General features: G+C 34.4%; 13 protein-coding genes and 2 long non-coding RNA genes across 31 annotated transcripts; 8 read left to right on the forward strand and 7 right to left on the reverse strand.

Annotated features, from left to right (window-relative positions):
- Positions 1-213: 213 nt before the first annotated feature.
- LOC123705011 lies at positions 214-13,762 on the reverse strand. 4 transcript variants are annotated; one of them, XM_045653559.1, is made up of 6 exons: positions 13,750-13,762; positions 4,348-12,541; positions 3,046-3,398; positions 2,432-2,782; positions 2,008-2,313; positions 214-958 (listed from the first exon to the last, which is right to left on the reverse strand). In XM_045653559.1, exons 2-6 carry the CDS (start codon positions 12,537-12,539, stop codon positions 276-278), a joined length of 9,885 nt encoding a protein of 3,294 aa, XP_045509515.1. In that variant the 5' UTR covers positions 12,540-12,541; positions 13,750-13,762; the 3' UTR covers positions 214-275. The 4 variants fall into 4 exon arrangements, with proteins under 4 accessions (XP_045509515.1, XP_045509514.1, XP_045509517.1 ...); XM_045653558.1 differs by having other exon boundaries at positions 13,693-13,761; XM_045653561.1 differs by having other exon boundaries at positions 584-668; positions 13,693-13,761.
- Positions 13,763-14,513: 751 nt separating this feature from the next.
- On the forward strand, positions 14,514-15,424 carry LOC123705013. Its single transcript, XM_045653563.1, has 3 exons — positions 14,514-14,811; positions 14,895-15,071; positions 15,165-15,424. Exons 1-3 carry the CDS (start codon positions 14,603-14,605, stop codon positions 15,292-15,294), a joined length of 516 nt encoding a protein of 171 aa, XP_045509519.1. The 5' UTR covers positions 14,514-14,602; the 3' UTR covers positions 15,295-15,424.
- A 2,226-nt stretch (positions 15,425-17,650) lies between these two features.
- LOC123705012 (tubulin alpha-1 chain-like) lies at positions 17,651-19,114 on the forward strand. Its single transcript, XM_045653562.1, has one exon. The coding sequence runs from the start codon at positions 17,738-17,740 to the stop codon at positions 19,088-19,090; it is 1,353 nt and encodes a 450-aa protein (XP_045509518.1). The 5' UTR covers positions 17,651-17,737; the 3' UTR covers positions 19,091-19,114.
- A 3,481-nt stretch (positions 19,115-22,595) lies between these two features.
- On the forward strand, positions 22,596-25,701 carry LOC123705494 (biogenesis of lysosome-related organelles complex 1 subunit 2). 4 transcript variants are annotated; one of them, XM_045654281.1, is made up of 5 exons: positions 22,596-22,728; positions 22,908-22,970; positions 23,050-23,180; positions 23,691-23,802; positions 25,191-25,701. In XM_045654281.1, exons 2-5 carry the CDS (start codon positions 22,928-22,930, stop codon positions 25,328-25,330), a joined length of 426 nt encoding a protein of 141 aa, XP_045510237.1. In that variant the 5' UTR covers positions 22,596-22,728; positions 22,908-22,927; the 3' UTR covers positions 25,331-25,701. The 4 variants fall into 4 exon arrangements, with proteins under 4 accessions (XP_045510237.1, XP_045510238.1, XP_045510239.1 ...); XM_045654282.1 differs by having other exon boundaries at positions 22,638-22,810; XM_045654283.1 differs by having other exon boundaries at positions 22,638-22,810; positions 22,911-22,970.
- A 10,491-nt stretch (positions 25,702-36,192) lies between these two features.
- Positions 36,193-95,765, reverse strand: LOC123705493 (glucose transporter type 1). Of its 5 annotated transcripts, none has more exons than XM_045654279.1 (17): positions 95,453-95,765; positions 57,301-57,361; positions 56,296-56,397; positions 54,882-54,978; positions 52,389-52,554; positions 50,579-50,716; positions 48,846-48,941; positions 47,348-47,508; positions 47,134-47,258; positions 46,650-46,820; positions 46,421-46,557; positions 46,174-46,332; positions 45,890-46,102; positions 41,635-41,838; positions 41,413-41,552; positions 40,399-40,514; positions 39,519-39,745 (listed from the first exon to the last, which is right to left on the reverse strand). In XM_045654279.1, exons 3-17 carry the CDS (start codon positions 56,381-56,383, stop codon positions 39,657-39,659), a joined length of 2,100 nt encoding a protein of 699 aa, XP_045510235.1. In that variant the 5' UTR covers positions 56,384-56,397; positions 57,301-57,361; positions 95,453-95,765; the 3' UTR covers positions 39,519-39,656. The 5 variants fall into 5 exon arrangements, with proteins under 5 accessions (XP_045510234.1, XP_045510231.1, XP_045510236.1 ...); XM_045654277.1 differs by having other exon boundaries at positions 41,635-41,859; XM_045654278.1 differs by lacking the exon at positions 40,399-40,514 and having other exon boundaries at positions 36,193-39,745.
- Positions 95,766-103,842: 8,077 nt separating this feature from the next.
- On the forward strand, positions 103,843-120,558 carry LOC123705495 (plexin domain-containing protein 1). Its single transcript, XM_045654285.1, has 12 exons — positions 103,843-104,025; positions 104,895-105,134; positions 110,665-110,778; positions 113,479-113,549; positions 113,645-113,770; positions 114,126-114,318; positions 115,240-115,446; positions 116,355-116,506; positions 116,820-116,892; positions 117,904-118,023; positions 118,376-118,548; positions 119,362-120,558. The coding sequence occupies exons 1-12, from the start codon at positions 103,941-103,943 to the stop codon at positions 119,428-119,430; spliced, it is 1,623 nt and encodes a 540-aa protein (XP_045510241.1). The 5' UTR covers positions 103,843-103,940; the 3' UTR covers positions 119,431-120,558.
- Positions 120,559-125,732: 5,174 nt separating this feature from the next.
- LOC123705497 (zinc-type alcohol dehydrogenase-like protein C1773.06c) lies at positions 125,733-128,924 on the reverse strand. 4 transcript variants are annotated; one of them, XM_045654288.1, is made up of 5 exons: positions 128,789-128,924; positions 126,516-127,252; positions 126,293-126,440; positions 126,038-126,190; positions 125,733-125,956 (listed from the first exon to the last, which is right to left on the reverse strand). In XM_045654288.1, the coding sequence occupies exons 2-5, from the start codon at positions 127,238-127,240 to the stop codon at positions 125,840-125,842; spliced, it is 1,143 nt and encodes a 380-aa protein (XP_045510244.1). In that variant the 5' UTR covers positions 127,241-127,252; positions 128,789-128,924; the 3' UTR covers positions 125,733-125,839. The 4 variants fall into 4 exon arrangements, with proteins under 4 accessions (XP_045510244.1, XP_045510245.1, XP_045510243.1 ...); XM_045654289.1 differs by having other exon boundaries at positions 126,516-127,249; positions 128,789-128,917; XM_045654287.1 differs by lacking the exon at positions 128,789-128,924 and adding an exon at positions 128,183-128,225.
- Positions 128,925-130,560: 1,636 nt separating this feature from the next.
- LOC123705498 lies at positions 130,561-138,228 on the forward strand. Of its 3 annotated transcripts, none has more exons than XM_045654291.1 (8): positions 130,561-130,675; positions 131,600-131,654; positions 131,746-131,922; positions 132,165-132,296; positions 132,428-132,597; positions 132,696-132,876; positions 132,992-133,070; positions 133,392-138,228. In XM_045654291.1, the coding sequence occupies exons 3-8, from the start codon at positions 131,755-131,757 to the stop codon at positions 133,991-133,993; spliced, it is 1,332 nt and encodes a 443-aa protein (XP_045510247.1). In that variant the 5' UTR covers positions 130,561-130,675; positions 131,600-131,654; positions 131,746-131,754; the 3' UTR covers positions 133,994-138,228. The 3 variants fall into 3 exon arrangements, with proteins under 3 accessions (XP_045510247.1, XP_045510249.1, XP_045510248.1); XM_045654293.1 differs by having other exon boundaries at positions 132,992-133,061; XM_045654292.1 differs by lacking the exon at positions 130,561-130,675 and adding an exon at positions 130,753-130,860.
- A 12,698-nt stretch (positions 138,229-150,926) lies between these two features.
- LOC123705499 (tyrosine-protein phosphatase non-receptor type 61F-like) lies at positions 150,927-164,920 on the reverse strand. 2 transcript variants are annotated; one of them, XM_045654294.1, is made up of 8 exons: positions 164,504-164,920; positions 163,053-163,214; positions 162,690-162,946; positions 159,468-159,693; positions 159,070-159,219; positions 157,953-158,103; positions 152,517-152,655; positions 150,927-151,353 (listed from the first exon to the last, which is right to left on the reverse strand). In XM_045654294.1, exons 1-8 carry the CDS (start codon positions 164,588-164,590, stop codon positions 151,164-151,166), a joined length of 1,362 nt encoding a protein of 453 aa, XP_045510250.1. In that variant the 5' UTR covers positions 164,591-164,920; the 3' UTR covers positions 150,927-151,163. The 2 variants fall into 2 exon arrangements, with proteins under 2 accessions (XP_045510250.1, XP_045510251.1); XM_045654295.1 differs by lacking the exons at positions 150,927-151,353; positions 152,517-152,655 and adding an exon at positions 154,912-155,983.
- Positions 164,921-165,738: 818 nt separating this feature from the next.
- On the forward strand, positions 165,739-180,892 carry LOC123705500 (ADP-ribosylation factor GTPase-activating protein 1). Its single transcript, XM_045654296.1, has 9 exons — positions 165,739-165,954; positions 166,037-166,204; positions 166,411-166,524; positions 166,958-167,112; positions 167,920-168,037; positions 170,859-170,969; positions 172,164-172,297; positions 172,600-172,768; positions 178,912-180,892. The coding sequence occupies exons 1-8, from the start codon at positions 165,895-165,897 to the stop codon at positions 172,760-172,762; spliced, it is 1,023 nt and encodes a 340-aa protein (XP_045510252.1). The 5' UTR covers positions 165,739-165,894; the 3' UTR covers positions 172,763-172,768; positions 178,912-180,892.
- Positions 173,769-174,506, forward strand: LOC123705490. The gene has a single exon (XM_045654273.1). The coding sequence runs from the start codon at positions 173,769-173,771 to the stop codon at positions 174,504-174,506; it is 738 nt and encodes a 245-aa protein (XP_045510229.1).
- A 531-nt stretch (positions 180,893-181,423) lies between the features above and the next one.
- Positions 181,424-183,263, reverse strand: LOC123705501 (peroxisomal membrane protein PEX16). The gene has a single exon (XM_045654297.1). It carries the CDS (start codon positions 182,982-182,984, stop codon positions 181,992-181,994), a length of 993 nt encoding a protein of 330 aa, XP_045510253.1. The 5' UTR covers positions 182,985-183,263; the 3' UTR covers positions 181,424-181,991.
- Positions 183,264-187,420: 4,157 nt separating this feature from the next.
- LOC123705502 lies at positions 187,421-189,047 on the forward strand. The gene is made up of 2 exons (XR_006753311.1): positions 187,421-187,723; positions 187,925-189,047. It is a non-coding gene; the product is annotated as an uncharacterized LOC123705502 (long non-coding RNA).
- Positions 189,048-210,409: 21,362 nt separating this feature from the next.
- Positions 210,410-212,258, reverse strand: LOC123705504. Its single transcript, XR_006753312.1, has 2 exons — positions 210,839-212,258; positions 210,410-210,663 (listed from the first exon to the last, which is right to left on the reverse strand). It is a non-coding gene; the product is annotated as an uncharacterized LOC123705504 (long non-coding RNA).
- A 7,193-nt stretch (positions 212,259-219,451) lies between these two features.
- On the reverse strand, positions 219,452-225,268 carry LOC123705492. Its single transcript, XM_045654274.1, has one exon. It carries the CDS (start codon positions 225,266-225,268, stop codon positions 219,452-219,454), a length of 5,817 nt encoding a protein of 1,938 aa, XP_045510230.1.
- Positions 225,269-232,055: the final 6,787 nt, after the last annotated feature.

A 232,055-nucleotide genomic window follows, 5' to 3' on the forward strand; every position in this document is an offset into this window, starting at 1 on the left:
TTATAAAGTTAGCTATGAAACGTAGGTATTTAGAAAATGTGGAAATTGAAACGGCACTTGGCGACTATTATAATGTCAGTGTTATAATAAATAAACTATATACAAAACTTTCACTGGTTTTATTAAAAAGGGTAAATTTTTTGACATTCATTTTTTCATAATACACGCATTTTATGAACAACGTAAAAAATATTTATTTACATTCGTTTCATATGGCGGATGACAATATACAAAATAACACAATATTAATTTGCTAATAAAGTATCCTTACAAAATCAATGTTCTAAAAGCTCAAAACATAATACGCCGCTCAATCCCCTTGACATAGAGCCTTTTCCTGTCATACGAAGCTTTATACCTCGGAAAGGCTCCTCGGGGGGTTCTTCTGGGGGAGGCTCTTCTACAGGTGGACATTCACATTCCGCTAATTTCTTATGTTTCTTTTTTTTTTCTTCGCAAAAGCATTGCTCTGACTGAGCACCTGTTACTTCATCCTGGTAAAGTTCAAAAAATTCTAGAGCCTCCTGGAAACTCATTTCAGTTTCTACAGTTTTGCGCGATTTGTTAAGTTTGAATCCTGACATAGCGTGGGTTAAATCTGACCTCATTTTTCTTAATTGCCTTTCATCTAACCAGACAAAAGGTTCCATTTCATCTTCAGGTGGTTCCTGGGGACATTCACAAATTACATTCTTACTCTTTTTACTTTTCTTACATTTACAATTTGATTGTGTTTCATATATGGGATCGGGTTTGAGTGCGGGTTTTGGCGCAACGGGCAATTTGTATTCATTTGCAGCCGCATATTCTTCACAAGGACATTTCTTTCCAATAGTTATTTTCTTTTTCTGCCCTCTACAAACGCACAATAGCTCTCCTGGTTCTACTAAATTAGGTGTATTACACGCGCTGCAATCGATTTTTAGCACTTTTGGCGGTTCCTGTGTTTTTGCTTTCTCTAAAATCATGAAGTGCGTGAAATTAGTTACCAAGCTTGAATTTTTGTATTAAAGATTACATAGAGACTTCAAAAGAAATAGCTCTACTTTTGTTATTAATTTGCCTCACTTGCAATGTCCTGAAAAACAGATTCGATGTAGGTATAGTGCCGTTTTGTTTTAGTTTAGAATGTTTTTTATACAACTTTAAAATTTTGTTAATTTTTAATTATTTTAGAGAACTAACTACTCCTGACATAATAAATCAATACCTAGCTATTTATGTGAAACCCCATTCGGTACCACATTAGGCACAGTTTGTACTATTTTTATAAGTTTATAAGCAAAACCAGAATGTTCATCACACACTATTATCTCAGATAGTAGAGAATTACCTAGTGCAATTGTTAAGGTCTCCTACCACTTGTTATTATGACCCTGACCTTCATATTATAAACGTTATTCTTGAATATTTACCTATTAATAAATCTCATCTAAATCTGTTGCGTAGTTTTAATGACATAATCCTGTGCATACCTACATAGGAATTAGGAACTGACAGCGCGGCGGGACCGCGGGAAGCGATTTAGTTTTAATATTATGTAGTGATATACATAATAAAATACTTGCAATCGTTGTATATTTACTACTAGCTGTGCTCTGCGGTTTCAGCCGCGTGGCTCCGCTTCTGTTGGTCTTAGCGTGATGATATATTATACCCTTTTATGGCCTTCTTCGATAAATGGGCAGTATCTAACGGCGAAAGAATTTTTCAAATCGGACCAGTAATTCCTGAGATGGGCGCGTTCAAACAAACAAACTCTTCAGCTTTATAATATTAGTATAGATTGTAGTTACTGTCACAGTTTTGGCTGTTTTAAAATAAAAAAATATTTATAGGTACATATATACGTAGAATGGCAGCAGAGCTATCGCACGATATGATGAGTGGGTGGGTGTTATTATATTTTATTAGAATGTGAAATATAGGTACTTGATAAAAATAAAAATATATTTTTGGTTTGCTTTTGTTGAAAAGTTTTAAAAATAAAAAGATTCTTATACTTACTTAAAATTGGCTTTGTAACTTCAATATTTACATTATCTCGCGATGTACCGCATGCTGTGGACACGTTATCCTTTACTATTTTCTCTATAGCTGCTATCATCTTTTCGAAGTCACATTCGCATTGTTTACTTGTTTGTTTTTGCTTGTGGTGTAGATGTGAACAGCCACTTGAAGTGTAATGATGCGATCCAGTTGGATGGCAGATCCTGCAGTGACGCACTGGTGTATCATGTGCACATGCGTTCCTTATGGAATTTACTCTTTTATTTGAATAGTTTTTAAATCCAGTAATGTCGTGATTGATGCCTAAAATATCAATAAACAATAACTATAAAGTGCCCCCAATATTTTATATAAGGTTTATACTTAGGTATAATTTTTATAAGTACATAATATAAAACTTAGGTAAACAAAGTGAAGGTACCTTGGGCTAGTGCCTCATTTAAAATGAATGGGGCTACCACATCAGAAATGATATTTGACGGTTCGTTGATAGAATCGTCCAAGACTTGAAGCACGATATCTTTATTACTCTCGATCTCACAACAGCAGGGCCGGTCCGTGGTATCAGTACCAATGTCATAGTATATTGATCTATGTATCTCTTGTTTTTCAATAGCTAAGCAATCCGAATAATGATTTATGTCTGGTTTATTATAATTTTCTGTACAGTCATTTCTAATAGGTGTACATCTTTTTCCGTTTGAAAGATTATTCCTTCCTTTTGCTGCTATTCTTAACCCGCAGGAATTTCGATGTTTTTTGCAAGACGAATCTGGAAGAAAAATAATATTGTTAAGTAGGTAACTATAATTTAGTTCCTCGCCTCTTTCCATAATTATTATTATTCCGAAGAATGAAATTTATTTTTACAATCTACATGTTTTGATGAAATCAATATTTAAAAAAATCCTTAACGAGTTCGCTCATTCTTATTCTCTTATTTGTCTCCCCCTTAGTTAAACCAATAGAAAAAAAACAGGTATTTTTTGTCGATGAGCACATGGAGTGTAGATAATGAATAATTTTAAAACTAACTGTTTATCTGCGGTCCATATTTGTTTTTCCATTTCGTATAACTTTCAGTTAGTTGGATACATATAGTAGAACTTTGTTGGCCCTCTATGGAATATAAAGAATCATCGTCATCCGAAGATGTTGGCATTAATACGTACAACGATGACGATTCCCTTAAAGCAGGGTCTGATAATATTTTTCCCACTGCATCGATTAAAATTGTTGGATCCTCTGTATAAGTGTAGTTATCCGGGGCACTATAGTTGCGTATATTATGGACTACTCGAAAAATCGTAGGATAAGAAATGATTTGCTTTTGGATTTCATTCATGCTGCTGCCGAACGCTGATGAATATTGATATAGATTTATGTCACTGCAAGTAAAAGTACAATTTTATATAAAAAAAATCTACACAGATATAAGGCTGAAGAGTTTGTTTGTTTGCCGGAACGCACTAATATCAGTAACTTCTGGTCCTATTTGAAAAATTATTTCAGTGTTATCATATATTGAGGAAGGCTATCATCACGTATAAATTAATCGGAGCAAAGCAGGGCGGGCACAACCGTGGGGAACAGCTAGTGATAAATAAAAATTAAACAAGTAAAAAGTCGAGTTAATTAGTCATGAAAGGCTTAACGGATTTTGATTTCATAGGAGTTCCCGCAGCCCCGGCTAACTGCTCGGTGTGACACATGCCCCCCTAGACAAGTGGCTTTCTATTAGCGTAAAGTTTAATAGAATAGATAAACGAATGTATGAGATTGACATAAGCTGGAGATACGTCACGTGTCCGAGCGTAACGAAACTAAAATTGGTAGACAAGTGGCATTGTTTTTCTATTCCATCAAACGGAACGTAAAGTCACACGACAGGCGCCATACTAATGTTTAGCCAAGTGGCACTTTTGACAGGAGAAACGCGTTGTGGGCGTTCGTTATCTAGCGTACGCTAACATCTAAGAAAGAGAAACGCTATGAAGCGTATGCCACTTGGCTAGGCCTGCAGGATTCCGGACTTCCCCGGTTTTTAATTACTTTAAAAAAGGTTTAACGGATTTAAATGACTTTTCGTGTGTTAGATTTGTCTCCACTTGGATTGATAATCATTGAAATAAAAAAAAAATACGCATTTTTTAATAATTGTAACACGCGGTTCTATACTTCTTTAGGTACTATAATTAAATATGTTTAGCAATTTAAGGACTCTACCTATTACAACGTAATATGTTCGTGATATAGTGAAGTAAATTTACGAATAAAAAACATCGCTTTAAAGTTTTTTTTTACCTATTTAAAATATGGTTTAATGAAACAACAAACCTGTTTATCCCGCTTTTGCTTATATATCCAAATTGCAAATAGTCCAGATCATCTGTTGTGCATTCTTCCGATTGAAAGGATCCAATACTATTTGTCTCAATTAAATAATTAGAATTTGTTGAACAATTGGCGAGGGAAAATGAGATAAAGCTTATAGTATGTGAGAGTAAGCTAAGATTTGAAGATGTTGTAAAGAGCAACGAGGAATCGATGCCATTTAATAAAGCTGATAATCTGACACTGAGATCTGAATCTGACAAGATCGAACAAGATTGAATTAATAAAAACGTATCACTCACGCTTGAAGCACTTAAAGCTTTGTATTTTTTTTTCGTGTGATAAGATGAAGACGGCATCGTGTTGTTGTTAACATAAATTGTATTTTTTATGTAGGAACCAGTATTTGATGTAGAAACATCATGAATACTTTTTTTAAACCTGTTTAATACATCGAGTGCCGTACCGTTTGTTAAGTTAGTGTTTTTGTGAGAACTAATGATTTCGTTGTGAAGTTTATCTCTTGACTTCAATTCTTTAGACGGAAAAGAAGGTACTCCAGTAACCTGACCAACTGTCACTTTTATACCTTCGTTATCCGTGAAAACACCTCCTTTTACGCCTGGGAGACATTCTTCAGGGCAAGGACACAGCGACGATATGTCTGGTGACGTTACTCTTATTTTTACGTAGCTATGCTTAAACCTTATTTTCTTTCTATCGCAACCACAACCGCGATCACATGTTGTGGTTTTAATGACATCCTGAAACTCCTCCGTTATTCCTAACTTAGATTTACCTACACCAATCGCACTTTTTCTAACTTTAGAAACGCCAGTTTTTCTAGATTTTGTTTTGATCTTTCCTTTTTTCTCGGATGGGGTCGGTTCAAGTGGAAGACCAAGTGAAGTCCTAACTTTTTCTATTAAAGCTTTCTCAGATGCTGTCTTAGCTTCTGGCATAGGAAGGCCAGCTTCAGCTAAGCCCTTAAGAATTTTTTCTTTCTGCTCCGGTGTTTTACCTTTCAGGGGAGTCAATAAACCTTCAGCTTTGGCTTTCCTTAGAACTTCTTTTTCTGATGAAGTTTTAGCTTTTATTGTTTTTCCTCCGATTTCGGCTTTCATTTCTGATGGTACTTTTTTTGTCGTTGCTCTTATCCGATTTATGAGGTCCTTTTCAGACTGTGTACGACCTTCAGGTAAAGGTACCCCCATTTCAGCCAATTTAGTCAAAATTTTTTCTTTTTGAGCTGGAGTCTTACCTTCAAGAGGTGTAACTAATCCAGCTTCCAGAGCTTTACGATATTTTTCTTTGGTAGATGGTGTTTTAGGTTCTGGAGGCAGTCCCATATCTCTACGCACTTTATCATGGAGCTTTTTTTCAGAAGCTGTTTGTGGTGGTGGCAAAGGTATACCGTGTTGTGCCAGGCCTCTGAGAATTCTCTCTTTCTCTGCTTGTGGTTTACCTTGTAATGGAGTAAGAAGCCCAGCTGCTTTTGCTTTTCGCATTTTTTCCGAAGGTATTTTTTCCAAAGGCGTTACATATCCCGTTTCAGCTTTAATTTTTTTTATCATTTCCTTATCCGATGGGGTAACTCCTTCGGGTAAAGGCAAACCTGCAGCAATTCTACCCTTAAGAATCTTTTCTTTTTGTGCAGGAGTTTTTCCTTCCAATGGTGTTATAAGACCAGCTGCTTTTGCTTTTCGAAATTTCTCGGATGGTATTCCTTCTAATGGCACTCCCATATCTTTTCTGACTTTTGCAATTAGATGTTTTTCGGACGCAGTTTTAGGTTCCGGTAGAGGCATTCCTTCTTTAGCGAGGTTTCTTAATATTTTTTCCTTCTCTTTGGGTGTTTTTCCTTGAAGAGGCGTCAATAAACCAGCTGCTTTTGCTTTTCGCAATTTCTCCGAGGTGACTTTTTGAGGAACTCTTGACACTTTTTCTGACTCTGGTGTTAGAATGTTACAAATGCATTCATCGCTTGGCCCTTTGCCTTCTTTCATTACTTTTGCAGTTTTGGCATCAAGTTGTTTTATTTTTTCGGGAGGCAAGGGTTTTGCTCGTTTCGCTTTCTCAGCTTTAATTTTTTTAATTAAAGCTTTTTCAGACGCCGTTCTCCCTTCTGGCAATTCAAGACCCAAGTCAGCTTGAGCCTTAAGCATCTTCTCTTTTTGTGCCGCCGATTTTCCTTCCAATGGCACTATGATACCTGCGGCAACAGCTTGTTTATATTTATCTTTATCTGCTTGTGATTTGGGTTCCGGTGGAAGTCCTAGATCACGCTTTACTTTCTCTAAAATTTTGACATCGGAAGCAGTTTTCGCTTCCGGTAATGATTTTCCTTGCATAGCTAAGTCCTTTAAAAATTTTTCTTTTTGTGCCGGTGTTATGTCTGGTCCTCTTGGCATTGACGCCACTTTGCTAACTCTTTTCTTTTTTGGGGTAACATATCCTGTGTCTGCTTTAACTTTTTTAATTAAAGCTTTATCAGACGGTGTAACTCCTTCAGGTAAAGGTAAACCCAAAGCAGCACGCCCTCTCAATATTTTTTCTTTCTGTGCTTGTGATTTTCCTTCTAGTGGCGTTATTAGACCTTCAGCTATAGCTTTTCGTAGTTTATCGGATGGAATCTCTTCTACTGGTAAACCCATATCTGCCTTTATTTTATTTATCAACTGTTTTTCAGATGCAGTTTTTCCTTCAGGCAATGGCAATCCAGCCTTAGCTAGACCTTTTAATATTTTTTCTCTTTCTTTGGGAGATTTTCCTTGTAAAGGTGTTAATAAGCCAGCTTCTTTTGCTTTTCGTAATTTTTCAGACGCAATTTTTTTCGGAACTGTTTGGCGTATACGATTTATAAGATCCTTTTCAGATTGTGTTCGACCTTCGGGTAAAGGTATACCCATTTCTGCTTGTTTCGCTAAAATTTTATGCTTTTGAGATGGTGATTTGCCTTCTAATGGAGTAATTACCCCAGCATTTTGTGCCAAGCGGTACTTACCTTTTAAAGCAGATGTTTTTGGCTCTGGTGGTAGCCCTAAGTCCTTGCGAACTTTATCAAGAATTCTTTTTTCGGATGGGGTTTTTGCTGGGGGAAGAGGAATGCCATGTGATGCCAAGCCTTTTAGAATTTTTTCTTTCTGTGCGTCTGTTTTCCCTTCTAATGGTGTAAGAAGTCCAGCTGCTTTCGCTGCTTTTAACTTTTCTGGGGATGCTAGTAAAACTTTTGATTTACCTAAGTCATCAATAATTTTATTTATTATTGCTTTTTCTGACGCGGTTTTGGCTTCTGGTAAAGGGATACCCTTTTTTGCTAATTTTTTTAATATTGCTTCTTTTTCTGCCGGAGTTTTTCCTTTAAGTGGGGTAAGTATTCCTCTCTCTGAAATAGCTCTCCTTTTTTCTACGGAAGGTGTAACATATCCCGTTTCATCTTTAATTTTCTTTATCATTTCCTTATCTGATGGGGTAACTGCTTCGGGTAAAGGCAAACCAGCAGCGATTCTGCCCTTAAGAATCTTTTCTTTTTGGGCAGGAGTTTTTCCTTCCAATGGTGTTATAAGACCAGCCGCTTTCGCTTTACGCAATTTTTCTGATGATATTCCTTCCAGTGGCACTCCCATGTCTTTTCTGACTTTTGCTATTAGCTGTTTTTCGGACGCAGTTTTGGGTTCGGGTAACGGCAATCCTTCTTTCGCAAGATTTCTTAATATTTTTTCTTTTTCTTTTGGTGTTTTTCCCGCAAGTGGTGTCAGTAAACCAGCTTCTTTCGCTTTACGTAGTTTTTCTGACGTGATCTTTCTTGGGACTGTAGCGCGAATTTTGTTTATCATGTCTTTTTCTGATTGTGTCCGGCCTTCGGGCAAAGGTATGCCCATTTCAGCTTGTTTGGCTAGAATCTTCTCTTTCTGAGCACGTGATTTACCTTCTAGCGGCGTTATTAGACCTGCATTTTGAGCGTGACGATATTTTTCCTTAAGAGATGGAGTTTTTGGTTCGGGAGGAAGTCCTAAGTCTTTTCGTACTTTATCTATAACCCTCTTTTCCGATGCTGTTTGCGCCTGTGGTAGTGGAATGCCATGCTGCGCTAAGCCTCTGAGAATTTTTTCTTTTTCTTTATCTGGTTTTCCGTGTATTGGTGTAAGCAACCCGGCTGCTTTAGCTTTGCGCATCTTATCTGATGGTACAGCTTTCACTGCACTAGGCACTCCCATTTCAGTCTTAATTTTGTCTATTAATTGTTTTTCAGATGCAGTTTTTGGTTCTGGCAATGGTAATCCTTCTTTAGCTAAGCCTTTTAATATTCTTTCCTTTTCTTTAGCTGATTTTCCTTTCAACGGTGTTAGTAAACCAGCTGCTTTTGCTTTTCGCAATTTCTCCGAGGTGACTTTTTGTGGACCTCTTGACATTTTTTCTGACTCTGGTGTTAGAATGTCACAAATGCATTCATCGCTTGGCCCTTTGCCTTCTTTCATAACTTTTGCAGTTTTGGCATCAAGTTCTTTTATTTTTTCGGGAGGCAAGGATTTTGCCCGTTTCGATTTCTCAGCTTTAATTTTTTTAATTAAAGCCTTTTCAGACGCTGTTCTCCCTTCTGGCAATTCAAGACCCAAGTCAGCTTGAGCCTTAAGAATCTTCTCTTTTTGTGCCGCCGATTTTCCTTCCAATGGCACTATGATGCCTGCGGCAACAGCTTGTTTATATTTATCTTTATGTGCCTGTGATTTAGGTTCCGGTGGTAGACCTAAGTCATGTCTTACTTTATCTATTAATTTTTTTTCTGATGGAGTTCTACCTTCTGGCAATGGCTTGCCTTGCATTGCAAAAGCTTTTAACATCTCTTGTTTTTCTTTATCTGGTTTACCTTCAAGTTTTGTAAATAAATCAGCTATTTCACGGTCAGATTTTTTTTCTTTGGGCGGTCGAACTGTTTGTTGTATTTTTGCAACTAAAGCTTTTTCAGATGGTGTACGTCCCTCTGGAAGAGGCAGTCCCATCGCAGCCTGTTTTCTTAATATTTCTTCTTTTTGTGGAGCAGATTTCCCTTCAAGTGGTGTTATAATTCCTGCAGCTAGTGCTTTTTTATAATTATTCTTTTCTGATGACGTTGTGGGTTCTGGTGGTAATCCCAGATCTCTTCTTACTTTATTGGCTATCTGCCGATCGGACTCAGTCTTTGATGCTGGGAGTGGTATTCCATTCATCGCCAATCCTCTTAGAATTTTTTCTTTCTGTTCCGGTGTCTTTCCTTGTAAGGGTGTTAAAAGACCTGCTGCTTTGGCTTTTTTCATTTTTTCTGATGGCACCTTATATTCAGAGGGTGGCTTGACTGTTTGTTGAATTTTTGCAATTAACGCCTTTTCAGATGGTGTGCGGCCCTCTGGTAGAGGAATTCCCATTTCAGCCTGCTTTCTTAATATTGCTTCTTTTTGTGGAGCAGATTTTCCTTCTAATGGAGTTATAACACCAGCAGCTAATGCTTTTTTATAATTATTTTTATCCAATGATGATCTAGGTTCCGGCGGTAAGCCCAGATCTCTTCTTACTTTATCGACTATCTTCCGGTCTGACTCAGTTTTAGCTTCTGGGAGAGGTATACCGTTCATAGCTAATCCTCTAAGAATGTTTTCTTTTTGTTCCTGTGTTTTGCCTTTAAGGGGTGTCAATAAACCTGCTGCTTTAGCTTTTCTTAACTTTTCAGACGGAACCTTATATTCAGAGACTGGGCGAACTGTTTGTTGTATTTTTGCAATTAAAGCTTTTTCAGAGGGTGTACGTCCCTCTGGAAGGGGCAGTCCCATCGCAGCCTGTTTTCTTAATATTTCTTCTTTTTGTGGAGCAGATTTTCCTTCTAGTGGTGTTATAATTCCTGCAGCTAGTGCTTTTTTATAATTATTCTTTTCTGATGACGTTGTGGGTTCCGATGGTAAACCCAGATCTCTTCTTACTTTATTGGCTATCTGCCGATCGGACTCAGTCTTTGCTGCTGGAAGTGGTATTCCATTCATCGCCAATCCTCTTAGAATTTTTTCTTTCTGTTCCGGTGTCTTTCCTTGTAAGGGTGTTAAAAGACCTGCTGCTTTGGCTTTTTTCATTTTTTCTGATGGCACCTTATATTCAGAGGGTGGCTTGACTGTTTGTTGAATTTTTGCAATTAACGCCTTTTCAGATGGTGTGCGGCCCTCTGGTAGAGGAATTCCCATTTCAGCCTGCTTTCTTAATATTGCTTCTTTTTGTGGAGCAGATTTTCCTTCTAATGGAGTTATAACACCAGCAGCTAATGCTTTTTTATAATTATTTTTATCCAATGATGATCTAGGTTCCGGCGGTAAGCCCAGATCTCTTCTTACTTTATCGACTATCTTCCGGTCTGACTCAGTTTTAGCTTCTGGGAGAGGTATACCGTTCATAGCTAATCCTCTAAGAATGTTTTCTTTTTGTTCCGGTGTTTTGCCTTTAAGGGGTGTCAATAAACCTGCTGCTTTAGCTTTTCTTAACTTTTCAGACGGAACCTTATATTCAGAGACTGGGCGAACTGTTTGTTGTATTTTTGCAATCAAAGCTTTTTCAGATGGAGTACGACCCTCTGGTAGAGGAATTCCCATTTCAGCCTGCTTTTTTAATATTGCTTCTTTTTGTGGTCCAGATTTTCCTTCTAGTGGTGTTATAATACCTGCAGCTAGCGCTTTCTTGTAGTTATTTTTCTCTGAAGATGTTCTGGGTTCTGGTGGCAGACCTATATCTTTTCGTACTTTATCCATTATTTTTTGGTCAGACTCAGTTTTAGCTGCTGGAAAAGGGATTCCATTCATAGCCAACCCCTTTAGAATTTTTTCTTTCTGTGCTGGAGTTTTACCTTTTAAGGGCGTCAGTAGGCCTGCAGCTTTTGCTTTTTTCATTTTTTCAGACGGAACTTTAGATTCGGAAGGTGGTCGTACTGTTTGTTTAATTTTCGCAATTAGGGATTTTTCAGATGCTGTACGACCTTCTGGAAGAGGGATACCCATTTCTGCCTGTTGTTTCAAAATGTTTTCTTTTTGTGATCGAGTTTTTCCTTCCAGTGGTGTTATGAGCCCTGCATCCATAGCTTTTTTGAAATTTCTTTTTTCTGCCGTAGTTTTTGGCTCTGGCGGCAAACCCATATCAGCCCGTACTTTGTCAATTAATTTACGTTCCGATTCTGATTTTCCTTTCGGCAAAGGAATACCGTTCATGACTAGCCCTTTTAGAATTTTTTCTTTTTGTTCCGTAGATTTGCCTTCCAAAGGTGTTAATAAACCTAGTTCTTTAGCTTTACGTAGCTTTTCAGATGGTATTTTTCTTGTCGACGGTTCAGCAGGTAAACCTAATTCAGTTCTAACTTTTGCCATAAGTGCTTCTTCTGACTGCGTTCGTGGTTCAGGTAAATCCACTCCAGCTTTTACCAGTTCCTTCAACGTTTTCTCTTTTTCGGCTTGAGTTTTACCTTCTAACATAGCTAACATCTCCTTACTTGTTACTTTTTTCTTCTTTTTTCCTTTTCCCTTGGCGATTGCAGATAAGTCAACACCTGCTTTACGTAATTCACCCAATCGCCTTTCCTCTCTTGGTAGATGACCACAAAGTATACAGTTACAGTGATCACAATTCTTTTTTTTATAACAGTCATAAAGACTCTTCATAACTTCAAACATTGCATCAGAATTACATGAACAACAACAACTTTCTTCTTGTGTACTAAATTGACACCGATATACTTCACAAGAAGTATTTCGTGTTTTAGAAAATAAATGTCTGGATGCTGTCAAATTATTATACGATTTGTAAGGGGGTCCAGGTTCAAATTTATTATGGCGAAAATTTTCATAGTAAATTATGGAATTAGTATAATAATTTTTGGAACATAGCAAAGGTGAACTCTTTGGCTTGACTAAATGTTTGTGTTTTTTTGAATTATTTAGTGAATCGAATATAACGTTTTTATAGCGATGTTTTTTCTTCTTTTGCAATACTAAGCTTATATTATTAAAGCAGATTTGTTTTCCATGTTCTTTTCTATCCATAAATTTTAAATTACTCCGTTCTGTTGATTTATTGGCAACATCATCTGATCTAATATACGTATTTAAATTGCTTAACTGTGACGTTTGTGTTTCTGATGTCTTGTTGCGTTTGGAATACATAAGATATATTAATTCTTTGTCATCCGCCATCGCTGCAAGAAAAGGCTATTTTAAAAATTAAATATATCTTTTAAGAACTAAGAACTAATTAGTTTAAAATATATTTTACGTTATTTTCTTGAAAAGTTATACTTATTTTTGTACATATTTATGAAACTATTAGCATACGACTGCACGACTGCATAACCAGTTGTATAGCTTAGTAACAGCATGGACCAATATACTCTTAGAGTATATTGGGTCCATGGTAACAGTAACAAAAGGAAGCGTTTCTATTATAAAATATACCAACTCAACCGATTTTTTAAATCGGATGAGTTAGTTTCAGTTAAAAATCGTGAGCAACAGCTAGTAAAAACTCAAATATTATGTAAATCCTATGTATAATATTAGTTCAGACACAGAGTTCAGACAAAGCTAAACATGTACTGCATAATAAGAATATCACCGATCGCGATGTGCTAATTTAATGTCCTAGTCCTTAAAATATCATACTTAATCTATAGGTACTAATATTATAAAGCTGAAGATTTTGTTTGTTTGAACGCGCTAATCTCGATAACTACTGGTCCGATTTGAAAAATTCTTTCGGTGTTAGATAGCCCATTTATCGAGGAAGCTTATAGGTATAGGTATATCATCACCCTACGACCAACAGGAGTGGAGCCACGGGGGTGAAACCGCGCGGAGTAGCTAGTGTAAAATATTATATAGGTACAGGGTTTCCCAGAAATAGTGGATAATTGTGTACGTGCTGTGTGTGCGTGTGTTTGCGTCCTGTTTCCAATTTTTATATATCTATGGCATTTCGTAACAAAATTATCAAAGAGATAATTATTTATAACTCTCTACTATTTCAATTGTGGTAGTTCGACTTCGGGACTTCGAGCGGCATAGGTTTAAAACCCGTCTTATGCCTATGAACCATTACCAAATTTATCAAAATCACTTCAGCGGTTTAGGCGTGAACGTGACAGACAGTACAGACAAAAATTAGAAATTTAATATTAGAAAACAGCTAAATGAGGCAATAACTGTCTGTCTGTCCCTTACGTCTATTACTAATCCACAATTTCTGGAATAATCATCTATAATGAGACTAATCTCACAAATGAGAAGTAGGTATGGCAACTAACATTGTGACTAAATATACTTATATGAATAAGAGAAGATTTTAACCAACCTGTTATACCAATTACAACATCGCTATAAAATTATTGTTATTATCCTAAATTTTTACATATTTTATGAGTCCGTAGTAAACATTAATTTACATTTTTAATAATGATTTTAAAATCTATTTAATTATAGGAGTAAAAAAGTTATAAATAGTTTAATAAAATTTACTTTGTCAAACAATACATACCTACTAGATAATTCAAAGATTCTCATAGTGACAGACTGTTGGCCAGCACATTACACTACGTTTCATAAAAACTTATTTGTTGTAAGCTGTGGTTGTAAGCTATCGGGACATCTATCAACTCATATACAATAAATTATAATGTGATTATAATTAAATCACAGAATTTAATAAAACTAGTCAAATAACTAGGATAACTCTTATTTTTAGATGTAGATTTTAGTTTTTTCTTGTTAAATTGAATATTTTTCGAGATATATTTTTTGTATAGAAAATGTATGTAAGAAACATGTGATATTTCACCAGATTTGAAAGAAAAAACCAATGTATTTAACCAGAATAGGTAGTTAATGCAAGGGTAATGCAGTGGTAATGCACAAAATTGTCTTGATAGTTGATACCTGTGGTTGATACAGATCAAAGAAGAATGATTATGTCATCCTGTGATGTCATCATTCTCTTTTCTCATGAAATATCCACACAATAAATCCAAGGAATTATCTTTTACTGACATAAAATGTCATTGAAGAATTTACAAGGTTTTTGTCAAGTTTTTGTCACACTCAAATTGTGCTCAAATGGTAAATATTAAACCCACCCAACCCACCCAATGTTAGATTAAACGTAACAAAAAACGCTTTTCTTATGAGAGAGGCTATGACTATGCCTTAATTATTTATTTTCACATACCTGTTCGCAATATTGGTTGGAAACTTGTTGATTTTTCAAAATGAGTTCTTGTTCGTGTGTTGGAATAAAAAGGGACTCTTGTAGCTGTGCTATCCTGAGCAATACATATCTTCGAGAAGCTAGAAATTCTAATATTATATTTGTACCGAATAAACGAAATCTCGAGTATCCTTTTGAGAGAAAGAAACCGAGTATGTTTAATAAGATTTTAGAAGATGTGTATGATATGTGTGTCGCCTACAATATAAGGTTAACTTCTATATTAGTACCTACTTACTAATAAAGTCAAGATGAAGGTGCAATGCTAGATAATATCAATTATTTTTTTAAAGGCACTGTGCATTTACTCCTCGATACAGCAAAGAGAGGAATGTGAAACATGCCCTTAAGGATTGTATTCTGCTATTGTGCTTCCTTGTCGCAAATACTGTGGTTTTTCTAACATTGCTTACAAGAACAGTCTATCACACGTCGGGAATCATATTAAATTTATTTAACTGGATACTAAGGTACATAAGCTGTCGTAAATATCTTACAATGATTGTAGTATTATATGAAATTAAGAAGGGTAAATAAACTACATATTTTTATTTTTTTTTCAGGACTCTCTCTAAAAATTTAAAAGTGTACCTCAAAAATGAAAAAGCTGGAAAAGATTGGATGTCGTCTTTGTGTTCTGAACAATTAAATATTGTGGAAAATTCTAGAAAAATAGAAAATTATGCAACATGATGAATTCATACTACGCACTTGTAGTTGATTGGTGTGCTGCTTCTTTTTTCTAGCTGCAAGTATGACTGGCATGCCGCATGATCGCTTAGTTTTAATTTTATAAGTTATTGCATTTCATACTTGCGGTACCGTCTAGGGACTACTTAATAAACTATTTATTGCTTTTGCATGTATTTTGATATTTAATGCTGTTTTTATTTGTTTTGTCTATTTATTAACCCAACCTATAGAAACACATCAATTCATTTTTGTATTTGTATTTGAAGTCACACCACTAACTACGCCCATAACTGATCTCGGTGAAACCATAGTATGGATTCTAATAAAAGTTATCGATATTTCTATATTGATGGAGGGGTCTTTGACTGTAAGGAAAAATGTCAAATTAAAGCTTATTAAGCCACAAAAAAAATTTGGAGTACCAACTCCAAATATTAAAAAAAAACGAACGAACAAAAATTCCTACAGAGCCAAATTTTGGTGAAGACCATAGAAATCTAAATAACAAGACACAGTGAAGACCTTTAGGCTTTAGTTCACCATAAAAAAAAAAAAACAAAAGTCCCCAATTGTCTATTGGCCGCTTCTAAAGGTATTCTGGGTCAAAGGTTAAAATTTCAGGTTTTGAGTTTTTCTCGAAAACGGTAAATTTTATAAAGAAACTACCTCAAAAAAGTTCTAGATCTTAAAATTCTCTATAAAAATGCTCAAGAGTTACCATTCCTTAGATAACGCGAATTTAATATACACTGGACACATACATCTTATGGACGGTCAATTTTATCACCAGTATTAATCCACTGAACTTAATGATCTAAGTCTGAATCCATAAAAACGACGTGTGGCACTCGGGGACTGCCGCGGTAAAGCTATTGCATGCTATGCCTTCAAGCCACACCTCCGCCCATCGGAGTGGGGAGCGTGAGGTTTTTTCGTTACGGAATTTCTCGATTCGGTCCCCGCGCTCAAGGCCCGCGATAGAAGCTATGCAATAGCTTAAAAATATAGCCGAATTCGTCGAGCATCAATAGAAATGATTAGCAAAAGTTGCCTAGTTTGAGTTGCATTTTCTCTTATATTTTCTGTTAACTTATAAAAATCAAAGTTAAAGAACATTTGATGTGAAACTCAGAGCCCAGCTACAGTTACAACGAAAATTCAAACGATCGTATTGTTTCACATTTTTGAGCTTAGCTGTTACAGCACCCATACTTTTATATCTTGTGCCGGCACTACACATAGGCCAACGCGTTGGCAAGCGCGTTGGCACATGCACTGGTCCAATATGTAGAACGGGCGTTTGTGCATTGGCGGTAGGTATTTGAACGTTAACCGGCGCGCTTGCGAGCTTGCCGCGCGGTGTCGGCAACATCAAAGGACACTTGTCGCAAGCTTGGCGCACCATCCACACATTGGCCGCGCGATCAAACGAGTGCACGTATTTTTCTTGCGGCGAATTAACACCTAACTTGACAAAATGGCGAAAAATATGAGTAACGAGGAAACATTTAAATTTATTGAGCTCTATCAGAGTGAAAACTGCCTGTGGAACCCAAAAAATAAGTCCAATAAAAATAAAAATGTTGTATGTAGGTATTAAAAGTGCCAAATAAATAAGGTTCTTGGACATGCCGTTTTCCTCACAATGTTTTACTTCACAAAGAGCATCCTACTTTATTATTATTTTAATATTATAAATGTGAAAGTGTGTTTATTTCTTTGTTTGTTACATCCATTTTGAATCCATCCGCACATTGGCTCGAACCAAAGCATACTGAACGACCTCCCAATGTGTGGATTACTCACAAGCGCGTTTGCAAGCGCACCGCCAGCGCATTGGCGAATGCGCTGGCCTATGTGTAGAGGTGACATTAGAAGTACCTGTGTGTATTTAATTGAAATCCTCCATTTGTTAACGTCTATATTTCACGTGAATGAATTCGCGGGCACCTGCAACGGTATTTGCCAATTGATTTGTTAATATATAATCCTACAGGCTACATAATGGCGCCTATGCATCCGCCCTTAAAAGAGGTTGGAAAAGGCTGCTAGGGAATACATAATATATTAAAAAAAAAATAATTAACGATATCAGTTCAACCGTTCATTTATGCGCTTACCAACACATTTTGGGATTCATTTTTAATTTTTATATTCATCTTTCATCATCAGCCTTTTGTTATCCACTGCTGGACGTAGACCTCTTCCAATGCTATATATCCACATTTTTATACTATAAAAAAATTAATTAATAATAAGCTTACCTCTTTTTTTATATAACTTATTGGTTATATAAAAAAGCAACGAAATAAAATTTATTCAAATTTGGAATTATAGTGGAAAAGAAAAATTTTATTTATCATTTTAAAGTTTGGTCCGTACGGAAAGGAGCAAGTCAGCGATCCATAAAATATATTTTAAGGTTGAGTTTTTTTTCTAAAAAATGCGTGAGTGCATATCCATACATGGTGGGCAGGCAGGAGTCCAGATTGGTAATGCTTGCTGGGAATTATATTGCTTAGAACATGGAATTCAGCCTGATGGGCAAATGCCATCCGACAAGACTGTGGGTGGAGGAGATGACTCTTTCAACACATTTTTTAGTGAAACTGGTGCTGGTAAGCATGTTCCCAGAGCAGTATTTATAGATTTGGAGCCTACAGTTGTTGATGAAGTACGTACAGGAACGTATCGTCAATTGTTCCATCCAGAACAACTTATAACGGGCAAAGAGGATGCTGCCAATAACTACGCTAGAGGACATTACACTATTGGTAAAGAAATAGTAGACTTAGTTCTAGATAGAGTGAGGAAATTAGCTGATCAATGTACGGGTCTGCAAGGCTTTTTGATATTCCATTCCTTTGGTGGCGGTACTGGATCAGGTTTCGCTTCACTTCTAATGGAGAGGCTTTCAGTTGACTATGGCAAGAAGTCTAAACTAGAATTTGCGATATATCCTGCGCCACAAATATCTACTGCAGTTGTAGAGCCCTATAATTCAATTTTAACAACTCACACTACTCTGGAGCATTCTGATGCGGCTTTTATGGTTGATAATGAAGCTATTTATGATATATGCAGAAGAAACTTGGATATTGAGAGGCCCACCTATACTAACTTAAACCGTCTAATTGGCCAAATAGTATCATCGATTACCGCGTCCTTAAGATTTGATGGAGCATTAAACGTAGATTTAACGGAATTTCAAACCAATTTAGTGCCCTACCCACGAATCCATTTCCCTTTAGTAACTTATGCGCCAGTTATTTCTGCAGAAAAAGCGTATCACGAACAATTATCCGTCGCAGAAATTACTAATGCATGCTTTGAACCTGCCAATCAAATGGTTAAATGTGATCCTAGGCATGGAAAATATATGGCATGTTGCATGCTTTATCGTGGTGACGTAGTTCCTAAGGATGTAAATGCGGCCATTGGAACCATAAAAACAAAACGTACTATACAGTTTGTGGATTGGTGTCCAACGGGTTTCAAAGTTGGAATAAATTACCAACCTCCTACTGTAGTGCCTGGTGGTGACTTAGCTAAAGTACAACGAGCTGTTTGCATGTTATCCAACACGACAGCGATCGCAGAAGCGTGGTCTCGTTTGAATCATAAGTTTGACTTGATGTATGCCAAAAGAGCATTTGTTCACTGGTACGTCGGCGAAGGTATGGAAGAAGGTGAATTTTCAGAAGCTCGTGAAGATCTAGCTGCCCTAGAAAAGGACTATGAAGAAGTTGGGATGGATTCGGGCGAGGGTGAAGGTGAAGGTGGTGAAGAATATTGATTTATTAATTTTAGATGTTTTTAATAGGCTTTTGTATACTTTTTAATTAATAAATACATTTTGTTTGGATTCTAATAAATTAAATTTGCAAGTACATAATTTATATTTTTAGTATATTCCCTCTACTACCTACTAGAAAAAAGCGCAGCGCGCTACCTTTCGCATATCTTCGATCCTCCTCGGGAATAGATATGTTGTTGGATTTTGAATAGTATTTTAGTTTACATGAAGAGTGGTGCGTTTCTCACGGTGACCACACGTTTGTGAAGTCAGTGGGAAAAATGAATTCACGAAAACATCTGAACCGACGATTTATTTTTATTTTATTTTTTTTTAATTAAAAATTTATCAATTTTGCTGTTGAATTCGAGTTAACTAATAATAATATAGAAATCGAGCTAGCGCGCACGAGCAACTTTGTCTCCGCAACTATTTCATCTTGATAGAATTTCACTTATTTCGATGACATTTTAATTATTTTAAATAAAAAATTGCATCTGGCACCTATTTAACAACGAAAAAAACGTCTTGCAATAAAAAAAATTATGTCTGATGGATCTATCTTGGATCTATCTAAAGGCAAAAGATTAAAAATTACGCGTTAAAAAATGACTTTAAATGAAGGATATTTTCCTGTACAGATAAGATGCGCACTAATAAACGCACTAAACGCAACCACTGCGGCCAGCCAGACAGCCCCAACTCTAACCGAAATAGCTAGAGGAACAGTATATCAAAGAATCAACTATACTAAAATTCTCTCTTGTCAACGTTGCTACCTCCTATGACTTATACGATAACGCGCGTTTCGAGAACCTCGAATTCTATTGAAGTGTACACATGCAAGCGCGCGTTTCTGATCAAGCGCGCGTAAAACGCGCGCTTTGAGATTTTCGTTCAAACGCGCGTAGTGAGAGCGTCAGCCTTGCGCTTCGAGATACATGAGCGGTCATATTGCTGTACATTTCAACGCGCGCTTTTGTGTAGAGAGGACGCACTTTTTGAAAAGAAATGGAGATCGAGCATTTTGATACAGATTTCTTTATAGATAAATCCAAAAGCGACCAGCTATCTGGCATATAGAATGATTAGAATGTCCCGATTATAAGAATAAGATAAATTCAATTCTTGTTTACAAACATTCTAAAATAATTAAAGAACTTAGGCCCCGTATTGTTTTTTTTTTCGAGTTATAATGTAACAGACGTCAGTCCATCTCTGTATTAGGTGCATAATATTCTCTTTGTCTTCGTCGTCGTCGAGCTACACACAAGCGATCTCTTCGACGTTCATTTTCGAACTGATCCAAAAGTATGTTCGCCCTACACGCGCGCTGAATGCCGTACTAAGCGCGCTGTATGTACGCTATCAACTCGCGCTTAACGCAACGCCGAGCGCCCAATGTGTACTTGCTCTAAGGGCGCGTTTATATGACACGGAATGTTACAGCGTGTCAGCCGCGCGGCGGCCGCGCGGTCAGCCACGCCACTGCGAACCCGGACCATTTCCAGTTGAACGTAAAGTTGAAATTAATTTGAGTAACTAACTGCGCGGTGGCCGCGCGGCCACCACGCGATCGAGCGCGCAGACACCGCGCGGCCACCGCGCAGTTAGTTACTCAAAATTAATTTCAACTTTACGCCCTAGTTTATAAAACATAAATTTGCTATGACTGAACAGCCACCGCGCGCGTCGTCTAACTGCAGCCTAAAGATAACTAGCAAAACAGGTAACGACACGTCATTTCATTTCAAGAAAAAAAATTCAAGAAAAATAGGGCCAGTGCAGATAGTGCTGATTTACACAGGGTCAGTAACTGACTACAAATTCGAGGCAAATCAGTGCTGACCCGAAAAAAACCCTGTGTAAACAGATTTGAAGTCAGTACAGAGGCTTGAAGTCAGCGCTGAGTTGAATATTCGGACTCGAATATTTTAGAGTCAGTTGGCGCCCCCCGCTACCCGCGCACCCCCAAGTCAGCCAAATAAACCCCGTGTAAACAAACAAGTCAGTGCTTGGTTAGTCATTGCCGCTGCGTTGACGAGTGACCACGTTTTTTTCGCTGGCGATAAAAATGACCCGTAAGCGAAGACGAAACCTTCAAATTGGTGCAATTATATGGCAAAAACGAGTGCCTTTGGGATATTACATCCCTAAATCCATTTTCTTACCCATTGTCGTTTATGTTTAGTTATCTCATTTTCTACAATTTCTATAGGCAAAAGATTAAAAATTACGCGTTAAAAATGACTATAAATTAAGGATATTTTCCTGTGCAGATAAGATGCGCACTAATAAACGCAACCACTGCGGCCAGCCAGACAGCCCGGACTCTAACCGAAATAGCAAGAGAAACAGTATATCAAAAACCCAACTATACTAAAATGACTTTTTTTTAAACGTTGCTAGCTCCCGTACGATTAGCAAAGCGCGCGTTTCAAAACGCCCAATGTGTACTTACTCTAAGTTTGCTCAAAATTAGAGAAAGTTATTGAGAAAGTTGGCAAGTTTTATTGTGAATAAAAAAGTTTATGATTAGATTGAAATTGTTTATGTAATGCTCGATCATAATTTTATAATAGCGATATTACCTGCACTGTGGTATTTGTAATTATAAGTAAACCAGAATCTCATGTATAGGCATAAAGCCTGTCCCAGACAGACGCGGCCTGCGGTGGCGATCTGCTGTTGCCTTCTTGCTTGACCGTGATAACAATATACTGCCGCGGCCGCGGTGGCGGTCATTCTAACCTACAGCGGCACATTAGCTCTCGAGTCTCACCTGCAAGTGGACGTTAGTAATGGCCAATCGTACGAAGTTTTATTGCTTTTATTGCCCATATTTTGTTTTTAATTCTGTTGTTTTTTTAGTATTTATTTATTTATTTATTTGGTCAACCAACATTTGTTTACAATGATTCTTTAATATAAATATTATATAACATATAGTTCTTGCGATAAAGTAACAAATAATTAGAGGTTAACACAGCATGCGCCAATTATACAGAGCTATTTCTTAAGAGTACGTAAGAGTAGTAAGTCTTTATGTGATGTATGATACAAAACTGGGTAATTTTGCACTGTTTGAATAAACAACTCAGTGTTTATAGGCATAATTTCACGCGGTACACGCGGCCTGTTGCAAAAATTTACAACTGATCGCGTAATGACCGCCTCATGTCCGCGCGCTCATTCACACAGAAGCGGTGGCGGACAGGGCGGGGCTTGCGGCCGCGGTAAGCCGCGCTGTGACCGCGTCCAGGCCGCGTCTGTCTATGTCGTTCCTAGAACTTTCAAGTCATCCAACTGACCGCCACCGCCACCGCCACCGCAGGCCGCGTCTGTCTGGGACACGCTTAAGTAAAGTAGGTACCTAATATTTTCTAAAATTTTTTGAAATTGCTTACAACAACAATAATCAACCACAAACCACACATGAACGCTGTTTTCAGTGTGTGGAAAATACAGGAAAACGCTGTCAAAAATGTCACAATGTTACTATTTTAATTGTCAGATCACAGATGTCAATTGATGTCAATGCTCATTGCTCAATTGTCATTTCCCAGTGGCCCTGGCCCCCTGGCCAGTTCCCAAGACCCAAATTCCTACTTGGTGTATTATTTCTATTCATTCAAGAGGTATTTTTAACAAATAAGAATCGATATTTTCTTGTTTAGATGAAGTCTATGTGAAAGTAAAATAGTGAGATAAATTGTAAAGGTAGATGCAATTCGTAATAAAAACCTATTAGGGAAAGGGCTTAATTTTATGCTTATTTAGATAATCACTAATTTTATATAATATTCTTTATATTCAGTAGGATCAGACAACACCAGGATGTCAGAGGAAGAAAAGTGGTCAACGGAGGAAAAGAATATCGGTTTGTTTACATATTTATTTATTCCAAAAAGAATTTCATAATTCATTCAATGATAAATATTTTTGTATCTTGTCTTCAGATCTTCATGTATCTCCGAGCTGTTCAAGCTTCGAAGTATTAGATCCACATGATCCAGTCATAAGCCGATTAGCAACACAACTTTTCAAGCGGACCAATGACTACTTGCAGGGGGAAATGTCAGCTGGACAGGTATGTAAATATAAGGTTTATGACTATTTCTTCATTGTGTCAGTCTAATTCTATGTAGTTTTAAAAAATCGGTCATGTTTCTTGCCATGTTCAGTACAGATGTTATCTATTTAATAAAAATGCATCGCTAATGTTAGTAAGGGCAAAACTTGAGAATGGCTAAACTGATTTCTTTTTTATGATATTCCTTGAAGTACTAGGATGGTTCTTATGAAGAGAAAACGTACCATGGGTGAAGCCGGGCCAGACCGCTAGTTTATTATATAAACGCAATGAGAATTTTATAATAGCATGTGTCTATGTGAGATAAATTATTTTCTGTTAGATGTAAGAGCTTACTTTAAAGACAATTTATAACGGTATGTGCCACTCCCTTACAAAAGATTGGCATGAATTAGAAACATGAGAATGTATAATAAATAATAATAAAACCATATATTTGACCAATAACTGAATATAAATAGTGAAACGAAAATTATTATTACCCTAATCAATGTTAATTGTTTTCAGGATCACTACGTACTACTTGAAGAGATCAATAGATTGGCTATAACTAAATATGCTGATCTCAAAAATCTTACTGTCAATTTAACAAAGACTTTGAATGAATACAATGAAATGTGTAAGTTATGTCTTATTAATCTGAGCCCACGACGGCCAGACTTTCCTTTCTTTAGGAAAGTTGAAAGTTTCTCTGTATATGTCTCCGATACAGATAAGAACGACTAGCGATTATCAAGTCTGGGTTGTGGATACTTTGGCAGGAAACACGTAGTAAAGGTGTATAAAATTGTACCTAACTTTCATTATAGTATAAAAGCTAAATTGTATATATGTTACTTGGAGACGTATAAAAAGATGTTATTTCAAGAGCAGGACAGTTTTCATGGTTCTTACATCTTACCAGACACATTTAAAAAATAACTAACATATCATCAAATTAACGTTACCTACTACCTAAAAGTGTATCAAATATGAAATAGCCCACTAAACATTAGTTTACTATAATTAATGACTAAAAAATAATAGTATAATATAAGTAATAAAGTTATTACTTATCTTTTACGGGGACTTATGTCGATGGAATTTCACGTATCTCGATGACTTTGTTATTATGTCATCGAGATACGTGAAATTCCATCAACATAAGTCCCCGTAAAAGATAAGTAATAACTTATTATACTATTATTTTTTAATCATTAATTATAGTAAACTAATGTTTTATTGGGTTATTTCATATTTGATACACTTTTAGGTAGTAACGTTAATTTGATGATATGTTAGTTATTTTTTAAATGTGTCTGGTAAGATGTAAGAACCATGAAAACTGCCCGGCTCTTGAGGTAACATCTTTTTATACGTCCCCAAGTAACATGTATAAAATTTTGCTTTTAAAGTATAATGAAAGTTAGGTACAATTTTATACACCTTTACTACGTGTTTCCTGCCAAAGTAACCACAACTCAGACTTGATAATCGCTAGTCGTTCTTATCTGTATCGGAGACATATACAGAGAAATTTTCAACTTTCCTAAAGAAAGGAAAGTCTGGCCGTCATGGGCTTTTGATCTATATCAACAATAATTATTATAATATGAAAATTTATGATTATTAATTTTCATGTCTGTTAAGTCTTTTCATAAATAATATTTTTTTTTATATTCAATTATTATTTAAAGCAGAATAGTGTTTGTTTTTTTACACATGCTTCTCTGAATTAACTGAGACCTAATCTTCTTTCCTTTTTTATATTGTTGGATATAGTGTGATCCTGGAGTGCTATAGGCTATATTATATTATGTACCACAAGAGTCACCTGCACTGACTTACTATATATACTTAGTATGTATCTCAATTCCAATTATTATTATAAAAAGCTTGGAAACTATACTCTAGGCATAAAAAATAAAGCTTATGGTCTATTCTCAGACCTACCTTTCTAAATCAATTTGGTTATTTACTGTCTTTAAATTCTTATGTCTTTTAACATTAATTTTAAATTATTTACAGATGAAACAGTCCTTAAACCTCTATTATCGCAAATTGACGATATTGATGCTCAAGTGAGTCAGTTTGAGGCAAGCGCGTATAGCTTGGACAGCTACACAAAGCAACTGAAAGCGAGATTCAAGGAACTAGAAGAAAAATAGTTAATATTTCACATTAATTAAGATTATAACTGTGTAATGACCAGTTTACATGGCTTTAGCAACTAAGTGCTTGTCACTAAAACTAAGAATCAATGTGTAAACTGAGAGATAAGTGCTTAGTTAGTTAGTTATATTGGTGAATAGTACTGTTCACTAATACCTTGTACAATCTCCTATGTGAAAACAGTTAAGTACTTCTCATTGGTCAATATTGGGGCTTAGTTGTGTGACAAGCACTAAGTACTACTCCTGTGTAAACTGCCCATAATTGATAAAGAATCATACAAAATATGTCATTTTGTGACAGTGTTTATTACTATTATAATTGACATTACACAATCTTATGACAAAATTAAAATGGCTGAAGATAATTTCATTTACAATTAATTGACAAAATTGTTTAATCATACTTAAAAGAAATTGTTTGACATCTCATAAGATATATATATATATATATATATATATATATATATATATATATATATATATATATATATATATAGCTCCATTGCCACACCACCGTCCGTATGTGGATCCGAACGGAGCCACAAGTGTCACCATCAGTAATAATAATAATTACGTGCTTTTTATGCAAATCCACCTTTTTTGCGTTTTAGCTCTTGTTGATCCGATTCAAATGAGCCAATCAGAGCCCACCGAGCTCAGCCATTGGTCGCTTGCGGCCTTAGCCATTTGAAGGTTTAAAGACATTTATTCCCGTTATAGAAACGTATGTTGCCGTTCGCCTTCCATAATTTGTTCGGATCTTCGGGAGGGCAAGATAGCTAGCTCGTCTATTAGGATAGTGGCGATTTGATGTTGAGAATATAATATTTGTATTTATGTTTTTATGTAGCGCTTTGCGGATGAACATACACGTATTATAAAAGTATAATTGTTTTAAATTCATTATTTTAGTGTCGTCGTAGATTTTTTTAGTTAAAAAAGGATAGTAAAAGATAGTTTTAATGATTTTATTTTGTAAAATTTGGAGTGGCGCTAATTTATTTTTGTAAGCACTCCCCCATACTTCTATTAAATAAATTAGGTGCGGCTTTACTAACGTGTTGTAGATGGTGTGGCGTAATTTATGAGGAATGCAAGAAGTAATATTACGCAGAGATCTAAGAAGTGCTGATAATTTATTTTTTAGGTGGTCGATGTGATGATTCCATTTTAGAGAGCTGTCGATTCGCAAACCTAGTAGATCGGGAGATATTGACACAAAATTTCGAGTCATTTGTAACAGGATGGCGGTTCTACAGGGGTCTTAGTACGCAATGACAAAAAGAAAAATGATGGTGTGAACGCTGGTACCGGCGGCTTAGTCGCGTGGGCGTTAGTCGAACTCGTCGGAAAAATAGCGAAAGTCAAACGATTTGTAACACAAAAATTTTAGAATTTACCGATAGCCCATAAAAAAGATGTAGACGGTAGTGTCATGCCATACTTTTCCGGTGTGACATAAATCCCGCCATACCGACGCGAATGCGTTGATTTTAAAAAACAATTCAACCATTGGTACCAGGCTATCTTTTGCACAGGCAACCATCGTCGTGCAGCCATTTACGAAAATCGCCATGCCATACTTTTCAGACGATTCTAAATGGTTGCCATACCGCCGAAATGATTTTGTTTAATTGAATGAAATGTTGAAATGAATGTTTAATTGAATGAATTTTGTTTACTATTTGTTCATTTGAGCATACATATTTTTCAAATAATGTACTAATACGGCACAACTCCGACCGAATATCCTTCATATCATCACTACATCTGCAATCTTGTTCTAGCGGTTGTTTCCGTTGTCTGTAAGTAATTTGAGTATCAGTTGGCGTAGAACTCGTAGAAAACGAACTTAGCTTCGATAGATCGGGATGCGATCCACCGGCAGTACCTACTGCACCACTGCTGGTTAAACGTGTTGGCGATCTGCGTACACTCATATTTACTCCGCAATGGATAATTTGTGCAGGAATATGAGTCGTCATTTGTTTTTGACCTAAATCTAACATTTTAATTATTTTATCAGATTGATATCAGAATCAGGGCAAAGGCGAACGCTACACGTCAATAAATATTATGATAATTATCTTGATATTTACTGATGTATCTTGGGAGGGATCACAGCACACCCTACACCATAAATACATATCGCGTCAGTACTGAAACGTTCTTTGTACGAGCCAGAAGTGATGACGGCAAGATAAATATTGCGATGTAGGTCCTGGGATCAGATCACAAGGAGTTCCAGAAATCCAGCGATATACAGGGTTAGTTTTCAATGACTGGCCAAATTTTCAGAAATGGTTCAGAATCGATAACATTTTAGATCTAATGAAAAAAATAACGTTTTTTTTTAAATTAGATTTCATTCCTGTCCACCACTAAAAAGCGAACGTGTGGACATTACAAAAGCACAATTCAGTTAAACAACCTAGATAGGTAGAAGTTAGCACACACATAAATTTGGCGATGCGCGCACGCACCCAAGTGCATTGATTCTGGCGGTGTTTACGATTTAGGCAATTTTTAAGACATTTTCAAATGAATGCTTTTATTTTTATTTTATTTTATTCGACAATAATGATTCAAATGTACCTTTGGTTTAATATCTAGATCTTAATTTTAAATTTTGGCTGGTCATTGAAGACTAACCCTGTATTGTGATCCGTCAATACACTACCCTACACGTCAATAAATATCGTAATCAGATAGTAAATAATGACGGATCACAATATGGATCTTACGTGTAGAGTTCGCCAAAGAGTTGCCCTGATTCAAGAGGTAGGTTGTTATTTGTAGGCTGCATACTACTTGAGAATTATCACCGTCACTGTATGACGAAAGGTTCCGTATTTTTAGTTTCACAACGTTTTCTATAAGTTTCAATTGAATTACAGTCGACTTCTTCAACTTCCATAAAACTCAGGAGATTTTTTGCTAGCCCTAATTTCATATCCGCATGTCAATGTCATGTAAGTGAATATAAATGGAACAGATCAACATACGACTTATGATTTGGTATATAAAACGGAGTCAAGAAGTATTTGAGCATTTCAAAATTTGAACCGTTACGAAGTCGAGTTCGTCTAGTCTAGGCGGATTTAGCAATGTATGGAACATTACCTATGTTTGTGTACGGAGCCAACAAATACTGCAGTGTTTACGAAAAATTAATCTACGTTACTTAATATACAGTTTCGTTTTGTCGGATCAAATAAAGCTTTAATTTTGATAATATATATGGATCTGATCAACATACGACTTTGGATTTGGTATATAAAACGGAGCCAACAAGTGTTTATGGGTTTCTGAATTTCGGCCGTTACGGAGTCGATTCAGTTCAAGATCTTAGCAATAAAAATGTTGAGTATATCAATTTCTCCATGAATACGATTGGCAACATCGCCCAAAACTTTGCGCCGTTGCCACTCCGGGCAAGATCTATGCAACCGGAGTCGAGTAATATCGGGGAAAAGGTGGAGTCAGGAATGCACGGCAGTCGGGCTGGATCAACTTAGTGCCCAAGTTGGTATTTATATATATATATATATATATAAATACCAACTTGGGCACTAAGTTGATCCAGCCCGACTGCCGTGCATTCCTGACTCCACCTTTACCCCAATATTACTCGACTCCGGTTGCATAGATCTTGCCCGGAGTGGCAACGGCGCAAATATTTGAGCGATGTTGCCAAACGTATTCGTGGAGAAATTGATATACTCAACATTTTTATTGCTAAGATCTCGAACTGAATCGACTCCGTAACGGCCGAAATTCAGAAACCCATAAACACTTGTTGGCTCCGTTTTATATACCAAATCCAAAGTCGTATGTTGATCAGATCCATTTATATTATCAAAATTACAGCTTTATTTGATCCGACAGAACGAAACTGTATATTATGTAACGTAGATTAATTTTTCGTAAACACTACAGTATTTGTTGGCTCCGTACACAAACATATTATAGTTAGGTAATGTTCCATACATTGCTAAATCCGCCTAGACTAGACGAACTCGACTCCGTAACGGTTCAAATTTTGAAATGCTCAAACACTTCTTGACGCCGTTTATATACCAAATCATAAGTCGTATGTTGATCTGTTCCATTTATATGCACTTGCAAAAAATCTCCTGAGTTTTATGGAAGTTGAAGAAGTCGACCGTAATTCAATTGAAACTTATAGAAAACGTTGTGAAACTAAAAATACGGAACCCTAAATATTTGGACGAACCTTTCGTCATACAGTGACGGTGATAATTCTCAAGTAGTATGCATCCTACAAATAACAACCTACCTCTTGAATCATCAGTAAATATCAAGATAATTATCATAATATTTATTGACGTGTAGCGTTCGCCTATGCCCTGATTCTGATATCAATCTGATAAAATAATTAAAATGTTAGATTTAGGTCAAACAAATGACGACTCATATTCCTGCACAAATTATCCATTACGGAGTAAATATGAGTGTACGCAGATCGCCAACACGTTTAACCAGCAGTGGTGCAGTGGGTACTGCCGGTGGATTGCATCCCGATCTATCGAAGCTAAGTTCGTTTTCTACGAGTTCTACGCCAACTGATACTTAAATTACTTACAGAAAACGGAAACAACCGCTAGAACAAGATTGCAGATGTAGTGATGATATGAAGGATATTCGGTCGGAGTTGAGCCGTATTAGTACATTATTTGAAAAATATGTATGCTCAAATGAACAAATAGTAAACAAAATTCATGAAAACATTTCTGAGGTAAAAACACAAATTACCGAAATTAAATCGTCCAACGAACAATCCTTGAATTTAATTCGCCAAAATACGAATCAAATCAATGAAATTAAGTCATCAGCATGTATGATAATTACTGAACAAAACATATTGAAGAGTACTATTTCTCAATTAGAATCCCAGATAAACTAGGGTGAGAGTAAAATAAAATCACTGGAATTAAATATTTAATCATAATAAACTTCATATAATTTAAAACTTAATCAAGGAACTACGGGACAGAAAGAGCCGCGAAAAAAATGTATTTTTTACTGGTTTCCCAGAATCGACATCTTATAACTCAAAGGAGAGGAAATATAAAGACTACTACGAAATTTTAAAAAATTACCTCACTAATAAGTTCAGACCTACCGAAGCCAGTAAAAAAATATATACTTATAAATAACCTTAATTCAAACTGTAGTACGGGTCTTGATGGTATTACTACAAAAGCAATTAAATGCATCAAAGAACAAGTAGATAACTGCGTTAAAAACAACCGACTTCAAACTTGCACTTGCAACATTTACAAATACAGACAAAAATGCCCATAAAATAAAAACTACTGGGCCTATCCGAATAAAATTTTTATCGGACCAATTCGACACCATCCCGCATCGAACAAAAAAGAATCAAGTAAATCGGTTCAGAAACCTCGGAGTAATCGGTGTACATACATAAAAAAAAACATACCGGCCGAATTGATAACCTCCTCCTTTTTTTTGAAGTCGGTTAAAAATTAAATCATACATATTAAGCGACTGTTTTAACCAAGCCATAAGTCAAAGACGTTTTCCGGACTCGTTAAAAATAGCGAAGGTAACTCCTATCTATAAGAGTGGCTCAAAATTTGAACCTGGTAACTATAGGCCAATTTCGGTTTTGCCAGTATTGTCAAAAATATTGGAGAAGATTTTACACACGAGATTAGAAAAATATTTAGACTCATTTAATTTTATTTCAGTGCGTCAATACGGATTTAAGCCAAAAAATAACACTCTGTCAGCGACTATGGACCTAACTATTAAAATAAAACAGAACATTGACGCAAACAATATAGTTTTGGGAGTGTTTATTGACCTACAAAAGGCCTTTGATGCCGTTTCTCACGAACTTTTAATAAAGAAATTAGCATCCATTAACATTAATGGTAAAGCACTAGATATGCTGAAATCATATTTAAAAAATCGATCACGAATAGTTAAAATAGATAACCATGATAGCATTCCCTTACCAATTACATGTGGCATACTGCTTTTTTAATTTATATTAATAATTTCCAAGATTTAAAGCTAAATGGTCACCTAACACTTTATGCGGATGACACACAAGCACAAAATGATTTAAATAAATTAAATAAATAAATTCAATCTACTAAAAATAAATATATCTAAATTCAAAGCTCATAACAAAATTATTCCACCACACGCTCCACTTAAAATTAACGGTGTTGTATTAGAACATAAAACCCACGAGAAATGCCTAGGTTTGCGAATCGACAGCTCTCTGAAATGGAATTATCACATCGACCACCTAAAAAATAAATTATCAGCACTTCCTAGATCTCTGCATAATATTACTTCTTGCATTCCTCATAAATTACGCCACACCATCTAAAACACGTTAGTAACCTAATGTATTTAATAGAAGTATCGGGGAGTGCTTACAAAAATAAATTAGCGCCACTCCAAATTTTACAAAATAAAATCATTAAAACTATCCTTAACTATCCCTTTTTAACTTCTACAAATAAAATCTACGACGACACTAAAATAATGAATTTAAAACAATTATACTTTTATAATACGTGTATGTTCATCCGCAAAGCGCTACATAAAAACATAAATACAAATATTATAATCTCAACATCAAATCGCCACTATCCTAATAGACGAGCTAGCTATCTTGCCCTCCCGAAGATCCGAACAAATTATGGAAGGCGAACGGCAACATACGTTTCTAAAACGGGAATTAATGTCTTTAAACCTTCAAATGGCTAAGGCCGCAAGCGACCAATGGCTGAGCTCGGTGGGCTCTGATTGGCTCATTTGAATCGGATCAACAAGAGTTAAAACGCAAAAAAGGTGGATTTGTATAAAAAGCACGTAATTATTATTATTACTGATGGTGACACTTGTGGCTCCGTTCGGATCCACATACGGACGGTGGTGTGGCAATGGATCCACAAATACCAACCGGATCAACAAGTGAAAACGGATCAAATAATTACTAACTATATGGCACGTTTGATCAACATAGTGCCCATGGAGATATCTATATATATATATATATATATATATATATATATATATATATATAAACAATATTTTGTATATTATAGCTCATCAGAATGATTTATATTGTAATTTAATAAAAAAATAAATATTCAATTTTTAAAATATTAATAATATAAAGATGATTCCAATTAAGTGTTTTTTTTTATTTCACACATGTAGTTGAATCAAAAAATATTATTTAAAAATTGTGTTATAGTGCCATCCTTATTCAGAGAGGTTGAGCATTTCTATGTATTTTAAAATTAATGTGCAATTTTCATCTGTAAAATCTCATTCCATTGCACCTTGCGTTAAATTTAGGATTAAATCTTTAACTTACTATACTAAAAAAAAAAACTCCAAGAAAGGATCGTGGGTTCCTTAATGATTGTTTAATTACGTGTTGTCTAAGGAAAACCCACAGGCCACATAGGTCCCGTTCTTGTGAGATTTCCGGGAGAAAACCTATCATAGTCTAATCTTACACCAAACATCCAAATCGGTTCAGTAGTATAGGTGTAGACTGTTATAGTACTAATATATTCTGTGGTATAGGCATGAAAAATATTAAAAAGTAGAATTATTTAATAGAAATGGAAGGTTTACTAGACAAGTTTATGAACTTACCGTTAAAGTAGGTAAATATTCGTATGTGATCAATACACACATTTTTACCGACTTCCTAAAAGAAGGACTCAAGGACATTTTATGTTTCCATTTACATTACTAGCATAGTATTAATATCTGTGATTCTGTGGTCTATATGTATTTCGTACTAAATAGGGTCAAACAGGCCCCACTAATGAGACTTCGCTGACTGTCTCTCTGACTGTGTGTCTATCGGTCCATCCATCGCCATACTATTTCTCAGGAGCCGTGAAAGCATATGAGAATTTAATAGATAGTGTATTTCTGCTGCCGCTATAAAAACAAATATATTATACTAGTTGCGCTCCACGGTTCCACCCGTTGGTTCCGCTTCTCTTTGTCTTATCGTGGCTTTGGATAAATGGGCTATCCAACATCGAGAGAATTTTTCGAATCGGACAAGTAATTCTTTAGATTAGCGCGTTCAAACAAAGAAACAAACTCTTCAGCTTTATAATATTAGTATAGATACGACTGAAAACATTTTTTTGCTCGATATTGAGATAATGTGAAATATTGTCTATTTTTTTTGTCTCATTTTGAATTATGTAACTTTTAAATATAAATTGTAAATTGTAATACCTATAAATTGTATCGCAAGGACAAACCCTTTAGATACTTGTAAACTGTATCACAATGTAGGTATCTACAATTGCTTATTTCGAAAATTTTATTGGGTTACGATCTCCGATCGATGCTCCTGAAATTATTATCTAATGTAGGTAACTATAATGTAACCAACAACATATTAAAAATGTTCACGGGGTATGGTAGCGATAAAATCTGTGGATAAAATATAATCTAGGTATGTAAAATTTAAAATCGTATAACTATCCGTGTTTTAAAGTGAATTGATTGTACTCTATCTATTTAGGTACCAATAACAAATAATATTGGCAAATAGATACTTACAGATTTTACACGAGAATCAGATTTCTCTTTTTAATCTCTATATAATTATTATAATAATAAATATTATAAAATAAGAATAAAAATCTGCATATAAGAATATCATTTATTTCTTAATTAAAGTATGTACCTACCAATAAAATACCTAGGTATCTCTACAACTGAGTAATCTATCGTTAAAATTTAGTTCAACCGATAATAATGTGGTCGGTCACATGTTCTCCACGCGTTATTAGTGTCCACCTTTTGGAATAATATAATAATCACATCACATATTTTAATGAAATGTTACGTCACATACTTATTATATTGTAATGACAGCAAACGTAACATAGATGCTAGCAATAATTTATCCGCTAAATTATCTACGAATTCAAAAGTTTGGTAATTGATATCCGGAACTAATTGAACGTATTTGAATTTTTTTAAATGTAAATGTTAAATCCTGGCAACAGCTATAGGTTTTATTTTATTTTGAAAACTGGAACACCTGATGTAGAACCGCCATAGACCACTTAACTATAATGTAAGCCATTCACGCTACCCACGTTTGGACGTCTGCAGTTGCGACTTGAGAGCATTCTTGTTCTGACTTTGGCCGAGGATATTATCTATAAAATATTTCCTATATCCGTATTTTATTACGGGGTATCAGTGTGCACTAACACAGATATTAAAAGGTACTAAAAGCGTTACAGACGGGAACTTGATCCTCTTAAGTAGCAATTCAATAAAAAATTTACAAAAGTCTCATAGAAATTTCCAGAGGAAGGGGATTGTTTATTTTTTACCAATCCTTAATTTGTTTTGAATCACATGTATCATGTAAGTACTAAGTACCTACCCTTTCGCTTCTCTTGTCTCGTCTTGTACCTACTTAGCTCGTAATGATCCCTCGTATCATAATTAAACGTTATCATAAAGTGATTTGAAATCATTAAATCGACATGCTTTATTTCAGCTTCTCCTATTTGAGAATTTTTGTGTAAGTAAGTTAAGCGTCTCCTCAAACAAGCTTCTCACATTAAATTAGCTTGTTAGCCGTTCCACAGTACTTTACTGTTAAAGAGATCAGCTGAACGGATTTGAATGATATACGTGCTTTGTGGGATTTGTTTTCGTATCGATTTTAACATTATTCGAATGTTCGAAATTTTGTACTAAAAAAATAAAATTCGACGACTCGGATGGAGACGGTTCGAGCAACTTATCAATTTTAAAAAGGACCTAACTAGGTACCTATCTATATCCTCAATGTTTCATCGTCTTATGGTTAAGGGCAGGCAATTTAAAACATCAAAATAAATTATTTGCAGTCGTTTGCGAAGTTCATTTTCTTAACACAGGCTATGCCTAGCAAGAGAGCCAGAGCCTCATAATCAATATTGTATATTTTAAAGGTGAAATAAAGATTTATTTTATTTTATTTATTTACCTTGTATTCCAAGTACCTACACAAGTTTCAAGTGTACTTACTTACCCATAGCTGAATGATGTGACACGCCTCACACTAGGTACCTATTGAACGTTTTGAATAAAATTGCACAGAGCACTTTGTGTTGCCAGTATTCACGTGAGCAGAGGATTAATGTAAGGGTGAATATACTATATAGCCTTTGCTCGAGCATTTCTATGTAATGCAACAAATTCGCGGTGACCCTAACGCCGTGACTGCAGCTTATGGGCGGCTGGCACCTGCTTTCGCGTAACATGGGCGTACCTCATCATTTCGTTGTACCTTGTTCACTCTAGGTTAAAATGTTGATTGTAGGTACCTAGTGTAGGTACTGCATTTGCCTTGAAGAATTGAATTAAAAGTAAAAGTGAACTTGAAGATGGAGAAAAATTATGAATATTTACAAATCATTATAATTAGTATCGTGTCACCCTCGTTCGTAATTAATTCTAGGTACCTACCTACTCGGTAAAATGTTTCACCATCGTTTGTTTTCTATAAAATCAGGTTGTTTACAAAAACTTTGAACGTTATATTCGAAGAGCGGTTCCATATATTCAAAGTTTTGTTACAAGAAGCTCTATCAACGCTCTATCAACTCTATCAGCATTCTAAAGCTCTTATAACCGTAGCTAGAGCGTAGCTCTTCTAAGGAATAAGGGACTAGGAATGGATTGACGGCTCGAGCAGGCCATTTTCATAATGTTGCAATTTCATTATTAGTGAATTTCAAATAGTTACAAATAAAAAAAAGATAAACAAAATTTCAGAATTTGAAAGGAAACACTTTTTTTATTTTTTAAGTTTTTATAACAAGTATTAGTTCCAATAAAATTTTACAAGTTCCTTTTGTACAAGTACGGGATAATCTCCGTGACGAAACTTAAAAAAATTCAGATAATCGTGGCAATAACTGTGGATAGTGCTTTAGAAGATTTTCTTAGGGTTTAGTTTTCTAGCGAATGGGGCTTGGCTCCCGTAAGATCTGTCAATCCGTGCATCCTGCGCCGTTACGCGACTGACTACAGCTTACTTCAGTAGGCAAAGTATAGCACGATGGCTACGAGCTTGGGTCTTTTAGAATTTTTTTATTCAAAATCACTCTAATCGTAACAATAATTTTGGTAAATTGTAAAAATTTTCAAAATATAATCTAATTGACTTTTTGTTACAATCCCAAGTTACTTTCTATTTAATAAGGTTTCAGTCGCATTCATTACCTTATAAGTTTTTTGATGACATGTATAATATAATATTATGATTGCGTAACAACTTGTTTTTTTATATAGACTATTTTACCAAGATTAACGTGACTACACTCCCCATTCCAAATCATTTTTAATTACTTTCTAGACTTATCCTCGGAGATATCTATAAACAATAGAAACATAAACATAAGTAATTATTCTAGAAGATCCAAGCTAAACTATACCTATAAGTAAATTACTAATTCCAAAGGTGTTCCCGCTTTCGCTTGGTATGTTTCATCGAGATCACTTAATTTAAGGTCCGATACACAAGGTTCATTTTCATTCAAAAGCGTAACTTTAAACTAAATTTAATAAATGAGTAAAATAACCTTAAAATACCCTTACATAATATGATATTGCGTAGGAACACTTTCTTTTCTATACAAAATAACAGTAGGTAGGCAAAGTTTAGTTTTTCTACACATAATTCAATAACACTTATAAAATATAAATTTGTGCAAATCTGTAAATTATGGACATGTAGATGAATAATTTAGATATTTAAGTTATATTGTGCGTAAAAAGCAGATGGTTTAACTTTGTCATAAATCAGTTTGTGCGCTATGCAATTAGGTATGTAACATTAAAATAATATTATTATATTTTATGAAGAAAATATTAGCCCAATGAATTTTTAGGATGTTATTGTTGAACTCCATTCCAATAATGAATAACTATTAAGTATATTTTATAAATGCATAATATAAGATAGAAATATGAAGTAGGTATACGTCATAAACATACCTATTAGGAAGTCATTTTATAAAACAAAGGCTAACGGACTATATACATTCCCTTTTTTTACAGCTTTTACTATTGAAATAATTATTTACATCGCATATATCGATCAGTCATCGTAAGGACGCATGTCTAGTTACACATTTTAGGCCGTGTTACCTTTACCGATCACGACAGGCTAGCCAGCCTTCAAGTCTCTTGAATTGAGCAGTTAGGAGATACACGGATAGACAGACGTCGACTACAACCCTGTAGTAACTAGTGAACCCTAGCTAATAAATAATTAAACATTTTCGTCTTCTAGGGGCGTACTAGGTTTAAAAGCTTTACATTCTTAAAAGTTTTCACAATTTGTATAACTTACCATACTCTATTTTCCTCAATCGAAATTAATACGATTTTTTATTATTACCTCTTAATACTACAACTTAAAAAATCTACTTGCACGTGGTAAGATAATTAAACAAATTAACATTAATAATTGCGCAAAATGTTGAACTCAACGATAGAACTGATAACAGAATATAAAAAATAATTTTTCTATGATCAATTCCCGCAACTGCTATAAATAATATCTCCCGACCGGAATAATATTTTATTTATACTGTTAATACAATATTTATAATTATGTTCGTCATTTTAGATATGACATTAATTTACCATTAAGTATAACAATAATAATCATGAGCAAAAGAGAATAAAACTTTCGTAAAATAATACATATCATTTATAAAAATCAACAATAAAATAGAGTCACAGCATGTAAATATCTTTGTTAGAACATTTCAGTGACAATAATTATAATATTTATCGTTTCTGTAAGCACTAGAGCATCGGTACTATTGGAGGCGAAATACGAGATACCTATTGGAACCTGCATTCTTGGTACTTTCCACGTACACAAATTATATTTATCAAGTATTTAAACAGTGCACTTTTGAGAAATGTTTAAAAGTGATCTTTACCGACCTAAAACAGGTACTTAATAGCTTTTAACATTTTGTCGGTAGCTAATTAAAAGTTCGAGGCTTAGCTACACGCTGCAAGCCTTCGAAACTTATTGACTTTATATAGATCACTGACGGGAAATTATAATTAACCAGCTCTAATAAATAGGTGTAGGTAGGTATATTATACTAAATAGCTATTTTCAGGAAGAATATCAGTATTTTAACCCCGATGTGATATTATAATATTTATCTCGTATTTCTTTCTTAAATTACGGTAAAGTGACTTATAGATAAGTAGTATTTTACTTAGGAAAGGAGATATATGTTATGTAAACAGGATGAATTTAACATTAAAGTAAGTAAAAAAAACAATAATTTGTGAAAATCATACGGTTAAAAGTATTTGTTTTTGAATTTAATTTAGTCCGATTTGCACTTGACATGTGATAATTGCAGAAATAAATGACATTATATTTCATATGTTATTTTTATTATATCCTATAACCTATAATATTCAAGATTATGTACATTGTACATTCTGTTTACATTATAGTATTGAACGTACCGAAAATACTGTGGCTGCAAAACAGTACCGACACCGGTCCCTTGGCAGTAACCGGGATGCATGCTCTAGTAAGCACATGTACTCGTCGTACCCATTTTACATTATAATTTATTTATTTTTACTTTTCGAATTCCTTGGCATAATAATTAATATTATGACATCTTACGCGTTGTTGCATACCCGAATACAAATTTTACAATTAATACAATCATCATTTTCATGTATAGTCTCGTTGAAAATTAGCTTTTTATTTAAATAAATCCTTTTTTAATAATTCCAAAGACAGTGTGATTTTCCAACCGCACTGTATCCAAAATCAACATTTTAAAATAATATCAGAACATGATTTCGTATATTGTAACCGTCTGAACACTTATCTTTTCAAATATTACCTATCTTTCTATCTTGTCAAAATTTTCAATTTTATCTAGTCTTCATTTATAGTAAAATTTCTTGAAGATCTAATTAAAATGGGTACAAGAAACCGATGGCACTTTACATGGTACCTAGGTATGCATTTCATAAATTAGGTATGTCATAAAATGACAGACTAAAGAACTAGGTATGTTAACTTTACGCCGTGACTTATAGACTATCTTCGTTTTATTAACCTAATCACATCAATTTAGAACATTTGTTGTGTGGTAGTGATAGAGGCACGGCCCACCGCTTGCCGCTTGAGTCCATGAAACAAGAAGTTGGCGGCGGCCTTGATCGGCGCAACTAGAGGTGCACGCGCAGCGGTCTCCCATTGTCAGACGTTGCCGGTGGCAGGGAACCTCGGGGGCGGCAGCGGCGGGGGGGGCCGCCCCGCCTCCCCCCCAGCCGACGACTGCTCCGACACTGCAAACCGACACGCGCTATGAGCCTCCTGCCAGATTGTGTGCAGGTGAACCGCCGAAGCACGGCCCAGCTGCAGCGCCCAGCACTAACATTTTCACTACTTTTTCAAACTAGATCTAAGCCCTTAATATCATTTAGTTACTGAAATGCTTAAGCTATGTTATAAATCGTAGGTAATGTTCATGAATCTCAGATATTATATTCAAAATACTTCGTTTTCGGACAGAACACGACGGTTTTAATTTGTAAATTAGGTACAAAGAAGTAAACAACATGCATCGGTAAAACACAATCCTTATTCAAACATCCTCATTAAAATCGTTCGTTTGGCCTCATGTTATAATCAAATCCAAACAAAAGGGAACGAGGCATTTTTGTAAATAGTGAAAAGCATGAATATCAGTGCACAGAATTATTCAAATATTGAATCGGTGCTTTAATGTATGATGTTGATGATTTCGTATAATTACCTAATTGCTGTCAGGTAAAATTATATGAAAATGAATTTTATAGCGTCAACAATAGAAGTAAAAGTGGTCTGTATGGGGGTACGATAGCTACGGAGTAGTAGTAGTTTAGTAGTAGCTTTTTTTTCAGTTCGCAGTAGACCAACTGGCGACGTAAAGGATAGTTAGTCTATAAGTGGTTCTCACGTGAATCATGTTTTTCGTCGACGGGGGCTGGTGGCGGAGGCGGCGGCAACTGTTGTTCCAATGCGTTCACGCAATTCATCATGCTTCCATACAGCCGGCTGTCGCGGAAACTGTCCCTGTACACACACCCAGCACGGTCATACCCACGACGACCCATCCGCTAACTACTTTTTACGTAGATATATCACACAAAGATACTAAGTTGTATGGATCCGTCTTAAAATTGATCCTGTTATGATGACACGAAATCCTCTGTTCATTTATGTAATGTAATAAAATACCTACATGTTACTTTACTGTAAATACTTTTTATAACATTTGTTTCAAATATATTGTAGTTTTAAAACCCGACAATAATTATTATATGATAAGAAGGATGTTATTTTAAAATAAAACTTATCCTTTAAAATAATAAATAGGTATTCATTATTCGAAATACAATGTAAACACGAAATAAATATTTTATCTCTTCCTTTCCTTTCCTTTATCTTTTCTCTACCTTTTATCTCTTAATGAACGTACCTAACTAAACATTTTTTCTTGTTTCTCATATATTAAATAGATATATTTATCATTTCACAATAATATGCTCCGTGTTGTATTTTTTAATTTTATGTCTACTTCATTATATATATATATTTATTTTCCAGCAAGGAACTCAAAAATCCACACAAATATAAATTTAGTAAATTACATGCACCTGTCTGTTCTACTTAGTTATATGCATGATTTGAATTTTAGTGTAAGATAGGTCAGTAATCGATCGGAGATAAAGAGCTTTGTATACTTTATGTTCCCCAGCTTCGGTCTATGAAGCTGGGAAGGTAATTCACATTAGATGAACACCACACGTGCAACGCGTGCGCATGGTTTCATGATGCCGTGCCGTATAAATTGGACATGAAGTGTACAGACATCAATGTAGGTGATGTTGAGTGACGAACACAGGATGTGCACGTTATAAACAATTAAAAAAAAATATAAATTAATCCATTCCTAATTGCCGACACTTACCTGCCGTTCGAATTCCGGAACAATGCCAAAATTTCCTCAAAGGTCTTATTTTTTGTTTCAGGAACTTTTTTATACGTAAATATCCAAAAAATTGCAAGGAATACACTAAAAGGCAGGAATGTATAGTTTTCCAGTAGAGCCTGTAAGTAAATGGTTCAAATATGGGTTAAAATTATCTTACATGATAAAGTATAAAAAATTTCTAGATATATATTCCATTACCTTCATGCTGGGAAAGCCGATCCCAACCACGAAATTGGCCATCCAATTAACTAAAACAGCGATGGCCATTGCGCTCGGCCGTGGCCCTTGTGAGAAAAGTTCGGCAGTGATCAACCAGGGTATGGAGCCGGGGCCCACAGCGAAAAACACTACGAAGCTCAGCGTCGACACCACGGACAGGTAACTCATCCAGTCTATCATTTCCTGCACATAGCCGAAAAACTCCTATCAGGGGATAGCATGATAGTTCTTTCCTGTAACCGACCGGGGCCGAAAACGATACCTAAACATAAATGTTACCACACACTTGTCTGTCTGTGTATGTCTGTTCTAAGTTCAAATATAGTTTGACTGATTTGATGCGGTGTTATCACAGAGTGCTAATAGAGCTGTGAAAAAAGGTAAAAAATGTTTTGAAGAAGCGAATTCCAGAAAGGATAAATATTGTGCTATTATTTAGCTGAGTGAAATAAACCCGTTTAATCTATTGGCTGTATTGCGTTTGCTATAGTGAGTGCTTTCTGCTTTTGAGCAGCTTTGTGTGGGAATCTATCCTCGAGAGTCGCGTGCGCTAGAGCTCCTCGTGATTTCATTATATCTCTGATTAATTTTTGTCATTGTTGTTTGTGTTGTGAACAAAAACGTGTTTGGTGCTAGCTGTATGAATGATGTACCTAACATTATTATTTGTCAAATGTTTTATATATACAACGCTTTCCTATAGAGAGTCCGGTTTCGGAAACAGGAAAGTCGCAGTAGGGGGGGGGGGGAACTACTGCAAAGCAAAAGCAAAAAAACATGTACATTGAAATGATAAACATGGTATATTCGAACGAACATGCTACAATCAACATAAGAATTAGTAAGAAGAAATAATACATTTATGGATACTTTGAAGTTCTAAAACGATGTATTGAAAATTAATTTAAAAGACAAGAGATAAGAGAGATTTAAGTAATAAGGAAAAATACGTTTTGATTAAAAAAGAGGAAGACATATGAATGGTAAGTCGGTTTTGATGGTATTGCAATAAAACATATTTATATGGTAAAATAGATGAAAGCCATGTTCAAATAAGCGTGCTAAGCAGAAATTAGTCTACGGTGAAAAAGGAGTTGGATGTTTGACACTTTAATTAAGTAATATTATGATCTTAAAATATCTATACATATAATAAATCTGTAGAAGAGTCAATTCTGTACATTGAAAATATTGAAAAAATAAATAGCAGGGGGTGTTACTGGATCGATACCAAACTCAAATATGTGATTAAAAAAATTTTTGTCTGTCTGTCTGTCTGTCTGTCTGTATGTTCAGGCATCACGTGAAAAGTAACGGTTCGATTTCGATGAAACTTGGTATAATTATACCTTATTATCCTGGGCATAAAATAGGATACTTTTTATCCCGGAAAAATACGTAGAAAAAAATAAATCTTAATTTTTCCGCGCGGACCGAGTCGCGGGCGGAAGCTAGTATTTAAATAAAAGTGTCGAAAAACCAATTCCGTCCTTAAACTAAATTATATAATAACGCATATATACGCCCCTGTCTGGGTTTTAATTGTAATTTTAATTTTAATGTTATTTTGCAAATATTGTTATACAGGGTGTAATCGTTAAGTGTGCACAAGCGATTATTCCGTAACTATTGCAGATACCAAAAAACTTTAAACTGATATCGAAAGTACTTAACCTAATGAGTAAAATGGCCATAATAATTTTTTAAAAATAAAACGAGAAATATCCAAAAATGTTACATTAAACGCTCCCATACATTTTATTTCCCATACATTTTGTATTCATAGCAGATTTTCGAAGTGATGTCCTCATTGTGCAATACAATGAGGAGCTCTATTTACAGTTTGTAAATGAACTTCCCTTCAAATTTGCGAAGTAATTAAAGCAGAAAACCAAAAAAAGAAAGAAAAAGCTAAAATCTTTCATATTAAATGTACTAGGTTGATCCAAAAGTAATGATAATTGGGTATTTCCTGTGCACATAAAAATATAAAATAAATGTTTTTTGCTTGCTCATGTATTCACTAAGTAATCACAAAAAAATCATATCAACAGGCCACGTTTCCAATTATTTACATTAATTTGAATGTGAACCGTGCGTGCCAGAATGTTTCCCGACGAAAAGAAGAAACAACGATTCGACATGTAGAGGGTAAATTTCTAAATTTTTCATGATATCAGGATAATTTTTTGTCACGTTTTGTGATCATGGACGTTACCCGAGTTCACCATGTTTATGCTGAAACCAAAAAACAATCAATGTCCTGGATGCGAGCTTCCAAAATGACGATGAAGAAATTCAAAGTGAAAATCAGTAGGTTAGATTAAAGCGGTAGTTTTTTGGGACGCTGAAGAAATAATTATGGTGGAATATTTTAAAAAGGTAGCCACTTTATTGGGCTCTTACTAAACAGACCAAATTAAAAGATTGCGGTAGGTTAGTAAGGAAAAGAGACATGGCAAACTGCGGACCTGAACGCTGTTTCACCAAGACAACGCACCAGATCACAAAGCGTCAGTTGCGATGGCTGCCATTCAAAAATCGGCATTCCAAATGCTTGAATACCTACCCTATTTTTTAGATCTAGCTCCTATTTACTTTTATCTCTTTCCTCGGCACAAGAAACACTTTCTTAGCAATAAATTATTTTAAGACGACAGCGAAGTGATGGCCGCGTGGAGGGGTTTTTGTGGATGAAGTCAAATTTTTTTTTTAAGTTTAGGAAAAAAAATATTGAAGTATATTTTCTAGTTAGAAGACTATCTAGAGAACTACATAATTATTATAACTGTAATGACCTTGTTTAATATTGATTATCATTACTTTTGGATCAACCCATGTACATGAGATATTCGTATCTCATACTAAATGTATGGGAGGGTTTCAAGTTAATTTTTTAGATATTTCTCGTTTTATTTTTAAAAATTTATTATGGCCATTTTACTCATTAGGTTAAATACTTTCGATATAAGTTTAAAGTTTTTTGATATCTGTAATAGTTACGGAATAATCGCCTGTGCACACTTAACGATTACACCCTGTATAAGTAAATTATTTTAATTAAAGTCACTTTTCACACCCAGACAAGTATCATATCAAATTCAGCCGATATCTAACATGCCCTGGCAACTAACAATTCATAAACGAATATACGGACGATACTTTCGTCTCATGCTCAAGAAAACATTGTATTAATTTTGACTATCACATTGAAAAAAAGATTTTTTGCTTTAAAGAATCACAGTTAACTAAGCATTGTCTGTCTAACAAAATTTTGGATACCTATTTTTTTTAAAAGGTATATCTTCCGTAGTCGCTTAACTACTATGATTGTACCTCGACCCGAGCAAATAAACTTTCCATCAAAAATTCTAGTTAAACCGAGAAGTGAGTGTTTTCATAACTCTTCAAATAAAGTTTTAATTGAACCTATGAAATACGTTTCTAGTGGTTCGTCGATAGTTGACGGCTCATTTTGCTTATTCGGAAATAATCGACGTAACCTTTCTTAGTACTTATATCCGATATAAGGGCGTATTCAGAAAGGAAGCTTGAAACTTATAAGCGCTTATCGGCGCTTGTCGGCGCTTGTCAACGCTGGTTCGTTCTACACAAAGGAAGCAGGTTGAAGCAGATCAAAACAAATTTTATATGGCAGCGCCCAGCGCTGACAAGCGCTTGTTGAAGCTTATCGGAACTTGTCGGCGCCTATCAGCGCTTATCGGAGCGTGTTCATATATTTTCCTGCGCGGGTAACCAGCGCTGACAAGCGCCGGTAAGCACCGATAAGCGCATATAAGTTTCAAGCTTTCTTTCTGAATACGCCCTATGTCACTAGTGTTGACTAGTGTAGTCAGGTGACGTCGCATGTTAGATATCTGCTACCTTCACTACAACTTAAATTAGTATAGGTTCAGATGTGACGGAAATTGCTCGGCATGTCCTAAATTCTGCTTTGTGTTCAATAGTTGCTCTTTGTAGATTCATAGCTTCTTTTGACCTTCTGTCATATTTCATTTCTGTTATATCTGAACGCATCGTTTTATACTTGATTTTAAATCCAAAGGAAATTAATCCTCCTTTTTGCGAACTAGAATGCAAATGAACAGCAATTAGGCCACGGATTTTATAAACTCCCAAAATAAATATCATTCCTTTCATATATTCGTCCCAAAAACCTATCGTTCGTTTGCACCCTAGTTTAAATTGGAAATTAAATATGTATTAAACACACCTTTATGAGAAAAGAGATGGTGATGAAGATGGAGAAGATGAACATGCCACCAAGGCCGTAAAGGTGAAGGGTTCGCCGTCCCGTGCGGTCCATGAGGGGCAAAGATACGAGAGTCATTCCAACCATAATAGCGCCGATTCCCATGGTAGCAAACTTCGCAGACTCCTCGGTGAGGCCCGATGAGGTGAACAGTGAGGTTGAATAGTAAAATACCTTAAATTGAATAAATGATTTAACAATATTGAATCACAAAAGTTTAAAGCATTTTAAAGCTTAAAGTATACCGCATTGATTCCGCTAAGCTGTTGTGATAGTTGCATCACAACACCAATAAGCAAGGGGGCACGGAGAGTTGGTGAACAAAGCAATTCCCTCATTGATATTGATGCCTCGGCTTGCTGGGCTCTTTCTTCTGCTCGCATTTCTTCGATGTCTTCTTCTACCTAATATCAACAATGGAAATCATTGTTCCTTCAAATCGCATTGGACATAATTAAAATTGTAGCAAATATTATAATTAAATTGACAAACCTGATTGCTAGCCCGTAATCTTCTCAAAGCTCTTCGCGCCTCCTCTTCCCATTGACGGGTTATTAGCAGATAGCGAGGTGATTCAGGACATGCGGGTAGTAGGAGCAGTTGCAGAATTGCAGGACACACAGCAAGACCTATGAATTATATGTAACATTAAAAATAAAAGCAAAACCTACCAAATAGTAAAGGAAAAATAATGTAAATGTTTGCGTAAAAATTGAGTTACCGAGTAAAATTGGCCACCCATCATCCGTGCCGAGAATTTGTTCGATGCCAAGAACTTGCGATAGGAGTAATCCTACTGTGACCGCTAGCTGGTTCACTGTACCCAGTCCACCACGAAGATTCAAGGGTGCAATTTCAGATATGTACATTGGCACTAATGACGTATTCAGTCCTGGAATTTTCTCTTAGTTAGAAGGCTTAAATTAAATGTAGCGAATTCTGCATTTTTTTAAAGTAAATTAACATTAAAGAAGGTTGAAGATTTCCAACTATCAGCAACGGTTCTTTTAAAGCGACAGGAATACTTATTATTGAAAAGTTCAAGTTGCAACTTGAGTAGAATGTGGTTTAAAATCAAATCAATTTATTGGAAGCGATGTGTTCCATAGAGGGTGTCACGTAACATTACGAGTTCATTTAGGTAACAGCGGATGAATGAAATATCATGGGTAGGTATATAAAACTACAAAAATGTGAGTAATTACCGCAATTGACGCCGATGATGAATCTACCAAAGAAGAGCATTTCATAACAATGTGATATTTTTGTGAATCCCATGAGACTTGCACCGCTGATACCCAGAATATTATTGAGCAACAATCCACCTTTCCTGTTTATAAAAACGTATTAGTCTCGTGTCCATTTCAATGAGAAATATTAATTTCAGTCACAGCTTATTCAACCAGCATAAAACTATACCTTCCGAAACGGTTCGCTATCATTCCACCTGAAAATCCACCGAGCATGCCACCAATTGCAAAAATGCTCACTGCGATAGAGTACAGTCTGTTGACGGCGTCTTCGTGGATGTCCTTGCCATAGCGGTCCTTGTACACGTCCTTCATAAAGTTCTCGATATTCTGTAGGTACGTGATTATAAACTAGGTCATATGACTTTTATTTGCATGACATTTGATAACTATGTCAGTCGCTAAAAATATGCAAACAATTTTGATTCAAGTATAGTTGTGCCCTATTACGGTGCAATTTTGTCTACGAAATTCAATTTCATTTTAATAAAATTGCTCGAGTATCCGCTGTTTGTAAAATCATACAACATTATATCGTTTCAATAACTAGATATCGTCCGAACAATAAGAGTACCTGTTTGAAACTTGCTTCTATTCTAAGTTATTCATATAATTACCGTCAAATTTAGTTTATAAAATATGGTAAATTCGAGTTATAAGAAGACTACAATCAGAAGTACGTAGATTTGCTAAAAAAATTAAACTTATAAATATACATAATAACTTCTTAATAAATAATAAGGCACGCTCTCGATGGATGCCAAATTGTTATAAACAGAATGCGATTTGGTATGAAAAAGCAGAACCAGTGTACCTATCTATGGTTTTGGTTAATTTAACAATTTTAGCAATATTTTCATATTGCTAAAATTGTTAAAAATAATAAAAAATATTTGAGTTTTTTATAATTCACCCATATTATAAATAAACATCAGTACAACAATATAATATTCTGTAGCAATTATGTTTCAACTTTCAATAAGTTATTGTATCGTTTATGAAAATATCGTTCACTCAAATGAATGCCTTTGTTTTACGATAATTACATTTAATAAAATTTTAACGAGAATATGCAGCGAGTGTACGTTGAGTATAAATACCATACACGTATTGTTTCATCTTATAAATATCATTTTACAGAGAACCTTATTTAATAATCATACATTGTGCGTGTAAGCGTTTTTTTAATTAAAACTTGAAATTTTTCCCGGAATTAATTACCTTAACCGGAATTAATTACCGTAACGTATACATGTTCGAAAATGAAAATATGAAATTTTTAATGAATACCGGAAATCAGTAATAAGGAACTTTATTAAATATCGATTTAACGTCAAGATTGTGCCATGGCGTTGCAAACTATTTTAAATATTATCCTTTGTGTTCTTATTATCAAAGTGAAGTCCCGTAACCTCCCGTGTGGAAGGGGTCACATGCAGTATACACGTTTCACTGGTCGATTTCCTTTAAAGATTAGTAGGTTTGTTGGAGGACTGGTCAGCCTTCTGTGTCGTGCCAAAACTCAACATTTATTTTTGTCAGTCGCCACTGGATAGCAAAACCCAGCACCTTTCCGTTCCACGCCAACGCGTAGCCGCTATACCAAATATTAAATAATTCTGTGGAAAAAAGTGACATAATAAAAATAAATATTAGAAATTTCTCACTCTGCCAGGAGCGTTGATGACGCCAGTGTTGTAACCAAATTGCAGCATTCCGAGCACTGCGGCTAAGATGGCGTAGGACAGGAAGAATGTTAGACCCTGCGACAAAATTTATATTAATTACCTACTTGATGATGGAAGCTTCGATGAACAGGAAGACCGAAGTAGAAGTATTGTTAGTAAATTACAGCTAAGACAAAAATAAACTCTGAATAAAGAACATAAACTAAAACTAACTATTCATCGATACTTCGCTGCTCACTTACTGTCCTAGCATTTGAATTAGGTTTGGTTTCTAGTTAGGTTGGAATGTATTTTTTCGCAGGTACCATCGTAGTTATCAAATCAATTCGGTCTGGAGGATCTCGTTAAAAGTACCTAAAGCTCTTGTATCTGACAACAAAATTCCTTACAAAATAAAGAACTTCAGAACCTGAAATGATCAGAATAGCTCGCTAGTCTCGCTTACGCAAAGAGTTGAAAACATCGCTGAGAGCAAGTTGAACAAGTAGCGTACAACAGAGGAACTAAGTTTAACTAGTGCTCGTTATAATTTTAGTATTTTCTTTTATTATAAAGTTATATAAGATACCTGTAACTATTGGTGTTTGTATCGATGTTAAGATGTAAAATTGTATTTAGATTCAAAATATAGAATACAGTATCTTAACGCCTTAAATTGAGTTAGGTCACCATTGCTACGGGTACCTTATAAGTAAATCAGTGACCTGAAGCTAGTGCCTAATTGAGTTAATGACTACCTATTACTAAACACTTTTATATTCTTTCACGAGATACTAACGAAGTTACCATTCAACCTGATTTCCAGGGCGGATGCGATCAAGTTGAAAAAAGCCATTTCGCTCAAAATAGACAATAAAAATAGCTGAAGATAGCTTCTTAAATGATTTGAAAATGGATTTCTAACATCAGTATACATTAGAAGTAGTAGCAGGTAGAGTAGTTAAAAGTAGTCAACTTATATGATTAGAACATTATACTAGTTATACCATACTGATTTACGATTTCGTATTAAGAAATTTACTTGCTACACCTAATTCTGAATTGGGTTCTAAGTATATTTAACAATTTAAGGGTTTTTAAAGCTAGAATACAATGGTCAGTCAAATAATAAAAATGTTGATAAATCCATGCAAAAATCTGGTAAGCTACAGAACAGAATTGTTTGTTCATCGTTCAATATGTATAAATGTATTGTTGTTAGTTTTTAATACCATTCAGTTTTATTAAAAACCTTTCTGTGTATCAACAATATACATAAAATCAAATATGAGTTGGATGAAAATAAAATGATAACCAATAACGTTAGCAGTTCTGGAATTTAAACTTTTGCTACAATTGCCTTTATTTCATAAATAAAATTAGGACCAAGTCCGATGTTCATAATGGAGCTAAAGTGAAGCATCGTAGCCTCATAGGTACTGAGTATTTAATCTAAAAAAAATGTAAAATAGCCATCAACCAATAAATCATATACATAATCTGAAAAGTTAACAATGAACCACAAATGATATGTATAAGTTGGATTTGGCGATTTATATAAAATCTATTATTGATTTATATCAATAATTATATCTATATTATTGATTTATATAATCGAATTTGTATTTAAAAAGCTGCATTTAAATTTTGGGCTTCTGTGTATAAGTTGGAAAAAAGTCAACTCTGTTGTTATCGAATATTAAAAAAAAGGATAAAAAAATGAAATATCGTACTTGTTCCAGCAGTCTGAGCTTCCGCCTCTGTGTATGTTCTTCAAGCCTGTCCACATATTCGCGCAACTCTTCTATTTCTTCCTTCACCTGTTGCACAGTGTCTAACTCTTGCTTGATGGCAACCATGTCTCGTTTCACCTTAACATTTCATAATATAATTATTGTAATAACAATTATCTCAACAAAAACATTCAATAGTAGATTATTTTTATAACCAACAGCTCGAAGAAATAAAAATTATTGAGGATTATTATGACATGAACAGCTATTTGCATAATATTTCATTACAAAGCAACAAAGATATTTTATTTATCCTCTTAACCTATTATGAAATGAAAATAGACGGAATATCGAGCACTATTCTCGATATTTCTCGTGCATTTTAATCCTTTAATCCAAGATTGCAGAGATCAATAGCTCTATTCTCATTTTATGTTGGAAGTATTGTAGGTTTTATCAAATGTATTTCCAGTGAAATGTTATTTCAGTTTGCATAATTTATTCGCAGAAATGTATCTTCCAACCTTCTTCTTTCAAGATATATTTACCGTTTACATTCTTATAAAGCTTTTGTAAACTGATATTTATATCGGATAGTATTGAAATGAGTGACTGTTATTTTTTAGGTGACAAAAATGATTAATTGGGGTTATAGCATTACTAAGCGACTGTCTGTAAGACATGAAAATCAATGGATCAGCGATTAAAAAGCATTCATTAAAATACTTATTAAGTTATATTTTGAGCGACCTAATATTTGTTTGAGTGACAACGTTACGTTCTGCATATTTTTCGTTAAGCGGCATTTTATCTTAAATTACATGTTTCGAATAGAAAAAGCACTTGGTTATTTCATAAGAAACTTTTATTGAAAATTTTCTTATGAAATAACGTTTGGAAAATTAAACGAAACAATGTATTCCAAAAAAATAAGGCAATATTCATTTTTCAAGCAAATGAACAAAAAACGAAATGAAATAAGACGCTTCAGTCATCTTAAAACAAATAATCTCTGTAGTTTTTATAACAAAGCGTATTAAAATAAAAAATATAAGACCGCAAAAAATAATTCAGTAACCAATAGTCATTAACAAAGCAGCTTATGAAACCTTGTTAAAGTGAACTTTTTAGTCTTCTCTATCTTAATATTTAACTTGCCCTCTCTGTATTTCTCGCCGCTCACCTTGTAATTTAGTCCCACAGTTTGTATTTTAATATCTCAAATGGATTAATCACAACTCACTTGTAGTACGCTCAATCTGTATTTTATTATTATTAACTAATATTCGTCGTTAGTTTGTTTAAGTAGGTAACAGTATCAGTATCTCAACATCAGTCGCTTCTTATGATTTTTTATTATTCTCCATTCATTTATATTATCGTAGTCGTTCTTTTTTACTATCTTAATCCTAGTGGAGACAAATCCAACGAACCAAAGATTATTTAAAAATAAAAGCCTTTCGGCCATTTTTTAGTTAACAGGTTAAACAGTAATTACAACGTGGCTGGAGTCTATAAAATAACCTAATTTTTGAACCTCAATAATTAGTTACTAGGAATGTGACTTAACTAGGTACACGGGTGTCCCTAACGTAATCTAATTCTAAACCACAATGTGTTATTGTCACTATGTCGCTTCAGAATTCAGATACATGCATGTCCATAACGTAACCTATTTCTAAGCCACAATGTGTTACTGTCACTCGGTTACTTCACGTAACATTTGTAGGTATAAGGTAACGGACACTACACGGGTGTCTGGAACGTAATACAAGAAGCTACATGCGTGGATCGTTATGTCATTCCTTACCTCAGACACTTCGCTTTGACATGATTCAACGCTCTTGGTGAGTTCTTGTAGTTGCGTTCTGATCTCACAGAGTGCGACCGTGGTCTCGAGTTGCCGGTCGCCCCGCTGTAGCTCGTCCAGCTTTGCGGACAGATTCATACTCATCACGCTCACCTGTCTCTGAAGGCTAAACAATATTGACTAATTACTAAGTATCGTATTTACGCCGTGAGCAATTTGTACATTTTGATGCGTGTAGGGATGTTTGTTATCATTTTAAGATACAGTTCCTTTCAATTTGAATGATATTAATTTAATTATAATGATATTTGTTAAGATCATTAGAATGTCGTGAACAAAATAGCTTATATAAAAACTGTACAGGACATAGGTACTGTGATAAATTATACCTACACATTACACCTCAAATTCTACAAAAATTATATTGTTCGTCATGTATAAATTATTAATGTAGATAATTTTGGAGATCTGTTTAAAGTATTTAATCGACGTATTAAATAGTAGGTATTATTTCCATAAAAGTGACCTAAGTACATCAAAAATTATAGATAATAGTTACTACCGTTACTACGTGCCCTTCGTGGCGTGTATAGAATAGAAACCACTTGAAAAAAATATTTTAATGTAAATTACATTTTTTACCTATAATAATTAAAAAAATAATGAATGAAAATTTTGCCCTATCCAATTTTCATTTAGGTAATTATAACTTGGAATTAGTCAAGTAAGGTCATGACAGGTGTTAATTGAATATACACTATTAAAATTATATATATTTAATACTAATTAAATAAAAATAAAATATGTTATAATATACAAAGCCAGTGAAAGTTTATATTGTTATTATAATGTTAATAAGGATTTAAGGATCCTAATATTGGCATAATTTAAATATGTAGTTCTCGAGTTTTATAAGAAAGTTTCATAATTCAAAATGTGTTTAGGAATTAACATACCTACAGGAAAAAAATTGTTGAAAATAGGTACTTATTAATAAAAAAAATGTTTATACTTTCCTCAAGTTATCTACTATTCCTTATTAAATAAAGGAACATTATTTAAAGGCAAGCTATTCGATATTGTAATAAACCACTCTTAGTAACACACCTAGGTGGTAACAGGTTGAAATTAAAAACGAGGAAGTAACATTTTCTATTTGTATTTGAAATAAAATACCAACAAGAGCATCGTCGGATACGAGATGTACTTCGATAGAAATCATAAGCAAGATAAGTAATATTTTTTTAACTTGCGAATATAATAAACGAAATTGGATTTTAGAGGTAAAATCTATGTCAAAGCTATTTGTGCGTATAAATTATTTTCTAAATGTTGATTTTTTATCTCTTTTTCTTTGATGTCACGTGAAAAGCTTTTCCCTTATTTATCAACTACTGGTATTTTTTTGTATATAAAAAATTGTATACCTACTTTAACAGCCGCTTTAGAAATATAAATTCTTAATTCATGCTTAATATCTCTCTCTCAATTCATCTGTGCTATTAATACTTATGTACATACCACGATGATTATTATATTTCAATTGATTTTGAACAATATCTCACACTTAGATACACGTTTATAAATTTTTGAATTATAAATATAATTAGTTTGCTCATTCTATGCTTATTTCCTGAAATTTTTCAATAGGATAGTTGAAAATTGGTAAAAAATAAAAATATCTTCTGTGGCCAATCAACATACCTTTCACTTTTAATGAACTCATTCTTAATGTTTATTTAAAAACATGGATATGCTCCTACGTTAAATTACTCAAAAGTATGTGTATCATAAAGACATTTTTCGCGCAACTCACTTGAAGACAAATTAGTTCTGGTGCGGTTCTAGAGTCTCTAGTCTCTAGTCCTTTATTTAATTTATGTCAGCTATGAGAGTATGTTGCATGAATCGAGTCATAACAATGTTCGTAAATTAGTCAAAGGAAACCACGCTGAATAGTTGAATGTTCTGCAGATATAGTACGTTCAAAGGATATTCCTAGTCTAAAGGTAATTGTATTAATGTAATAATAATATCTAGGTGTATTCGTAAACTAAGTACACTATATATATATATATATATATATATATAGTTATAGATAATATAACACACAACACCATCACACACATGCAAGCGACCCTACATTCAAAGATTAATTAAACAATACTGATAAAACGGGGATCAAGGTGTAAGCGAAAACGCTGTGCTCGACTCGGTGTCAAAGCAAGACAGGTCATGGCCATTGTATCTAATGTACGAAAGTACGGTGAACTGTCGTTCGATGTCATGAAGAGAGGTAAAGTGGATGATGGTTAAGACGCCGCGAATTGCATCAGTTCAATATCTGTAATATAAGATACTTCGGATGCCAAGCCAAGGTGAAAAATGTATAGAAACATCGACACACAGATTTTCATGAATCGACAATGCAATGAAGCCAGTTATAAAGGCGGAAAGCTAATGTTTTCGACATTTCTCTAGGGTGACACGTACCTAAGTAGAAGTTCCCTGAGTGTCGCCTCGTCCTCCTCCGTCGGCGCATATCGTGTCAGCTTGCCGCCGGCCTCGCGGCCCACATGTTCCGGTACCACTGTATCAAAAGCCTCGTTTATTCTACTATATGCTGTCGAAAGCTCCACCTATGCGCCATTACAATCCGATGGTAATCTACCCCGCCACATCGCTTATCTCGACATGGATACGGTTAATAATTTAGTCGTATCGACTATTTTATAAAACAGTACCGAAGAGTATATATTGTGGGTATTCTCTATCAAGTAAAGAGATCCTAATTGACGTTTAAAATAACAAAATAATATATATCATACGATACCTTATACGATACACTCAACGAACCATCATTTGTTACTTAGGTACTTTATTTTAAAATCTATGAATATTATACGAACTCAGAAAGATATTATTATTCAAATTCTGTAGAATATATTTTTATTTTTAATTATATACATATCGCTTCCATTTTCATCGTAAGGTCCCTACGAAACATAAAATCGAACAAACGTAATCACCGTACTGCCAATTAGCGCCAATGGCCACGACGAAAATAAAATTAAAAAAAAAACACGTACACAAACAATTTTGGTGATATTAAATTCCAATCATAAATAAGTTAAATAATTCCAATAACTTCATGGGTATAGGCAAGATACCTCTATAGGCTGGCTTAAATACTGAATAGGTACATTATGAGCAAAATAAACACGGATTCTTTCGAAGCTTTAATAACAAAAAATACACATTGTATTCTATAATGTAACATAAACCTGTTATTCAGTTGCAGTAAGCACTTAACTTTAAATCAACATAGCGAAGCATGATGACCATTCTTACCAATGTTCCCAACAATTAATTGCACAATGTGTTAAAACAAAAGTAAATTAAAAGGCAACTAAAATTTAAAAAATAAATATTAAATATTACATGCACCACCATATGGAGTATGCACATCAATAATAAAAATATATAATGTTGTTTATATGAATTATACAGAAAATGTACCTATATTGAATAAAATCAGAACTCACAATTAGAGGTATTATTAATCACCAAATACGTACGTCGCGTAGTAGTGTTTGGAGATATTTATTTATGGTGGAAAAAGGTAAGGTTAATTGTGTTATACAATAATTCATTCATTTATTTTAAGAGTGATTCATTTTTATCCCTGCATTCAAATGAATAGTGTGTGTTTTGACATTTATCATTATTCAGTATTACGTAACATTTAAAGAAAAATTGTGTGCTTTCAAGCCTATTAGAAGATCTCCAAAGTTTCTCTGTTAGTGGAAAGGAATAGGGTTTTATCTAAAAAAATATTTTTATTTTTATATTTATATAAGTACCTTTGAATCTTGCTTACAAATTTTTAATGAAATTCATAAATTACCTGAAATTTGGTCTACTGGTGAGTAAAGCGGGGGTTCCTCCCCCCCTGCCTGTTGGTGCTCAAGCAGACGATGACACGACTGTCTCATGAGCGCTCCCGGCACTGCCAGACAAAAAGGCTTTGTAAATAATATAAACAAGGACACAGTTAATTGGCTCGTACAAAGAATCAAACCAAAGCTCACAGTCGTGTATCGATCAATTCAAAACAGTTTCAGTGGAACAGAACTTTTTAATTGCGAGCTATTTATAAACGAACCAATCCTTTGAGGCCATGCAATCGGTTAAGATTCCCGTTTCATAGGTAAATTAACAGTGGCATAGACAAAAGATTGATCAGACCTAATCAATTGCAATGTAGAGGTTGATTAAAGAAGCAGCATAATACTAACATACGTACCTACACCATGCTATAGCCAATGTTGAACTTACGAGTTGCAAATAGGTTAATTTAAATTCTATGAATAGAATTCTCTCACTGCTCGGGCCGATACATGAATCCGTTATAGTATCAAAATAGAAACATGCAGGAATTTAATATGATAATATAAACGGTGCCCCTATTTCACACCCAGTCTAAACTACCTGTGAGAGCCAATTTATGTTACAATTATGCCAACGTTTAAAGTTAGTGCCGAAATCCAGTGGGCAAGTTACAGAAGAGCGAGAGCGTCACATATTTACCACTTCGTTGACATTATGCAAGCACTTAGCTACACATGAACTCATTTAATCAGAATTTATTAAATTAAAAATATTTTAAAGCGAAAGTGTGCTTATGATTTTTTTTATAGTTTTGATGATATGAAAATATAAACCGACCCGCATTTATTAAAAATAGGTATACCGTTCGTTAAATAGCTATTAAAATATAAGATAGAAAAATATAAGATTATCGTATCGTAAGTGACGTACTTTAAAAAAAAAACAGAATTTCGAAATCTTTTCTCAATTTAGACAACAAAGCAGTAAAAGATATTTTTAAAAGTTTCCTCAAAAATCTTACCTTTATTCTAGTTATTGTCATTTGACTATGAGCGACGGTAGTTTAATCGACGACATTGTGTCTGAAACAAAAGAAAAATAGTTAAAAATGGCCGCCACTGGAACATCAAATAGGATAATAGACAAGCCAGTCACTTTGCCTTTGAAATAAACCATTCCGGACTCTCACCATTTCGCAGGAGCGTGTTATAAAACAAAACAGTTTATAAAATATAATTGAAACAGAAGAATAAAGAGCTTCAGAGGAATATGGAACATATTTCCGGCGTCAACTGCATCGCTTTTAAATATAACTTTTCTCATAAATGGGTAAAACTACACGTAGGTGACATTGTTATTTTGCTATAAGGCATCAATGGTTAGAAGGTAGTTAGATACATTAAATGTCTAAATTTAGAGTGCCTAAATTTTTTTGTGTAGTATTGTAAAACTACACAATAAAATCTAAACACTTGAAGAAGTAATATAAAGTAAAAACAAACAACCTGAAAAGTTGGACGAGTCCAAAGAAGCCTTAAATGGTTGTTCATTTTTATAATTCATTGTATTTTTCATGCGACATTGTTTTATGGAAAAGATCATATTATAACAACCTGAAATTCTAGAAACATTCATCATAGTCTTTCCGTATCCGCCTCTGTGATATGATGATCAGCAGTAATTTTTATAGGAAATTAAAATGCATCGTTCATTTTAAGAAAATGTCTCCGTCAGTTCTTGTGATGAATTCAAGTTAACAGAACAGTTAAACAGAACACGCTATGCACCGAATAGATAAAATATTATCTGGAATTGAGTGTTCTTTTGTTATTAGTTGGGTCGCTCATTGCAGGTACGTAAAGATAAACTGTATGTAAAATAATTATTACAATTTGATAAACTTTAACACTGTATGTAATTGAACATTGCCTTGGAAGTTAACTATTTTTGGCGTTATTCAATATGTAACAAAGCATATATTTTTCCAAAATTGGTATTAAATATATAACGCAATCTTAAGAAAATATTGCAATATATCAAAAGACAGCGGTGTATCGGGCGGCAGGTACTAATTAAATCGATTCCTTTGATTTAAAATTAAAACGTTTACGACTGCTAATTAAAACTTCCTACATCGATTTCCATATTATTGCACATTTTAGTGATTGTTGAGAATTAGACAGATACTAAACAGCCCTTTTTTATCGTATAATTAACTAGCTTACCCGCCGCGGCTTCGCCCGCTTTGTCTAAAATCTAATAAATTATAATATACTAAAACCTTCCTCTTGAATCACTCTATCTATTAAAAAAAACCGCATCAAAATCCGTTGCGTAGTTTTAAAGATTTAAGCATACAAAGGGCCATAAGGAAATAGGGACAGAGAAATCGACTTTGTTTTATACTATGTAGTGATTTAAACTAATATAACTCACCTTAAATCCATCATGAAAAATGTAAGTACTTTAATGAAGAAGAAGAAAATTACTTTAATTTCTATAATTAAATAATCGTTGATTTTTCAATGTTTATTTATAAAAGCAAAGGAAACGCAAGCTCTCTTTAAGTTTAAATTGCGCGGAACAATATGATCGACGACGCGGACGGCGCGACTCGCGAGTGTTAACTGTTAAGTGACGCTTGCCTCGCCAGTAGAGAATGCGTCATGCGACTGTGTGCTTCGAGCTCGAGCGGTGTGCGGTGTGCGGTGTGCTCGTCGGGCGGTCGAGCTTCGAGGGTCTGACTGGGTCCGCGCATGCGCCCCACCACACAGATATAATTCAAACGTGTAACTGCACTAGCGTGCAATCAAATCTGTTCAGGGATAATCTTACAGCAAACGAGTGGGTACTGAGCACAATACGGAAATAGCCGCTGTTCCGATTGATAGGGAATTGCTCTTACAATTGTAGATCAGTGATTGCCCGTAATTTATCCTCATTTAAACATGTTCGCTAGCAACCTATTTCTTATTTTCTAAATGTCAAATCACTTAAGACCCTTAAGACCGGAATGCTAGGTAATTCACTATAATTACATAATTTCATCCGTTACTTTTGTTCTTTTGTTGGAGTTTAAAATGAAGGTTAATATCTAAATTATAATTGCAAGGGTTAGAATATAACTTGAATAGAATATATTTTACAAGATATATATGTAAATAACGAATGCTTAAAGAGGATAAAGTAAATCGTCTATTTATAGTCAGTTATTATTATAACAACTAAGCGGTATAATTACAAAAACTTTTAAGCAACTCTCATAAAATTGCCAACAAAATACGATTTGCGACGTGATGTATCGGATACTTTAACATACTTTTTCTTTGTTTCATCGCGGTTATTATTAAGGCTTGAACAAAATACATATTATTTAATCATCACTCGTCAACGAAATGCCATTGAAATAACAAATAATTTATTATTCTAATCTGAAACAGTACTAAAACATTTAAGATACGTTCACAAAGAGGAAGCTACGATCTGCCTACGAAAGTGCTACGCTCCCAGACTACGATGCTCTACGATGCTACGGCAAAGTTGCGAATTTTGCTCTATGTTTCGTGCCTTGATATTAGATGACCTCCACTATAAATAAGCTACATAGAAGTTGAGTTATTTATACTTAAAACTTAAAAGACAGTTTGTTTGTTCAGTTAAAAACCGCCTCAATAAAATCGACCCGCTCTTTTATATAACCACTGCCTCAAGGATGTCACAATTTGCTTTTCAAGTATCAATTGATTTACGGTTGTGGTTTAATATGAAAGTATGATAAAATGAGTGTTTATTATTGCTATTATCTGAATGAATAGAATGGTATTCAGAGAGATAGCTGTGTGCTACGCTACACAATAAACACCTGTTGATGATTGATTCAGCGATGCTTCATACCTGTAGTATACTATATTCTGTAACCTTACATATTTTTCGTTGTTTATTTGTAAAGATGTAATGTATGAGAGAAATTTTGCACTTCTTTATTCTTGCTCGCAAATTAGACGGGGAAAAACAGAGAGATAGATAGACGGACGAACATTTTAAAAATTATTCTTTTGGTATATGCCATTAGTAAAAGGTGGTTCTTTCAAAATTACAAACTGATACCCCAATTTGATTTATTTGTATATATTCCTCTCAATCAGTACCCTGTTAGTAGGTTATCTATAGATCATGACATAAACGAACTGACTTGAACGTAATTCGATTACTGCTCTAATAAATTAGGTAACGAGAGCGTGTACCAACTGGCGGAAAATTGAAACCTCCTTCTCGATGCACTAATAAAGTTAATGCCTATATTTAAGTTGTCTAGAAAATTGCATGAGGAAATACGAGATGATTAATTCTATTATTAATTAAATTGTATATAGATTGAATTATAATAATTGCTCCCTCGAATATATTTTGTATACGAAAATTGTTTTCTTGGTATTGCAAATTTGCAAGTTGATACTTTGGTAAATGGGCGCTATTGACAGGAACACGATAATTTAATTGGATGAAATTCATATTATCTCAAAGCGGGTTATTATCTAAATATAATTTTGTAAAGATGAGATATTTGATTGTTATCGGTTTGCTTGTTACGATTGATCACAAAAACTCTTTGATGGATTTGAAAAATTCTTTCACAATTACAAAGGTTCCTTTTTACTGAGTACCATTCTCACTTATATAGGTCACCTTTTAATTTTAACGAAGCCGTGATAAATGGCTCGTGGGCTGCATCCTGTTACGCTATTAATAGAATAATGATGTCTGCCTACATATAAAATATCTGTAGGCGAGTACATTGAAAATATTAAAAATCAATAGCAGTATTACCAGCTCCATAACGAATGAAAAATGTGATAATTTATTTTGCCTTATTGTTTGTTTAAGTAGCTCCCAGCGTTCTGCTTTTTATCCCAGAAAAGTAAATACAAACGCAAATAATAAGTTTATCATACTCTATGTCCACTAAAAGATCGAGACTTGCGTCATATTAGGTATTAGATCAGTTTCATCCAACTAATATTATAAATGCGAAGACTACTTGTTTGTCTTTCTTTCACGTCGTAACAGAGAGAATTTATGATTATATGTTTTTGTGTCTGGTAATTGTTAGGGAGCAAGAGAGTGATTAAAGTACTGTGTGCTGCGTTCATCTCATTTCACTGAGAATTTCCTGTAACTACACAGGCGAAGTCGCGGGCGAAATACTAGTTTTGTAATCTGAATTTATAATACGCATTCTTCCAATACCTCATGTAATACAACAATAATATGATAACAAATTGCATTATGTAAATTAAGTCTTACACAATAATTACAAGTCCCAAAACCAGATTCAGATCGTAAAGAAGACATGTATAAAATCAAAATAAAATGTTTTATCCTTTTCAACATGGGAAAATTTATATCATTATCATATTTTCACCGAGTAATAATTTTCACAGTCTAGTTGTTAGCCATGGGCCCTGGATTACTCGGATATCAGCTTTACAAAGAGCTACGCTTACACAGGGAAAACGTAAGAAGAATATATGATGTTACCTTATCTTGTTAAAAGGTTTCCATCAAAAAGCTTGTGTTATAGTGAATTTTAAATTTAAATATTAGATATATTTTGCTTCAAGGAAATATTATTTTAAGTTTCATATTTTCATCCTTGCAAGTTCTTCTTATTTCCGCTTAAGCCATCAAAGCAAACTAAATGGAAAATGTTCTGTTTTATATAAAATTTCAAATGATTCCCAGTTCCCTCAGCTTGCAGTTTTCTATTACGTTAGAATATGAAATTTCGTTGAATTGCCAATGAAAAACTACATCAAAGGCACCTTTTAATTATTATATTGTTGCACCGAAGCATCTTTGCATAAAGGTAAAATATATTTTCTTTACAAATTTTCATTTATTCTATTACATCATTTATTTTTAGTGAACTTACCGATGAACATTGAGCAAGGTAAAAAATAATTTTTACCACTAGAGTTCTCTGATTTTTTGCAACACTAAAAACTGTATTTAGACGTTAAAATTATAAAAATATTAATAAGAAATCAAAAACTACTAGCATTTTATCACTTGAAGCGTTCATAAGAAAATCCTTATGAATTTATCACTTCTGAAACGAATGAATAAAAACAGTTATATCTCAATTATGAACATTGGAGCCACGGTAAATTAATTAAACAGAATCAAATTAAGGCGTTTTAATTATATTTGCACCTGCATATTAACACAAAGCTACAAATTAAGGGTGGTGTACCTGCTAAGATTAGGTATTACGTCCACTATCTTGTAAATTCACAAGAAACATTTAAAACATGCCTAATATCTCAGAATAAATAGTTTCTAGTTATGATTAATTGCTACCCGAATACTTATGGACCAATTAATATGTATTATCAATGACTAGCTTTCCACCCGCGGCTTCGCCCGCGTTTTCAAAGAAAAACCCGTTCCCGTAGGATTTCCGGGATAAAACCTACCCTATGTCCTTTCTCGGGTATCAAAATATCTCTATACCAAATTTCATGCAAATTGGTTCAGTAGTTAAGGCGAGATTGAGTAACAGACAGACAGACAGAGTTACTTTCGCATTTATAATATTAGTATGGATTAGTATGGATTTATCGCAAGTGATTGTAACGATAAAAAAACGTTGAATTCGTGGATAATGTAGAGATGATTGTTATAATCGGATATCTCTATTACTTTGATACCCAAGAAAGGACAAACATAGGCTGCCTTTTACTGTGAAATATGTACTACGGGTGAAGCCGGGGTGGACCACTAGTTATTAATATGATATAATTTATAATAACTCTACAATACAATGAAATTAAATTATTACACTATACGTGTTAAGCTGACATAAGAAGATAATATTGCATTACGGATAGCGAGGTAATTAATTAATTATAACCCTCGTTGTTATATTGCATGGCCGCTTTACGCTTATATGAGAATTTTCTAGAAAATGAAATGAGAAAAATATTTCTTACTTAGAAGTAATTTATTTAGACTGAGTTATTTTTATTAAAAACAAGATATTGAGCTTTGAAACTAGGAAGTAATTCATAGTATTTCTTTATTAGAGCTAGCGCGCAAGAGCAACTTTTGTCTCCGCAACTATTTTGTCTCTCCCATCAACTCTATGGGCTAGTAAGAAAGTGCGCGCATGTAGCAACGCAACTCCCCATAGAGTTGATGGGAGAGACAAAATAGTTGCGGAGACAAAGTTGCTCTTGCGCGCTAGCTCTTAGAGTCCACAAATATGAAGAGCTTTTTTTTTCAACTTTTACTACCTACACCGAAAAAAAATTTTTTAATAGATAACTTTGTTCTCTTTGCAGGGACAGACGCATGTGGAAAAGAACAAATAAAAATAAAGTTAATAAATAAATAAATAAATAGTTAGATCTTTATTTTAGATACTAAAATCCATATTTATATATGTAATTACATTTACAATTTTGCATATGTTTGGAACACTTAACTTAACGTAAAGGTTACATAAAGTGACTGAGCTGGTTGCGATGGAAAACGACCACCACACATTTGAAGAGGAAGGATTTCTACAAATGCATTCAAAGAGTAAAAGATAAGGAGAGGATTGTCGTCGAGAACAAAGGAATACTGGAAGGGTGAATCATCCGATTATCGTATGAAGCACAGTAACATTCGCTTGCTGCTATCTTCCGTGGGTGTGTGGTTCTTCCCCGATACGAGACTGGCTCAATTCGTGCTGAAGCGTAATGAACTCTTCCGTCAAAGTGTAATTTTTACAGACAGATTCTAGACCCACAACACGGGATCATTAAGAAGAAATGCGGCTGGAGCGACTTTTCAAAATAAGAATAAACGTATTTGAAGAAACTATCACTCTATGGCCTATGCGAGCATTTGCACTTGATCAGGACAAAACAGATGCCTTCTGTATGTAAAAATTTATATATTTCGAGATTTGGCTGTCGTCTTTTTCCTCCTGTTACACCCATTTACAATATATTTTATAAACTGAAACGAATAAGAAATATATTATGTTCCTACTATGCCCCGAGAATTTACTTTTTATTATCCAGTATTTCTTTTTCTATAAATAATTTCTTTATGATCAATACCTGAAAGAAAATAGACGTGAGCGTATCTTTGAGGAAAAGACCTCCCACTTTTTATTTTAAGATTTAAAAAGAACAGTTCTGCCAACATTTTGTCCAAATTAATGTGTATCATAAGCTTTTTTTATTCAATGGTTTTATGGATAATATATATAGGGTCTATAAATTGAAAAGAAGTCTTTCATTTTGTCTAGCTTTGAAGGCAGAAGCGCATATTTTAAATTGTACTTTATTCATTTTTGAACCCCATAAAGATAAGTTATATATTTATAAATTTTAAATAGCACATAGCAAAATAGCATTTTCGGTTTCGATATTATTATATTAGTAGTTGTTATCATGTGTACATGCAAAACTAGCTATTCCATTCAATCGACAACTTCCAAGTAGACTGCAGGCAAGTCTACTTAGGTAGAAGTTGGTAATACTTTGGTAAATATTAAACTCCTTCCTATATTGTTCTTAGAAGCTATTAGAACTATCTAAAATTCAATAGATTCATTTGTTTCCGAAACGTCTAAAATGTATAACGAATAGCTCGCCATTACCACACCATTAACTATCTTTAGTAGAATAGATAGATAGAGGGTTAAGAATATTGTTATGACTATGTTATATATTTGAAGCTAGTTATATAATAAACATCTGTGAGTATCATTACGAAAAAATATTTGAAAACGTAAAAGCTTGCTACGAAACACCTCTCGTTGCGCGACGTACCTATACGAGCGTCGAGCATGCTATGTATGGAGCAGGAAATAAAATAAATTTCTAAAGCACAAATCAAGCCGTTTCATTGAATGCCCGTTCGAACATATATTCTAATAGTAGATTTTTCATAAATGTAAGAGAGATAGCTCTATTTCCGTTTCCGATCGATTCAGCGCAAACGTGAATAGAGTTCCTGGAATATCATATTATTTTGTAGATAAACTATTGTATATCTCGGAAATTTTATACTCCTATGCTTCAGATAAATTTATGAGTGGAATCACTTTATAACAAGATTGTCGGTTCGTACGTTTAGATAAAAATAAGAAATGTTAGGAATTATATTTTGCAAATAAGATTGAATATAGTTCGATTGCAAATTTTATTGGTTTCTATAACAATGGGACTCTGACATCTACATTTTATTTAGTACCGTTATCGTTTATCTAAGTTTAAAAAAAAAAGAATTAATTCTGTGTTTTAAATGAATTTACTTGACTGTTTTATGATATACTAGCTTCCGCCCGCGACTCCGTCCGCGCGGATGTCGGTCTTCGCGTGGATGGTTTATTTCTCCATTTTGAGTAACTCTTACAATGGCATCTTATAATTAATATCTATTGGACCCAAATACGGCTAGGCCTATAATAATACGCAACGTGTGTTCGCGGTTCTACAGAACAACGTCTATGGATAAAACTGAAAGTATTAATTTAATTTTTTTTCTACGTACTTTTCCAGGATAAAAAGTATCCTATTTTACGCCCAGGATAATAAGGTATAATTATACAAAATTTCATCGAAACCGAACCGTCAGTTTTCACGTGATGTCTTCACATACAGACAGACAGACAGACAAAATTTTTTTTAATCACATATTTGGGTTTGGTATCGATCCAGTAACACCCCCTGCTATTTATCTATACATATAATAAAATCGCAGGAAAGTCAAAACTGTACATTGAATATTTTTTTAAAAGAATACATAATCCATGATCTATAATCGATATAGAAGCCAAAAACATAGTTTTTAGAATTTTTGTCTGTTTGTCTGTTTGTCGGTTTGTCTGTTTGTCTGTTTGTCTGTTTGTCTGTATATTTGTCCGAGCTAATCTCGAAAAGTACCGCATAGATTGACTTCAAATTTTGCATGAATATTACTAACAGGTCGGGTGAGGCTTTTATATACACATTATCATGCTATCACCTCCGGGGGAGGAGCTGTGAACCTTTATTTTTCTAACGTATTCCGTGTATTACACAGCGTACAATCTAAAGACTCATGTTTAAATGTTGTTTTTGGGTAAGCCACGCTATTATCTAGCTTTAAACTATAAAAACTACGTCATTTACGTAATTTTGGCAGAGAAACAGTTTAATGAATCTTAGTAGTATAAAGACAAATTTGAAACAGCGCCATCTATGAGACTTCATTAAAATCAAATCAATTTACATGTTTAACGCTTCTTGCAAATTTATAATTAAAAATGAATTAATATGATATTGGTGGGGTTTTTAATTGTACTTATTTATTTAAGGGCCCTTAGTAGGTGAACACGGAAAAATGGACTGTTTTCTATGAGCTATAATTGAAAATATTGAGGTTTTATCGCACTGAAATTTCTAATATGTATTACAGAACGTATGTGTGATGGGATGACTGTTTCCAAAACACGATTGGAAAACTTTTGCTCGATAAAAAAAAATCCTGAAGTTACCTCTAAAATATCATATAAATGCTCATTACAACCGTATTTTACGATAATAATTCGTATAAAATCACAAGTACATAGGCATTTACCTTCTCGATTTCGTGACTGTTTTAGATTTAGAAAATACTAAATATTTTCATTCACTTTTTGATAAAAATGTGAATGGCGCTTACGATTTTTAGTTTCGAGCACGTTGATTCCATACTAAACGCGGACCCCCTCACCGCTTACCTCAGGCCCGAATAGCTGAATTTTCGCTGACCGCCAAACCCCCCTTAACTTTTTAACCCATGTCTTCCCAGAGTCCACTTCAGGTGCTTATATTTTATGTGAATATATACTAAATAAAATTTTACAAGTGAGGGTAGATGTTTATTATTTGATGTCAAACAAGACACTATTAACAGTTAATTGTGACATTTTAAAAAATTCTTCTTGCGTTCCCACAAAAGGTAAGTTGTAGCTTTTATAATTAATTAATTATTACTTTATTAATTAATTATATAGTTAGACTCATGTTTTTAATTAGAATTGAAGTTACGACAAAATAAGAAAATGATGAAATTTTATTTTTATGTATAACTTTTACAAGACTAATAGAATTTTATTTGTTAGTAGCTTTTTAATAAAATTAGGAAACGAAAAAGAAGTTTATTTGTAATTGGTAGTTGTTTCATTTATTTATTTTAAATACTTATTTTTACTTTTATATTTGCCCATTTGCATTACATTCAGCTTCCCTAAAACTTATAAAAATTTTATGTTTATTTCTGTCTAATATAAATACTCTTTTTTAGATATAAATAACAAAAACAACTTTTTTATTAAAATTTAGTACCTTGGGAAGATATTATCTATGTGTTAATAGAACAATACATAAAGGAAATTATGTTACTATTTTATGCAATGAAAATATGTAAAAAAATATTAGCAGGTGTAATTATTAAATTGATCCCGAACCCAAAACTGTAGTTAATTTTTTTTGTCATTTAGTGTTTAATTCATGTCAATTGGTTCATTAATAAAAAAAATTATGATCATTTAAATAATCACGGCGAACATTTGCTAAGGCATTCATGTACAAGGTGTAATCGTTCAGTGTGCACAGGCGATTTTTTTTTTGTAAGTATTACAGATAACAAAAAACTTTAAACTGATATCGAAAGTACTTAACCTAATAATGGCCGTAATAATTTTTTTTAAATAAATCGAGAAATATCAAAAAAAATATCTTTAAACCCTCCCATACATTAAGTATATATACATAATATGAAATATGAATATCCCATATACATTTAATATGAAAGATTTTAGCTTTCTTTTTCTTTTTTTGGTTGTCTGCTTTCATTACTTCGCAAATTTGAAGTGGCATTTTCCACGCTTTTTCCGGACATTTTCACGCATTTTCCGGATATTTTCCGGGCATTTTCCGGGCAATTCCTCACGCATTTTCCGGGGATTTTCCAGGCATTTTCCACGCCTTTTCCGGACCATTTCACGCATTTTCCGGATATTTTACAGATATTTTCCAGGCATTTCCCAGGCATTTTCCTGACATTTCCCTGGCATTTTCCGGAGATTTTTCAGGCATTTTCCACGCTTTTCCCGAACATTTTCACGCATTTTCCGGATATTTTCCGGGTATTTCCCGGACATTTTCACACATTTTCCGGGGGATTTTCCAGATATTTTACAGGCATTTTCCGGATATCCCCGGAAAATGCCCCGGATTTCCGGAAAGTACGTAAGTTTTTTAGCTTAGATTAGTAATAAATTCTATTAACAATTCTATGAATTGTTTATGGTAGTACGTGTTTATTAAATAATTGTATGTAAAGTAGTAACTACTATGCAGTCGCTATTCCACGCGGACGAAGTCGCGGGCACAGCTAGTTTTTTCAATATTTTCAATGTACAGAATTGACCCTTCTACAGATTTATTATATGTTTCGCTTTTTACTTCGTTAAATTATAATTAAATTATTATTTTTTATGAATTAAGATTGAGGATAATATGAATTTAGTTTTTACTTATTTATGATTTATTAACTGATTAACTGATTATTTTAGTATTGAATGTGTTGTAACGTATTTTTAAAGTGCATGCAGTGCTCATTTTTTATTGGTTGTCCATCATGCTCTATATTTTTTGAGTATTTTTTATGTAATTTCATCGATGTACAGCTGCTAATGAGCCTTAATAAAAAATAAAAAAATAGTAAAAACGGATACGAGACTCGAGTCTAAATAAATGTCTCCAAACCATTAATTGCAGTCTGCTGAACATCTTTATGTGAAAATTAAAACTATCAGCTTCTTGGCTTTTATTTATTTCACTATTAAATCAAATCAAATACAAAATATTTAAAGGATATATGTATACAATATTTTTTCTCACTTATTCTGCCATTTTAAATGGCGTGTTAATTTTTTTTTACAAATAACATATTTATAACAGGTAATATAATATGAGTATAAGAAGTAGCGACAGCATAGTACTTACCCATGACTACCCTATACATATAAACAAGATATAGATATAGTAGGTACGTATAATATAGTTTTTAGTATACATAGCATGCAGTACAACGTGGTTGATTGTTTCAAGTATTAAAAGTCTGTCCGTCGTTGCCGTCGTGTAACCCGGTCACACACTAACATGCAAATATTCGTACAATGTACGAAGGTTTGCCGTCATGTAGTGAAAAACATTTGCAAGTGTCATCCTACACTTCTGAGTTTCAATATTCATGCGAATGGGAGTGACCGGCCGGCGTTCCACATTCTGGTTAACCAATTAATTTTCAGAACTTGTAGTGGTATTTCTTCATGACCACAACACGTTGTGAGCGTTTTCATTAGAGCCATATCGCGAATTTCACGTAGTAGCTCTTTTAATGTGACAACTACGCGTGGAAAGCTATATTTTAGCTCAATTAGTGACTTTTAAGCGTAACATCTTCATTAATATTATAAAACTGTAGCCTGAAGAGTTTGTTTGTTTGTTTGAACGCGCTAATGAAGCGGAGCCACGCGGGAGAAACTGCGGGGCACAGCTAGTATACAAAGTACCACAAAGTCCACGCGAACGAAGTGCCAGACACCAGGTAGTGTTTATATAAATGCCATCTAGCCCAATACATATGATGTTGGGATTCTACTTTCTTGTTCTAATAATCTTATCACCTATATAAAACACATGTCCATAAATACGCTATACACTGTACGCTAAGATAAATTGATGTGCAGTCAATCTTGGACGCTCACCGATATTCATTTTGTAAGGTACAGAATGAAATTAGACATACTGCCACAGTATATGAACAAGAGCACTACTATTACTCCTCTCTCTAAAAGATCCTTGTTAATGCAATCTTCACTTCATCCAAATAATCACTTAGTCCAAATAATGTTCACCCTAATCTACATCGTGCTAAATGTCTTTCTATCTTCCCACCGCTGTAAATTCAATTTGAATATCCACAGGCCGGCAACGAAAAGGTTAAGACGAGATCCTGTTACTGAATCTTCGCTGTCTGTCTATCTGTCCGTCCGTCTGTCAGCATGCAGTATCTCGTGAAGCATGATAGTTACACAGTTGAAATTTTCAGAGATGATGTATTTCTGTTGCCGCTCTCTAATAAATACTTAATATAAATTAAGAAATGGTTGGCTTGGTCATAAATTGGATGGGTTATAGAAATATTAAATACTTCAAAATGAAGCTTTTATTAATAACGAAGCAAATTCATACAAATATTAATAATCTGCACTCATAGAACAAAATATACTCTAAGATTATTTGATATGAATAGTATCGAATGTAATATGTACATACACATTCATCTTACGTAGAAATAGACTAAATTCATGCTGTTATAACATTCTATTCATTTTCTATTGAAATACAGATGCTATTGAATTCTCCCTCCGATAGCATGTCCGTATATAACGGTTAGTAAACTGATATGTTGGTTTACAACGATGAAACGTTGTTTGTAGTTGCAAGTCGGCTTTCAGTGAATTCTGAATGGTAACGGACGTATATAAACGTTCCAAGTTCTATTGTTCGATCTTGCATTGTTTGTCTAATTATTTAGCAATAGAATGTTCTAATTTTGGAATATTAATTAATCAAAATTGAATCGGTAACAATCTGTGGTAACAATCTTAACAATTATATGTCACTTTATTGGAAGACAGGAAATCTATTTTATTTCAATTATTAGCTTTTAAGACGAGTGGTGAAAGAAAATTCCTATGAGAATGAATTGTTTCAACGCGGTAATGAGAAGTAATATGTCTCGTCTTAGCATTCTAACTATGTTCAGACACAAAATTCACATTCAAAACACACTATCGCATGTATTCTTCCTAGTTCAGGATACATCGCCCATTTTTGCAAGTGACTACTATCAAGCTAATTTTCCGTTTTTAGCTTTATTTTGATGAGACGCCCAATAATTTCGTGTACGAAAGTCTCGATTGTGGTAGCTAACAGAGATAACAAGGATAAAAATTTTTGATTTGATAGTTCTCAAATATTTATTTTTTGTCCAATCTCAAGATAATTGCCTAAATTATTCGAAAAAATATTTGTCCTACAAAATCTATGGTTGGTTCAAAGAGTCCCCCTTTCCAAAGTGTATCGATAACGAGGTCATCATAAATGATTACTAACAAGCTGATTTTTTTGTTTTCACTTAGTTAATGTTTATAATATAATTCAACGGACATATTGTCCTACAAATTGCGTAATAAATATTTGAGAACCATCAAATCAAAAAATTTTGTCCTTGTTATCTCTGTTAGCTACCACAATCGAGAGTTTCGTACACGAAATTATTCGGTGTCTCATCAAAATAAAGCTACAAACGGAAAATCAGCTTGATAGTAGTCACTTGCAAAAATGGGCGATGTATCCTGTACTATCCCGAATAAAAATACCTACTCAGGCGGTGTCTTCGTCTAGGATGTTAAAATGATGTTCAAACTCAAACATTCATTTATTCAATTAGACTACTATTTAGTAGCACTTTCGAATCGTCATTACATAATTATTTTAACATTTACCACCGATTCGGAAAGCAGTGATCTATGGAGAAGAATCGGCAAGAAACTCCATAGTTGCTCTTTTAAAATCATGTAAATATTACAATATATGAAACTTATATCTAACTACATAATATGCCAATGAACTGTCTTGTGGTTTTTACGCGACAACCCTCCATGGGTTTTTATCGTCCATATATTCCTGAATACTGTAGTACGCTCTCTGAACTAATACATTTTTTATATAAGTTTTAAATTTAGAACTACTAAACTCTTTAATATTGTGAGGAATTCTATTGTAAAAGCGTATACCTTGACCCATAAATGAATTTTTAACTTTAGCTAATCGGAAAAATGGCATTTCAATTCTATTCCTGTTCCTTGTGCCATAATCGTGTCTATCTCCTACTCTTGTGTGTAAGTCGGAGCTTTTGTGTACATGCAAAATATTATTAAATATATACTGTGATGGTACAGTAAGGATACCAGTATTCTTAAAATGATCTCTTAGTGAATCCCGAGCACGTAAATTATATATAGAGCGAATGGCTCTTTTCTGTAAGATAAATATAGTTTCTATATCTGCAGCCCTGCCCCACAGTAGAATTCCATAGGACATAATGCTATGAAAGTAGCTGAAATAAACCAGTCTAGCCGTATCTTCATCGGTGAGTTGCCTTATTTTTCGGACTGCATATGCAGCTGAACTGAGCTTACCTGCAGCGGTGTTGACATGGGCTCCCCACTGTAGTTTCTCGTCCAATGTTAACCCTAGAAATACAGTAGACTCAGTAGGATGCAATACCTCCCCGTTCAAGGTAATATCTCTGTTCAACTTTTTTACGTTAGGAAGTAGAAATTCAACACAAGTGGTTTTTTTGGCATTTAATAATAAATTATTGGCATTAAACCATTCAGATATGTGTAAAAGAGCACTGTTCACTTCGTCAACATTTGGGTCATGCCTATCCACATTAAAAATTAATGAGGTATCATCTGCAAACAGAACTATTTCACACCTATCCTGCAAATAATAGGGAAGATCATTGATATATACCAAGAACAAGAAGGGACCTAAAATTGACCCCTGTGGAACACCAATGTTAATTGACGCACCGCTAGAACGTTCTCCATTAACAACTACAGTCTGTATCCTATCATGCAGGTATGACGCTATGAGGTTCTGTGCTTTTCCTTTAATTCCATAGTGATTAAGTTTACGTAACAAAGTACAATGTTCAACGCAGTCAAATGCCTTGGAGAGGTCACAAAATATCCCCAGAGCATTTTTTGAGTTTTCCCATGCTTTATATATATGTGTTAGAAGTGCAACCCCAGCATCTGTGGTTGAGCGCCCCTTTGTGAAACCAAACTGTTTGGTGTGCAGTAAATCATTAGATGCAAAATGACTACTCAGTTGGTTTAATATTAACTTCTCGAATACCTTACTTAATGTTGGTAAAATAGAGATAGGTCTATAATTGTTACAGTCTTCTTGATCGCCCTTCTTAAATAGAGGTATAACTTTACTAAGCTTTAGTAAATTAGGAAATGTACCATAGTCACAACACTTATTAAATATAAAAGCTAAATTTTTCGCAATATTTTCTATGATATTATTAACTAAATTTACGGACATTCCCCAAAGATCACAAGTATTTTTTAGATTAAGCGTCTTAAAGGCAGTAACAATATCACTAGCAGTTACGTGTCGTAATTCAAATAATGTACTGCACCCCGCAACATGGTCCCTCAAAAAGGTTTCTGCAAGTGCTGAAGACGAATTTAAACTATTAGTAATAGTAACAGGGACACTACTGAAGAATTCTTCAAAAGCAAGAGCAACATCAGCACTTTTGTCAATAACCCTGTCATTATTTACAAGTTTTATAGTATTACTTGATTTGCTTTTACCCATTTCACCATTAATAATAGACCAAACTGTTTTAATTTTATTATCCGATTCGCGTATTTTATCTCTGATATACAATCGCTTCGCAGTAAAACAAACAATTTTAAAAGTTAAAGTATAATCACTATATAATATTAAAGTATAGTAAATGTTAAAGTATCATCATCATCATCAGCCTTTATTTGTCCACTGCTGGACGTAGGCCTCTCCCAATGCACGCCACTGCGCCCGGTCGTTGGCTCTTTGCTGCCCAACGACGTCACAATTTCCAGCAACCCTGTGGATGTCATCACTCTACCATGTAGCGTGGCGTCCTACGCTGCATTTGCCGATAGTATGGGAAAATTAATTTATTCAGATCGAATAATTCGTGTAGTTTTGAAATTTGCTACAGTTATTCCTAAAGATGTCCAGATGAATATACTAAAAGCCCCCGAGGGAGGGACACAAGCCGGCGGCGGGGGAGGGGGGGAAAGGTTTCTTTTTCAAGGTTTTTGCTTGTAACTCGAAATTTTTTTCATAATATCTCTTTAGTGACTTCTACATTAATTATCTACATTAAATTTCCTATAAATTACGTCTCAACATTTTTACTGTACGATCAATACTTTAGGAGATACAGAGTATTAAAGGTAAGAAAAATAAGAAACAACATAGTTTTACAAATTTTAATTATAAAAAGAAATAACATCTTTTTTTGCACGAGTATGCCGACTTATTAGTCAAATTATGTTTCATCTTCGTCATCTTTATCACTAACATCGTTAGGGGGTCCATTAGTACAAGCTCCTAGGCAGCCGTTACAGATAAGACTACACATAATGCCCGCTTTTCGGCAACTGCATTTTCCGGAACATCCACTTTTACATCGGCAAAAAATTGAATTTAACAACGCTTCAGGAGCAGGAGGATCCAAGGTCGTGATTGGTTCTAAGTATACATCGACTCTTCGCTTCCAACCCCATATTTCAGGAGGCAGTTGGTTCCCAAGCCACTCCTGTACTTGATGGAATACTCTGTAGGCGTGATATTTTGCTGACCCTTTGGTAGGGGGGAGGGAAGAAAGATCCGGTTTGGGCTTGGTACAAGATTTCAGAAAAACTGTGAATCGATGTCTGTTGATCTCAGACTGAGTACAGGGCGCTCGGTATACTGCAAGAAACATTTTTTCTCCGGCTTCTGCTATAACCTCCTGAGTTGACGTTGGGTCATAAAATACAGTTGCTGTTTCCTTTAGTGACGGCTTTTGATCAAAAATCTTGATATTTGATGTTTTTCCCTTCCTGTAAATAGCTGAGGTTGTATCACACCCACTGAAACTAGCAGAAAGAGAATAGAATCACAAAATGAATGTTTTTGAAGTTCTTGGGAGGAAAATATTTTGGTTTCCACTTTTCCTCTTCCTGGTTTGACAAAAAATATTTCTTTTTCTGGAGGAGTAAGAGCCATTAGAAGGACTACAAGATCAACATCAGAGGCAAACAGCGAGGATCTTTGTAGCGCGACTTATCTATCATCTTAGTCAAGTCAAGTACCTATAACGATGTTGTTTCTTATTTTTATCACCTTAAGTACTATGTATCTCCTAAAGTATTGATCGTACGGTAAAAATGTTTAGACGTAATTTATAGGCAATTTAATGTTAATAATTAATGTAGAAGTCACTAAACAGATATTATGAATAATTTTCGAGTTACAAGTCAAAACCTTGAAAAAGAGACCTTTCCCCCCCTCCCCCACCGCAGGCTTGTGTCCCTCCCTCGAGGGCTTTTAGTATATTCATCGGGACACCTTTAGGAATAACTGTAGTAACTTTCAAAACTACACGAATTATTCGATCTGATCGACGATTCTGAATCTAATTTGCTGTGGCTACGAGCCTCGGTTTCCACTCTGGTGTGCCCCAGCGGTTGTCCGTTCTGCGGCACATAATATGACCGGCCCACGTTAAAGTATAACTATTCTAAATTGCATCGTAATAGAATCGGTATTTTTCGAATGATGCTTGTCATGTCTTTTGCCTATTTTATGAATTAGCTATCGGTCTAGTAACAAACCTCCTATTTCCTTTTTTAATACATATATAATGTATACTTCTGCAGTTTTATCTTATGTTTAAAACATCGAGACACCGCTCCTAGACTTGCATACTCAATTTCTGGCTTAGTTTAATTCCCAAAAATTAATTTTGAACTTTATCTAAAGAAGTTCTTATCAAACCTATAGTCTAATTTTTGATAAGGCATATTATATACTTTGATTATTATTATAGCCAAAATAAACCGTCTTCAAATTGTCTGAACTAAACCATGGGCCAAAAAAATACAGTCGAATTCTATCTCCTCCTGCTTTTGAAGTCGGTTGATTTGTTGCATCCTTTTTCGGTAAATTATAATCTCGATATAATAATATAGCGAAAATAATGTCCTAAATTGCAAAAAAAAAATGTTACGGATACGGATACATGTCGATACTTTACAATCTCGCACGTTTAGATTATTATATTATAACGGATTTTTATTACAGTTGCATGTACCTACAGTTTAAAAGTAGCGGTGGCTCAATGGTGACCTCGACAGACCTCGGATATATCAAATAAATATATTTTGGTATTTTTACATAAAAATAACAAGGATTCTGAAATATACAGAAAATAAGGAATGAAATTAAAGTTTAAACATACGTGTGCATTGGGCACTTTCAGATTTGTCACTCGAAGCCAAGCGAAACTGCCCACCTTTAAAATACGTTTCCTTGAACTTCCAATTTTCTCGGCAAGTTTTTTTTTTATTGTCTTCCTAAATATCAAGGTAAGTAGGAACACCTTAATATAAATACATTTTAATACAGCAGTCAAGCTCGTTTTGGTTTGAATTGAGCGAGCTCGCACCGGGGAAGGTACCGCCCACAGCAGCCTACAGAAGATCAGAGTGAAACAGTAGCAAGCGAATAATAATTTGTTTCGTGCGATGAGTGGGTGCCGGAGGCTCATATTCTTTTCCTCAAGCTTACCAATCCATTCGTTTATTCCCGCCGTCAATCCTCTCCTTATACGCATGTAATTATTTATTATATTACAAGGACACGTAGCGAGGCGGTAGCTAATAATAATATACCTGGAAAAAACCAGCTCGTTTCGACACATGTATTTGGAATCGCTCTCACCCATCGACACTGCCTACGCTACGACAACCTACATGCGTTACAAGTCACAACCCACCTACGTTGACTTTTTCATCCTGGCACAATAATTGAATGATTTCTCCTTTGTTTTTGTATAATATTATTTCATTCTTAAGTTATCTATCAATGTATAATTACAGTTTCTTGTATATGTATGTATTTATTCACTATCTACCTTTTTACTGATTTATTTTACCTATATCAAGGTTGCCTCGAAGAAATCGCTTTTAAGCGATAAGGCCGCCAAATTGTACATTTATTTTAAGTTACATATCGTTTTTGAAAATTTGTTTTTGTGTGCATTGTACATTAAAGTGTTTTCTATTCTATCCTAATTAATTAATATTGTCAGTAATAAATATTGTCGTAAGAGAAAAATCGTATAAATATATTGTTTTCAATAATGTATCGCTTTATGCAGGTTTTTTTTTCTTTTTTTTTATAGAATTGGAAGGCAAACGAGCAGACGCAATGGCCGATGTTGTTGGCAGAGTGCGTCGCCCATAGACGTCCACAACATACGTTGTGGATGTTGCCTACCATAGAGGGGAATGGGATGGGATAAAAACGGTCATATGGAGAAAGGTGGAGCTAACCTGGTGAATTAGGAAGCGGTGTGCTTTTGGCCTTTGAGAAACATGTATGCTTTTTTCTTAAAATTACTCAAGTCGTAGTTCCTCGGAAACACAGTTGATGGCAAATTATTCCAAATTTTACACGTCCGTGGAAGAAAGCTACGGTTGAAACGCACCGTTGTGCTGCTCTTCAGAACACTCACCGTGATACAATCGGTAAATATGGAAAGACACCCTAAGTCCCTTCTTAGCGATAGAGGGTCAAGCCTTTCGGTCAATCTGTGGTCGTTGATGATTCGAGCCGCTCGACGTTGGATGCGGTCAAGTGGAAGAAGTTGGCAGTTCGGGGCTCCAGCCCATAGATGAGAGCAATACTCCAAGTGGGGTCGCACCTGAGCTTTGTAAAGTAACATAAGGTGACTTGGCTCGAAGTTCTGCCCCGATCCATTGAGCACACCCAACTTTTTAGAAGCCAGTTTTGCTTTTTCTTCCAAATGATCGGTATATTATATTTTCACAGCTGTTCTGCCGGTAAAAACATCATACAGGAAAAAGCGTTTTTGTCTGCGAAGGCGGAGAAAGAACAAGGGAAAGCACAAACCTAGTTTTAGTGTAAAAATAAGGGACAAGCGTGTGGTTGACTTTAGACCGCCCACGCCGAAGTCCGAACGGACTGATCGCATGAAGGGCGCCTGCCGCGGCAGCGGCTTTCGAGTACCAGAAGCAACTTTAGAAAAACAGTCTATGTGGGTATAATACTTACGTAGTATCTATTTAGTAATAGAGAATTAAAGAATAAAACGAGCGACTAAAAAAACTAAGCGAGTAATGATGAGATACTGTTTTAATAACTTGTGCGGTATGAATTTGAGTAAGCGAAAAATCGAAAAATTAACTTAATAGCTAATGACGAATGTTTGTTAATAATGAAATATAAAAAGAACGTGTGTAAAATTAATTCATTCCAGATATTAAAATTCTAACCGTAGGACTAAATTATTATTTATTTATTTATTTATTTATAACTCTTTATTGTACAAAGCAATTTAAGACATGTGGTACAGACTAATAAGGTACAACAATTTTGCACAATAGGCGGCCTTATTGCTACACAGCAATCTCTTCCAGGCAACCTGGTAGGAAAGGAAATGTAAGAAGAATAAGGATAGCGCAAAAAAGAAATAAAAGACAGAATATAAAAAAAAAAAAAATAAAAATGCCTGCATACTACATAAACTACATATACTGTACATATATACTACACAGTAATATAAATATACTTCTATAATACACTACACAAACTACAATATATATAACGGTATATACAAAAATTATAATCATACATAAATTATTTACTAATGCTACTATTGCATGGCTAGATAATGAGCTTTCAATAGGGACTTAAAAGAACAAAGTGTTTGTGCACGTCGGATACTTTCCGGCAAGGCGTTCCAGAGCTGAATGGCACGAACAGTAAACGAATTGTCATAAAAGTTTGACCGATGGACAGGAGTACATAATAATAAAAGGTTGGAAGAACGAAGAGTGAGAGTGTGAGTAGAGCTAAGATAGTTAAAGTTGTTTTTTAAGTAGGACGGTGTTTTAGGGTGAAATAAAATACAATACAGGAGATGAAGAATGTGAGTATTCCGGCGGAAGCGAACGGGGAGCCAGTTTAATTTTGTTCTAAACTCAGAAATATGATCAAATTTACGTAATCCATAAATAAATCGTATACAAAAATTTTGAAGCTTCTCAAGGGTGTCTAGTTGGTATTCATGGAGATCTGGATAGGATGAATCGGCAAAATCAAGGAGAGGAAGGAGTAAAGAATGAGCTAACGCAATTTTCGTAGCGATCGGTAAAAAGTTTCGTAAGCGCCGTAGCGAGAACGCCGATGAGAAAACCTTTTTACGTACTTGTTTTATTTGCTCATCCCACGAAAAAGTTGGGTCAAGTATCAAACCAAGATTTTTTACTTGTGTGCTATATGGGATAGACACACCATCAACAACGATACTTGGTAAATCGGCCCAGTCGATTTTTGATACGAGCTGTCTGCTTCCGAAAATAATAGCTTTGGTTTTAATTGGGTTAACTGTTAAACCGTAATGTTTACTCCATGAGACGATTGTCGCAAGATCAGCGTTTACTTGAAAAATCGCTTCAGGTAGTTCGAGTAGTGATGCGTGTTTATATAATTGGAAATCGTCTGCATACATATGGTAGGGTGACTCAATATTTTTGGAAATGGTGTTAATAAAAATGGAGAAAAGGAGGGGAGAGAGAACGCCGCCTTGAGGAACGCCAGCAGTAACATTGCACCAAGATGAGGAAATTTCCTCAATCTGTATACGTTGCCGACGTCCCCTTAAGTAGCTATGTACCCAATCGATAGCCGATGCAGATAAATTAAGGGACCGCAGTAAAGCCAGCAATATGTCGTGATCGACCGTATTAAAAGCGTTACTAAAGTCCAGCAACGTTAGAATTGTGAGCTGCTTATTGTCAAAACCTCGCCGGATGTCGTCAGTGATTTTGATAAGTGCAGTGGTCGTACTGTGACCGGGACGGAAACCAGATTGGAAAGGATTAAGGAGATTATTGGAGTTAAGGAAAATACTCAATTGCTCTTGAACCAGTCGTTCGAGAACCTTAGAGAGAAATGGAAGGATGGCAATGGGTCGGTAATCAGATGTAGTGGAAGGGTTAGGAATTTTTGGGAGAGGTATAATGTGAGCACTTTTCCAATCATCAGGAAATATGCCAGATGCAATGGAAAAATTTAGGATATGTGTGATAGTAGGAATGATTATAGGGAGGATTGGAATGATCATGTTCCGACCAATGCAGTCACTACCGACGGCCTTTGAAGTGATTGACAATATGCTTTTCTTAACACTACACTCGGTAAAACGATTGAATACAAAAGGAGGAAAGCTGGGATGGGGTAGGTTATTTAGGTAGGATAGTGTATAAGATTTAAGGGTAGGATGGAAATCTGAGGGAGGATTAGAAAAATGGGAATTGAGAACATTGGCCTGGGTTGAATTAAGACAAGGATTATGTTGGGATCTGCCAATTCCAAGAGATCTGAGGAATTTCCAAGTTTTAGAAGGATCACCATTGTCAACCGACTTAGATATATAAAGTCGTTGAGCATCCCTACACAAAGTATTGCAGCGGTTTCGAATTCGATTAAATTTTTCACGATTTATATCCGAGTTAGACAACTTTAATTTAGTCTTTGCACGCGCCTTCTTCCGTAAAAGTGATTTAAGGTTGTCGGTCATCCAAGGGGCAGGCAGGTGCTTCAATTTAACTGGACGCATAGGAGCATGTGAATCATAAAGTTGAAGAATTAATGAATTAAAAAGTGACACTTTATCATTGATGGTTTCAGCAGATGAAACTACCGACCAGTCCATGTTTATTGCGTCTTCGCACAAGCGCTCAGCATTAATTTTACCGAAATTACGTTGCAAAATAATCTTAGGTTTCAATTTAGGAAGTTTTAATTTATAAGAAAGGAAAATAAGGTCATGAAAGGAAAACATGTCAGCTGAACACTGTCCGTGCTCGGCGACATGCGTTGGGGAGGAAACAATGATGAGATCAAGGAGGGATGGGGTACAGTTGGGAGAGGAATGGGTAGCCTGTAAAGGGAGGATTTTAAGATTATAGGAATCAACTAAATTTATAAGCTTATTACTACGATGATCACCCTTGAGTAAGCAGGTGTTAAAATCTCCCATAAATATAATATGATTATAAAGAGGAGAAAAGGATTCAAGGATCTGGTCGAAGGATTGGAAATAGTTAACAGAGAGGTTAGGGGAGTAGAAGACGCCTAGAAGGATTTTAGAGTTGGAAGAAGTTATTTCGACAAGGAGATGTTCAGCTGCATCGCTAGGTGGCGGCTGAGGGGAGGAGCTGACAATAGTGTAAGGAATGTGAGAACGTAAGTAAATTGCAACCCCTCCTCCGGTCCGACCCATGCGATCGTTCCTTATTAACTGAAATCCTGGAAGACTATAAGAAGAGGAAGGAAGACAGGGTTTGAGCCAGGACTCTGAAATTAATATGGCATGTACAGGATGGGAGTCAAAGGTAGCAAGGAGGTCAGGGTAGTGTGCCGGAATACTCTGGGCATTTATATGAATTACATTAAAGTTATTAGGTTGATTGGAGAATAGAGAGGAAATGTAAGGAGAAGAAGAGGAAGTCAAACTATTAAAACTGTCGCTTTCTGAACCATTTGAAGAGAGTGAAAAAAACGCTTCGCTTTCCGTGCTATCATTTAAAGCCATGAAGAAAATAATAAATAATTAATATCAAAAATAATAATCTTAAAATATATGTATATATATATAGTAATAAAAAAATATATATTATATATATAAAATATAGTAATAATAAGTCTAAGTTTATTATCCAATAATCTAACATGACCTTTACCACCAGTTATTATATACCGAATTTAACACACTACTTGTGTAATTTACAATTCAAATGTCCAAAGCACTAGTATCCGTGACAACTATAAGAATATAAGAATGACACGAATTGTCATTGTCATAATTATGTCACAACAAATTACAAAAACAAAGGAACCTACATTAATAATTACAATGTGAAATTTTAATTTAAAATTACCTTAAAATTTAACAACATATACAGCTAAAATACAGCTAAAAGTTACTTGAAGAAAAGAGACGTTCACACTATTTCAAGAAGCAAGAAGTTAAAGTAGTGAATACCGAAACATAGAAATATTTTGAAATGAGATATTAAATATTATAATACAGTGATAAAACAACTACCAATTTAGAGTCTAACAAGTGAAGTCAAAATGCAATAAAAGAGTACATAATGCAATCTACTTAACTCTACCGAACCTCTTGGGTCTTGAATTAGGCATCTGTTTTGAGTTAGTGGAAGTAGAAGCCGAGCCAGAAGAACCCCCAGCAGCAGAAGGGATGCCATCAAGTTCAGCCATCATTGTGACCTTGTGTCTTGTTCCATCTGTGGTTTGCACAATAATATGACCGTCTCTGGTCCAGCAATTGGATACACCAAAGCGAGATCTTGCCGAAATAAAGACATCATGTCTTTCTTTGATCAGGAATTCGGATAATGTATAACCACTACCCTTCAAAGAAGTTTTTGAGAACCATATGGTGTCCCGCACAGAAACATCTTTAAACTTTATGATGATCGGTCTGGGCTTATCTGACTTAACAGCTCCTAAACGGTGGCACCGGGAAATAGCTTCTTGTTGAAAATGCGGGACTTTTAAATGATCTGTTACAACTTTGGATACAAGACTGGAAGGGTTTTCCTTTACTGCTTCTGGCACTCCATGAATCAGCAACATTTTTCTCCGACTTCTCATCTCCCATTTAATGTATTGGTTAGAGAGGAACTCAATTTGGGATTGTAAAGTATGGAGAGAAGATATGACAAAGGAGCGAAAGCTATTGAACTCCGCCGCTAATCTTGAAGTGGGGCTGGCAGATGCAGGTTGAGGATTGTTAGTGCTGTTGACATTCTGCAGCTCTCTTTGAAATTCAGCCATTTTCTCATTGAACAACGCTGCCATTTCAGCCATTGAGTGTTTGACGGATTCCATAGTGATGAGATTCAGAAATGATGTTATTACAGTAGTGTTGAAATGTTGAAAATTTATGTAAGGAAAGTGAACTAGTGGGCAAAGGCACAAATTTAACACATAGAGGTAAGAAAACAACTGTAATTATGTATATAAAACGAATTTAAATACAAGAGCTTTCAAAAAAACGTGTTTCTACTTTTTGCTCCTACCCTCGAAAAAAAAAAGATGAGCGCGATGCGATTAGATGAGTGACTAGAAATACAGAAAGGGCGACTCTAAAATTAAAGATAGAAACGTTTTTTCCAATAATTGAGGAATTCACATAACGTGCTAGGTACTAAAAAGTTTATTTTGAGCAGAGTTTCTTAAGCTGTTTTATTTAATGTTTATTTAGAAGTTAGCACACACATAAATTTGGCAATTAGTTTCGATTTGCGATAGTACTATTATAGTGCATGAAACACTAAGCTTTTGCATGACTGCACCAATCTAAGCGGTCCTAATGCATGCCAGTCTATCAGCTATCAGCATGTAGTTTGCATGTCATTTATTTCAATCATCGATCTACACGATCATTTATGCATAACACCATGTAACAATATCTTTATGTCTATGAACCACATTTGACTATTTAATAAAAAAAAAAATAATAATTTTGCTCCAAAAAAATAAAATAAATGAGTGAGGTAACGCAATGCGAAATTCAAAATCTTTCCTGGTGATTCTCTGTCCTTGCAATTTCCGTAAGAAAAACTAAAAAATAATGGTCTTTACTTTTTTGATATAAAATAATAACCTAAGAAACGTTAAATGTGTATTCGGATATCCGCCTAAATAGACTAGATTCTAGAAGGTTGTCTGGAAAGTTTATAAATTTTCATTCCATATTTAGAAGTTAGCACACACATAAATTTGGCGATGCGCGCACGCACACAAGTGCATTGATTCTGGCGGTGTTTACGATTTAGGAAATTTTCAAAGACATTTTCAAATGAATGCTATTATTTTTATTTTATTTTCTTTGACAATAATGTTTCAAATGTACCTTTGGTTTAATATCTAGATCTTAATTTTAAATTTTGGCTGGTCATTGAAAACTAACCCTGTATATACTTAGCCTATATTACTCGTGGATAATGTAACGGGTCCGCCAAATAACATTTTTTTTTTTTAAATGCTATTAAAAAAAAACTACTAAATATTTTTTCAAATTTCTTTTTTTATTTGAAAGTACAATCCTTCCGGTTAATGATGGAATATAATTTCATTCAAATGGCTGCCTCGGCTGGCCATGCAGTACCCTACACGATCGGTCCAATTTTTGAGTACATTATCGACTGTGTGCAGCTGTATTTCACCAATGGCTTCACGAATATTGTCCTTTAAAGCGTCAATTGTCTCTGGCTTGTCGGCGTAACACTTATCTTTGACGGCACCCCACAAATAATAGTCCAACGGTGTCAAATCGCAGCTCCGAGGTGGCCAAACGACATCAGCTCTGCGGCTGATAATGCGATTTTCAAAAACAGGGCGCAAAACATCAAGTGTAGCGTCGGCTGCGTGGCACGTTGCGCCGTCCTGTTGAAACCAAATGTTGCCTATATCCTCCTCTTCAATTTCTGTGAACAAAAACTCGTTCAACATGGCCCGATAACGATCGCCATTGACTGTAACGGCGCCACCTTGCTCATTTTCGAAGAAAAATGGCCCAATTATGCCTCTGGACCAAAATCCGCACCAAACAGTGACTCGTTTTGGGTGCACCGGCTTTTCAATGAATGCGTGCGGGTTTTCTGTGCCCCAAATGCGACAATTCTGCTTGTTTACATACCCGCCAAGTTCGAAATGAGCTTCATCTGAAAAGATGATTTTTTTGGCAAAATCCGCATCTTCTGCAAGTCGATCGCAGGCCCACTTAGCGAAGCGAAAACGCATTGGATGGTCAGTTGGCTTCAACTCCTGAACCAATTGGATTTTGTACGGCGTCATACCAAGGTCTTTACGCAAAATTCGTCTCAATGATGTCTCCGAAATGTCTAATTGTTGAGAACGACGGTGAACTGATGTTGATGGCGTTTCACGCACACTATCGGCCACAGCAGCAATATTCTCGGGTGTACGCACTGTTTTTGGCTTTTCACGCGTTGGTTTATCGATGAGGATGCCAGTTTCTTTCACTTTTTTCACAAGGTAACGAACATACGGAGCTGACGGTGCTTCATTTCTTCCAAAATCCGTACGCAATTTTCGCACACATTCTGCAACATTACCATGATTTTCAAAGTAATGTCGCAATATTTCCCAGCGTTGTTCAAGCGTATACACAACCATATTCGTTCAGCGGAAGGATAAAACTAATTATCTGTCAAATTAGGCATGAGCTAAGTGTTGCCATTCACGAAATAAGCACTAGTTGAAAAAAAAAAAGTTAGATGGCGGACCCGCTTTCGAATGGTGAAAGAATTTTTAAAATCGGTCCAGTAGTTTATGATACTATTCATTACAAACAAACAAAGTTTTCCTCTTTATAATATTAGTGTAGATTAAACAATAAAATAGAGACAAATGGTAAATTATTTTTCTGTATTTTGATTTTTCAAAAGCACTTCTCAGTAGGTAAAGTCTAGTTGAATAAATAAATGTTTGTATTTGAGTTTGAGTTTGAAACAAATATTTATATTCCTAAAAATTTCCCGATTTTGTTTTATCAGTCGCAACTTTTAATGTAAACTAGCTTCCGCCCGCGACTCCGTCCGCGCGGACAAATAAAGATTTATTTTTTTCTACGTATTTTCCAGGATAAAAACTATCCCAATTTATGCCCAGGATAATAAGGTATAATTATACTAAGTTTCATCGAAATCGAACCGTTAGTTTGTGTAACACGTGATGCCTGATACAGACTGATACAGAATTTTTTTTAATAACATATTTGGGTTTGGTATCGATACAGTAACACCTCCTCTTATTTATTTTTCAAAATATTTTTAACTAGCTTCCGCCCGCGACTCCGTCCGCGCGGATGTCGGTCTTTGCGTGGATGGTTTATTTCTCCATTTTGAGTAACTCGGACAATGACATCTTATAAATATCTATTGGACCCAAATACGGCTAGGTCTATAATAATACGCAACGTGTGTTCGCGGTACCTACTACAGAACAACGTCTATGGATAACTCAAAAATTGAGATTAATTTTTTTTCTACGTATTTTTCCAGGATAAAAAGTATCCTATTTTACGCCCAGGATAATAAGGTATAATTATACCAAGTTTCATCGAAATCGAACCGGTAGTTTTCACGTGATGTCTTCACATACAGACAGACAGACAGACAGACAGACAGACAGACAGACAGACAAAAAATTTTTTAATCACATATTTGGGTTTGGTATCGATCCAGTAACACCCCCTGCTAGTTATTTTTTCAATATTTTTAATGTACAGAATTGACCCTTCTACAGATTTATTATATGTATAGATGTACAGAATTAACCCTTCTCCGGATTTATTATATTATGTATAGATAATGGTAATGGTACGGAAGCTAGCAACGTTTTAAAAAAAGTCATTTTAGTATATTTGGGTTTTTGATATAGTTTCTCTTGCTATTTCGGTTAGAGTCCGGGCTGTCTGGCTGGCGGTAGTGGTTGCGTTTAGTAGTGCGCACAGGAAAATATACTTAACTTTTTTTAGTCATTTATTAACGCGTAATTTTTAAGCTTTTGCCTTTAGATAGATCCATCAGACCTAAGTTGTTTATTGCAAGACCTTTTTTTTCGTTCTTAAATCGAACACAATTTTTTATTTCAAAATAATTAAAATGTCATCGAAATAAGTGAAATTACATCAAGTACATTGGTCATATTTTGATTTTGTAGATCACAATATACTTCTAAACAAATTGGAAGATTGTGGAGTAAGAGGGATACCTTTGAAGTTACTATATAACATCATATCTTAGAGATAGAATTCAATGTACACAGATTACCAGACTATGCATGAGGAGTAAAACTGAAGTATCATACATGTCATCCAATAGGAGTGTTCTGTATGGAGTTCCTCAGGGAAGTGTTCTGAGACCCCTACTATTTCTTGTCTACATTAATGACCTGCCATATGCCACAAACAGTGCTAACAGCATATCATGTCATGTCATGGGTATGGTGCATCACGATTAAGATATGGCATAATTTTTTGGGGAAATGCCTCTAAGGGCGGCCGTACACGGACCGCTTCAAGCAGTTGAGACCGACCGCGACAGCGGCGGCTCGAGCAGTTAACAACCGACGGCTCGAGCCGTCAACGACCGACCGCTCGAGCCATCCGTGTACGGCGCTCAGCCGTTAACTGCTCGAGCGGTCCGTGTGCGGCCGCCCTAACATAAAAAACTATTTATAGCCCAAAAAAGCTGTATTCGATCAATTAGAGAACTGAAAGCTGTAGACCCTATCCACACCCCGGACACTCAATACAAAATTATCGTTTTGACAGTCACACTGTAGAGACTGCAAATGTGTGTGTTAACGCTTTATGGTTGGCACATTTTTGACTAGCGTAAAAAAAAAATTCGCGTTTTTTCTGATGAAATACATCCGTAAACAGCACAATATCTAACCATTTTCTACGAAAAACGATAATCACAAATCCAAAATAATAAAATTACTTTAAGTCAATTTGATTAATGTTGTCAATCTTCGTTGCGTATCGTTAGAAAAATATGGACCATTTTATGTCTGATCGTGCGGGGTGAGGTAAGTGTTTAATTTTGGCGGGAGGCGGAGAGTGTCCGTTCTGTAGCGTTTAGCTACTATTATGTATTCTGTGCCCTATCTTAAAAAATTAAAATTATTGACACTGACATCTATATACATTTTTGAAATAGCGCTCCACGTAAAACGCCACCCTGAAGTATTCACAAAAGTGTTGAGTGAACCCACAAAATCGTGACCTGCTGCAAGTAGGTACGTTTCAACGTTAAAACTGCCTTATATCAAAAAAGCGTATTTGTAACTCCAATAATTATTTATAATAATTAGTAATTACCACTTGATGGACCTAGCAACTTCCAGGATTTTCTTGGTAGACATCACTATCCCACATGACGACAATCTTGTTAAGGCCGATTCAGATAAACGGCTCAAATATCTGGATCTGGCGCATGAGGTTGTCGAGATGTGGGGCGGTGTGTCTGCCGAGATAATCCCCATAGTTGTGTCCACCAATGGGCTGATTCCTTCCTCCTTAAAACAATATTTAAGGAGGTTGGATTTACCGGTAAAGCCCATGACAGTGGGGATACAGCGGGCAGTCCTGCTGGACAACGCTCGGATAGTCCGCAGGTTTCTCACTCAATCGCCCTAGGCTCCGGCCGTCTGGCCACTCAGCCGGAGTTGTTTAAAACACCGCCGCGAGGCGAGATACTTGCCCCCCCAAGTAATTACCACTTAATATTAGAAAATGCACCAGCTTGACGTCATTAAAAAAAACTCTTTTTGACTATTTAATCGAAATGACTTTCTATTCACTTACAGAATATTTTAACCAAGTAACCATTAATTAATAAATAAACTTACATTACCGGTCTACATTTTCTAAAATAACCTATTTCAATTTTAAAAATGGACCATTCAATAATATTTTGTACAATTGTTTTGTGCTTGGTACTACAATGATATAATAATATATAACGCCTTTAAAGGATCATTGGCTTGGTATAACAATGGTATAAATGTATAAACCGGTTTAATAATTAATTATCTATACAAAACATTTTTAAAAATTGTACGCCACAAATGGTAGATCACAGCGGATCGCCTCATACAATGTAATAACCCTTATAATGTGTAAATAGCAATGAATCATTTGAATTTGAATTCAAAGTGTAGGTATGTTTCGCGCCGTTGTCGACTGAGTTGGTAGTCGAGCTCGGGTTGTCTGCCACAGGGCCCACAGGCCATGCACAGGCCACTCGCCGTCCGTGTCCGGCGTCCGCGCGCTGACTGCGTTGGTCGCGTGACGTGTGTTCGCGTACCTGTGATAAATCGGCGGCGGGTACCAACGCTAATCTATTATAGCTATACAGCTAGCTATTATTATGCCTTAAGTTGACGTTTGTTAGGGATTAAAACCTTCTGTACGTAGTACTATTATATTCTGTGGTTCTGGTTTAAAAATAATTTTCTTTTAGTAATATTTCATTTCAGATAAAATGCCGCCTAGTATTAGTAATCATTTGCTAACAATTGAAAAAATTACAGGACGTAACGTTGACGCTCAAACAGATTAACATTTGTAAGTTGCTGTTCTGTTGATTTCTCATCACTCTCTGTGAGTTATCTTCCAACAAAAGTACATAGCGCTGTTCATGTACGCACGAACGCAAGCACACAACGCCGCTCGGTTCCTTCTCAATTCTCATGGACCCACGTTCTCATGAGGGCCGCCTCATTGCTGTGAGCGGTTGGTGTTTGTTAACCGACTTCAAAAAAAGGAGGAGGTTATCAATTCGGCCGGTATATATATTTTTTTTTTTTTTTTATGTATGTACACCGATTACTCCGAGGTTTCTGAACCGATTTACGTGATTCTTTTTTTGTTCGATGCAGGATGGTGTCGAATTGGTCCCATAAAAATTTTATTCGGCTAGGCCCAGTAGTTTTTATTTTATGAGCATTTTTGTCTGTACTCGATGACTTAATTCGAATGTAGCAAGTAACTTTGATTCACTTCCCGGTAACCGATTGAGCTGAAATTTTGTATAAGTGTGTAAATTGGATAGCGATGAAACATTATCATGACATAGAGCTGATTTGATGATGGAATCGGAAGGTGGCCATAGGAACTCAGTAATATATTGACTCAACTTTATCGAGTTTGGGCTCGTTTGATTCGTGTTGAAAATTACACTAAAAAGTATTAAATAAAATTAACTGCGTTAAAAACAACCGACTTCAAAAACGGAAAAGTAAAAAATAAAAAAGATTTGATATTATTAATTACTACATATTATTTAGATGTGCTATTTATTAAATAGGTTTGAAGTCGGTGCCAAACACTAAGCACTTAGTATTAAGCCCGTGCACCGACATCAAACCTATTTAATAAATAGCACATCTAAATAATATGTAGTAATTAATAATATCAAATCTTTTTTATTTTTTACTTTTCCGTTTTTGAAGTCGGTTGTTTTTAACGCAGTTAATTTTATTTATAAACTTATTTAAAATATCGACGTCACAAGTGACGACCCTGTTCCTCGTGAGTTTGGATATTTTTTATACTATGGCAATACTGTCACCTCAATTGTTCTTGTCGCGTCACTCGTTTAAATATGTGTGTAGCTGTGATACTATGACTTGCGTATTTATTATATTTCGTTAAATTTCACCAAAAGTCGGTATTTTTTTTTTGTCAAATAATTAATTTAATATTATTTTTTAATGTTAAAGTAGTATTGATCAACATCCTAAGTAAAAACCGCTTTAGACGGCAATGCAAGTCCGATATGCGTTTACGAAAAGGCTATGCAGAAGTCGTGACAAAATATGCAATCAACGATCAATTATTGATAACAACCACATAACAACGATATTCTTTCATATACTCTGGTGGATAAGTTGTAACACCACTATCCCACTATCTCATCAAGAAGTTGGACCTTCAATATTTTGACAATGTCAGCTGGGAACATATAAATAAACTTGTTTTTTTTTTCTTTACCTCATGTTGCATGCTGCATGCAAAAGAAGACCGAATGACCAAATCAAGCGTAGAGTGAACAGGTACCTTCTAGGGAAGCGCGTACCATCTTAGACCACATCTCATGCTTCTCTGCATGCTTAACATCAGGCGAGATTGTGGTCAAGTTAAAAAAAATGACCATGACCAAAAAAAGCTAATCATGCATTTATAAAGACCGCTTCCAGCTTCGATTTGCGATAGTACTATTATAGTGCATGAAACACTAAGCTTTTGCATGACTGCACCAATCTAAGCGATCCTAATGCATGCCAGTCTATCAGCTATCAGCATGTAGTTTGCATGTCATTTATTTCAATCATCGATCTACACGATCATTTATGCATAACACCCACCATGTAACAATATCTTTATGTCTATGAACCACATTTGACTATTTAATAAAAAAAATAATAATAATTTTGCTCCAAAAAAATTAAATAAATGAGTGAGGTAACGCAATGCGAAATTCAAAATCTTTCCTGGTGATTCTCTGTCCTTGCAATTTCCGTAAGAAAAACTAAAAAATAATGGTCTTTACTTTTTTGATATTTGATATAAAATAATAACTTAAGAAACGTTAAATGTGTATTCGGATATCCGCCTAAATAGACTAGATTCTAGAAGGTTGTCTGGAAAGTTTATAAATTTTCATTCCATATTCGAAGATCGGTAGATGTAATAATAGCTACCTACATCTGAAATCATCTTTATTCTGTCTTCTCAATTTAGCAACTAGGTTAAAAGATCGACGACGATCGACGATAGTGTGCAGAAATAGACTGCATTATATACCCTGCACATTGTACAAGGCTTGATCTATTTGACAGACTGGCTAGTGAATCAGAAAATATCTAGAATTCCAAAAAGTAACGTTTTACAATACTTGTATCGTCATTGATTATTTAATATAACAGGGTTATTTTTGGACCTCCCGCCAAATTTAAATATGATGGTGCTGGTTCAGCGTGTGAGTAAGTAAACATCTTTCGCAAAGAAACAAGAGTCGAAAAGTGAAAAAAATAAAGTGTGTGCCGAGCACACGTGTCAGAAGTGAAATTTCTTTGACAAGATTCAAAGACACCAAAAACGTCGCCTTACTCCATGATGTAACGGTATTGCCATGACGCGACCTTAAAATTTTCTCTTAACGCGCCTTAAGAAGTTTCAATTCAAAAACTCTGACCTTCCATACGTGATCGAGCAATTTTCTATGGGAGGGTTGAATTTTGGTCGAATTAATGTCCGTCATTATCAGCCGCCTGAGATATATGTCACTAGACACCATCCTACATCCCGGAAGCATTCCATGGGGTAAAAAACCTATAAGTAAAACTTATAATGTATTCTCAGTGATTTGAATCGTTAATATTCATTGAATGATTCAATTAACGGATTTCCATACCTGCAGATTAACAATGCATCACCATCGATTTGATCAAATATTCCATTAGCCCATTTGGGTTTAAGCTTCAATAAAAATATTTTAGTGGGAGCAAACAAAGATTTAATGTGCTTTCAAGTGCTTTCAAACTAAAAATACCCATGAGGAATGGGGTGGTCGTGAGAAATTGTAGTGCATCTGGCAGGTGCAAGGCTATGCCATAATGTAAAGTGGTGCAAGGACGGTGGGCGTCGAACGATCGTAGTGCATGTTTTGATATAATGTTACTTGATTCAACTTCTTCAAACTTATTATTACTAGTATTGTATTATCTGTGATCATATGTTACCATAAAAGTACCTACTGCTTATAAATGTAACTTGTTTTTCCTATTAGGTAAAATTCAGGATTAATAGATAATTAATTGAAAATTAAATTTATTTTAACAAATGTATTTTATTATAATAATTATTATCCAAGTGCGATACTGATGTGAAGCTTCATCCTAATTAGTGAAGTTATTTAAGAAATTTGGGTTTATTACATAATTTACAATCTAAGTAAATAAATGAGGTTAAAGGTTTAGGCAGGTTAAATTCATTATTAATATCGATGAAAAAAATAACTTTATAAAGTAAAGCGTCTATCATCGGCGCGAGCGCATAGTAAGGATCTTTCGAGGTACGTGTGTTGCCAACTTTTTCAACAGTGACCAAATCCATCTTAGACCACATCTCAGCTTACATCAGGCGAGATTGTGGTCAAGCGCTTCCCTATCGACACTTAAAAAAATGACCATGACCAAAAAAGCTAATTATGCATTTATAAAGATCGCTTCCAGCTTCGATTTGCGATAGTGCATGAAACACTAAGCTTTTGCATGGTAATCTTAAAATATTATATCAATATGAAAGTGGGAAAATAAATTCTGTATCTTTCTACTAGGTAATTATGTATAGGACATGTGCTAGTATTTAAAGACCCCATCATAGTATTTCAGAAACATGTTAGTTGACTAAAAGTATATTTAACACGCTAAAATAAGGCGTGCCTAAACGATATTGATTTTCAAAATTTTATTTAAGTACTACAAAATGTCTGCTGTTTCCCGGTTGATCCATTACAGTCACTAATATCTAAAATAATTTAATTCCCTGAAGTATTACAATATTAGCGGATATAAGAAATATACAGTAATATCAGTTTTTAATAAATCGACTTCATAAAAGGAATTTCTCTATCTGACTGTATTTTTTTTTTTGCTTTTTATGTGCCTTCCTCAAAACTTTTATCTTTTTGTATCGACTTTGAAAATTCTTTTTTTTAGCACTGGTACCTGGGCTATGTCTGCCCATTTCCCAATTCAGTTCAGTTCTAACAATTTGAATATTGATAATGGCAGCAATAATTTTTTTTTTAAGAAAAATTTATTTTTTATTCTGTTGCATTTTTAAATATTCAAAAATTGCAAATAAAAAATAATAATAAAGCGTTATAGTTTAGATTAGTCAAGTACATGGTGCGTAGATAGAATATTCTAACTGGTTACGTATCTACATGTTCAACTTCCCCTAGTACCTGTGAGAAAAAGTTTCCGTTTCAATTTCAATAAAACTTAGTTATTATGAACTTTATTTTATTATGTTTAACTAAAACTTTTTCTCAGCCCGTCTAAGTCCATATTATTAAACTTAACGTTTCATGTTTTGCTATATATAGTTCATACACATAGGTATAATCAGGTATAATGTTTGCATACTTTATAATTAGAATAAATTAAATCGAGAAAAGGTGGAGAAAAGTCACTAATTGAAGTCTCATTGACGAATAATCAAACAAATTGACATTAGGTACATATCAGTTGAATTTTAATTAACCAAAAAATTTCAAATCACGTGGAGATTTTTTTACACGTCATAGATATTTCTGAAAAATAAATAATTTCAAACCCTGTACCTATTTATGAATTTGAGTGCAATTTAGAGGATAATTACTATTGCAGATAGGTACATTATTTTAATTGCCACAAAGCTTTTCCTTTAGGTGGGTATTGATTTTAACAAAACAGTCTCCGTCTTTGCTGACCCAGTTATTTACACTTCAAGCAATATATTCATACAAATCCCTTGTACATTTTTAACCGACTTCAAAAAAAAGGAGGAGGTTATCAATTCGGCCGGTATATTTTTTTTTTATGTATGTACACCGATTACTCCGAGGTTTCTGAACCGATTTACGTGATTCTTTTTTTGTTCGATGCGGGATGGTGTCGAATTGGTCCCATAAAAGTTTTATTCGGATAGGCCCAGAAGTTTTTATTTTATGAGCATTTTTGTCTGTAGGTATTTGTAAATTTTGCAAGTGCAAGTTTGAAGTCGGTTGTTTTTAACGCAGTTATCACTTGTTATTTCCATTCCTATAGAATAACTGAGATCTTAAAGAAACCTAACATGTCATACCATTTTTGATTTAGGCACCAATTAAGGGAAATAAATTAATTTCATTTTATAATATTACCTACATTCTCAGATAAACAATACTAATGTAAGATAAGACACAGTACCAATGACCTTTCTCCGTGTCAGGATGCATTTAAATATTATTTCGCAATGCTTCAAGTGGGTGGTTAAGATATCAAATTAAATTACTCAGATCGATTTTTGTCCTTTTTGTTGTCCACCATTCTGACATCTTTAAACATCTTCGATTAAGATTTGGATGGATTAATTAATACAAAATGACCGCCTCAGTAACACTCGCTCAGCGAAAATTAAAAATAAATAAATAAATCGCACTGCAACTTTTAAAAAAAAGCATAAATGAATAAACCCGCATCTAATTCTACACACGTAACACATTTCGCCCCTGGTCACAAACTTTTCCTTTCATATTTCATTTCTTTATGAAACTAAACTTCCTTTCAAATTCTCTATCCTTGCAAGATAAAATCAGTTCGATGGAGGCATAATTTTTAACAACTTTCATATTGATGGACATTGTCCTTCTCTTTCATTGAATCTTCTTCTCTCTTTCTGTTTTGCGATATCGACGGACGCACTTACATAAACGGATCTCTGTGACAGAATGGGGCGAAATACTGCAATATCTTGCACACGCTCTTTGACGAGCGTTGCCAAAACGTGATCGTACCAAGCGACGGATACTACGACATAAACGGACGTACCTGATGGGGTTTTAAATGACGAGTGATGATGTTGCAACAGACGTGTGTAAGTTAGTTGCGAAGTTGCCCCTCCTCATCCACCTGGCCGGAACGATTAGCTGGAGCCCATAGCCAGCCCGCGGCCACCTTCCCCGATCGATTTTTCGAAGGTAATCCGGTCACACATGGAGAAACGTCGAGCCAGACCCGGCGGCGGCGGCTGCAGGGCGTATATGTAAATCTGCCGAGACCGCCGAGCGCGACCGCGACAATCGCGCGTTTAATCCAACTCTAATTTCGGTCGATGCGATAGCGGAGGAGACTCGCGCATGACTAGAGCGGGAGTGTGGACGCCCTGACGAGCTGTGAACATAGCAACGTGCGCACTATGACGCGCACGATCGATACCGAGAGGCGTGCGCTGCGGCTCGCCCGAAGCCAACCCCACACAAGTGAACAAACACCCCCTATTCACACGATGACGTTAAGAAACGACGTCATGCTGGACGGGAAAGCGCTCACGAGTCGGTGCTGGCGCAGAACGGTCGCCGTACGACTTGCTCTACAATTTCGTGTTAAACAGCTCTGGCAAACTTAAATATTTAAAATAATTTACATGACAATTTAAATTATTTTTAAAATAAAGTTAGATTTAAACATATAATAAAGTTAGATTTAAACGTATGAGATAATATGAATTATGTTTCAAACGTTTTCTTTATTTTTTTATAATTTACTTTCAATGCTTTAAACAAGGATGAACTTTCTTTTTTATATAATTTGATAATATAAAAACCGAAAACATTATAAACCTGTTGCCTTAGGTATTATTATAAAAAAAACATGAGCCATTATTCAACTAATAATTATTAGCTGTACCTGTATCTAATAATTATTAGCTGTATGTGTTTTTATTCTGTTTGTTATGTTATCCAATTGTACAAAAGTAAAATGAAAACCGTACAATTCGAAACGCGAAAAGTTTGTTCCATTGCTACTGATGCACCTACATTTGGTTTAGAAATTACGTGGAATGATTGATCAAATTGAAACTTATTATTGTTAATTCACAATTTAATTTATAATGCCATTGGAAACAGTCAGTTATTAAAAATTGCAAAGTATTTACGGATTTTGATTGATTATAATATATAAATAGTTTCATTTCATAATATAAAAACCGAATGAGATAATATGACAGATTACTTGCAACATTCATCTGTACTTGTTTTTAATCGAAGACGAAATTGTTCGTCACAAAACTTTTCGTTCAGAGTTGCGATGTAAATTTAGTAGCGTAGCTATGGTAGTTTTCCAATTACAGAGCATTAATGCGACTCAGTGGCGCACAATGCCGAATTTAAAGGGGAAAAATTAAAATTCTGTCACTGAGTTGGCATCGATTGCACGCATGACGCGCATTACTTTTAAGAGTGTGTTTAAGAGTACCCTAAAAATTTGTTTTTAGGGTTCCGAACCTCAAAAGGCTGGCTTTGGCCAGTCTGCAAACTTTGCTATAAATTACTTTTTGGCGCGAATATTAAATACATACACGCGAAAAACGTTAAAGTTATTTTCATGTACATAATATTTTTATTATGCAGTGAAAGCGCCACTTCATGTTACGCTATTTCGTTTGTCTAGATTTGTCTGAGGTCTTAAATTCTAACACAACTTCCGTACCTATTATTTTTCATTTGTTTTCCCTTTTGGTTTGTTTCTTTTGTTTTTTTAAGAATTGTTTAATCATAATTTTGTTTTTGTCTTTTGTTTTATTATATGATGTCCTTTTTTATTTGTATTGTGTACATAATCTGCCTTAATTTTCTTTTTTTTCAATACATTGGTTGCTCGGGTTGCTTGGAAGAAATTGCTTGAAGCAATAAAGCCGCATCAAATGACCTGTCTGTGTGTGTAAAATTTGTATTATATGTTTTGTATGCAATAAAGATTATAAATAGATAATAAATAAAGTATTATCTACCATAAACTAATTTTAACTTCTCATATTGTTTGTCTCTCTTTTCCCTAGCTTTGAAAAGTTTATGGCCAGTTAATTAAGCGAAGCAAAGGAATTACAGAAAGTTTATATGTAAATTTATAGAAGAAGTGTTACCTATATTTTATTTTTCATATCGTTTAGCAGAGCGAGTTCTTTTTTATTTTAATTTAGCAGCGACGTCAAATATGGTGCGGATTTTCTTGGTATTCTGGCAAATGTTTACCTTTTACTGAAGGCAATATTGAACTTTGAGAGCCATTAGAGTTTAATGACTGCAATTTAATTACGAATACTCAGAATGCCTATAATTTTCAATACACTAATGAATTTATAAACCTATGGACGGTGTATTTTCTGTTCCTACTAGATTAAGACTTGTACTTGAAATTCCAGTCGTCACAGAAGCCTGTAATCCTACGTTTACCAAGCTATTTATAGGAAGACAATGTTATGCCCTTGTTATGCCAATGCCATTTGTCCTGTGAATCCATCGTGTGTGTAACACAAATGAATGAAGTTGAACTGTTATCACGTCAAGTTTACAGCTGTGATTACAGCTGCAGCCTTCATAACTCTTTAACATTCAATTAATAACGATAGCTGTTAATGTACAGTTAAGTTTATTTAATGGGCATATACCCCGTAGCATTTCCATACAGGTCTCTGGTTTCTAAGTTTTGATTAGAATTTAAAAGTAATAAAAAAACAACTCCTCAACAACAGCTTTTATGTATGAGTTATGACAAGTTTTGTCTTAAATTAAATAATTACTGAATAGTTATCTAATAATCTATCTCTAAAACTGACTACGTTTGTCAAAGGAAGCATCTTCCACAGTGAAAACCAAATAAAGTAAAATTAGACCTTATACTTTATGATATGATTTCCGTAGCTACCTACGTACGCCTCGGACGCTATATTGTTGATGATAGGCGAGATGCCAACTCGCTCATAGCTCTCACAGTAGGACGTTAAATAATAATAAAGTACTACAGTAATTCTCTCCGGCGTATACTCTACACTACCGGAATTGCAACCACCCCGCTAACTTCGTGAAAGCGGCCAAGAATCGCAATATATTTTCGGTCATAATCAAGTCATGCTGGGAGTTGGGACATGAACTCTGATAATGATAAAATGTTTATATGGACAGTGTGTGATTATTGTAAATCAGTACATCGTATTCAAGTATAAGTTGCTTCCCGCAGTTTGTCGTATGCTGTCGTATGCTTAGATCTTCAACGGTTTTTGATGGGGTTTTTTATTAGATAGTGGTTTTTGAGGAAGGATTTAGTATATGATTTTGTATGTTTTAGACAAAGCGAGCTAAACCGAGGGTGGTGATAGAGAGAAGAAAATTTTTATTCCTTTTAGGATAATCTAGGTACAATTAGGTAGGTACTTTTTTCTCTCATTCACTACAGAGATGAAAATCCAATTTCACGTGATATCATGTTTTTTGATGACATAGTCGGCAAGAAGCAGCTCTTTGAACATTTGCCTCTAGCCAAATGGATTGCCGACCACAAACTAACTGAAGCCTATTCAAGTACCTAGTTCTTCAGGTAAAACTTTAACAGACATATTCCATACATGCGGTTTGCGGATACATAGGTTCCAATGCTTCGTAAAAGTTTATATTTTATTTTTTACATCATTTCATAACTGCTAAATAGTATTTCAACTAGTTATGTACATAGTATCTACCTGATAGGTACCTCTCATGTCTCGTAGTATTTAGATTTTTAAATTAATAAGTACTTTACGTATTACTTTACGAATTCATTGTTTGTGTATTATTTTTGTTTGATTTTGTTTTGTTGTGTGTGCAATAAAGTGTTTTTTATTTATTTTATTTTTTTACGTAATTTTTACTGCATTTAAATACTTACTTTTATTGATTAAGATTCTTGTATCTATTATTAAAAACATTTGATTCACCTATAGATATCTATTGAAGGAGATGTGAACAATATTTAATAGGTATGCGAAATTTAATATCCTAAAACTACCGACACGGAACTGGCTGTCGAATTAAAGAAATTGAGTTTCAGAACTACGATAATACAGACAGAAATCAAACCAAAGAAACAGATAGACAAACAGACATCGTTGTCAAACTAATAACACGGTAATCAAATAGTACCTAGTCACCTTAAATAGTATCTAATTACGTCTTTAATAAGAGTGCAATTTCATGCTTTGGTACCCCATAATATGGAAACTCATATGGAACATCCTTTAGCTTGTAGACGTGTGAATTTATCCCTGCGTTTGATATACAGAGTTTAATTAGAAATTCATATATATTCCCATACCTATCTGCAGTCAGGTCTGCCTAGTCAAACGGCAATTCCATTAATGTAAGTTTCAGCCTTTGACTGACTCAGTTTGTCTCTCTTAGGATTAAACTGAAACTCGTTAGTCAAATGGTGTAACACAAATGGTTGACTTTGACTGGACTGTGTCTTGTCGACGCTGTAGCTTCACTAATCAAATATAAGAGAGTGGAGCTTTGTCGGCATCGGATGAGATTGCTTGTGAAAAAGGCATTCCGTAGGTACACAAGAATGAATGGTGATCGATCTATTGAATACTAAAACCTGACGAATACCTAGCTATTTAAGATACATAAAAATGTTCCTAGAATTTTATAACAAATGTTAATTGCTGTACAATTTGATTCAGTAAAAGACTAAAAAGTAGTGAATAAATAAGTGCATGAACATATAGGACTGTAATGTACGTAGGTACGCTAAATGCCAGCAACTTTAAACTTTTTAAATTTTAAATACATGAAATCGATATCGTTTAAATCCTATAAAGAAAAAGAGTGGCGTAACGAAAATGGTGGCTAATTACAATTGGTATTATTATCTACATACATATAGGGAAATAGGCCAATCAAATGTGATCTGATGATACGTTGCTTAGAATTTTTATCTAAAACTTTACTTCTCTTTCATAAATATCTACGAAATACAAATACAAATTATATATTATATAAAGAATAGTGAGTGCTAATATAAAAACTATTCTGAAAGAGAATAAGTCTTAAAATAACTATTGAACGACGCGAAGTATCGAACTCGTAGAAAAAAGACTAAAGGGAAAACTGTCCAGGCCGATTAAGGAAAGCTGGCATCTTAACAGTACTCACACTTATGCAATTTTACTATGTACAGTATGTTCAAAAATAAATGCGACTCTAGTTTAAGTGTAGACTTGAATTGTAAAATGGGTGCGTTGTAGATAATATGAAAGCTCCCATAATTTATATGTAAAATTACAATTTATAAGTAACTCAATCGATGAACTTAATTATTTATTCACATATTCAACTGTAGTAGTATTGATAATCATTCAATTATCTAATAATAATTAAATTTCATGTCATGCTCAAAATAACGATAAAAACAATACAAATAACACGTGCGCTCACTCCCAAGAAATAATACAAGCGAAACCCTAGCACGTAAGAGATAAGGCCATAATACAATAAAAGCTGTATTGTCCAGCTGTGTATGAAAATTTTAACTTACGGCGTTTACATTTTGTTTACAAAACTTTAATTAAAACTATTAGGTACACAATTTAACCTAGGTAAATTAAAAAAATATTCTAACCGCGTGCGGTGAAGTATCTCGTCGAATATAGTTAGTAGTATAACTAACGTCTTTGTTTAAATTACGTCACCCTGTATTTATAAACAATTGCAAAATAGAAACAATAATAGTCCCCTTCACTCTCATAAGCTAGTCACAGACACTACACATGTGCAATGTGTAAATGTGTTGACGTTCCCGTGACGTTCCCTCTTCTTAGATAATCGGCCTGTATAAAGTGAAACGTCAATTACAGCCCGGTAATAACTTACTTCTTCAGTCATAGCTAAAGAAAAGGTCACACGAAATCAGAAAAACATATCAATGTATATTGTAAACTAGTATTCTACCGAACCCTAAAATAGTTGAATTTCCATGTTAGTAATTGAAATTTCATGAAGAATCAAAAAATCTGAACTAAATTGATCACGAACGTCGAACACAAGTAGGTATGTAGTAAATACAGTTCCTTTAAATAATTAGGTACTGTTTCTATTTTTACGTTTTAAATTCAAAAGAGGCATGGGTAAATCACATTCTACGTTACACGGTATAGTGAATAAATTAGATACTTACCTATATTTCTCTTTTTGTACGTCTTTAATTTCTTAAGGCCTAGCTCACAGTTTAACTAGGAAAATAATATTGTAATACTGTGGTTTAACTTTACAAGTTTGTATTTTTTTATGTCAGAAACGGTCAACATAAACGGTATTGGGTAATACAGTTGCGTCACATGATGACAAGCCTAACAGACGATAGTTATTCGTTATTATTTTTTTAGAGGCCTTATGCCCATATGGAAATTTTTTAAAAACTTTAAAAGGATAGTGAAAGTATAGATGAGAACAATATGGGCAATGACTGCAATGGGCAAGGGAAAAGCATACTTCCATGGGCGTATATATAATATGGCCAGATGCCAGGGCCAGGGTGGGGCAAGCGCCCCACCCTGGCTTTGACATGGAAGGTACCTAACCAAATCTAAAAATTGAATTATCTAGGTACTAACTACTTAGCTGTAAACATAATATCCGTAAGAAAATTCACACTCGATTCTCGAAAGTCGACAGTCGACATAGAAAATTCGACCTTTGAATTAGTATTATTTACCTCTAAATTGACTGACTAACAAATTGTCATACGTCCAGCGACACATTTTTTTATTTTATTCGTGGTGTGGTAGGTGAACAAAATATTATGTGTTTTGAATAAGAATAATTCGAATAACGAATTACACACGAAAAAAGAAAATAGCTGAGGCTTCCATGTTACATGAACTGTGAAAAATGAGTGTTGTACTACACTCATTTTTTGTAATTAGTTTCCCCAATATCTTATCCAATTTCACTTTTGTTGTGTTACACGTTCTACAACTCACTTATACTTTTTGCTTTTTACTTTACATTTAAAAGTTTCAAAAAATATTAGACATAATAAAGTAAGTATTATAAAAAAGTTTTCAAGGTAAAGAAGATGCGAAATTTTACTTTCTAAAAAAATCGCAGTAACTTTTGCCCTAAAGTGGATAGTTTCCGAAATATCGGCTTAAGACTTGTCTACGCCTAATGCCTTCGCAAATGCCTTCGCGAATGCCTTCGCAATTAACGCCTTCGCGAATGTCTTTGCAAATGCCTTCGCAAATGCCTTCGTAAATGCCTTCGCAAATGCCCTCGCAAATGCCCTCGTAAATGCCCTCGCAAATGCCTTCGCAAATGTCTACGCAAATGCCTTCGAAAATTCCTTCGCAAATGCCTTCGCAAATTCCTTCGCAAATGCCTTCGCAAATGCCTTCGCAAATGCCTTCGCAAATGCCTTCGCAAATGCCTTCGTAAATGCCTTCGCAAATGCCTTCTTTCGAAAATGCCTTCGCAAATGCTTTCGCAAATGCCTTCGCAAATGCAAATCGCAAACGGCCGCCGGCTGTACCGCCGGCATTTGCGATTTGAAGTTCGAAGACCTGGATATGAGTTTGGGTACATATATCTTACATATTATATATTATCATCATTCACTACGAATAAGTAAATTACGTAATAACAGGGGCGGTTCTTTAAACTGAATCAGTTGTGTGTGTGCCTACGTAATATTAATAGATCATGATTGTTATTGCTGAAAATTGGTAAACTGTATAGTTATTATGTAATGCAGTATACCTTTTTTGCTACCTCACTTATTAAACTCAAGTATATAGGTATTTTAGACCGGGAGATACTGACACAAAATTTCGTTAGTTGTACAAACCATCCTCATTAACTACATTTATCTTTAGTTTTTCTTGTAATTCTGTGTACATCTATAATAGGGTCAAGCATTAGAATATTCTTACTTTGTATTTATTATTATGGAATGATGTATGCGCGATCTGTCGATGTACCTAAATCTTATTTACCTAAATAAATAAATAAATAAATAATGTGTAACTTTTTTGAAACTTGTGTGAAACTTTTTTTCACACTATAGACCTTTAACTAAAAATTATCGTATTTGTACGATAATTATCGTACGTATCGTACACATGTATCGACATGCGCTACACAGACCAAAAAGTTTGAGACGATGTAATAAAAGTTTCACTTTAATTGGAAATAACATTGGCAACATTATTTTATGGGCCAACACAAGGCCAACAGCGTCATACGGGACTCCTTTCGCGGCGCGCACTCTAGTTACCACTCTGTAAATTGAAATCAATCATTACTCGTTCACATCACGACTCGTTTTGTTTATGGTTCATACTTTGTACTTCTGAGTTCTGCGTTCAATTCAGTTCAATAATTAAACTTCAAATTCAGTTCGTTCGTTTATCGCCAGCGTGGATAACGTCAACGTAGTGTTATATGTCATTCTAACTTCTTAGAAAAAAAACCACCCGTTCTATCCATTATTATTCATTAAGAAAATGGATTCTTTACAAGTGAAGACGGCCACGAGATTATTATTAACACTTTTATTATTGGCGCTAACATTCAATCTTGCTGTAACAGGTACTCTAGTTATTTAAAATCTTAAAATATTTCGTAGTAGTTTGGAGGTTTATGATCACTTGTTGTATTGTAGTGACGTAAATACTGGAACAAACAAGAAGGCGCTATTTTCCGTTTCACCTTGCTTATTCTTCTTGTATTTAGAAATATAATAAGATGTCGTGTATACCTATTCGTATTTATTATAACTTTATACTTGGAAAGTCCTCTATTTTTTTAGATAAGTATTTAAAATTCCGGGTGTTGTACAATTACGTTACATTCATGTCTCCTAATACCAATGAATGCCTTAATTAAAAATGCCATTATGTTTTTTTGTTAGATATATGCACATTGCACATAAAGGAATTGTAAAAAAAAAACATAAAATATTTTAATAACAGCTTGTATCTGCAAACTGAAACAAATTAGATAAATCAACTTGCTGAGTCTTAAAAAAAATTCTAAAGGAAGTAAAAAATTTGATATATTACATATTTTTTTAAGAAAAAGTATTTGGAATATTTAGCATAAAAAACATATTTTACCTAAATGTAACTTAGGTGCAAGGCCTTCAATCATTGAGTTAATGTGAATGTATGTTACATATTATTTCTATATTTCTTTAATTTACACCCTAAAAAGCTTATGGTTATTACATTTACATTTAAATTCTCAATCTTACCATGAGTACAGTTATACCTCTTTAAACCACTAAATATTTATTAACATTGATGATAGAGCAATTTCTTATAAAAAATTGTATTGTTGTATGATTTGCCTGTAATGTTGAATGTTTATTACTGTATAAAGTACCTTCTATCTATTTGAAAATCTTAGTGAATCTCAATTTATGAAGAAGTGAATTACACATACTTTTCTTGTTTCAGATTATGTAGAATATGAATTTGTAAATAGTCCTTTAAGTCATAGTTTTGTAAGACCAGAATTTGACTTGTTAAAACATGATAGACTCCGCCGAGACACGGGTGTTAATAATGCAAGTGCCATAGCTACAAATATGACTCCAACTGTTACTATAAGTGCAACCAATGTGACCGATACAAAAGAGATGACTCCGCAATTGAATAAACCGCTGGTTACCAGCAATTCAACCAGTGAAGTAAATAGTAAGTATTAGTATGTATAGTGTTAAATTCAATAGGGCTATATATTGTACAAATCTCCATCACTACTGACACTTTCAGTATTTACTTGTGAAAATGTGTCCTATAGCTTTCTACAAATACACATTACAACCTACAATGTGGCTTTTAAATCTATTCACAATTTCTACTTGATAACATACAGTAACTTTCACACTATTTAACAATCTAATAGTCGCATATAAGATTTGTTTCTCACATTATAATTTATAAAAACATAATTTATCAACTGCCTCTTGTCAAAATCCCTAAAATTTATATTAAATAAATATATATTTATTGTACAAAAATTGTATTTCATATAATTTTTCTCAAACAGAGAAATTTTATACGCCCATAAATTATGTATAAAACTATTCATATGAATATTATCATGAACAAATTATTGATTCAGATGTTACATTTATGTTTCAAGGTATAGAAAACATGATTATAAATTTTTGTTATTTGCATTCTGTAATCCTGCAGATGTTTCATTTTATATTATACCACTAAGTACATACATATTATGTATTACTAAATTCCAAAACAATTTCTATGAACATTTGTTGGTCTTAATTTGTTAAGTACCATTTAATGTACTGGTAAAGCTATCCTTACTAATTAAAACAATGTTTGTCGCCTTCGTAGAGAATATTAAACAACACCAGCATACAAATGTACAGCGCATAAATGTCTAGTTACTAATTACAATGACGACTTGTTAGGCGCCATTCAAACTTGATAACCTAAGCATTATTCGAGTTCATGGCTATTGACATTACATTAACGTTTTAGTATAAATATTATATAGAGAATATAATATACCTAACATCATAACGTGATATTATCCATAAAATTATGCACATAAAAGAAATAGTTTTCCTCAAAATGATTGCATTGTTTAATTCTTATCTAACGGTAACAATAAAATAGGCAGTTTTATGCGAAACAATGAAAGAAATATCATGACAAGGATTTTCTCTTTAATAAATAGCGTGATATAATTCCACCTTGATAAAGAGAATAAGATAATTATTGTAATACCTAATATTATGATCGAGATGACGGTCATGAGGATGTTTTGTTTGAATGAATTATTGTTTGTGAATCTTCGATTTAACGCTCCGTTCTCTTCCGTATCTTTCATTTACGTAAGCAAAAATGTATATTTTTTAAACTTTAAAAATATTTTGTCGATTAATCTGAAAAGAGTAGTCCCCACATATACAGTTGTGACGCGGGGATTTCCTTAATGCGTCAGCACTAGCAGATAAAGTGTGCACAGTGCAACTTAATATTGTAGTCCTATATACATTTGCAACGTTATAATACCGTTACGTCACTGCATGTACCTGTTTACAATTATTGTGTAATTAACAGATAGGCACACGCCGGAATTACATCCGTTAAACGAAAAATACTCATACGCATTCGGCATTCCTATAACTCTTTCACTTGACGATATAACATTTACCTACGTTTTATAAACGTTCGTATAGTCGGCACTAAATTCGCAATACTGTTCATAAAAACATGTTTACGTAGAAAAGACGTACGCTTGAGCCGGTTAATGTTTCCACTGTTTCATCAATATTACTGTAGGTATAACAAGTTAAGAGAAAAATACATATATAAAATACCTATACGAGTAAAATTCAAAGTTCACTAATCTACCTAGTAAAACGACAGTACCTACATAATAACAGTAAACGTACCTATGTTCGTATAAACTACATGCGACGCGACAGTTGAAATAACGAAGGACACGTTTATTAACAGGCTTCTGTTATATAACCAATAACATTATATGTTACCAATCATCTACAAAGAACTAAGGTGAAATCAAAAGTTTTTTTTTATAAAATACACTCACCGGCACGGAATCTTGGCCACTTACAAATTTGCCGATAAAAAAAGTTTGGAGTGTTTTTCACGATTTTTTTGTATGCAGATATGTTAACATATTATTTGTTTAATTTTATGGTAAGAAATTATTAAGTTTAACAATAATCTTTTACCACTTTTTAAGAGTTTCTCGAAATTTGTGATTTGTGCGGTTAAGACGAAGTTACGAATTGTTCGTTTTAAACTTTTTTCGATATCGTTTATGCCGTTTTAAGATATTGTTATTGTTGTACTGTAGTCAATGATCATAACAAACAATAAAAAATGCCGTTAAAATCTGAACATCATGCTCAGGCCATCACAATGTTAGACCAATGACTGCCGCAACATAAAGTACCTAATGTACAGTACATACCACATTCAGTGATGCACTGTGCATGGAGAAGATACCAGGAGACTGGCAGCTACACGTGCAGACCAGAAAATGAAGGCGTGAGGTGCATATCAGCTCGAGAAGACCCCTTTATTGTTCAAAAGATACTCACAAATGGCTTTCTGACAGTTTTTGAGATACGCCAACGGCTTTAAAACACCAGGATAATAAATGTGAGTGAGCAATCTGTGAGAAGACTAATGAAGGAAGTTAATTTGAAGGTTTGCAGACCAGCACGCCGACCAGAACTCCTCAGATATCACAGAGAAGCACGTCTTCGTTTTGCACGAGAACATGAAAACTGGACCCACGCCCAGTGCGTTCGTGAAGTGTTCACAGATGACTGCTAAGGCACGTCACAAGCTTCTGATAGCCAAGAGTCAGTATAGAGGACACGAGAAGGGAGGTTTTCACCCATCACCACACTCAAATTCCGATTTTTCATAGAGGGTCAATAATGGTATGGGGAGGTATAAGTTCTGATGCTCGCACGGAGTTAGTTATCGTAGATAATGGCTTAAATTTAATCAGGTATATTGAGGAAATTCTCCAGGAACATGTTCAGCCCTATTACAGGTTTACCAGTGAAGAAAATTTGCTACTAATACACTATAACGCACGTCCGCGTGTCGTACGATGCGTAGAAGAGTACCTTCAAGAGGTTATTATTGAAAAATTGGAGTGTCCAGCTCGTAGCCCGGATCTTAATCCAATAGAACACACCTGTGACATGCTTAAAAAAAACATAAAGTTCGATTCCAACCCAGCACCAATGTAAGATGAGCTTAGAAATACAGCTGGGGCCGTTTGGTACACTATAGCTCAAGTGGACATCAAAAATGTCTTCTAGAGTATGCCAGACTGTATGCAAACATTGTTTAAGGCAAGAGAAGGAAACACCCTATATTAAAATATTCAATTTTTTTTATGGAAACGTTATTTCTAATTTTTGTGCATTTTTTAAGAAATCATTTAAATTTCACAGGAAAAGCGTAAATTCTTGTTTAATTCATATCTACGCGGTAGTACTTCTTATAAACTTCCAATTATTACTAAAAGTTAGTAAAAACATTAAAGAAACTAGTTTTGATTAAATTTTTATTGAATTTTGTAGTAGAAAATAAATAGTGTTATTTTACGCAAAAATTTGCAGTGGCCAAGATTCCGTGCCGGTGAGTGTATGATGTACCTATTTATTTACCGCGTTAAAACATCGCCTTTCTTCAAAATTCTAAAATAAAATACCTAAGTAGAGTTTAATAGAACAGGAAAAGTTTAATTATCGCGATTATGCATCATCGAGGTCGTATCAATAAACAGAAGAACACAAACAATGTTTAAAATATATTAAACAAGTCCTTAACTAAACTTAATTGGTTCTATCCACGTTCTATGTATGGGTTAGAACGAATTAATAAAACGCTTTATATACGCTAGTGGGGTTCGTCGTACTTAAATTATTCTAAATTTTTTATCTGTTTATATAATTGAAAGTATTTATTATTTTCCATGCATTCCATTATAATTTTCTTCACGATTTTGTATATTATAATTTGTTAACAATCTTGTATATTATTGATCAGGCTTATATTTCAAAATAATAATATGCCCTTGCCTATACAAAAATTATTAACATATTACATAATATACCTAGTAACCAATATTTGAAGTCGGTACCTTTATGTACATAATAATTATTTTGTGCCGTTTGCCACAGATTACTAAATAGGTGGTTACTACTTTTACCTCCATGTCGGCGTAACACAGTCTTCGTGGATTTGGAAATCAAAAATTCTTAAATGTTTTTCTTATTAGCCAAATATAATAAAATATTTTTAACAAACTGCCTGCAAAAAGTTAAAATAAAATACTGGAAAGTAGAAGTCAATGCCTAAAATAAGAAAACATATTATGAATCGCAAACTTCGACGTGACTTTATGAAAGGTTTAACTTTTAATTTGGTAAAAATAGCTCATTTTTCCATTGTTACCTTTAAGTTTAGCGTCTTTTTTTTTCTTGAACTTGGTAATATCCCAAAATATACAACGACGACCTACTTTTAAAGTTGTTTTTAAAGTATCTCCGAAGTTTTAGATCCTAAAAAGAATTAATAACGAAGTCGAGTAATCGAATAGGTAACATTAAAAATAATTTATATGTATTATTAAGTATTTTTTTTTTGAAGTCAGTTAATAAAATATGACGTACATAGGTATAAAGGTGACTTTTTTTACAATTCGAAACTCGATATGTTACGAGGATAAAAACAACTTCTATCTTGAGGATAAATCAACACTGATCACAGTATTTAAAACTTATCGTAATAAATTCACGTTCGATAATTATTTTTCAGTGAAATGTTTTCGATGATTTTTATAATAATTGAATATCGCAACGCGATCTTCTCGTTTCATTATCTCTGTATTTTGAGACATTTGACCTTTGAATAGGTATTTTCTAAAGCAATGAATAAGGATAATATAATATTGTGTATTTTCATAATGTGCATTTATGAGTCTTATGAATTACCTATGTGGCATTATTACCCATTGACTGAGCAATACATTTTTTTAATATTATTTCGTGATTATATAAGTATATATGTAAAATATATTCTAATAAGTTAAGATCTGCGTACAATTTTTAATCATCACAGCTATATAATATTATATATTGCGAAAGTAAATATATCTCTCTGTCTGTGTGTCCGTGTGTCTGTCTTTTCTCACACCTAATTACCACTGAACCGATGACAATGACATGCAATGAAGTAACAAAAATAAGGAACACTCAACGGGTCATAAAGTAAGGTCTATTATGATACAGAAGATATATTGACCGATGATGCACAAAGATAAACGTCACAGAGATCCTACTGCACTACTGCAATTTTTATATCCAATGATCATGTACAAATATATTGTGTACCCATCGAAACATGACGAGGTCAATGCCGCCAGTTTAGGTACTGGATAACCTATATAATTTTGAAATTGAACCATCAGGCTGGCCTTTTAGCGTTACCTACTATTTACTTTGTTATAGTTTTTTCTCCACAACAATTTTGTTTGCAACGCGAAAGCGAATGTATTTTTCATACAGAATGCAATAAGTATAAAAGACGCTGCGATTTTACTTTTGCCTAAGAAAGTGCGAATTATTATATTGTATTACATATTGTGTCTTATTAAGAGTATTTTTTTGTCAAAGTAATCATTTTATTGTATTTTTAGAACCAAATGTAACGACGGTTGTTACTCAAACTCCGTTATTGCCACCAAGTATTGCTAACGTTACTACGGCTGGTAATACGCCTAAAGTAAGCGACCCTATTACAGCTGATGACGGTAAGTACTTTATGTTTCGAAAAAAATCAATAAACTTTAAAAATACGAACAATTTGCAGTCACAACAAGATTATAATGTTATTTGTAGTTTTATGCAGAGTCAATGTTATTAAAAAACCTGATATATCTATACTAATATTATAAAGCTGAACAGATCGTTTGTTTTTTTGAACGCACTAATGTCGAGAACTACTGGTCCGATTTGAAAAATTATTTCGGTGTTAGATAGCCCATTTATCGAGGAAGGCTATAGGCTATATTTCATCACGCTACGGGTAACAGGAGTGGAGCCACGGGGGTGAAACCGCGCGGAGCATCTAGTTATGTATATATATACCTAGTTGAACCTATAGGGCAGGCAGGCTGACTGTAGAAAAAACTGTATTTTTTTGCCCACGACGTGGATCAGACCGAAATAGAAAATAATCTATACCAATAATAAAATTGGGAGTGTCTGTTTGTAATATTTAAATCCATACTAATATTATATGAATGCAAAATTAACTCTGTCTGTCTGTTACTTAATCACGCCTAAACTACTAAACCAATTTGCATGAAATTTGGTATGGAGATATTTTGATACCCGAGAAAGGACCATAGGCTATTTTTTATTGCGAAATATGTACCACGGGCGGACTGCTAGTAGTCGATATTTACTAAATGCATTCTATGGATATATACACTGTATATATATACGAAAACAATATATAACACTACCTCGTGCAATAGTAATTTTAATATTTTTGTCTGTCTGTCTGTTCCGGCTAATCACATTTGACGGGAATTCACTGACAGATAGCTGATATTTTAAGAAGTAACTTTTTATACTGATATTCCCACAGGCTTAAAAGGAAAAACTCATATATCTATCAATAATGCGCGTGCTTGAAACCGCGGGATTAAAGTTAACATAAAGTTGATCCCCTGGTGGTTCACAAGTTCACAACTAGGGGTCATATCGGAAATTTTCCATCTTTGCCTTCCTATTTTTGCTGGGTTATTTAATAAGACTATAATAATTGTTTGCTGTTATTAAGTATAGTGTGTCTTCTATAGTAATTCAATAATGCATGTTTATCGGGTGTCATTTAATAATGTTAATATTAATATAGAGAAATTATTCTCATCACAAATTATTCCCTGCGATAACCTGCTATTAAGAAAAACTTATCTATAAAAAATATTTACACTATAAATGATAAACTTTGTTTATAAATATCCTAATATTAGTGTGCCGAGTTCAATGGTTTGTTTCCATAACTTTCAACGAAGTAAAATTCACGGCTGGACCGATATTAATGAAATTTTGTGGTTATCAATCATGTGTTCTTATTTAAATATGAATTTAAAATAATTACTTTACGTAGGCGGTCCCAAAATTACCCGACCTGACTTACGTACTGGCAGTTTTATTCGATTAAATACTCTTTTTAAAAAGTCTGATCCATGCAGATTTTAAATTTGGAATTCGAACACGCTAGGTCATTTGTCATTAGTTTTGTAGTCCTTGAAAGTGAACGCTGTCAGAGAATTTTCTATTATGGAAAAAATTGGTCTACGATACGTCATTCAATACTTTCATTTGAAAGGCCTCAGCCCAACTAACATAAAAGAAGAGTTAGATTCTACATTGGGGGAGTCTTCTCCTTCATTTACAACGGTAAAATATTGGGTGGCCGAGTTCAAACGTGGCCGAACGAACTGCCAAGATGAACCTCGCAGTGGGCGACCAAATGAGGAGACTTCGCCAGAAATGGTGAAAAAATCCACAAAATTGTATTGGATGATCGTCGACTAAAAGTGCGCGAGCTAGCAGATATGGTAGGCATTTCAAAAAGTGCAGTACATCGTATCTTAACTGAAAACTTGGACACGAGGAAGCTGTGCGCAAGGTGGGTGCCGCGATTACTCACCCTAGAGCAAAAACAGCGTCGTGAGGATGTTTCAGTCGAGTGTTTGGCAAAATTTCGAAGCAATAGTGCAGAGTTTTTGCGTCGATTTATTACCATGGATGAAACGTGGGTTCATTATGTCACACCGGAGATGAAAGAACAGTCAAAGCAATGGACTGCAAGGGGAGAATCGGCCCCAAAGAAGGCAAAAACGTTTCCATCGGCAGCATCGGTTTTCTGGGACGCTCGTGGGATAATCTTCATAGATTATCTACCAAGAAGAAAAACCATCAACAGCGAGTATTACGCAAACTTGTTGCAGCGTCTAAGTGAAGAAATAAAAATAAAACGGCCTCATCTATCAAATAAAAAAGTTTTGTTTCATCGGGACAACGCGCCAGTCCACACCTCCGGCATTGCGATTGCTAAAATCGAAGAATTAAAGTTTGAATTACTACCTCATGCACCTTATTCATCAGATTTGGCCCCATCTGATTATTTTATGTTCCCAAACTTAAAAAAATGGCTCGTTGGGAAAAGATTTTCAAGCAATGAAGATGTTGAGTCTACGGTTAATGCCTATTTTGAAGAGCTCGACGGTTCCTACTACAGACGCGGCATTGAAGATATAGAGCACCGCTGGGAAAAGTGTAAAGGACTACAAGGAAGCTATGTAGAGAAATAAATATAATTTATTCCATATTTTTTGTTTTTTCTTGGTTAGGTCGGCTACTTTTGGGACTGCCCTCGTATCTGCCTCCATCATGTTTTCTTGTTAAATGGTTATTTGAACCTCGCTTTATTTCAGATTTTAGCGACCTGTTTAATGATACGTTGCAATCGATCAAGGCTAAGGAAAATATATCAAACGTAACAGAAGTGAGTACTTTAACTCATGAATATCTATTGATTTAAATACTGATTTTTAAACATAATATAATAATAACGAATGTTAAATATTTTCTCGTTTATAGGATCATCACGTTTTCTACAATAGCACGTTTTTGGGCAAGGAGTCGTTCAAAGATTTTTGGGAAAACATAACGCTACAGAAGGCGGAAGTTCACGATGTCCTCAGTAATTCACATCGCCGTGCTACTGTTAGTATTGTTCTCGGTTATTACGTAATTTACTTGTGAATTGTCACGTTGAAATCTCGAATAATATAGAAACGTTTTATAAATAATAATTATTGACCTAAAATGTGTAGGTACGCTTACGCTTACAAATTGTGTCAGCTTTCAATGGATGTATCATAACGCATGTTTCCAATAGAAACGTAACAATCCTCTTAACTATATTCTAGAACATGTTGCGACAACACAGTTTCCACTGTGTTGTTTCGCTTTGTTTAAACTCAGGCTTTATCATTTCGATGTGCGTCGTATGAACGACAAATTCCATTTTATGAATCACAGTGTATGCAGAGAATTGACGGGGAGGGTTTCTTTTCAGACGATAAAACTGAGTTTTGACTTTCCGTTCTACGGTCACCCAGTGAAGAATATAACTGTAGCGACCGGGGGTTTTATTTACATCGGTGACCACGTGCACAATTGGCTTGCCGCCACACAATACATAGCCCCACTTATGGCCAATTTCGACACGACGCTGGGCAACGACAGCTTCGTCAAACAATATGATGATGGTAAGATATATGTGCTGTATTGTATATTGTCGATACTAAATCGAGTATTTATAAAATCGATGGGAACAATTAAAGTTCATAGTATCGATCGTTGATAGAACAATTAAATGAAAATGAATAATAAAGGATATGGCTAAATGAATACTTATTTACTTAATGTGTCTACAGATTTTTTTATCAGAAATATAAAAGTTCACAAATTTGTGGCAAAGGGTAATTAGATGTAATGTTTATAAATATGACAGGGCATTGACCTCCAAATGATTGATAAAGACAAGCTAAACATTAAAAGGGTCAATCGCCTCGTTTTAAATTAAGATTAAATAAGAGTATGAGTTTAACGAAGTTGTTAATTAAGATTAAATAAGAGTATGAGTTAAATGAAGGGTTTTGCACTGATAATATTATAAGTACATAACATTTAATGGTTCCAAAAATAATGATTCGTATGTATGATTTTCTTTAAAAATACATTCATTTGTTCCATTGTGGACAAGTATTAATTTCTACTTATATGTTAGCAATAAATGTTTAACAAACACCAGTTTTTAGTGATGATAACTGGCACTTTATTGAGCTAGTGTTGAACGATCAACAAGGCATCAATTAACTCATTTTACTGCGTGAAATACCAACCATAAAAGAAAGATAAGTTGATATATTATGATGATGATGATAAAGTTTGTCTTGTTAATTATTAATATTATAAAAATTATAGACAATACAAAGTCATAATATTACCTATAATGTCATAAACTGAAGATTTGTGGTTATTTATATTCGTCCCTGCTGTAATTATGGTATTATTGATGAAATATTGCAAAAAAAAAAACCTCCTTTTTTTAAGTCAGCTAAAAATACGACCTAGCATAAAATAAGTTAAAGATATTTAACAAATTTAGATATATGTATTGGTTGCAGGTGAAAAATTTGCGGTATTTTGGGAAAATGTGACACTGCAAGAGAATGCGACGCAAAAGTTTACGTTCGCAGCGATATTGTATAAAAACGGTGACATAGTGTTCGCATACAAGGACATACCTATAGCGGTGCAAGCCATCAACGACAGCGAGCATCCCGTCAAAGTGGGAATAAGTGATGCTTATCTGGCTGATAAAAGCTTTTTGCGTAAGTTTGTCATTCTCGTTTAGTATTTAACAGATATTTAAGGCCAGGCGTCGCCCCGGCATGGCGAAAAACGCGGGTTCAAATGCCGCCTCGTTTTCCTTTAAAAATTCCTTATTTATAAAGCTATATATATAAATCTCGTGTCACAATGTTTGTCCTCAATGGACTCCTAAACCACTTAACCGTTTATAATAAAAATCGCACACCATGTGCAGTCCGATCCAACATGAGAGACTATAGGATAGTTTTTATGAAAAAAAAACGTAAACATGTAGGTACCACGGGCGAAGTCGGGGCGAACCGCTAGTAAAGCTATAAATCTAAATGTCAGATTCTTATATAACTAATTGACAACTAATACTACTTCAACGTAATTGTTTATTGAAGTACCGTGTCTCCTAGTGGGGACAAACAGGTGCATTATTCATACATCTGTTTCACCAATCGATTTTCTTTATGGACAAGTAGGTGATCAGCCTTCTGTGTGCTACCGAATCGAGTACTGCTAAGCTGTATACTACTGATTTATATTTAAAATTCAAATTATTTCTTTCTTTCTTTTACAATAGGTCTTAAACTAATTTGTGATTGGAACACTCCTAGTAAGCAAATAAAATGCTTGTGTCAGGAGGTTCCGCTCTTCCTTAACACTATTACAGAAACAGAAATAAAACAATATGAATTAATACAAGGCAAAAACATAAAAAAGAAAGAATTGAATAAAATCTCTCTAAGTGTGTGTGTATGTGTGTGTGTGTCCTACCGAACCGAGTACTGCTAATGTATATAAGCTAATTCATAAGGAGAAACGCTGGCTTTTAAGATACAATTAAGTTCTAGTTAGGGACAGTGTACATAATTATGTAAGCTTATAATGTTTTTAGCAAAATAATGATTTTATTATTCAGATCTAAGACGCAAGACAATCTACGAGTACCACCGCGTGTCGTTCAAGAACTACGAGATCACGAGCGACACCATGTTGAAACTCACGGCGCTACCAACCTGCCTGCAATACGACACTTGTGAGGGATGCGTCAATCACGATACCAGCTTTAACGTTAGTTTTTATTTATTTCTAGCTATACCGCTTTGTCTAAAACCTAATAGATTATACACGAAAAACCTTTCCGAGAATCACTCTACTAAAAAAAAGGTCGTGCCGAGCACACATATAGGAAATAAACTTTTTTGGCAAGGTTCAAAGATACCAAAATCGTTACTTTCTCCATGACGTGACGGTATTACCATGATGTGACCTTAAAATATAAAAAAACGCGGGTGAAGCTGCGTATGGAAATCTAGTAAGCAAATAAAATGTAATTTCAAACTACTGTAAGAACTAACATTATTAATTTGTTCTTCGTTTTTAGTGCTCTTGGTGCAGCACATTACAGAAGTGCTCGAGTGGAACTGACAAATACAAGCAAGAATGGATAATGAAAAGTAAGGCTTTTTTTTGTAATTTTTCACTTTTGATAATTGATTTCATCGAGTTCTATAATCTGTTGTTTTTGTCGAGATCGTAAATACAAGTCCTAATAATAAAACTAACCCATCCGAAATATGATAATAGAAATAATCTGTAACTATTTTTTAACAATCTACTTACTCATCTTTATAAATATGAAGCGTTTCAATATTCGACAGAATAGAATCACAAGTTGTCCAATTTTCATTACAATACATACATTTTGAATAGTAGAAAATTCTACGAACTCCGAATGATATTTCCAGATATATTTTCCCTTTTACTGCACAATACGAGCCGTACGTAGGATGCGAATTGAAATTGCTTTGCGAATAATTTTCTCAATGGCTACAGAAAATTCAGATACGGTCTTCTCAGACGTACTATTGTTAAAGACTACAAAGAATAAGTGGACGATGCATATTTCTATTAGACTTTGAATTATAATATTATATTTTAGAGTAGAATAGAAATGTTTTATTTGGTAAAGCAGTTTAATTGTTGTTGTTGTTACGATCTTCGTACAACAACAACATTATGGAATAACTAATTATTACGTAATAATTTCAAAGCTTATACATCAAAATATGATCGTATTTTTCTTATTGGACAGATGATATTATACACGGAGCGAGGGCAATAAGAATTATTTAAGTAATTTTATATTTTTTTTATTAATTATCGCTTTCCCTTGCAAGTTTGAAGGGGAAAGTAATATTTAGAAATTAAAGACTTTTTAACGGATTTTAAACGCGATTTAATCATTATATTATTTTCCCGACGTTTCGATAATATAATGATTAAATCGCGTTTAAAATCCGTTAAAAAGTCTTTAATTTCTAAATGTATAATACTCGCGTAAAATCAAACCCGGGGAAAGTAATATTTTATTTCATTTATGACTTCATGAATCGTACATGTAAAAGTAGTGAATCTTTTAAGTAAGTTTGTTACTAGATAATGATTGTATGTTTGTATGGGTACAGATTGCGAAAGGACGGCTATATCTCAAGAAAGTTCATGTCCCGCGGCCCACGAGGCCACCCCTTCAGACACAGTCAATACTGCCTACACCACAGTCACTGATGCCGACAGCCATAACGCACGTAAGTTATTATTTGTACCTGTTTTATATATCATCTATATTCTATACTATAGTGTATCTGTTTTAAAATATAACGAAGTATAAAAAATACAATTTTGCGGGTATTTCTTTGACTGCGCGGGCGACGCCGCGGGTGGAAAGCTAGTAATACTATAATAAAAAAAGACGTGTGGCACATGGGGACTGCCGCGGTAAAGCTATTGCATGCTATGCCTTCAAGCCACATCTCGGCCCGTCGGAGTGGGGAGCGTGAGGTTTTTTCGTCCCCGCGCTCAAGGCCCGCGATAGTGGCTATGCAATAGCTTAATATCAAATTCAAATTTTCTCCTGTTTACACACCTTGTTTTTTACAGAGGAAGTGAGTAGAACCAAAATGAACGGCGAGGCCGGCACTGACAAGCCGCACTCGGCGATCGGCGGCGTGGTGGCAGCGTTCGCGGTGCTCACGGCGGTGTGCAGCGCGGCCGCGTGGGTGCTGTACGCGTTCAAGAACCCGCACACGAGGAGCGGCCAGCTTCTCATCAGAGTGAGTCTCTTAAGCCTTGTTTCCACTTGAGCATGCTCAGGCGAATGAGCGGCTCATTTGGCCGAGCCGCTCAAGTGGAGACGCCTGAGCACGCGCGGCCCGAGCATGAGCATGATGAGCAATTGTCTCCACTTCAGCGGCTCGGCCAAATGATCCGCTCATTCGCCTGAGCATGCTCAAGTGGAAACAAGGCTTTAGGGCGGATTTTTCAATGCTTGGATAAAACTTATCCGTCCATAAAGTATTACACGATAATATTAAAATGTCACGTAAACTGTCAAATACGGGCAATTAGAATGCGTTTTTAAAATGGTAGTTTTATATGTATTTGACGAATAAGTTTTGTCCAAGCATTGAAAAATTGGCCCTTAGTCTATACCAATAATGAAATTAGACTCAAGTCATTCAAAAGCAGATCCAACCAGATGACGGCAACTTACGTGTGGATGTTTCCGTCTGTCTCTATGTGTTTCATCTCTCATCTCAATATTTATACTAATAACACATCACTACATAGTATAAAACAAAGTCTCTTTCTCTGTCCCTATGTCCCTTTATATGCATAAATCTTTAAAACTACGCAACGGATTTTGATGCGGTTTTTTTTAATAGATAGAGTGATTACAAATCACGTAGGTATCTTATCAGTTATCATGAAAAATGGCTCTTCTGAGATGTTCATAATCGGAGGAGGTTCATATAAATTTGACTTTTTTTATCTTTTGTTTGGGAGTTTTTATAATAGCTTTTTATCCCTGAAAAACGATAAATTAGGCTTGATGGGAATGTCTAAAATGTTTTTTTTTTTTACAGTATCGACCATCACAATGGACGTGGCGACGCGGGGAAGCCCGATACACGGCGGCTACCATCCACATGTAGAGTGTAGTAGTAGGGTTGTGTGCGCTACTCATTTGATTACAGTGGGTTTGCTCATTGGCAACTGTCGTGCTTCAACTGCCAACACCATCACCGGTTCAGTTGCTATACTTCGATATTTGAAATCCGTCATTTTGAAATTACCCGCCATTTTGAATATAACGGTACGGTGGAACTTCCGCTCTTGTCAGACTGCACAATGTACTTATGTTTTCTAGTGTATAATTTCAGATCAATTGGATATTTTTTTTTTCATGTTATTATAACAATATTATTATGCACTAATTAATTTTCATTATAAGCAATTGTATTTCATTTTTCAATGATTTTCAGAATAAGTAATCAGCTGATTATTATTTTATTTTTTTTATTATGCTCATTTAACTTCCATGACTTGAATTATTCTACTATACTTTAACCATCAATGTTTAATTTTATATATAAAAAAACATTCCATAAAAAATTGATACTTTTCTATCATTTATTATTTCATATATTATCTGAAATTATGTACAAAATAGTACGCATTAAATCGGTGTTAGGCCTTTATCACACATAAGAGTATAACAACTTATTAAACCAAGAATACAACAGAACTCGGATTATCATAGATATCAGTAGATTTAGTAGTATAAATAAATTTTCATATGATTGGTATGTGTACTTACCCGTAAATAAATTAATACTGGGGTCCCTTATACTGTTTCCTAATAGTGCCTTATCTTGTATTAAGCCGTATTCCAGAAATAGTAACAACGGGCCGGTGATACTATATTAGTGTAAATCATCGACCACACAACCACTAGACGCCTAATAACAGACGAACTGATTCTGTCAACGCATGTGTCTAGTAGGACTTATAACCGCTGCCATACGAAACGCAACTATCGTCTATCAGTTTCGGCCAGTTCCGTGATCTGTTAACACGTCCGAAAAAAACCTTTAAAAAAAGAAATAATGGCTCCTTGTAGTATTAAATGGTGTGGTAAAACTAACGAATGACGTTGCATAATATAGTTATCTATACATATAATAAATCTGTAGAAGGATCAATTCTGTACATTGAAAATATTGAAAAAATAAATAGCAGGGGGTGTTACTGGATCGATACCAAGCCCAAATATGTGATTAAAAAAAATTTTGTCTGTCTGTATGTTCAGGCATCACGTGAAAACTAACGGTTCGATTTCGATGAAACTTGGTATAATTATACCTTATTATCCTGGGCATAAAATAGGATACTTTTTATCCCGGAAAAATACGTAGAAAAAAAATAAATCGTAATTTTTCTTAATTTTTCCGCGCGGACGGAGTCGCGGGCGGAAGCTAGTATTATAATATAAAATGATAAGTTTTTGTAATAAAAAAATATGAATACTATTTTTAGGTATCCGCAAGATCCGGATATCAAAAGAGAATGGATTGATGCAACTAGACGAGATGACTGGTTTCCGTCAAAATATAGTGTGATTTGTTCGCGCCACTTTACTCCAGATTGCTTTTTAAATACAAAAGTGGTTGTGTGGTCGATGGTGTAAATTTTACCAAAGTCGCTACTCGCTGTCACTTTGCACGAACACGAATCGCTTCAAACAAGTGCCTTACCTAACGCCTCGGTAGCTCAAATATACGTATTATATCGCGATACTTAAATTTTGAAAATTTATCCTAAGGAATCTCGGTAAAAACAAATATTAGATTTTTATATTATGTTTTTCTTCAATATTGGAGGTTATATAGTTATATTGTAATTACGTCTAATGTTTATTAATATCTTTAAATGTTTTCTTATTTAGCACTTATTTCACGTACGTATAACGCTATTTTAAGTGAAATTTAAAGTTTATTGAAAATGAAAAATTTTTGTGCAATTCTATATGCCATGTTGCATTTTGCTTGTCAACTATTAAAAAAGTATCAACACGAAATTTCCATATACATATTAGGTTATATTTATTATTTCTTGTTTATAAAAAAGTTTAAAAGCTATAAGTATCTTGAGATGCATTTAATTATCTGATCGAATAATCATAATAGATAAAATTAGTCCGTCCCTATATAAGACTACAGTTTACATTAAGGTTTGTAAAGTGTTTACCCAAAATTTATATATTGTATAAAATTTTGTGCTTAAAATTATGCATTTAAAGGAATGCATTCCCAAGGTACTTTCATATTAACGTGAAGCAACTACATCTCAGGGACATATTATAATTAAACATTACAAACTCTTCATAAATACCTAATATTGTAGTGTAATTTTACAGAACGTTGATTTGTAATTATTTTTAAGTTTAACCGACGGAAATCGTTTAAATCAAAAGGGTATATAGAGCAAATATCTTGAACATAGTTAATTTCATAACTTTAGATCAATCTGTAAAATTTTTGCAGAACTAATATTATGCACAGAACAAAGACATTCAAAACAAGTGATAACTGCGTTAAAAACAACCGACTTCAAACTTGCACTTGCAAAATTTACAAATACCTACAGACAAAAATGCTCATAAAATAAAAACTACTGGGCCTATCCGAATAAAATTTTTATGGGACCAATTCGACACCATCCCGCATCGAACAAAAAAAGAATCACGTAAATCGGTTCAGAAACCTCGGAGTAATCGGTGTACATACATAAAAAAAAAAAAAATTTATATACCGGCCGAATTGATAACCTCCTCCTTTTTTTTGAAGTCGGTTAATAAAGCAGAATGAAGAATACCATTTTTGAAGTAAAGAAAATTCTATGTTCAAATTATTTGTCGGCAGCTGTAAGTTACAGGAAACAAATATTACAATAGTGTACAATGCATGCGTCCATTAATTTTAGTTTTAGTATTATAGTTTTCATTTCCAAAGTAAAAATATATAACCATTTTGCTCAAAAACAAATTGAAAAAGACATTGTTTGGATTTCTCATATATATTGTATCTATTTTAAAATAAAAATTACACGTGAAAATAATATCAACTACCAATCGCTTTTGCTTAATCGGTTTCTTCTTTTTTGTCAATAAAAATTACAATACGTGCCTTCTCTAAACATGTTTTTAATCACTATTTTCACCGTTTGTATTTCACACAAAAATGCATTGTCACCGACTCATCTTTTTTATATTTAGGGCCGATTTTTCAATGCTTGGATAAAACTTATCCGTCCAATAAAGTATTACTCGATATTATTAAAATGACACGTAAACTGTCAAATACGGGCAATTATAATACGTTTTTAAAATGGTAGTTTTATACGTTGTTCGACGAATAAGTTTTATCTAAGCATTGAAAAATCGGCCCTTATAGTAATAATTATTGTATCTACCTACTTGGTTGTATCGTTACACTATCTTAAACGTAAATTTATAACATTCGTTGTTATCTTTTTTTTTCAAATAGGTTTGGACTATTTTATATTGTATCGATATAAAAGGTGATATTACGTTAAAATATATTATCATTATCGTAATTCTGTTTTTTATTTATCCTAAATTGTAGAAGGTATATGAGCGTCTTATTAATTATTATATCTTCATTGAATAGTATAGAAATGAACAATATGCATAAAATATTTATTCCCAATGTAGGTATTTTCGAAGATACGAGAATTATAAGCATTATTTCGTAACGAAGCAAAAAAGAAAAGCACTACAATGCTACTCCTGTTTTATTAACTCCAATAGTTTTCGATTCATTTCATTCATTGTTCTTAAACAATGAAGAACAGGTGTTAGTGTTCATTCTCTAAAGACTCGCTAAGTCAATGGATCAAGTGAAATTTTTACTTCTCATTTCTTTCGCTTATTTTGCGAAAAGTAGATTATTTTGTGGAAAGTCCAAAATACCACTGGAAATCGGGGAATGGCATCATCATTTAAAACACATGGATTCTGCGGTGGTAGAGAATCGACCTGTAACAATTAATGAAGGACAAGTGTACGTATATGAGAATTATTTTCCTGGATACATAATTAATTACATACACGTGGAAAACGTTGCGATGAAATCATGTGGAGCAAGCGCTTCGATTAAAAAAGGTGGTATCGGCACTTCGTCTGTTCTTATAATTCTGCACGCGGAAACAAACGAGGAAATAAGATCTGTTATTGACATTTGGGGAACCAAACATTTTGAGCAAACAACTAGAACATTGCCGAAGGATGAGAACACGAAAAATTTAAAGTCATTATATCTCTTCAAGGAACTGAGGGCAGTCAACCACAACAAAAAATATTGATTAACAATTTTCCTTTAAAATGTTTGATCTAAATGCTTTATTTTTTTATAACATTTAAAAATTTATACTAACATTTTGCATTTTATTTTATTTGACCTTTTTTCCGATTGCTATTTACATTAATACTCAAATGGATATATATTTTTTGGAAAGAATAATATACAGAAAATTTACTTAAATCTTTAGACTCAAACATAAATGTGATCCATACAGAACAAAGGGTGTTCTGGTCCAAACTTTGATTCAAGAAACAGACCTCAAATAATGCCTACAAAACCCCTAGTGGTGGTATCAGAATCGAATTAAATAAAAGGCAAGTATTTAAACAAAAACATTTATTTTTCAATACTTTTAACAAAATACATGATTGGTAATTATTTACGTAATATGAATATACTATATTTTATATACTTGATTTGTGAAATGTAAAAATTAGAAAATTCTATTACTTTATGACACTCATGTACATGACTAGATAATTAAAAAATACATAAAATTCCAATGAATCTCGGATTATATAAAAATAAAATCTGTCGAAAATATTTGCACCAAATATCACTTCATGACTTTTCTCAATAAATTAATATCTAAATATCAAATATAAACTGATATAAATATATCAATTGTTACTTTCTAAAACTTTTTGTGCGATTCAATACAATGATAAAAATAATTAAATATTGATTTAATAAATTGAATTACATTTTACCATACAGTCTATGTTTTATTCTGTTTTTTATCCGTCTTATTCTAACTATCTCATTACATAATAATATGAAGGATATAATGTAAATAAGTATTAGCTTCAAGCATAAAGTTATTTCACTACATCTATACATATAATAAATCTGTAGAAGGGTCAATTCTGTACATTGAAAATATTGAAAAAATAAATAGCGGATCGATACTAAACCCAAATATGTGATTTAAAATTTTTTTGTCTGTCTGTATGTGAAGACATCACGTGAAAACTAACGGTTCGATTTCGATGAAACTTGGTATAATTATACCTTATTATCCTGGGCGTAAAATAGGACACTTTTTATCCTGGAAAAATACGCAGAAAAAAAATATCTTAATTTTTGTGTTTTATCCATAGACGTTGTTCTGTAGAACTGCGAACACACGTTGCGTATTATTATAGGCCTAGCCGTATTTGGGTTCAATAGATATTTATAAGATGTCATTGTCAGAGTTAGGTACTCAAAATGGAGAAATAAACCATCCACGCGAAGACCAGCATCCGCGCGGACGGAGTCGCGGGCGGAAGCTAGTTTCTAATATATTCGTTTATTTTTATCAATAAATTTAATAGGTATGATAAATACTATAATATGTATAGTAAATATTTAATACTCTTTGATCGTTACTCGTTTCCATACAAGAATATGTAAGTTATTGTTTTGTTTTATTTCCTTTTTAGCAAACAGTAGGTATAGAAAGGTTTTTTTTTATTTTCTGCTACTATAGTCTATAATTATTACAGATTAATGTTTTATTCGGTCACTTTTTATTAATAAAAAAAATCATCGTTCTATTACCGTAGATAAAAAATAATTCGCAAGTCCTTATTTTACAGAGTCAATATCTTTGACTCGTCACAAGTAAACAATTGTTATTATCCTTAACAACTTCGCGCACATGAACGATACAACATAGATGTGGAGTATACACGATAAGGTTAATAATAGCATGTTCCACTTTCATAAAACTTATTAACAACACATCGACCTATTTAAAATCGAGTTGACGTTATTTATTGATCAATGAAAAATAAAGTTAAGCTAATTTCGCTTTTGAATACGCTACTCACGACATACAAGCTTTGAATACATTGACTATACTATATTTTAACATAGAAACATAATAGAACACACTATATAATAATAATAATGTCAAAGCGTAGATATTTATAAATGTATTATGCCCATATTAGGGGAGATAAAGTAATATAATATCATAATACTCATTGAAATTCACTTTTCATAATTCTTACTCTAAACTTTGTGAACATATCACCTACATCTAATTTCTGCTTTGTTGTGTACTGAGATCTGGTAGTATTCTAAAATTCAATTGACTATATTGTTTTGGCAGCATCCGTTGTGCTTCAATTTGCTACATCTGTTTCTGTTATGGCAATGAGCAATGTTTAGGACAAATAATTCTTTGAACAACTTAATCAATGTTATGGAATTTCAAAATGGCCCGGCCCTGTATCTCCGAGTTGCAAAGCTTTCTTACAACTTCTTGTGCTTCCTCTGCCGGAAACACTGAATGTGGCGGGGGTTCGATCTGTGAATATAAACCGAAAATTATCATTCCATATACCAAATGATAAAATACAAAACATTTAAATATCATCAAATTACTTACATTTCCATTGGCAACCAATTGAACTAATTCTCTCAACTGTTCAATAGTGCCATTTGGTACCACAACAATGTTGACATTCATTTCCTCTGCTTTCTTGGCAAACTTTGGTAACAATTTATCCCCTACATCCTCTGTTACAAGGACCATACCACCCTGTCAAAATAAAGAAACAGTTATAAAAACATAATTAAAAATTTTACATGAACAAAAAAAATATTATAAATATTGTAAATTTATAATGATTTTAAAATCTACCTGAGCCAAACATTGAAGCGAACGGTGTAGAGATCGGGATGTAGTCCCGAAATTAAGCACAATATCCACAGGTCCTCCGCAAGCGTCGGTTGTACGCTCGATTAACTGCTTTTCATACAGATCTTCAGACCATTGTACCACTTTCACCCTGTTTATTTACGACAAAAATAAATAAAAGTATTTTTTTCAAGATGATTATTGTCTATATTACTAATGAACTTACTCTTCACTCTCATGCGCCAAAACGAAACCTTCATCCTTAATGGTCGCGACTGATATGAAAATATTATTGTGGTGTGGACTTTCTTTGAAACAGTGTGACGCAATACGAAGAGCCCACAGTGCTAAGCCACCAGTGCCAACAATCAAAACAGTAGCTTTGTCCTTCTTATTGGGACCTTCTAGAATTTTATTCAAACATTCAATAGCTGTATACACGGTATTCATAGCCAGCAATGCACCTGTCGGAAGCATAGCAGCTACGCTTAAAGGTAAAGTATCTGGCACTGGCACGAGACATTTAAAGTCGGGCACAACAATGTAATCTGCGTAGCCATGTGGAACTCCCTCATATGGATACAACACAATTCTAGTGCCTTCGCCCAATCCCTCAGTGCCTTCCGCAGCTTTTCCTATAGCATCGACAACACCGGCTACTTCATACCCAGGGAAAAGAGCACCATCTCGCAGTCCTATATGTGCCGGTGTAGAGTGTAATCCGAAGCCCTCCATCTCTCCCGATAGACTTCCAATGGAGGAAACCGATGACGTACTACAAACCGATGCTGAACGGGTGCGATGAGCTCGATAACACGCTCCGGCATATACTACTCTAATTCTCGCGCCATACATGGGCACATCGGGAACGGGGACATCAAAGCTAAATACACACTCCTTGAGGGTCGGCCCGGGAGACTCAATTGATACCTGTCTGCACAGCTTACTCATTTTAGTGTCCTTCTGAAAGAAAAAACATATTGAAAATAATAAAGAAAAAACACATGTTACAGATGACAATCAAAAACAAATTATTTACATAAAGACAAATAATATTACTTTCTGAACTGAAATTCCTGATGCGAAATTTAATAAAGCCATAGTTTTATTACTAAACAAGTGTATAAATCAATTCAAATGCTGCCACTATACGAATGAATAATATAATATCTGCAAGTATCTCTATTAAAAATTATTTTCACACTATGTATTTACACAACTAATTAGGTGTTCTGATTATTCAATTAGTGTTGTTATCTTATTTCAGTGTTCAATGACATTGATAAAGGATCTTTATCAAGCATCTTATCAGTTGTTTTGCTATTAATTCTCTTTTGTTATTTATGTTAATAATTAATTAGCAAGACATTTATTTGTATTCTTAATTATTATTGGTTGTTGGGTGTAACATTTTTGCGTTGTGTAGATGAATTATAATAATTATTGTTACTTAATACTTAATTAATAAATATATAAAAATTGAATTAAATTAATACTTAAAATTATAATAAATAAATATATAAAAATTGCTTATTGATCAATGAATAAAAAAAGATGTGTCTAATATTAATACATTACAATAAATAAATTCTAATGTATTAGGAGTAGAAACACTATTAAAACATTTTGATTTTTTTTTAATTACTTTAAACTTTAACATTCAATACAATACATAAATTATTATTAATAAAAAAAGAAAATGTTTGCAACTAATTTTTACTATCTAATATTCTAATAGGAACTTAGTTAACAACTTTAAGTACCTACTTGTTTTAAATAATTTGAAGAACAATGTTGAGCAGTTCAATGTGAATACAATATTCCATACAAAATTTTTATCAAATGAAAAATGGTATTAACTATTCTGTTTTGAATAAATTTATGTACTTACATATAATGTGTATTCATAAAAAATACAGTGATAATGTCAAGACACAATTTTAAATGTTAGGAGCACCAAATTTAAATTACTCTCAAATATAAGTGGTTTATTGAATAATAATATACTGAAAAATATATAAATTTTCAGTATATTATTTCAAATTACCATTTTAATGAACAAACTATTAAATAACTAGGTATTTTGTTTAAAAATATATCTTTAAATATTTTTATATCAGTGTTAACACAGTTTCTTGCCACCTAAGAGCCAATGAGGACAATGAACGAATAATAACATTCAATATAGAACATTATCACGCCAGCGGACAATGAAAAACAAAACAATGAAAATTATATAAACATCAGTATTATGACCTTCCTGAACATGAAGGTCGTTCTTAGACGTATGTTATTCAGAAAAACTACATATGAATTAAGACATAAAAGAGTTATAGAAATGTTAAACAGAAATATCTTCTGTGTTATAAATCCTATTTAAAAACGAAGCCATTCCAAATGGGTAAACAAGTGATCATGCAAGATGGACGTGATAAAAAAAATAGACATAAAATACAAAAGGGCCTGAAGTTATTATATATTAAAGGTTCAATTACTTACCTATTCTATACGACTTTTATAACCGAATTGCCCCTTTTTCTTCAAAGATTACTCTTTTGCGTAACGTAATTCGCGATTTTTGAAAACATGGGTCAATATTCAATATTCAAATCCTATGTCAATTGTCAAGTGTCATATGTCAAATCTAAATTCTAATATGACATTTTACAACAGACGAACGAATTGGAACCAACGAACGAACGATGCAAATGTCTCTGGAAAATAATATAGTATTAAAAAATAAATCATATAAGTATATTGTGAGTATATTCCTTCATATTATGGATCTTAAAACATTACTCTGAGATCTCAATATAAAAAAAAGATTAAAAATATTGGGAAACCCTGCTTAAGTCCATAGAAATTTATGAATAACTAGCTGCGCCCTGCGGTTTCACCCCCGTGGCTCCACCCCTGTCGGTCGTAGCGTGATGATATATAGCCTATGACCTTCCTCGATAAATGGGCTATCCAAGGGTCTATATAGCACCGAAATAATTTTTCAAACTTTATAATATTAGTATTTTATATAGATTATAGTATAGATGTTTCGTCACCTACACGCACCGCGAGCAGAGCCCCGAGCCGTACCAATCCGTGGACAAATCCTCATCGTCATCGCCCACACACTATACGAGCGCCGAGTTGCAGTCCAGTCGACTGTGAACTTTGATGAGCCTTGCACGTATCTACCCTACCACGAAAAAAAGCTCTCTGGCTCTAGTAGTCGGTGCAATACTTTTAACGCAGAAAAAAAAGCGCATGTGGGCAAAGGAATGGCTGAAACAACGAAGAAAAAAAGAACGAACGAACGAACTAGAACTGCACATTTGTTTGTTTAACTTTTTTCAATTAAAATACATAAGTAATATATTTATAATAATAAAGATCGATACGAGTAATTTTTATATTTGATTTTACTAATAAACCATTCTTAACATAATAAACATTTTCTGATTTAAAGAACTGAAACTTTTTTTAAATACTTACTAGAGACGTTACTCTAAAAATCGAAATCTGTTATCTAGAATCCAACATATTTAAATAAATGCGTTGTGATTTATGAATTCTTTTAATCCATACTAATATTATAATTAATGCAAAAGTAACTCTGTCTGTCTGTTACTCAATCACGCCTTAACTACTGAAGCAATTTGCATGAAATTTGGTATAGAGGTATTTTGATACCCGAGAAAGGACATACTACTAAGGACATATATACTAACTTTTTATCCCGGGAAATAGTATAGGTTTTATCCCGGCAATTAGGAACGGGAACTATGCGGGTTTTTTTTTACTGCGCGGGCGAAGCTGCGGGTGGAAAGCTAGTTATTTATAAAATTTATTATGTATTATATGGCGAATGACTGACAAGTTCACCGACAAATCCGCGCGCGCACACACACGTACGGATTTGTCCGGCGCGGCTCGGGTGCGGCGCGGCGCTCGCGTCTCCAGACGGCGAGCCCCGCGCCGAGCCGCGAGCCGCGCACAACTACCTACACATACACACGCAGATTTGTCCGCGGACTTATCGCCAGCAACAAATCCAGCGGATGGGTGCGCCTAGTTGCAGTCGAATTTAATTGTTCAAATAATCTATTACAATAATTACCCAAAAGCCATTGAATTCAGTCAATAAATTATTTAAAAATCACATATTTTTCATGAAACAGTAAAATAGTCTTTTTAATACGTACAACAAAAAAAAAAAACAATTCAAATTTCATATTTATTTATATTGGCTAATGGCAATACCGGTTGGCGTGGGTTTTAACTTTAGTTTTGTTAGCGTGGGTTGAATTTATTTTACATTAAAACACTATTTTTATTAATTGGTGCATAAGAATTTGTTGATCAAATGATTTTTTGCACTAAGCGGTTTAGGTAAGTGTGCACTGAATAACCAAATATACCAAGCACTCTGATTTAACATTGTTATTGATTGATGTCATTTGTCCGAAGTGGCCTCATCAGCATTCGTTGTGTTTTTTTGTATCTCATTGATTTGAAAATAAGTAAAATGAAATGCGCAGCGCATTATATTGATTTAATAGTGAAGATACGAAGATGTGAGTATCAATAACGTTATTGTTACAGCTTGAAAAGCTGAAGCTTGAATTCCGTGACTATGATGACAGTGAGCGACGCGGTTGACAATAATTATTAGTGTTATTGCAGTTTGCATTGTTTGCGTATTTAGTATTTACACAATAGTTTATTAATAAACACAATATATAAGAATCATAAATTTTCAAAAACTATTTCGAAAATGTCGCGGCGTATTCAACGTGTCCATGCGTTTAATAAATTCTATGTACCTTCATCAAAGTAAACCTGATGTACCTACATCAAAGTAAATTTAGAATTTTAATAATGAAAACGCACAAATTACGTACGAATTTATTACACAGCCACAGCGAAAATACTATGATAAATGTATTTTTTTAAAGCATAGCGAATACATAAGGCCTATTAATATGTATCTACAGCACTATCATTAAGAGATATGTAACATCAATAATATATTAGGAAATTGGTTTTTGTATATAGAATGTGTTACAGGATGAAATTTTAAAAAATCTTTCAATGCTTTTTTTTTGTATTATAATAAAATAAAATTAATATTTGAGAATAGAGGAATTCAGAAAATTTCTTATAATAACTAAGCTAAAGTATATACAACTGTTGCATATTAAACTATTATTATAATACTGCACTGCGAAATAAAGAAGATTTTACCTGTAAAAAAAAGTGCTCTTTTGATATGTCTGTTTATATCTAATAAACCAATAAACACTTTTTTTTCAGAGTGTGGTTGCCTATGAAGTAGTAAAGCTTTATATCTGAAAGGATTGTAGAAGAGGTATGTTAAATATTTTCTTACAATATCCATTTTAAATGTTATTCATATTGTATTAAATAATAATATGACCATACTAAATTATTTCTTCCAGGCAGTCACCATGTCTCAGCAATACAGTTTGCGGTGGAATAACCACCAGCCAAACTTTATATCAATGTTTACAACACTTCTCAACACAAAGACACTTGTAGATGTGACACTTGCGGCCGAGGGACAACACTTACAAGCACATAAAGTTGTCCTTTCTGCGTGCAGTACTTATTTTCAGGTAGAAATATTTTCATTGTTGTATATTTGTTTAAATATTTAAAAATTACACTTACTTGTTAAAAAATACTCATTAATTTGGGGTTTGTTATGGAATTTATTTAAAGAAGAGAAAATATTGCAATAGTAGATAATATATTCATATATATAAATGAATATATACACTCACTTTTTATTATGTGTTTATTGAAATCATTAAGTATACTGAATAAAAGGAAAGTAAGAAATTATTTTATATTTCAGGCACTCTTTGTGGACAATCCATCTCGTCATCCAATTGTCATCTTGAAAGATGTATCTTTCTCTGATCTTCGCACAATGGTTGACTTCATGTATTATGGTGAAGTCAATGTCACTGAAGAGCAGTTGCCACAGGTAAATTTCATGCACATTGTTCACATTTAATAAACCAGTCAGTTAACTTATTCACAAATTCATTAAAGTATTGATATTTTTATAGCATTAAAATGCTTAAAACTTTATTTGAAAGTAATCATTTCTTACAGGTACTGGACACTGCAAAATTACTGAAAATCAAGGGTCTCACTGAGATGCCTGATTCTACATCCCTCACACGACAAAATACATCATCTGACTTCCAGTCGCCAGGGGAGTCTATGGAATCGCTTAGGCCTTCTGCGTCACCATCATCGTCTCCATGTAACAGAAGAAGAAGGTTAATTTATATTCTTTATATACATATACTTTTACAATTTTATATTATGTGAAATCTTTTTTGAAGGCATTGAATAATTAAATCTTACTTCCCCTTAGACGCCGGAAAAGTTCATCTGGTTCAACGAATCTAGGCAATCTGGTGCATGATGAGCCCAAAAATGAAGAGTATGGGCAAAACTCCCATGACATTGTCCGCGGTGAGACCATCACACTCAGCAGTCTGCCTCAGCAAAGACGCATGAGGGAATATGAGGAACGGATGGATGTCATTCAGCAGGTAATTAATTCTAAAGATTTTGAGTTTTCATAATATTGTTGATCATAATATGTGACTTGCCCCCTAATAAAAAGTTTGCAATTATCATATGACTGATTGTTATTTTCTGCTTCAGCCTGGAGAAGCCCACAATCTTAATGTGGAACCTATGACAATGGATAACAATGCAGTGGGACTAGCACAAGGTATGTCAGGTACTGTCACTCTGTACTTCATTTTCATTCGCTTCAATTTGATTTTATTTACCTCACTACCCTGGTCTCTTGAACTTTGATAATATTCATTTAATTCTTCACTTTATTTTGCATAATTCCATACATTCACATCAATTCTTATAATACAGCATGTCTACATTGAAAATGTATTATAATATTGTTCTAAATAGTAAGTTTAAAAGTTCGGGATGTATGTTCTGTTTTCCAGGGAAGGGAGATAAATGAATATTATTTTTTTTAAGTTTGAATATTTCTTTTTTTTTAATTGTATTATACGAAATCATTCATCTCTCTTCCCAGGAGGACAATGGAGTATGTTGGAGCACACTTACCCGCGATACCCAAACGCCGCTTGTATCGGTGGGGGAGGGCTGCAACCGGACCCGGGAATGTATATCAACAATGTCATTAATCCTCACGCGGATCACGAAATGAACGATTACGGCCAAAATTTAGGGGTGACCGGCCCGTCGCCGGGCCCCAGTTGTGCGGCGGAAGCTCAAACGACCCACGACATATCGGCACAGAATCAACCGAAACGACGGCGCACTACGAACCCACAGGCCGCGGAGAACTTCCAGAGGGCGTTGGAAGCGGTGCGCATCGGCGGCATCGGGTTCTGTAAAGCGGCGCGGCTATTCGGCGTGAACAACAGAACGCTGTGGTTGGAGTACAAGAAGAAGGGCTACCCCAACAACCGGCCGAGCATCAAGAGCAGGATCAAGCGCGAGCACTCGTCGCCGCCGATCGAGACGAAGGAGGAGATGCCGCCGCAGGAGCAGCAGATGGCGCTGATCTGCCCGCCGCACCCGGTGCCCGTCGGGTTCATCGACCCGCGGCCGCTGGACTTCCAGGTGCAGGTGAACAACCCGACGCTGAACGTGAACTACCAGATGCAATAGAACGCGGCATGCGGCGCGCCGGGCGTCGAGTCGTACTCGTTGTGACCGGGGTGGGCCGGCGGGCCGCTGCCCCCGCCCGGCCCCGCGCTGCCGCTGCTGCTCGGGCCCGCAGACCCGTGGCGAGTCGTCAACATGCAACTGCCCCTGTAAATACTGGACACTCGCGCGAGGCCCGCGTGCGCGCCTTCCTTCGCTCAACGGAATTGAACGTGCATTTCAATATGCGAACTTACGACCTTAAAATATATCGAGAAGATTTTTTGTGTCGAGCTTTATTGAAGAAATATAACCTAATTCGCACAAGTGTGGCGGGTTATCTAGGATGCCAATTGCTACTAATGAAAAAAGCATATAAATCTTCCAGCAACACAGATATACATTGAAATATATGTGATCCTGCTACATTAGAGGATGAACGATACTTCTAAACTTGTAAATACAGTTCCAGTTAACCAAACAGTTTAAGATATATGGTTTGTGATGGCTTTAGACAGTCCAACGTGTTTTAAACCTATTCATCGTAATAAATGCAGTCGACAATGCATACAATTCAATTGTGATGATTAGACTTAAAGTACTTGAGTATCGTAATATTGCATGCCAAATGACTATATTGTATTACCTTAATCGACTTTAGTCCTCTAACCTCAAGGCAAAAGAACCATTTTCAAATGTGTGTTTTACGAAATCAATTATTAGGTTAACTTTACTCTTGAGGTAATATAGAGGAAATTAGTACGAAAAGTGTATTACAATAGAGTAAAACAATTGGATGCACTTGAAGCGTGACGCTGGGCGACGCTACATCCTCTGCGGGTGATACATTGCCATAAAAATAGTATATTTAGATCTCAGTAGAACAGTAAGGTTTATAAGATATTTGTAAATGCTTTATTATCATATTACGCATTACTTAGATTGTAAGATATGTGAAATGTGATAGCGAATTTATTATAGTTATTATAATAGGATCAGATTGATGTTCTATGAATTTCTAACAACCGTGTTATTGCATTGTTGAGCTTTAAATCATAACACAAAAGGCAGCTTAAGTTCATTTGTATGAAATCTACCTCCGCTTAAATATTCTTACGTATAGTTTAGTTATGATCGATTATGCGTCAGTTATTACTACCAGTGAAACACAATTCTGTGATAGTATTTTGAAATATTATTACATTAAAAATACTTGCTTAAAATTTATTAAGCACAATCAAGCAAGATCTTCAGTATGTTTAAATTTTTTATAGCATAAGTATTTTTGTAATAATTGTATTGTATTTATGGTTTCTTTTTTGGTGTAGCTAAGTATGATTAGGAGACAATTTATTATACACTTTTAGATATTGCTCTTGCATTAAAAATCATATATAGTAATTAAATTGCGTATCGCCGGTCGTCGATTAGAAGTAGAAGAAAAAAATCACTTTTAATAATATTTTATAAATTAATATAATTAATACACGCAAAAGCCATAAACCGTCGATATATTTAACTCGATAAAATCATTCCACAGATCTTATGTGAGCGTAACCATTATTATCTGTGGATATTGGTATATCTAATTCATTTTACGCATAATAGTTTAAAGTAGACACATCACAACAATAAAATTTCAGTTAACTGGACAATTACATTAATTTCAAAATTCTTGTATCGCATTAAAGGTTATCAATAGGAATACAAGCGAATTCCGAACGTGCTAAGCGGGTCCGCACCGAATACGTTACGTACGCGCAAAGTACACGCCACGCATGCGCAGTGAATTGGATACGCAACTAGAAGCGTGGACACCATTTTGTGCTGCCTCCTTCCGGTTCTGCTACGAACGAAAGACTAACGTTGACAATTTTCTACGCGCCACGCCCCGCAGCCGTTTACAAACCAACAGTATGATGAGACCCGTATGTCTCAACGCTTTTAATGTATTGAATCGTGACCCCTTAGGAACTGATTTCATACTGAGTGAAATTAAGTATTAAGAAATAATCACAATACAAAATCACAGATTAAAACTGAGCACAAATTAACCTTTCAGCTGCTGGCAGTATAAAGAGTAAATCTTAAATTTAGTACAGTTTTAATGAACAAAAATAACGCAAGTGAAGTGGGTGGTAGTTTATTGCGTTTCAACCAGCGCGATGATTGGAATAGTTTAAGCTAGTCGGTCTGTACCAACTTGCATTGTTTTATTTTATTTATTTAAGTTAAATTTTTTTCTTTAGTTTTAATTTTCGTCACTACCGCGAAGGTATACTTACTATTTCAAGGATACATTCTTGAAAACATACTCTCAGGGATTCCCTACCTACGTTACGATTATGCTTTATTATTTTTTATTTTTTATACACATTGTTTTCTCAAATACGTTATGTATCGATGTTCCCAAAAATGTACTTAATATTCTTGTGTCATATCTTTTTAAACGAAGTAAATTGAACATCACATATTTATTCTGACTTGCCATATTATTCTCAATTCGTAGCGTATTGCTTTTTTTTTTGTGGAGTTTAGTGGAGATGAAAAATAAATCATGACCTACCCAACCTTGTGTGGTATCGTCGGATAGATATTTTAAAGTTAGGTTCAGGTTTGATACCTGACTTCCATTTTAAGGGTTGAATTTTTTTAATATTATGGGTGTAAGGTCGAAATTAGACTTATCAGTATTGTATTGCATTTTAGTAATAACTCTTACACAATTGCCATCTAAATGACTATAATTTTTTCAAAATTACAAAGCCTCGTATTCCTGGTAATCATTTGTTGAGCAAAATCTGGTGTGGTGATGTCAACTTTTATGTATATTTTCACGATAATTATTCTAAAACCTTCGATATAAAATATTACATTAATTATTTTTAAACTGAAAAGTGATTAGATGCAACTTACAACATTACTCAGTATGTATTGAGAAAATAAAATATATGTGGTGCGTATAAAAATAATATATCGTTTTGCAATAATTATAAATTTACTTAATGTCCTAAGGCCCCGAGGTGGGTCAAAGGGCGTCGAAAGTACATGGCCACAACTTATAATATATATTATATTATATGGCCTTAATTGTGTATTAGATTACTAAGTAAATTGTATAACGCTAAGTGACCGAATTAATAAGCAATTGAATGTGAACCCACTTGATTTGCTTCAAACAGGCCTACATTTCTCTATTTTCTACAGAAATCGATCTCGATCCCTTGTGTATGTATATAGGCATGTTTTAATAGATACCATGCATTTATAGAATTAAGGTAGTGTTAAATTGTGTCCTACGAGTAATATTAGTGTGGGAAGTTATTAAATAATTGAATCTTCACATTAGGGATTGAATAAGTTGTATTTTTGAGTTACTTTATAAGCATGCCAATGACTGAGTAATTTTCGAATGGAAAAATGTTACGTTTTGGGGATATTTTTTTATTTTACTTTAGAATTGAAACAGTAATGAAGATCTCTTGCATTTTGACTGATTTTTTTAAATATTCTTAGCGTTTTATATCGTACTTTTCATTAGCATTTTTTTTACAAAAGGTATGATAAGTGTGCTGATTTATTTTGTATACAGTATTGTAAGGGTAGAAAAGGAGGTTCTAATAATATATTATACTATGCCAATAAGGAAGTGTAAATAATTATGCATGCTATCATTATCATAATTAAACTATGTACACATATACATATGGAACAAAATCATAATCTAATAATAGTTATAAACTAAATTCATTTATTTAAAACATTAGAAATGGCTGGCATAAACGTTTTCAAGATAATATTGTAATGAGTATATTTTCACACTTTACGTAGAAATGTGCTCAGATAATCGTCAAATGTAGCACATCGCCAGTCATTTCTTATTTCTCTTTCGCTTCTCTCACAAAGAACTGTGTAAATTGGTAGGTTGTGTAATTTTTGTTACCAGATTAGGGCATTTATGTTAAGTGGCGCTCTAGTAGTGAGTGACCTTGAGACTGTGTATAATTTTTCAGTATTATAAAAGGCGTTTGAGTATTTTAGACAAAGTGTCAATTATTTGAATACTATATAACATGAATAAAAGAAGTAGAATAAATATGTCGTATGTAAATACAATGTTTTAATGATTGGCACATTGTACATTTACTGCGGTCATGTCGATACGTATTGGGCAAAAATGTCATGTCATCTCTGTAAATATGTGCGTAGCACTACATTATACCAAAATAGGCAATAAAGCATGTGGTTATTTTATAAAATATTATTTTAATTTTCCCTACACCTTCACTATCCTTTCACAATTCACACGAAAATCACTAGAATTAAGATTCATTAGTATCTATCGCTTAATACTTTGAATTTATATTTTCAATTACAATTTTAATAGGAATTAGAAATCGATCAAGTTTAGCCACAATAATTTGTATAAGGGTTAATAAATAGCCTGTGTAAATAGCCAATTGACACAATAAATGTATCTACGAACTTTCCACAGACACATTAAATTCACAATTAGATCTTCGGCTGCGGCGATCGAAATTTTTCAAAAGGCAGAATCGCGTGCAGCCCGACGAGCGCGAGGTCCGCAAGCAAACCTCCGAGCCCATGCTCTCCGCTGTCGAAGCGACGCTTTCGTCACCGATGCTCCAGAAACACGAGTCCTACCCGCAATATTCGGCTCCAAAGGTTCTACATTTTTTAATGAATATAATAGACCTTACTTTTTAAGACTATATTTATCGTGACCAGTTTTATTGAATACAGTCGTCATTTATTAAATTTTTATGGTTTACACGAAAATTTTAATTTTCTTTTGTTTATAATCGGGGTTTAATTTGATTGTTAGACACACATTTAACAGATAAAAGAGGTTAAGAAGGAAATAGTTCCTGAATTGTATTAGTAGGGTAGACTGGGTACGATTGAAACAAAGGACGGTTGAAACAACACGAATATCTCGCAAACCGTTGGTGGGGGGGTTAGGGGTCCAAGGGGAAAATGAAGCGCACGACTGTTCTAAACACGAACCATAATGTTGCGTCGATCTCCGCGCGCTTCAGCTGATTTTATAAGACCCTATTATGTTTTTATGACCAAAAGTAAGTATTTTTGATTGGAGATTTTTCCAATTATTGGCGGTTCTATTAAGTATGCGTTTTTGTTTGAAGTGAATTTTGTGGAATATGACATTGTGACTAGTTTTTGTGTATCATTGTTGTTACAATTACTATAACTGTATATTACCTAATCTAAAGAAGGAGTTGGGGACGGTTGAAACATTTTTTTTGGTACGGTTGAAACATTGTTTTAATTATTTTTTGTATTTTTAGATGCCGATGTACGTGTAATTTCGTACGTGTAAATTGGGGAAGATAATAGACTTTTCAAAGTACAAAGACGCATATGAGGAAGTGAAAACCGAAGATCATTGCGAAAAGTGGCAAAGAAGCACAATTAATCGCTTCTAAGGTAAATTCGAATACGAGATGACTCTGGCGAGCAAGAAAATAAAAAAATGGATATATTAGAGGATATAACAATAGAAGGTATAATAATAGAGGGCGAAAACTCAAGAATTCTACTATTTACACTGGCACACCTGATAAGGAAGAGATAAGAAAAGAGCAAGAATTATTATTGAAACGAACAAGAGCTAAGCAAGTGAAGAAGCGATTGGATAGAGGAAAAAGGAAGAAATTTGACGGAAGAAAATGTAAAATTAACACCGAAGAAGCAAAAAATAAAAAAAATACAAGAGGAGATATCATCAGAAGATGAGGAGTAGATACTTCCGTCTTGTTTGTATGTCACCATATTTAGAGAACAGACCTTATTGTAAAAGAGTTACTTAATTATTGTTAGATTTAAAATAAACAATCAATAAAACATATTTTAATGCTATATTTTGTATTATTCGCATATTTTTCAACTGACCCCAATCACTGTTTCAACCGCCCCTGGTATGGGGACGGTTGAAACAAATCGGATTTATTTTTTTAATTTGATCTGCTGTAAAAAATAATACACATGGAACTAAAATCATAGCGCCTATTAGTAGACAGATACATGCTCTTTTATTTAACATAATATATTTTTCATCGCTCGGGTTATAAAGAGCAAAGTTATGGTCGTTATAAGTGAAATTGTTTCAACCGTACCCAGTCTACCCTATACCCGCACATTAGTACGTACGGTATACTAGTGTATACCCGCATTCCTCGTAATATAATGTTCAATCGCTCGTTAGTGAAATGTGGTGTCTATGCAATGCAAGCAATGTTTAATTGGTAACTTAAAGTTCATTAATGAGCGTTTTCAAATTTAAGCGGTGTGCCTTTATGAACAGACGTTCGGTGGTCAAAACAAAAACTACAATAGCCAAATCAACATCTAGATTCTAGAATATCTTTTATCGTTTCTAAATATATTTACTAGAATTAAGTAAGTTTCATTTATTACCTACCTACACACAGTAGGTAGTAGTTTAAGTACAGTAATCTAAAGTCTAATAAGTTGCCCAACTTGAGAATTGACATTTCGTTCGTAGATGAAAAGGCCCAATTATCTTATTTTTTTTAATAGCTTATGAGTAATGAGCGATATCATCGACTACAACAGATAATATTAGCAATCCTCCATACAAGTGTATATTTAATAACGTAAAGTGTCAAATTCCAGAATCGGCGCCCTAAGCCAGAACAAACGGTGGGATCGTTGCTCATCCGCACGGTGGCGGTGCTCGACCGGCAGTCGTCCGCGTCGCTGCCGGCCACCACGTCCACCAGCACGTCATCGGGCGAGCCGGTGGCGTGCGCGGCGGGCGGCGCGGGGGGTGCGGGCGGTGCGATGTGCGGGGCGGGGGGCGCGGGGGCGGCGCCGCGTGCGAGCCACACGCCCGCCGTGCGCTCGGGCCCGCCGCTCAGCTGCAACTTCTGCTGGAACACCGTGGACGAGTGCGGCCGCATCCTGCGCCGCAAGACGCAGTACCACTGCCCGGAGTGCCGCACCAACCTGTGCATCGTGCCCTGCTTCCACGAGTACCACGACGGCGCCGAAGCCGAGACCGCCGCGGCCGCCAACGCCAGATGAGCCCGGTCCGTCATCGTGCCGAGACCCGAGTGGATCTAAACGTTTCGTGCAGAACCGAACCGCTCGTTCCCGGCGACCCGGCTACGTATGTGATAACGGAGGCACATTCTTCGATGCGAGCGAAACCATGGTCATTTTTAACTATGTGGTACATCTAGCCCACGCTATGTGTTGTGAGAGTGATATATATATGTGAGAGTGACGTATATATGTGTTATCTGGTTGTTATTTAACTGTGTGATCACGAAAGCAATTAACGGAGTCTTTCTATTTCGTATTCCATTAAATGTAAATGAGTAGTTGATCTTCCTTGTACCAAAACCGTTACGATTGATGAATGTTTAACAAACTTTATATCTATAAATGTTGTCCAAAACTTAAAAAAAAAAATATGATTAAAAGTTTAATATTTTGTAAATAGTTGCGAGAGTTTGTTCATGTTACCCTTTAATAATAAGCTTTATGAGGAATACGTCCGTGTATGTGGTAAGTATGCAATGATGAAACTAAATTGTGCTAATGCGGTGATGAAACTATTTTCTTACTAAGAAATTTATTTTTTCGACTGTGTGGTCTGTACCACTGTAGTCTGTACCTGTCGGTAAATGGCAACACGAGTATGGAATAGAGATAATTTTTGAAGACTAATATATTTATCGATGTTTATCTTTACATTCAATATTTTTGCATAATAATTACTTTGTAAATATATATACCTACTTCAAATGATATTTTAGATATTTCTGTGATGAGTCTTAACTTTTGTAAATCCGTTTATGAAACGTGATAACTTTATTTATCCAAAGTGTATACTCATACTTGTACCATTAAAAATTTTAAAGCAATATTTGTGTAAATAATAATGGGTATTTTTTATAAATTTTTGGCTGTTGAGAGTAATAATTAAAGAGAATATATTTATGTTTTATTAGCATTTCTAAAGTTGTATGTATGAAAATATGATGAATGTTTTAACTTTAAATGTCCTATTTTGTAAGCAATATATTTATATCTCGATATTATTCAAAAATATCGTTCTAAGAGACATCACTGTTAAAATAAATTTGCTCAAAATGAGCTTTTTGATTGTAAGATAACTAACTTATCTATATTAAATATAAGCTCTAATATTTTTTCATCAATGCTAGGTGTGGAAAAGTGAATCTTCATTCAATTTCACAATTTATACCGTAAGCCAGGATTTTCAATGAGTAGGAATTGTTAATGTGACTATTATAGTATATAAAAGTTAAGAAGTAATTAAAGACAGATAACTCATTTTGTCTATTTTGATGAATGCTACAAAATCCCCAATATTACCGTAGTGTAAAATACATTCTTACATAAAGTGTAGTAATAGTATCACTCATTTATGGAGAATCAAACGATTTATTCCAACTACTTCCGTTACACTTCCTAATGTTGTATGTTGTAAGTAGATTGCCGTGTTTGTAGTATTTTCCTTTACCAAGTATGTAATGTGGAAAAATATTTTTAAAATCAGGGAAAGATTAGACCCATAATAATTAAACCCTATGTTTAATATAGTAATCATACCCTTTTAATGTAATTTGTAATCTGTACTCCAAAACGTAGAGGAATAAATCTATAAATATGTAATAATAATAATTAGTACTTTATTTGTAAATTAACAGCTAGTGAGATGAAAAGTGATCAGAATTACGTAGTTACCATTTTATTGTTACGTGTGAAAGCCTTTTTAACATTTTATCTATTGATGTAAATTGTAATTAATAAACGTATAAAGGAATTGTTAAAACGATAAAATTTTATAAAATATTATATCAGCATAAAAATATATTTTGTGTGTCTTTAGCTCAAAGTATTAAAATGGTTGTAAATTATAATGAAGATTTATCGGATGTAATACGAAGTTCAAATTTATTCCAGGACATAAACAATACTCAGATATATGTATTGCAATTTGCAACATTAGCTACTTATGTACCTTTATAAATTGTTAGAATATTGAATATATATTCAATGAAGGATAATTAAATTTGTGTCCTCCACTATTTGAGTTCTTCCCATAATTTACAAGTAATCAATAAAGCCAGTTGAAAGAAAATATGAAATTTTAATATTGTAGAAAAATTAATGTATATGATAGAATACCTTTGATCTTTGGATCATGATGTATATCGGATGATCAGGGAAATTGAATTATTTAGCAAAAAGTAAATAACTTTTCATTATGAATTAAATGAAGCTGGTTTACGATGACTTCATATTACCTGGGAGCATTGACCTAATGTTAATGATTGTAAAGAAAAACTACAAATTGGTAACACATGTGTTCCCTAAAAGAAAAGAGGTGTAAGATTTTGTGGATTTTCAGTATATTATGTATTAGTAAGTTATTATTAAAGGACATTATACCATAAAAATATTAAAACCAAACAAAAAAGATTTAATTAAATTTTGCACGAGTCCCCCATTAGAAAACCTTAAGTATGTGTGGGATCAAATTAATTAATTTTTCAAGAAGAAAAGAAGTACCTAGAAGTCTTAACTTGCATCTAAATTATTGTAATATGTTAAATATTGAGCTGTAAAAAGTACATTTTAATTGGTGTTAAGTAATTGCAAATCATACATTTTATGAAATATCGTGGAGTACTTACCTATATATATATTTTTGTACCGATATTACGGTAATGAATTAAAATTGTCCTGAACCCATTTTATACTCCCTAGTAGACTACTGAAGTGAGAATAACCAACGAATTTTAAAATCTATGTAGATTGTGTAGTGCGGTTTATGTAGCCATTTTACGTGCCATTGCATTTGGAATACATATAATTAATGTGTGTGTTTCTCTTTGATGTAATAATCGTAATAAAGAATCCATTAAATAAGGTTTCTTTTATTTTTTCAATGTCCCCCTATGGTAAGGTGTGTAAGGAAAACAGGGATCTACCATTTCTTGTGTCAAGTAGTCATTGAGCTTTGTGCAATATATATGTTATATACAGAGATTTTACAAGCAGTTCTATCTGTATAGTATTTTAGGAATACGTGGAAAATTAAAGATAAAATATGTACTTTTTTGCTTATTATACTATTGGGTTGAATAGAATCCTGAGAGCGTGTGCATTGTACAGCTATCGAGTGCTTCATTCGATACATACATCATATTTATTCGTATAACTATCTATACATATAATAAATCTGTAGAAGTGTCAATTCTGTACATTGAAAATATTGAAAAAATAAATAGCAGGGGGTGTTACTGGATCGATACCAAACCCAAATATGTGATTAAAATAATTTTTGTCTGTCTGTCTGTATGTGAAGGCATCACGTGAAAACTAACGGTTCGATTTCGATGAAACTTGGTATAATTATACCTTATTATCCTGGGCGTAAAATAGGATACTTTTTATCCCGTAAAAATACGTAGAAAAAAATAAACCTTAATTTTTCCGCGCGGACGGAGTCGCGGGCGGAAGCTAGTAGGGAAGAATAGGAACTGAGATGTTGGTAGACGTGACAACAGGTAAAAAAGAGAAATTGATTTTCATTTAGAGTTTTATTATAGTTCAATTAGGTTTTTTATCGATATTACATGTCTACAAGTGAGCAGAGGAATTCATTCGTAACTTGCAGCTTAGGTGTAAAACAAAACCCAATATACAGATAGAAATAAAAGATTAAGTTCAAAGAGCATCGACCAGTGTATTTAATCAAAATATTAGTGCGCGATAAAAAGTGAACTGTTGTCATTGAACGTTCCACGCAAATGAAAATAATCAATTTTTATCTGTATGATATAACATAAGTAACGTTCTATGTCTAAAACTAACGGTAGTACATTACTTGCATCAACAGTTGCTAATTATTATCTGTTAATAAAAATATAGGTCAAATTATGTTTAAGGCATATTATGTTTGTTGCTGTATGTTGCTTCTTAATTCCATTCTCCTTATACTTATTTACATCTTCTATAATAAAACGCAGAATAGACTTTTCATATGGCTACATTTAAACTTTTTAAAATCCAATATTTATAAAAGATATGCAAGTTTTAAACATCGGTATTTATGAAGGTACTGTGAATATAAAAATATATTTCAATCTTAATGGTAAGTTATGGTACTAATTTATGAATACTATTAATTGTGTCTTATGGAATTTAACTACATACTTTGAATCTTTATAAAGTTTAAAAGTTTCCAATATATTATGATAATATGGGAGTGCAAAATAACACAAGTGATTTTATATGCTTTTATACAAAAGCAATGTTAGTAATTGAACCATACATTTTTCAATCGACGAAGTTTACAGGATACTCTTTATCATACAAATAGACAATCACTGTCCAAATCAAATATTGGATTATATTCATATATTGCAATCAACAATCGTTAATGGGGATTATTCATTATAAATTATTATGTCTATTTCTCTAATACATACAACAAGATCAATTTTTTTACAACACGTACTACAATTAACGACAAATAGCCTACTGCGGAATAAGCATCCTTTATTACACATAAATGTTCGAAACAACAAATATAAAAACGGAACACTAATGTAGGCATTACGCTTTCGTGGCGTATATATACGCAAATATATCATTTCAGGAAATCTAACAGTACATATTTCTCAACTACTGTATCTATAAAGAATACATAGACACGAATTAGTAAAGACTAAAGTAAATTTACACATTAGGATGCCTTAGCAAAAGGCATTATTAAATCATTATTTAATCATCTAAGAAATTTTTTATTAGCATTATAATTTTGTTAGTGTACATCAAGTCAAGCCAACATCGTGATTTAGTGCATACATAAATAAGTACAGGTTACAGTCACCAATAGGTGAAGAACAAACTAAGTTTTACACTATACCATACAGGAAACTTGACTACGATGTGCTTAGTCTAAATATAAATAAAATTGACAGTTTGCGTAACCGATGAGTAAACACATCTTTGTTGAAAACCTTTGTTTGTAATTTCTTTCCTTTAAAGTTTATATACTTTAATTCGGTAGTATCACACGAATATCATTAGTGTTATTAATTTAGGGTATAAATATATTCCAAAATATGGATAACGCCTACTCAATTATTTACTTTCGGTGGTTTCCGATCAACAGCAGGTCTCCAAAAAGATGTATTTAGTTTAAAAACTATTCTATTTTGACTAACCTAAATAAATAGCTTAGCACCTATAAATGAAATGAAAGTTGGATCAAAAAGTACTTTGAAAGCTCATTCATTTAAGAATATGTGTAGAGTTTACTTCAAAGTGTATAAGCTCACTTCGAGGTACATTTGGGTGTTTTTTTAAGCTTGGTTTATGTTACCTATCATTGGCATATTCAATTTTTTTGTAACGTTGGTCAATGCGCAAACAAACTCCCCTCCTACACCTACACTCTAATTACTACAAATTACGAAAAAATAGGAAACGTTACACTCGAACGATAGATTCCCAATACATGTGCTCACTGTTAAACACAATGCACCCTTTTGATATCGATAGATTATATGTTACACATCGTATTTTTGATTCAATAGCAAAAGTATACCTACTACAAAACATTTCCTACCCCGCCGACATTCCATCGTATTTGGAACTAAAAGAAAACTATTGAGAAACCGAATAAACCGGAAATAAAATAAAAAGAATATTATGCCTTAGTGTAATTTTTATAAATGTTTTACCAACTATAAGAATTTAGGACGGATGCCCAATATTATAATTTGGCCAATTATAATTGAACGCTTTATGTTATTGCAAATTTTGTCGCCAATTCTGTGATATTATTATTTAATAAAACAAATTTTGTAGAAAAATTACCTAATTCCTCAGTCTTCATTTTCAGTAATAGGGTTTTCCTCCGATTTTAACCTGAAATTAATAAACCGCTATTCAAATTCACCCATCTTATTATTAACTATACAATATTATTATATTAATTTAATGAACCAATTAGTTGTATTGTCGGTTAAATAATATTAGTTGAACGTTATTTTTGCAGTGATAAATCGATGTTAAATGCAAGCGATAAAAACAATGCATTGTTTTATGTTAACCCGTTAATAATATTTTGTACCGTAAAAAATGTTTTGAATATTATAACCCGATGTCGTCTATACTTAGTTTAGCGCGAATATATACATTTAAACTTCCTTGTAAGAGTCACCGATCGTGAGCCAAACTCACATTTTATATATATAATATAGATGACTATATTTGTTTTTTTTTTTGTTTCACAAGCAGGTGCCGTTTATCGCTAAACGGGTTTATTGTTGGTAATCACGTTGAAATAAATGCAATTATGATTCAAGTACAAATAAATGCTTCTGACATTTAGTCAAATGGATGAAGCAATCATAGCAATAAGTTATTTTTGAAATTTACAGAAGAATTTACAATATGTTACGATCACATACTACGCGCATGACAATTATTTTCTGTAATGGTTCCATACTGGAAAGTGGAATAAAATTACGATTGTTTTATAAGACTTTTAAACGTTAATTTGTAACGTACTGACATAAATTATTGTAAAGACAATCAATTACATATATAATTACCCCTTAATACACACATTGCCACTACTGAAAGCATATACAATTAGAGAATTATGTTAAAGTTAACCTTAATTAAAAATTATATATCAAATTTAAATTCTTCGTTGCGTTCAACGTGCACCAAACCTGGTGCAACTACATTAGTAGTTATGCCTAATTGGACAGCTTGGATCTATTAGTAGCGTCAGTGTAAGGCAATATGTATCAAAATTTGTACCAATTACTTCAATAACATCTTCAAAGGTCAAGATTTTACTGAATTCTAAAACTATTTCATGACATCACCTCGTATATATGAATAAAAATATAAACATGCATGCGTGTGAGTAAACTCTAATATGTTAAAAAACTATTAATTATTTCACAAAGTGTATACCTAAAATATAAATGTGAATGCTACACGCTCTAAATTTAAAACTAGTTTAGAATTATTTTCATCTATCGAATTCTGTGTGCTTACATAAGCTAACATTTTGATGGGATACTGCTATCAAAAGTTATACAGTTTTTACTTTAATAGTTAAGTATGTCGGGGTGATTTTTCTTTAAATAAGTATAGTTAATTTCTTCGTGGTATAATATTGTATCGCAGGCAAATTGTATAATTTCACCATTTATAAACAGTGTCGTCAGTTTACAACAGAGAATCAGAAATAATTGTTTGTTTGTTCGTTGTATTTTAACTACTCAGAAATAGGAGCCAAAACGGCGCATTGGTAAAAGAACGTTTGGTAAAAGTAGATTCTCAACATATTACAATATGCCGACCTTACAGTTTTTAAATGTCTTTTTTGCAGAATAATTCTTAACCTTTATAATCTCGTTTACCCAAATATCTTAACAAGGGTACTGTTAAAAAAAGTGCTTCCTATTCATTGCATGGTTGTATTTAGAATGAAATCACCTCCATTGTGGACTATAATTATTGTTATAAAAAAAATTATAACCCTCTCAATTAGTCAAGTCGCAAATTACAATTGTATTGGAAAAATTGGAAACATTTCACCGGTAGCTTTTGTAATCTATGATTCACAATTCTAATTGCTATCATTATGTGTGTATATAAAATCATGTTACGCTAATTAGGGTCGTATGCTTTTATTTTTAAGTTATGGAAGTTGTTGTGAATACAAAGATTTTTTGCCCTTGGTAAGGGGAAGTTGCGATACTAATTTTGATGTAGTAATGTCATTACGATCACAAAATGTACTCTAAAATAACCTTGTTTACAATTCGGTCATAAAATTATACGTAAATACCTGTACTTCTTGGATGTATTGTTAAATATGATAATGTATAATACGATCATATTAAAATATTTATATAAATTTCTACGGTTAGTATGTTAAACATGTAAACTACTTTCAAAAATTTTATGGAATTATAATAATATTAAAAGCGGTATCCATAGTTTATCGTAGGTATGATTACTGTTATATATTCGGAGTCAACATGTCAGTCATGATTACATACATGTTATAATTTGGGGCATAATATATCAATAATTGATATATTCATTCTAATAATTGATATAATTAACATTAAAATTCGCCTTGCAACATACTTGATTAGGGCATAAGCTTTGAAACCAAATAATGTTAATAGTTATATATGTATATGTAGTAGTTTAATATTTAAATATAATTTACGACCCATGTATATAAAGTATTATTGTATTATAAAACAAAATCAAAATCTATGGATGTAGGAAATAGCTGCCATGTTGCCAGAAATGTTTTATATTACTTTTTGAATACTACAATCGTAATTTAAAGTCTTTATAATGATCTTATTTAAACATTGTTAATAATATACATTCCTAAAAAACAATGATATATTAATTCGATATCAAATTAAATAAACATCGATGTAAAATTATTTTTGTTATAATATGCATATAATTGATGGGAAAGTTAAGTGTTTAGACGCTTAGTCAATAGTCATACTTAGAAGATATAATTGATTTTGTTTATTTTTATTATGCGATTTAATGTTTTATAATGGTTAATTTAGCTGTCAAAGAGGCTTTGGGCACATGCCTTTAGGACACAACTAAGCCAGCTTTGTAAATGCATTTTCGATGAAATGCAAGTTACATACAATCGGAATCAATATTCGATTTGAAAAATAAGATCTGCACGACTAAATTTAAAAAAAAACATCATTTAATTAATATGTATAATCTTTATCATAAAAAAAAGAATATTAATAGATGTTCGATAAATTCAATCAATAAACGCACGTCACTGATTACTTTTGATGAACATCTGACGTAATTAACTAAAATAAAATTCACGAAATTTCAGAAGTATATCATCTCTACCTTAAAAGAAACATAATTTTTTCTATCTCCCTCGCTTTTAAAAAAAATTGAACTGTTATACTTTAAATAAATATAATATAATCTTTACCAATAATTGTTACTCATTGTGAATTTGATCTCCAAAAAATCGGAGTGTCTATTTTTAATATTGAAATAGCCGATTTTTACTAAATGCATATAGTTATACTATTATACCGAAATAGGATTTTTTAAATTTTTGTCTGTCTGTCTGTTTGTTCCGGCTTATTTCAGGAACAGCTGCACTGATTTTGACGGGACTTTCATTGACAGATTTATGTTGTTATAGGGAGTAACTTAGGCTATTTATACACCGACATTCCCACGGGAACATTAGTATTAAATGGAAAAACTCATTCAATCGTGCGAGTGAAGCCACGGAGCGCAGCTAGTTTAATAAAAAGGCCGGACAAAATCGTAACATTTCAGTCTAATGAAGTCCAAAACAAAGAGCGATAGATTTTTTACTTGTGTTTTTAATGTTTCGCAATTTGTGGTATCTACATTGAACACAAAATCAGATGAGTTTGTAGGCTTGACCATTTTGGCACTAAAATCAAGTTTTCATCATGTTGTAATTCATTAGCATGACGGTCACTCTTTATGTTTCTTTACGCTTTTTGATTAATTGAAAGTTTTGATTTTTAAGATGTTCATCAAAAATGAATCGAATGGATTTACAAAAAAAAAAAAATGATTTATATATTTTTTTTTAAATTTGATTTCAACAGACCAAAAATTATATAATAAACGTGATTTTCAATGTGTAAAGGCCTGGCTATAATTCGCAGTTTAATTAGTGAGCGTTAGAAAATAACCTATAGGGAACTCGTTAGAAGTTCGAAGTGGGAAATTTGATATTGATAATCATTTGTTATTACAAATTAATGAAACATTAAATTCTAACAGTATAAATTCTCAAACATCGATCTTAACACGGTACGAATAGTAAGGTGCATTAACGGACATTTATTTAAAAATCTAAACAATTAACTAGATCAACATTCCTCAGTCCAGCAATGATATATCAATAACACAACGAGACGCGAGTCAAAACTGAGTCGCGCGAGGCCTCCACGTCGATCCAGGGACACAGAAACTATGACACATATATAGCATTAACATCAATATGCGAGAAACACCGGAAAAATGCACTTATTAATAAGAATCGTCATCCCGTGCACGGCTAGTGTTTGACGTAGGAGTAGATGATGATGCCGGTGAGGAGGAAGCCGAAGGTAATGGTGAGGGGCTTGTATAGTGACCTCTTGAGCGCGTGCCACCGCTCGGCGTCGCGCGCGCGCTTCTTCATGCCGGACACGCGCTCGGCCAGCTCGCGCGTGCGCCGCCGCCGCAGCGTCTCCGCGCTCGCGCCGCTGGAACACATACACACAATATATTAAATTAAATTAATTTTATTTATTTCTCTCATCACAAATGCACAATAGACTAGTGGTCCGCCCCGGCTTCGCCCGTGGTACATATTTCGCAATAAAAGGTAGCCTATGTCCTTTCTCGGGTATCAAAATATCTCCATACCAAATTTCATGCAAATTGGTTCAGTAGTTTAGGCGTGATTGAGTAACAGACAGACAGACAGAGTTACTTTCGCATTTATAATATTAAGTATGGATTTGAATGCCATAAAACCAAAAATATAAATTCAACAAAAGAGGTCGTGTACAATCGTTGCAATATTGTATTCACTGAAAAGTGCTTCATATTGGTTGAGATGGTTGTTAATCATTTCAATAGATGGAGCGCGGTGTGTCCCTTAGACACATAAAACTGGAAGAATAGAATAAATTCAATTGCTCAGGCGGGTCACGACTGGCTGAGTTGGTCAGGCATCCGCCCCGTAATGGCGCGAAAGGATGCGGGTTCGAGTCCCACCTCGTGATCGAATTTTTTCAATTCTTTATAAATTTATAATGATAGCATTTTTAACAAACAACATAGATTAATTTTATATAGGTCCAGGCGGATAGCACCAGTACCCAAACATAAAAGTATCATCAAAATCGGGCCACCCAGACAAATGTTTTAAGGAGACGAGAATCAAATAAAATCTTATTTTAAACCTTATTCATCCAAAGTATGTAAATTCATGAATAAATATTATTCAGTATTATTTATAAATTCCTCGGAACTGCATTTTAACTACGAAAACACTAAAGCGTAGGACGTAAAATATCGAGCGTTCTCATCAACGTACTATACAAAATAAAGACTCATAATCTCGTCTATAAAATTTTATTAATGAACTTTTAATAATATCAAAGTGACGTTGCAAGCCTTGTAATTAACATATTATTTCGCGGCAGCAATGTGCAAAATCTATCTCTTATTGGTCGAAAACAAGCGTAGGCAGAGTTTTGGTTGGGACAAATTTCAGTGTGATAATGTTAAATTTGTAAGTGACAATTCTTTTTTCTCTTTACTATTTTAGTTCTAAATAAATGAAATTGAATTTAATGATTTCACTACAAACAATAATTATTGTTGTTTATTGTAGCTGTGTGTGTGGGAGTATACTCACGTTTCATTAACGCTGGGTGCGTCTCGGTCGTCGTCCTCGTCGTCAGCGGAGGAGACCGGGGTGGGGCAGTCGCGCGCGGGCGGAGTGGGCGGGCCCTCCTCAGAGCTGGAGCTCTCAGCCGCGTTGTATTTCAAGTTTCCTGTATTTTGTTCCAACATTATAGATTTGTTCACGCATGATATAGTTTGTATTGAATTTAGTATTAACTGATCGGGACCTTATGAGCTGTTTCTTTCAAACTATTTGAAAACTACTTTAAAATTATTCAGAGCTAATTTTACTTTACGACTGAGACTGTATTTTGATTTTAAGTTTAAAATATTATACTTATGAAAGCTTTTTGCAGAATCGGTCAAGTGAGTTTTAAAGTTTGTAAATTAATATAATAATTACATTATTTACTTCGAAATCTTTATAATAGTTAACAATTTAAGAGAGTGGGGATGAGATTTTAGCTTCTGCTTTAAAAGCAGACTACGAATAAATAATAGGAAATGTCACTTAACAAGCTTTCCGCAGTCGCCGTCTAAAACTTAACATGTTATATACTAGCATTCCGCCCCGGCTTCGTCCGTGGTACATGTTTACGAACGAATGAAATCGATTCAGCTTTTCTCGAGATTTGCGCTTAGCAACAAATTTAGCGTTTCATTTTTAAATTATAGATTAAAGTACTTAGTACGAGATCCGAAATAACACCGACCTTCATCCATCTGATAACCAGATGAGGCATTTTTTATGAAATTTATATTAAAAACAAATATGCCTAAGATCGCTTGCCTATCAAAACGTGCTCCTGGATATTTTTAATTTAACTAACTTTTACGGATTTTCTTTCATGACTTTCTTTTGAAACTAAAATTTATATATATATATATATATATATATATGATAGATAGTTATTGATAGTATGTATTTTAACATAGTACATGCCTATAGACTTGACTAATCATTTTAATGTATGGTTATGGTATAGACGTGAACAGGCAAGTCAAAATAGGTGACTCCACCAGTCTGCTGACTTATCGAAATGGATATCAAAGGTTAGATAATTTTAATACAAAATCAATCACAGAGACTTGTCTGCAAAAATCGTACTTAAAGTGCATATTATAAAAAAATGGGAACTATATTTTCTATCACCAAAATTTATATTTGTCATCAAGTTGTATCACCTAATAAATAGATCTATCACCACGAAATATTTTCGTTCTCAGATAAACAAAAATTGTTCCCAGGTATGAATTATCAAATTAATGTTAATATATGTGTAAAATAAGAGATCGATAACCAATAAAATTATATTGCATTACATGAATATAAACTTCGTTCTTATAATAACAGTTTTGTTACTTAAATAATAGCTCTGTGCTCAGAATGGTAGATCTGTCACCAAATAAATCGATTATCGATCCCTGACTGCGACTCCTTTTTATTTGATATTTTGTCACCAATACAGTAGTAACATTTTATTTCGTTCAGATAATAAATTAATAGTATTCGTTATCAATTTAATATAACAATTTATAATTTTAATGAAAAAATGATCAAAGGGGCGGAGACAAATTGGCGCGCTTTAAAAATTGATATGTGCAAACATATTATCGGATTAGCCATAGGCCATACCTACGCTTAAAGCTGGCCAACGCCCCACCAGAAGCAAAAAATGTGCTTATCGGCCAGAAAAGAAAAAGGGGGTGCCCTTCGAAATCCAAACCAGCGCTGATTATTCAGTGATTATTGTTTTTTAACAATAAATATTGATTATTTTAACTTTGATTAAGTGTTTTATCTACAATTATGCTAACCATTAGCCAGCTATTAAACCAGAGCTGATTATTCAGTGGTTATTATTTTTAAGAATAAATATTGATTATTTTAACTTTTAGTAACATAATATGATTTATTGGTGATCTCTTTAAATTAGTTTGCTTAAATACTTATGAGGAAAAACCTATTATAATACATACAAAAACATTTATTTGGTACTAGACCTTATATCTCAGGATTTTAGGTGATTTATTGTGGGACTGATTTTGCATTGTTTGGTGACTACATTTTGGTGACAGATCTACTATTTTGAGGACAAACCCTATTATTTAAGAAACACAAAACTAATTAAATTGGTGATAGCTTAAATGATACCCTAAAAAAATTGCCATGCGCACTTTTTGATAGGCAAGTTATAAAAAGGTATATTTGTTATAAATTTATAAAGAATAGAAAAAATTCGATCACGAGGCGGGACTCGAGTGGCTGAGTTGGTGAGGCATCCGCCCCGGAATGGCGCGAAGGATGCGGGTTGGAGTCCCGCCTCGTGATCGAATTTTTTCTATTCTTTATAAATTTATATTTATAAAGCATTTGAATGCCATAAAACCATAAAATATAAATTCAGGTATATTTGTTCATATATTATATTTGATAAAAAATAAGTCTCATCTCAGAACAGATGAGTGAAGGTCGATTCTAATTAGGATCTTAGACTACTTGAACCACTCTATCTATTACAAATACAGCATCAAAATCAGTTGAGTCATTTTAAAGATATATGCATTATGCATACAAAGGGAGGCAAAGAGATACTACGCAATATTTCTACTATAAGAAGCAAACATATAAATATTTTACAGCAACATGGTGACTGCATGTTGACTGACGAATATTGCCCAATGCGGTGTTGTATTTATTTATTCGTAGAATGCAACGACTGATAAAAAAAGTAAATATTAAAGTATTTCCTGTTCGTTGACTCTACATGAGATGGCGACAGGCCGGTGCTTGTCTACTCCGGATGATGAATTGTAGGATGCTTTGAAGCGCTGTTCTTCCTTTCTGCAAGTTTTTAATACTACCTGGTCGTTTGCAGCCTTCATACACGTAGCAAGCTCTCGTAGTTGGACGATGAAGTTAAGGTTATATTATGTAGTAATAAATAAAAAAATACATATTCACTGTTGAGAACAATAACAAGAATAATAAATATATAGATATAAAAATAAGCATAAGATAAATAAATATGTATGTAGTGTGTCGGGTATCGATCCTAGTTCTAAAATAAGTATCTAGTTGAACTTATGCCGAACTAAAGATGTGAAGTAGTGTGAAGAAATAAAAAAAATATATTACTATATTTATTTAAAAGATATATATCATATAATTTTAATTAAAAATTATGATTTGTTTGTTCAAATTAACAAAAATCCATTGAGATTATGATGTTGAATTGAATTTATAAGTGTATCCTGGTACACGTAGCGTAGGACGCCCTGGTACTCGGTGGAGAGCCGACATGCGCAGGGTTGCGGGTCACAATGTTGACAGCGAGCCAAAGACCGTGCTTAGTAGAGCCACAGGAGAGGCCTATGTCCGACAGGGGACACTTACAGACTGTACATGGTGATGACGATCCCCATGGTCCAACAAACCGTAATCGGGAGATACTCCTCGATTGCAGCAACCAATGTCTATCAATGGCAGATATAATAATAATTATATTTTTACGTACATGGTGGAATTTTGACATCAACATACACACTGTTAAGCGTGGAAACAATTTAGTATTAGTAAAACATAGTTTCAATTGTGTATATCAAACTATTTTTACTTTTATGATTACCACCTATTAATAAAGGAGATGTTAACTGACGAGACCATTAATTGACTATATAAAATTCTTGCATGAGTTGACAAAGGAGCAGGTGGGTCGCATAGAAAGCGACTTACACCGCCCACGAACATTTACAGACGCCTTATACCTCTGCAACTGTATTGCCAACTCCAGTGGATACTTATACAACGATAGCAGTATTATGATACTTATTCTACGCCGATGTTGTTTACGATGGGTACTTCCCGAACCAAGTTTATTTATATACAACATGCTTAACAAGCAAATTCGAATTTTAGTCATAATATTTTACGATTACGATACGATTTAAATAAGGATAATGTTATTCAATCTGCTAAAAACTAATTTATCTACATATGCACTATACTTTTTCTTTTTATACATATGCACTATTAAAAATATCTAATCTTTAAATTAATTTTTGTTTCTATACTAGTTGATCTACGGATAACATATGAATGAACTGTATTTATATTAATACAATAGTTACATATATTTAAACAAACCCTTTAAATGTTTGAAATGCAATAACAGAATTTGATCCTCTTTTTTAGTTATTGGTCTTTTTTATTTTCTGATCTTTAAATCAAGTCTGATATGAGACACATTATATTTAAATTTACGCGGTATTTTTCCATTGGCCGTTTTCTGGGGACTGAAATTGTTAAGTTAACTCACTTGCAAAATATTTATTGACATAATTAATTTGAAAAAAAAAAACCTACATCTCAATAATTTTTTGCGTAGTTCTAAGTGGATAAAAATATCAATCAAATGAATTTATTGTATGTTTCTAAGAAAGAGGATCAATCATAATATACATACATGTATGCAAAATTAAAAGGATCATTTAAATATATGTCTTTCAATAATACCTACTCTGCTAAAATATAATGCATATATATACATAGAACTTATAGATACTAATTAGAAAATCTATGAGGTGAATGAAATGTGATGTTTATGGGTTAGTATAATATGTAGGTATATCTGTAGTATAATATAAGTGGAGTGATGAATATTAGCTTGAGAAGTGTTATCCGTTTTGTTATACGTAAGATATCAGATTAATATAGTGTATAAGATTTTATTATATAGGTACATAAGAGAAAGCAGCAAATTATTAAATATTTTAAGTAAATATGTTATTGACATGATAGAAATATAAAATTATAGCATTACCTACAGGGTAAAACTATTTATAATTTTCCATGAAGTTGGAATTTTAGTTTGATTAAGTATACAATCATGGATTGCTTTTATTTGTATTTATTTTTACTTACATAATACATATATAAGTATCTTTACCTTTAATATTTGTGTATCTACGTGCAATAGTAGATTAAATAATCAAGTTTGTGCGCGCGTCCGTTCTTGTGTGCATAATATGTATGTGTGTGTATCTAATTGTACTTTAAAAAGTAGTGCGTGCATGTGCTGTGTGTGTGTGTGTGTGTGCGTTTATGTATGCATGTGCGTATATGTACGTGAATGTGTGTGTGTGTGTGTGTGTGTTAATGTGCGTATGTGTACGTGCATGTGTGCGTGTGCCTGCATGCTTGTGGGCGTTTGCGTGCATGTGTGTATGTGTATGTATGTATGTGTGTTTGTGTGTGCGTGTGTGTGCGTGCATGTGAACGTGTCCGTGCATGTATGTGTAATAGTAGTTTAAGTAGACTTGCGTGCATACGTTCGTGCGTGTGCGAGTCTATGTGCAATAGTAGTATAAGTGGTGCGTGTGCACTGTTCGTGCATACGTATTTCTATGAACGTGTGATGAGTAAAGTAATAGATTGCGATATTACCAAGTGAGGTGCTGGTCGGTATAGCGGGGAGAGGTCTTGCGGGCGCCCGCGTGAGGCTCTCGGCGCGTGGCGGTGGAGGCGGCGGGGCTTCCTCCTCGCCCTCCTCGGCAACGCTCGAGTATATACTCTCTTCCATTTTCGGCTCCTCTTTCTGTACCAATAATTGTACGAACAATTAGACCCACAGTCACGCTCAAAAATTGTCAGGAACTCGTGCCACGTGATTAGGCAAAGTTTTATCGACAGGATTCCGTTCCACGTGATTACTCAGAGTTTCGTTGTCGGGAGCCCGTGCCACGTGATTTCTCAGAGTTTTGTTATAAGGAGCCTGTGCCACGTGATTACGCAGTTTTTAATGAACAATACAATCATACAACGTTGAAATGCTGCCCGAAATGAGGTAATGTTTCAAGGAATGTTTTGTACGAGTGTGATAGTTATTTACAAAACATCAATGGTGTCTAGGTGAATTGACAATTAAGTTACGTAAGGTGGACTGTGTTGAACTTAATGAATACACAGTTCTTTATCAGCTACACACCTACGATGTTCGAAAGTAAACTTTCTGATTCTATCATTGTCTTCAATCTTAATTTTATATCATAATTTATGATGTCAACTAGGATCGTAGCGACACCAATTGTTTTTATTAAAAAATGATGACAAACTGCACATTATGAATAATTGCAAACGTGCAAATATGCAACCTTAATTAGTTAGATTATTACCACATGAAGGTAAAGGGGTGCGGGCTTTAGTTGCTATCATTAATCGCATCAACCTTGCCTCGTGGCGAGTATAATTGTAATTAAACTTTATTATTGCCGCCTTCACACTTTTATATATAGTCATTTTTTTCTAATAAACAAAAGACCTGAAATGTATGATATACTAACATTCAATAGTTCATCTCTTACCTAAGTATATTAACTCTTGTTATTCTGTCTTGTTGGTATATAATATTTTATGCTATCTGCTGACTTTGCACCTTTTAAGTATATCGCGACTCTCTAATAACATATCTAAACGCTTCTATTACACGCTCTAATGAATCCTATTCATGCGTATACTTCAATTTGCAATTCACTTAAAATAATTAGCTAGTGCATATACTCACATAATCGGGACTGAATCTTTTGGCACCTTCTATAATGGCTTGATATGAAAAACGAAGTTGGTCCGGTGTTTGGATCAGCCCCATTCTATCTTTACGCATTTCCAGTAGGATTTGCTGAATGTTGACACTTTCGAGACCTTCTTTCTCGATCTAAAACCAAACATAATAAAATCGATAAACCTTAACGAGGTATCTTCATCATATTGCAAGAAATATTTATATTATAAAACTGAAGAGGCTTTTTATTTGGCTGAAGGCTGTAATCTCAGAAAGTACTAGGTCGAATTGAAATATTCTTTATATCCGATAGTCTTTTTAGCGAGTTAGGTCGTAATATATCATAAGATTATTATCCTCAAACGAGTGGCGAGTGCCGTGGGCGAGAGAATAAAACTCACAATGACGAGGCAGGAGTCCACCAGGCAGAAGGTCCCCGAGCGGCCGATGCCGGCGCTGCAGTGCACGATGGCGGGCCCCACGTCCGCCTCCAGCGCGCCCGACGTGCGAACCTTCTTGAGGAACGCTAGAAACGCATTCGGCGAGGTTGGAACCCCGAAATCTGGCCAAGTCGTGTAATGAAACTGCAACACCTCTCGCGCCTCGCGACTCACCATATCGTAGATTCTAAAACAAAATTATATATGCAGGCACGTTGCGCGAATGCATGTCGGTTGCACTCTGGTTTTATATTTCACCAGTATAAAGGAGTAATTCAATACTTGCCCTATTTTAATAACTTTTCAAGCAAATATTCATTTTTTTGCGCATAATTTATATTTCCTATGGAGAAACTCATTGAAGTTATTCGTTCCATTCCTATTAAAAAGAGACATTTTTCCTCATTACAAAGCGATAATTGAGGAAAATTACCAGTTAGTAACGAGATTCATTGAATGCTTGTTCTCAGGTAACAGTACATACTGAAAGTAATTACCTTACAAATGTTCACTACTTTTACAAATTAACTTTATTAGATTGTAAATGAAATATTCTTTCCTTTGAAAGGTCTGATAAAATTACTTAAATGAAGTCTTATTGCCCTCTGTGTATTAAACCATCTATTCAATGAGAAAATTACGACCTTATATTTTCTTTTCATTCCATGGTATTTTATAGGGGATCTTGAAGCTTTGATATTCTATCTAAATAACTAATAAGTAGATCGTAAAGATCTACTCATTTAAATTGCTGTATCTATTGCTGTACATTTTAACATTTCAATAATTCATAATTCATAAATAAAAATAACATTATAATACTATAACAATAAACTGCTTTATCTAAAAAACTCTAAAATAAATAATAATTCAAAGTATAAAACCAATATGCATCTTCCACTTATTCTTTGAAGTCCTTAACAATACGTCGTATCAGAATATTATTATGTTACGATTGAGAAAATATTTCGCAAAGCAATTTTAATTCGCATCCTACATATGGCTCGTATTTTCCAGTAAAAAGGAAAAATATTTCTTGAAATATCATTTGTAGTTGGAAAGAATTTTCTACGATTGAAAATATATGTATCTATTCAAATGAAAATTGAAGAACTTGTTATTCAATTCTCGTGAATCTACAAACGTTTCATATTTACGTAGATGAGTAGATGTATAGTTAAGAATTATTTACAAGTGGTTTTTATCTTTTATCAAATTTCGTATGTCTACCTCAGTGTAGAAAATTTTATAGTATCTAGCATGTAATTATACATAATTATTGGATATAATAATTGTTATATAATTGTTGGAAAATATTGTTTTCAGTTTATTTTTCTTGATGCCACACTTAGTTGCATCATAATAGATAAGTAAGTATTTTCGCATTAGTGACACACGTGCATACCTATATTTTTTTGCAGTTTTGCGTTATAATTAGGAATAAATACATTTTACAAACTAAGTATTAGAACGCTTTACAGATTTTTCTTCTCAGCGTTTCTCTAATAAATATTCTGTATATAACATCTTTACTGGAAAATGATTTATGTTTTACAAAGTTCTAGAAATAGGTACTACTTATCTACCTCCCTGGCAAACTGGGTTGTGCGTGGGATGCTAGTTGCTTCCTACGCAGGATAACAAAGGATTTATTTACAATAAAATTTACCCTCATAAGGACTATGCACTTCTATCCTATCTGCTATTGCAATTTTTAAAACAATTCAATTAAACAAGGCGGAAGACTACCGAGATTAGCCACGGTCAGATCAATTAAAAATTACTCATAAAACGTGCAGTTACGGATTATTGAGTTTCAGAATATTGGGAGTCATGCTTTTAAATTTGGACTTTTCATTGTATAAATCACTAGGTTTCCGCCCGCGGCTTCACCCGCGCATTTAAAGAAAAACCCGCATAGTTCCCGTTCCCGTGGGATTTCCGGGATTGCGTCATTGTCCCGGGATAAAAAGTAGTAGCCTATGTCCTTTCTCGGGTATCAAAATATCTCTATACCAAATTTCATGAAAATTGGTTCAGTAGATTAGGCGTGATTGAGTAACAGACTCACAGACAGAGTTATACTTTCGCATTTATAATATTAGTATGGATTCAGTAGTATTACAGTTCACGCAGTTACATGTATTTAACCGCGATATCAATTCTTGAATGAGTGTTACGTTGCAAATGTACAAATATTCAATTTCAATCATTGCAATATTATGTACTTTGAGATTGAGTTTGCTTTGTATAAAATACAGTTTTTTTTTTATTTAAATTAAAAATGACTACATAAAAAAATAAAGCCAGAAATCATAGACAGATTATAGTTTAAAAGATGAAGGTTTTAATTGAGGTTCGTTTCGGTTATAACTTTTCAATTAAATCATTAATTAACGGAAGCAGAGCCGTAATTAAATATAAAATTTACATTCGCATCGAAAGCTTTGCACTTGAGCATAACTAAATTTTTAATTCAAATTAATAATTCGCGCAATGTCACCAGCGCGATAATTGCTTATGGCCAAATCAATTTATTCTATTGGCATTGGGCACGCGTGCTCAGAATACAGCTATCATATTTATTTAAATATAGGCGTTCATTATCTTTATTTCAGACATTGTGAAAATCATTGTGACAAACAAAAATACAGTATTCGAAACAGTTCCGAGATATGTACTTGATATAAAATCCGTTCACATCGATCGATTTTCTCTGCACCAGGTAGGCGATATGCTGCCTGAGTTCTATTTATAGATATATTCTTCGAAAATTGCAACAAGCAATAAAAATATTATACTTAATATTTTCAAGACGCTTCAGTAGATTCAAGGAAGGGATAAATTGAGTAATAATATTTCTATTTCAGATAATTTTAAGCAGAATTTCCTAACAGAAAATAGTCTAGCGACAAATGTATAACACTCGACGTATGCATGTAATATTCGCTGTGCAATTGGATTGAATAAGGATACACGAAATTAGCAGTTATACAATCACGAGCAATCACAGTCACACACACTGGAAATAATTTTGTAGGGATGCCACTGCAGTTATAAAGAACTACAACAATTGCTGCTATATTATTTTACTTATTATATGTTAAAAAAATTGGCAAATCGTATTTGCGTACTTAGAACTGGTGCAGTAAAGAAGATTAATTAAACATGCAACAAACTTACTTGAATTTCCTTGTTGTGTAATAATTGCAATCTTCTTCACTAAGAAGATGAACTATTAGCTCAACCTCGCTCAGTACCATTTCGGAACCAATGTCTTGGGGCCAATACCAATGGCATTTGATCTCATTTTTCTCAATCAATTTATTGAGCATTAAGATTGCTCGGCTGTTTTGTTCCCACACCATCAACCAGAAATGTCCAACAGTGAATGCGAGTGGCCCTTGTGTGAGAATATATTTACGATTTGCGCGCTCCATCTAAAAATAAGTAACATACAGGTAAATTCAATTTTTTTTGTGTACGTTCATCTATGAACATTGATCAATTTTATTTAAAAACGAAACATACAAGGTTGCAACTTACTTTAACAAGATTGGCATTGATATAGTCTCTCTCACTACGCTTTAATATAACACGGCTGTGATCATAGGGATTAACATCTCTGTAGCGGTTCAGCGGCTTGTTTTGGGGTTTCTTAGCCTCTGTGCATGTGTAGGGGTAGGACTGGCATTCTTGGCCAATTTTCTAAAACAAAAGTAATCCACATCACATTTTGACGTGACAACGTCTTATAATTCGATAAAGCCGGCTGCACGCACGAAAAAACATGACTGATGCGGCGTTACCTCGCTCTGACTCATCTGAGGCGTTCCATGTAAGGCTTGAAGTGCGAGCGGGACCGCGGAACGAGCGACAAAGAAGCAAAATCGGACGTTGTCACGTTCAACTATCGTCAGTAAACCAACTTTACAGACAAACAATTTTTGGTTTAAAAGAATCATTTTTGGCACAAACAAAATTAACAAATATTAAAATTTATTCTGTTGGTCTTGAATTATAATGGTGTAATTAACACAACTTGCTTTTATACATAGATGTATATTAAGATTTGAAGCTTGGAATCATTCCTGTGGTCTCTTGCCCATTGGCCCTGAATGATTGAACAGTCTTAATGTTTTCATTGTAAAAATTGTTAGACGGTGTTTGATCATTCTTGTTGTTGATATGGTTTGGTCTAAGATCCGAATATGTCTAAATGCAACGGCGTGATAATAGAATGAGACCAATTTTATAATAAATTTAGTGTATTAGAAATGGGTTGACTGGGAAAATCCTGGACAGGAAATTTTAAATGAATTAAAAAAAAAAAACATTTTTTTAAATTAATTAATTTTAAAATTGGTCTCATTCTAATATCACGCCATTGCATTTCGACTTATATTCGGATCTTAGACCAGTTGTATGATACTCTTTTATGCATATTTATGTATTTATTTTTACAGAATATGACATTATATACATTAATAAATAATCTCTTGTGTTATAATAATAATCATAGTGTAATAGTTTTTGGAATATTACAATAATAGAAGTGGAGAACATACAACATTTGGAGAAAAATTAAACATAGTTTACTTGTTTATATTTTTCATAGTCTCAAAGCTATGAAAATACAAACAAGTGAACCATGTGTCTTTCTGTTATAAATGATAAATTCATAAATTTACCTAAGCAAAAGGGAATACCAGGAATACCATCAAGAAAATTGAACAGTAATTCATTTCAACAGCATTCAAAAAGGGAAATACTTGAAAGGAAAAAATAAGCTTTAGCAAAGAAATTCAAAGTGTTACAAGTTTCAAGTGCTACAAATTTAGAGGAATCTATTTAATTTCTAACCTAGTCATTTTGGTATTGAATAACTTGCTAAGTTAATAGTTCTTGTGGTTATAGTGATAACACTCTAAATTAGTCACTAGTGCGTGGCATATACAACGCAAAATAACGCGTCATATCATGCAGGCAAAATTTACCTGGTAAACTATCGGCCAAGCATTTCTGTTTGCGATGTCCATGTATTCTGCTTCCACATTGTTTGAACCCATTTTGTCGTCAGACATTGTTCAACTATATCATTTCACACCTGTATTGACAAAGTATCAAAGAACAGCCGGATGCCGCAAAACTCGCGGCTTTCGAGAACTTGATACACTCGCATGTACACTCGTAAATATTTTACAAAAACTTTACGTCTAAACAGATGAAACAAACATATAGGAGCTGCACATGTACTTATCTCGAAACAAAATTAATAAATAAAATTTAAAGTAAAAGCTGAATATATCATCACAAGTTCTCAACGACACAGCCTTTCTTCCAAAGAGTAAATTAATAATTGCTTTCTCGTAAACGGTGTTGCAGTGCCGAGTGGATGCTCCCGAACCGACGTTAACTTTTTATGTTGTCACATTTTTGTGTCGTGACTGTAGAGTACAATAAAATAAAGTTCATCTACACGCACTACATAACATCTATGCAGATTTTAATAACTTGCTTGGCAAATTGTTCTAATTATTGCATCTCATAAATAAATTAAACATGGAAAATATATTTATATATTTTTTCGTCATAATTTTTGTTACATTCAATTAATGGGTGCCATTTATATTTCATAGACGCGCCATCGCCCGCGTATTCCCGCAGCTTTGTTCGCGTAATCATAGGAAATTTCGATGGGAATAATATACATTTCACCACGGTAAAGGAGCCTATGCGAAGGCGAAGTGAAAAAACAAAAACACAAAATATTAGGTTTCTCACTGTCGGAGACCCCAATAAAACTTGAAATTACTTTTAAAACTACTACTATACATTTTACAATTTAAATATAATGTAACTGGGGTATCTGCTCGATACAGACCTGCTTTTAAAATCTGACAATGTGTGGACAATATAAACGTACAAACGACAAACGTGGTATTCTTGGTGGTATTAAGTGCTAAGCAGTGCTTATTACACATTGCTATGTAAACTCCACTCGCTCTCACATGCCGATGCCGTGCAAACGACGTCATCAGCTAATTACTATGAAGCAAAGAGTAGTTTAATTAGAAGACAAGTGTAAGGCAAAGAAACATACCTGACATAATATTATACAATATATTTTTCGAGTGTTTCACTTTCATTTCTTATTTCTTGTTCAGAATCTGTACAGTATTTACTTTCTTTTATATATTACCTGTTCAAAATTGCCAAGTGGACTGTTTTGACAGTGACAGCAATGTCGTCGTCGGCAGATCAGTACCTAATCGCAGATTTTAAATCTGTTCATCTCGTATAGATATTTTATTGAAATAAAATATTTCATTGACTTGTGTCTATAATAATATAAATCGTTCTATTGTGCAATTCTTCTCTTAAGAAAATGGCGTCTCCAAGAACCCGCCGGAAATTAAATTTTATTCGTAACTTAAATGAAAACGACGTTGGTATTTTTGTTCCTAATTTTATCATAAATTGATTGATCTATAGCAACAATAATGTCATCTTTTTGCAATCTTCCGTAGAAATGTTTCGAGTGCGGTACCTTAAATCCCCAATGGGTGTCGGTTACCTACGGCATATGGATCTGCTTAGAATGTTCAGGCGTACATCGCAGCCTTGGAGTGCATCTTTCGTTTGTTCGCTCAGTCACTATGGACAAGTGGAAAGATATTGAGCTAGAAAAAATGATGGTACGTATTGTAGTTCTTATGGTTTCTGAAGTCCATTTTTCGTTTTTCGCTCGTTTTAGTTAGAGTCTGCCATTCATCATAATTATGTATGTGTACATCTGTTTTTTATTCTTTCACATACAACATATGCATCTTTGTCTGTATATTTCATTATGTTGCTATGCATTAATTTACATATTTCAAGATTTTTTACTAACATTATCCAGGTCGGAGGTAACTCCAAGGCCAGGGAATTCTTGGAGAGTCAAGGGGACTATTCGTCTGACATGAAGATCACACAGAAATACAACACTAAAGCAGCAGCTATGTATAGACAGAAGGTATCAATTAATCACTTCTAATACACTGTTTTTTTGTCTTCAACTATGTGATGTGATTTGACTATATAATAAATTCCCTTGCATAGTCTCAAATGTTCAATGTGACTGTAACATATTAGCATTTTCTCCCTCTTTTTCCCCTTTCAACACATGGTGCTTGTTACTAATAATATTTTAATAATTAATCAGTCAATTTTGATTTAAGTTGAATCTTTCTGATCCAAGATTGCCCTTACTGGGCATTTGAAAAGAAGCATTGTAGTTTTTACTAATATAGTAATTTTGTTAATCTTTAAAAATATAACAGCTATGTATTAATGCCAGTTAATTTTGGACTACGTAATAAGTTTATTGTCCCTGTAGACCCTGTAGTTCCTATTTTTTGTATAGTGCTTATATTTGCATACTTTTAAGATCTTTTGTTTACATATAGATAGCAGCTCTTGCTGAGGGAAAGGAATGGAGCCCAGCTGACTTCAAATCTGAGGTTGTAGAGAGACCCACGGAATGGAACCAGTCTCACAACTTCTATTCATCTGATGAAACTGGAATTCATTCAAGCGGTTCTGATAATAATATCAGCTATCAGTATGTATTCTTATGCAAAAAGCTTATTGTTCTGCGAATTGTATGTAAATCCTGTGAAGTTTCTTATTTTATATGCCCAATTGTCCTTATTTTAATTTATTTTTATAATAGTTATTATATCATATACTGCATAGAAAACTTATGTTGTATTGTTGTTTTTTAGAAAGACTAAAGACAAAATTAGATGAGATAGATTTGGAAAAATAATTTGCCGTGCTAAATCAATTACTAAAATCTTTAGTATAGTAGTAGTTTCGAAATTTCTTAGTTTATATTTCACCATGATGTTGAGTATAGATCCTTATTGCTGCTATTTTTATTTAAAAAATATAAAAACTTAAAAGAATATAGTCTACCTGGTCAGAGCCTGAAATACAGGTAGCTATTTATATATGGATTTTTTTTTGTTTTGTAGCTTATTATTTATATCATGACCTATAACATTTGTGTAACATACTAGTATTGACTTTTGACCTTTAACCTTTGGCTTTGTATTTTATCGATCAAGTGGGTGGAGACATTTATTTGATATAGTACTTATTTTAAATCATTCTATTTTAAACTACATGCTTTTCTGCGAAGTTACGTTTTTTTAATCGTTGAGTTTATTGAACAAAAAAAAAACAAATTTTTTGTCAACAACAAACATATTCATATTCAAAAAAATGCTTGTTATTTAGGTCTGTAGTAAAATAGTGTTAATAATTGGACATAAACATAGATAATGTTCAGAAAATGACTATAGATCAAAATTTTGTTAATTGATACATGTTAGAAATAAAATATTAATATCAAATACGTTTTTAGTAGCGAGTATGGCAGCAATCGCTACACTGGGTTCGGCAACACCAACTCTTACTCTACCCCGACCACTCCAGTGGCTGGCAACGAGATGGTCGAAGCTGCTCTCTCATCTTTATCCACTGTTTGTATATTATAGATATTTAATAAATATATATATGTATATATATATATATATATATATATATATAGCTTTCTGTCTGCGAAATATTTTCTCTACTCTATATACATTAAATTCTCACATTTTATTCTTTATGTACTTATAATTCTCATGTCACCCTTAATAATAAGAGTAAGGCAGAACAATGCCTGATGGGAAAGCTAGTAAAACTGACAACTTAATTTATTACACGAAATATAAAACTTTACTTATTACATGAGACCTTCCTCAAGAAACATATGTAATGGGTGAAAACAAAATGAATATTGGTGCAGTTTTTGAGTATATCCCTAACAGACAAACGCAGTGGAGGACTTTGTTTTATACTATAGTGACTAATGCATTTATAATCTATAGTAACTTTATAACAATTCTGAATCTGGTGAAATTACTTGATAAAAATTCCAATAAGAACGAGATGCCTCACTTCAGTAAAATCTAACCTTTATCACGCTCTAGCCTTCTCACTATCTTCAACCACGAAAATTATGTCAGCAAATTTTTATATTTGCTTTGCGACGTGCAGGAAAGACAAAAATAAATATACATAAAGTACATTTTCGCATTTATTATACATATTGCAAGGTATACCTTATGTGACTACATATTATACATATGTGTCTTATATATTGTATAAATGGATTTCAATTGACTGAGTGCTTGGTTGGGTCTTTTGTATCCATTATGTTTTCAATCCAGATCAACTCAGATGACCTATTTTAGATAAATGCAAATGTGCATAACAATACTTAGCCATATATATGTTACCTAGATGCATATTATATCATTTGAATGTTGTTTGTATTTGTTAAACTGAGCTACTAAATATTAAGTCTCTGTTAAGAAATTCCAAGCATTAAGATTGGTTCTATTTTCTGTTATTTATGGTTTATCTTTTGCTATACAGGGTGGAAGGTTAAGATGGGGCATGAAGGACAGGTACCTTAACCGTTGTAGCTACATGAAAACGTTCTTAGGAGACTATCCTTAAAATCATGAGAAATTTTAATCTGCATTCACAGATTTTTGAAAAAATGTACGGTCAGCAAGGAAATCGGCAGTTTTTAAAAAAAAATTTTTTGATGCCAATCGATCCAGTTTCTCATGGGGATCAAAACACTCTAAAAGACCAACTGAGGTATGAGTACTAGAAAAGTCAGAAATCGCGAAAAACTATTTCCACACATTCACTAAGAAAATAAGTGATTCAACAAAGATGCGCTAATAGAAAACTCCAAAGAGATTTTCAGGCTTCAATATTTTTTTGTTTCTGATTATTAAAACACATACTGATAATAAGAAGAAACATTAATTTAATTAAACGGTTGTCAAAGAAAATAAGAAATAACAAAATAATAACAAAAAGCAACATTTAAAGTGGTGATAATTCCAGAATTTCTGAAATAATTTACATAAAATGTATGATATGAGATGCTCAAAGTGGTCACCGTTTTGACGTAAACATAGGTTTGTTCGTTTTACTACTGAGCACGTAGCAGCCGACAACTTATTTGGGTGAATTCCGTAAAGTATTGCAGAAAGTGAATCTTTTAGTTCTTGAGCATTGTTGTATGATCTTTTATAAATTTCATTCTTTACATAGCCCCAGATGAAAAAATCTAGAGGTGTCAAGTTGGGGCTACGGGGCGGCCAGAGTGGCCGGATGGGACCATGTGTTGATGTGTGCCAATCCATTGTGCCCCAAATTGTTCATTTAGGTATGAGCGCGTTTGACGACTGTTGTGAGGTGGAGTACCATCTTGTTGAAAATAAATTTTTCGCAATTCTGACAGTGGTAAATCGTCTAATACATCCTCAAGATTTTTCAAAATGGTGTTGTTGTAGATTTCGGAGTTCAGGGTGCCTTCGTAAATCTGTACCAATACCACTTGATTGGACCTTACCTTACCTTTGCGTCGCTGCCATGTTATGCTGCTGTGCCTTTGTCTTTTTACTTGTTCATGAATGAAAATAGTTTTTCGCGATTTCTGACTTTTCTAGTACTCATACCTCAGTTGGTCTTTTAGAGTGTTTTGATCCCCATGAGAAACTGGATCGATTGGCATCAAAAAATTTTTTTTTTGAAAACTACCGATTTCCTTGCTGACCGTACATTTTTTCAAAAATCTGTGAATGCAGATTAAAATTTCTCAAGAATTTAAGGATAGTCTACTAAGAACGTTTTCATGTAGCTACAACGGTTAAGGTACCTGCCCTTCATGCCCCATCTTAACCTTCCACCCTGTATAATGGCTTAAAGAATAATATAATAATGGGCGATATTTCATATTAATTACACTGTGACTGGCTGTAACCAATTGTTGTAACAAAATTTATCAATCCAATCACCTGTTTTGGCGTGAAAAAGTAACTCCTTGTACATTATATATCGTCTATCCATCTTATTATACAACCTTTCGCGATTAGTTATGAAGACAGTAGTAGACTGACAATATTAAAAAAAGAATTTAGAGAAAGAAATTTAGAGAATAGAATTTTATTGCTATAAAACTTAATGTTGTATTATTATTGTATCCTATCCTGTTGGGTTGCCTCCTACCTGTTTTCTCTTAAATTTGTTTTATTTATGACTAGGTATCCGAGCGCAGCTTTGCTTGCTTTGTATAAAACTTTACAAATCATATTATACTTACTAAAACCTTGCTCAAGAACTACTCTATCCTTTAAAAAAAACTTAAATCCGTTGCGTAGTTTTAAAGATCTAAGAAGTGACTTTTTATACTATAATAAAGTGATTTATGTTGCTAAATAAATATTTTTATAGGGTTGGTCGTTATTCACTAAAGCGGCCCGCACCGCCACTGAGGGGGCTGTGCGCTACGGAGGCATTGCATCTCAGAAAGTGACTGAAATGGCTTCCACTGTCACTGAAAAGGTAAATATATAGAATAAATTTCAAGTAATAAAAAATGTACAACTTAAAAAATTATACATTGCCTTTTTTGTGAACTTTAAAGAAATGTTTTAGTTTGAAGGTCTTCAGTGATCGCTATGGGTCATGGTTTATTTCCTTTATAATTTTTTTTACAGTGATTTTATTCAATTATTTAATTACATTATAGCCTGTAACAGACACATACTTTTTTTTCAAATCGACTAATAATCTAAACTGATAAAAATTCCGCAACTTTACATCAATATTTCAAGATTGTAACATAATATTATGTTAGTCACATCACAATTTATGTTCAACCTTGGTGATTTATTTTTTCTGTATTATTAATATTATTGGTATAATATATATTATACTACATGTAAAAAGGTACATATTATATTTTTATTAACAAATAAAAACAAGGATTCTGTTTTGCAATCCAACTGATTTTAAACATGCATTTATCATTTATGAGAAAGCTACTTATTTAATTTCCACTAATTTTTTTTCAGGTTAACTCGAGGTTTATATTTTTAATTGGGTTATAAAAAATAATGGTTTATTGAATTACATACTGAAAGAATAAAATAGGCCAATAGTAGTACCGTTTCTACCCAATTATGGCGAACATTAGCATCACTTTCACTTCTATCTAACAAAATATAAGTGTGAAAGTGTTTTGAATAAGTATGGCTCAATCATGACTAACCTTGATTTGATTTTTAGAGAAGGAAGAAATATAAATACCGTGCGTTAAATGAATAAACAGTATGTTCATAGATCAGCTATTTTTATTTTTTATAATTATATAAAGATATAATCTTAAAGCGCGTTCAATGGAATAAAACTTAAAGTTATATCCATATCATTAATGTTGTGGATTAGATCCCTAATTTGACTGGTTGACTTATGAGGAAATCATAGTTTGTAATGTTTTCATCGTTCCTCCTTTATTTTCTACACAATCGATTATAAAAGTAAAGTTAAATAATAATAAAATACTTTACACTGGCATATGAATTTTCAAACATTTTTGAGTTTATCTATTCATAAAATCAAATTAAATACATAGATACGTCCGCGTTGTCCAAATTATATACTAATTCCTCGAGAACCACGTACGATATCCAAGGTTCTCAAGGAATCGATAAAATAGTAGCTATGAACAAAAAAATACTTATATTTTTAATGAAGGTAAACAACCGTGGCGGTTGGAGCTCGTTGGGCGGGACTACGGAGCTACGCCGTGCGAGCAACTCCGGGATGAACAACCAGCCGCAAAGCTATGGAGCCATGAAGAATTCCACCTCGGAGCCGTACTCTAAGTGGTAAATTACATTCACAAAATGATCTGCCACTTACTAATTCATTTATTACAAAAATATTATAAATGAAGATCAGAGTTGATCAAATTTTAACAAACTTCACATAAACCTATCTACTTAATATCCTCTTCACAAATGATACCTTTTGTTGCTTTTTTTTTTGCTTTATACATTCATGTTTGTACAATAAATAAATAAATAAGCCGAACCTAAAAATTTGGTTAGATTAGGTGAGTCCGTTCTTGAGTTATAAAATTACAGCGAAAAGCATTGATTTTTGTATATTTTTATACATTATATTATAGGAACGAGCAAACCCAGCCGTGGAAGGAGTCGGTGACGACCCGCAACAACCTGGACACCCGCGATCTGTCGCAGGTGGGCATCTCGAGCCCACCGCCCGACGTGAAGAACATCAAGATCAAGAAGAAAGGCGATGACGACTCATGGGACTGGCTGAACAACTAAGATCTGGTAAATAGTAAATACCACCACTGGCCTGGCCTTTCCCGTGGTATACAGAGACTTGATAAGTGTATTAGGGTGTTTGATTATTATACGCGAGTATTATACATTTGGAAATTAAAGACTTTTTAACGGATTTTAAACGCGATTGTGTCTCCCCGTGACCACGCTCGCGGTAAATTGTTCGAAACGTCGGGAAAAATAATATAATGAATAAATCGCGTTTAAAATCCGTTAAAAAGTCCTCAATATCTAGATGTATTAGAGTTGAATGAGTGAGAATGAGCTATCATTTGGAGTATCATTGTTGTGTGACAGTTAGAGTGACACTTCTAGTCTCAGTAAAAAAAAAGTTTTCAAAATAGTAAACTTTATGCTATACGCTTCATTGTGTGTTTTTTAAAAAGACTTTCATGTGTTTCATAACGTCTAGTGTTATCCTATCGATCGAGTATATACTTTGTGTGTTAACAGTGTAAACAGTTATCAGCTGTGAATCAGCTGTTTTTACAAGTACCGACAACTTTGTGTTTTGTGCTTAAAGGTATTTAACGGTTTGGTGCTATAATTTTAATTTGACAAACTTTTTCTGACTGTGGTACACTGTTTATATAATAACAGCTGTAAATACTACATTATTATCATAAAATCATACCTATTTAAAAAAGTACGATAATATTACATTCAATTAAGTACGAACTATTATTAATATTGCTGCCCTCTTGTGAACCTTACCCGAACTCATCAAGTGACAATAATTATAGATCCAGTAATTATGGCCAATAAATGCACTAACTGTGGTAAATTCTACTCGTTGGCAACAGATGGCGCCAAGTGTACCAAATGCAGCAACTTATTTCACAAACAATGCAATAACATTAGCCCCAAGTCCCTTTCGAATGGGAAATGGGTATGCAAAATATGCAAAAATAAAATTCAAAAAACGGCTGAAAACTTACACTCACAGGAAGATAGTAGTGCCGATAGTTTTGAGGATGCTCCGGATAATATGTCATGCCTTGCACAGGAGATCAAATTACTTCGTTCTGAACTATCTAGTTTTCGGCAAGAGATGTCCAAAATAAGTACGGTTATGGCGGAATATGATAAAAGGCTCGACTGTTTTGAGGAGCGGCTAGATCGTATAGAATGTACCTTGTCTGTTTCGCAGTCTCAAACACAGGAGCCTAGCGATGTAACTAAAAAAATAGATTCTTTAAAATCACGTCTTAATGATTCCGAGCAATACAATCTACTTAACGACATAGAAATAGCGGGCGTCCCCGAAACAAAAGGTGAAAACCTCCTGCACCTAACTATAACATTGGCTCAAAAAATAGGTTTATCACTAGATGAACGGGATATCGTCAATGTCTACCGTACTGGCACTCGTAAAAATCTTGAGGAGCAAAATACCAGTAGTGATCGCATAGCGGCCGCACGTCCGCGGCCGATCGTCGTGCGGCTAACCCGCCACCACCTACGCAACGAGTTGATACGCGCGGCGCGAGTGCGGCGCGGGGCGGACACCGCCGGCCTGGTCGCCGGCGAGCCTCGCCGCTTCTACGTCAATGAGCACCTGACGCGCACCAACCGCTGGTTGTTCCATCTGGCGCGCGAGCAACAGCGCGCTAAACACTGGAGCTATGTGTGGACGCGTGGCGGCCGTACTTACGTCAGACGCGATCAACACTCAAAGTATTTTATTGTTTCTTCCGAAGATGATATTAATAAGATTTTTGGCTAATGTTTAGTTTGTGCCTAAGAACAAATGCAAGAGACTCTATTGACAGGTGTTATGTTTTTCATGGTATAACGCAGGATTATCCGTATCATTTTAATATATTAATGTGTAATAAAATAATAGCTTGCAGAGTTTTAAAAATCAACTATCTAGACGGTATATATATGAATATGCATAAATATTGTGAAAAAAGTTCAATTTGTCATATAAAAAGTAGTCAAAATTTAGTTGTTTTGTTTCACGGGCTTCTAATTCTATATTCTAGTAGTACAATAAACCTTTTAAGACTTTGTTATGATATTTTGTTGTATTTAATTATAGAACGTTATTTTAAGAAAGAAATTGTAATAAATTTTATGTATTTTAAACGTACCTACCTATTAAATTTGTGTATAATAGTATCCATTATCATAATATTATTATTATACTTGTTTTGTTTATGCTTTAATTGTGAAACAGTCATGCTACTTTATAAATTAAGTGAAAGATTAAAAAAAATTGTTACATTTCATCCTATATTCGTTAAAATCATAAATTTTCATATTGTCTTTCTTTGTCTACCTACCGTTGTTGTTGTTTGTTTTATTGTGTTTTATGTAACTTGTGCCTCAATGTTTTTGTTTAGTTTAATATATTTTTATGTCTATGTTCTCATAATGTACGGTAGGGATGTCCAATGCTTAATAATTATGATATATGCAATATTAGTGCAAGTATCGTTTTTAAACTATTTTCATATCATATTTTCAAACCTAATTTACACTACTACTAGTTTAAGTATATTATATCATATTAATTCTCATCATAATATAATTCATAATGACTTCTAAAGGATCAAAATTATGTGTTGGGCTTTTAAATCCCGGTTCACTATGTACAAAACACGACGAGTTCCTTGTGGCGATGGAGCGTCATAACGTAGACATCATGGCTATAAACGAAACCTGGTTACGAGCGGGTGAAGATGGGCGTGCGCCTGCCGTACCTGGTTACAGACTGCGTCACATACCGCGACCGACTAGTGTCCGTACTCGCGGCGGGGGTGTTGGATTCTATATTAGAGAAGGTATATCGGTTCGGATAATGTCTCACCCCGTCGTTGACACTGTCGAACAGATGTGGCTGCATTTGTCCCTTAATGGTCAGGAAACTATCGTTGGTACAGCATATCGGCCGCCTTGGTTGGACATCAACACGTTTTTAGATGCTTTGATAGATTCAATTAGTTCTTTTACATGGTACGATAATCTTGTAGTTTTGGGTGATTTTAATGTGAACCTATTAAATAGTGATAATGTTAACAGTAAAAGAGTTGCAAGTTTTCTTCAAACTTTTAATCTTATACAACATGTTTCTCAGCCCACGCATTTTACGGATTCTAGCGAAACTTTACTTGATTTAATATGTACTAATATGCCTGTTCAAAATATTGTGATTAATTATATTGAGGAACTTAGCCATCATGCATTCTTATCGTGTGCACTTAATATTTCTAAACAAAAAGTTTTGCATAAATATATCACCTTTAGACCGATTCAAAATATTAATAATGATGAATTTAACAAATCTTTGCAAATAATCAACTGGTCTTCGTTGCTTGCACTTGATAACGTGGATGAACTAGTGAACAAATTCACGTCGTACATTAAATCGCTCTTTGACGTTCATGCACCCGCCAAGAAAATACGTGTGAAAAACAAGCAACCGCCGTGGATAACATTTAATATTAAAAAGATGTTTCGACTACGCGATGAAGCTCGAAATAAAGCACGACTAACGAAAACAGATTCACATAAAAAATTCTATATTGATTTAAAAAAATATGCAAGTATGGCATTGGAGCGTGAAAAAAAAGCGTACTTTGATTTATTTATCAATGCAAATCTGAGAAAGCCTAAAATTATGTGGAAACATATTAAGGAAAACACGGGTATAAACACAAAGAAACAGCCTTTACTTACTGGTCATCTTGGAAATCCTGATGTTCTAAACAATCATTTCCTTGATGTCCCTGGAAATAACTTACAGTTGTCCACGCTAACTTACTATGAGTTCCATCGCCACGGTGATACTTCTTTCTCCTTTAAACCTGTAAATGAGACGACTGTGCTACGTACTATTCAGGAACTCAAATCACAAGCTGTTGGAGTCGATGATATCTCATTAGATATGTTCAAGCTTACACTCCCAGCATCTCTGTCAACTATAACCTACATCATAAATCTATCATTTGCATCTGGTGCCTTCCCAAGTCTGTGGCGAAACGCGCTTGTACATCCCATCCCTAAAATTGATAATCCGCTGGATTTGAAGGATCTCCGACCAATCAGCATATTACCATGCCTATCGAAGATTCTGGAAAAAATAGTACACAAACAGTTAATGGATTATTTAGAAAAATATCTTACCTGATCGTCAGTCTGGTTTCAGGAAACGCAAAGGTACAACTACAGCTGTGACTGATGTGATGGATGATATTCTTTGCGCACAAGATGAAGGGAAAGGTACAGTGCTTGTACTGTTGGACTACTCAAGAGCTTTTGATACTATAAATACTTCACTTCTGTTATCCAAACTGACATATTATGGTTTAAGTCCACCTACTATAAATTGGTTTAATAGCTACTTGAGTGGTCGAACACAAAGAGTATCAGTTGCAATGGAGGATGGTAGTATCAGGTTGTCAGAATGCAAAACAGTAACAAAAGGGGTTCCTCAAGGCTCTATTTTAGGACCCCTTTTGTTCATATTATATAGTGCCGATATTGTAAAGCAAATAAAATCATGCAAATATCACATATATGCTGACGATGTTCAGCTTTTTACCTCCTTTTACCCAGATGAAACATGTTCCGCAATAAACAATTTAAACTTGGACTTAGCTTCAATATTCGCATGGTCAAGCCGAAATTCACTTGTACTGAATCCTAATAAGTCGAAGTTCATGGTTCTAGGCACACCTAAAGTAGTTAGCTCCATCCAAAATCGTCTCATTCCCGTAACTATTAATAACGAAGTCATAAAACGTGTTGCGGAAGCCCGAAACTTGGGGATCATTTTTGACGAAAATCTACGATTTGAAAAATATATTAATATTACAGTAGCTAACTGTTTCTATCGTTTAAAAATTCTGTACCGAATTAGGAAATATCTTAATACGGAACTTCGTGTAAGGCTTTGTGACAGCCTAGTCCTATCTAAATTTAATTACATGGATGTGGTATATGGTAGGCGGATTTTGAAGCGAACGAAACGAGCAATACAGCGCGTTCAAAACGCATGTGCCCGGTTCTGTTGGAACATTCCTCCACGGGAGCACATTACGCCATTTTTAAACAAAGCCTGTTTGTTAAATATGGAAAATCGACGACGACTCCATTTCGCCTCGTTCCTTTTCGATATTGTTAAGTTTGAATCTCCTCTATACCTCTATCAAAAGTTGGTTTGGATGGGAGATCATCAGGCAGTGTACAAAACGAGACAAGCAGCGACTAAACTGATGATTCCTAAACACCACTCTGCCAGTTTTCGGGGAAGCTTCAAATACAGTGCCACTAAGTGTTGGAACAATTTACCACCGCCGCTTCCTAGCCTTCGCGCGGTTGAGAACTTTAAAAAAAAATACACAGTTATATTACTAGAGAAACAGATCCAACCTTAGTGGCTACTGATGATGATTATCTCTATTTATAATATATATGTAGGTGTATCTATCAAATGTAATAAATATTGAATATACGTTAATTATACTTTCTTTTGTATATTTATTACTACTTATATTATATTTATTCTATTAATTTTTGTTTTATCTCTGCACATAGACGTATTATTTTAATTGTTCATATTTATTATTTATATGTATTTTAATATTTTATTACTGTAACGGAGGTCACTCTGATTATTGCGACAACATTTAGGGGCCACTGAAAACCAGCGCTGTGCGTGCATTTCTGTCGTACAGTATTTAGCTGAGTTGGTCACCCTTTTTCGAGGACATCCTACCGTGCAAATTTCGTTTTATTTTTTATTTTTTCTCTTTATTATTTTACTTTTTTATTGTTTTGTTTATCATGTTTTTAAGACTTTGTTTGATTATGTCCTTGAAATAAATGTTTTTTCTTTCTTTCTTTCTTTCTTTCTTTCTTAAAAAATGTAAACATAACCTGGCCGAACTTATCAGTTTCAGAAATATTAGACTTGTTAACAGTTTTTTGAAAATTTACCAAATTCTTAGGGAAAACGATAAAATGTAATAAAAACTTTTTACAGCTAGCAAAATACCAAATTTTATTATAAACGGTTGAGTAGTTTTTCCGTGAAAGAATAACAAACATCCATCCATCCTCACTATCTTTCGTATTTATAATAGTAGTAGGATTATAAGTTTTAATATCATAATTTGTTTCAGAAAAATTCGTTCATCGCAACAGCAGGCATCTGTTTACATTGATATAATATGTTTATTAGTAATTTTAAGTCCATCACACAATTTTTACACTTTTGGATTTGTGTTACTGATTTTACAAGATCTTTGCATTATTTGTAATTTTTATTGTATTAATGCAATTATTAAATTTCTTAAAATTTTGAACAACATTCCTACAGGACATAAAAAGTCAGTGTATAAAAATAGTATGCATGAGAATATTTTACGATTATTCATCATTGAAGACCACACTTTGGTGGTCAATTTTAAGACATACAGCGTAATCTTTATTTCATTAAATATTTTATGAGCCAAGTATGATAAAAGCTATCTCTTAATTTTTACATTACTAAAACACTAGCACAGAGCACTATCAACTATTTAAAGTGCATTGGGGTTATATTGATATAAGTATTAATCTAGAAAAATGTTTAGATGAAAGATTGTTCTGCAGTATCATACTTGATGGCTTAGATTTTAGGTGCCATTATAGAGTTAATTTTAATAAACTAACCTAGTAGAACAAGCCAATCATAAATTTCTTTTTATAACCCCAATACACTTAATATTTTTAATTACGTAATTATAATGAAAAAGTAGACTAGTTCTTGTCCTGGACGTAGCTTAGGTCTTCTTAGGGATGTGGCAAAGGCCATTACTATAACTATTACTTTAGTGAATGCATATTAATTAGACTTTTATTTCGGAAATCATGAATACTTAGTCAATATACGCTCAAATACGTTTCTTTCTATATGGGATTAGCTATCTCGGTCCCAATATAGCTACGCCGCTGGCAGCCCCAAAAAATAAATAAATTCAATCTAATTTGAAAGAAAAGAATTCCCTAATATAATATGTTTTGAAAAAATAACTGTTTTAATGAGTGTATACCTAATATTAAATAGCATAATGCGAATAAAATTTATTTACAGTAATTTAATAGTTTTACATGATTCATGAATATATATTTTAATTATTAAAAATTATGCTTTTCATATTTTATATGTAGCTATATTTAATTGAGAGACTAAGGTGCTTTTTGGGATATGAAAATATGAAAGAATTTGAATAAATATAAAACTTATTTACTATGCTTAAAACTACGCAATTAATTTTTGGAGAGCCCGTTTTTATCTTTTATTATCGTACACTAAACAATCAAGTCAGTATTTAGATAAAAACCACTTGATTTATAAACTGATAAAATATCTTTGCAAAAAATTTCATCCGCCAATTATGCGACCGTTTATGTAAGTTATTATTAAATGGCACTAAATCATAATCCATTATTGTGTTAAGTATTTTGTATAACTACGTACAAATCTATGTTAGGAATAAGTTAAATTATAGGCGTAGCAGCGGACTTAAAAAATGTGTAAACAACATGGAAGTAATAATTTTGTTGTATTAATTAATATCTTTTTTTTTGTAGCTTTTGGCATTTCAAATGTATAAAGAATTATAGATATTATATTGTTTGAGGCTAGAAATTCTGTTACAGTATTATAACTGGAATGAATATTGCTACGCCTGTGATCAAAGTTTTTTTTTTATGCTTTAATCATCTTTAGATAAATTAGAATAGTTAGGAAAATTGTTTATATTATTCAATTATATATTTTGGGTCAGGATAATATAAGTTTAAACACATAATATGTATGACTAATTAAGTAACTAACAACTAAGAAATTTTTTGTCCCAATGAGATTAAGGGCCTTCTATTGGATTTGATGAATAAATACATTGCATCCTTGTTGGAATGTCATTGTTCTCAATTTTAATTTACAGTGGAGTTTGACATCACATTTATGAACTATTGTAAACAATGCTGTACTTTGATGAAATTAATACATATTATACTAATCCCAAATAGGATAAGATGAAAAGTTCGGATGGCCCTATGCAAATTAATGTGTATCTACTGTATTGGTTGAAAATATAATAAAATACAATAAAATTGCAAAGTGATTTTATTTATCCCATGAATATACCTGATTAAAGTTCTCTTAGTCACTATACCCGGCCGCGGCGCGGCGAATGATGATTCCTATGACACTGACAGTTATTCTCAAGAGACAAACTTGTAATGGCGTCACCATTAAATTAGAAACGTATTGGAGGCGTCTAAAAATAGCATTTATTAATTTTTACGTAGCTTTATGCCATTACAATGATATTCCGTTGGAATTATAACAATTCTTAACATTTACGAGAAATTATATCAATCTGACTTTACGTTTACGTCCTACAAAACTTACATCGTTGGCATTTATCGACTAGTGCGGAGAGTATCGATAAACAAATTTCGATAATGAAAACGAGTTCACATTTTTTCCATGCTTATTTAGTTCATTCACTATTGAATGGAACAGAAGATCGCAGCATAATTAATTAATTACCGTTCGCGTTAATTTTCTTACCTATGATGATATAAGTTTTTTAGACAAATTAAATGGGCTTCCATTTTCATGATAAAATAATATACACAGTGTTAAACGGGTTAAAAATTACGTGAAAATGATAAGGCGCATTTTTATTTTTCTAAATTTCTATGCTAAAAACCTAAATTAATACAACAACATAATAGACGTTAAAAATTTTAGTTAAAAATTCATTTTATAATATTTGTAAAAACATGTTTACCGACGGGGCTGAATACAAACCACGCCTTTGCCTATAAAATAGTAAAGTATCGACACGACCCATCATACGAGCAATCACTAAGACGAACTGTCATAGGGATCATCATTCGCCGCGCCGGGTATATTTACCATATCCATGACAACTGATAAATACAGAAAAGGGAACTCCATAGGACCTGCTTCTAAAATATAAATAGGTAACCAAAAATGTTACATGTGTAAATCACAACATCAATATGAATATGGTATAAATATTTTGTACAAGATATCTTGTAAATACCTCACTTACACATTATTACAGAAACAGAAATACATAACCATTTATAAATTTGGCTTTCAATACATTATAAAATGTAAACCTAGTTGTTAACTTAAAAATATGTTGATATAAAACTAACAAGATATAAAACCATTTTCCTACATAGCCCACATATAGAAGTAAATATCTTGCCAATGGTTCAAATATTGCAAGATTGGCCCACACACAAAGGACATTGCTGGTATTGTATTTGATGTCGATTTTAAGAAGTTTTCAATGACATTTTTGGAATAACCATTGTACATTGGACTTCTCATCAAGTAAAGTACAAGGCTGAGCTTTCTGCGGCTTATTTCTAACCTTTGGTCATAGTTCAACTCTTCCATGTGCCGATTATACAGCCTGAAACTCGCAACATCCAAACCTAAAGCTATCAGCCACTGTTTCCAAGACTTTGTACCAAAAACTTTCATTGCAGCCAGATGTATTATTGGTTTTAACAAATGGAGTAATTCAGCATTCTTCAAGTCTTTTATTTGCAATGTGGAATGTATAGTTTCATCCTTTATCTTAATTGGCTGCCAATCCCGTAGACCTACAGGTGGTGCACCTTCTACACGGCGAATCACTCTCCCTGATCTTTTCAATGTGAAAAATTCATTTGAATTGTCTTCAGATTCCATAGCCTCTGATACTCTTTTCTTTCTTTGTAAGGCTGGTATTGGAGGATGCTGAATTGTGATTTCTTTGAATCTGTACAATAGCACTAAAGCTGAGGAACACTTAAATAGTTGTAAGATTGTGGCTGCCGTCCATTTACCTCTTGTTCCCCATTTCTGCCTCACAACTAGTTCAACAAATACTTCACAATAGTGAGTAATTGTCAACCATAACTTTATTTGTTCTTGTAAACTGTAGTGTGGTATATCATTGCCGTAAGCATCTTTTATGATTTTGTCATTAAATAATGATAATAGTTTTGATAAGGCATACACGAGTTCAGACACAATTGGTGATTTATTAATTTTCCCAGCTATAAAGTACGAGGACCATGTCGCTACAGTTTCTACATCTGTTACGAGACTGGGATTCTTTATAACCCATTTTTGGTACGAACTAAATAGCTCTTTCAAGGAGAATTTTCTGTCCATCTTACCGGCTTTCAGATCTCCGCTTCTCCGTTCTCGTCGCAATGTATTGATTGTTTAACAGGCTAGTTACTCGATGACAGGAAAAAACATTTCATTTAATTAAAATACGTTTTAATGATTATTGCCTAATATGAGGTACAAGCGAAGAATATAATATCATTTTCCTTAAGACAAGACGACAATTAAATTAAAAGGAATATATTAATAATTGTTTGTAAAACAGTGTGAGAGCTGAGGTCCGAGGGCGAGCACACAAATGACATAATGTATAGATGCAAAATGCAAATGACCACAGTCCACAGATCAAATGAGAATGACAAAGTACGAACCTTGGTACGAACCAATGTACGAACACGGAACACGCACAGATTAGCAATATTTACCAAGTAGATGTCAGACTGACGAGAACACTAAACACTTGACCTCAAGAAGCTTATAATAATATATTTTAATCACTTACCTAATACATCTTTTTTTTTTTTTTTCAAGTGGGGAAATCTTGCCTAAGATACCCACGGCTCCCGGGGAAGGAGCCGTGGGTTATGTCGGATTCCTACCGACCAAAACCCCACCGTGTACCAACGCGCTGCTTTAGACGGGATGCGGGTACACATTCGCAATCTTCCGTTGGTAGTTAGACTACCAATGCGGGCGGAAATCTAGTTAGATATATAATTTTTATAAAAATATAATATATCTGAATACATCGATTCCAATCCTAAACCAATAATAAAATTAGAATGTCTGTTTTTAACATTGAAATAAACGATGTTTTATTTCACTGACTGTAGCTGTTGTTTTAAAGAGTAAAGCCCCCAGTACACAATGGCCTATGCTGATCCTTTGCATGCCATAGCCATCGTGTACACGGGGCAATTGTATATGATGGCGGGCAATTGTCTGTCGTGGCGCGCAATCGGGGAGTTGTCGGTCGGTGAAAACGTGGTGAAAACAGAATGAAAATCGTTTAAAAATTGGTTTTTGAGTTTTTCGCGAAAAGAGAGACAGACAGACATGCGGAGGACTTTGTTGTATATTTTAAACACAGTTTTGAACAATTACTTAATATTCTTTAACATAAAATATACTGGAAGGAGATACTATGATTAAATACATCACCAAGACAACTTACAAATGACCACACCTTGGACCACACTATAATGACGAGTTCGATCTTTCCTAAGGATTACCAGCGCCGATAAGCGCCGATAAGCGCTTATAAGTTTCAAGCTTTCTTTCTGAATACGCCCTATGGATCTTTCTTTTTGACACTGGCAATATCTTCTTGACTTACCAGAAAAAAAAGTCGTCCTTTGAAGTTTGATCTTTGGTCTTCTGTAGAGTGTTACGTAGTAACTAATACCTAATCTGTGGCAGAGTGTAGACGACTAGACCAAGAAGCTTATATCTAATACACTGGAGATTGCACTATGACCATTGACTTGTCACAAGAAAATATAACCTTGAATGACGTCAGTGTTGTTTTTTGTCTCTTTCTGTGGGTGACCACACTGGTTTGTATATTCAGGATTTTTCGAAATAGAAAAAACTAAAAATCATGGTCTATAAATAATAACGACATATATTTTTAACAGTATTATTTATATTATAATATTACTGGCCATACTTTATAGGTACATACAATTTTAATTGGTATAGAATGATAGTTTTAAATAACTCTTGGCTACAAAGCCTGGATATGAACCGATATATAGCATTAACATCCTTTGTAAATAGAGGAAAGTTGTGTTTTGCATCAGATGCTGTTTACCAAATTGTAAGCTACTCAGATCTTTCTTTTTAAACGCGTTGCTTCGACGGGTCAATTTCAAGCCAAAATCATCAAAGAAAAACTGTTTATAATAAACGCCTTGCACAACTAAGTTTATTTTTCAAAAGGTATTTTTTTCGGGGTCGTAATCCTCAGTAATTTTACCCTTGATGGGCACGTATATATTTCTTTTTATTTTCCTTTTTGGAAAGCTGAAATACCTAAAACAAAAAATATGAGGTAAGTTAAAAAAGTATAAATTTCAATGTAAAAACGAACAATCTTAGAATTACATATTATGAGTGCAATACCGATGTCGAGTGTTGTTTCATTACTAGTAAAAATCTTGAAAATGGTGTTCTAAATCTCATCATAATATTGTTATTACAATATATTCTCTTCACTATCCATAAAAACTCGTCATCATGGTTACCTTACTTGTTTATTTTGTTTATTGAAAACTTGTTGAAAAATGATTAAGTATTAGGAAAATAACAAATTTAACATGACTGCTTTCTAAAATGATGCAAAATTTTACAATTTTTGCCATTGAAATGATTCTTAACAGGTAAATGCAGCAGTATTGAGGAATATTGTAAATAACGTAAATATACACTTGCCTGTGAAATTCTATGCCAGAATTTGGTGTCCAAACACTTCTGCAATTTTTCACAATGCAATACATTATTTATATTCGGAAAATATTTATTAAATACGCAACAATATTAACTTAAATATTCGAAGCGACGCAATTTTTTTGACACTTATGCCATATTGTCAAAGTGAGAGTTGCTACCAAGAAGCTTATATCTAATACACTGGAGATTTCGGTATGAACATTGACGTGTAACAAGAAAATATTGCCCAGTTCATGTTTTTTATCACTTTCACACCTAACTTGGTATTGCCCCTGTTAATACGAAGTTTTCCCAAGGCTACTATGTATGCTGTAATATTCTGTGCAAAAGGTTAGTTTTTGTACATGAGTTTGTTGATAAATTGCCAACAACGTCATTCAGAAGCATTGTTGGATGAGACAATTATTATTTATGCTAAATAAACTAAGTATCTGAACCAATTATTAAAAAGCGATACTCCCTGATTATGGGTAGTCACCATAATAAAATTGTAGCAACTCTCACTTTGTCAATATGGCATGTGTGTCAAAAAAATTGCGTCGCTTCGAATATTTAAGTTAATATTGTTGCTTATTTAATGAATATTTTCCGAATATAAAGAATGCATTGTATTGTGCAAAATTGCAGAAGTGTTTGGACACCAAATTCTGGCATAGAATTTCACAGGCAAGTGTATATTTACGTTATTTACAATATTCCTCAATACTCCTGCATTTACCTGTTTAGAATCATTTCAATGGCAAAAATTGTCTAATTTAGCATCATTTTAGTAAGCAGTCATGTTAAATTTGATAATTCCCTAATACTTTATCATTTTTCAACAAGTTTTCAATAAACAGATTTAACAAGTAAGGTAACCATGATGACGAGTTTTTATGGATAGCGAAGAGAATATATTGTAATAACAATATTATGATGAAAATTTAGAACACCATTTTAAAGATTGTTACTAGTAATGAAACAACACATGACATCGGTATTGCACTCACATGTAGTTATAAGATTGTTCGTTTTTACATTGAAATTTATACTTTTTTAACTTACCTCATATTTTTTTGTTTTACGTATTTCAGCTTTCCAAAAAGTAAAATAAAAAGAAATATATGTGCCCCTCAAGGTTACTGAGGATTACGACCCAGAAAAAAATACCTTTTGAAAAATAAACTTTGTAAAGTTAGCTGAAATTTGTGCAAGGCTGCTATAAACAGTTTTTCTTTGATGATTCTGGCTTGAAATTGACCCGTCGAAGCAACGCGTTTAAAAAGAAGATCTGAGTAGCTAACAATTTGGTAAACAGCATCTGATGCAAAACACAACTTTCCTCTATTTACAAAGGATGTTAATGCTATATATCGGTTCATATCCAAGCTTTGTAGCCAAAAGTTATTTATAACTATCATTCTATACCAATTAAAATTGTATGTACCTACCTATAAAGTATGACCATAATATTATAATATAAATACTGTTAAAAATATATGTCGTTATTATTTATAGACCATGATTTTTAGTTTTTTCTATTTTGAAAAATCCTGAATTTACAAACCAGCGTGGTCACTCGACAGAAAGAGACAAAAAACATGACTGACGTCATTGAATGTCATAGTTTCTTGTTTCAAGTTAATGGTCATAGTGCAATCTCCAGTGTATTAGAGGATATAAGCTTCTTGGTTGCTACAATTTTATTATGGTAACTACCCATAATCAGGGAGTATCGCTTTTTAATAATTGGTCCGATACTTATTTTATTTAGCAGAAATAATAATTGTCTCATCCAACAATGCTTCTGAATGACGTTGTTGGCAATTTATCAACAAACTCATGTACAAAAACTAACCTTTTGCACAGAATATTACGGCATACATAGTAGCCTTGGGAAAACTTCGTATTAACAGTGGCAATACCAAGTTAGGTGTGAAAGTGATAAAACACAACAATTTTCTTGTTACACGTCAAATGTTCATACCTGTGGTTCATACCGAAATCTCCAGTGTATAAGTTATAAGCTTCTTGCTGTAGACTATAGAGGTCAGCCGTCAGTATTTGAATCCCACTTGAAAGTTGAAAATTTGAATCCAATTTTGGCAATTGGCAGTTGGAACCACGTTGGAACCACAGAGCAAGTAATGCAAGTAATATGTTGGAACTTGGAGTTTGGACTATAGAATATGATTTATGATCTGCGCTTTCCTGATAAAAATGTATTTTGTGATAAATCTAATGGTTTTCGTTCTGTAAAAGTGCGCTGGAACCAGGCTCTGACCAAACCGCAAAAAATAATGGTCGATATAAACTTACGGCCATCTGAAAATCTTGAAAAAACAAAGGAGGTACGCAATTCAACATTTCCAAGCATTTAAATAGAGTGGTCCACATGGCACCACCGTCCACCACATTTTCAGTTCTGATTCAGAGTTCATAATGTTTATGCTAATATACTTTGTATTATTTATATTATGTATTAATGTGTAATTATGTAAAAAAATTGTGAAAATATAAATAAATTTTGAATTTGAATTATTATTCCACAGGTCGTGCTTCTTGGGTGGAGGTTTCAAATTCACAACCGGCTAAATTGGATCATGCTGACTACCAATTGGATTGTTGTGCATATACTACCTACATAAAGAGGAGCAAATGTGGGAGGATATTTAACAGTTGTGGTCTTAATATCAAGAAAAAGAAAATTCACCAATAAGGTTACCCATAAAACTTCTGATGTGCATTTAAATCATCCATGTCGAGGCACAGCTTAGGACTTTCAAGTAAAACCTTTCGGGGATAGTGGGTACTGTGTACAGGTGCATGTGTATGGCTGAGGTTCATATATATCTTTTCTGCCATTTTTTTTCTGCTTTACTAGACGTTTTCTCAAGTGGTGGCTGCTTTGTTGATAAGTTAATGATTTGTGAGCTTGTTTGCTGATCTTGGTTGATGTTGATCCGCAACATGCTATTCATTGTATGAGTGCATTCCAGCTCATGAAGAGCACATATGTGCTTGCTTATAAGCTTTTGCAGAGTGATGAATCTTTTCAAACTTATTTCAAATTTTAGAAATATTTGAGTATTTATATGAATATTTTGTGGTATGTTTTACTAAAATATACTACAAAAATTTTCTAAACATCTTCATCTTAACAAGTCCAAATTAAAATGAAAAATTTATTTTTTCTGTGAATAATACCACTGCTGATTAAAATCTGCTCTTTAAAATAATGTGATTTGCTGAATGCCTTCTTTTTGAGCATATAAAATGTGCTTTTGCAGCATTGTTGCTTTCGTCCATTGGTACAAATGATTGGGTGTAGCTATCGCTTTATTTGACACTACCACTAGTTGGATTCGCCAGACATGTCAAGTTGCTTCCTATCACATAGCCCTTTACCATGTAAATCTCCCTCCGTACAGAAATCCTGTTTAAAATAAAACAGATCAATAATTTACTTAAACCTGTTTTGAAATGGTGGGGTGCATGGTGACATCTATGACTTCTTCTTTAAAGTTATATTGTATTTTCAGTTTACGGGGGGTAACAGTGGAGGGAGGGGATATTCTATTAAGTATAGTGTTGATGTTAATATTATAAAATATTAGAAGATATAAAATTTTGCAGCGTCATGTTTTAGTTCATTATAATTTCGAGAGAACTCTGGTCGTTGTTTTAGTGAAATAACTGGGAAGCCATTCGATCCACAAAGATTTAATTGTCTGCAATATTGCAATGAATAATTCTGTCATCATCCAAATTCTACTCTTTTGATAATTTAAAATACATTATATAAATTAAAATACAGTAGAGTAGTAGTTTATCAGCCATTCTCATGGCTTGCAATACATGAAATGAAATACGTTTATTATGGATACATAAAAGATACAAATAAAATAAAACAAGAAACTTAAATCAAACTTAAATATATGTATGCCACAAAAGGCCTGCCACTCAGTGCAATACACTGATTTTCAGTGGTTGCCTTAGGATGCCTTGCTGACAGTGCATGTATTTTTTGCTCAAAACTGCATAAGGTCATCTATAGTACATCTATAGTAGAATTAATTTTTTCTTCCATATTAGCCAACGTGTTCCTGACAACTTCTTTTCGATACAATGACTTGAAGTTTTTAATGACACCTTGGTCTATAGGCTGTAATTTTGATGTGTTATTGGCAGGCAGGTAACGTATTTTAACAGCCTTCATTTATGGAATATCATTATGAGCTGTACAATTACATATCAAGGAACACCAAGATTTTTCTTTTTTCTTTGGCCATTTTTTATGTCAATGTTTATGAGCCAGTTTTTGAAAATTGCAGAAGTCATCCATGCTTTCGTATTCGCTTCATATTGCAGTGGTAGTGATATACATTTTGAAAAACGACGAGGTTTTTTAGATTTGCCGATGACTAATGGTGAGAGTTTTTCTTTGCCCGACATATTTGCTCCTAGCAATATAGTCAAACGTTCCTTGCTATGCTTCCCACCATGGCATTTATCATTTTTAAAAGTTAGAGTCTTATCAGGAAGACATTTAAAAAACAGGCCTGTTTCGTCAGCATTGAACATATTGTCATGTTGGTAACCATGTAACAAATCTTGCAATGCACTTTTCCATTTGTTACAGGTTTTAATGTTGACACTTGCACTTTCCCCACAAACTTATTTAAAGACAAGGTCCTGTCTTCTTTTGAATTTTTATCTTTTGAATCATTGGGAATCGTTAGATTCCCAATGATTTAGAGAATATTTGGGCTTTTTCTTGTAACAGTGGTCCACTAACGCTGATATTTTGGCTGCGACACTGCTCAAACCATTTAAGTAAGCATTCCTCAAAGCCCGGATATTTTACAATTCGTCGTCTTTTGCAGGAGAAATTTTGACCATTTTGTATTTTCTCATGATATCTGATTCATTTTTTATTATTGTTGAAAGAGTACTCACTTGCAGGCCAAATTGTTCAGCAACAGCTTTCTTTTTGACACCTCTTCACATCTTCGAGCACTTTTTCAGCAAGACTTTAAGTTTTTAGTTTTCGTTTCACAGCACTCATGTTAACTGTTGTACTAATTGATGTGTATTGCAGTAGAACCAAACTACTTCTAACAGTATTTAAGTCGAAAACAAATTACTTGCTTAGCTAAATTTCAAAGGAAATCAAAATTCGACACCTGATACCAATCAAGCAAACACGTGTTTACGTGAGTCATAAATTAATTATCTTATTCTCCTAAAATGTTTTCTAAGAAACAATAGTGTACTTACATTGTCGGCAAGTTCTTAAAAGTCGTTAACTTATGATTGTTCGAACAATAGAGGTACATACCTCGTTTTGTTGATCTGCTATGTATGTAAGTTTTTAAAAGTGAACAATCTATTCTATATACATATATTAAATCTGTAGAAGAGTCAATTCTGTACATTGAAAATATTGAAAAAATAAATAGCAGGGGGGGGGGGGGGTGTTATTGGTAAGTAATAGGTAAGTAACTATAAATAAGTAATACTGATGAAACAGGTACATATGACCATGAGCAATATCAAATAAAAATCAAGTACAAACAAAAAAACCCTTCAGCAATTATTGCTGATGAAAGTCTAAATAACAATTTCTGTTTTTAGTAAGGCACAAATATATTTGGCACGAAGTGCACTTGAAATAAGTTTTATTAAAATGAAATAGTCTGCATCGGTTTATATTGTCTATTATATATATATTGTCTTCTTTTACTAGAACATGGGAACTTCCTCTACCCATTTCTTTGAGTTCGTAGTCTTGTTTAATGGGACAATCGCGAGGGATTCGATCATAGAAATCTAAATAACAAGGCACTAAAAGTCGTATGCACGCGTGACATTGTCGCCGCTCAGGTGGTTACCATACCACAAGTGCGTTCGTCGCTGTTCAGTTGCTCTAGAAACGTGCGTGTGTAAACATGGTGTGTTTCAGCATTTCCCATTGTGGAAATACTTCCACAAGTTTTAATTATACTAATAAAGGAATAACATTTTATCGGTATATATTTTTTTTAGAAATAATGCCGTTTTTCCTTAAAATTAAAGAATATTTACAAGTAATACGAATGACACAATCGACCGTTCCTCGTATCACGTTTAGCTATACATTGCCTTTTACTATTGTCAACATCTGACAGGTCGGTGGTTTTATCTGCCAGATGTTATCAAATGACAATTACAAAAAGCAATGTACTGCATTGTAAACGATAAAGAGTAAATAGTCGCAAGCTAGTGATGTGATATTGTGTTAAAAAATTGTGTTAAAATATAATTTATAATTAGTAGTTAACTAGGTTTTTATTTATTTCAATATAAGTCTTATGACGACTGATGGAATAATTGGATTATATTTTTATTTTAATTTTTTTTTTATTTTTATAACTGATATAGTTATAACTTTTTTAACTAAGTACATCGATACAATCATTTTCGGACAATTTTACCGTCGACACAGAATCACATTAATTAAATTTACAATAATGACATAATGTAAAGGACATTCTTCGTTTAGGTTGACAAAACTATTTTGTATTAAATATATTCTTTGTAGATTTCCACATGTCCTGACATTAAGGACAAATAGACATCCGCGACTAGGAAAAAAAAATTGTTAATTTAATCGGTGTACATACATAAAAAAATACAAAAAAAAAACATACCGGCCGAATTGATAACCTCCTCCTTTTTTTTGAAGTCGGTTAATAACTTTTTAATCTCTTTATAAACTACTTTCGTTGTGCTCTTGTTCTATCTCTTCACGCCGTACTCCAGCAACTCTCTCTCTTACTCACACTTTCTAATTGATTTTGAATTTTTTGTTGTATGTGTATTCGGGACAAACTACTAATATTATAAATGCGAAAGTTTGTGAGTCTCTGTTGTCTTTCCTATGTTATAGTGCTCGCAGTGCATTTCAGATCTTTAAATTTATACTTTCAGCAGGAAATGCTATCATGTGGAACGCTTTTTGTTATGGCACAATTGTTATAACTCTTATAGTTTTGGTAGTCTGGCGCGGTTCTGCATCAGGTGTTCGAGATTTTCAAATTTATACTCTTAGTTTCTAAACCCCCTCCATTTTTTTAATAATATATTATACAATGTACAGACACTGTTTTATTATTTGTATATATAGATAAATAAATATTTAAGTACATAACATATTTTTATTTCTTATATATCTAAGGTCTGCCGTGGGCTCACGAGATGAGCCTACCACTGTATTAAAATCTAATATTTCAACTATATATTTCTTATTTGTTAACTATCATTTAACTATCGATAAAAAAAATATAATTTTGTATGCATGTAGATTTTATGTGATTGGGAATATTGTGAGGAGAAATAAATAAATGATTTGGTTTGATTTGATTTGATTTTGATAACAAGGCTGATGATGTCTTACATCACTAAAGCGTTGAATGAACATTGAATGACGTTAATGAAATTTCAACCTTATTTCTATGCGTTGAGGTTCAAAGTTACATCTATCAAAAATTAACGCCCTTTGTTGTCGAGTAGCCGAATTTTTTCGTATTTGAAGTTTCTAAGCAAAAGGAAACAAAACATCTCACGTACCTAGGGATGTTATACTAAAATAAGCCGTAAAGTCGTGAGTTAGGGTACATATTAAAATGCGAAATTTATTATTTAAGTTAGTTTTCATTAAAATGAAGCTGTCCAATAAAAGGCATAGTTTACTTGTGTGAACTGTCTAGTCCTCGGTTTAATGTGTGGGTTTTGGCGACAGTGGTTTTCATACTAATTATGACATTATAGCACTTCTATGTGTCTTGTTATTAATTAGATTTCTATGGATTCGATCTTTCTTCAGCGTGCTGGTGCATCCAATACTTCTGTTATAAAGCTCATATGCTAACCTTTGGGACGTAATTAACACAGCTTTTTCGGCCAGGCCAAATTCAGTTCCTGCGTAATCCGGATATGTAGTTTCGCCTTGATAAATATGTAAATCGCATACTAGTACATTGGGATTGGCATGTAAAAAGGCTTTGAGTCCAGTGGGATGGGGTTTGCCCTGACATTATTGCTTCATTGGACAAATCCCTGTAATTAAAATTTATGACATAGTAAAGGTTCATTCCAATGTCCATTATAATGGACAACTAACTTTGACTGTTAGTAAATTTTTGTTTTTAATAAGGACGCTTAAAATAATGTCATTAAATAAACGAATATACGAATCATAATAAATATAAAAAAGGTTTAAGTTTAAAAACACAAAGATTATTCATTAAAAAATGGATTAATACTCACCATTCCTTCGGCGGGCGCTCATGATGATACGTGGTGGAGATTTGATGTGACACAATTGGTTAGATTGGCAATATGGCTTCTGTTTCCTATTCGAATATAACTGACCAATTGAAAAAAAGCAAAGACAAAAAGAAATGTCGCGATTTTTTAATTTAAGCGCAAAATTCAAAAGTGTCCCTTATGATTGACACTGGGTGGAAAATTATGTTTACTCATTAAAAAGTTTGGGCCGCAAGGCTTTCTATGAATTGTCCTTAATAGATGACAATGGATTAGAGGAGGTTATTCTTGTCATTAATAACAGTGTAAATATTGAAATAGTGTGCGAAATTGTTGAAATTTTGCAGGCTTGTAAAAAATTTAAGGTATGTATCGTTTACACAATTATCTGAGTCGTCTTGTCGGTACAAAGAAGTTGTTAAATTTATAATTTCTGTTGCGGAAGAACAAGTCAATATTGCGATATACATATACGGAATGCAGTTGCCCGTTTCTCTCTTTGTTTCTCGAGTTTGTCGTTTCTAAATTAGTTTCCAGTAGTGCTTGGTCTCCGATTTATTTTCTTCAGTAATTAATTTTCTATAGTCAAAATGTGCCATGGTTCGCAAATTGAAGGTATCGAACGTGTCATTCATTAATTGAACGAAGTATTCAGTGTGGTTTATTTTCTTAAAATCTGGTAATTTTAACTCAGTTAAAATAATAGAGATATTTCCAAAAGAAATACGCCTTTTTAACCGACTTCAAAAAAAGGAGGAGGTTATCAATTCGGCCGGTATGTTTTTTTTTATATATGTACACCGATTACTCCGAGGTTACTGAACCGATTTACGTGATTCTTTTTTTGTTCGATGCGGGATGGTGTTGAATTGGTCCCATAAAAATTTTATTCGGATATAGGCCCAGTAGTTTTTATTGGGCATTTTTGTCTGTATTTGTAAATGTTGCAAACGTGCAAGTTTGAAGTCGGTTGTTTTTAACGCAGTTATAATAACTCCACTTGTTGTTATTTTATTTGCTGAAGGTCTTCATCGTCCTCTTAATGATTCAGTTGCCCGATTGCCCCTGCGGCAGGTTGATGAGTAGCCGGTTTTAATATTCGTAGAGTTAGTTATATCATAAGACTAGCTGCTCCGCGCGGTTTCACCCCCGTGGCTCCACTCCTGTTGCCCGTAGCGTGATGAAATATAGCCTATAACCTTCCTCGATAAATGGGCTATCTAACACCGAAAGAATTTTTCAAATCGGACCAGTAGTTCCCGAGATTAGTGAGTTCAAACAAACAAACAAACTCTTCAGCTTTATAATATTAGTATAGATTCTCCAAAGTAGTAAAAGACGTGGCACGGCCATCGAATGTTTGCGAGATAGCTTTGATACCAGATTCATGATAATGTGGCTGTATCATTTTGCTAATGTTTTAGGATGTGACAAATAAGCGTTATACGATCCTGACGTACTCATAAGCTTTTGGAGTATAAAAATTTAATGACAAATTTTCTGAATGCTGGGGAATACTTCATTTTCTTTGAAGTATAAGTACGACACCATTGGTTATTTTGTAAATATTACACACATTATTGTATTAGTCCCATAAAAATTTTATTAGGTAGATCTGTGATTCTATTATTATTTGACTTTTCGCAGGAGAAATAGAATTCTATTCTTCTAAAAAACGCCGAATGCTCTCTTGAATTCTCACGGTGTGTATCTAAAACCCCTTTTTTTTACTGCGAAAGACAAATTCTCTTTTTGCTTTAGGTCTGGGCTGGCAAGTCTAAGGCAGAAAGTAATCGCTTTGTAAGAAATTTATTTACGGTACATGCAGTGTTCTTTGTATTTCATTTGTATTATTGCTAATATTATATAAAAATATAAAAACAAACAAACGTGAGGCTTAACAGCTTAGGCTGATCCACGGGCAAAACGTAATAAAAATAAAATAAAATATGTCCCTACAATCGATTTACCAAGTAAGCCCGTAGTACCCTGACTTATAAGCTTTTCTTGGCTGCTAGGGTGAGCCGTACCGGCTTCCTCTGGTCCCGTGTCATCAGAATTAGCAAAATAAACTGGTTGTGGCAATCGAGCTTGTAATGCAATATTATGCAAGACTCAACATGCAGACACAATTCTGCTGGCAATGTGAGGATGATAATGGAGGTTTCTATGTTTGAGCAAACATGCATTGAGTAAGGCGCAGCAACGATCGATGTAGTTCCGTGCTTGCACATGACGAGTAGTGTAACTTCTTCTCTCGACCCAGGTGCAGCATTCAATATTGATATCATTAGCCTTTGGAGGTATCCAGGAACACCTTAAAATTTGGTGTATTCATTAGGCAAGCTGTTACAGCCAAAATATTTCTTTAGAAATATTTAATAATCTTATTAACCTAATAAACAAGTCTATTTTCCCATGCTGATTTAGTGCACAAATGTAGCTTTTGAAAGAAAACTATATTATAATAACTTCGTTCTTCTTTTGTTCTCTTCCAAAAGCAAAACAATCGCCATGACGTCACGACTACAGGCGCTGCCAGTAGCGCCGACAACTACGAAGTTACCACGCCCCACGAGAATTATCAAAGAGTGATAGCATTTGCACTAATATATTCATATAACCTCACAAAGATAACTCACTCACATGCCGCCGGGTGTCAGACCGCCTTGCCGCTGAATGAGTTACAACGATCGAAGGGGGTCGAGAATTATCCGGACCCATGCGGGGGACACGGCTAAAATTAAGAATATTCTCATCTTTGAGTTCATAGCTTACAGGTTTAATGATATCTGAAATTATATTTAATATATTTTCACTCTTTTTTTCCGTGACGCATTGAATTTCAATGTTTTGGGTGCGTGAATATTGCTTCAGTAATTGAATTTGAATTTCAATGTTTTGGGTGCGTGAATATTGCTCCAGTAATTGAATTTTATGGGTAACATCGGAATACTTTGAGTGGAGTTCCGAAGTCAATTTCATAAAGAGCTTGCTCATGCTTTTTACTCAAATCATCATACTGCGTACTTGTTTTCCTTAAGAGGTGCCAATTCATCATTCGATCTTCGAATCGGACAAATAATTTTTCCAGCTCACTAAAACATACCTCTTTCACAAGATTTTGTATGTCTTCACTTGTGGTGGCCGAGGCTAAGTTCGGTGGCGATGATATTGCCTGCCTTTTATAAGGTCTCAAGGTATTGTTGTCAGCAGAACGCAGCGGCAACTCGTCGTTATTTTCTTTCTTTGGCTTTTTACAAAGAGAACACTCCCAATTCTATTTCTACAAACTTAGAGATTACGCTAGTAGATAGGCAGCCATGTGGATTACAACTTTTCGAACGCTTAGATATTCTATTGGATCGTACGATAATATCTATGGCTTCGAATTTTAACAATCAATCACGGTACGTCAAACTGTTAACAATAACGTTTAACCTTTATTTTGTAATCTAAGGTTTAACATTATTAATTTTGAAAAATATTCAAGTAAACTGCTATTTATGAAAAATAAGGAAGTCAGTCTTCAAAAAATTGACATAATTGTAGTGAACCAATGATAAATACAGGTTTGCAACCTGTGTTTATCATTGGTTCACTACACATTTATAAAAATACACATAGAGGTAAGTTCATTTGGCATTTGCAATGATGCATAGAAATATTATATATTTTATACAATGTCTTCGAGGTTTATCTTTAATTTATTCAAAATGTGATCTTATGTCTATGTGATCTTATTTTTCTGGAGAGGCTGTGCGCCAGCCCGGAGCAATTTTCTGCTCTAATAGAAATTATGGAAATGTATAAGTCAGAAGCATAAATATGTTACCATTTGCAGATTAGCAAAAATATCTGTCATAAGAACGAGTTCAATATCTGTCTGCCCATATACAGCAAAAATATCTGACATTAGTAGGCAGCATAATAAAGTGGCATCAAAATTATGTGACGAAAATGTACAGCAAATTTTAGTATTTAGTATTTATTTTATTTACATTCACATTTCATAAACATTTTACACACATAGTTAATATCATAAACTAATTTGAAAAATTATACAATAAAAATAGGAGGAATACCGGTATCTGTGGTAGTATAAACTGTGCTACAGATACCTTCGCCCACCCCTCAAACTAGAAATGACTATGTTATTTTTAAAAATTAGAGATTAAAATTAAAATTACAGTATATTAGAATTTCATTACATTGGAGTTAAAATTACATTACATTATAATAAACATGAGTGTGTCAATAGACCAGACTTAATATATATAGATAAAATTAACAACAAAACATATTTGATAGATATAACAGTACCTATAGACTACAACATAGGACCGAAAGAGATAGAAAAGTTAAGTAAATATCAACTACTCAAAACTGAAGTAAGCCGTCTGTGGAAAACTCAAACAACGGTCATTCCGATTGTCATAGGAGCCACAGGGGTAGTTGCTAAAAACATTATAAAATATACCTATAGATAAATTAGATACGTTTATTGACATCAGCATTCTTCAAAAACAAGCAGCCCTACATTCATCAATCATATTAAGTAAAGTACTTGGCGATAACGTATTTATAAACACAGCAGTAAATCATAACACACAAAGTATAGGACTATCAACACATACATCTCAACTAATGAACATACAACACACATTACAAACAGACGAACCAGATAATCCATTAGAGGCACATCAAATATATACAGACGAACAAACAATAAATGAAGCAATAAGGAATCAAGAAGAGAACAAAAGGCGAAGAAGAAGGTTGAACGAATAGTACTATAATAATATATCTTTCTTTCTTTTCTAGGGGATTCTAAATACTTTTATTCTCGTGGGATACGAGACGGAGTATTTAAAAGGAACCGACAACATGTCGTGAAAGTGGGCATCCACAAATGTAACATGAGTGTGTAAGAGTGAGTATGTATGGGTGGGTGAATGAGTGTATGCGTTTGTGTAGAATGTGTGTGTATTTTTTTATGATCTTTACAATAATAGAGGTTCAGTGTCCTCATATGATAGTTTTAATAGATATTCCTTTAAAATCGGTTTTATTTTATTACAGGTTAGAGAGTTAAGAGACTTATTTATCTAATATATAAAAATCAATGCCACTTTTCGTTGTAATTCCATAACTCGAGAACGGCTGAACCGATTTCGATAATTCTTTTTTTATTATATTCCTTGAAGTACGAGGATGGTTCTTATGTAGAGAAAACGTAAACATGTACCACGGGCGAAGCCGGGGCGGACCGCTAGTTTTGTTATATAAAAATGAGCTACCAACATTAAAGTGACGTCTGGCCAAATCCATTCTTACTGCTGCAGTCATGCAGACAATAAAATTCCTCCGATGCATCAATATATTAGGATTAAATGTTATTGTTTTGTGTTTTTTTAACATTGAATTGAAAATAAAAAATTTACGAACAGATAAGAGTTGGCAATCATTATACAAGGAAGAGGTCGAGTAATAGTAAGGCTTACACAACATAACTTTCTACAAGGCTCTTTGCGTTCTTTCGAGTGGAAGTAGTTTTGTTTTGTGTGTGTTGCCCCATACTGTAATACAATACGTGAGTAGCGATTGACCTAGAGAGTAATATACGATTTTTAATAATTTAGTATCACTCACAAGTCTGAGTTTTCTAATAGGGTACATGACTTTTCTAATTCTAGTTGAGACCATCTGAATGTGACTACTCCAACGCAGGGTCGAATCTATTATTACTCCTAGATATTTAATCTCAGAGACTCTCTCAATTGAGTTACAATCACAGGTATCTGATTGCTGCAAGCGGTTATGAGCCGTAATAGAAAATTCATAGTCAGGTATTTGTGACAGATTGCTTGCAAAAGTAACGAATTTAGTTTTATTGACATTAAGGGTTAATAAGTTTTTTTTCAACCACAACATTACTGTTTGTAGCGTGGCTTCTGCATTTTTGTGGCAGCTATTCCAAGAACTACCGTAAACGATCAAGACTGTGTCATCTGCATAAGAAAGTATTTTAGCGTTCATAATGGGCAACTCACATAATTCATTGACATTTAGTTGAAACAGTGTCGGTCCTAGAACACTTCCCTGTGGGACGCCATAAGAAAGAGATTCTTCAGTGCTAATATACTCGTCGACTTTAACCAATTGAGTCCTATTTTGTAGATAGTCCTTAAATACTTCTAATGCTCCTCCTCTAATTCCAACAGATTCCATTTTGTTAATAAGTATGGGAATAGACACAGTGTCAAACGCTTTGGCGGGATCGAGAAATATAGCTATAGTTTTATCTCTGTTTTCTATATTTCTTGTGATAACATTAGTTAACTCAAGTACAGCATCTTCCGTCGATCGACCTCTGCGAAAGCCGTATTGATTGTTAGAGATGATATTGTATTTGTTCAAATAGTTTACGAGACGTTTGTGTAAAAGTTTTTCAAAGATTTTTGATAATGAGGAAAGAATAGATATTGGTCTATAATTTAAAATGCTGTCTCTGCTTCCGCCTTTATGTATAGGTCGGACAATCGCCTTTTTGAATACTGAGGGGAAGGTCCCTTTATCCAAGCATAGATTAATAATGTGCACTATGGGAGAAATTAGGGCTTTCCTAGCTCTTTGGATAATATTGGCTGGAATGTTATCCCAACCAGGAGCACTTTTACATTTAAGGCTGAGTATTGCAGCTTCGACTTCACAGAGATCCACATACAGAAGTGCCATCGAGTTCAACTGTGTCGCTTGAGAATTATTCTGAGCATTATCATTATTATTAGTAGACTTGTCAAAACTATTCACCAGTATTTTAGTTGCTAATTCCTTTCCAATGCTCACAAAATGGTGATTAATTTTATAAACTGCCATATTTGGGTCTTCGTCAATAGCCAGAATGTCTCTATTATTATTAGATATTCCACCAGTGCTAGTTATCTTTTTTATAGCATTCCACGTTCCTCTTGGATTACCCTCAGCCTTCTCGTGCAAGTTTTTATTTATTTATTTATCATTTATTCAGGAAATTATTACAATAATTCTTAAAACTAAACAATTTAAAAACTAAAATTACATTGACATAAAAGAAAAAGAAAAATACAAGCAATATTCCCTGAAAAGGTCTTGGCTCAGCACAATGCCATAGTTCTTTGAACCATAGCGCTGGTATTCTGCCAAGACCCGTTCGAGGAAGTTCAGCGTACCAAATATAAAATATAATATGTAGATAGTATGAAATAATAATATTTGTGTATATAATAGAAATAAAATATAGAAAATATGATTAAAGAGAAAACAAATACATAAAAGTGATATGAATAAAATAAAAATAAAAATAAGTTATTACATAAAATAACGATAGTGTATAGAAACAAAACGTGAGAATATCATAATAAGAAAAAGAAAAGATTTCTCCTGGCAGCCCTAAGTCTGTGCGGTGTGGAGCGAAATAAATATAAATCTATTTTTTACTTTGTGTATCAAGTAAATGGGCTTTGTACAATTTTTTAAAAGAGTACTTTGAGCACACTTGTTTAATCGGCGGTGGGATATTGTTCCAACACTTCGTCGCACAGTACTTAAAGCTACCACGGAAAGCTCGCGATCGATGCCGAGGGACGGACAGTGTGTTAGTTACGCTCCTTACTGGATTCCGACCATGATCTTTCCTCCATCTTTATTTTTGGTACAGATAAGAAGGACACTTGGATTTGAACAGATCAAAAAGTAGACAAGCCAAATATAGATCTTGTCTACCTTTCATGTTAAGCATTTTGGCGGAGTTTAAGAAAGGTGTTATATGTGATCTCGGAGGAACATTGAAGCAGTATCTAACACAGGCATTTTGCACTCTCTGAATAAGACGTTGCGAGCGTTGAAGTAAGCAAGGGCCATACACATTTATACAATAATTTAACTTAGATAATACCAGAGATTCAGCCAAAAGGATACGGAGGTTAGTGTTTATCGAGGTCGAAATTTGTAAATCACTTTTAATCGATAGAAGCAACTGCGCACGACTTCAAGGACATGGCTTTCAAAGTTGAGATGTTTATCGAAAGTAACACCTAAATTACGAGCCTCATCAACCTTCTGTATGGGAACATTTTCAATATAAAGAGAAATATTTTGCCTCGGACACCTTTAAGGCATCAATTTCATTTGTGTAAATACTATCCATTATAATATAATTGAGTTAGTGAGATAAACTTATTAAAGTGACCTTATTTGATAGTTTGATTACTGGATTCTTTTATTATGGGAGCATTGGATTTGCAATGTAAATCCAGAAAATTTCTATGGGGAGAATCAATATAAATGGTAGCCTCACATATTAAGTTAGTTATGAAACAGTTCCTACACATGAATTTGGTGTGATATAAAGGGTTTTTAACCGACTTCAAAAAAAAGGAGGAGGTTATCAATTCGGCCGGTATATTTTTTTTTTTTTTTTTTTTTTTTATGTATGTACACCGATTACTCCGAGGTTTCTGAACCGATTTACGTGATTCTTTTTTTGTTCGATGCGGGATGGTGTCGAATTGGTCCCATAAAAATTTTATTCGGCTAGGCCTAGTAGTTTTTATTTTATGAGCATTTTTGTCTGTACTCGATGACTTAATTTCAATGTAGCAAGTAACTTTGATTCACTTCCCGGTAACCGATTGAGCTGAAATTTTGTATACGAATGTAAATTGGATAGCGATGAAACATTATCATGACATGGAGCTGATCTGATGATGGAATCGGAAGGTGGCCATAGGAACTCAGTAATATATTGACTCAACTTTATCGAGTTTGGGCTCGTTTGATTCGTGTTGAAAAATACACTAAAAAGTATTAAATAAAAATAACTGCGTTAAAAACAACCGACTTCAAAAACGGAAAAGTAAGAAATAAAAAAGATTTGATATTATTAATTACTACATATTATTTTTATGTGCTATTTATTAAATAGGTTTGAAGTCGGTGCCAAACACTAAGCACTTAGTATTAAGCCCATGCACCGACATCAAACCTTTTTAGTAAATAGCACATAAAAATAATATGTAGTAATTAATAATATCAAATCTTTTTTATTTCTTACTTTTCCGTTTTTGAAGTCGGTTGTTTTTAACGCAGTTATTTTTATTTTTTTTCACCTAATATAATGAACCTAACTAGGGTATCATTATTGAAAATTACGATCTAGCCTTATACTATAGGCTAATGAGTAATATATGTCTGTGTTGTCAAGGAGCTGGATAGCCTCGACGTTCACATGGTGATGAAGTCTGCGTTCGTGAGCTTCAGCGTTCTTTTTAATTATGTCCGTGACGAGATCTACTTTGAGGTCCTGATGTAGGTCGTCAGCCATTTCGCTACATTCACATCGGCGTAAGGTGAAAAATTAATTCACTGTTTATTACTTTTTAACCGACTTCAAAAAAAAGGAGGAGGTTATCAATTCGGCCGGTATATTTTTTTTTTTTTTTTTTTTTTTATGTATGTACACCGATTACTCCGAGGTTTCTGAACCGATTTACGTGATTCTTTTTTTGTTCGATGCGGGATGGTGTCGAATTGGTCCCATAAAAATTTTATTCGGCTAGGCCTAGTAGTTTTTATTTTATGAGCATTTTTGTCTGTACTCGATGACTTAATTTCAATGTAGCAAGTAACTTTGATTCACTTCCCGGTAACCGATTGAGCTGAAATTTTGTATACGAATGTAAATTGGATAGCGATGAAACATTATCATGACATGGAGCTGATCTGATGATGGAATCGGAAGGTGGCCATAGGAACTCAGTAATATATTGACTCAACTTTATCGAGTTTGGGCTCGTTTGATTCGTGTTGAAAAATACACTAAAAAGTATTAAATAAAAATAACTGCGTTAAAAACAACCGACTTCAAAAACGGAAAAGTAAGAAATAAAAAAGATTTGATATTATTAATTACTACATATTATTTTTATGTGCTATTTATTAAATAGGTTTGAAGTCGGTGCCAAACACTAAGCACTTAGTATTAAGCCCATGCACCGACATCAAACCTTTTTAGTAAATAGCACATAAAAATAATATGTAGTAATTAATAATATCAAATCTTTTTTATTTCTTACTTTTCCGTTTTTGAAGTCGGTTGTTTTTAACGCAGTTATGTGTTATACAATAGTTCTTGTAGTAACGAACGGCCAAGCCAAGCCATTTTTGTAATTGCTGTTGTAATTGCGCTTGTTGTACTTGAATTCCTCGGATGGTTTCTAACATTTGAGATAATACTTGCCCCAATTGCTGTTCCATTTTGCGTACTTGTAATGTATTTTATATTATTGTAAAGGAAAAAGGAGGTTGTGAAGCGGGTTATCATCATGGGATGTGGAACCCTTGGAACAAAGGAAAAGGTGTTAGGAGCACATGGGTCGATGTACGCATGCACGTTGTACTCGTCCTTCACTTGATTATTTATGTTGAATTTCCACTTCCCCGTCGCTAATCTGTTATGTATGTCGGGTTGTATAATAGAAAGCAATTAATCTCAAGTATGTACTTTATTTCATGTAACAATTGTAAATAGTAATTAACAGAAAAGGATTGTATAGAATGCCGTGTATAAATGTAAAATCAAAGATGTCTTCCCGAATAACAGTGTTGCCAGGTGACGCTGTGTGTACCACAGATTATCAATATCCAACTTATGGTGCCAACAGATTTAATTCTGAATAAATTTTTATCACTGCCTCAGATAGTTCTTCAATTTTTCTCTCAACTGGCACAAGGTGTTAGGAGCACATGGGTCGATGTACGCATGCACGTTGTACTCGTCCTTCACTTGATTATTTATGTTGAATTTCCACTTCCCCGTCGCCAATCTGTTATGTATGTCGGGTTGTATAATAGAAAGCAATTAATCTCAAGTATGTACTTTATTTCATGTAACAATTGTAAACAGTAATTAACAGAAAAGGATTGTATAGAATGCCGTGTATAAATGTAAAATCAAAGATGTCTTCCTGAATAACAGTGTTGCCAGGTGACGCTGTGTGTACCTCAGATTATCAATATCCAACTTATGGTGCCAACAGATTTAATTCTGAATAAATTTTCATTACTGCCTCAGATAGTTCTTCTATTTTTCTTTCAACTCGCACCAATTCTTGCACATCTGGAAATTATGTATACATTTTCTTAAAAGTTACAACTCATTTTTATCTTATGTATTTCATATATTTCATCTTCCTCATTGAATTGATCCTGTACTAAGTCAAGTTGTTTTTGGTCTTTGAAACATACAGATTGTATGTGTCCTTTTATCTTACATTTATTGCAAAATAGTTTACCTTTCAAACGACATTGCCTTGCTGTATGGTTTTCTTTGCCACAGCGAAAACTTTTATTTCTCTCATCTTCTCGTGATATGAATTGTATGATTTATTTGTATTTTTTCTTTTGTATGTATTTATATATGTAGGTTGCTGTATGTTTGTTTTAATTTTGAAATGATTTGATTTTGTTGAAATTTTGTTAATGTTTACTTGGCCAGAACATATTTCTTTTGTTTCAGCTTTAGATGTCTCAATCGCCATTGCAATCTTAATTAAATCATCAACCTTTGTAGTTGAGCTTTCTTGTAGTAACCTTTCTTTTATTTCTGCACTCCGGAGACCTCGTATGAATTGTACTCGCAGATGAGTTTCAAATGTGCTGTGTTGACAGCTCGCAAATTTAAAGTTACATTTTCCCCCTAGTTCTTTTAAGTCAGCAACATAATTTGCAATACTTTCACATTCGTATTGTTGTCTTAAACAAAATTTGTGCTATTGGGCTACTTCACCAGGTTCAGGTACGATATGGTTTTTCAATAATTGTATCAGGTCATAATATGATTTGGTTTCCGGAGAATCAGGTGCTGTAATATTTTGTAAAACTTGGTAGTATTTAGGGCCAATGCAGTTCAGAAAAATCTGTGATTTTGTTTTATCATTTGTAACCCCTTTTAGGTTAATGTAATTTTCTAACCTTTGTAAATACGATGAGAAACTTTCATTGTTTTCGTCGTATGGTTGTAATGTAATTCCACTCACTGATTTATCCGTATTTTGTAATTGCTGTTGTAATTGCGCTTGTTGTACTTGAATTCCTCGGATGGTTTCTAACATTTGAGATAATACTTGCCCCAATTGCTGTACCATTTTGCGTACTTGTAATGTATTTTATATTATTGTAAAGGAAAAAGGAGGTTGTGAAGCGGGTTATCATCATGGGATGTGGAACCCTTGGAACAAAGGAAAAGGTGTTAGGAGCACATGGGTCGATGTACGCATGCACGTTGTACTCGTCCTTCACTTGATTATTTATGTTGAATTTCCACTTCCCCGTCGCCAATCTGTTATGTATGTCGGGTTGTATAATAGAAAGCAATTAATCTCAAGTATGTACTTTATTTCATGTAACAATTGTAAATAGTAATTAACAGAAAAGGATTGTATAGAATGCCGTGTATAAATGTAAAATCAAAGATGTCTTCCCGAATAACAGTGTTGCCAGGTGACGCTGTGTGTACCACAGATTATCAATATCCAACTTATGGTGCCAACAGATTTAATTCTGAATAAATTTTTATCACTGCCTCAGATAGTTCTTCAATTTTTCTCTCAACTGGCACAAGGTGGCACTGGCACAACATATATATTTGAAAAAGTGTAGGTCCAAGTATACTGCCTTGTGGCACGCCATAGGTAATAGGCACATCGTCACTTAAGTGCTCATCAATTTTAACACATTGGACCCTATTTGATAGGTAATCAGCAAAAATCTGTAGTGGGCATCCCCTCACTCCAATTTCTTCAAGTTTTTGTATAAGGATGGGGACAGAAACTGTGTCAAAAGCCTTTGATAAGTCTAGAAATACAGCCAAACACCTAGCTGAATTATCTAAGTGCCCGACTATATCTCCAACAAGATCAATAACAGCGTCCTCTGTAGACAGACCCTTCCTAAAGCCATATTGCTTACTTGATATAATGTTATTCCTTTCCAAAAACTTTGTAAGATTATTATTTAAGACACGTTCAAGTATTTTAGATAAGCTGGTTAATACTGAAATTGGTCTATACTGGTTAACATCCTCTCTGTCACCACCCTTAAACACTGGATGAACAACTGCCTTTTTAAAAGCATTAGGAAAGATTCCATGTTCAATACTTTTGTTACAAATATGAGTGATAATGGGGGCGAGGGAACGTCGACACATCTTTAAAACCTTTGATGAAATACCGTCCCAGCCGGTCGCACAGTCAGATCTTAAATTTAAAATTATGGATTCAATCTCAGTTTGATCTACATTAGGCAAAAATAAGGAATTAACAGAGGACGGCAGACAAGTGTAAGAGAAACTGTTAAAGGGAGAAACTTTAATAATTGATGCAAGTCTTTGTCCAGTATCAGCAAAGAAATTGTTTACTACATTAGTCGAAGTTTTTGGAGAAGTGGCTATTTTTAAGAGACCTGAAGAAGAAATGCGTGATTTTTTTGTGTTCGTTATTTCGGTGATCGCTTGCCAAGTAGCTTTAATATTATTTCTAGCTTTTGTTAGTATACTTTTCTCGTATTCGCGTTTCAATGTTCGTAGGAGACGATTACAAAAATTACGATACCTACAGTAAGATAATTTAAGTATTATATTATCAGGTGATTTCCTCACATTCTTATGCATTTTATCGCGGTTTCTAATACACCTTAAAAGCCCTGGCGTTATCCAAGGTTTTATGTTTCTATTCTTTCTAGGAACTTTATGTTGAGTAGTATGTTTTTTTACAGTATCAGATATGAGTGAAATTAATTTGTCTGTTATAATATTTGGATCATTATTAATCATAAGACCTGAAAGGTCGATATTTTCTAATTCCAGCTGAATACCAAGATAATCAACACGCGAAGCATAATTATGAGTTATAATTTTTTGGAAATCTATATTTAGTGATAGTAATACTGGCATGTGGTCAGTGATACAAGATTCTATAATTAAGACAGTGCGATCAAGTGTCGATTTTAGTAAAATATGATCAAGACAGTTTGCCTGTCTAGTGGGAGACGTATGTGCTGGAAACAGACCGTGGGTGGCACTTAGGTTAAGATAGTCATGAGATCTAGAATCCACGTTATTCTCTTTAATATCTATATTAATATCTCCAATTAGCGCAATGTTTGAAAATTTAGAAAATTGAGTAAAAACAGAATCGAGGCTATTCAAAAAGTTGTCAATATTTTCTTTAGATTTTAAGGATGGCGATCTATAAATGGCAACAATTGCAATTGATTCAAGTTTGCAAACTAGACAGTTAGCATCTTGGAAAAGCGGTTCGGAAATCGAGCATTTCAAATCATTTTTTATATAAATTATAATGCCTGAATTCTGATTAAAATTATTATTCGTGCTATGTATATCATATCCATCAAGAGTAGGTATATTGTAAGACTTATTGAGCCAACATTCAGATAGAACTATAATGTTACATGTTATTTTAATTTCAATTAATAAAGTTCTGAGGTTGTCGAAATTTTTATTAATACTTCTGATATTTAAATGGAGTATATTAAGAGCCTTATTTCCATTTTGTATATAACTTAGACAATGTTCAGGCAAGCAGTAGTGAGAATTTGGTAAGTTGCATCTATCAAGATCTGAATTAAAGTCTTTTATTGTCACAGAAGCCATTTCAAATGTATTAAATAACTATCATTGACTCCAAGAATTGCAGTAAAAAAGTAGACTACTAAATTTAATAAAGCTTGCGACAGAGAGTAATATAATATTATGTTTGATTTCATATTAAAATGTGAGGGGGAATAAGATTTCCAATCATTAAAAGTATTGTAAATAATAACAATAATAGATTGATATTTTGTATATGTTTGTGTAAAATGAGTGTATAATATGTATAGTATATATAGTTGATAATTTATATTATTACAAAAATAAATCGAACCTAGATTTAATATTTTATACAATTCTAGTAAGTGATTAGGTATAAAAAGTAAGAAATGAATAAATATAAGTTTGAATACAATTGAGCCAAAAATTAGTCACAATTCACTTTGAATATTGGATAGGCATTGTCCTGAATTTACAATATAATGTTTATCACCTTCTTTTTTTCTTAGGAAAATTTTACCATTAACAGTCCAACAGAACTTGAAATCAAACTTTTTGGCGAATTCTCGGGCAGTGTAAAACAACTTTTTAGTGGTGCCAGGCAGGTGTTCGGCCACATATATGGGGGAAGTATCATTGGTGTAACCAATTTTGTGAAGATTTAGTTTGTCATCCCGACTACGGCCCTTATTGTAATTTTTAACAGAAGAGAGCATCAAGGTTTTCGTGCGTACCGTGGAAAATTCGGCTATAACGGCTTTTTTTCCTCCAGGTTTCCCGGGCAAACGATAGACATCGCGAATCTCAGTCGGAGAAATAGTAATGTTAAGAGTTGAAGCAATATTAGTGACGACCTTAGTAAGATCCAATAAGGATTCTGATTCTTTAGCTGGAATGTTACGTATTTCAATGCTTGATGAACGCGATGAATATTGCAAGTCCTGAATTTTTTTTTCCAAGCTATTTATAATATCGATATGCTCTTGTCTCTCTTTTTTTAAGTCCAAAACTTGTTTTTTCATATCCTCGAACTGGTTATTTATGAAATTAATGGACTTTTCTATTTCGAGATTAGATTTTTGGATTGTTATATTTTGAATTTTGAGTTCAGATATCTCTGTAGTTAATTTGGTTAAAATATTATTTTGTGTCTCCGCCATTTTGGTCCAACTTTCATCATATTCCGTCTTCCAGTTTGTGAGCATACATTTTATTTCTTTCTTGAAAATTTTAAAATCATTTGTGGGTGAGAAGTCCGGCCGAGGGCGTTTGTTTCGATTAGTAACATTAAGATCACCCTCACAATCAGATGGTATTAGCGTTATATTTGGGGCGGATGAAACATGAGTCAAATTTTGTAAATTATTCTGAGGCGGCGTTCTATGTATTCGAGACATATTCAATTCACTTATATAAGCAATCAATATTATGAAGTTCCTTTTTTTTTTTTGAAAGAAAACTATGTAACTTCACATAAAGGAAGTAATAAATATTCCAAATACTATGTTATTATCAGTTGTAATAGGTTGTAATCGACTTACGATTTGATATTCTTGATTCTAATAAGCGAGTGAAGTTGGCGAGAAGAACGTCGTAAGCGCCGTGCAGATCGTGTCGCTTACGCGTATTTATAATCAACTCGCGTACGTTGTCACGTAAACAAATTTGAGGATTATTCCAATACTTAAGTTTCTAAATTCACTTGTAAATTGTTTATTAATCACCAATATCACTGCACAGAATTGATATTGCTTGATTTATACTGTAATTTATTAAAAAAATATACACGGATTGGCACTTTTTATACTGATTTTTGATATAAATAAGGAGGAACTATTAACAACGATGTTACTCAGTAGGGTGACAGATGTCTGAATCCATTTAATTCTGAATAAATTTTTATGACTGCCTCAGACAGTTCTTCAATTTTTCTCTCAACTGGCACAAGGTGTTAGGAGCACATGGGTCGATGTACGCATGCACGTTGTACTCGTCCTTCACTTGATTATTTATGTTGAATTTCCACTTCCCCGTCGCCAATCTGTTATGTATGTCGGGTTGTATAATAGAAAGCAATTAATCTCAAGTATGTACTTTATTTCATGTAACAATTGTAAACAGTAATTAACAGAAAAGGATTGTATAGAATGCCGTGTATAAATGTAAAATCAAAGATGTCTTCCTGAATAACAGTGTTGCCAGGTGACGCTGTGTGTACCTCAGATTATCAATATCCAACTTATGGTGCCAACAGATTTAATTCTGAATAAATTTTCATTACTGCCTCAGATAGTTCTTCTATTTTTCTTTCAACTCGCACCAATTCTTGCACATCTGGAAATTATGTATACATTTTCTTAAAAGTTACAACTCATTTTTATCTTATGTATTTCATATATTTCATCTTCCTCATTGAATTGATCCTGTACTAAGTCAAGTTGTTTTTGGTCTTTGAAACATACAGATTGTATGTGTCCTTTTATCTTACATTTATTGCAAAATAGTTTACCTTTCAAACGACATTGCCTTGCTGTATGGTTTTCTTTGCCACAGCGAAAACTTTTATTTCTCTCATCTTCTCGTGATATGAATTGTATGATTTATTTGTATTTTTTCTTTTGTATGTATTTATATATGTAGGTTGCTGTATGTTTGTTTTAATTTTGAAATGATTTGATTTTGTTGAAATTTTGTTAATGTTTACTTGGCCAGAACATATTTCTTTTGTTTCAGCTTTAGATGTCTCAATCGCCATTGCAATCTTAATTAAATCATCAACCTTTGTAGTTGAGCTTTCTTGTAGTAACCTTTCTTTTATTTCTGCACTCCGGAGACCTCGTATGAATTGTACTCGCAGATGAGTTTCAAATGTGCTGTGTTGACAGCTCGCAAATTTAAAGTTACATTTTCCCCCTAGTTCTTTTAAGTCAGCAACATAATTTGCAATACTTTCACATTCGTATTGTTGTCTTAAACAAAATTTGTGCTATTGGGCTACTTCACCAGGTTCAGGTACGATATGGTTTTTCAATAATTGTATCAGGTCATAATATGATTTGGTTTCCGGAGAATCAGGTGCTGTAATATTTTGTAAAACTTGGTAGTATTTAGGGCCAATGCAGTTCAGAAAAATCTGTGATTTTGTTTTATCATTTGTAACCCCTTTTAGGTTAATGTAATTTTCTAACCTTTGTAAATACGATGAGAAACTTTCATTGTTTTCGTCGTATGGTTGTAATGTAATTCCACTCACTGATTTATCCGTATTTTGTAATTGCTGTTGTAATTGCGCTTGTTGTACTTGAATTCCTCGGATGGTTTCTAACATTTGAGATAATACTTGCCCCAATTGCTGTACCATTTTGCGTACTTGTAATGTATTTTATATTATTGTAAAGGAAAAAGGAGGTTGTGAAGCGGGTTATCATCATGGGATGTGGAACCCTTGGAACAAAGGAAAAGGTGTTAGGAGCACATGGGTCGATGTACGCATGCACGTTGTACTCGTCCTTCACTTGATTATTTATGTTGAATTTCCACTTCCCCGTCGCCAATCTGTTATGTATGTCGGGTTGTATAATAGAAAGCAATTAATCTCAAGTATGTACTTTATTTCATGTAACAATTGTAAATAGTAATTAACAGAAAAGGATTGTATAGAATGCCGTGTATAAATGTAAAATCAAAGATGTCTTCCCGAATAACAGTGTTGCCAGGTGACGCTGTGTGTACCACAGATTATCAATATCCAACTTATGGTGCCAACAGATTTAATTCTGAATAAATTTTTATCACTGCCTCAGATAGTTCTTCAATTTTTCTCTCAACTGGCACAAGGTGTTAGGAGCACATGGGTCGATGTACGCATGCACGTTGTACTCGTCCTTCACTTGATTATTTATGTTGAATTTCCACTTCCCCGTCGCCAATCTGTTATGTATGTCGGGTTGTATAATAGAAAGTAATTAATCTCAAGTATGTACTTTATTTCATGTAACAATTGTAAACAGTAATTAACAGAAAAGGATTGTATAGAATGCCGTGTATAAATGTAAAATCAAAGATGTCTTCCTGAATAACAGTGTTGCCAGGTGACGCTGTGTGTACCTCAGATTATCAATATCCAACTTATGGTGCCAACAGATTTAATTCTGAATAAATTTTCATTACTGCCTCAGATAGTTCTTCTATTTTTCTTTCAACTCGCACCAATTCTTGCACATCTGGAAATTATGTATACATTTTCTTAAAAGTTACAACTCATTTTTATCTTATGTATTTCATATATTTCATCTTCCTCATTGAATTGATCCTGTACTAAGTCAAGTTGTTTTTGGTCTTTGAAACATACAGATTGTATGTGTCCTTTTATCTTACATTTATTGCAAAATAGTTTACCTTTCAAACGACATTGCCTTGCTGTATGGTTTTCTTTGCCACAGCGAAAACTTTTATTTCTCTCATCTTCTCGTGATATGAATTGTATGATTTATTTGTATTTTTTCTTTTGTATGTATTTATATATGTAGGTTGCTGTATGTTTGTTTTAATTTTGAAATGATTTGATTTTGTTGAAATTTTGTTAATGTTTACTTGGCCAGAACATATTTCTTTTGTTTCAGCTTTAGATGTCTCAATCGCCATTGCAATCTTAATTAAATCATCAACCTTTGTAGTTGAGCTTTCTTGTAGTAACCTTTCTTTTATTTCTGCACTCCGGAGACCTCGTATGAATTGTACTCGCAGATGAGTTTCAAATGTGCTGTGTTGACAGCTCGCAAATTTAAAGTTACATTTTCCCCCTAGTTCTTTTAAGTCAGCAACATAATTTGCAATACTTTCACATTCGTATTGTTGTCTTAAACAAAATTTGTGCTATTGGGCTACTTCACCAGGTTCAGGTACGATATGGTTTTTCAATAATTGTATCAGGTCATAATATGATTTGGTTTCCGGAGAATCAGGTGCTGTAATATTTTGTAAAACTTGGTAGTATTTAGGGCCAATGCAGTTCAGAAAAATCTGTGATTTTGTTTTATCATTTGTAACCCCTTTTAGGTTAATGTAATTTTCTAACCTTTGTAAATACGATGAGAAACTTTCATTGTTTTCGTCGTATGGTTGTAATGTAATTCCACTCACTGATTTATCCGTATTTTGTAATTGCTGTTGTAATTGCGCTTGTTGTACTTGAATTCCTCGGATGGTTTCTAACATTTGAGATAATACTTGCCCCAATTGCTGTACCATTTTGCGTACTTGTAATGTATTTTATATTATTGTAAAGGAAAAAGGAGGTTGTGAAGCGGGTTATCATCATGGGATGTGGAACCCTTGGAACAAAGGAAAAGGTGTTAGGAGCACATGGGTCGATGTACGCATGCACGTTGTACTCGTCCTTCACTTGATTATTTATGTTGAATTTCCACTTCCCCGTCGCCAATCTGTTATGTATGTCGGGTTGTATAATAGAAAGCAATTAATCTCAAGTATGTACTTTATTTCATGTAACAATTGTAAATAGTAATTAACAGAAAAGGATTGTATAGAATGCCGTGTATAAATGTAAAATCAAAGATGTCTTCCCGAATAACAGTGTTGCCAGGTGACGCTGTGTGTACCACAGATTATCAATATCCAACTTATGGTGCCAACAGATTTAATTCTGAATAAATTTTTATCACTGCCTCAGATAGTTCTTCAATTTTTCTCTCAACTGGCACAAGGTGGCACTGGCACAACATATATATTTGAAAAAGTGTAGGTCCAAGTATACTGCCTTGTGGCACGCCATAGGTAATAGGCACATCGTCACTTAAGTGCTCATCAATTTTAACACATTGGACCCTATTTGATAGGTAATCAGCAAAAATCTGTAGTGGGCATCCCCTCACTCCAATTTCTTCAAGTTTTTGTATAAGGATGGGGACAGAAACTGTGTCAAAAGCCTTTGATAAGTCTAGAAATACAGCCAAACACCTAGCTGAATTATCTAAGTGCCCGACTATATCTCCAACAAGATCAATAACAGCGTCCTCTGTAGACAGACCCTTCCTAAAGCCATATTGCTTACTTGATATAATGTTATTCCTTTCCAAAAACTTTGTAAGATTATTATTTAAGACACGTTCAAGTATTTTAGATAAGCTGGTTAATACTGAAATTGGTCTATACTGGTTAACATCCTCTCTGTCACCACCCTTAAACACTGGATGAACAACTGCCTTTTTAAAAGCATTAGGAAAGATTCCATGTTCAATACTTTTGTTACAAATATGAGTGATAATGGGGGCGAGGGAACGTCGACACATCTTTAAAACCTTTGATGAAATACCGTCCCAGCCGGTCGCACAGTCAGATCTTAAATTTAAAATTATGGATTCAATCTCAGTTTGATCTACATTAGGCAAAAATAAGGAATTAACAGAGGACGGCAGACAAGTGTAAGAGAAACTGTTAAAGGGAGAAACTTTAATAATTGATGCAAGTCTTTGTCCAGTATCAGCAAAGAAATTGTTTACTACATTAGTCGAAGTTTTTGGAGAAGTGGCTATTTTTAAGAGACCTGAAGAAGAAATGCGTGATTTTTTTGTGTTCGTTATTTCGGTGATCGCTTGCCAAGTAGCTTTAATATTATTTCTAGCTTTTGTTAGTATACTTTTCTCGTATTCGCGTTTCAATGTTCGTAGGAGACGATTACAAAAATTACGATACCTACAGTAAGATAATTTAAGTATTATATTATCAGGTGATTTCCTCACATTCTTATGCATTTTATCGCGGTTTCTAATACACCTTAAAAGCCCTGGCGTTATCCAAGGTTTTATGTTTCTATTCTTTCTAGGAACTTTATGTTGAGTAGTATGTTTTTTTACAGTATCAGATATGAGTGAAATTAATTTGTCTGTTATAATATTTGGATCATTATTAATCATAAGACCTGAAAGGTCGATATTTTCTAATTCCAGCTGAATACCAAGATAATCAACACGCGAAGCATAATTATGAGTTATAATTTTTTGGAAATCTATATTTAGTGATAGTAATACTGGCATGTGGTCAGTGATACAAGATTCTATAATTAAGACAGTGCGATCAAGTGTCGATTTTAGTAAAATATGATCAAGACAGTTTGCCTGTCTAGTGGGAGACGTATGTGCTGGAAACAGACCGTGGGTGGCACTTAGGTTAAGATAGTCATGAGATCTAGAATCCACGTTATTCTCTTTAATATCTATATTAATATCTCCAATTAGCGCAATGTTTGAAAATTTAGAAAATTGAGTAAAAACAGAATCGAGGCTATTCAAAAAGTTGTCAATATTTTCTTTAGATTTTAAGGATGGCGATCTATAAATGGCAACAATTGCAATTGATTCAAGTTTGCAAACTAGACAGTTAGCATCTTGGAAAAGCGGTTCGGAAATCGAGCATTTCAAATCATTTTTTATATAAATTATAATGCCTGAATTCTGATTAAAATTATTATTCGTGCTATGTATATCATATCCATCAAGAGTAGGTATATTGTAAGACTTATTGAGCCAACATTCAGATAGAACTATAATGTTACATGTTATTTTAATTTCAATTAATAAAGTTCTGAGGTTGTCGAAATTTTTATTAATACTTCTGATATTTAAATGGAGTATATTAAGAGCCTTATTTCCATTTTGTATATAACTTAGACAATGTTCAGGCAAGCAGTAGTGAGAATTTGGTAAGTTGCATCTATCAAGATCTGAATTAAAGTCTTTTATTGTCACAGAAGCCATTTCAAATGTATTAAATAACTATCATTGACTCCAAGAATTGCAGTAAAAAAGTAGACTACTAAATTTAATACAGCTTGCGACAGAGAGTAATATAATATTATGTTTGATTTCATATTAAAATGTGAGGGGGAATAAGATTTCCAATCATTAAAAGTATTGTAAATAATAACAATAATAGATTGATATTTTGTATATGTTTGTGTAAAATGAGTGTATAATATGTATAGTGTATATAGTTGATAATTTATATTATTACAAAAATAAATCGAACCTAGATTTAATATTTTATACAATTCTAGTAAGTGATTAGGTATAAAAAGTAAGAAATGAATAAATATAAGTTTGAATACAATTGAGCCAAAAATTAGTCACAATTCACTTTGAATATTGGATAGGCATTGTCCTGAATTTACAATATAATGTTTATCACCTTCTTTTTTTCTTAGGAAAATTTTACCATTAACAGTCCAACAGAACTTGAAATCAAACTTTTTGGCGAATTCTCGGGCAGTGTAAAACAACTTTTTAGTGGTGCCAGGCAGGTGTTCGGCCACATATATGGGGGAAGTATCATTGGTGTAACCAATTTTGTGAAGATTTAGTTTGTCATCCCGACTACGGCCCTTATTGTAATTTTTAACAGAAGAGAGCATCAAGGTTTTCGTGCGTACCGTGGAAAATTCGGCTATAACGGCTTTTTTTCCTCCAGGTTTCCCGGGCAAACGATAGACATCGCGAATCTCAGTCGGAGAAATAGTAATGTTAAGAGTTGAAGCAATATTAGTGACGACCTTAGTAAGATCCAATAAGGATTCTGATTCTTTAGCTGGAATGTTACGTATTTCAATGCTTGATGAACGCGATGAATATTGCAAGTCCTGAATTTTTTTTTCCAAGCTATTTATAATATCGATATGCTCTTGTCTCTCTTTTTTTAAGTCCAAAACTTGTTTTTTCATATCCTCGAACTGGTTATTTATGAAATTAATGGACTTTTCTATTTCGAGATTAGATTTTTGGATTGTTATATTTTGAATTTTGAGTTCAGATATCTCTGTAGTTAATTTGGTTAAAATATTATTTTGTGTCTCCGCCATTTTGGTCCAACTTTCATCATATTCCGTCTTCCAGTTTGTGAGCATACATTTTATTTCTTTCTTGAAAATTTTAAAATCATTTGTGGGTGAGAAGTCCGGCCGAGGGCGTTTGTTTCGATTAGTAACATTAAGATCACCCACACAATCAGATGGTATTAGCGTTATATTTGGGGCGGATGAAACATGAGTCAAATTTTGTAAATTATTCTGAGGCGGCGTTCTATGTATTCGAGACATATTCAATTCACTTATATAAGCAATCAATATTATGAAGTTCCTTTTTATTTTTGAAAGAAAACTATGTAACTTCACATATAGGAAGTAATAAATATTCCAAATACTATGTTATTATCAGTTGTAATAGGTTGTAATCGACTTACGATTTGATATTCTTGATTCTAATAAGCGAGTGAAGTTGGCGAGAAGAACGTCGTAAGCGCCGTGCAGATCGTGTCGCTTACGCTGAGAAAATGGATAGCTGCTGTGAAGAGAAAAAATTATTTTTCACGAGGAAGAAAATCGCTAAGTATAATATACACACTCACTTTTTACACTATTTTTTTCAATTTCGTTGAAAAACTAGTCGAAAATCAATATCACAAAAATATCTTAATATCTAGTTGACATGATTTGACAGATGACAAATCCTGAATAGTTGCGGCCACTAGGGGCGCTGTCATCGCGCACACAACGAATATAATCTTCTTATATATAAAAATGAATCCCAAAATGTGTTGGTAAGCGCATAACTTGAGAACGGCTGAACCGATTTTGTTAATTCTTTTTTTATTATATTCCTTGAAGTACGAGGATGGTTCTTATGTAGAGAAGCCGGGGCGGACTGCTAGTATAAAATATTATTAAGGGTTTTAACTTACTACATGTAACTTATAGACTAGATAATAATATATATAAGACTAGATAATAATAATATAGGTAGATAATTAAAAAAAAATCGCAGTCAGTTGAGACCCATTAGAAAAGAATGGATGAAAATAAAAGGAAAAATAAATTACGGTCAATCCGAGTTCGGGAAGTGGGAGGAAGGGAGCTTTTAAGAGAAAAAAATGGTTTCTCTCGATTTCCGACAAAACTACAAGTCCTACGGAAAAAAGTTTAATGGCAAAGTTGTAGGTAATAAAAAGTTCTACAACTTTTGTATTCACAATTTTTTCACATAACTTCAACTCTATATTTTCTCTTGTATCGGCTTTCAATGGCAAAGTTGTAGGTAATAAAAAGTTCTACAACTTTTGTTGGCGGCAGGCCCTCTCAAGTGGACTGTAGTGGCGGGGGGGTTTGTAAATAATACAAACAATTATTTCTTCATACGCAGAGGGCCAGGGTGCCAAGCCGGAGCGGAGTTATTTCCTTAGTTTCTTCTTGTAGCGCGGGAGCAACTGGAATGCCATGACGCAACCAGTTTTGCGTCGATATTTATACTCTACGCGTTATCCCCTCCACTCCGGCTGGCCACGCCCCTTTCCTCACCCTTTATTTTCATTATCTTTATTTTTACATTTTCTACGTTTTCATTACATTCATTATTACATTACTAATTAATTCTACATCCATAACATATCCCGCCAACGCCCCGTTTAGACTGCGCGCACGATTTTCCCGAAATTTACTTTTATACTACCCCGTCCCCCGCTTCAGGTGTATAAATATACTGCGGGGAACGGTTTGTGCGCGCAGTCGCGGACGTGATGCTGTCGGGAAAAGAAACATTAAATTTACATAATATCCTAATCATTACATAATCATTAAATATTAACATCTACAATAGTAAATTCAAAGAAAGACAAAACATTATCGTATACTTAAGGCAACACATAAACAAAGACATTTTCAATATTCAATAAACAAACATAAACATTTACTATCATTAAACAAGACATAAATATTTTAAATTCCAAGTAAATAAGTCTTCAGTCATAATCTTTCATGAATTTTCCTATCTAATTATGACTACGTAATAACAATTTAACAAACATCTTTACATATAAATTCGCTATTCTATTCTTAGTTATAAAATAATCCTTCAGGCATAAGCCTTCAGGAGCTTACTCTACGTTAATACTAGACAGATTAAATACTTTACTTTCCAAACATATAAAACTTTTACATTTAAGAACTCAAATAAGACATACATTTATTCATACTAAAAATAAGCCTTCAGGCGTAAGCCTTCAGGAGTTTATACGTTATCTTATTCTATACTAATTAAATGAGTTGTGTACTTTACATTTACGTTTCGTCGTGCACATTTCTCCCGCCGTCGCACTCTGCGATTCGAACTGGTAGCACGACGATCTTCTTGGTGGGCCGCCGGAGGATTCTGCCGCCGCTGGTCTCCACGTCGACCACTCGTACCTCGCCGTCCTTGCCGGGATACGTGGCGATGACTCGTCCTCGGGGCCACGTGTTCCTCGGATGATTGGAGTCGCACACGATGACCAGGTCGCCGATCTTGGGGGCCGCGCCGCTTGCGTGGGGCTCCCGCCGCTGTTGGAGTACGGGCAGGTACTCTCGCACCCAGCGTCGCCAGAAGGTGTCGGCGAGCTGTTGCGCGCGCTTCCAGTGTGTGCGCGCTGTTGTTTGGTCTTCTTCGATGGTGCAGGGTGGCGGCACGTAACAGTTGGAGCCCAGCAGGATCATATTCGGTGTGATGGCGGGCGGCACGTCGGGGGTCACGGCCACATGAGTGAGTGGGCGTGAGTTTACGGTGGCTTCTACTTCGGCGAGGAGTGTGACGAGCGTCTCGTCACTGGGGTGCTGCTCGTGAAGCGTGTGGCGTAGGGCTTCTTTCACGGTGCGTACCATGCGCTCCCACGCGCCGGCCATGAATGGGGCGGCCGGCGGAAGGAAGCGCCAGCTGATGCGGCGGGCTGCTGCTTCTTCTTCAAGTGCGGCCCACGCGTCCGTGAGCTCTCGGTTGGCCGCGCGGAAGCACGTCGCGTTGTCACTCCATATTTCGGCCGGGCAGCCGCGCCGCGCTATGAAGCGGCGCAGCGCGTTGATCGCTGAGTCGGTGCTGAGCGAGGCGACGACTTCTAGATGTACTGCGCGCGATGTTAAGCACGTGAAGAGGGCCACGTAGCGCTTCTCTCGATGGCGGCCGACGGTTACTTCTTGCGGGCCGAAGTAGTCGAGTCCGGTGAATGTAAATGGGCGCGCGTGATGCGCGAGGCGTGCGGCAGGCAGGTCGCCGGTGGATGGGCGCGCGGGTTTGGCGCGCAGCAGGCGGCAGCGCGGGCAGCTCTTTAGCACCTCCTTTGTCGCGGGTCGTATTCTTGTTATCCACAGTCTTTGCCTTAGTTCATTTACTACAATTTCGACGCCGCCGTGATGTAACTTTTCGTGTACATGCTGTATGTAGAGCTGCGTATACTTGTGTTTTCCGTCGAGCACTGTCGGGTTTGCGGCCTCTGCCTCGATCGCGCTGGCTTCATTCACCCTTCCTCGTAGTTTCAGTATTCCTTCTTCGTTCAATGCGACACTTAATCCCGCTAGTGGACCTTGACATTTTTCAGTGAGCGGGTCTCCTCGCTGTAGTATCGCTATCTCTTTTCCGTACGTTGCTTGTTGTGCTAATTTCACAAGCACGTTTTCCGCGGCGCGTAGGTGGCGCGCACTCAGTATTATATATTTTCTTTCTTCGTTGTTCGGACGCGAGACGATTTTCTCTTTGTTCTTTTTCGTATTTCTTTTCCACGTCGCGTCCTTTTCTTCGTTTTTTCTTGTACGTTTTCGACGTGTTGCGCTGACGAGTTGTTTGGGGCGACGACAGAGTTCGATGAATTGCAGTACGCGGGCCGTTGTGCGCACTAGCCGAGTCCATGTTGAGAAGCGTTCGAGGTCGATGAACGCGGGGGCGGGGTCCGACGAGTTCAACGCGCCGCATTTTTCTTTTTCTTCGCCCGTGTCGGTGATGTTTTCCTTCTTCTCAACCGGCCAGTCGCATTCTTCATAGCGGAGAAAGTCTGGACCGGTGAACCAACGGTGTTGCGGGTCGAAGTCAGCGGGGGTGTTGCGTGTAGCGTCGTCCGCCGTATTGTGCGCCGTGGGAACCCAGCGCCATTCATCCTTCTTCGTGAGATCTTCTATTTCGGCTAGTCTGTGCGCTACAAACGTCTTGTATGTGCGGGGCTCGCCGCGTATCCATGCGAGTGCTGTTCTCGAGTCGCTCCAATACACTTTTCTCTTGAAGACAAAGTCGTGGCCTTCCTCGACTGTTCGTGTGAGGCGTGCTCCGAGCAGGGCGGCTTGCAGCTCCAGACGTGGAATCGATACCGGTTTCGTGGGCGTGACTCTGCTTTTCGCGGCGGCGATCGCGATGTGTATTGATCCGTCGGCGCGCGTCGCTCTGATATACACGACTGCTGCGTATGCCTCTTCGCTGGCGTCCACAAACGTGTGTACCTCTCTCTCAGCAGCGGGTTCGTAGTCATAGCAGCGCGGGATGCGGAGCGCGTCGAGATGCTGTATATTCGCCACCCAGTTTTCCCAGCGGTGTTGTAGCGCGTCGGGAATGGGGTCGTCCCAGCCGGTGTTGTACTTCCACGTATCCTGCATTATCCTTTTCGCCGGTGTGAGGATGGGCGCGATGAGGCCGAGTGGGTCGAAGACCGACATGATGAGACTGAGGGCTTCTCTCTTCGTAGGTGTTCGCTTATTTTCGATTATTTCTTGTGGTACACGTTTCGTGTTGACACGAAAGCCTATGTAGTCCTGCTTCACATGCCAAAGTAGCCCTAATGTTCGCTCTGTCTCGCTCCCGCCGATCTCGACGGTGGTCGCCCCGGTGTTCGTAAAGTTTCTTATCGCGTTTTCTTTGTTCGACGCCCACCCACGTAGCTCGAAGCCGGCGTATCGATGTATGCGATCGACGTGCGCCGTTATCTCCTTTGCTTCATCTTCGGTCGCGTAGCTATGTATATAGTCGTCCATATAATGGTTCTCTTGAATCGCGCGTGCGGCTGCCGGACTCTCGTTCGCGTGTTCTTGCGCGTTTCTATTCTTGATGTAGAGCGCGGTGCACGGTGATGAAGAGGCGCCGAAGATGAGCGATGTCATGCGATATTCATCGGGCGGCCCGTCGTCGCGTCGGTCGCCACGCCAGAGGAAGCGCAGCGCGTCGCGGTCTTCTTCTATAATTTTTATCTGCATGAACATTTCCTTGATGTCGGCGGACACGGCGATTGGATGTTGACGGAACTTCATGATGACGGCGGGCAGAGATTGCAGTAGGTCGGGCCCGGGCAGCAGCATGTCGTTGAGAGAGCGGCCGTGTGACTTAGCGGCCGCGTCGTGCACCAGACGAATCTTCGCTTTGTCCGGGTTGATCACTGGAAAGTGTGGGAGGTACCACACTCTCCCGCCGGTGGGCGGAGTCTGCGCCTTCTCTGCATAGCCGGACGAGAGTAGATTTTCGATTCTTTCCTCATATTGTCTCTTCAGCTCTCCGTCTTTGTCCAATTTCTTTTCCAATGTCTTCAGTCTTTTCAGTGTGTCGCCGTAGTTGTTCGGTGTATCTGCGGACTCGTCTCTCCATAGGAGTCCGGTTTCATATCGGCCGGACGGCAGGCGTTGACTTTTCTTTTCCAGTATGTTGAGTGCCTGCTGCTCCGGGTCGCTGCGTTGTCGCTTAGGTTCGATGCCGATGGATTCTAATTCGAAGTATTTCTTCATCATATTTTCGAGTGTGTCGGGTGACTTCTCCGCTTCCGAGAGATGAGAACAGAACAAAACTGGGTGCTTGTTCGATGAACGGCAGCCGTGCAGTACCCATCCTAACAGTGTCTTCGATGCGACGGGCTGACTCCTCTTGCCGTGCCGTAGTTTACGTGTTATAATGAGCTCCCAGTTGTCTTGTCCGATCAGCAGCTTCGGTGTTGCATTCTCGTACAGCAGGTCGTCTTGCAGGTCGTGCAGATGGTTGCAGCGGGCGATGTCACTTTCGCGGATGGACTGCGTGAACGCGTGGAGTTGGTGCACGGTGCGGGCGTTGTCTAATACGTAATCTTTTTCTTCATGCCGTCCTCGTACTCGTGCCTTCACTCTCTTGCTGTACTCGTGCTCGTTCTCGTGTCCATTCACACCTTGAATTGTGATGGACTCGCGTGGCCCGTCGAGACCCAGCTGTTCTGCAAGCGCCGTTTCTATGATGGTCACCGTGCTTCCCTCGTCGAGCAGCGCGTACGTGTCGCATTTTCCTTTCGGCCCCGTGATGGTGATGGGGGCGATCTTCAGATACGCGCGGCGGCGCGTAGGTTGCTCCGACGTAGCGCTGTTGATGTTTATCGCCGACACGAGGACTTTTTCGTCGTTCTTCGTTTCGGCTTGCGGTTGAGTCGTTTCTTCATTTTTCTTTTCCGCTGTCTTTGTATGATGGAGCATCTTGTGGTGCTTCATGGTGCACCCGTTGAGGCCGCATGGACGAGCGCGGCATGTTGCTCGTTGATGTTTGCTTCGCAGACAGCGGAAGCACACTCGATGTTTCTTCGCTATTTCCCATCGTGTATTTACGTCGCTGTTCGTAAATTGTCGGCACTCGATAAGCTTGTGTTCTCGCTCGCACACCGGGCATCTTGTTTCTCGCTCGCTCGCGTTGCTTGCTGCGTAGGCGCGCTCCGTCCTTTTCCTTGTTATCCTCTCCGTCTCTGTGTCTAACGGAGCGTAACTGGAGCACTTGTCTGCTTCTTTATTCAGGAACTCTGCGAGCTTTTTCAGTAGCGGTGTCTTGTCTCGTTCGTCGGCGGCGAAGTCGTACCACTTATTCTTCATGATCGGTGTGAGCTTCTCGAGCACCTGCCGCAGCATTTCCGGGCTGTGCAGGTATTCTGGTTTTCCTAGTATTTCGACGGTGGCGACGATATTCGCTATTTTGTTTGCGAATATGCAAACATCCCGGGGGTTGTCCGACACTCGTGGTAGCGATTTAATTTTTTCCATTTCACCCAAAACGAGCGCGTCTGGGCGGCCGAACCTTCTCTGCAGGGCTTCGATGATCTTCTCGGGTCCGGTGTGTGATATGAGTAGGGCGGTGACGGCTTCTAGGGCTGCTCCTTTCAGCGCCTTCCTCAATCGTGCGACGTTTTCCCCGTCGGTGAATCCCTCTTCAGTTTCTTCATACGATGCCTTGAACGATAGCCACTCGTTGCTGGAGCCGGTGAACGTCGGTAGTTCACCGCCGTATCTTATTACTTTCCTTTGGCTTCTTGCGACTTCGTTGAAGGCGGTTACAATTGCCGCAACTTCTGGTGACCGCGTGGGCGGGTCTTTCTTCGGTTCCCGTTGCCCGTCGTCCTGTTCCTGGCGGGCCCCCCATCCTCGGTCTTCCTTGTTGTCGGTGTTCTTCGCTATGTAGCGTGGCGGTGAGAGCTCGCGAGTCGGGTTGGCGGCGGGTGGCAGTGGCTGGCTTGAATGCTGTTTCAACCACGACTCGACCCGTCGTTCCGGTTCGTAGTCCTCTTCTTCCTCTTCCGTTGTTGATTCTTCTTCAGCGCGGATTCTTTCTAACCGCGCCTTTTCTAGTTCTGCTGCGGCCTTCGCTTGTTCCAGCTTTAGTTCGGCTAGGCGTTCCTTCGCCTCCAACTCCGCGAGGAGTCTCTTGCGGGAGGCTACGGAGCGCCGCGACCGCACCTCTGATGCCTGGCGGAGCGTCTTCGAGCGGCGTGCTGGCGACCCGACGGCGACGTTCGATGGCGCCGCGAGAGCGGCGTTTGTATTTAAGTTGACGTTGCTTATTGGCGCCGCGAAAGCGGCGGTCGTCGGCGCGTCGGCGTTGTCGGCTGGCGCCGCGAAAGCGGCGTTTGTGTATCCTACGACGGGTGACGGCGCTGGCTGCAACTTGTCGGCGGGCATGGTGCTCGGCGTAGGTGGCGTCGAGCTGCTCTTTTCTTCTGTCCTCGTCGTTCTCGTCGCGGTCGTGCAGGTCTCCGATGTCTCCGTCGTGCCGCTCGTTTCTTCCGATGTGTTCGTTGATGACGTTCCTGTGGCGGTGGCGGTCGTCTCGGATACCGATGGCGTGGCTCCTCTTCCGCTCCGGCTTCTCGTGTTCATTTTTCTTCTGATCCGGCTCGAAGCTGACCAATGTTGGCGGCAGGCCCTCTCAAGTGGACTGTAGTGGCGGGGGGGTTTGTAAATAATACAAACAATTATTTCTTCATACGCAGAGGGCCAGGGTGCCAAGCCGGAGCGGAGTTATTTCCTTAGTTTCTTCTTGTAGCGCGGGAGCAACTGGAATGCCATGACGCAACCAGTTTTGCGTCGATATTTATACTCTACGCGTTATCCCCTCCACTCCGGCTGGCCACGCCCCTTTCCTCACCCTTTATTTTCATTATCTTTATTTTTACATTTTCTACGTTTTCATTACATTCATTATTACATTACTAATTAATTCTACATCCATAACATATCCCGCCAACGCCCCGTTTAGACTGCGCGCACGATTTTCCCGAAATTTACTTTTATACTACCCCGTCCCCCGCTTCAGGTGTATAAATATACTGCGGGGAACGGTTTGTGCGCGCAGTCGCGGACGTGATGCTGTCGGGAAAAGAAACATTAAATTTACATAATATCCTAATCATTACATAATCATTAAATATTAACATCTACAATAGTAAATTCAAAGAAAGACAAAACATTATCGTATACTTAAGGCAACACATAAACAAAGACATTTTCAATATTCAATAAACAAACATAAACATTTACTATCATTAAACAAGACATAAATATTTTAAATTCCAAGTAAATAAGTCTTCAGTCATAATCTTTCATGAATTTTCCTATCTAATTATGACTACGTAATAACAATTTAACAAACATCTTTACATATAAATTCGCTATTCTATTCTTAGTTATAAAATAATCCTTCAGGCATAAGCCTTCAGGAGCTTACTCTACGTTAATACTAGACAGATTAAATACTTTACTTTCCAAACATATAAAACTTTTACATTTAAGAACTCAAATAAGACATACATTTATTCATACTAAAAATAAGCCTTCAGGCGTAAGCCTTCAGGAGTTTATACGTTATCTTATTCTATACTAATTAAATGAGTTGTGTACTTTACATTTACGTTTCGTCGTGCACAACTTTTGTATTCACAATTTTTTCACATAACTTCAACTCTATATTTTCTCTTGTATCGGCTTGGGTAATATTTCAAAAGAAAAAAAAAATCATCTGTTGTAAGTTACGATACAACTAATATTTTACAGCATATTATAAAGCAAAATGATGTCGATAAAAACATTTCAGGTCGTTCGAGAAGTGTGCCTGATTTAGTAAAAGCTCATTATCACACTATTTGTATGCATTTCCTGAGAACATTTACATTTAATGAGGTAATGTTTATTTTTTTACACCATATGAAAGTAGAGATTTCAATGAACAAAAGGCTTACCGAGTTTAAGGTCAATACACTGGAAGTATACGAAAACAATAATTTTCGTATTCTTCCAAAGTATTCTATAAAATCTTTCAGCCAGGGCCTTCTTAGACTATTCTGGGGCCCTTGGGCCCACAAGAATTTGAGGTCCTTCTCGAATGTAAAGAAATCGACTATAATTTTTTTTTCACTATGAACTGCTTGATTGTAGGTAATGAAATATATTATTATTGTTCAAAATTTTAGTCAATTGTATGCGGCATTTCTTTGTTTATTTCGGGATTTCTGTTGAGAGAAATCATCTATTACTGAAAGATTTTTTTTTTGAAGAATTTCACTTTCTGTGCTCGTGATTATTGACAAGTTACTTAATCTTTTTCCTTAATATTGGCTTAAATGAAAATTTATTGTTTTGAGGTCATTTCCAAGGAAATTCGTTGCACTTTTTTGGTCAATTGGTCAGATTCGATTATTGTTAATTGATAGATAGATCTAAAGAAAATTAAATCCCCAAGTTTATGGGGTCACAAATATTACCCGATGCTGAAGACGTTCTACCTATTATTGTGGAGAAGAATTTTATTTCACGTTTGTTTGTTTTTTTTTTATATATTTTATCATTGTTGTAAAAATGTGTTACTACGTAAATAAGCTAATGATATTTTTTTATCTCAGCTAATTATAATATTATAAATTTGCTGAATCATTGATATACATTTTGATAATTTTATTGTGTCAGTATTATTTAAAAACTTATCTTCTTATTTATTAAACAAAACTTATTTTCTTGTTTATCATTAAACGAAAGACGCTCTCCGCCACGCAACGGATTAGTTTTAAATTTTATATTCTATTATTTAGGAAAACAAGTACCGTTTCTAATTAATACCACTTAATACTTATAAAATATCTTATTAATTATCATAAATAATAGAATGTAAAATTTAAAACAATTACACATATAAAAAGTTTAGGGATATTTTGATATCTTTAAATAAATAATAATTTAATGCTATTGTAAACGGAAGAATTAAAGCTCATATAAAGGTGTTTCATAAAAAATAAAATCATTTCATGATTTTTTTTTGCTCTATTAAAAATGTTAATTTTTCCTCACCAAGGTGGAATTTGGGATGATAAGGATATTCATTAGATATATACAATTTTTTTATTAAAAATTGAGATGTTTTCATAGAAAAATTTCATATTTTGTGATGAAGCCTACGAAAAAGATTTTTCGAACGCTGACTAAACAGTATGATCTCAAACTAATACATTTCTTTATTCAATTAGAGTTCTAGAAGCACTTTTAAGTCGTCATAACATAGTTTTACCCTTTAGGTACTACCGATTTGGAAAACAATAGATACAACATCTATAGAGTTTAAAATCATGCCAATTTTACATTTTGATTTTACATAACAGGTATGTACAATGTACATATCGATGACTTACAGCCAAAAAGGGATAAGCGCCATTTTTTGGAGAACGGACTTATATATACCGCTGAATTGCTCTTTTTTTTCTGCGTCGTTTGGTCTAGTTCACACATCTCTAGGTTAAACTTTAAGTCGGTTAGGCGGTAGTTAAATCAAAGACTAAGGCCAAATTTCTTCGTCTTAAACGACAGATTTTTTTGTGTGGAATGCATTTTGGTAGTTAATCAAAAATATTTCAATACAAACAACCTTTATACTTTTTGGGCTTCCTGTAAAATTTTACTATTTTAACGTTAAACCATTTTGTCTGAAGGCAAGTATAAAAAAATATGCGTTTAAGATAATTTGCTTCGCTGTAATTTTTTGTTAAATTTCATTTAGTACTTTACGCTCGTGCCTTCAAAAAACAAAATTGTCGTTTGATGTAGAAAGGCAACATTTTTGAGACTTAATTTGGTGTTTAGCAGTTAATTGCCGGTTAGTCTTTAAACACTTAAATGGCGGATACTACATTTGTCCCTATAAATATTTAATAATAGTTTGTCGCTTATACTTTTTTTCCCTCTCGAAACAGAAGAAATTATGACGCTTAGGATAACATAGCAGAAATGAAAAATACGTTTATGCTAATTTGTTTTCATCCTATTTGTCGTTTATCTGTCTAAAAACAGTTTGGAATGGTGGTTATCGGTATCGTTTCCCCAAACCTACGAGCCCAAGCGGCTTCGCGATGAGAAGACTGATTTCATAAATCTTAATTAATGTTAAGAAAACTTTGTTTGTTAAAGTTGCAGTTCTTTTTTTTTAATTTTTGTAATGTTTTCTATGAGAAATACCTACACAGAACAAAAATTTATTATACATAAAAATTACAAAACGTTGAATTCTATTTAAAAAATCTAGTTATATTGGTGCACTTGGCGATAGACTAGCGCGACTTCCTTCGGGAACAAGGACGTTTTGGTCCCTCGCCAAGGCCATCCAAGGTAACTTTTGTCGTTCATCCTTTCCACCTTTGCACAAGGACGAAGACTCTCTGGCCCATTCCGCTAAAGAGAAAGCCGAACTCTTGGGCGCTCTCTTTGCTAGGAACTCGACTCTTGATGACAGGGGAATGACACCGCCGACCATCCCGCGGTGCAACCATTCAATGGCGGATATACGCTTCACACAACGTGCCGTTCGAAACGCTCTCTTTTCCCTTGACATCCATAAGTCGACTGGGCCGGATGGAGATTGTGCTTAAGACATGTGCTCCTGAGTTGGCACCGGTTGTAACGCGTCTTTTTCGGCTCTCTTACGCCAAAGGCATTGTCCCGAATTCGTGGAAGACTGCTCTTGTCCACCCAATCCCTAAAAAAGGCGATCGCTCAAATCCGTCTACTCAAATCCGTAAACTACAGACCGATCGCCATCACTTCTTTACTCTCCAAAATAATGGAATCCATTATTAACTGCCAGCTCATGAGGTATCTGAAGGAGAACCAGTTGTTAAGCGACCGGCAATACGGTTTCCGTAGTGGTCGCTCGACTGGTGATTTTTTGGTGTACCTCACTCACAGATGGGCGGAGGCGGTTGAGAGTAAAGGGGAGGCATTGGCTGTAAGTTTGGATGTAGCGAAAGCCTTCGATCGGGTCTGGCACAAGGCACTTCTAGCGAAATTACCATCTTTCGGACTTCCTGCAAGGTTATGCGATTGGGTTGCCAGCTTCCTGGAAGAGAGGAGCATTAAGGTCATTATCGACGGTTCTTGCTCTAAGCCTCTTCATGTGAACGCTGGTGTCCCACAAGGCTGCGTGCTATCTCCTACACTGTTCCTTCTGCATATCAATGATTTGTTACAAATCAGTAACATTCATTGCTATGCAGACGACATTACGGGGGATGCTCTTTATCCCGGCCGTGCAAACACCTCAAAGGAAAGCCTCAATGAGAGTCGAAACAAACTTGTGTCTGAAGTCGAGTCTTCTCTCCAAGAAGTCTCGGAGTGGGGCGAACTTAATCTTGTCGAGTTCAATCCCCTAAAGACACAGGTTTGCGCGTTTACCGCTAAAAAGACCCCATTTGTCGTAGAACCTCGGTTTAAGAGTACTCCTCTTAGTATATCGCCGAAAATCGGAATCCTCGGAGTTGAAATCTCGAGTGACGTTCAATTCCGCAGTCATTTGGAAGCGAAAGCTAAATTAGCCTCGAAAAAACTTGGTGTGCTCAGTAGATCGAGACAGTACTTCAAGCCGGCCCACCGACTTCAGCTGTACAAGGCTCAGGTGCGACCGCATATGGAGTACTGTTCTCATCTCTGGGCCGGAGCCCCACAGTATCAACTCCTTCCACTTGACCGCATCCAACGTCGAGCAGCTCGAATTGTCGATGACCGTAGGCTTTCCGATAGGCTCAATCCACTGTCAGTGCAGAGAGACGTTGCGTCTCTCTGTATACTGTACAGAATCTACTACGGGGAGTGCTCTGAGGAATTGTTCCACCTTATACCAGCCGCACAGTTCCACCACCAGACCACACGCCGTAAAAACCAGTTCCATCCGCACCATCTGGATGGTTGGCGCTCCACCACTGTCCGCTTTACCCGTAACTTCCTTCCGCGTACGGTGAAACTGTGGAACGATCTGCCACCTGCGGTGTTCCCGAACAACTACGACATTGAGGCCTTCAAGAAAAGAGCTTATTTGTACATTAAAGGCCGGCAAAGCACCTGTAACACTCCTTGTGTTACAAGTGTTTATGGGCGGTGGTGACCACTTAACATCAGGTGGCCCACCTGCTCCTTTGCTTGCTCTGACATAAAAAAAAAAAAATTACCTTTGTTATTTTTAAGTTAATTTGAGCTCGGCTATGTAAGAGCCATTCGTCGGAGATGCTTTTTTATTTTGTTTTTGATTTTGTGATGCTTATGTTATGTGCTTTTAATACGTCCAATAAAGACTGATTTGATAAATATTGATGTCTTCTAATTATTTACATCCCTAAAGCAAAATTTGGGGCAAAGCAAGTTTCAGTATCTTATGCAAAATATTTCCGTTAAAAAATTTAACTTTATACAGTTTTGCATACTGTTAATTTTTATTCGGTAGCTCCTTACACAGTATTTACCTATATTTTTTCCCTAAAACTTTTGCTTGTGACATTTTTCTTCGATGTATATAACATTTAAATTAGAATTACGTCATTTATGCTCAAGCAAAAAATTCAAGTATTTACACTTATGCCATTTATCCTGTTTACAAAATAAAAACCATTTGAGGATAAGCGACAGTAAATTGTATTTTGCGCTATATAATGGAAAAATAAAAACGTCATTTAATAAGTACTAAATTCAATGCTATATTGTATACATCTCCAGCTTTTTGGGGTCTATACAATTTTTTTTATGAATTTTTTTTTTATATTTTTCACTTTAAACCACTCTCATGAACAATTTTATAGGTGGCGGTTATCCTTTATTGGCTGTAAAGCATCGATATAGAGGTAAAATGTAAACAGAATCATAATACATTAATAATAATACCTACCAAAGATCTGTCCTGTGATTCAGCGACAATCCATGGATTTTCATCTTCCATAATATATTCATAAATCCTATAGGTAAGAGGGTCTCTGATCTAAATTCTAATACATATTTCATTTAAGTTTTAAATTTAGTACAACTAAATTCTTTAAAACTATGATTTAATATTATGTACTCCAAATAATCAAATCACTCATGTGTGTACGTCGGTGTCATTGTGTGTAAAATCTGAAAAAGTAAGGTATTAGGTATTATTATTCAATAAATATCCTCACATTTAAGTGATAGCATGTTTCTGTTGAATTGCCAAATAGCTTTATAAAATCAGGCATATTTCTCGATATTTCCATACATTGAATATCTTCTTTGTATGCAGTGCGCATTATGTCAACCACAGTCAACGTGTCTGTTATATTTTGGTTATATTGAACAAATAGGTTACCTACTGAAAATATAAATGTGTTAAAATGGGCGCAGGTTG

The sequence above is a fragment of the Colias croceus genome, chromosome Z (genome assembly GCF_905220415.1).
Source record: "Colias croceus chromosome Z, ilColCroc2.1".
Taxonomy (NCBI): domain Eukaryota; kingdom Metazoa; phylum Arthropoda; class Insecta; order Lepidoptera; family Pieridae; genus Colias; species Colias croceus.

What these genes read in the sequence shown, in the direction of transcription:
- LOC123705011 (XM_045653559.1), bottom strand. Translation starts at nt 12,539, where the DNA reads ATGGCGGATGACAAAGAATTAATATATCTTATGTATTCCAAACGCAAC. An exon ending in AGCAAAAGCGGGATAAACAG is followed by an intron (nt 3,399 to 4,347) that starts GTTTGTTGTTTC and finishes TTTTACTTGCAG; the next exon opens with TGACATAAATCTATATCAAT. An exon ending in AGTTACAAAGCCAATTTTAA is followed by an intron (nt 959 to 2,007) that starts GTAAGTATAAGA and finishes TCATGATTTTAG; the next exon opens with AGAAAGCAAAAACACAGGAA.
- LOC123705013 (XM_045653563.1), top strand. Translation starts at nt 14,603, where the DNA reads ATGAGTTCTTGTTCGTGTGTTGGAATAAAAAGGGACTCTTGTAGCTGT. An exon ending in TGTGTCGCCTACAATATAAG is followed by an intron (nt 14,812 to 14,894) that starts GTTAACTTCTAT and finishes ATTTTTTTAAAG; the next exon opens with GCACTGTGCATTTACTCCTC. An exon ending in TTATTTAACTGGATACTAAG is followed by an intron (nt 15,072 to 15,164) that starts GTACATAAGCTG and finishes TTTTTTTTTCAG; the next exon opens with GACTCTCTCTAAAAATTTAA.
- LOC123705012 (XM_045653562.1), top strand. Translation starts at nt 17,738, where the DNA reads ATGCGTGAGTGCATATCCATACATGGTGGGCAGGCAGGAGTCCAGATT.
- LOC123705494 (XM_045654281.1), top strand. Translation starts at nt 22,928, where the DNA reads ATGTCAGAGGAAGAAAAGTGGTCAACGGAGGAAAAGAATATCG. An exon ending in GGGAAATGTCAGCTGGACAG is followed by an intron (nt 23,181 to 23,690) that starts GTATGTAAATAT and finishes AATTGTTTTCAG; the next exon opens with GATCACTACGTACTACTTGA. An exon ending in GAATGAATACAATGAAATGT is followed by an intron (nt 23,803 to 25,190) that starts GTAAGTTATGTC and finishes AATTATTTACAG; the next exon opens with ATGAAACAGTCCTTAAACCT.
- LOC123705493 (XM_045654275.1), bottom strand. Translation starts at nt 56,383, where the DNA reads ATGAGACAGTCGTGTCATCGTCTGCTTGAGCACCAACAGGCAGGGGGG. An exon ending in TCATCAACGCTCCTGGCAGA is followed by an intron (nt 47,509 to 48,845) that starts GTGAGAAATTTC and finishes ACGTACCTACAG; the next exon opens with AATATCGAGAACTTTATGAA. An exon ending in TGGGTGGCCAATTTTACTCG is followed by an intron (nt 46,558 to 46,649) that starts GTAACTCAATTT and finishes TATAATTCATAG; the next exon opens with GTCTTGCTGTGTGTCCTGCA.
- LOC123705495 (XM_045654285.1), top strand. Translation starts at nt 103,941, where the DNA reads ATGGATTCTTTACAAGTGAAGACGGCCACGAGATTATTATTAACACTT. An exon ending in CCCTATTACAGCTGATGACG is followed by an intron (nt 110,779 to 113,478) that starts GTAAGTACTTTA and finishes GCTTTATTTCAG; the next exon opens with ATTTTAGCGACCTGTTTAAT. An exon ending in GGCTGATAAAAGCTTTTTGC is followed by an intron (nt 115,447 to 116,354) that starts GTAAGTTTGTCA and finishes TTTATTATTCAG; the next exon opens with ATCTAAGACGCAAGACAATC.
- LOC123705497 (XM_045654286.1), bottom strand. Translation starts at nt 127,390, where the DNA reads ATGGCTTTATTAAATTTCGCATCAGGAATTTCAGTTCAGAAA. An exon ending in TTGGCGCATGAGAGTGAAGA is followed by an intron (nt 126,441 to 126,515) that starts GTAAGTTCATTA and finishes GTAAATAAACAG; the next exon opens with GGTGAAAGTGGTACAATGGT. An exon ending in AATTGGTTGCCAATGGAAAT is followed by an intron (nt 125,957 to 126,037) that starts GTAAGTAATTTG and finishes TTATATTCACAG; the next exon opens with ATCGAACCCCCGCCACATTC.
- LOC123705498 (XM_045654291.1), top strand. Translation starts at nt 131,755, where the DNA reads ATGTCTCAGCAATACAGTTTGCGGTGGAATAACCACCAGCCAAACTTT. An exon ending in CGTGCAGTACTTATTTTCAG is followed by an intron (nt 131,923 to 132,164) that starts GTAGAAATATTT and finishes TTTATATTTCAG; the next exon opens with GCACTCTTTGTGGACAATCC. An exon ending in ACTAGCACAAGGTATGTCAG is followed by an intron (nt 133,071 to 133,391) that starts GTACTGTCACTC and finishes CTCTCTTCCCAG; the next exon opens with GAGGACAATGGAGTATGTTG.
- LOC123705499 (XM_045654294.1), bottom strand. Translation starts at nt 164,590, where the DNA reads ATGTCTGACGACAAAATGGGTTCAAACAATGTGGAAGCAGAATACATG. An exon ending in TACACAACAAGGAAATTCAA is followed by an intron (nt 159,694 to 162,689) that starts GTAAGTTTGTTG and finishes ATTTTGTTTTAG; the next exon opens with AATCTACGATATGGTGAGTC. An exon ending in TGGACTCCTGCCTCGTCATT is followed by an intron (nt 159,220 to 159,467) that starts GTGAGTTTTATT and finishes GTTTGGTTTTAG; the next exon opens with ATCGAGAAAGAAGGTCTCGA.
- LOC123705500 (XM_045654296.1), top strand. Translation starts at nt 165,895, where the DNA reads ATGGCGTCTCCAAGAACCCGCCGGAAATTAAATTTTATTCGTAACTTA. An exon ending in CTTCCACTGTCACTGAAAAG is followed by an intron (nt 170,970 to 172,163) that starts GTAAATATATAG and finishes TTTTTAATGAAG; the next exon opens with GTAAACAACCGTGGCGGTTG. An exon ending in TCGGAGCCGTACTCTAAGTG is followed by an intron (nt 172,298 to 172,599) that starts GTAAATTACATT and finishes ATTATATTATAG; the next exon opens with GAACGAGCAAACCCAGCCGT.
- LOC123705490 (XM_045654273.1), top strand. Translation starts at nt 173,769, where the DNA reads ATGTCATGCCTTGCACAGGAGATCAAATTACTTCGTTCTGAACTATCT.
- LOC123705501 (XM_045654297.1), bottom strand. Translation starts at nt 182,984, where the DNA reads ATGGACAGAAAATTCTCCTTGAAAGAGCTATTTAGTTCGTACCAAAAA.
- LOC123705492 (XM_045654274.1), bottom strand. Translation starts at nt 225,268, where the DNA reads ATGAACACGAGAAGCCGGAGCGGAAGAGGAGCCACGCCATCGGTATCC.